Source organism: Anas acuta, chromosome 3 (genome assembly GCF_963932015.1).
Source record: "Anas acuta chromosome 3, bAnaAcu1.1, whole genome shotgun sequence".
Taxonomy (NCBI): domain Eukaryota; kingdom Metazoa; phylum Chordata; class Aves; order Anseriformes; family Anatidae; genus Anas; species Anas acuta.
In genome coordinates this window covers 70059467-70347824 of record NC_088981.1, presented here as the reverse complement: position 1 = coordinate 70347824, position 288358 = coordinate 70059467, and the positions used below count along the sequence as shown (strand labels likewise).

General features: G+C 40.4%; 6 protein-coding genes and 2 long non-coding RNA genes across 15 annotated transcripts in view; 7 read left to right on the top strand and 1 right to left on the bottom strand.

Moving 5' to 3' along the window:
- AMD1 (adenosylmethionine decarboxylase 1) overlaps positions 1-9862 on the top strand; it is a 16678-nt gene extending 6816 nt beyond the window's left edge. Inside the window, exons 2-9 of the mRNA XM_068677708.1 lie at positions 2521-2607; positions 4089-4215; positions 4702-4804; positions 5612-5654; positions 5743-5887; positions 6843-6935; positions 7027-7182; positions 7707-9862. Coding sequence (XP_068533809.1) covers positions 2521-2607; positions 4089-4215; positions 4702-4804; positions 5612-5654; positions 5743-5887; positions 6843-6935; positions 7027-7182; positions 7707-7847 — 895 coding nt within the window. The 3' untranslated portion in view covers positions 7848-9862. The remainder of the gene's footprint in view (positions 1-2520; positions 2608-4088; positions 4216-4701; positions 4805-5611; positions 5655-5742; positions 5888-6842; positions 6936-7026; positions 7183-7706) is intronic.
- Positions 9863-32011: 22149 nt separating this feature from the next.
- Positions 32012-36651, top strand: GTF3C6 (general transcription factor IIIC subunit 6). 8 transcript variants are annotated; one of them, XM_068677701.1, is made up of 6 exons: positions 32012-32145; positions 32684-32764; positions 33943-34006; positions 34565-34609; positions 34751-34861; positions 35813-36651. In XM_068677701.1, exons 1-6 carry the CDS (start codon positions 32083-32085, stop codon positions 36184-36186), a joined length of 738 nt encoding a protein of 245 aa, XP_068533802.1. In that variant the 5' UTR covers positions 32012-32082; the 3' UTR covers positions 36187-36651. The 8 variants fall into 8 exon arrangements, with proteins under 8 accessions (XP_068533802.1, XP_068533801.1, XP_068533803.1 ...); XM_068677700.1 differs by having other exon boundaries at positions 34748-34861; XM_068677704.1 differs by having other exon boundaries at positions 32024-32046; positions 34748-34861.
- A 1079-nt stretch (positions 36652-37730) lies between these two features.
- On the top strand, positions 37731-49391 carry RPF2 (ribosome production factor 2 homolog). The gene is made up of 10 exons (XM_068677698.1): positions 37731-37859; positions 37959-38091; positions 39178-39215; positions 40106-40145; positions 41740-41821; positions 41916-41992; positions 43296-43395; positions 47701-47803; positions 48828-48972; positions 49126-49391. The coding sequence occupies exons 1-10, from the start codon at positions 37837-37839 to the stop codon at positions 49303-49305; spliced, it is 921 nt and encodes a 306-aa protein (XP_068533799.1). The 5' UTR covers positions 37731-37836; the 3' UTR covers positions 49306-49391.
- Positions 49392-67766: 18375 nt separating this feature from the next.
- SLC16A10 (solute carrier family 16 member 10) lies at positions 67767-134152 on the top strand. Its single transcript, XM_068677697.1, has 6 exons — positions 67767-68312; positions 102618-102762; positions 105991-106429; positions 124938-125081; positions 127530-127758; positions 128947-134152. Exons 1-6 carry the CDS (start codon positions 67955-67957, stop codon positions 129180-129182), a joined length of 1551 nt encoding a protein of 516 aa, XP_068533798.1. The 5' UTR covers positions 67767-67954; the 3' UTR covers positions 129183-134152.
- LOC137854382 (uncharacterized) lies at positions 70100-85072 on the top strand. The gene is made up of 2 exons (XR_011095131.1): positions 70100-73776; positions 77052-85072. It is a non-coding gene; the product is annotated as an uncharacterized lncRNA (long non-coding RNA).
- A 2811-nt stretch (positions 134153-136963) lies between the features above and the next one.
- Positions 136964-146393, top strand: MFSD4B (major facilitator superfamily domain containing 4B). Its single transcript, XM_068677690.1, has 4 exons — positions 136964-137455; positions 137548-137716; positions 140445-140561; positions 142296-146393. The coding sequence occupies exons 1-4, from the start codon at positions 136997-136999 to the stop codon at positions 143522-143524; spliced, it is 1974 nt and encodes a 657-aa protein (XP_068533791.1). The 5' UTR covers positions 136964-136996; the 3' UTR covers positions 143525-146393.
- A 1393-nt stretch (positions 146394-147786) lies between these two features.
- REV3L (REV3 like, DNA directed polymerase zeta catalytic subunit) lies at positions 147787-263096 on the bottom strand. Its single transcript, XM_068677689.1, has 32 exons — positions 262802-263096; positions 218888-219077; positions 215444-215518; positions 213840-214000; positions 211332-211428; positions 201829-201923; positions 201180-201284; positions 200065-200149; positions 199831-199979; positions 199412-199540; positions 196986-197223; positions 193001-193140; positions 185797-189997; positions 184438-185420; positions 183758-183840; positions 182507-182632; positions 180844-181036; positions 178331-178442; positions 169658-169773; positions 164984-165102; positions 164230-164348; positions 163100-163241; positions 160053-160297; positions 158953-159061; positions 157872-158078; positions 157132-157241; positions 155965-156079; positions 154700-154837; positions 153427-153617; positions 152299-152545; positions 151353-151562; positions 147787-148944 (listed from the first exon to the last, which is right to left on the bottom strand). The coding sequence occupies exons 1-32, from the start codon at positions 262938-262940 to the stop codon at positions 148804-148806; spliced, it is 9510 nt and encodes a 3169-aa protein (XP_068533790.1). The 5' UTR covers positions 262941-263096; the 3' UTR covers positions 147787-148803.
- A 168-nt stretch (positions 263097-263264) lies between these two features.
- On the top strand, positions 263265-267826 carry LOC137854380 (uncharacterized). Its single transcript, XR_011095130.1, has 2 exons — positions 263265-263427; positions 264173-267826. It is a non-coding gene; the product is annotated as an uncharacterized lncRNA (long non-coding RNA).
- The last annotated feature ends 20532 nt before the right edge of the window (positions 267827-288358 follow it).

Here is a 288358-nt window from a genome sequence, read left to right as displayed (position 1 = left end):
GTGAAGAGTTGAGCAAAGCTTTAATATTCAAAGATCTTGTGCAACTGTGGTTTTCGGCAATAGAACCTAAATATCAATTACAGTTCTAACCTACATAAAGGAGGCATGCTATGCCTTGGACTTAACATGCAGTATTGCAGCCGATCCCATCACTGCTGGGCTTCTTGAAAGCCAGAATTGTTATATATTCCACTAATATGATTGAACCTTTGGCAAGCCATTTTCCTGAAATGTCCAGTGCTTTTGACCGTCTGGAAGAAGCCTGTTAAGGCAGAGACTTAAGCTTTTGCAATGCCTGAGATAGTTATATAGCATTAATGCTCAAACGAGTACAAAATCAGGTTTGTGGTAGTGTACCTGTAGGTTTACTGCAGCTCAGCATCAGGCAGTGTGAGGGAAATATACTTCAGCTTTCCCAAATGCTGGGTTAGATGCTGAGTGTTTCTTTAGTGGCAGATAGAATATCAACAAGAGTGCTGCTGAAATGTTTTCAATGGTTATTCCATGACAGCAAATACAGATAACACATCACCTAGTTCAGTTTACAAGAATAGGATGTTACAAGAAAGATACTGAAGCTAGCAAATGTGTGCAGGTATGCTGTAGCTTCCAGAGAAAACCAAATCCTAAAGTCCTCACCAAAATTGCCTGGTTTGTCTAGGATTTTTTTCAAGTTTAGCATCAACTATTTCAGTCTCTGCATTTGCGAGGTTGCTCAAAGATGAGCAGACTGTTGCATTTTCATAGACACTTGAGTATCAGAAATGGGCACAGCCCATAGCAAGAGTGTAGGATCTAATGAATGTGTGAGTGCATTAAAAACAAGCTGGTTAATTTGATCTGCAGATCTGAGTGGGCTGTACTTTCATGTCTCTCTAGTTGCTGAGAAGTGTTTCTTCAAGGTTCACTAACTAGAATGGTAGGGAGAAATTCACTTTGAGTATCTGGATGGTTAAAAATCAGTTTATAAACTGATTAGAGGTGTGCTTAATCACAAGGGATTTTAAGATGCAGAGAATTCTTTTAAACTATCTGAAAGGAGGCTATAGAGAGCCTGGAAGTTGAGTATGTTCTGGTTGACTCGTATAATGATTTAGTCTAATACAGACTTTAAAAGGGAAAAAATTCTCAAGTGTTAGTAGCAAAGGTGCAGAGTTCAGTTGTAGGAAGCATTCTCAAGTGAGGGAGAACTGAGAGGCATTTTTGTTGGGGTGTTTAGAAAAGCAAAGTGCATCTGGATTACAACTGTGATAACATCTAATAGTTCAACTTTGCACTGAGGTTTCACTTCAATAAATCGACCTGTTTTCTAAGGGGAGAGATACGTAGCTGCTGGAGGAATCCTGCTGAAAGAACTAACAGCGAGTGCTTTGTCCTGAAGTACAGCTATGGAACTTTCACAGTGCCAAACGGCGAGAAGGTCTGACTCCTGAGGAAGGATTAGGCTAATGGTTATGTGAGCAGCTGAACCATTTCGGAACTTGCCTGGTGGTCAGCAAACACCATTCTTCTTCCAGTCTCCTGGCTGTGAGGAGTCACCTACCTTCTGCCTGCTGGTAGAAGGGTGCTCAGTTCTCAGTTGGTTCAGCTCTGTAACCTGGTGGGTGGCTCAGTTTTATGCTGGGTTAGTCAGTTCCTTGGCTTGTGACAGGTCTGAGCACAAGAGCCAGCAGAAACCCATAGATGGGATAGGCTGTGGGAAGGGAGAGACAGAAGTGGGAAGCTGACAGACAGTCTTAAAATTTTCTGACTTCAGGAAGGTGTAGCTGCTTCTGCCTGTTCTGTAGCAAACTTCTATACTGGACTCTACTGATCTACGTAGACAAGACTGAAATGACATGCGTGGGTCATGCCAGTCTGTCACTTCTCATGAGTGCTTGGGAGTTTTCTGTCTCAATTTGAGCCTTTTGATTTTCAGTTTCTTAGAATTCCTTGTAGAATGAATGATAGTAAAGAATTGAAATGTTAAGCGTACCATCATGTTGAATCTACACTGCTAGATTTCACTATCTTCTAGAGGTAGAAGGAATTCTGTCATCCAGATTCCTCAAAGAGGAATTCAGATCACTGAGACGTACTGGTTCTTAGGGGCTGATTTTCAACTAAATTGCGAATTTGAAGCTGTACAAGTGTAATTTAATGTTAACTTGCTGTTGTATTGCATTAAGAGCCACCAATGGCTTCTGAAATTGCAAGCATGTGGATATCCAATTTAAAGCATACATTACTATAATAGTGAATTTTATTTTCCTATGCATAAAATGTAGATCATGAGGCTTATCCTGACTTACCTCGTTAGAAGCTTGGCTTTGCTGTTTGACAGTTGCACTCATGCAACAGAATTGGGTATTGCTGTATTGTGATACATACAGTTCCTATGTGAGGTCCTGAGTTGCTAGATCTGAGAGCGTGAGAGGCGTGGATTGAGAGCTATAATCCTCTTTCAGCTATGCTTTTTTAATCAGTGTTCCCAAAAGCTTCAGTTTAACCTGTTTGAGCTCTTCTGTAATTTCTTTACAGGATTGAGTGGGACAAACTTCTGGAGAATGTGCATTGTTTGATCATAAGTGTGACAAAAACTGACAAGCAGGAAGCTTATGTACTCAGGTAAGCCAGTGGCGTGGCGGCGGCTTATAGATTCCCAGAGGTAAAACACCTAAAGCTGCTGTATGGGATATGTTTGGCTAAGAATCCAGTATTGGGTTGAGATCCTGCTGTTAACAGCTACAGCTTGCAAGGGCCTCCTAATCATAGTACTGTCACACTTCTGTAGCAGAAATGTTTTCATAGTAATTAGTGTTTGTACTTTAACTTTCCTTAACAGGATTAAGGACAGGTATTTCTACACCTGATCATTAATTTTTTTCTTTTCATCCTGGGATAAATAATTCTTCCCCAGTTAAGAGTCTAAGTTACAGAATTACTTCAGCAAAACTGTACATATAAGTATTACCCTTAGATCAGCAAAAACTATCAATTAATTGGCTTTAAGGCTAAATAATGCAATCAGTGGAACAACTACTACAGCTGAGGTAAGGATATATGTAAAAAAATGTAGCTTTCCTGAAATCTTGGAATTCTGGTCTTGTGCTGTAGTTGGTCATAAGGATACTACTTTTGCCATGTGTTTTTCATCTTGCAAAGTATTTTCATGCTTTTTCTGCTTGAACTTTACAGACATTGATATTTTCTGCTTTACTTCATATTACAAAAACTGAAGCTTTTGTACTCTGAAAGACTGCCTGGAGGGCAAGGCTGGGTTAACAGCAAGCCAGTCAAAAATTGTGCTGAAGATTTGTTTCTGCAAACTTCATATTTAAAACAAAATTCTAAAGAAAAAAATGTAACAACTATCTTGGATAAAATATAACCTTTACTTTGCAATCTTAAACAGCATTCCAAACTGAGTTAAAGCTATTTAAACTAGACTTTTTCTACTGTCCGGTTACTTGGTGAGAAAATATTTGCTATACACTTAAGCATACTGGGTATAGCATCAGTGCTAATCTCTAATTCGCTGGGCCTGTAGATTTCTGTAAGTCACAGCTATGTGTGAACTTTATCTTATGCATAAGACATTCGATAGAGCTGTGGTTATACTCTGGGGTTTCCTGTTCCTGTGGACAGGTGCTGATTTACCACTTTCTAGTAGTTTTTCTTAGAAGATGCAGCCAGGCATACTGAGTTCTGTTAAGGACTTTGCTTTCTCTGAGTTGACTTTCTCAAAGGCCTTATTTCAGCTGAGAAAGTCAGCTTTCAGCTCTGACCCTGTTCTGCAGCTGGGTTATGAATTTCATGTGAAGTGTACCCACTTCACAGCACCTGTGTTTCTTCAGTAGATTGAATAAGATTTTTCTGCAGTGTGGTAACTGTGATAATGCGGCTAGGGCAGGTAGTTTTAGGAAATCATAACTCTCATGCTTGTGAAAATCAATTCATTTGATCCATTTCACATTCAGCATATGGTACATAAGTACAAAGTTCACTTGCAGTAGTGCATTTGGTTGGGATGAGAACCAAGATCTAACCATTTTCTCCTGGTTTGTTTTAATAGAGTGCTTAATACGTTCTTCTTGCATCTTTTGCAGTGAGAGTAGCATGTTTGTCTCCAAGAGACGTTTCATTTTGAAGACGTGTGGTACCACCCTCTTACTGCAAGCACTGGTTCCCCTGTTGGAGCTTGCTAGGGAGTACAGTGGGTTTGACTCAATTCAGGTGAGGTCCTAAAAATGCTTCTCCCTTGGAATGTACAAAATGCTTTTTATTATTACAAATTCTATTCAATATTCTGAAATTTTTGCCATGTGTGTATGGTTCCTGTAACAGGCTGTATATGATTGTATATGATTGCTCTGCTAGGGGATTTAGCTCTCTATTTGCCTGTTAAAGGATGGCATACTATGAATGCTACTGTGTTAAGGTTACTTGAGACTGAAAGACTTCAATGATTTTAGCACTGGCAAACAGGGGCATGGATTTCTTCTTGTGGAAAACAAATTTGGAAGTAAGCTGTCTCTCCTAGTTTACTAATCAAACTAGGAATAACCATCTCTGAAATGGAAGTCTTAAATACAGGTAGCAGTATTTTTGACAGTGAAAACAAATGTCCTGTGAAAGCTTATGTTAAATTCTCTAAATTGTTTGTAGATTTCTAGGTGGACAGATCTACTTAGTATCTAAAATGCACCTTTACTTTTTCAGAGCTTCTTTTATTCACGTAAGAATTTCATGAAGCCTTCCCACCAGGAGTACCCACATAGGAATTTCCAGGAAGAAGTAGAATTTCTTAATGAAATTTTCCCAAGTAAGTTTATAAAACTTGAGCGAAGTTGCATAGCTTGTGTAAAGTGTTGATATGAAGTGATGAGCAGTACAATACAGAGACTTGTGAGGCCATTGATTTAGCAGACCTTGCACGAGGTTCAACTGCATAAAAATAGAAAGCTATTCATAGCTCTTTTATGTTCGCTTGCAAAGATTGAACTTTAAATCATACTAAAAAATCGTACTATGCTTGATACCTAGCACCTTCTTTTAACAGAGATTCGATTCAGACTTCTAAAGGGAGTATAGTGAATATGCCTGCAGAATCCAGTTCATGCTGAACCTAAAAGCCTCATAACAAAGGCAGAGTAGTAATGTAAGGTAACTAATGCACTGAAGAAAAATGTAAGCTTTGCTCTAAAGAATCACTGCACTAAAGATAGAATTCAAACATTTAATAAAATCTCAAGCCTACAAGAATAACCTTGAATATTAACTGTTGGGAGAAAAGGTTTTTGAGGAAATGTGGAAACTGTAGTACTTTTGAAAACAGAAGCCCTAGCATTCTTGAGCATCTGTCTGTGCGTAGCTGAAGCTGTAGTCTGAATTGCTTGCTACTAGTAGGCTCTGAATTGGGGTGCTCAGACAGCCTGAAGGAGCCTGTTATCTCTGAAGGCTGTTGGCTTTATGTTCCTGAAGTTAAATGTCTGCTTAGTTGATAATGATGCTAGCTGTATCAGCGAACCTCTTAGTGTACTGTGAAAGACTTTAAATACAAAACGAGGCAAATCTCTTACATACGGGATCAGCCATGGTAAGTTAACTGGACTCTTTTTGTCTTTTCTAGATGGAGCAGCTTATTGCATGGGACGTATGAATTCTGATTGCTGGTATGTATGACAAGACAAATTTTTGGGGGCTTAGAGTAAACCTGGTGCTGTTAATATTTATTACATGAGTGCTTTGTATCGTATATAGGTACCTGTACACCCTGGATTTCCCAGAGAGTCGGATATCCAATCAGCCTGATCAGACACTGGAAATTCTGATGAGTGAGCTTGACCCAGTTGTTATGGACCAGTTCTACATGAAAGATGGTGTTACTGCAAATGATGTCACTCGTGTATGTTTGCTTGGAAGCTAAGTACTTTGGGGGTGGTGGATATTAGCTAACAGAATGCTTTTCTTGCATTTGATATAAGCTTTCTTTTATGGTAGGAAAGCTCTTATAGAAAATGTCAGGTTAACATTTTGGGGTTTCTCTGTAGTTTTTCCAATGTCCTTGCTTTCCTATATTGAAAGCAGCAATTTGCAGTGCTTTGAGTGATTGGAAGCTTACTCCCTGGAAAATAAAGGAACAGGCATAAAGATGCAGTTGAGTAGCTTCCACTGAAGGATGGAGATGACAAGAAAGATTTAGACTGAAGATAATGAATGGCAAAGGAGTCTAGCTGTCAAGATTAAATCATGGAGCTGCTTGTATGGTTTAGGATACAGTATGGGGAGGGTTAGGGCTTATGCATAACTTGATGGTTTTGCCTCCTTTCCTCCAATTTTTGTCCAAAGAGTCAAGTCCTGTTACATGAGTTTCACTGATATGTACGTGGACTTCATCTGTTTTTTCCCCCTCTTAAGCCTTGATTCTTTTTCCTGTATTTGCTACAGAGATTTGGCTGTGGCTCAAAGTACTGTGTGGGTAATCAAGCGCTTGGGATTCAGAGTATAAGGAATTATGTCTGCATTTGAGTAAATGGCCTTCATTTTGTGGATACTTGTTGATCAGGAGTACCATTTTAGTTGCACAAGCACTTCTGTGCTATAATTCTAGGCTGCTCCCTCTTGGAGCTATGCAGCTTGGTTCTGTATGTGTCAAAATAGCTGATAACTTGATAACTTGCATGCAGCTCGGCACTTATCTGTTAAGTGACAGGATGCAAAGCTATCTACAGACAGACCTCATTGCTATTGGAAGAATTCTGGTGTCATAGTTTCTAAATTGGTATTCGTTCTGTTTGAGTTAAAAAACAAACTTAAGGATATGTGATAAATTGAGAGATAAATTTTAACTTCTCTTTCAGATGAGTGGAATTCGTGACCTGATACCAGGTTCTGTTATTGATGCTACAATGTTCAATCCTTGTGGGTATTCAATGAATGGGATGAAATCGGATGTAAGTGGTTTTTTTCTTATGTTAAGTAAAAGAATTTGTAAGTTTTAATTATTTGCTGGTGCTAACTTCCTTTTTTTTTTATTTTCTTCAGGGAACTTACTGGACTATTCACATCACTCCAGAACCAGAGTTTTCTTATGTTAGTTTTGAAACAAACATAAGTCAGACTTCTTATGATGACCTGATTAGAAAAGTTGTGGAGGTTTTCAAGCCAGGAAAATTTGTGACAACCCTCTTTGTTAATCAGGTGAGTAGCCTTGCTTGCAGTAGCTTGTTAGCTCCTGAAATGCATATAGAGATATGAAGTGCTAGAGATGGTTTTACTGGGGTACTAGTAGTCTTCAAATTGCTACTGTTTGGACACTAATCTTTTCAGAAAGTAAAAGTACTCTTCGGTACTACTTTGGCATGCTCTAAATCCAGCATCCAGAAAACTTAAATTTTAAAACAAGGCAGTCCAAATTTAGTATTCCAGTGATGTCCTGTGAAGTCCTTGTACTTTTACTGAATTGGCTACTTCAGTCAGTTGTAGAAGTGCTGCTACCAATAGTAGCACTACTAGCTACTGATTCGTAGATGAGCAGTACCCTATGTAAGGAGCAAAACCACTGCTTGGGATTGAAACTTCCAGCAGCATTGCCATGCAACAGTTGGAAGCGTGTTAGGTGTCACAAGAACCACACATTAAATACATACTGTGCTAGCCTTAATGCTAGATTATAACAAATCCTTAATGCTAGATTAAAACAAATGTCACTTTCTGTTTTCTAGAGCTCTAAATGTCGAACAGTATTTTCTTCCGCCCAGAAGATTGAAGGGTTTAAACGTCTTGATCACCAGATTGCTCAATTCAGTGATTACAACTTTGTTTTTACCAGTTTTACGAAGAATCGCCAGCAACAGCACAGTTGATTAAGAATGAAGAAAAAGCGCAAAAAGAGATCCCATAGAGAAGGTGGTGGTTGCTTTCTAGTTAATGATTCAGGGGGCCATGCTTTCCACTCCCACCACCTTGTAGTTGTGGAAAGCCCTAGGTGTAATCATAGTATAACCATTTTGAATTGTATGCATTATTATATCAAGGAGTTAGATATCTTGCATGAATGCTCTCTTCTGTGTTTAGGTACTCTATGCCACTCTTGCTGTGAAATTGAAGTGCATGTAGAAAAATCTTACTGTATGAAACTTAACAACACTTGTAAAAATGATTCAGGTAGAATTACACACAGTATAGTTTTTCTCCAGGTATCGCCAAAAATTCCCCACAGACAAGGCTTTCGTCCCCATTAGACTTCAGCCTCAACCTACTCACTGGGACAGTTCTTTGTTAAATCGTCACTGTTTTTTCATCTATGTTGTGACTTCAGTCTAAAACAATTTTTGACAAACTTGTATGATTTGTAATGAAACTGATTCCTAATACTTTCATGTTCGGAGGAAGTTCTTAAAAACAGTTACAAATTGTTTTGCTACTACAGGTGGTGGTTGATTTATTTTTAAATCAGACTGACTTTTCATGCTCTGATCAAGCTTATAGGAATCTGTTCAGCCAATCTGTTCAGCTGTACTGTAGCACCAGGCTAATGCATTGGTCTTTCACTTTTTAGAAACGTGGGTACAGGTACTAATGCAGGTTACACTTCATCTTAGCTTAATGCTGATATTTATCTGTCCACATCTCCAAGCTGTCACATCGCTGCACAATGGCAGAATTTGAAGAAGGTCAAAGACTTCATGGGGGAGAGCTGAGTCGGGTTCTGAGTGCTTTGGCGTAGTTGTGTGACAGCTTTGCAAAGTGCAAGTTCACGTTGGCACCAGACATTTTTCTTTCCTAATCACCAGTTGCGACTGACTAAGAAGCTGGTGCTCTTGAGCGCTGGCAGGTAGATCTAGCGAAGGAGTGGGATTTGCCAGGCTGGTGTATTGATTGTTCCGGATTTTCTCAGTAAAACTTCTGACCTACCATTTTTGACTGTAAAGAGTGCTTCTAAACTGCTCCAGTGTCACTTCATTTTGTTGTTCCGAGCAAAGCTAATGCCTCTATCTTGTGACAGTCCTGTGACATTGTTGTGCATGTGACTTACGTTGTATATGAGTGTTGTGACTTCATCTGTTTTTTCCTCCTAATTTCTAAGGTGGTTCCTCTTACTGTGACTTGAGGGCATTAAGTGAAGGCATAGAACAAGAACTGTCTGGCACACCTGGACAGAAGTGAAGTAGAATGCTATTCATAGACCATGAATAAGTGTGTAATTCAAAGTCACTTTAATGGGTATTGACTAAAATGCAGACCTTAAAGCTGGCAGACTTTCAGCTATGCAGTTTGCAAGTACTGGGATATTAACAGCTGTGAGACCAGCACATTATCTACAAAATTGAGTGTTGTTTTTTTCTCTTGTCCTTGCAATGTTTTGACTGTTTCTGGTTTGACACAATGGTTTTTTGTTCCTTCCGTATTTATAAATGAAGCACTTTTTCAGTGCTTCTAAACTAAAGTCTGCTTGGTTAGAAATCAAGTGGTTGGAACATTTTGAATTTTTTATTTTAAGCGTATTGTTTATGTTCTTTACCAATGTTACCAATTACATGCTGTAAATGGCACTAATGCTTTTTGGTGTTAATACTGAGGACCAATATTTCAGTGGTTTTTGTTCTTTAATGTTGTCCTGACTGATCTGACATTTGGCTTGAGGTCCTTCAAGTAGACTGAAGATCCCTTTTCAAGTAATACTGAAATACACATTTTATAAATAGAAGCATAAGCCTCGGCTATAAAAATGAAAGCTGTTGAACGGATTATTGAACTATCTGGGGTGATCAGGATGGGGGGAGTATGGTGTTTATAATTTCTGTGGTGTTAGACTTTGATCATTTAAAAATATCTGTACCACAACTTAATGCTTCAATAAAAGTTTGCTTAAATTGTTTGTAGTGATGATCCAGCAGTTTTGCCCCATGCACTCACGTGCTTTTTGGTACCACTTGGTTTAATTCTGAAATAGGATTGTCTTCCTTATCCTGAATTACTTGACTGAATTCACTTCTCCTTTGTAGGAGATGCATCTCAGCTGTTCATATTGGTAGTTTAAAGTGAGGTGACACATCAGGGGAAGCCAGATGAAAATGTTAAGTCCTTTTTGTGTTGATGTATTTATAAAAACATTTTTTGTTATCTTTAACAGCAGTAGCCAGATTGAGCTCCAGATGAGCTTTGGCCTTCCTAATTTTAATTTCCTGTGAAATTACTCATCTTCACATTTTTCATCTCCAGTTGGTTCTTCAAAAGCACTTTCACAGTAACCTTTCTGTCTGTTGTCAGACACCAGCACCATTTACAGAATGCAAATCTTTGTTGTTCTCCTTACTGCAAAGGTGAAACTGATAGACCAATAGAAGAAACAATTGGTTGCAAGGTCATGTTTCTTCTGCTGTTTTACAGAAAGGACCACTGCAAAGGGGTGGGTGTCCTTGAGGTAGCAAACTGGATGGCAGTTAAGCCAAGCTGTGTTTTTAACTCCTAGTGTAACTCTGATATGATGGGCGGAGTGGAAAATGTTGTAAGGGGAAATGCTGTAAGGGCTCCCTTTAGATTACTCATTCTTAGATGAATTTCACCCAGTCTCATGGGTTTGTGCAGGTCTATTTTTAACAGCCAGCTTCATACTGTATGTAGTGTAGGGAGTGTATCTCTTCCCAGAAACTTTACTACTAAGCACAAAGCCGTGTGGTATGAGAAATGGTCTTGAGACTATCTTAGTGTGTTTTTTTTCTGGTGCTGTCACATGCTTGATTTAGCTGTTCAAAAATGACTTGGCGTTCTTAGTTTCATTTCTGCATGCCTAGGAGCTTCCATCTTTTTCTCCTTAATAGCCTTTCTTCCTTATCTTGTGAACTTTTTGCATTCAAGCCCCATCCAACCCAACCTTGATTATTTCCAGGGCTGCTCTCAGTCCATTCTCCAAACTGGATGTGTGTTTGGGACTGCCCCAGCCCAGATCCATGTGGTTATGCCATGGACCTTAAGCCATGAGGTCCATGTGGGCCCACATCAGAAGCCTATTAAGGTCCCTCTGAATGGCATCCCTTCCAGCTGGTATATCAGCTGCTCTATCTGTAAAGGTGCTGAGGGAGTGCTCATTCTGCTTCCTCAGATAAGAATTCATATTCAACTGGTCATTAAAAGCCATCTGTTTTTCAGTCTGAGGTCTCCACCTTAATGTTTTGGCCAAAGAGATGGAATCTGCTCTAATACTCAAACTGAAGTACAGAACATCTCTAGGAAAGGGTACCTGTCATCTAACTTCTGTGGTGGTGCAGGATGAGCTATTGGCAAAGAACTGTTGAATTGATTGCTTATGTTCAGGTTTCCCACCTGGGGTGCTAGAAACCTAATTTGCCTGGTGCTAGTCCTACCCACAGTGCAACATACCCAAAAGGCACGAGGCTTGGAAACGATGCTGAGGTTTTTTTCCAGAAGTGAAGTGTTCTCCCCAGCTGTATGGCCAAAACTGTTAGAGGTGGAAAAAACTGCTTCCAAATCCATTATACATAATGTGAAGCCTGCTGAAGTGTTAAAGCAGAGCCTGCAGCCAAAGCCTAGAAAGAACAGGACAGTTGAGCAATGACTTGCTAAGTTCTGTGCCACCGCAGTAATGACAATTCAGTGGGAAAGTCAATGAGCAACTGAAGCGCTGCTCTGACTCAGCTACAGGAAACCAAGCAAACAGGGTTCTTGGGAAAGGAATGCAGAGAATCATCTGCATCTTCCTCAATACACTCGAGTAAAAACCGTTCGGATTTCAAATGCTTGCAGAACTGCAGTGGGATTGTACCTACAGACGTGCGCTTGGAAGAGAAATCTGTCACTAAAAAGCTACTGAGACACATCGCTTAGAAATTTGTTCCATTTGACTTTCAATTATGATTTAGTGTAAAAATTGCTTGTAATATTTGCTGTTAGTACATTTCATGCCCGCAAGAAAGTACCGCTGGAAACAGCAAGGTTTAGCCAAATTCCGAGTTAACAGTTCAATTTTCTATTAGCTCTTGTTACACGCTGTACTTAATACCAGAGCTGTTGTTACATTAAAAAAATAAAATAAAGCAGGCCCTGGAGTTGCTTCTGCAGCTGCCCGAAAGCTGTATCTTGATAAAAAGTTTAGCTGCAAGATGCTGAACTCTGCCCTTTGGCAACTGGCATCAATTTTAAATACATATATACACATATATGCATAGTCATGTTTAAGAGCAAATTCAGACACACGAATATAACAATCTTTGCCTTTTTCATTCCTGGATTAGCTGGAACACGCTAAAGCCTCATTTTTGCTATTATTTAGCTCCTATTGTGCGTGTTTCGTTTAAGCTGTAAATTCAAGTTATGTAATCTAAAACATCCCTGTTATTTTCCTCATGCACTTTTTGTCTAAATTATGCCAAGTCACTCAGTCCTTGCTCTAAATTCATCTTAAATATTTAAAATTGATGGTGCCTGCCCATCTGAAGACAGGCACTGGAACTAGTGCTTTTTAAGCCTGGAATGAGCAAGGGTGCCAGGGCAAGGTTGCTGATGCTCTATCCAAACCTCGAAAAAATCCACTAGCCCCAGGAGAAGTCAAACTGGATCCTTAGCCAGTGACCTTTCTGGGCAGGGAGCAACATATTCTGTGACTGACATCCGTTTGTTTCATAACTTGTAGGCTTCCTTGAGAAAAAAAAAAAAAACGTATTTTGTCAACACCTCAAAAAAAAGAGCTCAGTTTGCTACCAGCCTGAGCTGGGTTCATTCCAGCTTTAATTTTTCTACAGCCTTAAAATATAACAAAAAGTGCAACTTCTTCCTCTCCTCCATCTCTGTTATCCATTGATTTTTACTTCACTTGTTTTAATGAGTAGCACAACCTTATATTTAATTGCAATAAGCAGGAGTCCAGGTACTCATTTCAGATTATCTATAGTATGTAACATAATATTTTCTGACTTGAAATTATGTTTATCTTTTAATTCTCTAGTACCACTTGAATAGTTTATGTTCCCCAAAATATATATATATCATTGATTTATAATATGCAAGGTGTTCGACCTCAGAAAGGCTAAATCAGAAATCCATCTGGTTTTCAAAGTCTTCCTCCACTCTGCATTTTGCTTGATTGACTGGTGCATGCAATCTAGTGGACTTGCGTATCACCTGTTAAACACAGCTGGAGTAAACACGTAGACGCTGGCACATCAGTCACTGTAAACTCATAAACAGCAGCATGGGTTAATTAAGATAATTTTTTACTAAGCTACTGAGAAGATTGCTCAAGTGCACAAATATAAGCACGTGCGCAACAGCCAAACCACACCCGGAGACATACACAGTCTGTGCTTTCTATTTTTCTGCTTCCATTTGAGCAGAAACAAAAGCTCTTCAACTAGGCTGCTCAAGATGAGCACTGGACCTTCTTTTGAACATTTCACTGACCAAAAATATGTCCATTCTCAGATGAGTTAGGAAAGCAGCTACCTCTTGTTTGTAGCTTCCTAAATGGTTTGCTCCAAAGTAAAACTTTGTATGGATACAGCGCTTGGATCCAGATTGCAATATTTAATTTGTATTTCATCTTGAGTAAGATGATCCTTAGCAATGTTATTTTGGAAATGCAGAGACTTTAAATTGAACTTCCCTTAAAAATAAGCATAGATTTTGATTTTGAGACTGATAAACTGATAGCATTATTGATAATTTTGCAACTTCTGAGTCTGTTGAGCCACTACCATGAATAGGTTACAGTTAATGTTATTTCACGTATTTCTCAAAAGGAAGACAGGTACAATTCCATATTATAGCCCATCTTTCTGAGAGCATTTTTTTTTGTCTCACACTGTTGTGACATAATGTGATGGTGCTCATGTTTCACAGTTCAAGGGCATCATTGTGCAAATGATTTCTCTGGGCTCACTGCTTTTTAACTGTAGCTATGTAGATACCTGCCTCCACGTTAGAGTTGTGGGTTCAGTTTGTGCAGTGGCCATAGAAATGGGAGTTCTGGTTCCATTTGTTTAATTCCCATCCGTTAAATTTCATTGTCTGTGGGCAAAAGTAAGGATTTAGTACTTGTTTTACTCTAACACTCTGTACCCACAAAGCTAGAAAAATGGAGAAAAGCAGAACAAGACAGAGCAGAGCTGGTGGTGGCAGTTCAGGGACTAACTTCCCTAACAGCCTATGCAGCAGTAACATGCATTTTCCACACTATTTCAGGATGAAACCTAAAACGAAGCAGAGGGCCTAAGCCCATGAGGGCCATTCTGTGCTGGTAATCCTCCCCAAACTCATTGTCTTCTCTTTGTTTGAGATAACTCTCTCCTGTTTTTACTTTCTGATGTTCTAAAGCAAAGATAGTGCTGCTGCCTTAGCCGAGAGGAGGGAGGAACGTGGGGTTTTTCAGTTATTGAGTCATTCCCAACACTGTTACAATATCCTGTAAGGCACTTAGGATATGGAGAACTCCTTACACGTCCGTTTGCCTGATTGGACTTTGAAATGTGTTCTTCACATGCCACTGACTGCCTAAAAGCAGCTATTAGTACAGTTACAGATAGGATGGGCTGTCTGAACCATCTCCCTCACAGCCCAAATTTGCCAATTTTAAGGGTTCTTACAGGCTGTATTTTACAGACATACTCAATACACATCTATAGAAAGCAACAGAAAAAATAAGGTAATCAAAATGACTCGCTCCCATTACAGAAGATATTAATTGTACCCAGTGCATTGATGCAGTGTTGGGAAAGATGAAAAAAATAATACACAACAAAATACTAAAGTCTTCAGACTGTACCTGCTGAAGCTCCGGTACCTACAGCTCATGGATGCTGAGCATGACGTTAACAGGACTAGTGAAAACAAGTAGAAATGATACAAAATGAACACATGAACAGCTGCCGTTGTAATTGACTGTACTCTTCGATGATTAATATTGGTTTTAATGTTAGGATTTAATTTGGTCGGCTGTGCTTTTACTGGTTTTAGCAAGATAATCAACTGTAAACTCATACTTCTAATATTCTAGTTTTAAACTTTATAAAAGGTTTATTTGCAGCTGTACTACATTATTAAGTGCCCTGACATGGAAAAGCTGAACAATTTATACTGGTGCCTTTCAACTCTTCCGCTAATGTGCTGCTGCAGAACAGGAGGATATGTTTCCTGATTACCTGCTCCCTTAACATCGTAATCGCTCAAATACTTCATTCCTGAAATATTCCAGCTATGCAGACCACCCAGAAGGGCTCAGCAGACAAGAAGTTACAAACCAGAGGCTTTCTCTTCAACTCCTCACGTTAGCAGGCCAAGCAGTAGGTGAGAAATGAATCAGCTCCTGGAGAAAGCTATCACTGTTTGTTTTTAATGAAGAAGCTATTAGAGACATGTAGAAGTCGCGCTTAAACCAGCTTTCATAAAACTGTCCCATCTAGCCCCTTTCTAAAGAACAGTAATCCAGCTGCAAACATGGACAATTGCCATCCCATTTAGCCACTTCTCAGTTTCTTGCAGCAGTGAAGCTTGACTATCGGATTGTAAAGGAAAATCAGATTACATTTGTTTCCTGATGTTACAGATCTCAATCAAGCAAAGCCGGGGAGCACTGCATTTTATACAACATAAGTACACCTCTTTGAGTGCTGGGGAAACGTGCTATACTGTTTTTAGTCAAGCTATATTATTATGCATTTGGTTAAAAATGTCAAAACCTCTGTATAATTACAACCACTCCTTGTCCAGGTCAAGAGCTCTCAAAATGTGTCACTGTCTAAAATAAAGACGCATCTCTACAGAAATCAGAAGGGTGTAAGTGGAGGGTACTGCTTGGTGTGCCTGCGTGTGTATATTGAAGAACCACTACAGAAATACCTACAGGAGGAACAGCCAGCCACAGTCACAGCAGGGCCAGGAATGACTCAAAGAGAAAAGCATAATGATAAAACAATTAGGCTGAGCGCTAATTGAAAAAGAAGGGAAGCTCTGAGAAACTATTCTGCTTGATCTGTTCTGTGTTCAGAGAAGCAGGACTCTGTATATCCTTTTTTTTTTTTTTTTTTTTTTTTCAATATTGTATACGAATCCCTAGGGAATGTGGCAGATTTGGGAAGAAGAATTAAATCACAGCACATAGGTGGTTACAGAAACAGGTGGTCAGTTCATACTGAATCTCGCAAAATACTCTCTTCAGTTTATGTGTTGGTGATTCAAAAAATGAATATAATCTCTATTCCACGTGATAAGTATTTTAGATTTTAAAAAATACACCTGCATATACTTATATATAAATATGCAAACTATAAACAAAACATATAAACAATTTTAATATAGTATTTTCTAGCAGTTCATCAAGTGTTTTAGAATTCTTAATATTTGAGATATTAAATGAAGCATGAAGCAAAAGTACAAGATGCCAAACAATCCAAAGAGACATGCAGGACTTTACTCTGCTGATAAGCATCTTGAAATACGATTAAATCTGACGTCACCTGAAACCACCCAGGAAGATGGACACTACCTGCTCAAACTTCTGAAGGACCAAACGGGGATGAGATGTGACACACGGGTGTTCCTTCACCTTGAAACCCAGACCTGCAGTGAGTCAGTAGGACTACCTGTGGGAACTGAAGTCCTTACTCTTGTCGTGATCTGATAAGCCAGTTGTTCAGCATGGAAATAGGATATTTTGCTTCACTTGACACAAGCACCTGTGGCAACCAGGATGCTAGAAAAGTGGCAATATGCAGAGGCTGAATGAAGTGGTCCTTTTGAGGATTCCTTTAATAAGACAATCTTAAGGCTACATAAGAATAAACATATGTGTCCTGAAGGTGAAGAGGTCTGATGCTCTCTCTTCTTGGAAACCAAAGTGACATTGATTGAAGTCACCAGCCTGAAGACGTAGAGGTCGACTTTTTTGGAAGTATAGGGTAGATCATCACCATTCTCCAGCACCAAAGATACTCAGCAGAATATCTCTTGTTTCAGAGCCACATGAGGATCAGTTTCTAAAATTCTTGAAAACACTTCTTGGAAAGAAGAAAAAAAAAAAAAAAAAAGATGCAAGGATGCAGCTGGGGAATTCCAGAGAAACAGCAAAGCCAACTACACTGCCGGTCACTGTGCATCTGCTAACGTGGGAGGAAGAGCTGGCTGGAAAGGCACAGAAGAAGGCATGAGACATTTTCTCTTCACTTTTTGCTTCTAGTCAGAAATTCAGGGCTGTTGCCTGCAAACTCTGAGCTGATTAAAGAAACTGAAGTGGAGAGAGATGTTGGCAGTGACCACTGCTCCTGCTGGAAATGCCAGAACTGGCCATTCTGTAGCTCTTGCCAAACACACAGTCCCTTGCCCAGACCAATCCAAAGCTGGACTGATACCAGCAGAATCTTTCCATCTGGGTTGTTCCCAAAATGAAGACGACAGAAGGGTTTTTGTAATGCTTGTAATGCTTTTTGCCTTGCATTTTGTGTTTGCCAGAACAGTGAGGGCTGAACAACCTTAAAGAAACTCAGACGGAGCCAGCTACACACACCATTACGTGCTTTAACACACTGAATATAAGGGAGAGCAAGTCTAAAATGCTACTCTGTAGCTTATACAATGGGAAAAACTTTTCTGCTTCCAGGTACTGGTCATGCTTTCATATATATATATGCACAGTAGAAGTGTATGGTATTACTCCTTAAAGATGGAATGTCTTGGGTTTTGCCATAGCACCTTTTTTGAAATATCCCCTTCAAAATGAAGTATTTTGGTGTCTTAAAATTGGTAATTGGTGGGTTTGTCATTAGAGCATCTGCATCTAAAAGCCAACGTAGACTTCAGTTTATTAAAACAGATGGGAAGAAATCTCTTTCTTCTTGTCAGGGGAATCCTGAGCCCATGACAGATAGTAATAATGGACCCAAATGCGAAGAGGTTCAAGTCTGACATTTGGAACGTCATGCTCAGTCCTTCAGGGAGGTTGAAGCAATAATAACAGATCAAAACACAGATACATATGGCAGTTTCAGTTTAAAGGGTATTTTCTCTCATCTCCTGTAATTCTGTCGCTCAGTTGCAGTGCAAAGGCCCTGCCAGATAAAGCAGTACTAAATAGCAGTCTTGTAGTATTTGTAGTAATTTAGGTACCGTGTTTAAATAAATGTACTTCAGTATCAATCACCATTCAATGAACAATATTTTATTCAGTAGAAACTCCTCAGAATGCAATAAATGCAATAAAAAGGCATAAAATTAGTTACAAAAGAAGGTATTGGAAGCTTGCCCACTGGGGAATGAGCTAGTCTGGCTACAATACATGCTTACAAATTTAAATAATGCCTGTTTTAAAACTCCAGTTAAAAGGATGTACAACATCTGCAGCTCTGTATTATTTTTACTTTGAGAAAGTAACAGGTTAAGGTTTTCTATCCCTACGTAAAAATAAAATACCAAAGACCAAGGCCAAATCTATCAAGAGTGTTTTTAAATGGCTGTTTTAGAAACAGCCTGTAGTGAGTACACGGATATTAAATGTTCCCTCTGCACGTGTCCCTCCACATCTCATCCTGAGGAAAGGATTTGTTGGTGTTAGACTAAAACTCATTTTTACTTCTATCAAATACCTATCAATGCATCTCCGTTTCCAGGAGCAGGGGAAGAACAAATTACCAACTTGAAGACAAATTGCAGAATTTGGACAGCAGAATGATCTTGACAAACAAGAAACATCATACAAGACCTTATTTAGAAACATAAATGCAAATGAAACTATCAAAAAAAAAAAAAAAAAGATTTTTTAAATTATTTTTTTAAAGAATAATATTCAGTATCATAGAATCACAGAATATCCTGAGTTGGAAGGGACCACAAGGATCACTGAGTCCAACTCCTGGCTCCACACAGGACCACCCAAAAACCAGCCCATGTGTCTGAGAGCGCTGTCCAAACTGCCCTGGGGAGCCTGTCCCAGTGCCCGACCACCTCTGGGTGCAGACCCTTTCCCTAACCCCCAGCCTGACCCTTCCCTGTCCCAGCTCCATGCCGTTCCCTCGGGTCCTGTCGCTGTCCCCAGAGAGCAGAGCTCAGCGCCTGCCCCTCCGCTCCCCTCGTGAGGGAGCTGCAGGCCGCCATGAGGCCTCCCCTCAGCCTGCTCTGCTCTGGGCTGAACAAACCAAGGGGCCTCAACCGCTCCTCACACATCTTCCCCTCCAGACCCTTCACTGTCTTTGTAGCCATCCTCTGGACACTCTCTGATAGTTTTATGTCCTTCTTATATAGTGATACCCAGAACTGCATGCAGTACTTGAGGTGAGGCCGCACAGCGCAGAGCAGATCAGGACAATCCCTTCCCTCGCCCGGCTGGCAGTGTCGTGCCTGATGCCCCCCAGGGTGCGGCCAGCCCTCCAGGGCACGCTGCTGGCTTGTGTTTAACTTGCTGCTGACCAGAGCCCCCAGCTCCCTGTCTGCAGGGCTGCTCTCATTCAAGTCCTGCATCCTGGTAATTTCACAGAATCACAGAATCACAGAATTGTCTAGGTTGGAAGAGACCTCAAGATCATCTAGTCCAACCTGTAACCTAACACAAACAGTCCCCACTAAACCATATCCCTAAGCTCTACATCTAAACGTCTTTTAAAGACACCCAGGGATGGTGACTCCACCACTTCCCCGGGCAGCATGTTCCAATGTCTAACCCTTTCGGTAAAGAAGTTCTTCCTAACATACAGCCTAAAACTCCCCTGGCGCAACTTGGTGTTATCTGCAAACTTACTGAGGGTGCACTCAATGCCCTCGTCCAGATCATCGATGAAGATATTAAAGAGGACCTGCCCCAGCACCGAGCCCTGGGGGACGCCACTAGTGACTGGCCTCCAACTGGACTTGACTCCATTCACCACGACTCTTTGGGCCCAGCTATCCAGCCAGTTTCTAACCCAACGAAGCGTGCGCCAGTCCAAGCCAAGAGCAGCCAGTTTCTTGAGGAGAATGCTGTGGGAAACGGTGTCAAATGCCTTGCTGAAGTCAAGGTAGACCACATCCACAGCCTTTCCCTCGTCCACCCAGCGCATCACTTTGTCATAGAAGGAGATCAGGTTCTTCAAGCAGGACCTGCCTTCCATAAACCCATGCTGGCTGGGCCTGATCGCCTGCTTGCCCTGCAAGTGCCACGTGATGACTCCCAAGATGATCTGCTCCATGAGCTTCCCTGGCACTGAGGTCAAACTGATAGGCCTATGGTTCCCCAGGTCTGCCCTTTGGCCCTTCTTGTAGATGGGCGTCACGTTTGCTAGCTGCCAGTCAGCTGGGACCTCCCCCGATAGCCAGGACTGATGATAAACGATGGAAAGCAGCTTGGCTGGCTCCTCTGCCAGTTCTCTCAGTACCCTCAGATGGATCCTATCTGGCCCCATCGACTTGCGCACATCCAAGTGACATAGCAGGTCGCTAACCATTTATTCGTGGATAGTGAGGGCCACATCCTGCTCCCCATCCCCTTCTGCCAGCTCAGGGTACTGGGTATCCGGAGAACAACCGGTATTGCCGCTAAAGACTGAGGCAAAGAAGGCATTAAGCACCTCCGCCGTTTCCTCATCTTTTGTAACAAGGTTTCCCCCCGCATCCAGTAAAGGATGGAGATTCTCCTTAATCCTCTGTTTTGCATTGATATATTTGTAAAAAGATTTTTTGTTGTCTTTAATGGCAGCAGCCAGGTTGAGCTCCAGATGAGCTTAGGCCTTTCTAATTTTGTCCCTGCACAGCCTCGTAACATCCTTATAGTCCTCCTCAGTGTCCCGCCCTTTTTTCCAAAGATTGTAAACCCTCTTTTTTCTCCTAAGCTCAAGCTGCAACTCTCTGTTGAGCCAGGCCGGTCTTCCCCGCCGGCTCGTCTTTGGGCACATGGGAACAGACCGCTCCTGCGCCATTAAAGATTTCCCTCTTGAAGAGCGCCCAGCCTTCCTGGACCCCTCTGCCCTTCAGAACCGCCTCCCAAGGGACTCTACCAACCAGTGTCCTGAGCAGCCCAAAGTCAGTCCTCCGGAACTCTAGTACAGCGATTTTACTGGTCCCCTTCCTGGCCTCGCCAAGAATAGAGACCTCCACCATTTCGTGGTCACTCTGCCCAAGACAGCTTCCGACCACCACATCTCCCACCAGTCCTTCTCTGTTTGTGAAGAGAAGGTCTAGCGGGGCACCACCCCTGGTAGGCTCACTAACCAGCTGCATCAGGAAACTACCTTCCACAGAAACCTCCTAGACTGCTTTCTCTGGGCTGTGTTGTGCTTCCAGGATATGTCAGGGAAGTTGAAGTCCCCCATGAGAACAAGCACCGATGATTTTGCAACTTCTGTCAGCTGCCTGTAGAACTCCTCATCCGTCTCCTCATCCTGGTTCGGCAGTCTATAACAGACCCTGACCAGGACGCTAGCCTTGTTGGCCTTCCCGCTGATCCTAACCCAAAGGGACTCAACCTTGTCATTCCCAGCCTCGAGTTCCACAACATCGAAAGACTCTAATATAGAGAGCCACACCGCCACCCCTTCTGTGCTGCCTGTCCCTTCTGAAGAGCCTATAGCCAGTCATCGCAGCACTCCAGTCATGAGACTGGTCCCACCACATCTCCGTAATGGCAACCAAGTCGTAGCCTGCCTGCTGCACAGTGGCTTCCAGCTCCTCCTGTTTGTTACCCATGCTGCGTGCATTGGTGTAGATGCACTTCAGCTGGGCCATTGCCTTATCCCCCGGCCTTGCCATTGTTCCCCCTGGCACAGCTCCAACAAGCCTTGAGCGAACGAACGGCTGTGCGAACGGCTGTGTGGTGCTTAGCTGCCAGCTAGGGGAAACCATGACAACAGCAATGTAGTCATGTAACCAAATTGAAGCCAAAACTTTCAGCCTGGTCCTTGACCTGAACAGGGAGTGAGGATCCGTATCCTGGCATTTATACGTGATAGTTTATGTGCAGCGAAAGTAAATACTGCAGTCGGAGGTCATGGCGCTAGATTTTTAAAAGTCCGGCATAAAGAAGAGATCTCAGAAAAGCAAATTTAAGCAACATTAATGTCAAGCAAAGTCTTTCTGATTGCTATATTCTTTATCTGTCGTGACTAGACAGATGAAAATCTATGATGGCAATTTTGCCTTTTAGGTCATTTTCTTTTTTATTTTATTTAAGTTTATTGATCTTATTTTAACAGGCTCTGTACTAATTTTCCTCACAGAATGACTAGCAGAAATATGAGCCTTACGTGCCTTTTGTATTTAATTCATTAGGTCAACTCTAACCACTAAGCCAGGTTATTTCTATTAGCGATAAGGAGCAATTGAACCTTAAACATTGAAACCTAGGTTGATGAGCCTATTCCACAAGGTCTCATGACTCCACACATGTGAAGTGAAATCTGCCAGGTGGGGATCATTTGACCTTTGCTATAAAGGAAGCATGAGGAGTATGGGAAGACTTGCCACTCTAGGGGAGTATGAGGTTCAGGTTACTTAGGGTGCTTTTCTACTGTCCTCATGAAATGGAATCAGTGTTCCTAAGTAGGCTGCTTTTTCATCGTGTTTTCTACAAGCTCTGTGAAATAGTTTGGGACACTCTATGAGCTAGTAACATCGGTGGTGACTACTCAGAATGGGAAAACCCTGGTGGTGCTACTTCCCCATGAAGTTGTTTGGTAGTAAGTAAAATTCAGAAGCTGGCAGGTAAGTGCTCCTGGGTTAAAAATTTGATATGGGTTGGGGAGCTTGAGAATTTCTTTGACTGTGTCTGTAACAGGGCCACGAGTCCTCCAATATATAGATGTTATCAAAACCAGCATCCGCTACTAAGACTAAAGAACAATATCACAAATTATCTTCACTTAATCAAATCTGCTTTCCACAGGTAGCAATCGTTTATGGCACCAATTTGGTCAGCTAGATGTACAGAACAGGGAAAACCTTAAAACATCTAAGATATTGCTTATCTTCTCAAAATGATGTTGGGATGTGGTTAACTCCTGTCCCTCAGGAGACATACAGTATGGTATAATTGCCATGCTCGTGCAGTCTGGCTTGTCAAAGATATAATCACTTTGTGTTTTTTTCTGAGTGTATGAAAACACAACTTCATATAAAAGCCTGCCTCCTGGAAGTGAGATGTAAAAATGAGGTGAAGTTGGCAAAGCATAAAGAAGCTAGATAATGCTTGTCAGTTCTTGTAAAAAAATTAGTTCTTATTCTTGAATATTTACTTTGAAAAGTAAGTATGTGCTGAAAGTTGCATGTTGATTGTTTGATTCTGCAAAGCTATCATATCTGTGCCTGAATTAAGTCCTAGTTACAAAGGTATGCCTCTGCACTAAGTGGGCAAAGACAGCGTAGAAGAGAATAAAGGGGATTTGTCTGATTTTATTTTTTACATATATTTTTTTTGTCTGTAACTGTGGACCTTGTTTTTTTTATTTTTTTTCCATTTCCAGCTTGGATTTCTTGAATGCTTCTCACATTCAGCCACGGGGGAAAAGCAAAACACAGCTACTGAAAAGCATATTTGCACTAAGATTTAGTATTTGTCTCTCCTGTCTTAAGTTGAGGTTCATAACCAACTATTTTAGGTTTAATGCCTTTAGGTTCTCATCCTCAGGCATATATCTTAGGAGTGCATGGCATAGATCTGATGCATGCCACTGTACCAGTGCCTTATTTCTCTCTGAAAAATACAGACTCTAAAAGTCTCTGTAGATATTTAAAATTAAGTTGCCGTTTACAAAGAGGGGTTTATATTGACTTGAACGCATTTAAGACTATGGCTGGTCCACTTGCAACTACGTCCAAGTGGACATCTAGCAGTCCTGGTCCCCAGTCCTGGTCCCCAGTCCTCCAGAATCTCCATGAGAGCAAATAAAAAGAGCTGAAAAGACCAGCGCCAAGGGGGTTTGATATCTTCCATTCTTATTACAGTACTGCACAGAGCAGCTGAAGACATCTATTCACTGTTTAGAAATCCTCGAGAGAATTTATAAATTCTTCTGTCCTCAGAGCAGATCTCCAGAGCAAGAAAAGCATCAAATCATCGGTAGGTAGTGCTGAGGTATTTTCAGACAGCTCATCACTCCTCCAGAGTTTCCTAGGTTCAGTGTGGAATCTGAGCTCTCTTGATTGCTTGCTGGGAAAAAGCAGCTGTTTCCCTGCAAACATAAGTAATAAAGGATGGCGAGGTCTCTAAGCCTTAAGGGTAACAAACCTTTGTTTTTTAAAGCATTCATTTGTATTTCTAGGGAAAAAAAATAACACAATTTTGTTTAGTTCAGAAGCGAAAAGCGTACATTCCTCAGTACTCAAATATCACAAGCTTACTGTTAATTGAAGCAGTTGTCAGCATTGACTTTTTCATTTTTAAATAAAGCCAGAAGTCTTGACAGCAGGAACAGAAATATAGAGAAATTCCCTCAGATTTCAGCTCCTGACCTGCATTTCTGACTAGCTTGCATGCCAGCACAGTCATGTCTTGTCCCTGCTCCAGCTTTGAGCCAGCTGGACAGAAGACCAGTGACTTTCCAGATATCATGCGGCCACATTAGCGCGGTTCTGAGACCGAGCTAATACATCCTGCCTCTCAGCCAGCCTTATTAGCTCAGGCTCTGTAACACGTGCATGCACCATGGCTCCACAGCTGCTGGACGGGAGCTGGCTCCCAGCTGGCTGGGTCAGGGCACAGGCAGAGAGGAGGCGTCGCTGTCTGCACCCATCCCTGTAGATGTACCCTCGCATGACCCGAGGCATTGTGTGCTGTAACAAAAGCTTTTTTGTGTGAAGTGGTTCTCCAAATAATTGCACTTTAATTACATAATATGAACCACATTGAAAGTGAAACAACAAAATCTTACAGGATATGGTGGTGTGAGTATTTGTGTCAAAGCAGCCACACCAAACGTGTGGTACCTGGGCGTGTCTATGAGCCAAGTCAAAAAACACTGAACAGAACCATTGACTTGCTTTATACTTGAATTATTACTGAAAATACACAAATGTACATTGTCTTGTATAGGAAAGTGATACCTTATAGAACGCTACATTACCAGCTAATACCTGAGACCATGTCGTTTCCATTGTTGCATCTGCAGTGTTACTTCCCCCTCTTAAAACAGCACTACGTGTAAAATCTTTTCAGATCTAATTGGAATGGAAAAGATTATCCTGTTGCATTAGTTGCTTTGCTTCCCAAACACATTATCTATCAAACAACGAGGCAAACCAGAAAAGCCAAGAACTACTGGAGAAATGTGGTAAACTCCGGCAATTTCCTTACTTCAGCTTTTTGTTTGTCATTTCTTCCTCAAGCAGTGGAAATGGTACAGATTTGCTACAGATTCAGGTCCTTCTTTCCCCTCCTTCCTTCATCCTTCCTCTTAAAAACAGAAGCAAGATATGCTGTCAGTGCACCAGGTTTGCACTGGGCAAAGCCAGTGTAACTCCTCAAAATTACTTTTCCAATAGCTTCAAAGCCTTCAAAATCATCCACAACAGTACTTGTCACAGTCTTCCTCTACAGAATTCCTTAAGAGCTCAAAAAAGGTCTGCCAGGTAGTGATGCCTTCTTAAGTAAAAAGCAGTAATTGTAAGCGTACCAGCTGCCACGGTGTGTTAAGTGACTGCAGGATCTTTGCAGTGATTTCCATCTTCCATTCTGTCATCTGCTGTGATTCATCTGCTGTGTTATAGTCCTCTGCTTCTGTACAAGTTGAGTTAAGTTGCAGGAAAGAAAAAAAGAAAAAAAAACCTCCCAGATGTTCTCAGCTCAGTTATGTCCTGAGTCTGGTAAGATTTGCTCATTTGCAGTCCCCAGTGGATCCCTCTTTCAAGTACTTGTCCAGGCTCCCGTTGAGTCCATTTACAATTTTAGGAAAGGAGTCTCACAGGTCTGTGATCTGTTTTGTTTGTCATTCTGAACCAAATACTTAAGGACCAGCATACAAAGGTATTTCACCTTGTCAGTCTCAGCCCTCAGAAACTTTTGGCTCAAGACTTCCTAAACAGATAATGGCTGAAATTCACCTGCCATTTTATCATCTAGGCACTCATGTGCAGGTCTTTGCAGCAGGCTTTCATTTGTACAACCTCCAAAATACTGAGTTATCATCCAACTTCAGTACCTTACTTTCACCGCTTTCTTTTTCTTTTTGTGAAGTAATTTAGGAATATGTTTAAGAGTACAAATTCCCACAGAACTCCATGAATGATCTCTTCATTTTGAAAACAGACTGTTTACTCCTACCTTTTGTTTCCCACCTTTTAACCATTAGTCAATCCCTAAGAACAACTTCTTATTACAAGGCAGCTAAATTTCTTTTGATAGTCACAGTCTGCAGCACTCATTAATGCAAACAAATCTTCATTGTGGTGCAAGAGCAAGTTGTTCTTAGGGACACTCAGACCAATATTTCAGAAGGGCTCTTTCCATAAAAGCACTCTGAAGCTGATCACACACAATGGTGATCAAGAACCAAGCCCAGAGTTAGTTTCTGTCCTGTGGGTTCCTTCACTAGAAGCCTAAAATTTATGGCACCAAGAATTTTAGCCTCCTCATCCCAATTAACATGACATTGACCTAAAATACTCAAGAGTCCTTAGACAGTATTTTCTTTTTCATTTTCTTTTTTTTTAATAACGCTTGATTTTCCGTATCTGGAAGTGATTGGCACCATCTAGGTGTTACAGTCCCAGTAAGATGCTTTTTCTACTTAGGAACAGAATTTCAATTCACAGCACTTGTATATAAATTGGTTTTAAAGATGTATTTTAACTCTGATTTGACTGAATATTCTTCAGCAGTGCCAAAGGCTGTTTCTACCATCCCTACATGTTTTATACAGTGGCGTGTTTCAGTGGTTATCCTCCCACCATTAAAGGCCTAACATGCATGGTATTGAATTATCCTTTTCCTATTCTCCTGCTTTGTATTTGGGTTGTTTTGGTGCTTATGGGGTAATGGATTTTTAGTACTTACAGAGATGCACGCACAGGTATCTTGATGAATCCACCCACAAAGTATGAACTAACGTTTAAAAAGCAACATTCTAACACCTTGTTGTAATATCATAGTAAGAAAAACAGATTCATATACCATTTACTCTCCCTCAGGCTTCAGTAATACAATTCTTACTTTTTATACTGGGTGAGAAACACTTTCTGTAGGTCAGTGGACATACCTACAAAAGCATGAAACTACCAGGAATTCCAAATTGCTGCCAAGTTACACCTCAATAAAAGCCTACTGAATTAAGACTCTGATGTTTCTGATGCAGATTGACTAATAAGTACTTTTTATTTCCTGAGCTGCAAACCACTTTGGCAGTTCTTGAGGTGTGGAAAAAAAATGCTTTTAAAAGCACTTCACTAACAGGCAAAGCAGTGTTCACGTATAACAAAAACAAAACACGATTCAATAAAAATATTTCACTTTCATAAAACTAAGCCCTGGAAGCACTGATCAAAATCAGTAAATAAATATGGAACATAATCTGCTTTTACATAAATTGTATGGGAAAAAAATGCCAAGTGCCTTTTATATCAGTTTGCTTTAAGCATTTTCAAACAAATACAGAGAAGCCAGCTGAGGCCATAAGAGCCTGGCCCTGCAAAATAATGAGTATTCCCAGTGACCTCTGAAGTCCAGGGTGTTCAACTGCTTTCAGCCCAACAGGTGTAACAACTTCTGTTTATGTATCTCAAATAACTGATGTCAAATAGTCTGAGGTCATGTAAAAGATTCCAAACATTAACATTTCATCAATTAACAAGTCACTTCCATAGAAAGCCACTGTCTTCTGAGTCAGCTGGATAACAAGTAAACATCACTTACTCCCCATTTGTCACCAGTTGCTTCAAAAGATGACCAGCTGCTGAGTTTTGCTGGGAGGGATCCCAGCTCTAGGACTCCCCGCAGGTCACTGCAGCAATCCTGAGCTCTGCGGTGCCACTCTCCTCCTGCCCCATCACTCACAGACTGACAGATGTCTTCCTCCTCTTTATATATTCATAAATATATAAATATTTAAATATATATATTTATATATTCATAAAGAGGAGGAAGTGTTCATTGCTTTTAACAGCTGAGTCCTTTTCCCATGAGGAAAAGGCAACGAGACAAAATGAGCCATTTTTGGCCTCCAAGGATCTGCTTGGTGGGATAAAGCCCTGGAGGGTAGAAAGCTGGTTTATATTCAAGGGTCATCTCCTCCAAGCCCAAGAGTGATCCATCCCAACAAGCAGGAATTCAGGCAGTAGACCTGAATTCCTCCAGCCAAACTTGAACACAAAAAGGAAGCATACAGAGCATGAAGCAAGGATGTTTAGCATGGGAGGGATACAGAGACACTGTCCTAGTTAAGCAAGCTAGAGCTCAAATGGAATTGAATCTGGTCAGGAATGTAAAAGGCAACAAGAAGTGCTTCTGTAAGCACATAGGTGACAAAAGGAAAACGAAGGAAAATGTGGGCCCATTGCTGAGCAAGTCAGGGGACATGTGTTACACAAGGCAGGGAAAAGACTGAGGTACTGAACATCTTCTTCTCTATTTGTATTAGCAAGACCTGCCTTCAGAAATTCAAGGTCCTAGAGACCCAGGGGAAAGGTTAGGAAAAGGAAGATGTACCCTTGGTAGAAGAGGATCATATCAGGGAATATTTAAGGAAAATATAAGTACACAAGTCTGTGGGCTCTGATGAGATGCACCCACAAGTGCTGAGGGAGCAGGCAGACATATGTCATTGCAAGGCCACTCTCAGTCATCTTTGATCACTCGTGATGATTGGGAGAAGTGCCTTAAGACTGGCAGGGAGCAAATGTCACCCCTACCTTCAAAAAGGGCAAGAAGGAGGACCCAGGGAGCTGCAGGCCAGTCAGCCCCACCTCGATCCCTGGCAAGGTGAGGGAGCATCTGGTCACTGCTTCCAGGCACGTGAAGGAGATCATCAGTGGTAGTCAGTATGGATTCACCAAGGAGAATTCATGCCCAACCAAAAACATAAGCTTCTGTGATGAAATGACTGATTTTGGTAGATGAGGGAGAGTAGTAGATCTTGTCTACATCGACTGGAGGAAGGCATTCAATACTGCCCCCAATGGAGAGGTGAGCAGAAGGAGAGAGAGACTGAACACTGCCCGAACTGCCAGGCCCAGAGAATAGCGATCAGTGGCACAAAGTCTGCTTGGAGGCTGCCAACTGGCAGTGTTCCCTGGGGGTCAATACCAGATGATCCTGATTAACATCTTCATTAATGATCTGGATGATGGGGGCAGAGTGTGCACTCAGCAAGTTTGCTGGTGACACAAAACTCAGGGGGAAGTGTGACAGCCCACTCTCCTCTTTGAGGAGAGGCTGAGAGAGCTGGGGCTGTTCAGGCTGGAGAAGAGGAGGCTCAAGGAGATCTCATCATAAACACCTGAAGGGAGAGTGCAAAGATGGAGACAGGCTTTTTCAGTGGTGACAGAACAAGAGGGAAAGGGCACAAACTGAAACACAGCAGCTTCCATTTGAACCCTGGGAAAGGTGCACTATCACAGTGCACTATCTTAGCTGCTGAACTTTTAAGGGGCTACGAATAAATGCTGGAATCTGATTCCAGATAAGAGAAAAAGCAGGAGCCCAACAAAACATTGTAGAATCAGTTGTGCCCACGAATCCCTCCCAACCCCTCTTCTCCCTCCTCCTACCAGGCTCTTGGTATGCTGACTCCAAGACAACTGGAGTGAGAGCACCTAAATTAAGGACTTGGAATAGAAAGGACTCCCTCACTCAGCTTCTTCCCTGCCTCCTACTATGCTACATCTCACTCCACAGTCTTTGATGAGACATACTGAATAGAATAAACACCGTGGAAATAAAACACCCCCTTCACTTTACTACTTTTCCCTGGCTGTGCTTTGTCTAACAGGGTTGCTAGGATTTCTTTACATGATCTTTAAGGGGCTTTCCAGAAAGGCAAAGACAGACACAGAGGAATCTGGCAGACTTTTTTTGGTGACACCTATCAGAAGGTTTGGCTTGCAAATTCATAAACAAAGAGACTCATCAATGTAGCTTTAAGAAAATTAAAATCATTCTCTGTAATACTGCCAGCAAATTACTTTTGTCCCACAGCTGATTTATGTTTTGCAACCCTGACCTCCTGTCCAAGGTCTACAGCCAGAAATACACACTAGTCTCTCACAAGCCTTCTTCTGTGTCTCTTTGCACCTCACAGCACTGTGTTTAGCCATTTCACACAGAATTATTTTACTGAGGAGTCCATACTGATACTCACAGGCAATCAGGTCTTGTCACATCTTCAATTTCAGTTACATTTCCGATTTAAAATAAGCCTAGAAACTACAACGCTCTTCTCCTGAAGCAGTCAATTCTGCAAACAGTGCAGATACAGAGACTACATGTATATATACAAATACATACACGTGTACCTAAAGGTGTCATCTATTATCATTTTGAACTACTAAGTTCTGTCTGTTTTCACTATAAAATACAAAAGATTTTTGACCACAGGAACCCACCATCTAAACAGACAGATAAAACTCAAAAAAAAAAAAAAAAAAAAAAAAAAAAAAAAAAAAGACTCCCTCTCATCCTGTGTTTTTAGAGAACATTTAACTTTTTACTCAGACAAACTACAGCCAGGGCCTCACAAAGAAAGTGTTTAGGAGGGAATGAAGAAAGGGCAATTGCTTTCTGCTAAGGATTGGGAAGGAATTCCAAGCATGAAGATAAAAATCAAAAGAAAAATGGAAAAAAACCAAGAGAAAGTAGAAAGCCAGATTGATTCATTACGTGTTTTGGTGAACTTTTGCTTATTTCCTGTAAAGTAATTTAACTGTGATAATGTTTATTTGCTAAAAAAGGAAGTCCAAGTCTCTAATCTATGATCTTCCACAGCTAAGGCGTGCAAACTTACACAGCTCAAACTAAAATATGCATTAACATGCTTAAACTGCAAGTAAACCCACAGAAACTAGTGCATACACATTAGAGATGTAGATCTCAAACATGATTGTTTAAATTTACCATTTGGTTGTCACTGACTCAGCCTGACCTATGTACCACCTAGGTACTTGCCTCTTGCAGCATGCACACATAAATGCCTTCAAGTACTGACAGGACTGATAGCTGAGGCCTCAGAAATCCAAACCCTGGATCCTTAAAGCATATATTTCCGTATTTATGTCATCAAGCAGTTCAATCTCTCTGGCAGACTGCGAGGATCCTTACAGCATCATTTCCATCCAACTCATTTAAGAGAGAAATTGTTGAAATGTGCGTGCCAGAATAAGATAGACCAAGGCAAATCACTGATGCCCATGGCAAGTTTAGCCTGACAATGAGCTAGAGCCTCTTTTAATATAAATTTAGCACTAATGCACCAAAAATTTCCCAACCGCACACCCTGACTCAGAAGACCGAGATGACCCCGCTTACTACATGGCACCGAGGCCGGTAATAAAAGCAAAGAAATGTACTGGCTCCTTTGTTAGCACTTCATGCCAGTCTGTGATTTACACAGGCCGATCTGGCCCACATTTACCTTCTCGTGAGGGCTTTCATCACTTTTAGAAAGTCACTTAAGTGAAAAGAAGACAATGGTATTAATGAAATGTTATAGAAGCTGTTAGTTATGATTTGTAAATGTTTGTTTAGAATAGGGTGTTTATTCTGGTTTATTTAGGCAGATTTTTTTTAGAATTGCACTGGTTTTATCTGAAGACACAAAGACCTGGTGCAAACACTTAACCACCAAATCCAACCGTTCAGTATATAGAAAACAGTTAAGAACCATTAAAAGGCTGGGCGCACTGCACATATACTCATCTTATGCTGAGTGCTCAACAAGCTAAGCATTTATTTATCTCCTTTTAGTGACAGAGCATGAAATTATTCACTCAAAAACTTATTTTTATTTTTCAGCAATCCTTTAATACAGCGATCCACACACACACCCCCCCCGCCGCCAGGGGGCCGTCGGTGCCGCGCCGCCATTTAAGGGCCGCCCCGGCGCCCGCCTCCTGCTGGGGGCGGCGAGAGGCGGGTCCGCTCGCCCCCTAAGATGGCGGCGGCGCGCTCACGTGGTGCCCGCTGAGGGGAGGGGAGGGAGCGGGAGCGACATGGCGGCGGTAGAGGGAGTGGAGGGGGGCGAGAGGAAAGAGGAGGACGAAGAGGAGGTGGAGGTCGGTCAGCGCGCCCCACTGGGCTTCACCTTTCCCCGGGGCGGTGTTAGGAGAAGGGGTGTGGTGTTGTGGCTCCCTGCGGGGATGCTGTGAGGAGAAGCGGGCTGTGGGGATGGCGTCCCCCTGAGGGGCTGCCCGGGCTGCGCTGAGGGAGATGGCGGCCTTCCTTCCCTCCTCGCATGTTGACATTTACTCACTAGGTAACGGTTCTTGAAAGCTTAGCCCTTCAATAAAAATATTTAAAAGTTCTTATTGTTTTCTTTTTGAATTTTCCTCACCCGAGCATTAAGGAGTTGCAAATAGTAATTGATTTCAAGGCAGCGTGTTGTAAAGAGTTAAAAGCAGTCATTCCATGCAACATTTCCTTCACTTAACCCCTCACTATAATATCTAGGTAAATACTTAACCTTTGGAAAATGTAGGCAGTGCAGAATAAGTTGTTTTGGGGGTCTGTTCATTCTGAAGGTCTTCATTTTCATATATTTTCAGGAGTTCAGATGCATTGATTAAAAATGCGTGTTATAAACTTATCTTGTAGGAGCAGCTGGTCATGGTGGAGCTGTCAGGAATTATCGATTCAGACTTCCTAGAAAAATGTGAAAACAAATGCAAGATTTTGGTGAGTGATTACAGCACAATAGGAAAGGGGTAAGTGAGTACACGTGTGAGCAAGGGAGTGGGGATGTTTCCAGATTCGTTAAAGCTGACAAAATTTGCATCAAGTCTTTGATAGAGAATTGCATGCACTGTCTGGACTGTGTTCGGTTGCAGGTTGTGGTCTCTCAGTATCAGGAGTGGCATGTTGTTGATGAAAATAATACTACACAAATATAAAAAAATACTTTCAGAGGTATCAATAAGCTCAGACTATTATTCCCTCTGCTTTTAAGCTCTTAGTTGAGTATTAAATGATGCATTTTACACATTTAAAAACAAAAACAAGTGTTAAGCACATTTCTTAAAGAAACTTAGACCCAACTTAGAGGCAAAGACCACATCTGTCTGTGTTGTGCTGTACTTACAATGTTTTCTTGTAGATACTACATGATATGATCCAGTGCTGTAAATGTAAAGGATAACTCAGTCTTAAGTCTATGGTAAATAGACCAGTATTATCTGGCTGTTTCCTTGCTTTTAATATACTTAAAATAGCATGTATAGCCTGAAAAAATTGTCCTAAATGTTGTCTATTTTGTTGTATTTCAGCAGTACACTGATTCTAGAGAAAGATTGGCTGTACCATTTGTAACAGTTATTGGCACTGTTTAAGCCTCCCACAAAAACAGAAAGAAAACTCACCCCCTCGCCCTTCCACCCCTGTGTCTAACATTGCAGGAGGATTCAAGGCCAATTTAATGACTAAAACTGCTTTTATTACATTTTATAGAAACTAAAAAATATTAATTTAATTGTATCTCTTCACCTTCCAGGAATCTGCTGGCTTGTGTAAAATAATAGGCTCTGCTGAATTCTCTAATTCATTTGCATAAATCTTGTTTTAAAGATGCCCTTTTCTCCACATGAAGCTGATAGTTTGGGAAAGGCTTACGGTCTGGAATCTACTCCTTTCCTCTGATACCAAAAGAAACTTTTTATTTCATACGTGTAATGTGATGGAGTACTTATTTTTTATTGTTGCTACCTGATGTTGTCTTGTTGTTTTTAACCTGCATTTATCTTTTCAAGGAATTAATGTACTATAGATTCTGCTAAATCTGTCTTCTCGTCCTTGAGTAAGAAATTTGCCTGGACTAACAGACACGTGACATTTAATGCATTTCTTCCATCTTTTTGTAGGGAATAGAGACAGAGAGGCCCATTTTACAAGTGGACAGATACGTCTTTGCAGGGGAATACGAAGGTAGGAAAAATAAGATACCTCTTCTTCACGTAACCCAACGAACTTTCTTAGTATCAGTTAATTTCACTGCAAATGGAAAATGTAGGACCATTAAGCACTGAAGTTCTGCATGGTGCCTGAATAATACTACATAGAGCAGCACCAGCTGAATTAGCCATGCGCTCATGTTTAGCTATTGGAAGGCATGCCTGGAAGCTGACTCTGGGGTGTACCAGCTGTATTTCTGAAAGAAAACCCGAATATAAAATGCCCTAGAGTGCCCCCTAATGCTTACTGTCTGTCACACATACAAGCAGGACTCATGCTGTGCAGTCTATGGCTTTCCAGTTTGCCCTATGGTGACAAAATTGGGAAGAAAACAATCTGGAAACCTCTCTTGTAGTGACATTCAGGGACTGTGGTGCTCCTGTCTGTTTCTGAGTTGGCAGTGGTTACCAGATGCAGGGCCTTTAGATGAGGCTGGAAATGAGAACATTTCCAGAGCTGTGCCAGTGGGTGCAGCATCTCTGGCTGCTGAAAGTTAGTCTCTAAGGCTTGTTTTCACTTTGTTTTCCACAGATGCCTTGGGAACCTGCGTGGTTTTTGAAGAAAACACAGAGCATGGTAATTGTTACGATCTGATGTCCTGTTTGCTGTGACAGCCTCTGAGATTCCAAATAATTTCAGCTTTTTCAGCTGATAGTGGAGTTCACTATAATGATGGGTCTTTGGGTATTGTTTTTTTTTCTCCTCTTTTCATAGTAGATGCAGAAGGCAACCAGAAAGTACAGCTCAAGTACAAGTGCCATACGATGAAGAAGTTGAATATGACACGGACACTTCTGACAGAGAAGAAGGAAGGAGAAGAGAATGTTGGTTAGTGCCTCTGTTTTTACTCCCCTAAAATTAGTTTTAGCACTGGTTTTGAAATCTGAGGCAATATCTTTGCATTGAAATGTTGTTCACTGATTATTTTTATTTCCACTTCTTGAGTCTGTGTAGTAGTTGAAAATCCACAATGTCTGTAGCAAGAAGCTCCATGTTTTATGTACCAAAACTAAATTGTTCTTAGTGAATTTACAGTTAATTGTACCTGAATTTAACTTACTTTCAGGGATATGCATAGCGGAGAAAACATTTTTTTCATTTTGTAGGCAGAACTCAGTGCTCTTATGTTTGCTTTACTTCTGTGGATTTTTTTAATACAAAATTCTGTGCTCCTGCATATTCAGGTACTGGGCATCCACTACATAGAATAATGCTAATTAGCAGCATCCTCCTGCTTTTCATTGCTGCTTTTCACTCAAGTCAGTGTTGCTGCTTCACGTTTTAGGAATACAAGGCCATATAATGTTAAATGAGAGACAGTCAGTGGGACATTGCTCATGGGAGATATAATATGAAATGTTATCTAGAATCTAAGCAGAGATCAGTGTTCTTATCAACACCATGCATTCTTCCTCTATGTGTCATTAAGTAGGAAATACCAACACTGAAACTGTTATTTTTGAAGTGACATTAACTAGAGAATGTGCTGCTTAGTTAAAAGGCCTATTTATTTCCCAAGGGAGCAACACTGATACCTACTGCAAAATACTTTGTTTCTATACGCTGAAGGAAACTTAATCATGTGCATAAAAAGTAACCAAAACATCTTGTGATTTGGCTGTGTGTACTGCCTAAAAACCTGTTGAAGGGGGAGTGGAATTGTGAACTTCAGTGTTTGTCTGGCTCAGAGTTAATAAACAACAGACTTGAGCTAAGAACAAATGCTGTTAAGATTTCACTCCTTTAGTCACTAATATCAGTTTTCCTTCTTTGCATCAGATGGCGTGGAGTGGTTACAGATCAAGGACAGAGACTTTTCCTACAGCAGGCCTAATACGATTTGTAGCTTTCTGCATGAAAAGGAAGATTCAGATGAGTCAGCTCAGGCCCCAGACAAACTAGCCGAAGAGTCAGAGGGAGAGGTGAGTGACAAAGGAAATTCTGACACGAACTGTGATCAGGCTCAAGACAAGCTAGCTGAAGAGTCAGAGGGAGAGGCGAGTGACAGAGGAAATTCCGACACAAACTGCGATCTGGAAAAGCAGCATGGCTTGGAAACAGACGCTTCTTCTCTTCCTCTGCCTCGTAGTCCTGCTTCTGAGGCAGAGGGATCTCCTTCTGCAAGTGTTGCCTTAGAAGATGCCCCTCCGTGATGTCAGCTCTCATCTCTTCAGGATTTCTTCATGGAATTAAACGGGCCAGCTTTTAAAGACCAAATGTATAGGCTGTGACATGATTTCCAGTTTACCTGAGCTTTAGCAGTGGGGAAAACTGACATGTTCTTGTGCATTCCTTTTGTGTTTGGAGTAGAGTGGGGAGGGGTTTAGTGCTTTGTTTTTTTTAAGTGCCGATGGGAAATGTGTGCATCTCTACCTCAAATTGAAGAAGAGGAAACAGTTGCATAATAATAAAGAAAAACCTGCCTTTGAAAAACATTAATGTATTGTACGGTTTGGGATGCTTTGTAAAAAGGGGGAAAAATCATTGTTGAAAGTCCTGGAACTCAGGTACAGCCTCACCTTATGTGTAATATTCCGCTGCCTACTGTGTCTGTTCTTGTACTGCACTGACTGAAAGAAAGATTCAAATAAAGGTGGCTTTCATTCGGTTTGATAAAATCACTGGTGTTTGATTACTTGTTAAATTACTTGTTAAACTTACTTGGCTTTTTCTCGATCATCTTCTGTTTCCCTGACTCATATGAGGAATATTTCCTCTAGGAAGGGACTTCAGGAGGTCTCTAGGTTGTCGTCTTCCTTAAAATAGGGTCAGTGCTGAGTTAGGCCAAGTTTCTTAGGGCTCTGTCTAGTTAGGTCTTGGGAACCCCTGGGTGCTAATCAGCAGCTAACACTTTGGTCTTAACAAGGCACCTGCCACGCTTCCCTCCTTCATTTTCTATATGACAATGTGTGTTACATAAAAGGAATCTGCTTTTCTTCAACCCCAAAAACTTGTTGGCTCTGTTTGAGTTGTATTTTTCTGAAGGTTTTTATGCCTACACTCTACCTGTACATTGGTGGTTCCTAAGCTGAGCATCGTGACTGTATCGTGGTCCCCAGCTAGTCTGTGGGTTGATATTACTAATATGATTTATATTGTTTATTGTACTTTCATGTAAAAAAAAAAAAAGTGTGGTGCATTCATGACTTCTTTTAAAACCCAGTGTTTTTAAGTGCTACTGATTTCACCCTAAAAAGCTGAACATGTTGGCTATTTGGCGTACAGCTCAAAATTGAAGGGGGGGAGGGTGCCCCCTAAAAAAAACTAAAAAGGGTACTGAGTAGATACGGTAACAACACAGAATTGCAGCAAATCCTCATCCTTGTGGGGTTATTTTATACTGGTTGTGCCCTCGTGTGTGGGTACCTGGCATCACACCGGTCAGCTGCCCTGTCTGACATTAAGCACTGTGACAGTTGTCAGTGTGTGCAGACTACTGATAAAATTAGTAATCATTTTTGGTATTAGTACTTTAAAAAAATATATATATATAAAGTTTTGGAGGAGATTCGGGGGCAACCTGCCTTGGGGCAGGGGAGCACAGAGAGCAAGGGCTATTCAGTCCCAGGAGGTGATTCTGAGGTAGCTGCGGGTGGGTAGGGGAAGGTTTTTCTGCTTAATACCTGCCGATTTTATCAACCAAAGCCAATCTTAGAAGTATTTGGTGTGCTTTCTGTTAGGGTTCGGCTTTTTTGTCCCATTTCGGCCCGCAGGAGGCAGCAGCAGGCGCCGTGCGGAGGCCGCATGCTCCCGGGCGCTGGATGTGACGCGCTGAGGGGGACGGGGAGCGGCCGTGAGGCGCCATGGACGCGCTGGGGCGGGTGGTGTGAGTGAGGGGCTGCGGGCGGGGGGAGAAGGCGACGAACGGCCCCCGGTAGGGATTTTATCCGTGCCGGGGTCCTGAGCCTATCGTGTCTCCTTCCAGGAAGCCCAAAACCAAGAGGGCGAAGAGGTTTCTGGAGAGGAGGGAGCCCAAGCTGACGGAGAACACGAAAAACGCCATGCTGATAAAGGGGGGGAACGCCAACCTGACGGTGACAGAAGTGCTCAAAGACATCGTGAGTGGCCGGCAGGGCGCCGGTGGTGATCAACAGCAGCCCTGCCGCACGGCACTGACCTACCTCCGCTCTGCTTTTTGTTACAGCGCTTTGATTTCAGCTCTTTCTTAGCTTATTGCTTACTTTCTATAAATAAACCCATCCCCGATTAATTGGGAGCCAAGATTAGGGTTACTGACCTGAAGGGTTTTGTTGTGGGCGGGCTTTTTGAGGTGACTTCCTTTCTGCGTTGATTGGCACAAACAATTGCTTTATTTCACGCGATCATTATTTCAAGCTGTGTTATAAATGGTTCAGTCTTCAAAATAGGACTATAATCAAAGTTTACAATTTATTAAAGGAAATTAAAGGTAAGCAAACAGCGCTGGGTGCTCCGGGAGTCTCTACTCCACCAAGACGCATGCCAGTTACATCAAGCAGCTGATTTTTATGCGCCTAGGCTGATACATATTCATTACTACTTCTAAAAAAACCAGGATTATTATAATTAGCTTCCGGAATCCAAACCCTCCTACTGGAGCATGCGTATCAGTCTCTGGTGGTCCCTCTGGGGGTCTCTCATGCTGAAGGCTCATAGTCTTCCTCCCTCTTGTCCTTCTCCTTTGTCCAACTTGTTTGTATGTCAGAGACTTGAGCAGCATCCCCTGCAAGCTTTGTCTTTTGGTCGTTCTTCAGCTCTCCCCGTCTCCTTAATCTCCTACCCAGATATCAGAGACTTGCATAGTGTCCCATGCAATAGTCATAATAGTTAGCAGTTATTCTGAAACCCCCCAGCTATCAGAGACTTCAAGGAAAAGCCTACAAATACATTTCCCTTCAAGCTCTCTATTGACACGAATTGCTAAAACATTCCTTTGCAAGATACAAGAATTATATACATTAACCACTCTGTTTTTCGTAGACTTGTGGTTATACAAGGGTATGTATGACAGAAGGTCACATTCATCATGCCATGAGGCCCTAGCATTGTTCCATATTGACACGAATCAGATGAACACATTTCACAGCTGCAAGGTTTCAGAAAGAGCAGTTTTGTGCCTTTTGGGTGTGTTTGATATAATGCCTATTTAACTCTGTCTCTTGCAGTATGCCGTGAAGAAACCTTTTGCTGTGCTGTATAAAAAGTAAGTGCTCACGTGCAAGACAGCGTTTGGTAGTTTCAAAGCATGAGGAAGAAAGAAAATAGATTTAGTTTAGACATTAGGAAGAAATTCTTCACTGTAAGAGTGGTGAGGCCCTGGCACAGGCTGCCCAGAGAGGTTGGGGGTGCCCCATCCCTGGAGGTGCTCCAGGCCGGGCTGGATGGGGCTTTGGGCAACCTGGGCTGGGGGGAGGTGTCCCTGCCCATGGCAGGGGGTGGAATTAGGTGGTCTTTAAAGGTCCCTTCCAGCCTAAGCAATTCTATGGTTGATTCTATGGCTCTATGAGTCTCTGCTGCCTAGTATGGGGGCTCAAACAATGGAAGGGGTCACAGAAGGTGACAGAGATTCATCTTAAATTTTAGTAGAATGGAGACAAGCTACAAGTGTTCGGTGTTGATGCTGAGCCCAGTTCTGTGCCAAGTGTTACAGAGCAGTTATAGCAAACTTGAGTGGTTCCCCAATTCTGCTTTGTGCAGCCAGCTAGCGAGGTTCTGTGTAGGGTGGGTGGGCTGGGCTGGTTATGGTGATTCTTGCTCAGAATGGGAACCTGGTGTCCATATAGACATAGTGCAGAGGCATTGAGAGTAGCAGCTAAACTGAACATGGGATGAACAAGCAAAGGCAGTTGTTTGTGAAGTGTCAGTGGCACAGGAGGCCCCAGGAAAGCTGGAAAGGCTTACTGAAAATGGCAATGGCACTGCCAAGGAAGGAACACCTGGCGGTATTAATACAGCTTTTGGTTGGAAATGAAACTGAATTTCTAACACTGGACTTTCCAGCAGAATGCAGAATCACAGTGTTATTAGAAGATAACTAAAGTGCTCATCTTAGCTTTTACTATTTTCATTTTTTTCCCCCTTTTCCCCTCTCAGGAAAAATATTACCAGGCCTTTTGAGGATCAGACATCATTGGTAAGTGTAAGCCCTGTCTTGTCTTTTCTTTTCTTAGGAGGTTTTGCAGCTGTAAAGTTATTCATAACTTTATTGGAGGATAGCTTTCTTTCAGACTATGATAAATTAGATGAGAAACCAAGTCTTTAATAATTTTGGATAAGCAGAAGGTAAGTTTACCTCTACATTTATGGTGCCAGCAGGCGTTTTATTCCTCTAGCTTCAAGACAGAATCCTGATACTGTGGGAATGTTGGTGTTTGCCTGAAATGCATGTTTCTTGAAACTGACAGGCAAATTTAGGAGTGATGTAACAGTGCTTGATATAAAAGAAAGGGCTTTATTTTGGCTTTCTAAAAGCCTTTCCTTTTTAAGTGCCTCAGCTTATGAACAACTTGTTTTCGAGTTGGTGAATTCATAGGCTAAAGCAGTTAAATGGAAGAGTCGTAGCTTTCCGTGACTTTTGGCCATAGTCAAATGGGGGAAGAAAAGCTCAGCAGAGTACTTTGTGCAAACACTTGCATCAGCACAGCAAGTATGAGATCTGAACTTAGACTTCAGTTCCAGTGTTCAGTAAAGCACTGTCAGAAACGTGAGCAATTTCACTTAAATACGTGTATTTGGCCTGCAGTGAAGTTGGAAAAGGGGCTTGTCAGAGGCTGAGAGGATATTTTGGAAGGGAAAGTGCCATTGTAAATCCATTTAGTGAAATGCATCTATCTGGATTTTGTCTCAGTATAGTGCTTTAAGGTCAAGCTAACTTATGAGCAGGTAGAGAAAAAATAGAGGGGCTAATTCCAAGGTTATATCACACACATTTATACTTTAATTGAATCATTACTTTAGCTGCTGAAATGTCTGTCATTAAGTCACTGTATCTAACAAAACAAGAGAAGGCTGGTGTTGATGCACAGTCATGGTTTTACATTAAAGACAGAAATGAATGATCCCAAAATAAGTTGTTTTTTTTCCCCACTTACCATGTGTTAGTAGTGCTTGCTCTGTGCCACTGCTGGCTCATGTACAGGAAATGAGGGTCAGCTTTCCAACGTGTGAGGCAGTTGTTAAAACAACTCCCTGAAAACACTGAAGCGGGGAATTTGGGGCCACAGAAGTAAGTAAAGCTGTGGAAAAAAAGTCAGACACACGAGGCAAAAATGCATTTTCTTGTCTTAAAGGGATTGTGAAAATAAAGGGGAAACATCTGAACATGTAATTAACATGTTCATATAAAACATTTTCATATGAAAATAAAGGGGAAACATCTGAACACTCTGTAATTAAGAAGGGAGAGCAGAGGAGAGAGGTAATGCTCCTTAATGATCATTAAGGAACATTTTTTAAACAGTGAAGGCAGCCAGTAGTGAGGGCCAAAGGGCAGTGGCTGAATTATAAATAAAAGGAAATTAATTGTTATTTAATTGTTATTAATTGGATCCAGCTGCCAATTTTAGCTTATGGGACTGAGACGTACACTTTTCTGGTAAATGCAGTTGTCCTTCTCATTAAGCCGCTCCTCAACTCAGATGTCTGTGACACATACCTTCTCTAAATATTTTTCAACACTTACAAACTGGAACTCACAATTTATTATGTTTTCTTTTTTCCAATTGTAGGAATTCTTTTCCAAGAAATCCGATTGTTCTCTGTTTCTGTTTGGCTCTCATAACAAGAAGAGACCTAACAACCTGATAATAGGTAAGAGATCTGTTTTATTCAGATGAAATGTCTAGCTTTCAATAAATATTTAAGTATCTGGGTTTTCTTCCTCTCTTTTTCTTCTCCTCTACAGGTCGCATGTTTGACTATCATGTCCTGGACATGATTGAGCTAGGCATTGAGAACTTTGTATCCCTAAAAGATGTCAAGGTAAGGAATTGCTGCAGCATTTCAGTGACATCTATTGGTGGATTTTGTTGGTGCATTGGCATTTTCTGTGCATTAAAGACTACCAGAACCTTTTTTAAATAGTGTTTCATGCAGTGTTTGGGGACTGCTTATTTGTACTAGGGTAGAATATTACTTTTTTTGCTCTGCTTTTTGTCTGGGTTGCATAGGGCAAGCTTGCTGTAGGCTTTCTACAACTTCCTTTAAAAATTTTCTTTACTCCTAAAATGTTAATTTTTGATTAAAGAGTTACATTTACAAATTTTTTTTTGAGATGCTACCTGTGGGAAGGTCCTATATAAATTGGCATGCCCTTTGAAAACTGATATCAGATTAAAAAACAAAAGGTGGCCCAGCCACCAGAAGAGACAGCACTGGGTGGCTGTGCTTATAGCCTCTTCCCACCTCCCCCCAGTAAAGTTTGTCCTGCTATGCAGCACAAATATGCAGCAGTACCAGTTGGAAGTGTTTCCAGTCCATAACCAGAGAGGCACTCTGAAATTTTTAGCCTTCAGTAGCAAATAAATGCCAGTTTTCAGGGAGCTGTACTTAATTCGGACAGGCAGCTAACATTTTGATTATTTAAACTCAGAGAAAATTCACCTTTTATCGTCAGGTTACGTTTTAGTCTTGTCAAAATGGGCCAGTTTTGTACTTTTGTACCAAACACTTCATGTGCCGCAAAAATAAGGTTTATGATCCTTGTTTTCATTAGTTCAGTGACAGGACAGTTTAGAGGGATACTGAAGGAATTTACTTTTATAAAGGTGAATCTTTCCCATAAATTCAGATAGTTTGCAGTGAATGTTTTCATACCATTGCACGCTACATAGATGGTAGCACCATCTATAGCAGGGAAATTATAGTTTAGTAATTGTATTTGTTCACCAAAATGAGAATGAGGTGACTGACTAAACCTTACTTTTGGCTTTTTTCATGTACTCTCCAGAGTCAAAATATAATAGATCTGTTTGACTCTAGTGTTCTTGGTAGTGATTGCAGTCAAATTAACCTTTTGTTTTCACTGCAAGGTGTTATCTTGTGTGTTTCATAGTAAAGAATCTCTTCTTTTAACCAGCAGAAGGGTAATAACATTCACCCATGTAGAAACAGTCCTTCCGTATGTATACAGTGTTGTTCAATGAGAAAAGAGTCTGTTTTGTCCATGTTGATCATAGATCACAGTTTTTCATTCCATGTTGAATGGATAACCAGCCATTAAGTCAATAACATGTTCCCTAATGTGGTCTGAATTTTTCTTGTGTTTGAAATCCTTATTCCATAGAACAATAAATGTCCCGAAGGAACAAAACCGATGTTGATATTCGCTGGTGACATGTTTGAGCTAAATGAAGAATACAGAAGACTGAAGAACCTTCTCATTGGTCAGTGTTTGGATTATTTGAGCAGAGGGATTGCATAAATCTGTAGCAATGTGATCTGTTGGGAAATGCTGGTTTGTCAATAATTGTTTGCTTCTGCTCAGCACAGAGAGAAATCGAGAGGGGGCACTTGTAAACTTCATGTGACGTGAAATTAGAGTTAAGTAATCACCATGACTGACAGAGGTGAAGAAGACTGGCCTAAAAGATTCCAAAGTTGAAGTTTTGTGCTCACTGAAATTCATAATTTTGATTGTCAGAAAAATCTGGCATTTTTCAAAAAGTCTTTTCCTTGTAATTACACCGGGTTATTACTTTTCTAATCAAATAATGTTTTGAAATATCGAATTTTGAATCAGTGGATTAAGTTCATGAGGTGGGATGTCTTTGCTTACAGGAAACATCACATAAGTATAATTGAGTCTGCTTTCATCATGCAAGCATTTTCTGTTGGAAACTTGACGAGTTCTAACAAAAGTGCCATTGATCTGAGTATTTGGAATTAATATGTGCATTGAAAATTAGCTGTAGATAACAGCTGGGTCGTAATTTCAAGGCATGCTGGGATCTTAGTAAATTAAGTAGCATAGAGTGTGTGGAGTTACTTTGGTTTGGTTTGTGTTTTGTTTTGGTTTGTTTTTTTTTTTCCTTCTGTTTCAAGGTTGGAAGCATCAGATGTTGAAGCACGTTTTAGGATTTTTCCAGGGAACTATAAAAATGATGAAACTTTTCTTAGGGTAACTTTTGGGGACCTGGAGGTTGTATGTTACAGCATCTCCTGACAGTAGAGGGGGAAAAAAAAGTATTGCTAGGTTGGCAGGGATTTTTTTTTTGCTATTTAATGGGTTTCCTAGAAATAGGTTATTTTTTTTATTATCATTATTTTTTAAAGCTTTACTAGAATAGTGAAACTACGAATAAAAGAAGCTGTGCTCCTTCAGCTCATTCTTGGGTTGTACCAATTCATAACTGTTGGTCTCTGTAAGATCTCCCTTTCATGTGGAGAGAATATAGGTTGGGCTCCTTTTTCTAGGCAAACAGACAGAATGATTTGGAAAGCAGCCTTAGAAGTGACGCTTCCCCCTACCCCCCTTGCTCTTACGATTCCTTAAAGCCTGATGCTGCATCTGGAATGGGACTAAAAAGGGAGCAGGAGAGGAGAATGCTTGCATCCTCTCAGTACAGCTGACTCGTTCTTGGGGTAGATGAAAGATCAGTCATTGTGCTTATAGACCTTTGGAGGTGGGTGACTGTTGGATGTGAAGATCAGCAGCACAAACTTGCATTATGTAAACTTACTGTAAGTGAACATTTACAGTGCAAGAAGCACGTGAATTATTTTCTAAGGTGTATCAGGTTCTCACATCTGCACGATGTTGGTGATTGGCATCCAGGTGTGCTCCTGCACCCCGTTATCACACAGCTTGGGGCTTTAAATGGCAGGCATGCATCTGTAGATAGTTGCCAGATAACTAACTGGTCTTTCCTGTCCTATTTCTTCTGAAAAGAAATCCTCTCTCCTCTCCTGCTAATTTGCCTGTAATGACTCTGCAGCTGAATTTGAAATTGAACTGAAATTGATATCCAATTTTTCTTCTTGAATGTACTCCAAGTACCCCAAGTCTTGATGTTCTGTTCTGTGAAATGCCTGGATGCAAAACAACAGACAAAGGAAAAGGTTAAGTCGTACAAGGCTTGAAGGTATCAGCAAGCAATTAAAATAATTCAGCTGATAATTTGAGTGCTTTTACCTGATAGGGAAGAACAGATTCATTTCGCTTCTGCGTAAGATTTGTTTTTAAGCTGCCACTCTATTGCTAAGAGAGACAGAAAAATGTCTAACAAACAGCAAGTGGTTTGTTACCGTAGCAGTGCTGTTTAGATCCCAGAGGGAGTATTCGATAGCAAACAGCTTCTTGTTGCCAAAGCCATGGGATGCCAGGGATGCTGGTGAACAACCAAGCTTTCGTTGGCTTTTTTATGGTATCAAAAGTGTTTATGCGTGTTTGGAGTATTGTCTTACAGCAGTTTCTTTGTAGAATTAAAAAGCAAGGGTGAATTATTGTCTTCACGGCAGCCAAACCCTGCTAAAGTGACCTCTGTCACTTAAGCTGTGAAGTGCAAGGAGTTATTTAGAAGGTAATTAAATGGCAGCTGCGTTTTTCTTCAGAGACCTGGAGGGCAAAGACACCCTGTTCTTTCTCTTTGGCTTTCATTGCCCAGCAAGATGGTAGTACAGGAATCCATTTACAGCGTAAGTCCTTGCAATTCATCTCATAAAACTCCAATAACTTGTATTTATGAAGCATTTCTTCTCTCACAATGCTGCCTGCTGGCCAGTTCTGCTATTGCACACTACTTCCATTTAGAAACAGCCAGGCATTACACGGCTTGATTATATACTTTCTATCTAGTCCAATGATTTGTAGGAGTCCTCTACAATTTTCTTCATACTGTCTTATACAGATTTTTTTTTTTGAAGTGTCTTAAGGATTTGTGTTTTCCCCCAAGAAAGGGGATGGCTGGGGGGAAAAAAAAAGTCTGGGATAGGCTTTAAGCTCCTCCCATGACAACCATGGCTACAGAAGTTACAGTATTAACCAGCTTTTGGATATGAACTGATGCAAAAAGAAGTGTATAGGCTCATGGTCCAAAAAAAATTAGGGATTTGACGGTTAGGATTCTGAAAATGAAAAAGGTTCTCTGAAGCTCTCTGCAGGAAAAAGTAAATTAGACGTGCTGGAAACATGTTGAGCGCACGAGGAAGAACTAGGAATGGAAAGAGAGGAGCAAGCAGTTCTCTCGTCCAACCAAAGCAAGAGCTGTAAATTAAAAATACATTAAAAATGTCAGCTCTCTGGGCATGCTGAAGCGTAAGGTTTCTGCAGCTGTTAAACACTGCCAGGAAACAGAAATTCCTGACCACCTGCATTTGTTGGGAAGAGATCGTCCTGTGGGTAAAAAGATGTGCGATGCCACAGGAAAACACCGAAGGGAGATGTTGCCAATAAAACCACTGACACTGGGATCCTGCAGAGAGCTTGTCAAAGGGAAGATAGATGCAAAAAGCAAAAAAAAAAAAATCAAAAAAAGTATTTTATTTGCAACTTTTCCTCACTAACCCAGGAGAGGAGGAGTTGTGAGTATTGAATCGACCAAGGACATTTCCTGGCTAGACTCCAGCTGATATGTGCCAGCAAGACTTTGTTTTGGATGTCATTCCAGCGCTGATACTCTTGAAAAAAGGTAGTGGAGGAAAAGAGGACTTGCCGAGGAATCTGCAAATGGGACAGAACGGAAGAGACTGATGTGTTTTGCATCTGTTAGCAGCTCTCCTCTGTTTCAGCCTTGCCTTGTCATGTTTATTAGCACACCTTGTTCCCTCAGACAAGGTCATGTTCTTTCTCCACCCTCTGCATGTGTTGGACAGATTGCTGTGCTTGTTGCAGGCGGTCTGATTGCACGGTATTTTTCGTGACCTTTTATAAGAACCCGGCTAAAGATGGCTAGTTTTGTATTTAACCTGTATTTCAGTGTTCTGTTTGCGAATGGAGTATTTTCAGTGTCTGTTTTTGTAGGTGTGTTTCATTTATTAAGTAGAGAAAATAATAACTGTGATCACAAATGCTGCGTGCCCAAAGACCAGAAGTGCTTTGTCGGGGGGAAGGTATGAAAGAGCTGGGAGAAAACTTTTTTCCCCAGAGTCACCGAGAAAGAACGTAGATAAGATTAAAGAAAATAGTTTTATTCTGTTTTGTACTGTTCATCACTTCTTTGCACTCTCCCAAATTTGGCGCTGATTATGTGTGTTAAGTATTAGTTTGAATGCTGTCTTAAAAAAGACACCTGAATTAGCCTAAATATCAGAGATACATTTCATTTTTATGACTTTGCAGCTAAAAATTTAGAGGAGTAGACAATTCAGTTATCCCAATCACCTTAATAAAAATAGGTTACTGCTCTGAAAGCATGTTTGCTCTTGTCCATTTACTTGGTTTTAGATAACATATGTGTATTGCTACTGAATTGTCTCTGGAAAGTCGCTCTATTCCTGTCAGGATCACAGAAGCATCTGGGTTGGAAGAGACCTCCAAGATCACCTAGTCCAACCTCTGACCTAACACTAACCAGTCCTCCACTTGAATTCACCCACAAAGACCTAACTTGATGCTAAAAGAGAACCTCTGTAGGCATCACGTCACTTCTGTGGTGTGGATCTATTATAAAATAAGCTGATTTGTTAGTCAACTATTGATCTGATTCTCAGTCAGGAAACCTGCCTCTTACTCTTTTCAAATGTCCTTTTAGATTTCTTCAGAGGTCCTACTGTGCCCAACATTCGCCTGGCTGGCTTAGAGCACGTCCTGCACTTCACAGCCCTAGATGGGAAGATTTACATGAGGAGCTACAAGTGAGTATGGGTTTCTTCCGTGTTTGCTTTTTCGGTACGCTTGTCAAGGTTTCCCAAAACTCAGCCTGCAGTTGTGTAATTGAGCTGGCTGGAGCAATAGTTTACTTCATTTAGAAACTGTTGTGCATAGAGGTTACTCTAGCATAGCTCAGAGTAAGTTGCATGACAGAAGGGAAACGCTTAAGCCCTGTACCTACATGTACTGCTTCCTTCCCTTCCTTGCTGAGCTCCTCCTAGCTCGGAGGGCTGCCCTCGATACGGTTGGATGGCCAAGGTGTTGTGAATTCGACCTTGTGAACTGGTACGGTCTGAGTGCTATCTTAGGCTTCAGAGACTGATCTCAGGCTAATTTATAGGGCTCTCCTCACCTCCATTTGTCAAAGAGTGACAGGAGCTAGGCTGTAGCCAGAGGTACACAAGGAAAACACAGACAAGATTACCTTTCTTTCCTGCGCTGGTGTTTGCTCACAGTCCGTGGCCTTTCCTTAGCAGGTTGTGTTCATAGCTTGTGTGTTCCGTGTGATTGTATGATTTTTGTTATAACAAAATATCTACAGTCTCATTTTAAATAAAAAAATAAATAAACTAACACAGCAAAACAAAACGAACACCACCAACAAAAAAAAAATCTTGGCTAGGGCTCAGAATGTTTTGCTATAAACTGTAGCACTTGCTTTTTCCCTGTCTGTTAACACACAGGGCACTACTTAGGATTTGAGGAATGGCATGGCTTCTGCAATTGAATTGTAGCTCTTGTAATGATAATGCCGGTCCTATTTAGAAATAATAATAAAGTGACCTAAACTAGATTATATTTTGGGGACATTCAAGTTGTGGAAATGAGTGATAAAGGATTATTGACAGACATCTTTCTCAGTAATGGAGTTTGCAGTAGCAATTGTTTTTAATAGTCTTCCCAGCCACGTGATTGAACATGCGCTTTAGGAAGACAGATAAATCTGTAGCACAGAGGACAAAGTTGATGTGCTTTTGTTTTTGTTTTTGTTTTTGTTTTTTCTTCTAGGGTACTTCTGAAGAAATCTGGCTGTAAAATACCAAGAATTGAACTGGAAGATATAGGACCTTCATTAGATCTGGTTATGAGGAGAACACACTTAGCTTCAGATGACCTTTATAAGCTGTCCTTAAAACAACCCAAAGCCCTGAAGGTATGTACCTTGGGAACATAAGTGGCCTTGCTTTTAGGCACTTGATTTCGTAGTTTACTGGTAAATGTGGATAGTAAAGCCAGATACCTGGCTTCTCAGCAGAGCTACGGGCACACACTACTCAGAAATACTAATGTACTTCTTCCCTTACAGCCTAAGAAGAAAAAGAACATATCCCATGATGTGTTTGGTACAACTTACGGTCGAATCCACATGCAAAAGCAAGATCTTAGTAAACTGCAAACAAGAAAACTGAAGGGGTTGAAAAAGAGGCCCGCGGAGAAGTCAGCTCAAGATGGTGGGACTAGCCCCAAAAAGCCAAAATCAGCGTGACAGTCTGGAACTGCTTTGGAAACCCTTTTGTATCTTTGAATTTTTACATAAATTGTAATATAAAAATGTCGGACATAAAACACTCAGCTGCCTTTGTTGCTTTTTTTTAATTAAAAAATATTTTTACTGGTTTGTCATTTTAAAGGGAACATTGAGGTATTGAGCTTTAACATGGAATCTGGTTATTTAGAAGAAAAAACACGATGTCACTTGCTTAGTTTTCCAAAGCTGAATATTTATTCTCTTGGTGTTAGCAAACATATGCTAGTTAAGCAGGTGACTCATTTCCCAAACGGTTTTTTGTCTATGATGTTGGGGAACCTTGATCAATCAACCTATCTTATTAATTCCCTGCAGGACCAGAGTAGTGCATATGCATAATACATGCAATATGACTTCTGTGGCCATTTATTGTTTCTGTATTTCAGTTTTTACACAGCTGCAATACTTAAACTACAGATCATTTTCTAAAGTGCGAACTCAAAATGTGTCTGATGCCAGACTATGCTTTTAATTATTGCACCAAGCCCTACTTTACACTTGCAGAATTGGGAGTGATTAAGGTGTTTTTACCGTGTTCATCTCCATGGTAGCAAAGTACCTGATACTTGCTTTAGGCATAAATGAAACCTTTACAGTTTGAATTTCAATCTTTGATGCTAGATTTGTGCCCAGATTAGAAGGAGCAGAGGTAAGTTTGTGTTTTTACTGTTCTTAAGTATTTCTACCGTGCTTCATTATACAGTATGTTTAACAACCATGAAAGGCCCTTTTTTTTTTTTTAACCTGCATTTGAAAGCTGCTTCCCTCTGAAGTTTATGTCCATCAGTTGGTGAAGACTGCTAAAGGATTGGATAAAAAGGATGAGAGCTTCAGAGCTTAGTGAAAAAGGTTGAGAGCTTCAGAGCTTAGTGAGACACAGCTGTGGCATTCTACATTTTGGAACATACTTAAAAACTGTTTTTTTTTTTCTTCTGCTCATCTCTTTGGACACTATTTTTCTGTCCTTTAGGATAATTATGATGAAAGTGTGTACACAGCAAGCTTGCTCTTCCCAGTTATATTTTCAATACTTTCTTGCTGTTTTTTTTTCAGAGTTTAATCAACTGAAGTATCACATTAGAAACAGACAGTTCATTATTTTTACTGGTTTCCCGCGTCCTGGATGGAAGCTGTTGGGAAGCTTTGCTCTCCTTGTGAGAGAGCTGAGCTGAACACATGGCTGTGCAAATACCTCGTATGATGTTCTTACTGTGCTGGCTTGATCAAACTCACAGTGTGACAAAGAAAGGGCTTTAAAGGTTTTAAAGGCCTTTTTGAGGGTATTTAGCTAAGAAAAATACATATCTTCAATATTTTACCTAAAAAGTTTGCATCATTATACAAAATAAATTGTACAGCTCTCTTTATCCTTATTTCTAGTCTAACCAGGTATTTGAGAAATGGATAATTCCATAAGCTACTTCAGATTTGTGTTCACCACCCATCTCTCTGAAATGCAAACCGCTCCAGTGTTCACTGAAAGCAGCATCTGGTAAAAGCTATACAAGAACTGCACTGCTAAGTTGTCTGTTTTTGCAAATATCCTTTTACTCCTGCTTTTTGTACTGTTGAAACAGTCACAACGGACAAAATATGAGGCAAGAAGTTGCCTAGATACAATGTAAGGATATTTAGGCTATAGCTTTTTCATACTAGTTATGTTATATTGCTAACAAGGATTTAAGTTCACTCCATTTCTCATGAATACTTTGTGTTAGGTGAAGTGGCACCATCTTGCTGCGAACTGAGTGGGCAAGGGAAATTTCTTAGGGCAGAAGTGAACCACTGAGTGCGTGAGGAGATGGGATGGTGGCAAGTCACAACTGAGCTCACCCTGCTTTTTCTGGAGTTCGTCCTTGCTGTGAAGCAGTGATTAAGCCATGAAATGTGTGGCTGATGTGATCTCAGACGTACAGCGCGCACAACTGCACCTCTGCGTGGCAGGCAGTAGGTACCTTGTGAGCAGCTGATTTAACTCAAGGTAAATGGAGATACGAGGGCTAAATATAACAGCTTTCTGCTGGCATGTTCTAATTTCTCACAGTCCTACAGGCGTGAGGAAAGCTGTCAGGTGCTGCAGCGTGGCCGTGCGCGTGGGGAACAGAACACGCTGTGCTCGGAGGGCAGCTGATGAAAGGCGCCTGCCTCACCTCGGCTGCCCCTGGCCTCCAGAGGTTCAGAAAACACAAATGTGGCCCCAGGGTCTGTGTGGTGTGGGCAAGGCACTGCTGGTACATCCACCCCTTTCCCTTGGCTTTCATCTCCTCACCTCCCAGAGATGCACCAGAGATAGCTTTGTTTATGGGTTGAGTGCAGGAATGAGCTTGGTTTGGAGGCGATCCCCGCTGGCGAAGCATTCCTCCCGAGGCTGTACCTGTGCGGTGAAACGGAGGGGGAGTTGCAAATCAGTAGCTGAGCCCGTGCTGTATTTATCCGAGCCGCAGGATGGCAAAGGCAGGGGCTTGTGCCTGCTGCAGGGCCAGGGTTTGTAGGCTCACGTTGCACAGCTCTGTGGCTGGCATCCTCGCTGCTGCCGTGGGTACAGCTAACCTAAGCGGTGATACGCTTAGAGTTCGTAGTCTACCTGCGCTATATGCTTACTTTGCTCTTTTCGTGTGGTAAAATTTAAAGAAAAGATGGAAGTGAGGGTAGATACTGAGTGACGCTGTGCCAGGCCCTTGTGGGAACCTAGGATCTAGGTTTTGGGGGATCGGTACAATGGGACAGAATGAACACTGAAGGGGATGAGCAGCATCTGTCTGAAAGGAGCGTACGAACTCCTTCCCGTTTCCTGGATTTTGTGGGTCTGAGTTTATCTGCTGTTCCTCAGCAACCTCATTTGTTTTCACCGAGTGCCCTCGGGGTTTGACTGAGATGGGCTTCCCGCCCCTGCTGGCATGGGTGCAGCTGGGGAGGGATAGGAAAGAGTTCGGCGAGAGGCAAGGCCAACACCACAGCCATGCTGGGTGTGGCACTGACTGCCGCCTCCTTCAGCAGCCTGAGAAGGCCGAGAGGACCGCCGCTTACTCCAGAGGCTGTCAAATGTGAAGAAGCTCGAGGAGAACTGTGTTACTGAGATGTTTCCAATACCAGAGAGAAGGGAGTGGAAAATGTTAGCTATACATACAACATAGCCATATATAATCCATATTAACACGTGTTGTATGTGGTGCAGGGCTTATGTTTGTGAGTGAGCTTCACCACAACTTTCCCTGTGAAGCAGACACCATTTCACAGGTGTGACAGCAACACCTAAATGACTTTTGGAAGGCATCTGCATGTTTTACCTTTGATCCCAAAGCAAGTTGTGAGTTCCCTGCCTATTTGATGGCTTTCATGTGCCTTCCCGTGCCTTTCCCTGTGCCTGTGCTGTGGTGGAGCTGGAGCAGCTGGCACCAGCGCTTGTCTGGAATGATGTTGACCCGTGTGGAAGCACCCCACAGGGGTATTTTGCTCTGTAAAGCCCACAGAAGCTTTGAGGCCTGTCAGCGCACACCCCTGACATGCCCTGGTCAGTAGTAAGAGGGGCAGTAGTTCATCTGCGTGCCCTCTAGCAAAGCACAAAGAAATCTATTCAGTTTTAAGACAAGCTTCAAAACAATATTCAGAAAACTTCTTGAAATGTTCTCCTCTCCCTCAGGATTAACCTTCTGACACACAACTTCTGATGTGGCATCTCTCTTAGCTGATTAGCTTAGAGAGCTTAGCTTATTTTAGCTCAGGATTTTCTCTGCTACAAAGATTTTTTTTTTTTTTCAACAAATTTCTCCCTCCCACACCCCCGCCTTGATGCTCTGGAGCTATGCTATGAATGAGGCTTTTTGAGCTGCGTTTGAATGATTTTGTTTAATGAGCTTGAATGAAATACCAAGTTGTGCTTGTCCTAGTCTGAGCATGGGCAGGAACACAGCATGGTGGTATGTTTTACTTGGAAAGCCAGCACTGCAATCCTCAAATCTTTCAAAGACAGATTTAGTTATTCTCCTCAGTTATGAAAAATATTTTACATTTCTTTTAAACCCCATTAGACCTGTGTTGCTGTTTTCAAGAGGCAATAGCTGATTAGGCTCTCAGTTATTTCTTTTCCTTCTGTTCCTGGAAGGAAATTATTCTGTGGCTTACGTGGTAAAGTGACCAAAGAGTTTAAGTGTGTATAGACAAAGCTGTCCCTGTTAAAGAAAAAGTGTAGTTAAAGGAACAATAAGGATAAGTGAAATGCTTTTCCAGCATATCGCTGTATAGGGCACAACAAATCTAGCCCACAAGATGCTCTCATGGTTGAGGTCCTATCAAGCTCGTTCCTTTAGAGACTCGTGCTTGTGGCAGGAGACTTAGGCTACCTGACACGTGTGCCTTGAGGAGAAAAAAATGCATTAAATGCTAGAAGAAGGAAAAAACTTGTCAAAATTTGTGCTTTACTAAAATGGTGCCAGCATTTGGTCAGAGCCAGCTCCACTAGGCTTGTAATGGATTCTGGGAGCTGAGTTTACAGGAAAGTTTTGTTCTATTAAAAAGTAGAACAGGATGAACTTTTCAACCTAGTGGGTAAAGAGCTAGTTTCCATGGGCCAAACTCTGTAAGCAAAACAAATGCGTGCTAAGAAAGAACAGGCAAACTTTTAAGACACGGCTTTGGAAGAGGTGTTTTCTCATAGCAAAAGCCAGATGACTGAAATCAGAAACTTTCTGGTCTTCTAAGTCTTCTCCTGGGCATTGAACATCTGACTTGCAAGATGAGAAAGGAGAGATCAGAAGAACTTACATCTGCAAAAACAATTTTGAGGCCTGTAAGAAAACTGATGTGTACATAAGTGTGGTGTGTTGGTTTTAGTTGGTGGGGTTTTTATTTTATTTTATTTATTTTTATTTTTTTTTTTTTCGGATGAGAAAGAATCATCAATTATGAAATGAAAGATTAAGTTCTTTAATATCTTTTTCTGTTTGTCACCCAGAGAAAGCTGTTGCCTCCCCACGCACACAACCATATGGGGGTCCATAGAGCACCACAATATAAAGTAACATTTCATTTCTACCTAAGGATCGTGAGTCAAGTTCAACCTAAAAAAGGCCTTAGGGCCCACTGAGACTCTTACTTAGAAATAAAAACCACAACTCCCCAACTCCAGATTTACTTGGCACTGCCTGTTTTATAGCAGACTCACTGTGGAGGTTTGCCTTGAAGCTTATTCTGTCCTTATCCAAATCAATGAAGTCCAGCCTTCACGAAGAGCAAGTTTTGAATGCTTACAATTATTTATTTGTTGTAGGACTGTAATACTTAATTTCCTCAGAGAAGGACCCAGAACCCTGTTGCACTAGACAGAGTAAACACAGTGTAAACAAGTCCTCACCAAGGTATTGACACAGCACATGGCTCTTCAGAGACTGAACGTGCCTTTCCCACGTTGTAGTAGCTTCCCTTTAAAACAATAATTAAAAAAAGCCCTCAGAACTTAGCCTTCGAGGGCTCCTGTGTACTTGCATTGGACGCTGTAGAAGAGTGTTGAGGGCAGTCTGCCCTAGAGAACCCTGTTTCTTGCTGCTGCTGAGTGAAACCCAAGGGAAACCCTTAATGAGAACAAGCATTCCTGTTTTTGTTTGGAGAATCGTTGTTCTTTTGTGGTTTGTGCTTGCCAAGAAGCACTTGTGTGATTTAAGTGATTTGTCGTTTTAGGTCGAGGCTTTGGGTGGGGGATATGGGAAGTCCTGGATCCAGGTTCTGTGGACCAGAAAATCTATCTCAGCTTGCGGCTGAGGGAGAGATCTTAGTGGAATCACTAAGGATTAACAGTTGTTTAAATAATGCTATCTACAGGATGAATGTTTGTAAGCGATATGAACCCTCCTTTTCCAAACACGCTGGCATCTCCCAGTCTACGATGAGAAAAAACTGTTGAACTTCTGGGAACGGCAACATTTGCAGACCTTGTGGAGTCCTAATCATGCAAAAAGCCAAAAATTGCCATTGAAGGAAAATTCTGGGGGTAGGAGAAGGCTGATTTGTGATCACGGAAACATTTCATACCTTTATATTCAGTACCACATGCCAGTAATGCCAACAGCAATGCTCAAGTTTTGTAAGTTGAAGAACAGTTAAGTGGGAACAAAGTGCTTTACTTCTTCGAATTTTCACCCGTGTCACAAGACCAAAATCACAACCATGCTCAATTCAGATCAAGAATTGTTTCTATCTGAGTTGATGTGAGAAGGACTTTTCTAAAGATAGATGAACAGTTATCTGTGCATTTTCCCCCAGATATGAGAAAATAAACTGTGTTATCTGAGGTAGCAGGGAACTACAATTGTGCGTCACCCTGGAAGCTTAAAATGAGGGTAAGTGTCCTGTTCCAGGTGCTTTGGAAAGGGTAAGAGAACAGGGAAAAGCTCAGCAGAATTTTCTTTCAATACCTAATATTATTTCGTAATACAAGGAAACCTGCAGTTTATTGAGATGGAGATAATTTCCCGATTGTTGAGGGTTTTATTGTTAATGGATTTTTCTTTTATGACTTCACCTATTGGTTTACTGAGTAGATCATTTTGGTATCTCAAATATTTTGTATTGATCACTTCCATAATTTAGTTCTGTAGAGTGAAGCAGTAATTATTGGGTTAAACTTGAGGCCTGATCATCTTTTTGGGTGTCCATTAGCTCTTTCATTTGAGAGTTAACAGATAAACATTTCCCTTCACCTGTTCTATGCCAGTAACAATTGAATAGGCTTCAGTTTCCTTAGTGATTTCTTCCCCAAGCTGAGGAGTTCTGATTAATTCAAATGCTTTGCATGTAGAAGCAGTGTCATGTTGCTAATTTGTCCTCTTTGTACTTTTTCTAGTTGTTATTCTTCCCAAGAATGTGATGTGCAGCAGTGTATGTAGTATTGAAGGTACTGTTGCAAGACTAATTATGATGTGCACCAACTTATTTCTGATCTTTCTCTTCTTAATAATGATTAATGAGCTATATGCCTGTTAGATATTGTTGTTTAGTGAGCTATTGCTGTCAGAGAAGGAGCCAACGTAAGTCCACGATGTCTCTTCTCTACTGAGCTTTCTAATTACTAGAAACTATTAATTTAGGTACATAGAAAAGGGTGATTTTTTTTCCATTTATGTTCTCAGTGTTGAATTTAACCTTCTATTTTCCTCCCCAGTTACTGGCTATATTCAAATTCTTCCACAGCTTATAACTTGGTTTAGGTTGGACATATATATTTTTTGAATCAGATTTTATTTATTTATTTATTTTTAAATCAGATTTTATCCACATTCTCTGGGATCTTTGCCAGGCCCTGTGATCTGGCAATGCTGACCAGTGTTCTGGTAACTCAATGATCTGACAAAGTTTGCTGATGATGGATAACTTGGTGTTGTAGAGATGAGTGCCACCTGCAAGGATATCCAGAAGACTCTTCTGAGAATGCTATTTTAATGCCAGTCAAATTAAATTTGCTGTTGGTAAGTGCAAGTGATGAACAGTCCTGACATCAGCTTTAAAAATATAGATATTCTGAGTGAACCAAGGCTATTTAGGAGTAAAGCTTTGAGATTACGTTAGAGTGAAGAAGTCCCTCTGATACTCTCAGTCAAAATAAAATTAAAAAAAAAAAAAAAGCGGCAAATATTAAGAATTATGATGGGAGAAGAAAAATAGCGTATTAAAATTTGCTGCAGTAAAAATTTTAAGTGTGTCTATATCCTGACTGCTTTGTGCAGTTCAGCTGTCCCTGACCCCTACCTTGAAAAAGTCCATAGCAGAGCTAGCTCAGAGAAGGACAAAGATAATCAGGAGATATGATACGGGGCTTCAGACTGGGAAAAATATAACTGAAGGGGAATATAGCAAAGACATTTAAATTTATGTATGATGTGGAGACAGCTAAAAGGAAAAAAGGTTGTTCCTGTATTGGAAGAGACTGAAGGATTGGAAGGATAGGTAATTCCTCCACCTTAGCAAGCTCTTCCTGAGTAGCCAAGCCAAAACCTTATGGAGTTTGATAAAGGTTTGGGGCCCCCCAGAGCAAAATGAGTATATACAGATGGGGAAGGCCCAGGGAGGGCACTGAGGTGGTCAGGGTGCTGGAGCACATCCTGCGTGGGGAGAGGCAGGGAGGTGAGGAGACCAAGGGGGGGCTCCAGCTCCCGTCTTCTACCACCTGACGGGTAACGGGTAATTGTCAGGGAAGAAGCAGTCACATAAACCTACCCTGTGTCTTCGCACACAGAAAGCTCTGAGAGAGACAAAAATTAATTTCCAACCAGGGCTACTGATCTCTTTCCCTTGAAAGAATAAAATTTCAAGTTTGATTTCCAGAAGAGGAGAATGTTTTTCCCTCTATTTTTAAATCAACACCTCACCAAACCATAGGAGTGTGGCAGATCCCTGAGCACAGATCCCTTCCGTGCTTTTTTCCCCCATCCCTTTCCAGAGCCAGCCTGAGCAGCCTTGCAGGCGCTTCTGGCCCCGAGTGCAGACTCGGCTGCCAATTGCGTTGTCCTGCTCCCGTGTTGCACCATCTCTTTTGCTCAAATCCATTTCCAAATTTAGCCACGCAGATGAAGAAATAAACTGTGGGCAAAGACCATTCCTGGCTTGGCCGGCAGATGGCAATTACTGCTTTCGTTATCTGTAATTAGGAAAAGAGATCTTGAGGCGGCCTTGAGAGCTTGCAGAAGCAGCAGTTTGCAGCAAGCGAGCCTCTGTAATATTGCAGTGAGTGTAAAAAACACCTCTGGAAAGGGACTTCGGCTTTCTCGTCACCTGCTGACAGATCAGATATCAAAGCTTACAAGTCTGATTATTATTTTTTTTTAAATCTGCTTTGTTTCTGGACTGCTTCCTCTCACAGCCAAGGGTCCTGATGTTCATTGGCATGCACAGCTGAAATTAAAGAAAAAAATAATATATATATGTGTGCCTTTCTTGTTGTTGTTACAAATCTAGGGAAAAAGAGCTGTTCAGAGCATGCAGGTGAGGATAACATTAATAAATTGCAGCCTCCTGGAGGAGGTTAGCAGTGAGGGCTGCTGCAGCAAAATAATGTAAACTAGAGCCAGATCCTTTGCTGAATAAGGAGAATGATTCAGGGCTGACGTAAAGACAGTCCATAGACACTATGCTTCATGGACAAATATATCAATGCTGTCCTTTCCCTTGCCTTAATTCCTGCTTCATTTTCACAGTGGGATGGCCGCATAGTGCTGGCTGCAGCCCAGTGTTTTGGGGACAGAGCCTGGGGATGAGGAAGGGGACAGGGGCCTCGAGCTGCCCCTGGGCCTCGGTCCCCAGCCATCCTGCCGCCTGGGGTGCAGAAGTCCTGAGTAAGCACGGGGGAAAATCTTTCTTAAATGGTTCTCTGGAGGCATTTTTACCCAGAGAAGCATAAAGAGGGCATGAAGCGAGCTTTATTTAGCTTTGCTTGGCTCAAAGTTGAGTTGCCCTGACATGAGACCGAGGGCTGAAGGGAGGGAAGAAGGAAATTAGTGGGAAGAGGAACTCGGAGTCCTCCCAAAAAGGCTGGTTGGATTTTAAACACTTAATATTTCAGAGCGACTGAAACGGCACATTTTTCTTTCCAGTCATGCAGCTGTGATCAAACCATAATGAGAATGAGTTCCTAGACCGAGCATGCAATTAACAGTTTTTAACTCAAGGTCCTTTTTCCTGAGCGACTGGAGATAAAGCAGGAGTCAGGCGTCTGCTGCTGGGTTTGTATGTGGCCAGAGCCCTGTGAAACCTCGCCTTGTCAACAAAAGAAAGTTTCCTTGAGTCAGGAGAGGGCATGCCACCAGAAACGAGCCAGTCAAACGGGAAGTCTGGAGGGGCTGTCTGGCCTCAGGCTTCAAAGGAAGCCCGGGGTCTGCTGGTGGTGAATAGCTGAGGCAGACCACAGGGACCGTGTTCAGAAGGTTGTTTAAAAACAAACAAAACCTGTAACTCGTATGTGTTTACGGAGAAGAAATTCCTGCACGAAGGCTGTGCCCCTTGCTTCAACACCAAACTTGTTTCTGAAAACTGTTGTTGGGAAACAGTGTTATTAGGATCAGCAAGGCAGACTGGGAAGGAATTTGTCCGAGTAATTAATTAGAGAGGCTGGCTGGGGGCAAGGGACAGAAGAGACTCACTCACGGTGGTGGGCATGGGGTTAAACAGGGCATCTGTACCTGGCAATTTGCTTGTGGAATTCAGAATTAGAGACACCCTGGGTCTGTCTGCACCAGCGAGGCTCTGAAATGCCTGAGGTTAAGGCTGGACACCATTGCAACAAGTTGGTGGCTACCCAGAAAACAGAAATCAGTGCACCTAGGACAATTAGCACTTCCAGTCAATATCTCAGAGACATATTGTTCCCCCAAATTAGCTCGACATCTTGTCCTTTATAAGAAGAATGCAACTTGGCTCGGGAAAAAATAAAAATAAATGAACATAAAATAGGTGTAGTTCTTTCATAGCATATGAAAAGCAAAATAAGCAGAAAAGAAAGCACAGAAATCCCCTTGCAGGTTACCCCGCGGTGACGGTGTTGCTGTGGAAGCTAACATCAGACCGTGTTTGCCTCTCTAATTGCTGGCTACGGTTGGGCTCATTGCACAACCAGAAAACTGCTTTTTCCAACTGATAGCCCTCTCCCACCTGATAGCCTTGCAAATTCAAAGTGGAAAGCGAAAATAGTGTGTACTTTGGCTGAGGGATCGCCAGCCATAAAGATCTGGCAACGGCAGCTGGTGCAACAATTTTGCTAATGATATTTAAATTGGAGTGAATCAAGCATTCGAACACTGAATAAAGAACAGCTTTATTTTTCCTAAGGAGAAAAGCAGGTAGGAGGCTGGATGTGTTCAGGTGAGCTTTTTTTTTTTTTTTTTTTTAAACAGTTGTTTCCACACTACAATTTAGCACTGGTTTAACTCCATCAATTCCTTAGATTGGTGTAAAACAATAAAAGATGATCTGAAGTTAAAGCTCTGTGTTATTCCACAACAATTTATGATTCATGGTTTGTATGTAGCATACAAAGCACAACAGTTCATACATGGACAGTCTTAAATCAGAATATATTTTTCTTCTTGTTCAACATTTTCCACACGTTTATGATATATTAAGCTAACTCATGCAAAAATGACCCCTCCTTCTATGTGTGGATACACAGCGGTATGTATAAGAAAGGTCCTGTGGTCCTTCAGCTTCTGCTTTCCTAGTGACTGGTGGCAGAACATCAGGTATGCTGCAGAAGTGCAGATAACAAAATGCCTTAAGATAAAAAAGGAACTGTAGAATTACAATGTCTGGGAACAAACAGAGTCATAAAAGGTCAGAAAGCACTCTTAATAAAATAAAAAAAATAAGAAACCCAGGTTATTTTTAAGATCACCTTCCCATGTTAGCTGTGACTTTCTCAGCAAGAAAAGATAGGTTTGGGTATCTTAGATAGGTTTGGGTAGTGATAGAGAAAGCTGAGATGACTTAATGATTAATAATGAGGGAATGAGGGAAGATGCATCTTTTTCTTTATTTTTCGTTGTTTGTAGCTAAAATATAAGACACCGCAGCACTTGTGAGCTGCTGAATCTGGACAAAATATGCCTGACTTTTAAGTAAATGCTGCATTATGAATGACCAGCTGTTTGGTAACCTGGTAGTTAGCCAGGGGTAGCACGCTGTCTTTCTTGGCCTAAGCAACATGGGCAACAGTAACAGCTAAATTTAGGATTCCTTTATGAAGTTATCTAGCATGAATATTCTCTACACTATAGATTCTTTTCTTCTCTGTATTTATTTCATTTCTATATCTAAAATAAGGGTTACTGTTCATCTGGTAAGGATTTTTTATTTTTTAAATCAGAGTGTAAAGAGAGAGTGCAGGATCTGTGTGTGTGCTTACTTTTGAGCAAGTGGTGTATTGATAGTTAGCACTAAGCAAGCATGTATTTTGAGGAAGGGAGCTGATACCTGATTTACTTAATTTCAAAAGAAGAAACCCCTGTCAATTCAAGAATTGCCTCAGTTCTGCTTTCTATTTCATGTTAATTATTCTACAAAATACAGTTGGTGCAAAACGAACGAGGCATTTCTACACGACTTTTAAAAAAGCTATTTTACCCATATTACCAGATATGGGATGAATGGTGGGTAAAATATCTACCAACTGGAGGAAACCATAGATAGTATATAATTTTTTTTTCCTAAATTGACCTGCAAATGACTAGATTTATTTATTTATTTATTTTTGCTGTGGCATACATCACTTTAAGATCAGTATTTGAGATCGAGGTTAAGGAAGAGATATAGAGCTAGCAAAATAATTTCAAAAAATGTTTAAAAGATTGCCATTCTGTTATTTTTTATATATATTAGAACAACATTTTGTGAATAGAAAAATAGAATGAAGATCTTTTATGCCAACTGCAAGGTGTTACGCTCTATGAAGTGATTTATCCTATATTTAGTATGTGTCCGATCTGTTTTAAGTATTTCAAGGTAAATATGTACACAATCTGAAAATGCTCCCTGATATATTTAGCATCCTTTTACTACTCTTCAAATGTCTTTTTTTTTTTTTTTTTCTGTTTGTATTTTTCTACAGAAATCAATTTGATTTGCAAAGGCGAGTAGACTTTCCACACGGAAGACTTTGTTAACAGCTTTAATATGCCTTAATATTTGAATTGACTCATCCAGATACACAGTTTTGCTTACCCAGTAAGTAAAATGCTGACAGTGTTGTAAATCATATCTCGAAATGGGGCCACCAACACCTGCTAACCCTTGCTGTAGCCTTTTGTACAGAAGCGCTTTCGAAGTGACAAAAAGAAAATTGGTGATGTACAAAATTAATTTCATTGGAATAGAAAATAGAACTCTTAAAAAGCAGTAAGATTAGTGGTGCTTCTATTCTTGGTGATTTGTTACTTACATAGTGGTAGTGGTAGCAGCTTTTTTTTTCCCTTTTCTATTTATTTATTTTTTTTAATCTGAAAAGTCAATTGAGTAGCAACTGAGCAGACAACAGATCTACTTCTAGAAAAAAATCAGATAGGGTTTATTTGATACAATATTTGCTTCTCTGACCCTACATACCCTTGTTTAAAACAAAATTGAGCTGTTGAGATTGCAAAGGTGTTCTGAAAGATATTAAATCTACGTAAACAGAGGAAGGAACTTAGCGGTAGTTAGATCCTATGATAAGGGATGCAGTACGAAATACTTGACCTGGATAGTGGTATCAAACCAAGCCCGAAGACAGCCTAAAACGATGGCTTGAAGCAGTTCCTGCTCATTTGAAAGAGTTGTTAACTTTGAAGCTGAATTAAAATGTTGCCAAAAGTGTTAGTTACTTCACTGCCAAGGAAGAGGCAAATGATCATGCCAAGGCAATGTGTTCTTTGTGCTTCCTCGTTTCTCAATGGGATCAAAACAAATTCCACGTTTGAGGGTCTGAATAAACGTTACCTTAGATGTTCTTCAACTTGATATCTGAGGGTGGGATTAATTTCACCGAATTTTGGATGCCTAGAGTTCTCATATCTACATCTAAGTTATTCACCCGGGCTCCTTTAATATCACTTATCTCATCGTAAATGTTAATGTTTAAAGTAAATCCCGTGAATTGTCCCCTGGAATTTGCTATTGCCTCCTCCAGCAGTATGCAGAAGACCAGCTCCAATTGGGTGCTCACCGGGGAGCAAGTCACGAGGTTGTCCAAAGGAATCCAGCGCTGAAAGACTTCAAATACCCAGCTTTACGCAACCTGAGGTTTGCAGGTGGCAGAGGGCTTTTGGAGTTTATGACTACCACTTTCTTTCACTTACCTACTTTCAGTAATAGCAGTTAGAAGGTAGCCCAGATAACAGCTCGTCAAGTGCCTTCTGCACTTCACTGAAGGAAAAACTAAATCCAAATTTCATTTGTAGAGGAAGAAGACTTGAGCCATAACCTCTGCTCTAGGGGAACCTAAAAGGGGAAAATGTTAAGTCTGGAATTGTTGTTTTAAATAAATATTGCAGTGGAAAATGGAACTGTTGCTTACTCTCAACTTCGCAAGTTAGAGATCAGGCTCTATTCATTCCCTCTCTCTTTCTGCTCCTTTTATTTAGAAATTGCAAAAAATAAAAAATAAATAAAAAAGAGGAAAAAAAACCACCACCACAACAACAAAAAACACAACTCATGTTACTTGTGAAGCAGGAGGGAACCTATATTTTGACAAATAATAGCCCTTTAGGGAACTTGTAGTGTAGGTATCAAACGCTAAAACCAAGGTTTGACCCTCCGAATGCTCCCCACAGAACACAAATAAAATCCCTGCTTTGTGTCTTTGGAAATGTGACTCACTGACTTGTGGGGTGAGATGCAATCCCTGTGCTTCGTAGCGCTCAGCAGGAGCCCCGTCTGAAACATCAGTAGAACATCCTGTCTGGCTGAGAGATGCATAAACACTGCTTACTGAAAGGGATTTAATCTAATGTTGATCTTCACACAGTTGGTGATACCGTATGTTTTTGTGTTTTAATGGTTATCCTGTTTATCTCATCTTTCTGACTTAAGGCCAAATCCTTCTGTTGAATAGGTGCATTATAAATACTAGCTGAAAATTAAACAACTAAAAGGCTTAATCATTAAGTGCACGCATTACTCTAAGTGGTCACACCATTTTGTGTTAGCCTCATATATTGCCTGCATTTCTTGCTTTTGCCCCTGCTGTACTTCTTGTTGCAAATTTGTGACAAAGGCTGAGAATTCTTGATGGTCATGATAAGCATTTTACTAAAGGCCTTTTTTTATTTTTCGTAGTGTGTAGGCATATACTTTTCATTGACTGCAGTACAAATTCTAATCTATTCCACAGAAGAATTAAACTCTCTGAATATGCACTCTTCAGGCTTGGCATTCTATCCCCTTAACCTTTGCCGAATACTACATAATGCTGAAATGCTCTGCAAATAAAATGCCTTATGGAAAAAGACATCTAGATGCGTCACTAGCAGCATACCTGAATTAGATGCGTAATTATTTTATGTTTTTAAGTAGTTGGTAATTTAAACATGCTTTATGCTGGAAGAGAGTGCTGCATATGAGAGCTACTGAGGCATTGGTCTATTTTCAATGGTTTGTGAGAAATTTGCATGGACAATTGCTGTTACTTTATCAGCAGCAGGGCATTAATAAAACATACAGAACAAGTAAATGACTATCAACAAGAAAAAACCTTAGACAAAACCAAGATGTTTCTCACATCTTAGTTTGAAATCCGTATTTCTCAGCTTAGTCAGTCTCTGTTGATTTTTTTTTCGTTTTCCTCTCTATTTGTGTTGTTTCTATGTTTGTTTGTTTCTTTTTCTTGCTCATAACAACCGTCTAGCTGAAACAGATACAGTAATCTGTATACAAGTCTGCAGTCTCTTTGCTCTCGCTATTTTTATGGTAATCCTCTGTCATTTTTTGTCCTTCTTTCTCCCCTTCTTTTTCTGACTATTTATCTTGTGATTGTGCAGGGTTTCTTTCAGGTATATTTCCAGTGCTAATCTTTTTCCTTCATCTTTATATTTTTTTTCTTTCAAATCGCTTTTTTTTTTTTTTAAACTCCTTGATAGCAAGATTTGAACTCCAATGCTTTTATTGTGCATATTTGGGATAGAGAAACTTTAGGAATCAAACTGAAGTGAAACCTGCCCGTGTTCTGTTTGCAAAGTACATTTTCTATGGAAGCTGGGGATTGAAAATTATCTAATTACGAAGGGTGACTCTTCATTGTTCTTGGGAACTATGAGGGAAATAGCTGGGATCTCAAGAGAGCTGTCTTGAAAGGGAAGAGACTGAGTTTTTGACAGGAGCATAGTGTACCAAAGAGCAAAGTGGTACTAAATTTCCGTAGATATCTACTTAAGACTTCTAGAGAGACCATGTAAAGGAAAGCCCCACCTGCCCTATTTTTTGATAATATAAACCATTTTTTTTTTCTGACTTAATATAAATAGCTATAGCTCAATAAGACAGAGAGTACTGAAGGAACATGCAAAATAAGTATATCCATCAAATTTATAAAAATCATATGTGTTGGAGAACCAGATTTTGCGAGTCTACATTCCCAACAATGTGAGGAGAAAGGGAAAATAGTCATTTCATACTACTCCGGGGGAAAGCAGCACTTAACAACTGTAAAACAGAATCTATTATAAAAATGTCCTGAAGCAGAAGTTGCACACAATATGTTCACAATGGTTTTAAAAATAAAGGATGTGTTTTTTTAAAAAAAGTGGGAGGATTAATTGACAGTGTTTATGGGAAAACAGGGAAATGAAACTGCAACACATAAGTATTATATTGAAAACCATATGGAGAAGGAATTAGTCTTATGCTTAACTGAGCACTGTCCAAAACAGGAAAAAAAAAAAAAAAAAAGTGGTTCTTGCCTCGTGCTAGTTTGACTATATATCATATAGGTCACGGGGCCCCATTCAGGAAGGTAGCTGAAGTGATCCGAGGAGTCTAGCTGAAAGTTAGAAAAACATTGCAGTGCTTGTAGAAGCGGGACCCTCCCGATTAGCCACAGTAAGATCCAGTCTCGGATTTCGCCCTTGTTTATTTCAGTGCAATCAAAAGTTTAATTCAGTTAATCATTGCTGGCAAACATAATGAAGATTGAATCTGGTTTCTAAAGAAGGTTTGCTCTCTCTGAACCGCTCCAAACAGTTATATCGTGCTGGGTGAAGCCAGACTTACTGTAAGAGCGCTCAGCAAGATTTGGAGAGCAACCTTTGGACAAGGAGTCACTGAAGAATGTTAAGTGTTAACTTCTGCGTGTTAAACTGCTTACGAACTATTCTGGACATACTTAAGCTAACGATAGGTTTGGGGTTTTTCACAGACATTAAAACTCGTTCCTTGGAGGGAACAGATGTGTTTTCCAGTGGTTGGCCAAAAGTTGTATTTGTTTTGACAATTATTATGTAATTGATACAACCGTACTATGTTTTGTTAGGGGTATTTATTTGTTCCACATTCTACTGTTGTTGTATGTGTGTGTTCAATGTGTTTAGATTTAGCCTAGACCGGCATGGTTAGCAAGACAAATGGAGTGTGCGGCAAGATCGGTGCATCTATACAATGTATTTCATTTTTATCACGTGTATTTTTTTTTTAATTTATGTTAAAACAGTTTGGAGGCCACTAGACACGTAGATGTAAAAAATCAAAGGGTGCTTGATTCCCAAGGCCAAGCATTCGTAGATCCGACACCTTTTTGGTGTGCGTTGTTGCATGGGATTCCACTACATCCCTGTGTGTTTTTCTTTCTTTAGCTCTTACATTTCATGTGGAGAGTGACTGAGTAATTCGTGCAAAGCAAGGCATGGTGCTTTATTTTGGAATAAGTATTATTTCCCCTTGTGGCCACGGGTAGGTAGGAGGGAGAAGGAGGTACAGGGACAAAAAAAAAGGAAGATAATTAAGTGGGCAGCAAGTGTGTTGAATGGCGTGGTGAATATTTGCCCTGGTCCTGATGGGGAACCCTCCAGGGGCCATGGGTGAAGGACGATGGGTTTTGGGGCTGATTTGGTGATTTTCCTTCAAGAAGCTCCTCTTCCTCAGCAGGCCCCAACAGTCTGGGACGTGCGTGGCTGCCAGCCACACACCCAGGAGGATTTGTGGGGAGTTTGGGAGCGGGATCAGCGGCCAAAACTCTTGCCATATTAACACCCCTGCCCTCAGCTTTCCCCGGTCGTTGGCTGTGGGGAGCAGAGGGCGAGAGGAAGCGTTGGTGCCTCCGCGAAAAGCGGGAAGCGTTTCACGAAGAGTGCAAGCGTGGGGTTTTCTCTTCCTTTCTTGAAAAAAAAAAAAAAAAAGAAAGAAAGAAAAAGAAGAAACCCGGGGAGAAACAGTCCCACCACGGCGGAGCTGTCCGGGAGAGCCGCCGCTCCCTCAGGGCCGTGAGGGGAGCGGGAGCCGCAACGGCCGTTAACGTCCACGTGTGTGTGTGTGTGTGTGGGGGGTGGCTGGGGTGAGCCTTTTGGGGTGTTTTTTGCCTTTTTAAACATTATTATCGCTGACAAACAGCAGGGAAAGGTTGTTTTTTTTTTATTTTTTTTTTAGACTTTCTGCACCTCTTTGCAGGAGGACACCCGCAGGGGGGAACCGGCTCAGTTCGAGCCCGGGGGGGGCGCGTTTAACTCCCTCCTCCAGCCGGTTACAGGGCGGGGTGGGGGGCGTGAGGCTGGGAGGCGGCCGTTAACGGCCGTTAACGGCCCCGCCACGAGCGCTTATCACCGGCGGGGCGGGTGGGGGGGGGACCGGAGGACGGGACAAGGGAAGGGAGGCGAAGCCGCGCCCCCCCCCCGCCCCCCGCCCCCCTTCCCGCCTCCCGGCCGCCAGCCAATCAGCGGCGGGGAGAAGCCCTCGCGCCGCTGCCGCCCCCCCGGGGGCTCCCCCCTTTTAAATTGAAGCGGCGGCGGCGGCGGGGACGCGCGTGTGTGTGCGCGCGCGTGGCTCGGGGGCGCGCACGCCCGCCCGTACAGCTCCTTCAGCGCCGGGGGCGCGCTGCGGGATGCCCGCGGCCAGCCAGGGGGTGAGGCTGTGAGGAGGAGGAGGAGGAGGAGGAAGAAGGCGGCTGAGGATGGCGCCGGTGAGCGAGCAGCCGGCGCCGCAGGGCGAGGGGGGTCCCGCGGGCGCCCCCCCGGCGGGGCTGCGGCAGGAGAACGGCGGCGAGAGGGGCCCGGCGGGGGGGGAAGGGGACGGCGGGGCCGTGCCCCAGCCCCTGCCCCGTGAGGAGGCGGCGGCGGCGGGAGCTGGGGAGGGTCCCGGTGCCGGTTCCGCCGAGCCCCCCGAGGGCGGCTGGGGCTGGGTGGTGATGCTGGCTGCCATGTGGTGCAACGGCGCCGTCTTCGGCATCCAGAACTCGTGCGGCGTCCTCTTCGTCTCCATGCTCCAGCACTTCGGCGGCAGCGAGGACCGGCAGATGGCCTTCAAGACAGGTGAGGAGGGGGGGTGCTTCCCGGTGCTGCTCCCGGCTCGGGGTGTGTGCTTCTCGCCTTTACAGCGGCTCATCTGTCATAGGAAATCGTAACGAGGTTGGTTCGTTTAGGACACAGCTCAAAGCGTTAAAAAGGAGCGCTGAAATAGCCAGCGCTGCCTCGTGTTTTTGTTTCTTCATAGTAAAAAAGGCGTCCCGGTGCAATCGCCCTGCTGAGGTGTTAGCCTTCTAGGAAACTTGCAGCACAGACTGGCTACAGACCTTTAAAGCAGCTTTGGAAATCATCTTCCTCAACTCTGGGGCAAGCTGAGCCTGAAGCAGGAGGAGAAGAGCCCATTCCCTCCTGTCTCAAGTCAGCAGCCAAGGCAGGTGCTCACCGAGTAAGAAAGCTGTGGTGGAGCACTAACTGCACCCTCCAGTGTTTCAGCTGTTTGTGGTGCCAGGTAACATGCCCAGTTCCACAGCTCTTGAGCTGGGAAGGTGAGGTGCTGTGCCTGTCCCCACATCAGGTATCACAGCGCCTGCCCCTGGGGGCAGGTGGATGCACAGGGCCGGGTGCCTGGTCAGAGGAGGTGCCCAAAACACCTGCACGTGGGGCTGGGAGCCACTGGCAGGTCATGAGTGAGAAACGACACCGGTGGCTGCTGCTCCCTCCTTTTGTGGGGCAGAGGGGTAGCTGCTGCTTCTGGGGACCTGGTTCTCTGCTGACCGCCTTCCAAAATATGGCCCTTGTGCTTAAAAAAAAAAAACGTGACTTGTTAGGTTATTGTGTCGAAGTCAATCAACAAGAGGAGGGAGGATTGGGATTACTATCTTCTACCCTCCAGAAAAGTAATTGCGCCACTGGTTTGAAAGTGAGGTGGGATTGAGGGCGTGCTCCACCCATGTTTTTGACACTTTGCTCAGCCTCAGAGAAGGGGGGGGTGGGACCTGTTTTTGTAGCCTAGTTGTTTTGCAGCCTGTTCAGAAAAGCAGGAAGAGTTTTGAGTCCTGTTGGATGCAGTCACGATGACCTGCATCACTTCTTTCTTCCGAACTTTATTAAAAATAAGCTACAGCTGCATTCTGGTTTTGTTTGTTGACAGGTGTGCTATGGTTTGGGCCATGCAGATGATGTTTACTTTGCTTCTTTTTGATTCAAACTGGTGTAGGTTCAGGGGAAATGGCCTCGAATCGCTTCCTTGACTAGATAACTTGTGTGTGCGTGTGAGGAGAAGGGACTGCAAATACAAAAGTGCCTCCTGCAGCCAGCAGAACAGCAGCTATAAAGCTGCTCTCTCTTCTCACACCTGAGAGTACCCTGATGAGGGTAGGCACTGCAAGGACTAAGCAGCAGCTGTCAAACACGGCTTTTTGTTCCTTGATGTTGGATTTTTGTTGTCTTAAACTGCTTGTCTGCTGTTTGTGATCTTGGTGAGGGTAAGACCGAGAGTCAAACTGAACTAAAATTTTGATGCAATATTTAGCTTGTCAGACAGGGGATTTATGGTCAGGAATGGCAAATTGCACTTAGGGTTGCTTTTATTGAACTGCTGATGGATTAGATGGCATGCTGGAGAGAGAAGGGACGGCTAATGGATGAAAATGGATGAAGTCAGTATGATTTTAGTGTTAGAGAAAACCCCAGCTGGATCATTCATAGGGTATCGGTGATGGTACCTAATCTAGTTAGTCTCTTGTTCAAACTGACTGCAGCTTGAGCTTGTGAGTCAGACTTGGTGGATCTGAAAACTGGGATTTGTAGTCAAAGTTTATATTTCAAAGCAAAAGCATACAGCAAGAAAAGTTTAATACTCAAATCTCTGGGGAGAGGACACCTTTAAAATCTAGAATGGTGATTTGTGAGAACCATAAATATCCCAGATAACCTTTTCTGTGACCCCCAGCTGTTTATTCATAGCACTACAGAATCCAGCTTTTTAATATAATTACAAAATTACTTAGCTGTTGGCAGAAGCACGTGTGTTGCTGGAGGTTTTTGTTTAGGACAAGCTAGTCGTTGTCTGCTGCCTTGTGTTTTCCTTGCAAAGAGGAATGAAGTAGACTATAGCACGTGCTATTTTTGTTATTTTTTTTTAAAGTGGACGGATACTTAATGTGCACGAAAGGCAAAACAGGAGGAGGCAGAAGGGAGGAGAATGCAGTCAAGAAGCCTTGTAAATAAGGAGTGGGAGGAACCAAAAGTACAGGCAAGGCAGCTGGGCTATCTCCAGAGTGCAGAATTCACGCTGGGTAAACAAGCTGTGTAACTACACTTAACATTGTTGCAGGATTTAGAATGATTGTTACTGGAAGAACTGACAGACTTCACACATTCAAAATCTCTCCAAGGGGCACCTGATTCTGACATAGTTTTGATGAAAAACTTTTCACATAACTTGTATACAATATTTTGTTAATTATATTGCTCAAGATAGAATTGTCTTCATAACTTAAGTAATGCATTTTGTAATCATTTATGTTTTCTTGTCTATCTTTTTTTTTGTTCAAAAGCTAAATGATGCATAACTACAGAAAAGGAAAAGTTCCTAATGCTAAGTATCAAGCTTCTAGAAAAATGTGCCTGCAGTCTCAGGAAACCAGTCCTTTCACTGTTTAAATCTCATTGCATTTGAGAAACAAGTTGGGTGGAAAAAAGATGTCAATGAAATATATCACAAGAATCTCATAGCCCTCTTTTCTCTTTTCAGAGAAACTTGTCAAAACAAGGGTTTAGTTTGGAAATTTGTGTGGGAGGCTTGAGGATGGTCTGGCTAATAAGAGGTAAAGTGGTCTACAAACAATTCCCCCTTGGCTTGGAGCAATAGAAGTTGGATGGCGAGACTTAGATTGACAGATAAAAATCCAGACCATGTTTTAATTAATAAAATGGATATGATGAAAGAAAGAATAATTTTATGAGGTTGTAATAGAGTAGTGGACATCAGAGTGGCTTGCTTAGTTAAATTAGTGGGACCCTCTAGATATTGTCATTTTAGTACAGTCCTGTGGTATGCAATATGTTTTTCAGTGGAGTCGTGAATTAGCAAATACAGCAAAAATGGCAAACTTAAGACTCTAAGGAAGAGGTGTGCTTGTACCAGTTTATTTTTATGGCCATCTTTAGAAGTAATATTTTAGTTTCACAGGTATAAAAGTATAAAAATGATTGGCTTCTGTAACCGTTCTGCACATAAGACACAGGAGCCTCAAGTTATGCCCTTGCCTTTCAGACAAACTGCATGCTCGACAATCTCCTTCAACCAGATCCTCATAAATGCAAAGATTTTTACTGTACTTTATTTATGAGGTGACAAGCTGGATGAAATCAAAATGCTATTGAATGTTGTAATTTGCTGTTAGTGTACGGTGACGTTCTGCTAGAGCTGGTGGTGCTCTTGGAGCACTAAACAGCTAGCTGTGGTGTAGTGCCTGCCTGTAGCTATGCTAACCTAGTTACATGCATCAAAGTAAATAATGAGTTCATGAGTTAACGTGAGACTGAAATAGTGTAGAACTATTAAATGAAACTTTTTTTGGCTTAATTTTTATTCGCAAGAGAAATGTATTGCTTGATGGCTCTTAAGACAGTGTTAAAACTGTTTCTTAGCCTCACCCTAAAACAGCAATTTCTAAATTCTTATTGAGCACTCTCATTTTTAATCCAAGTAAGAAGCATCACGTGGTTGGACCGTGCTGCAGATAGAAAACCTGGATAGAAACCAATCTGATTTCCAAGTAGCAGAAGAAACTTTTTTCCTTCTTTGGTTTGAACATCTCATCTAAACATTTTGCTGGTCTGCCATCTGACATTTTACTTTCAGGTGAAGTGGCTTAGGACTGGTGTGTCTGTGTGCAGTGCATGGCTGGTGCGTATACGTATTTTCATGTGTCCCCCCGTGTCCTTTCCTTGGATAAACCTCTCAAGTCTTATCAGTTTTGTTCCATGTGGAATATTTTCATGCTGTTGGTTCATGCTTTTTCTGTAGTATTGTCTAATTCTTCTATAGTCTTTTGTAAGACTGAGAAGAAAGGTTTTGTTGATGAGGCTTTACCATTTTATGGTGTCAGTTATGTTGGGATTTTGTGTTATCAATATAACCTAATGTTGGCTGCTTTTTGTCAATACCTGCATGTAGTGCAATTCAGATAGCTGACTTTCAAGCTTTCCACTATGTATTGCTCCTTCATTTTCAACTTTGTTTTGGTTAATAGGTCCCAGTAGTCTGCTCACTTTCTTCTTATTCATCCATTTTGGCCAGTGTTCTTTGATGTTCCTCAAATCCCTTCCTGATTTTAAGTTAGTCTAAATAACTGCTGTCTAAAGAGGAAGTTAGCAAATTGTATGTTTATTAATAGACCCTCCTGCTAGACTCAGCAAGATGGACCAGTGTTGTTTGCCTAACCATAATGGTAATTTCTGTCTTTTAACTTAGTCTACTTTGCCCCCAGACACTAGTTTCCTGGTAGTATTCAGTCTTGCTTCTCATTATTTGATTTCTGTAGCCTCTTGTGATGCAGCATTGTTAAAGGTTCACTTGAAGTTTAAATGTTATTGGGCTCCTTTCCTTTTATTTACCTACTGGGTTTGCATGCCGAAATGTGATCGACCATTCTCAAACTGTATTATAACACACTTTTAAAATTTGTATACTTTTTTTATGCAGTTTGGGCTAACGTGGTAATTTCAGGTAATCACAAACTGGCCAAGGTTGGAAAGGACCTCTAGAAACTGTCTGCTGCAGCCTCTGCGCTCGCACCTGTGTCCACAACAGCAGGGTGCATAGGACCGTGCCCAGCTGGGTTTTGACCATCTCCACTGCTCCCCTAGAGCTCTGCTCTAGACCATCACCTTTCGTTGTGTGAGGGTCCAGAAGTTCTGGGAAACTTCGTGTTTCCTGAACTTTATACTGAAGTTTCCTAGTCCAAGAGGAGCCTGCAGGTAATCTGAACTGAGGAACCGGGTGGTGGGTTCAGGTTTAGCTGCAGAATTGTTCTACTGTTGGAAGCCTCATCTCTATTTCAGTTCCTCATTTCTAGTGTGCTGTGGCTTAATACTTGTGAAACACTGTTTAATACTTAAAAAAACACTAGGATGGGAATTGATAAGAGTATTTGATCAGTCAAGTGAAAGCATCTTTGGTTTGCTGAACATCAAGAAAACTTGGTAGTCAGAACTCTTGGTACTCTCTTGCCATTTACTTTCACAAAATGTGATGTAACATCACAGTGAAGAAGAGAAGGGCTTCAGTCTGGGTTATGAATAACAAGTTTTAATAACAACTTTTAATAAAATCCCACCCCTCAAAAATCATGGTTTCTAACCAAATATTCATAAAACTCTTTCCTAGACTGGCTTGTGTTACTAAGGGAAATAAGGACTTCCAATTAACATTCATTATGTTTAGCAAGCCATTTCCCAATTTGATATTGTTTCTGCTGTATGAACTGTAAGGAAGGAGATGGATTGATGACTTGCATCCAAGGTAATGTGGCACTCACTGATAATAAAACTGATTTATTTTAGAACTGCTACTGTGGTAGAAGGAATAACATAGATTTTTTTCATAGATCTTTTACAAATTCTTAATCTTTTGTTTTGTGAACACACATGGTTAAAGCAGCCCCAGCCTATTACATTTTAATCTCCAGCAAAGATATACAGAAAGGATAACGCTATGAGGAAACATTCCCTTGTGATCTTACATTCTGTTTTACTTCCATAAATCTAATTTATTAGATAATGGGAGTTCTGTTTTATATCCCGCCTTTAATTTTCATGGGAACTGGATAGGAATGACTTGTTGCAATAGCTAAGTTAGAGTAGCAGCTCTTCAGCAAGGATGGGACCAATTTAAAAATCATCAGTATTAGTTCCTACACATGGGAAGAGACTTACTGGGATGTTGACGCCAGCCTCTTGCTGTTATTAGCAGCATGTCTCTGATCCCATGGAGCACGCTCTCCCTTAGGTGGACTTGGACTACAAGGTATAAAGCAAGTTACTTGTTGCCTTGTGGCTGTAAGAAGTAGGACTAGTGAATTTTCTTGCTAGCTATCTTTTGCAGTGCACCTATATTCAGTAGGATTGAATCTGAAGCATGTACGTGCTCGAAGTACTCCAGGGTATGTTTTTTCCTTTTGCATTATTAAGGACGTTTATGTGAGGAACAATAAGTAATTTAAAGCACATTAGCTCATTGTTTATTATTATTTGAATTTTGAACTAGTGGTGCTCTTGTAAAGTGGTCAGTAAAGTTCATTCTGTCTCATGGTCTGAATTTCAGTTATTTAATACAAGATACTTCACTAATAAGAATCCAAATAGAAAATGCAACTGGATAAGTACCCTAAAAAAAGTTTGACACATTTATAAAATACTTAATTTTTATTTTTTCTATTTTATCAATGCAGTGAGTATGAGCAGGAATAAATCTGTGTGGTGGAATGTCCCAAATCAGCTGGGATCTTTAAGCTTCGTGCTTCTACAGCCTAGAAGGAAAGATCATTCCATTCCTTTGGAACAAAACAGCTTTAATAATTGCAAGTTCATTATATGATGACAAGGAACACTGGTTTTTGTGTACAAGGTAGGAAAGCTGCTCTGTTGCACAACACCATTTCTCAACTGTAACACCACAAAAAGGATCCTTCTAATGAGAGAAATCCTCACTTGCTCTACTGAGCATTGCGCTGAGTGCTTATGAGCCAAAGAATCCAAGGAAAAAAGCAAATGGAACATTAAGATTTATTAAAGAATGACCTGTAGTGAATATTTAGATGGGCCTTCTCTTCAGAGGCTTTTTTTTTCTGTGCTCTCTGGTATTGGCATGGCAGAGCCCAGCTGTCCTTGGACTGACTGTTGTGAATCTGCATTGTTTATTTTCTACATCCAGACATCTATGATCCAAATGTCTCTTAAATAGCTTCTTCGTTTGCTCTGGACTAGAGTCAGGATGGCAGCTAAGCAGTATATAGGATAAACAATTTTACAACAAGAATGTTGGTATAAAAGAGAAACTGATTTCATATGCCCCAGGAGGCCTGTAAATTCTATTGAAAGCATCAGCAGTCTGACTGTTCTTGGGCTGTACAGCCAGGGCTTACTTATGACACAGGATCTTGTTGCTGCCTAATTAAATGTGCTGGGAGAACAACTAAAACATTACGGCATCAAATAATATTGCAGTTTAGTTCAAAGTGGGCTTAGCAGAATCTCAATAGGATGTAGAAGTGAGACCGAAAGACTACTCATTGCTGTGATTAGTGCATACTATGCTGGTTTCAGCGTGGTTTGAACTGGTTGACACCCGCTGCTACCTAGTGCTGCTTTTCTTTTCCTGAAAAGAAGTTGTGGTAATGGCGCCTTACCTAAAAATGCTGCTAACATCCAAAGCAAGTGCGAGTGAAATCAAGAGCCTGAACTATGGTGCATATTTTGAACATGTCAGTGATGTGTTGTGTCATGGTTCAGAGTAACAATCTTCCCAGAAGGTCAATTTAATGTTCCTCTATTTTTCCCCAAATGTTGAATACATAACTTAAAGTGACTTTTGGGTTCTGTTTAAATTTATTTGTGAAAACACTGCCTGTGGCTCCTTGAGCTCATTTGTTTGAGGTGTCACATGTGACAGAACTGAAGAAAATTGATTTTAAGAAGGCATTTATGGTTTGGGCACATAAAAGCAAATTGAAATTGCCCCTTATTCCTTTGTACCTTTGAGTTATTTCCTATCTTCGAAATATTTATGTAGCTTAGACTCTTGAAAACCCAACATAGCATTCCGAACTTGAAAGAAATTAAAACTATCAGCTTATAATTTCTGACACAGCTGGGTGCAGGCAGTGATCTAGAAAATTAAATCAGCACTAGGAAGTTGTCTGGAAGCTTAAATGTGCAAGCTTGAGATGGGTTTTCTAATCCTATCAGAGTAACCCTAATTTTTACAAATTGAAGCATGGAGCATTAGCAGTTTTCACACCTCTGTACATATTGAAATCTTTTGTTCATAGTGCAGCAGTTTAATGAACCTATTTAGTTTCATGCAGTGAAATCACTGACCCTTGAAGGTGTGTGCCAAGTGGGGAGGGAGTCAATGACAGAATGGGGTAGCTTAGTGGGAAGGCTGGAGCTGTACTGTGCAAAATTGATAGGGACAGTGTTACTCCTTGTATCCATGAGAGTTTATTCAGTGTGACCTAACTCTGGTGTTCAATTTTTATTAATTTTTCTAATAGTAGCTACTCATTTTCTTGTTTAAAGTCATTTCATAATTGTGAAGCCTTTATCCTGTGAAACTCCAATGAATTTCAGTTCAGTATTACATGTATATTACGAGTGTTTTGTGGCAAAAAACAGTACCATGGGATGTTAGAGCTAGCCTCTAGGCTGGTCTCTGATTTAAGGAGTATAGGTTTGAAGGTATTAAGTTTCATTTTCACCCTCAGCAGTTATTTCTGGCATGTGCTAAAATCATAAATAGATAAACTATATATAGTTATTCCCCTCCTTGCTTTTCTTTTTTCCTGGTTTTATTTGGATCACTATGGGACTGTTGAAGCCAATGTGACTGTCTGAGGGCTGAAGTATGTTCTGGAAGTCAGAACTGGGGTGCAGTTGGAGCCTTCCTAAACAGCACTGCTGCCAAATCATTCAGCGGTGTTTGGCATCACGTTCTACCAGTAACACATGCTCTGCTTTTATCGGTGTTTTTTCCTCTTGCCTTATTCTGCTTGTCTGTTTTGCTGTGTTGAAATGCAGGGCAACACGGACACTTTCAGGCAGCACTGCAAAATGAGTGATGTTTCTCCAGCAGAGACCTGCCAAGATACGGATTCAGCTCACAGTGTGTAGTCGATGGAGATCCAGGAGTATGTTCGATGGGATCCGCGGAGTTGCTCAGTTGGCCAGGTGCAGGTCTCTGCTTCAGGGTGGACTGATCTACTTTGCAGGTTACCCTACATGTGCTGACTAGATCTCCACTGACTTAAGTGGGAGTTTTGACTCCTCTCTCACACAGACAGCTGCAATTGGATGCTTTAAGGTGGAAGTTAAATCCCACTCAGTGTCCCGTGTCTCATCTGAGCATTTCACATTTGTTGGTGAGCAACAAAAGCGTCATGTGTTTGAGTACCTGTTCCATTTGTACAGTCCTAGCTCTGGCAGGAACAGAACCCATGCTCCCTGACATTCACACCATTTCAAGCTAGTAGATATTACACTTTCAAACTCAGTTAGTTGGATCTTTAGGGTTTTTATTGTCAGAATTATCTTCCAATTCAAAGGTTCATCAGAGCCTGTCAAGATCATACAGAAAACAACACCCATGAAACTGTGATGCTCTAGTGTTGTGCGTGTAGCTACTAATTTAGCTGTATTCCATGGGTTGTCTTCCATGTGATGCCTGAGCTTCAACCTCTAATTGCTCTAGAACATAGTTCACGTGTGCGTGGAAAACAGCCTGTTGGAGGGTTCCCATGGCCAATGCTGTTCTGTGATTCTGTTTCTCAGAAAGACTCTCTGAACTACACAGTAGTTCGTTTCCTTAATGGAATGCGTGAATTTGTTTAATGTAGCTCTTAACAGTTAGCCTGTCATTGTAGGTGCTGAATTACTTTCAGTTGTTTCTGGCAATAAGGAGCTTTTTCAGGAATGGTTGCAGTCAGTGGTTTCTTAATGTGCAAAGTTAAGCTACACAGAAGAAAAACTAAGATGAATATCTCAAGACAGATGAAGTAGTTTATCAGCCTAACATTGGTAGAGCTCTGAAGCATGTTCTCAGAGGCAAGGTGTAGCTGTTCAGTGTGATTTTTTTCTTATCTGTAACCTCTTGGCTTCCAGTTTTGATACTGGCAGGATTACAGGGTCCTGGCTATACATAACTGACTGGTGCTGCCTGTCTGCTGTGTCCTAGCTCTGGAGAGTGATTTCATGCATGCTGAGCCCCAGATTTGGTAGGAGCTGAAAACTGGAAATTGCTGCCTCTCTGAAACTACTGCTCTTCTTCAAGCTGTCATGGCAGGGTGTAATGCCTTGCCACACTATCTGGGAGATGCCAGTTGCTATTTTTTTAATTGTAAAATATTGGCTGGGCTAGTGTGCCATAGGACACTTCTGGTCACGTGTCGACCTTATGAAGATGACTACCTGTAAATGAAGTTTGGAGGTTTTCCAGGTGAAAACTGTCTAATATCTACATTAGCTGACTAGTATTTAGCTGGATTATAAACGAATAGAAGTTGAAGCATTCTGGCAATATTTTCTTATTCTAAGGAAAAGACTTCAGAAAATATTCTAACAAATAAAACTTGAAAGTATTAATCTTCTAACATAGAACTTAGAGATACTTATGGATTATATTGGTATTGCAGGTTAGATAGTAGGAAAAACAATTGAAAAACTGAGCTTAAAGCCTAAATATATGCTGATTAAATATAAATATATGCTGATCTCTTGATTTTAAAAGTCCTGATTGTTTCACATCAGCAGTCTCATTTTTATATAAGCTAATGCATACTAAGTGTTTTTTTAAATTTGACGTGTTATACTTGTTCTGTAACGCTTTCAGTGTCTATGAAAATAGATCAGTTGATACAAAAATAGATCATTGGAATAGTGTGCTGCATTTTGGCTTAAGCAGGTGTGAGGAACTAGTGTTGCTCCCAAGTTGCTGCATGCAAATGAAGGCCCCCTTCTTTCTTTTCTTAGAACTTGGTGCCTCAGTCCAGGCTTTCCCCTTTCCAGATACTGAGCAGCATCTGGAAAGGTCAGTGCTGCCATATTAGGAAATGCCTAGAGGAGTATTTTAGTGTTTTATCTTTCTGAACTTGTTCACTTCTCTGAAGTAAAAACGTTATCTAGCCAATTCATTTCTTAAGAATTTGTTGTTGTTGTTTTGGTCCTCAGCAGCAAGATGTAGGGGCTCTGACTTCCTGTGCGTATGGGTGCTCTCAATACTTTGCTGATGCAAATAGCCACTGTGAAGCACAGCTCTCTACAGTTCCTGTAGCTGACTGGTTTGCAACTTGTTGCTTTTCCTGGCACTCAAACCAGAGAAGAAATGCAGGAAAATGAGATTACTCCCTTTTTTTTATTTTTATTTTACTAGGCTTGCTATTATTTTTACTACATCTATTTTTGCATTCCTTTTATTAAATGAGGTAAAATGGTTTTCCATTTTCAGTCGGAAAGAGGGAAAGGTAAAAGTAACTCTTTAATCCAATTAATGTATTTTCCTGCTTTGATTCATTGTAATGACTTTGAGCATCTGGTAGCAATGAGCATGAACTGCTTAAAGTCACGGAAAACCAATCCCCATTATTTCTGCTCATTGAAGAGAATAAATGAATTACCAAACACTAATCTTTGGATAATTGCTCTATAAGCAGGACATCTTAGGTCTTAGAGAAATTAGTTTTGTAAGTTTATAGAACTGTCAGAACTAGTGAACTATTAAAAAAAGGTTAACAAAAGATGAGTAGAAGCTGGGCTTTCTTTTTTGTTCATAATTATTGCAGTTGAACCTTTTGGGATGTGTTTAAGGACATACTTATTGACCAAAGTTGAACCGAAGATGGAAACTTCTGTGGACATTTCTGACAGCAAAAAGCTAGAACATATGTGGAATAAGGTACAATATGTATTGCTATTATATGACCAGACCGTTTGGAGTTACTCTTGTTCACATTGGGTTGATCTTCAGACATGAAAGGCGTATGTGCTTTTTAGCTTTGGCTTTAGACCGTTTAGCCTGTGACATTATGTCCTGTATGTAGTTTTCCTGATTCTCCCTTATTCAACATAACATAGGCGGGTTAGTTTTCAAGTTCTTTTTGTTCTTGATATCTGCTTGTACTTGCATTTTGTCTTTTAGATACAGGTACCTGAAAGTCATGTTCCTTGTATCTGCTGGATGACACTTTGCCTTTGGAGAGCAGTCTCAGGATGCTAGGAGACATTATTCACAGCTTGTATATTCACAGCTCCTACTCAGTAGCCCAGAGCTACCTTTGCTGCTTGGACCTTGATGAAGTCTTTTCATGTCTAGGAGCAAACTTCTCCCCTCCTCACAGCCACAAAATAATTAGATTTAAAAAAAAAAACCAACCTCAAATCCACCTTAAAATAAAAAACAAAACTCTTATCAGGTCTTCCTGGTGACTTATTATTAAAAGTTAAGGATGTTTGCAGGATAATTGAAGAGTAATTTAAGTGCTTCCTGGATCTTTCCAACCTGATGAGTATTTTCTGTCTCTGTAGATTATTGTTATAGGAATTTTATGCTTTTTTTGGGGGGGAGGAGGGCTATAGAAATCTGTATTTGCCTCTGTCGAATTGCTATTTTGCTGTTGATCTTTTCAAAGGATACGATATGTTCCTTCTGATTTTATTACATTTTGTATATTAGGACTTCTATTACATTACATCTTTGATTAAAATTCCACAGGGATTCTGGCAAAGGGATGACAACATCCTGGTTAACTCAGATTAAATACTCTGGAAGTAATTGTCCCATGCAGTATGTTTCTGCCTGTTAATGAGAACTCTACGTCTTTCCTGTAGACAGCCTTTTCATTGTGGGATCTCTGCTTGAGACTTCCTCAATTTGGAGAATTCAGTTTTATTTGATCTCCTTTCACTTATTTTAATTACTGTCAAAATATCAGGATATAACAGACTTAACATGTACACTGTTATTAATATTCTGGAAGGACAAAGTGATCCCAGTAAGTCATGCTTTACTTCCATTTTGAGTTGTTGCAGAATTTCATGCTAGTGTTGCTGTAAATTCATTTTCCAAGTCCCATTATGAATAGTAGGAGGAAAAGCATTCAATATTCACAAGACTTCTTGATGCGCAAACAGTTTTAACCAGTTAACAACAAATGCTGCTTTACCCCTAAGGACTATACCCTCCACAATCCTAAACACAGTCCAGTTGAGATATCCTCAGCTGGTCTGGCTGTGCTTTTAAAACCACTTTTCCTTAGACCCAGCCACGCTCAGACCCTCAGCTGGGTGGATGGGTGTTACAGCTGTTTTTAGTTACACACACTCTCTCTTTCTTAGTGTGCTGTGCATATTTGTCTCTCCTGAGGCATATTATAGCAGGCACTTGTGCTCCCCTCCCCGGGAGCGAAGGGTGCTAATGGCCCTGCATGCCTCCCAAAGGCTACTGAGAATGCTTGTGGTGAGCAGAAGAGGGCACAGAGGCTTCGGGAGCACTCCTCGAGAGTCAAGGATCCACAGCTTGATACAGACAAAGTATGCAGGGTTGCATGTTGCAGATACTAGCTGTAAGTACATAATGTCTTTATTTGGAATACACAAACAAAACTGCTTCTTGCACGCAGGGACTTCTGTTTCTGAATACATGCACAGACATTTCTAGGAAGGTGTAAAAGCAGAGTCAAATACAGCCTCCTATTTTCAGACTCCTGTTTCTGCCATGACACATCTCTGGTGTTACATTCATAAAACCTGTAGACAGTGGAAACTCTATCATTAAGATAGGTCAGGCATGGTATTTGCCATTGCAGATACAAATTTTGATGTTAATATTGGTTAGCATCATTGATTCATGAAAATTAACCTAATTCAAGACTGACTGGAATAGACATTCCTGTGGATTTTGTCCACTTCGTGTGTTTTTAAATCTATGGCTCTCCTGCACTATATACATGCAGTTGTCACGTGCAAAAAAGAAAATGCCCCCCATATTTTCCTTGGGTTTATAAGTGGTTTAACACTTGTCTTTCATAGACCACTGCTAGTAGGAACTTGTTTGATTTGGTATTTCCTAGTGTCTTTTTATTGCTATTTTTTTGCTGACCAAGGGAACTTGGAGATGGAATTGCTTTATACCTTTCTTGTGCACGTGTAAGAATAATTCTGGTGGCTATAAAACAATATGGCTCAACTTCTGAATTACACAAAGTTGCTGTACACTTAAGAACTTACGTATAGAACTTAAGAGTTTTGTTTGTTTTGTTTTTAATAAGCAAAAATACTTTTATGGTAGAATAGAGCAATTGTTCAGCACCATGGGTATAAATGTAGGTCCTGAAATTGCAGTCTTTGACATAAAATAGCTACTTTCATTGTCAGAATGCACTGAAGTTCACAAATGAAATTAAACATGGCACGGCATAAATGAGGGCACAGTATAAATGAGTCTGCTATTCTTGTTGATGCTGAGCTTTGCTTTACGAGTTCTTTCTCTAGTTACAAGGGTGAAGTTTTATTGGGTACACAAACCATTTGAACAGTTTGATTCATCTTTACCGTAGCTATTATAACTTCCTGCTGGTGTATTGGATAGATGTTTTGCCTTTTAATACGTTATGGGTTTTTGTTTAGAGACTAGGAATTCTATCAAATTTTAAAAATCAAGAACTCCTTTCATGCAACTGTTCATATTATTAATAAATCAATACTAATTCTACAACTTTTATATTACTGTGCAGGACAGAAATCAGATTCCTGGGAAGAACTTTCATTCCCATGCTCTGAGGCTTCCACATCCTTCCGTGTTAAAATGTTTGAGACAAAACCTGTTGTCATCCAGAGTTTAACTCTTGAATGCAAACTGAGAACACCAAATCATAATAAGGTTTGGTAATGTTTAGTGGCCATGTCCATCCCTGACCATGTGATTTGCTGTTTTTTTTTGAAGGGCCTTGAATTTTTGTGATTAATGAGTGGTTAAATTCTACCAGTGTGTTTGGTGGCATGACTGTGGTTGAGAAACAAATTGTTTTAAACCCGATTATAATTTTTTTTTTGTATAATTGAGTTAAACTTTTTGTTTTCAAGTTAGCATTTTCAGTGGTATGAGAACTCATCCACAGAGAACCAGAAGCTTCTGACGGAAATATGTAAATCAACTATGTAATTTGCTGGCAGATTAGATGATTAAAATCAGTTTTGTTTAGTTATCAGCTTGAGCCACTTGGGAGTGAACTATAGAAATGTTTCAATCATAACTGAAATGTCAAAAAACACGGTTGTTTTTGTTTGTATTTGGTAGCTATGGAGAAGAGTCTCACTGCATGGAAACATTCCACTAACTCAATTTATAATGCTGTGCTTGCATGGAGCCTCCAGCTAATTGCCAGAAAGATCTATGATCTTTCCTTGCAAGTGTCCTGGCAGCTCATCTTAGAGGAAATAGTCCTGTTTCACTCAGTCTTTTGCTGGCGTCTGTGTTCATAGAATCAGAGGATAATTAAGCCTGGATAGGGTCTCTGGAGACCATCTTGTTCAACCCCCACCTCAGAGAGCAAGTCCAGTCAGGTCAGATCCCTCAGGGCCTTGTCCAGTCAAGTTTGCAGAGGTTCCACTGTTGCTCTGGGCAGCACATTCCAGTGTCTGACCTCCCTCCTGGTGAAAAAAATCCTGTGTTCTGTCATGTCTCCTGCCTCTTGGCCTTTCGCTGTGCTTCCTGGAAAAGAGTCTGGTTCTGTTTTCTCTATATCCTAAAGCTCTCCCAACCTTTCTTCATATACCAAATGGCTCAGTCCCTGGTTGTGTTGGTGGCCTTCTGCTGTACTCTCTCTAATGTCACAGTTTTTGTTTTTGTTTTTTTTGTTGTTCTGGGAAGTACAAAACCCATCACAAGTCCAGATGCAACCCTATGAAAGAAGCATGCCCACTTCCCTCAATCTCCTGGCATTGCTTGAGCTAATGCAGAACTTTTTTTTTCCTTGAAAGCCAGACTGCTGAATCAGATTCAACTCGTGCCTATGAAGTCCCCTACATCTCTTTTTGCAAGTCTGATTTCCAAACAATCTGCTTGCAGCCTATACTGGTTCCTGTTTTTTTTTTTTTTTTTTTCCCCATCCCAGGAGCAGGACTTTTCTGCCTTTAAACTCATTCCTCTTGGCTTGTTTCTCAGCCTGTTAAGGTTCCTGCTCATAGCAGCCCTGTCCTTCAGCATGTCGTTCACTCCTTCCAATATAGTGGTGTCCCAACTCAGTGAGTGCAAAGTCTTTCTTTTCATCTGTATTCTCTCTTGTAAAACAAGGTGTATGGCTTTACTGGTACACAGCACTGAAAGAGACTATAACGCTACACATTGTGTGACTGGATCGTGCACAAGCAAAAAGAATAACATGAAAATAATAGGTCACACTTCAAATTGACGTAAGCCAGTGCTCTTTATCCAATACCAGTAAGTAAGAGATACTTAGGAAGCTTAAAATGTATTTCTTCCTGTTGTATGCTTTCTTCCCTTTTCAGTTTTAGGACTTGGCAAGACAGAGAAGCCCACCCTATATCAATTGATTTCTTTTTCAAAGACACTTAATACGTTTTGGACTTCAGAACACTCATTTTTATTGGATACACAGCTGAAATGTTTCTCTACACACTATATTTTCTTGCCTCCTACATGTGCTTTCTGATAACTCTGGGAGTCCCATACCATTTGTATGCTTTATGAGAAATAAATGAAAGTTAATATTTACTCATATCCATTCTGTGTGTGGTGTGCATGTATATGTCAAATAAAAAAAAATCTTACTGTGATCACCTGAGTTTTCTGTTCCAAAGTGAGAAGTTCTGTCACTTTAGCCTCGAGTTGTTAATATACCAAACAGCAAGGGGACTCACATTTTCTGGATGTTGCTGGTAACTGCTCCCTGTATGCTAATGTGACCTCTTCTTGTTAAGCCAGTTAATACTTCAGAAAGCTTTTTCTCTAATCTTATGGAAAACTTGTTTTTATAAGAACCTTTTGTGATGGATGAATCTTTTGATAGCTGGAAAAAAAAACAACACAATACTAGACCAATTTTAAATGGCATGTTTACTTTAGTATATCCAAATAATTCTCAATGACTGGAGATACCTAAACACTTAAATATTTTATTCAAAAAAAGTTTAATCACAGCTCATGATTGATGCATGATACATATTTAAGATACATATTTAAATATCTTTTAGATATTCAAAAGCTCATGATATTTATCTACTCTAAAGAGTCCTTTCATCAGAAGAGGTGAGTTTACTATGGTGAAGAAAGAATAAAAACTAGATGAGGGGGAGAAAAGAATCTTTCTAAAAGAAGAAGAACAAATAAAGCTTGTCCAAGAAGTACAAGAAAGAACAAGACAATTTCTGCTTTTAAGTTTTATTCTAGTTTCTTAAAATGCAGAAAACATGCTTAACACACGACTTCTCAAATTGTTTACTGAAATGCCTTTTTTCATCTGGAAGGATTAGTTTCTAAAACAATTCTTAATACCACTTCTTCATGGTAAAGATGTGATGTATTTTTCTGAAACACGAATAAGAAGTTTTTCCTCTATTGCTTTTTTTTTTAATAAAACTTATTAAAATAAAGCCAGATAAAACTCTGGAAAGAATAATTATTCTTCATGAAACTCCTACCAGCCTACACCTAGAAGCATTTTTAGCTCAGATTTGGAGGAAAACTACTATTCATGGTCGCCTGTCTTGAAGTGCACGGCTTTTTTTGTCTGGCCTGGGTTATGTGGAGATATCCTTTGGCTGGAAGGGGTGGTGGGGTTAAGGGAGGAAGATACTCTTGTCTTCCTTGCAGACTTATAAAGAAAGAAGAGGCTGATCTCTTTGACAGTATATTCTCATATTCCTCTGGAGTATGAGAAGCCTCAATGAATTTGACCTCTGGTTTCTAAGGGGCTGTCTCTAGTTTCATTTGCCAAAGGAAGATAAACACTCATTAACTTTGTGGGTTTGAGAATTTTTATTTTCAAGCTTATGTAATTTCTCATATTTAGTCTGTGATAAATACTTCAGAGTAATCTGGTTGTAGCATTACCGGAATAGTTTTTCATTACTGGATAACTTTATCATTACTGAATATCTTGGTAAGGACAGGGAGGAAAAAAGTCACTTCAGAGCTCCTGAGAGTAATAGCATTGCCTCAAGCTAAGCATGGTGTTGGCAGGAGCTGTGCAAATTTCTTTGTGTAGTAATTTCTCTGTGTAGTTTTTGCCAAAGAACCTTTCTTGACCTGAAATATTCCTGCTGTTTCCAGCTGCGAGCTTCACGAGCAGTGTGAATTTCGACAAGATAATTATTCATGCAGAATAACTTATTAGATCATATTCTTGTCCTAATTGTTTTCCCCTTTTTAATAACTTTTACCTTGTTTTTATTTTTGCTTGTTTTCTAGTAAGTCTTCTTCTTTTTTAGCTGCTTTCATTGGGTTGACCATGTAATCCTAAAAAATGACTGAAGGATGCAAGTTGCGAGGGATGTTGCTTTGTCTAGCTGAAACAGAAGACACCACTTAAAAGTTATGAAGAGTGTTTTAAAATGCTACACGATTGTATTGGTAGTTGTCTTGAATTGGTCTTCAAGTTGTGAGGTTTGTAAGCCAGGAGTACTTAGGGTGAAAAATAATTAAATTGGAGCCATAAGAGAATGTTGAATTTGAAGTGGTTTGACATTTAAATCGTCCTATTTTTTTTTTTAACCACAACAAACTAGTGTTAGATGCTATTAAGGAAAGCAGCAATTTTTCCTGCAACCAAATCTTCTTCACAGCCAAATAGTGGGGAATCTTGAGTCAGAAATAAAATGGTTTGTACTAAGTTTAGAGTGTGTGATTCCTTAACGCCTGGATTAAAGTGGATAAATGGTGTGGATTATCCCCTTTGCTGTGGTATCATTTTTATTTCTCTTATCTATCCCATTACTCCCACGGAATTTCTGTAGCACATAATGTAGCAAAGCTCATTGTGATCCCTTAGAGGATGGGGAGGTGACTTTTTTAATTTAAAAACAAAACCAAACCAGACTATTTTCTTGCACTCACACAGTCATACCCACATACTCAGGAGCATCACACCACGTGTCTGCAAGTAGCAGGCAGGGCACACAGTTGCATGTGTCAAAGTGGTCTGGCCAGATATCCTTGGAATGAAGCGAGGGATGAGAGATGCTATCAAATACTTGTCTTCTGGGTGGTTCTAAGGTCAGCAGCTGTATGCTAAATTTGGATGTGGCTTTTGTACCCCGGGAGCTGTTAATAGTGAGGATCTGTCCTATTCCACCTCTGTGAGTCATTAACTGGCTTTTGTCTCCTGTTGGCTGTTTTACAGCCCAAGTGCTGTTGTGCTGTCATCTCAACAATTTAAGTCTATGGTTTGTCCTTTGTTTTAGTGTAAATGTGGTCCTTGTTTTTACCAGCTTGTGTACTTTGGGGAGCTGGTATGTAGACCTACTGTGTCCTTTGATCTGTTTATCTAGGTATCATCAGTGCATAATGTGCTTAAGGCCATTCTCACATTCTTTCTGGAGCTTCCACACTCAGGCATTCTCAAGTCATTGTCCAATCCTATCAGCCTTAATCTTTTTATCACAGAATTTCTTTAAGTTTTTATAAAACAGCAGTGGCAAATACCCATTGGTTTCATACCAGGGGCTCCTAATCTGGTATTACCATGTAAACCACCAAAGTATGTTTATCAGACCTACTATCTGATATCTTCCTTTTCCATCTTGTCAGTGCCAGAGAAAGCCTGGGATTTTGCTGTCACAGCTTTAGCTCTTTGGGCTTATCAGTTTAATCCTTTTCTTATTCTTGGTATTTCAGACTGTCTTGTTCATGCATGCAGATTTCTCCCTCTCCAAATCCTATGAACTTGCCCAATACTTCACAGTTTCTCTGTGCCTTAGGCTCCTGATTGGTTTCTACTCATGGGCTGACTCATTCCTTACACAGGGAACCTTCTTGCCATGAAGAACATACCCAAAGAGCAGCCACCTTCTGGTGATGGAGTGCCACGGGACTGAGTGGGGTGGTTGTTACTCCTCTTGATTCTGTTTTTGGGGAGCCTGCCCCGGTGCCCGAGCACCTCTGGGTGCAGACCCTTTCCCTAACCCCCAGCCTGATCCTCCCCTGTCCCAGCTCCATGCCGTCCCCTCGGGTCCTGTCGCTGTCCCCAGAGAGCAGAGCTCAGCGCCTGCCCCTCCGCTCCCCTCGTGAGGGAGCTGCAGGCCGCCATGAGGCCTCCCCTCAGCCTGCTCTGCTCGGGGCTCAACAAACCAAGGGGCCTCAGCCCCTCCTCACACGTCTTCACATCCAGACCCTTCACCCTCTTTGTAGCCCTCTTTCTTATATTGAACACAGTGCTCAAAGTGAGGTCACACCAGAGCAGGACAATCCCTTCTCTCAACCAGCTGGCAGTGCTGTACCTGATGCCCCCCAGGGTATAGTTGGCTTTCCTTGCTGCCAGGGCATGCTGTAGGGTCATGTTCAACTTGCTGTTAACAAGAACTCCAGCTCCCTTTCTGCAGGCCTGCTCTCCAGCCTCTTGTCCCACATTCTGCACATACAGCCAGGGTTGCCCTGTCCCAGGTGCAGAATCCATCTGCTGCTGTTATTGAACTTCACACAGTCATTGATTGCCCATCTCTCTAATTTGTTCAGATCTCTCTGCAAGGCCTCTCTGCCCTTGAGGGAGTCAACAGCTCCTCCTAATTTGGTATCATCTTCAAACTCAATATGCATTCAAGTCCTGCATCCAGATCATTTATGAAAGCATTAAAGAGAGCTGGCACCAAAATGGTGACTGGGCACCAGTCTGATGTGACCCCATTTACTATAATCCTCTAAGCCTCACCCATCAGCCCATTGTTCACCCATTCTACTATATATTTGTCTAGGTGTATGCTGGACATTTTGTCTAGAAGCATACTTTGAAAAACTGTTGAAAGCTTCGTGGAAATCCAAAAGATTACATAAACTATGATCAACTAGATGGGTGACCTTCTCATCAAAGAAAATTAAGTTGGATAAGCAGGAATTTCCCCTTGTGATCCCATCTTAGATGTGACCAATGACCTTCAGATGTTTTTCAATAACTCACAGAATATTTTTCTCCATAATTTTACCAGGCACTGAAGCGAGACCATAGACCACTACCAAGGTCATCTTTCTTGCCATTCTTGAAAATTGGAATAGTGTTTGCCAGCTTCCAGTCAAATGGGACCTTTTCAGAGTCCTCAGATGGTTGAAAAATAATTGACAGTTGTCATGATGACAGTAGTGAGCTCTCTGAGTACTCTGGAATGAATCCCTTTGGGTCCCGTAGACTTATATGTATCTAGGTGAGCAGCAAATCCCACTAAGTTTTGAGGTATTGTTCCTGCAGTCATGGTCCTCCAACTCAGGGCACCTGGGATCCCAGAGCCTTGGGACACAAGTTATACAAGTTAATCACTTGTGTAGTCTATTAGACTAAATTTTTTATTTGCAGTCTTACCTGAAAGTTCTTCCAAACTGTACTCAGAGACAGGCATGCTATTGGTATGTGGTTTTTGAATTTGCCTTTTGATTGTGCCTGCTGGGATCTTTCCTGAGGAAAAAAAAAAAAATCCTGTAATTTTGCCTAATGCCAGTTTACACTTTTTTTTTTTTTTTTTTTTTTTTTTGTGATCAAGGTGAAGTTATGTGCACCAATTTTCCATATTTCTGATTAGGGATCACAAAGTTCACTGTCCACTATTTATACATAAAAGTTATTTAGATATTTGCTATCTTGTTTCTTTTTGGATGCTTTGACTGATGTATTGTACAGCAGCTGCTGAGATAATGTGGAGATGGGCTGACGACTTCTGTGGTGGGACTGGTAGAAGCCAAGGCATAATTTGGGCTCCCCCTCCTGCTGTTGTCCCTTTTATGGGTGTGCAGATGACAATTTATCACATAACCCAATTCTGTACACAAAGAGAAAGAGTTCACAATCTGACACCTGCTAAGATCAGCAGTGATATTTTAGTCCTTTCCTTCCCCTTAAAATCAGAAATAAGAAATTCTGATTTCCTATTCACTCATTCATTTGGCGTTAAGTTTTGACTGCAAAGATGGCAAATTGTTGGTGTAATTCTAGTGTGCTGGAATCTAGTGCTCTGGAAATAACATTAAAGTATGGTTGTGGATTTGCTAGTAGGGAAGCTACTCGTTGCTTAGATTGTAAGCTGATGAAAGTGAACTAAAAATGCTCACTCTTCTGAGAAATTAGAATGCAGTGGATGGAGATTGATCTTTCAGCAGAAAACTTCAAAGTGTCTTTTTTTTTTTGTTTTGTTTCCTAATGACTGTTTATTCTATGATATACTATTCTGCAATATAACCTGGAAAAACTCTCTGCTGATTATAATCCCGGTTCTTGCCATTGACACAACAAAAATAGCTGAGTCACTTCAGGAAAGAGTGTTTCAGATTTGCACAGTTTAAGCAAGGCTATTGCAACTGCTCTGTAGAGCGGTGGATGTAGGCTTCATCTCAGCAAATAAAGATAAGAAGTCTCTAGTGAAAGGCTAGGGAGTAAAGCACTGAAACTCCCTGAGGTCATTCAACCCTCATTGGATCTTCAAGGAGATGACTGATTACAACAGTTGTCTTGACCAAACATTACAGTTCAGAAAGACTTTTATGTCTTAGAGAAGTAATAAACAGTGTTTTAATCCAGGACTTCAGAGAAAAAAATCATGCTAGACAGTGTGTGCCTGTGTCTGTTTGCTTATGTCGGGTACAAAGAGTCTTTTTAATGCAGCAACCCAGAAGCCTGAAGAGCAAAAGGCATTGGTGAAAAATGGGGGAGGAAATGAACCAGCAGTATGATTGGCTTACAGCTTGCTGCTGTTGTACATATTTTATAAATAAGAGCTTTGCACTTGACATATTTTTCAGAATACCTCAAAATATTGAGTAAATCCATTGATTTTGTTTTTAAGATAAGCGGGATTCTTATCAAGCAGAAATTTTAATTCTTTAAAAGAATCTTCAGAAAGTTGTAGCTGCTAACCATAACCCTGACGTTGATTTTTAAGAGCAGGTATCATGGTTTTGGCAAAGGATCATTAATAGGTAGATCCAAATTAAAAGAGCAATAAGTAGAAATATTGTTGGATTGGAAAGATGTTTCTTGAGTTAAATGAATTTATTCCAAATACCATTTTTTATATATGCTTTTTGTTTTCTATGTAAAACACACTGATTACTCCATTATTTTTAAAACTAGATTTTTCCTATGTAAAAATTTGGAAATACTTAATTTCTTTAGAAGCATATTCAGTATTTTTAGAACTGGTTGGATGTCTTTCAAGCATAACCTTATTATTTTTGTAGAGGACCGTAGCATGACAAAGGAGACCACCTGTGGTGCTTAGAAGTACCTATATATGTGACAAATGTTGTAGAATAAAATTTACTTTCTATGTTAAGTAAATAGAATTTTAGTTAAAAAAAATAATTGTTTTCTTAAATTTTTAAAACTAATGTAGTTGAATTACTTGCCCATTTGTTGTGTGTATTTTAAATGAAGTTGCTATATTTTGCTATGGAATTATCTGGTGCTGAGAATGAAATGCTGAAGTTGTGTGAAAATGACTTTGAAAAAATGAAGTTAATTTTTTGGATGAAAATGTGCATAACGTTTCGCTTTTTCAGTCCGGATATTAGACTAGATGGGACAGATGAAAACTCCAAACCTGCAAGCCAGCACTTCAGAAAGCTGTAGCTCCTATGTCCTAGCTCTGTCACAGGCTTAAGTGAGTCGCAGATGTGAAATGCTACATATGCAGTGAGTCACATGGATCAGGGATGTGAGTTGTGCCGTGTATCTGTATAGTTTGTGCAAACTGGCCATTCGTTCAGGTTTTCTGGATGTACAGCATTTGGGTCACTAGAAAGAAGGTGACTGCACAAGCATTTGGACATAAAGTAAATGAGAAGCAGTTTAATATCCCAGTTAATAATACTGGCAGGCTTGACAGTTATGGATGGAGATGATACAGAGGCACAAGGTCAAGAGTTAGTGGCTGGTTCACTTGGTTACAAGGGTTACAGAGGGCACAAGCTGAGTCACAGGTGCGTGTAGCTGATAAAAAGGGCACGTGCTGACACAGAGAATTACTGTCGTGTATGCTTATCTTGTATTTGCTTTTATCAAGCTCTCTATGCAAATGATTCCCTCTTCCTATTAATCTTCTGAAAGAGACAACGTTTTAATGCATTTGTTTGTGTTGCAAAAAAAAAAAAAGACAGTGCCTCTGTTATTTTACTGTTTTCAGTATTTGAAGGGAAGAGAAGTGAAGATGTGGAGGGAAAATGTGATGCATATAAATCCCTTTTTTAGCCTATGAAAATATTTAATTTTTACAGTCATCTGAAAATAGTCCAGTTGTAATTGTACTTGTAATACTAAATACATTTTCTTGGGTTGAAATGTCTTGTTTCACAATTGACAGTTTTGTTTCTATATAAATGCAGCTGCTTCCCCACTGATGTGGATACTACAATAATTGGCTCTTACCACAAAAAATATTTACCTGTTACAGCATCTAAATGATCTGTCCTAAAATTTCTTTGTTGTTTAGTTTTCTTTACTTTGTGTAATATTACACAAAAGTAAGCTTAAGTAAAGCTTAGTTAGTGTACTTCTTTATGGTAAATTATCCATCACTTGCTGAAAATGGGGAGTTTGCCTGTAAAGCCCTAAATATGAAGCTCTTAATGGGTAATTTGAGGTGAATAATGGGGAATGGTGGCTTATAATGTTAAGGCATGTTAATGTTACGTATCAGCTGTTTGAGCCTTGAAGGTATGGATTTAAGGCCTAAATTAAGTCTGATTTTAAAGAGAGACCTATAGAACATAAGAGAGGGGCATACATTGGTGTACTCGGGGAACATGTGCTGTTGTAGTGGGGCTTGGAGATGCTCACCAAGTTACTGATGTGTGATGGGGTCTCTTAGCCAACTGTGATGGGTTCAGAAGGATCTTAGTATGTAAAAAGTTAGAATGAATTTGTGATCTGCTTGATGGTAAGCTGCTGTCCTGGACTGCAAATTTAGCTGTGAGATGTTTTTTTTTTTTTCTTTTTTTTTTTTTTCTAATTATTATTATTATTATTGTGTCTTTTAATCTTCATCGTGGTCATTGTGGTCTCACAAGGACTTGATGCTGTAGAAGTGCCATAGGCTTGTATCATTTAAAAGACAAATTTTGACTTGCAGGTCCTTGCCCAATCCAAGTGAGGTGGGGGGAAAGGAAAAAGACTAGTAGCTTCATTGAGGATATTAAAATTTGGCTCTTGTTACATAATCCACGGTGCAACTCTAAAACACAAGAGCATTGCCTGATGTGTTTGGTTGCAGATATGTTCAGGATATATGTGTGCAATGTGGTTGTGACAGCAGTTAGCATTAAACCCTTCTGGCAAATCGGGCTGTCATCTTTGAATTGAGGAGCTAACACTTTGTTATGCAGAGTGTTATTGCTCCAGAATCAAAACAGAACTTGATTCTTGGTATTAACTTGATTGGTATTTAGAGAAAGAAAAAAAATAACTGCTAATTTGGGGTGGGGGAGAGAGGGAAGGAAAGATGAAAGCATGCCTGGGAATCTCAAACGGAACTCCAATTTTTCAAGTCATTAATTAAAAATATGATTATGTTGTGCTTTAAAAATTGTCTCAGTCAGCAGAAAACATTCTTGTATGACTTCTGAAAGGAAAAACAAGTGATTACAGCCATTTCTTATCGATCTGTTCCTTGTTTATTCTTCCTACCACAGCATTTTCAGACTTCATTAAGTGTCAAAGGTCAAGCTCAGTTTGCCATGAAATCCGAACGCGTACGTTTTTCTGTTAATGATTGACTTCAGCCTTTTTTAAAAGGTTCCTGAAGGCTTTTGTTTGTAATCTCTACTAGCAGAATTTGACTAACAGTGCATTTTTTATTTTTGAGCTTCTGTCTTATCAGTTCTTATTAACTTAAATATTTCTTTATTTTACTTTAACGTCGCCAGTTTTATAGAAGCTCTGAAGTTCTAGCAGTAAAAGTTGTTTGGCTGTAAGGACATCTTTCTTTAACCATTTTAGAGTCTTATTTGGTATCATATAGCTTGAAGAAAACACCATGTTTAGTTTCCTACGATGTTTGCTTTGGATTCAGCAGGACTATCTGATTTGTTTATGCGATAAGGGTGGGGAGCAACAAGCAAAAAAAAAAAAACGGCAAAAAACAAAACAACCTCAAAACTGCCTAATCCTGTGTTATTTTAGCAAGAATAAATGAAATTGTGAAGCTGTCAGTTATCCACTGTCACTGCATCTAGCTGTTCCATCACTGTATTTTTTTCTGATTTCACCCATTTTTCTGATTTCTTTCTCTTTTCCTGCAGCTTATGCTCGCAGTCTTATCTGACTTGATCTCAGTAGAAATTCTAATCTTGTCATTACTTCTGAAGCCAGAGGGTGAAACTAGTCTAGTCCTGCTTTTGTAAGTGGCAAGCTTGGGGAAGATCACTGTGTTGATGATATACACAAATCCCTTTTGGCACTTGGTGGTCTTTAAAGTTTTTCCACACATGATGTCAAGAGAACACACAGCGTATAAAGCCTTAGAAGAAATCAGTCTATGTTCTGATTTTCATATAATGTTTGTAATATATAGTTTCTTACTCATATTATATAAACTTATTCTGCTACTTTCACAACCTACAGGCAAGCTTATGCTTCTTTCCACCCTGTTGCACGAAGATCAAAACGGCACGTTGAAATCTGAAGTAGCATTTGGGGCAGTCACAGGGCGTGCTGAAGAGATGCTGTGCATAAACATACTAAACCTTACGGCTATTTGTAGTCTGCTGAGTTCAGTCTTTTCATTCAGATTAAACTGATTTTTGTGGTCTGTTCGTGACTTAATGCTGTGATAGCATACAGCTTGGTTATGGAAACAGAGATCTCTTTATTGGGATCCAGTGGGTCACATATAGTTCTTGGTTTCTGATTCATTGTAGTTCCCAACATCTTTCAGTAATAAGGTTATTTAATAAGTGACTGGCTCACAAAGGACAAGAGAAAGGAGGATCAGGGAAAAAACAATGCGTTGTATTCCTCTCAGGTGTTTCAACTCGTGCCTGGTTCATCAGTGTTTATGTATTAGCCATGATCTCTTTGTGTTGTGGAAATCTGATCAGATTTATAGATCACTCTGATTCTTAAAGACTGTTCAAGATAACTTATTTTGGGGACACCGAAGCTATTTCCTTTCACTAAAATTTCTTTGCCCTGAATATATTAAAATTTTCCTTTAAATCAGGGCTCATATTTTGGATAGCGTTGCTTTAAGGGAGAGCCTACCTCAGATATCTGCAATGTAACCTGAGTTCAGAGTATAGGAAGCTTCCTGTGGCAGCATTATGTCATAAATTTATTTTTAGACCTTAAACACATACTTGCTCTAAATGGGACCAGCAGTCTTTCTGAGTAGAGCAAGCAGTGCACTCGCTTTATGACAGTGGGGATTCTAGATGTCATGTATGTGTATGGATATATATATGTATGTGTCACCATACTACATAATTTCAAATTCCCCTGTCCTATATCTACTGACATACGTTCTGTGATCTAGGGGCTGCTCAGTAATGGGAATAACTGGGTGGAAATTCAGTTGTTCTCTCCACTGTGCCCCCAGTGATAGGAACATGGGGGTGCTCTAAATTCATCAGAATTCACGAGAAGCTCCTGAGCTGTCAGACAGTTTTCGTGAGCTCGTGTCAGCGGGGAATGTGGCGCAAGTCATTTGACATCTTTGGCTAGCGACAGGCTGGTTAAAAATAGGGCTGGCAACTTCTGGGGGGCTGACCTACAGGGGCTCCATGGGCATGCGAGGATATTCTGATGGTTTTGTGGGACTGTTACCAGCTAACAGCTCTTGAACAGTTCCACCTTTTACAAATTACTAGCTTTTCCCTGGAGGAAAAAAATAATTAATTAATTAGTTAATGGGGAAAAGAGGATGCCTCTGGAGTGCCTTAGGCAGAGGGTAACCCCGTGCTTCTGGGTACGTGCAATAGGAAGAAAATAATTCTGATGGAAAAACTGCATCAGTAGGAGGGAGATTGGTAGTTTTATAATAATGAAGCTTACATCTGTAATGCTAATAATAGTTTCTAGAGATCTGCCTGTAAGGATCTCTTTGGCTTAAAATTCAAGGATGCCATCTACTCCTTCCCATTTCCTGAGGGGGATGAGGGGAGGGAAGGTATCCTGATCTTTCACCTTTGCCCTTTTTTTTTTCTTAATTGAAAGAGTCTTTACATTTTCCTAAGTTCCACATACAAGGAATTGGTGGCTGGCCTAACATTTCTAACCTAAGATTTATTTATTTATTTATTTATTTTTTCCGAGGAACTGCTGAGGCTTATTAACATGATCTTCAGCACCTGTTTTTTTTTTTTTTTTTTTTTTTTTCAAGAAGCAAGGATTTAAAACAGTATTCCTCCAGAATTGGTGCCTGAGCGTGTTCTGTAACTGATTGCAGTAAAACGCAGTGGAGCCAAAGCACTATCGGTAGAGCTAAATGTTCTTGAAGAATGTTTAGATGCAGCCTTCTGCTTTGGAAAACCCTTGTATTCTGCTCTGGTGAGGCCGCACCTTGAGCACTGTGTTTGGATTTGGGCCCCTCACTGCAAGAAGGACATCGAGGCCCTGGAGCATGTCCAGAGAAGGGCAACGAAGCTGGTGAAGGGCCTGGAGCACAAGGCCTGTGAGGAGCGGCTGAAGGAGCTATGGGTGTTTAGTCTGGAGAAGAGGAGGCTCAGGACAGACCTCATTGCTCTCTACAGCTACCTGAACAGAAGGTGTGGGGAGCTGGGGTCGGCCTCTTCTCACAGGTAACTAGTGATAGGATGAGGGGGAATGGGCTCAAGTTGCACCAGGGGAGGTTCAGGTTGGCAATGAGGAGACATTTCTGCTCAGAAAGAGCAGTCAGGTGTTGGGACGGGTTGCCCAGGGAGGTGGTGGAGTCACCGTCCCTGGGGGTGTTCGGGGAAAGGTTGGATGTGGTGCTTGGGGGCATGGTTTGTGGGTGACGTTGGTGGTAGGGGAATGGTTGGACCAGATGAGCTTGGAGGGCTTTTCCAACCCTAATGAGTCTGTGATTCTGTGAGGTTTCTAAGCTGCTTATTGCTGTTGGGAGGACACAGCAAAGGAAAAGGTATTACAGTATGCTAGCCCTGTTTTACATGTTCTTTGTCTATGTACTTTGTGGTGATCAGAAACAGGATGCTAGGCTAAACTAGTCTGATCTAGACAGTATTGCAGTTACTTCATTCTTAAAATAAATACCATGTAAATTTGATTATGTAATACCATGTAAATTTGATTATGTGGGCAAGGAATTATTAATGAGAGCTGAAGACTGAGTTATGGAGTAGTTTGCTGTAAGATGATGTGGGTGCTGAAAGTGTACAAGTGTTCTGGAAGAGGATAGAAATAGAAGTTCTCATAAGAGAAGTCTCACTTGAATGCCAATGAATGCATTGAGGGAAAAAAAAAAGAAATTATTATTATTTTCAAAACAGAAAACAAAACTGGCTCAAGAAGTTCTTCGTCTGTGAATGGTTTGAGGCTGGGAGAGTCCCCGTTCTTGCATAAATCACAGCTAATCACTTAATGTAAAAACCTTCATACTTCTGTTGTAAATATTGTCTTTCCCTTTTCTTCAAGTATTTTTATAAAAATACAAGGAAGACACTTCTAAGTAGTATTAAAGCTGTGCATTCAGAAGTTACTAAGTGTTACTAACTGCTAACATTAGTTAAGCAGTTACGTTAACTCTGTATTATAATTTCATTGTAATACATTACTTTTTTCCATGCAAACCTTTTCAGTGTGTGACAGTGAAAGTTGTTAAATGTGTGCTGCCCATACAGCTTGTCCTATATTGCTTATTTTACACATTCACTTCAAAACATTTTTTCTTAGAAATCTACTTTCTAGGGTACTTGAAACAATAAGAATCTCACATATTTCCTTTAGTATGTGAGAGAAGTGTTTATTCCCATCTCATAAATCTAGAGACTGACCTGGTTTTAGTTCTAGAGCCTGAAGCAGTTTGTCCCTGGTTCTGTGCTTTCTGCTCATTTTGAGTTAAAACAAGAACTTTACATTATCCAGCATCGTTACAGGCTGTACTGACAACCATCGGTGTCGTACAGCCCGAGCTACTGTGCTGGTTACCTAAGGGGACAGTGGGAGGTGGGGTTTTTAGGAAGCACACCTGACAGCGAGCAGCATTGTAGGGGATGGTTGGCCAGGCTGTTCTGCAGATATTTCAGAACAGTGTAGCTGTGGGTCTTAGTGCGTGGCAATCTGCACAAATATCTGTGATATTAAGCCTAGAAAGCTCGCTCTTGCTTTCGAAGGTCTGTGCTTCCGTCTTAGTGCGTGTAATGCCAAGTACATTGTTCTCCCAGCTATCCTGTGTGGGGTAATTATACTGCTGTCTTGGTTTGCTGCATGAGCTACACAAACACGTCTGATTTTTTTTTAATGTGGGGAAACAAAATGTTTCAGAGTTGCTTTTGAATCCTCAGTTTAAATATTCTTCTCTTCATTTGCACCCATCACTTCTCTTCCAGACAATAGCTTTTTGTTCCCTGTCTCAACGAGAAAATTCTCGGGGGAAAATATTTAGAAAAAATCTTGAAGTTCATTAGGGCATGAACGGTGTTATTAGTGTATTAAGCCAACCACTTGAAAGGCATTTGTGAGGATAAAACTGATAAGGCTTAGTGTAAGGCACAGAAAACTTTTGGTGTAAAGAGGAATGTTATGGAGGGGTAGCCTTTATTTATGTTTATGCATGGTTAAAGCATTCCAACACGATATGGTACTAATGCTATTTCTGTTGTCTTCTAAGTCTTAATGTTTGTGTCTAGAGAGTGAACTAAAACTTCTGACAGCTTGATATGTAGTTTGGGACATCAGTGTGTATTGTGTAATCCAGCTGTGGCAATGGGGGTGATTTTGGGAACAGTCAGATATTGGCTACTTACATTTATTGCTAAAGCAAGACATGCCATTTAAATTAATAAACCGTAACAAAACCAAAAAAACCTTTTGCTTTTACTTAAAAAAATAAAATAAAATAAAATAAACAAAAAGCAAACAAACAACAAGAACAACATAAAAACTTAAAACAAAAAAAAAGTAAAATGGCAGCATATTTGTGGAGTATGCGTATATAGCTGTATGTGTATATACTATAGCTGTAGACTTTTGAACACAAATAGTGTGTGAGCATGCACTCAGATTACAGCTGCATAATTTATATTTGCAGTGAACTGATAAAAGGACATGGAGCTGTAACTTTTATCTCATGTAATTTTAGTTACAGTATATATTTTTTTCAGTGGCATAGAAACACTTTTTGATATAGTTGCTACCAATAGGCGTGGTATATCAATATCACTATCAATGGTCTGGTATTTTAACATAAGAACTAACTTCTGTTTTGTTTTCTAAGGAAGCTCAATAACTGGTTGTTTTGCAGTTTCATGGTTTGAGGAGTTAATTCTTAAGTTCCAGTGCCTAAAGGAGGGCTTAAGTCCTCCTAAAGTAAGAATAGCTTTTCTTCTGCGGCAATCAACATGCTTTGTGTATGAATGTTAATGCAGTTACAGGGAGCACTTAGGTGTTGTATTACTATCTGAACTAACAGCTTTGGAATAAAGCCAGCATGTGGCCAGGAAAGCAGCCAATAGCCTGGAAGAAAAATGTTTTAATTAGTATGTAATAAGTGCTCTAGAGAACTCTTGCAATCCTGGCAAGCTGTGCATTTGTAATTTTTCATATTAGTTATTTGGGACAGTTACTGTAATTTATGTTTTAAAATGCGGAAGACAATTACAACTTGTACCTTTCTCACACTGAGTGTAAGAAGTGGAAGAATGCCTGAAAGCTTATTAGGGCAAAGAAAAATTGAAAATCACATATGGCCTTCAACTTCTTCACAGAATCAAGATACTGCAGTAAGACTTGCTTGCCTTAAGGAAATAAATTATTCACACGTGCCCTTCTGCTTATGATATCTTAGGGTTTTTTTTAGTTAGTTGTGCAGGAGAGGGCTGCAGTTTCCTGTAGGTAGGTAAGTGGTAAAGCGTGGACTCCCGCTTCTGGATTCAATCGTGCTGCTGTTGTGAAATGCATCAGTGCGTTGGGTTACGTGGCAAGGGCTTGGGTGCAGGGGGCTGCAGGGGTGGCCTCTGTGAGCAGAGCCCAGCAGCTGCCCCAGGTCAGATCAGAGCCAGCTCCAAAAGGGACCCTCTGTGGAGGTTGTGCTGGGTCTGGCAGGGATGGAATTAACTTTCCCTGCAGCCTCCTGGCTACCAAAACCTTGCCATGTAAAAACAGTGCATTCATAATAAGGTCGTTGTCCTTCCTTTCTACCGCACGCTATGTGGGAAATCTGTGCAACCCCCCTTCTGTTCTAGGCCAGCCTGTCATTGCAGTAATAAGGAGGAAATCAAGTGATAAAGGCATGTTTCTTTCATTAGGAAACATGAAAAGACAAAGTCAGCGTGTTGCTAATTGAATGTCATTTGAGCTGAATGTTTTCACTGCAGGCTTTTATATTCTAATTTTATTAGCTCTGTAAGCCATTAAGAAGTACTATAAAATATTTGATTAAGCCAAGGAGAATGCTACACAAACCACACAGCCTGTGCTAACTGGGAAATAGGACTGCTGCACGCTTACATGGGGCTCTGAAGTAACTTGGGCTGCGACTTTATGCGGGCTACTTGAACTCTTCCAGTTGCCCACCTTCTTCAGCTGGTTTGTCGCAGGGAATGAGGCCTCTCAGGCAGGCAGAAAGGAGCTTCAGACATTTCTTTGACCACTGCTGATCTGATGGCAGTGAGCCTCGCCATGCCCACTTCTCAAGCTCCAGCTGCCTGTTCTCTTGGCCTTGGATGGCAGAGGCAGGCATGCCCCACCAGCACAGGCTGCCCAGAGAAGCTGTGGGTGCCCCATCCCTGGAGGTGTTCAAGGCCAAGCTGGATGGGGCTTTGGGCAACAAAATGCCTCTACAAAATGCTCCTTGAAACTCCACGATATTTATCACATGCTCAAAAAACAAAACAACCCCCAAAAAGAACAACCACCAACACACTCGCACACATAAAAACAAACTATCCCAAACAGTTCATAGTTCATTGAGATCATTGTTTGCACTAAAATTATGGTTTTATTTCATGTGCTCTCATTATTTGTCTCTAGCCATCTGTTCTCTTTTGTCTTTCATTTACATTGTAAACTCTTTTGAAGAAATGGTTCTTTGTTTGCTTGTTTGTTTTACTCTGTGTTTTTTCAGTGCATAGCACAATGGGGTCTTCATCGGTGCATATGCCTCATCAGCACTTCAGCAGCTTATAAATCTTGGTATTGGTATATCTGCTTCCAAACAGTGTCCCTTAGGTCTCTTGGATACTTATTGATTTCAGGCAGCCTTATTTACCCTTATCACTGAATCACAATTGCTTATCTAACTCTCTTTAGCAAAGATACTCTAAACAAAATCCCAACACAAATTTAAACCTATTACACAAATTTAAACCTATTCCAGAAAGGAGTTAAGATATTTTTTCCCAATGCATCTTGCATCAAAAGCTTGTTTCACTACTTTTCCTCCCCTAAATAGATGGGGAAGTTTACCCACTTCTATATGCTTGTTATAAACACTGTGTTAGAACAGCATGGGGGGTTACCTTTATGACCTGGGAGCACCACTGACTGTAACATCACTAATGCGCATTTGGGAGAATGATTACATACTAGCTGGTAAATGATGCAGTTCTGTATGCCCGTATAAAATGAAGCAGAAAGTTGATTTTTAATTTAAAATTAATCAAATACGCTTCCACCTAAATTACTTGAAGATATTGTAGCACGTGAGTCGGTATGCTCGAAATTCAGCCACAAAAGTGTGTTTTGTAACTTTAGTGTACTCACCTGAACTGAGTCTCAGTGATCTAAAGACTCATTTATTTATAACCAAACAACTATAGTTTAAACAATACTTTTAGAGCTGGAGCTGGATCTAGATCGATGCAATTAAAGTTTGTTAAACTTTTCAGCAAACCTAGCTGCTTAAAGTCATTGAAGCACAGAATTAAATCAAGTGAAATGTATTACTGTATATTTCAGAATGAACGTGGAGTTATCGTTAATGGGCTAGTCATCATCTTCAATACTTGCTCAGTCACTGGTGGAATAATTGTGTTAAAAAAAAAAAAAAGAAAGTAAAGCAATAGTAATTTGTGTAGTTAATTGTATTTCTTCAACTGATGAAGTCTAAATCATTTGATCGTGTAAATTGCTCAGGCTTTTAATTTTTACCATGTTAGGTAAATGTATTTCAAAAACTATATAAATATACAGTTTTAGGTATCATGATATGTTTCTGAATTAAAACAAATAGTAGCTGAAAGCTTAAATTACTCAGTCTTCTAAAACACTGTCTTTTTCTATTCTGCAGCATGGGTGAGCTCTCTTTCTATGGGAATGGTCTTCTTCTGTTCTCCAATAGTCAGCATATTCACAGACCTGTTTGGTTGTCGAAAAGTTGCTGTTATTGGAGCTGCAGTAGGGTTTGTTGGACTCCTTTCAAGTTCTTTTGTAAGGTAAAAGCATTTATTTACATTCAAAGTATATTTTATCAGTTTTACAATGTAGAGGTTATGTTGGTCCTATCAGCTGAATATGAAGAAATAAGCAGTGCTACTTTATATTATCTTCTAGCTGAAGCTTAGAAACCTTGTTCTATCTGTTTCTGTTTTTCTAACTATATGCCTTTTGTCGAAACTCACGAGTGGAGCTTTTAACTTCAAAAATTATTTTTAAAATATAATCTAACCTTATAACAGCACATCCTATTTAACAGGATCTACTATGTGTGAGTCTATCGACGGCAAGACTACACAGTAACCTCCAGGGAGGTGTTAATCCTCAGTCAAATCAATGTTTTCTTCTATTCTTACTGTTCCAGTTGCCTAACCCTAAGATAGTGACAAACTTGGTACAATGATATATGCTTAGAGTTTACTGTCTTTAAGGAAATCTCAGTTCTTTCTTTTGTGACTAAAAATACTTAAACAGTAGACGAGTGGTTTTCTTCCCTCCAGATTACACTTTATTTTCTGTAAATTTTGCAAAATAAATCCTAAAAAGTTTGAGTGACTGCTTTGTTTTACATGCACAGTAGAAGATGAGGAAACAGGAAACTTACTTTAGTCATCAGCAGAAACTGTTTAGTGAAGATAGGAAAATAGCAAAATAAACTATATTTACATCTAGTTCTCGGTCTGCCTTTTCCACCCTTAGCAGAGAACAGAGACTCTAAGTGCATACAAGGCTTGAACGAAAAGCAAAATTCTGAAAAGTTTTCTGCATAGAAGAAAACATATCTATACCAACAGGCTTGTGAGAATGTGCTTTCTGTGCCTGTGTTCTGAACCAGGCAGATGTGAGCTCTCTGTTATCTGAATGGGTGGATGTCAATGCTGCATGGCACCATGCCTGAGCTAATGCATCTAGCTTGGGTTATGTCCTCTAACATGAAAACATACCCACAAGTTTACTGAAAGAGAAGACAAGCGGTCCTGGCTTAGGTGCTGAGATTTGTGTTTTTATTTATTCTGACAATAAATAATATTTATGGGAAAAGGAAAACTGCTACTTGCTACTTGAGCAAGTGTCTCTTTTTTTTTTAGTTAATCCAAATGCAAATACATTTTATTTAAAGCAAACAAACTAAACAGAGCACCTACTCCATGATATGTTTTAAGAGGCTTGTCACCACATTTGAGATGAAAACTAAAGAATATGTATTGGAAAAGTCTTTTCTCCCTGTTTAACACAATATTGTGGTAACTGATAAATATTAACAGAGCCTCATTAATGCTAAATTAAAAGGAAAGTTGTTTCCTGCCTTTGAAGAAAAGGTTGTCATCCTTATACATTTCCCTGATATCCACTGGAACAACACTACAGAAGCTGCATGCCAAAGGAAGTTATTTTGTACTGGTTTTAAAAAATACTTTAGCTTGTTTGAATTTTGTTTTAGAATTTGAGCAGCACTTGTGCTTTGGATGAGAGATGAGTTCTTATTATAGTACATTACAGGTTAATGTGCATTCTTAGTGTTTTATTGTGTTACTCACACTATAAAATGATTTATGCTGATGTTATCAGTTAATTGAGGATGTATAGTTCAGATATAGAAGTGCTCTAGAAGTGATGAGATTTCGTACAGCAGGCAAATCTAAATATGATTTACTGCTTTTGTTACATACATACTTGATACAAATTTTATCTCTTAGGAAGCTGAGATGTAAGAGCATTTGCAGTGCAAGAAAAATATTTTTTTGATGTATATCATACTGCAAACTGTTTGAATCTACAGAAAGGAAGCAAAAGTTATTTGTCCTTACTATATTATGTTCCTCCTCTCATTTTATATCTTCTGATTTTATTTTTCTTGGATGTTTTCCATTGCTTAAGGTAATCAGTCTTTCCCTCTTACACTGTTTCTTTTGGCTACCTCGTATATAATGTTTTATAAATTGATAGTTTAGTTTCGAAAGCAACAATAATGTTACACATGTAGTCCTTTTCACAATTGCATACAACACTGTAGTTGATGGTTAATCAAATACTGTTTTCAAAGAATTTCTGTAATTGCATGGGAAGCTTGCAGAACATGCAGAGATGCTAGCAGCTAACGTTCTGTGGTGAAACATGCCAAATAAAGCATTCATACTATTAATAAATAAATAAACTGTTTTTCTGCAGCCGCTTTAAAAGCAGGTGTTAGCAGATTAAAAAGAACCTATGGTTAATTTATAAACATATATATATTTTAAAAAAGTAAAAAAATCACATTTCACTTTAGAAAGTTGTTATAATGCTTCTCGCACATTGGTGCCCTTCCATTAAAATGTAAAAATGTTTTCTTTGAATTATTGATAGTAGAGTACTAATTTAATACTAACACTGTTACTACATACTGTTAAGATTTCTTGCACAATGAGCTTTTTATGTCTGTCTGTGATATAATGCAATGGCCTTAATTAATTTCAGTCATGCCGTATAGTAGGTGATGGTGGAGAAATTTGTGATGGGGATCCTCCTTAACAAGAGCTGAAATACTTCATTATTAATTCTTTTTTCTTTCTTGGCATATCCAGTATCTGAATCAAAACAAAGAATTTAGAATATATAATAAAGAAGGGAATATTTGTCTTAAACCATAATAACTAAAATTCTGTCATTTCCTAATAATGGTTTATATTACCAAAACTTTAAAAAAAATCTTTTTATTACTAATAATGCTTACTGCTTTTGCTGTTGTATTTTCATAATAAGCTATGTAAATGTTTAATTCTTCTCGGTTCATGAGGAGGACCAAATATTATGTTTGAACTGCTAGAACGAGGAAGAAATGTGTAAGCCAAGGCAATATAATCATATTTAAACAAACAAAAGAAACACTAAAAAATAATAATTAAAAAAAACCACTAATGTTTAAAGTTACATTTGGCACATTCATCTTGACAATGATTTTTAAAATTTTATTCGGACTACTTGGTATAATTCTACTGAAATAACTGCTACTTGGTATAATTCTACTGAATTAACTAATTCTGTTCAATGAAGTTCTAGGAAATGTTCATTATAAAAAAGAGTTGATTAATTAAGTTTACACAGTGTAATTCAACCACAAGTACACAAACTCTTAACTCACTCCTGAAAATCTGTCAATTCATTAGAAAAACTCTTGTATATGGTAGTTCAATGTGAGTATAAGTGCTTAACGAAACATTATTTTTTTTTCTTTTCTTTTGATACAGCACCATTGAACCTCTGTATTTCACCTATGGAGTCTTATTTGCCTGCGGCTGCTCATTTGCCTACCAGCCGTCTTTGGTCATTCTTGGGCACTATTTCAAGAAACGCCTTGGACTAGTGAATGGCATCGTCACTGCTGGCAGCAGCTTATTCACTGTGACACTGCCCTTCCTCTTGAGAGTTTTGATTGATTCTGTTGACCTGTTCAACACCTTACGGGTCCTGTGCGTCCTCATGTTTATTCTGTTCCTGGCTGGCTTTACGTACAAACCCCTCGTTTCCAACGCCAAAGACAAGGAGGTAGCAAAGAAGGGCAAGTTCAGATTTCCTCCTGAGAAAAAGATTTTCAATTTCTCCGTTTTCAAAGTTATGAGTTACCGAATCTGGGCTTTTGGGATTCCAGCTGCACTGTTTGGATACTTTGTGCCTTATGTCCACTTGGTAAGTGCAGATCTTTTCCTGCATATGATGTATTTAAAAGTACTGTAATTTCCCTTTGTGCTATGAACAAAGATCAGTGATAGGAATCAACATTTAAGTTAAAGATGTTTTGGGGAGAAACATGAAATTAATTCTGATGATGTCTGTGATTAAAGGAGATTCCAGGGCTCTAATCAAAACCAGTAGACAAAGCCAGTTAAAATTTTAGCTCCTTGTTCTCAACTTCAGGTTCTATAGCAAGAAAGATGTAAAATACTTTAACCATGAAAAGAGACATTTGAAAAATATTCTGTGCTATTCTGAAGAGGGTGATAAGGAGGATTGCTTGTTGTTTTTGCCACTCAGCTGCAAACATTGCCAATGGTACTTGTGCATTTTAGAGGTATAATGGGAGGAAGAAGTAAATAGCAGGAAAAGGGAAAAATATCTGATTTCTAATTTTTGTTCCATTAAATTATGATATGTTTGTTAAAAATTGCATTTTAGGCTATATTTTATCAGCTATTTTCCTTTTTTTGTTAAATGCAAAAGATTAGGATTTATCTGTCTCTCAGACTTTACTTTTGTGGTTTATCACTATAGCACATATTTCTGGCCCTGTTATCTTGGGGCTTCTAGTTGCCATTTCAACATTTTTTTTTTTTTATCACTGTTTACAATAACTGCTACAGCTTTAGTTTCTGATGGTGGGGAATCTGGCAATCAACCATTTCTTATTCATGTACTGAACCTTTTTTTGGCGTGTACACTTTTAATCTAAGACATTTAGATGCAACTGGGAGATGCATTACATGAAGTGTAGTTAAGATGAATTTATACAGTGGTGAATTACGTTTGAACCCTGGTGGCGCTGTCTAAACTGAAGTGTTGCAAACCAAGAAGTTAAAAGGGGAAAGAAAACAAACCACCAAACCTGCAATGGGCTGTGCTATTTACATCATCTCTCATCCTCCCATTCAAGAGCATTTGATAAAGGGCATGGTCTAGTAGATTTACTACACACAAAGAAAGCAGGGATATCACATTAATATTTATTATTCATCCATGACATTACAGTGAGATTCACGATAATAAATGTCTTGAATTCTATCAAAAATTTTCTGACTCTTTATAAGCCCTTCAGTTTGTGTATAATATAGTAGGTGGCATTACTGCATTCTGGTAATAATACATTGGTGAGGTTACTGACTCTGGATCATGCATACTAACATTAGAAAAAAAATACCTAGGGGTGTGCAGTGGTTTGCTTTTGAGCAGTTATAAACTGATTTTTATTCATGGCTGGTTCTTGTTACTTAATTTTTAATGATAAGTAGATCTTATTCTGTAAAACAGTGAATAGTCCTTGGAAATTGTCTAATTCAATGACGAGGCTAGGGTGACATCTTTCTTCACTATGACAGATTTCTTTACTGAAAGTGCTGTGAGGCATTAGAACAGGCTGCCTAAGGAAGTAGTTGAGTCACCATCCCTGGAGGTCTTCAAAAGTCGTGCAGATGTGGCGCTTAGAGACATGGTTGAGTGGTAGCCTTGGCAGTGCTGGGTTAACGGCTGGACTTGATGACCTTAGAGGTCCTTTCCAACCTAAATGACTCTATGACTCTAGATCTCATGCTGTTTTTCAAAAATTCTGTAGAGACATTCTGAAATAAACAGTGTTGAGGGGAATAAAGGGGAAGTGCTGTAGAGCAAGCATTACACAATCACTTTGGAAAGGACCTCTGGAGGCCACCTGCTCCAACCCCTGCTCAAGCAGGGACAGCCAGAGCTGCTTGCCCAGGATGTGTCCAGGGGGCTTTTGAAGACATCCAAGAAGGAGACCCCACAGCCTCTCTGGGCAACCTGTGCCTGTGCTCTGTCACCCGCACAGCACAGAAGTGCTGCCTGGTGCTCAGATGGAGCTCCTTGCTTTCTGACAGGCTGCCCAGGCAGTTTGGACAGCGCTCTCAGACACATGGGCTGGTTTTTGGGTGGCCCTGTGTGGAGCCAGGGATTGGACTCAGAGATCCTTGTGGGTCCCTTCCAACTCAGGATATTCTGTGATCCTAAAAAAATTTGATGGAAGCTATTTGTAATACAGTGGTTGATATCCTACTTTTAAATGGTTCTACAGTGTTTATAATCTATTATTTTAAAGACTGCCTCCAAATTATAGTAAGAGATTTAAATGCTTTTTAATGCTTTTTTGTTTTTTGGTTTTTTTTTGTTTTTTTTTTTTTTGATTCGGAGGAATAATGAAACCTAACTTTTTAACTAAGTCTTTGGTAGTCAGTTTGGTTTCTATGTCCCTTTTGAGAGGGGAAGCTCTACCAACTTGTAGGAACTCCTTACTTTTAAGTCTTATTACTGAAAAAAAACAAACCCTGAAACCCACAAATTTTAATTTTTCTATTAAATACCTAATTTTACGGTATAATTGCTCTACTCCTCCTATCAACCAGAGGAAAATCTTAAATAATGCGTAGTAAGCTCCCACTGTTTTTGAATACAGTCCTTCTAAACAAGAAGCAGCTTAGCTTTTGTTCTTGTATTTACACATTTCATTCATATAAATGGTAGCTAGCATAATAATTTCAAAGGGAAGGTATTTTTTATAACTGGGCACTTGAAAGATGAATTTATTTTTATGAAAACATGAATAAGTAAAGAACTATAATGCTATTTGCTGGTGGGCAATGATGTGTAGAGTTATCTAGGTTTGTTGAACTTGGTGATCTTGAAGGTCTTTTCCATCTACCTGATCTATGAAGTCCCACTATATGCTTGGAGGACTCCCTAAAACTTTAGAAGGTCTCTGTGTACCTGTATTTGAAAGTCTGAATATGCAAGTGTTGGAGAACACCTCTATGAGGGAACAGCACGAATTCTGCCCTTCAACACAAATACTTAAACTCCAGTAGATAACTCTGGATTTTTTTTTTTGAACCTAGTTTTGTCTGCTTTGATAAAAAACAAACAAACAAACAAAAAAAAACAAAAAAAAACAGATTTTATGTACTTCCAAAAGGTCCAGATAAATTGAAGGCTATAAGGAAAAGAAAAATGACCTTTGTTTGTGCATCTTCCAAACCAAGAATTACTTTCCTCTGCTTTAGAAAATGAAAGTTACTACTGTCCCATGGTTTACCGTGTTGTTAAACTTGTATGCAAGACTGGAAAAGGGATTTCATGCTTGGACAACTGACAGCTTTCATTATGCTAAAACTCTTGAAATCTTTCTGCTGTTGAGGATGGTTGGCAATAGTCAGGCTGCTAGACTGCTGCTGGTTGCAAGTGCCCAGTGAAAACAAATCTACATGTGATGCTCCAGGAAAGATTTAGGGATGGAGTTGTAAATTATTCTCCTGAAAGTAAGAGTTTCCTCTGCTGCTAAGGCCTGCCTTGGGCCTGTCCAACTTGAAAACTATGCCCAGCCATCTTCTTTACCCGTGTGCTACTACCTTTTATGAGGATTTCAGCTTTGTTTCTGTGGATCTCCAAACACCACCTGTGAAGCGGGCACATGCTCCATGTGCCTACCAGTTGTGTGCCACCAGTCGAGCCTAGCAGAGCTGAAGGTTGCAGGCACGGTGTGCTGCAGGCACAGCACATCAGCTGCTGCCTGCTGGCTTGGCACAGCAGCTGGTCAGTAATATAATATCTGGCTCTGTCCGCTTCTGAGGCCAGAACGGATTTCTGTTTCGTGTTTCCTGAAGCATATTGGGAAGGAGGAGGTAAGAAAGATATATAAGTTTATTTTGGGTTTTGGAATAAGAGCCATGCCTTCACAATTTTATCCAGCCTCTCCATTTTTGCTAGATTGAGCAAAAGTCTATTAAAACAAGATAAAAGAACCTCCCATGAAGTAGGCTGTAACCAAAATTAAACAAATGAGCAAGTTATATGGTGTGCTAGCTGGCGTGAGTTACCAGTGCCTGATTTGCAGCCATCTGCTATATTTGAAATAGACATCATATTCCTTTTGTCTTTTCAAGGTGAGAATCAAAAAAGGAGAACTTTTATTTAGCCCAACTTGCTTGATGTCAAATTCTGTTAGTGCGTGTTCCATTCCATACAATTTTGGTGAACTGGGCTAGGAGAATTAGTATACGTAGGTTTTGACTCAGTTTTATTATATACAGTGATAATCAGTGATTCAGATTGTTGAATAGGAAGTTAATAGTTCATGGGATTACTAAAGCAAATGGCCAACACTCCTCTCAATTTTAAGTATCTCCTTATCATACATTGTTAATTCTTAGGAACCTGTTATTTCAACTCTGTTTAAAATGTGACATAGCATGCTAGGCAGTTTAAAAAGGATGACCTTGCTTTTTTTGGGCTTTATTTAGCAGGGTGGAAATAAACACTGCTTAAAATGGGTGTTGTCACTGAATAGTCTCTTCTAAGGTAGGTTCAGTTTGAGTTTAGGACTGTCAGAAATAACACATTTCATAAAACGTGGCCCAGTACTGTGTTGTGTTTTGATAGCAATAGTCAGCCAATGTGAGGAATACTGATAGGGCTGGAGAACATCATCTTAACACTTTGTGTGCAATGTTTCGGTCCCGTAGTAATTTGTCCTGGGATGTTTACAACACCTCCGTCAATTCAGTTTTAAATAAAGATGTGGTTTGGTGTAGCAGTTGCTTTTATTGAATATGTCTTGTTGCTAATGATAGGTCCTGTTATTTTTTTACAGTGCTTGACACCTTCAACCCTGTATTTCAAATGTAGGATGAAAAACTGAATGGAAAAATTGAATAATTAAAATAGTGTAAATATAAATTACTTCTTTTTTTTTTTTTTTAAGACAAAACAACATCAACAAACAAACCTTAAAATAACAACCCCAAAACAATAAGAAAAAAAAAAGGATGGCAGGCTATATAATAAAAATGCATATTGATAGAGATTGTTTCTAAATCCGAACCTTTTATTGATAAAGAAAATAGGTACTCCTCAGGCATGGCCATTGCCTGAGGCCTTTGCTTAAATAAGATTATACATGTGGATTCAAAGCTATGTCTTGTAATGGCTATAACTGATATGCAATGTGAAAGTTAACATAAGAGTGAAACACTGACTTTAGTTTCATAGCTCAGTATTTCTCACCCCGCTTTACTTCCTATTTCTTAATTTGCTGTGTAAATCTGACTTTTTCTTCTGATGTTTATCCACATTCATGTTCCATAGGTGCATACTTGCGTGTGTAGAGATTTTTGGTTATGGAATGCATGTGTTCTGTGTCTGTGTGCTTCATTTTGAAGGTCTTAGATGTGGTGTGTTCCTGGCTGTTTCTTCCAACAAATTCTTTGGAAAAATCTGTCTTGGGATCCGGATTTAAATAATGGATTTATGCCCTTCCATACATAGATGCCACAGATTCAGTGTTTCATTGCTTTTATGAATCTGCACATACCAGGAATAGGTTGAGCTGGACCTTCAAAGAGCAGGGAAGCGAGAGCACAGCCACAGCTCCTGGAATAAGCAGGTGGATATTGCCTCAGGTTCTAGAAGCTGCCACTGAGAAACAAAGCATCTCCTTGGACTTTGCTCTAAGATTTTCATCAACTGTATTGGAAGGGAAAATGCCTCACAAATTAAGAATTAAAGAGTCTTCAAAGCAGCTGGCCAGATGAAAAGTGTTCTCAAAAAGATACAGCAGCCCCAGCACTGCCATTAGGTACAGACCTGGGTTCTGCTGGCATCTTACGCTGTTTCAAAATGTGCTTGGCTGCCTCTGCTGGTAAACTGCTGTTCAGATTCTTGGGGAAACTGCAACGATGTGGTGAAGGGTTAGTGTCTAAACAGGCCAGGCTGCCAGCAGCGGGCACCAGCGTGTGGAGCTGTGATCACTGTAGAAAGAGAGACCCTGCTTCTCACCATGGAATAAAAATATCCCACAGTATATATATATATGTCCTCTGTATTGCTGTGCTTTTCCATATGTAAACCAGGAATACGGGGCTTGGAAAAGTTGAGAGGTTCGATGCGTATGCTGCGTGAAGATCGTCGGTTCAGCCTTCTCTTTTTATAGAGCTTGGGAACAGCTGGGAAGAAGAGCCAGTTATGTTATGCATTCCTCCCAGGCCAGTCACCCCTGCTCTGCTCAGCCACAGGCAGCTGTGACAGGGATTAAGTGACTGGCCGTGTTATCCTTCGCAGGCCCTTGGCCCAGTTGGAGGCTTTGAGTCAGCATTGCCCACCCGGCGTGCCTAGTCATCTCTTCTCTTTCCTCTTCCCGTGCTGCTTCAGCCGTCCTTCCGATACCTCTGACAGTAGGAAATCTCCTGGAAGAGAGGAAATGTCAGCAGAAAAAAGCCCCTCTGCGAGGGACTTTCTGCTGACACGCAGGGCAGAAGCGCTGGTGAGCAGTTCACAGGGGGAAGAAGCTCACTGGTTTTAGTGATGGATACAGCGTGCACAAAGTGTGAACTGTTTTGAGACTGTAAGAATCCATTCTCGGAGATAATCTCTGGGCTTAAAGATTGTTATGGGCAATACTGAAATTGTGTTTTCTATGATCAGAGAGAAAGGTCATAGTCCTTCCCCCTGTGTAGGGAATTCACTGCTTTAAAGCAATTAAGTTGTTTCAGTTGTACCTCATCAGAGCAGATGACTGGCACCTACACTCAAAATGTTTTTTTATTTTTGCTGTCATAGAAAAACAACAACAAATGAAATGATTTAGGCAGTCTGCTTCTCAGGAGGAAGCTAATCTGAGTGCAAAATCTTCACCATCCTAATGAGGGCTGCTTTTTTTTTATTATGTAGAGGGGTATGGGGATGGTTGGAGTCTCTGTGAAGTGCTTTGTTAGTCATAAGAACTTGTTTATGCGTACAAACAAACTCATTCACCTTCCAGGCTGCATCACAAAATCAGACAGCTCCAGTAGGCTTAGTTATCTGCGCTGTGTGGCTTAGTCTGTCTCCAGATCTTCTCAGTTTGTTACTTTGAAGTTGCTGGATCTAGCTGCTACACCCACGTATGTAGTCTGCCTGCAAAAAGATAGTGCTGTCTTCTGCTCTATAGTTTCCATCTTTTGCTACGACATCCATTTAGTTCTGGCTCTGTAGTAAAGAAAAGTCTTTTTTTTTTTTTTTCCACTTTAGAAAGAACATAGCGAACAGGGGAGCTTACTGATATGGATCATAGATGATGCAGATTTTTGTTGCTAAGCAGATTTGATTTTTTTCTTATTTTTTTTTTTTCCTCCCTGAGGGCAAGATCCTTGCTTTCCTGTGATTCAACCTTTTTTTCTTTTTCTTTTCTTTTTTTTTTTTTTTTCCCCAATTGGACTACCTTCTTAAATTGCACCAACATGATCTGTCCTTCAGCCCTGTTCTTTACCAGCCAACTACTTTGACTTCTTGTCTCTACCTCTTTCTCAGCTGTGTAGCAGTGATTTGCCTTGTTCGTGCTAGTAAGAGATCTGTTTCTGCTGTGCGAATTCAATCTAGTCCCCATGCATGCTTGAACCTTTGCCTCGTGGAACACTTGCCAGTACAAACCATCTTCCTGTGCAAGCAACTCAGAAGCAAAAAGCCAGGCTCTCATGAGATCCTCTGTACTCAGTTTTCCTAGGAACTTACTCAAAGTTCTTGCTATGTATTTTGAAAACTGTATTCACTTGTGTGTATTCGGTTTGTGAAAGGCCTTATTTATTCGGGACTATACAGTCTCTCTATTCTGCCCATTCAGAAAGACGGCTATTTTCCACCTATAAACTACACCTCCCCCTGGCAAAAGCTTTGGTCTCTTAAAAAGAATTATACTGGAAAATACACACTGGGTAATGACCACCAACATTCTCCAGGCAGATCTGAGCTGCTCTATCCACACAGGCTAGAGGGTGGCCAGGCTAAATCTCGCTGCACTAGTTGATGCACTGCTCACAGGACCCAAGCCATTGCTCACAATGACACTTTTGTGTGCACAGTCCTAATCCTGCACATCTCTTCCCTCCCCTGAAGTCCCGTGCCCTGAATTCCCTACTGGAGACAAATTGCAACACAGCTATAGATGCTGTCCTGTATGTCTGAGTGCAGAGAATGATGAAAAGTACAACGTATGATATATGGACCCTAGTAACCATAAAGCTCTCAAGTTAAACATTTAAAATGCATGCACATCCACAGTAAAGCGTGTACACATAGCACATCCTGAAGAAATTCAGTTCTTGTAAGGTAAATATTGTCTCTGTTTTGGGAACCACTCATATTATGTCACTAGTTTGCTGCTAAAAAAAAAAAAGTGTAAAAAGTGTTTAATATCTGATTGGTACATCTGGATTTTAACTCTAAAAATGGAAAAAAAAAAAATCACCCTCCATCACCATGTTCACTTGCTTTCATTGGTTGCTGTTCAAGAAACCCATTAATTTTTTCAGATCTCCTCCATCGTTCATTTGCCTGAAGGCTACTACATCATTCATTTCCCAGAAATCATCGTTAGTATGTTTTGTAAAGATAGGATAGTATCTTTTAAATGATGTACTAACAGGTAACTGTGTCAAATGGATATTTCTCCATACTCTAGGAAATCTGAAGATAAAGCTGTAGGTATACCTGTTGATTTTATTACCTTTCTCATCCACTTTATCTACCATATTTCTGTCGTCCCCCCCCCCCCCCCAAAAAAAAAAAAAAAAAAAAAAGTTAGCAAGGCTCTGGTTTTGTAAGGGTCCAGTGTAATTAAGGAGGATATTTCTGAGACCTCAAATCTTCAGTGGCTCCCCATGCTTTACTTGCTTTGCTAATCTTTGCATTTATCTCCCTTCAGATCTCAACATCTGCTGCAGTTTGACTGCCCAGGTTAGTGAAATTTTCCCCCTTTACCCACTTCTGTAATTATCCTGTGCACCTCTTTTCTTTCTCAGTATTTCTCAACGTTGATCTGGCAGTATTTATTCTTCACTACTTTTTAGTTTTTATTATCTACTTTTGACACTGGAAGGTGGTGGGAGTGAAAATAAAATAATAATAAAAAAAAATCCTACTTTATATGAAAACATGTTTAAGCTGTTTTCCAAGTATGTATTGGAGAAGAGTAAAAATTGTAAGTACAGAAAGAACAGAAACTGAAAAGAGTAAGTGAAATGCATGTATTTCCCTCCCCTCCCAGACATGAGAGTAAATGAGAGTTCACTGCAATAAAATACATTAGGTAGCAGTATATTCAGTAAGACTTTGAAGGATAAGAATGAAGCATTGAGCAAACTTCTGGCCTGTGCTATGCTAGCAGATTGAGAGGTCTGAATTACATTATAATTTTCTTTATATCAGTCTCTAATAGTCTCTAATTAATATAATTTTGGATAATACAAACTATTCTAATATCAGACAGGATATAGTTAAGTCAGAGAATAATAAAATAAATAAATATATATTTAATGCTAATTCTAATGGTACTCAGCTTCCTGTCTTTTTGGGTGCTTGAAGCATCATAGCCTGAATTAAACTCTTTCTGCTCCATAGGTGCCCAGAAACCTGGGATCAAAACTGGCTTTTTTTGTACTATTCTCATCCAGAGTCAAGAAACCTATTCATCCAAATTAAGTGAAGAACCTTCCTTCACTCATGCAGACTAGCTTTTGCGTCCAGTTTCTGCTCCAGGAAGAGCTGCCTAGAAACCCTCTTTGCTCCTTAGTTTTTGTTCAGACTTGTGAATTTCTTTTCACGTATTTTGTGCTTTCCTTTGAGGAAATCTTGAAACCTAGCTGTTTCCATTTGGTTGCTGCTAGTGAAGTCATGATCTATTTTCCAGGTTCTTTCCTGCTGATTGAGTTAAAATTTAAGTCTTACTACAGAGTAGAGTATTTCCTAGGAAAGGGGAGGCATGGTTTTAGTTTGCTTCAGGCTGGAAAGAAAACTACACAAATGTCTATACCCTGAGTGAGGGCCGTATCTCTGTAAGAGGATTCTATCACTATCATATCTTTTTATTGCGTTTTAAAGGAAAATACAACTACTGGATTGAATTTTGCTGGGCCCTGATCTGGTAGATATTTGTCAGTGTTATTTGGCACCTCCATCTAGAATCAAGGCTACTGAGAGATGTGGTTTGTTTTCCCCTGTGTCTCCCAGTAGAATGAGACAGGTACTTCACTCATCTCTGTCAAAACTGAGGTGATGATGAGCATGTCCACAAGCAGATCTTAAATACTGAAGTGTTGTGGATGCCCGCAAAGTTATGTGGCAGCTGAATGAAGGCTTGAGAATGTGGTTTGATTTCACTCACCTGAATCCTATGGTTTCAAGAGTCTAGTCTTAACAGACCTAATATATTGTTGTGTGGACTAAGGAAGTCAGCCTGTCTTAGAAGAAGATAGCAGCATTGTAACATTTATGTAGGTACATGAATGAATCCCTATTCTATTAACCAGTCGACTCCCGCCATCAAATTAGTTTCACATTATGTTATTCCTCAAGACACATAAAAACCACAATTTTCTTTATGTTCAAGATTTTTAGAAGGAGCTGCTGTAATCAGCTGCTTTTTGGACACAAATTAATTATATAATCTTACTTGTTAATTTTATTTCTAATTCTGCTGTAAAGTTGAAAAACACACCTGAGCTAATAGCATCGTTTTGTAAAAATAGAGACTGGCCTTTTTATAAAAGCTTTAGTTTAACTGTTCCTAAATTGTTCCCACATTAACTACTTTGCTTTATGCAAACACTTACTTTTATTCCAATTTCAGTCCAGCTTCCAGAGTTTCACTTTGTCATCTTCTCGTCTAAGTAGTTATAAAACAGGAATGTTCTCATGAAACAGAAATAATGAACTTCTTTAGTTTTTCAATAGGGCAGATTCCAGAGACCTTGAATCAGTCCTGCAGCGGTCTTTCAGAAACGTTTTTCAATTTGAGGGGTATTCATCTTAAGAAGATTGTTAGCTTCACTGACTAGTTCTTTTGACCTTGTTTGTCTGGAAGTCAAGGCCAAAACGTAATCAATATTAGACAGAATAGTACAACAGATCTATTTTTTTTCTTTCTTTCTTTCAAGTCAGGGAAGACTAAAGTGGATGTGTAGCAGCAGAACCATATTACAGTTTTGCTTAAGTATGCTAAACAAAATTAGTCCATATTGCAAGTTTCACTCCCATTAGCTCTTTGAGAATCCATGGTAAATTATGCTTAGAATAATTAGCCTAAGTATTTTTTAATAGGCCCAGTGCATACAGTGTTAATCATCAGTGATTATGAAAGTATTTTCTTGTAACTGGATATTTGTACAGGATATCTTGATCCATTGTTTTGGAATAACATAATTTCTTAATCATAGCATAGCATATAATATGCTTGCTTTTAATTAGACAAGTCATAACCTGATACAGAATAATTTATGACATTAGTAAATGCTACAAGGATTTGAAAAGAATTACTATTTTTCTAAAATGTAAGTGAGATGTGATGTCAGGAAATGTTTTCCTTCAATCATAAGCTTATTACTAATCAAATGTTCAGCAGAATTTTACCAAGCCAGAACTTAAACAAATAAACTTTTCAAGTTATAACATTCAGTATGTATGCATTTGTAGTTATATACATCCATCAAATCACTGATTCATCAAGAATAACAGTGGGGGAATCATAATACTTTTCCCAATTTAAAGCTTAACTAATATCCCACTGTAGCTCAGCTAGTATTAAAAATCTCCGTAGTTTCTTTCAATCTCTGCTAGTTGGCAGTTGTTCCACGTTTGGAAAGGTTTTCTTAACTTTCTTTTGGGGTAGCTTAAGCCCATCGTCCTCCTTTCCTCCACCCTTTTTTTTCCCCCTAGCCTTTACTCCCATGGTGAGAACCATGGGCTACCCAGTTATGAGTAATGTCTACACTTGGATGTAACCCAACTGAGGCCTTGGTGCAGAGCAGGGTGTGAAGATCACACCATGTGCCTTATGAATTGACATGCCTCCTATTATTTTTGCAATACGATGGCATTATTGGAACACGTTGAAACTTGATCTGCCAAACTTTCAGGTCCCTTTCTGAAGAACTGTTGCCAGTATACTCCCATCTTGTTTTCATTGATCTGATTTTTTATTTATTTTTTTTTAATCTCAAGCAATGTTTTTTTGAATATTATTTACCTCATACATTTTTTAATGAAAATTAATCGTATTTAGTTCACACTGCTCACTTGAAATTGTCTTTCTTTACAATACCTGCAAGTATTCCCTCATTTGATGTAATTTGCAGATCCAGTAAGCATTCTATACTTCACTGCCCATATCATTAATGAAAACATTAAATAGTGTTAGATTGGGGCAGGCTTCAATTCTACAATAAATCAGCAATAACTATTCTCAAGAACAGCTTTTCCAAACAGTTGAACATCCATATTTAGAATTGTTTAACCTAAATCATATATCCCAAACTGTTTCATGAGAACTGCTGTGTGTGTGTGTGAGAACTTCAAAACCCAGGCCAAGGTTGAGATAAATTACATCTAACCTCTGTGTTGACTAAGTTTGCTGCCCACCATGTAGAGGAGAGAAATTAAGGTTGTTTGACATGGATTTTATTTTATTTTTTTATGAATCTACGTCAGTCGTTAGCTTGGGATGCTCTCTGTTAGATATTTAAGCGTAGGGTTATTTATGTCTGTTTAAATGTGCTTGACCTGTAACTTTCTAGGACTTGCTGATAGTAGCTTATTTTAGACACAGTGGCTAGTTCAGTTCTGAGAGTAAGATAGGTTGAGGAAGTGCTGGATGAGGGCCAGAAGGAGCTTGTAAAACTGTGATTGTAAGTTGGGGGCTGTAGTCACTTTCTTTCCTTGGATACACATAACACTTAAGTTCTTGCATATCCTGGCTTTACTCCTGATCCTTGCCGGTCACTGTGAGCTTGCCCAGAGATGTGTGTGCCTTTTCGGTCTTGCTGCTGCTTGAGCCAGGCCAATCCATCAGTATCCTTGTGCCCATTTCTTTAAGCTGTCTCTTGGGGATCCGATGGGTTGCAGTCTCTGCTGACATCTCCAAAAGCTAGGAGCTTCTAGTCGGGGACAGGACATGAAAATATCCTGAGAGAGAAAGTGGAGCTGAAGAGGGAATGAGCAGAAGTCATGGACCATCTTATTCTGCAAGTGTAGGGGTTTTCTTCTGCTTCAGGCTACTCTCAGACCCCAGCGTGTTTTCTTGCACCATTCCCTGAATATTTTTTTGGGCCTTCCTTGCTGGCATGCACCCTTTCAAGACCTGAGACCTGGTTTAATTGCTTTAAAAATGATTAACCTTTGTGACTCTAATAAGTGAAAAAATGGTTATTGGTTAATGACCCTTGCCTTGTTGTCTCCAATTTGTAAGTCATATGCATATGTTGCCTGTTTTGATCTCTGGGATGATACTCATTCTCCACACGTTCTTAAAGATAACATTAACATCTCCTCAGAGATTTAAAAAAAATAAAATACTGTTTTGGGTGGCAAGCTTCTTCAGGACTAGCTGTTTTGGAAAACAAAACAAAACAAACTGATTTTCAACCTAAGTTTTTCTTTATCTAGTCTGAATTCTTAGCCTTTTTTACGTTAAATAGGCCAAAGAGTTAACCTGTTAACTGTTACAATCTGAATTTCTTGAGTAAAACTGACCATACATATCATTGTATCCCAGAATGGCTTTGGGTTGGAAGGGACTTTAAAGATCATCTGGTTCCAACCCCCCTGCCATGGGCAGGGATACCACTCACTGTCAGGTTGCCCAGGGCCTCCCTCATCCAACGTGGCCTTGAACACCTCCCGGGATGGGGCATTCAGTGCCTCACCACCCTCTGAATGAAGAATTTCCTCCTAACATCTAATCTAAATCTCCCCTCTTTTAGATTAAAAAACATTCCCTCCTGTTTTGTCATCTACCCAAGCAAAAAGTTGCTCCCCTTCATTTTTATGTGCCCCCTTTGAGTATTGAAAAGCTGCAATGAGGTCTCCCCACAGCCTTCTCTTCTTCAGTCTGAACATCCCCAGCTCTCTCAGTCCTTCAAGATACTCGGAATCATTATGGTGTATAGATTCTTCTGTTTAATCTGCTTTACTTGGTGAAATAATAGAAAATTTCCTGGTTGTCAGGTAATAATCACCTTGTTTCTTGCATTCTTTCCGTGTTTGTTATATAGAATAAATTGGCCAGAGCTAGAAAGAGGAAGTATCACTGTTGTGGCAAATATGTAAACGGGAATGTCTCTTCCAGAAACATATATATACACATACTTTTGCCAGGTGAAGACACTTGATTTATTAAAACAAAAGTGAAAAAAAGAAAAAAAAAACAAAAACAACTTTATCAATCTCAGATACTTTTTTATAGCAGTGCTATCATTCTGTGTTAGGTATTAATAGCGCTATTTCACACTTCCTGGCGTAAATATCACTTTTTCAGTTGATGTTCAGGAGTCAAGATTATTTCAGAAGTTGCTGGTCCATGAGCTGTTGGTTCAGCAGTAAACACTTCATCAGAGTCTAGATCAGAAATGTATTTGCATGGAATGATCTTCCATGTGCTTATTATTGTACAGTTCTCTGGGAACCAAGTTGCTTTTTTGTGTGTGTGTGTTGAGTTCTTTTGTTATAGACCAAACAGTGACTTATCTAGAGCTATTTCACGTTTTGTTTTTCAGCACACCCTGAAACTTTCAGTCTTCTAGGACAGCTCATTGCAAAATTCTTGATAAATCTTTATTAAGGCACTCAAGGCCTTGAAAGGAATCAGTTTGTTCAGACATGTGGTTGGTTCCTTCATTGAAAGAAGGATTCTGTGTGACGGCACTAACAGAACAGAAAGGTCTGTGCATCACCAGTAAGGCTGTTCTTTTCTCAGATGATGTATGAAAGAAACAATCATTTAGTTTTCTGAAATTTTGAAGATCTAGTTTTAGTCTTGAAGAGGAACATCAGTATATTTTTTCCATTTATACCTGCTCCAACTGTGGCCTGTCAATTGCTAATACCTCTACTTGGACGTGCACTTAATTTGTTGCTTAATTCTTTTGCCTTTCATGCCCTTCCAGCTCAAAAGAACAAATAACCTGAGTTCAATTATCAACAAATAATCGTATTTCCTGTGAAAATCTGAGTTCAAGGCCATCGTGTCTTCTAATAATACTGAATGGGTTTTTGAATGCCATATTAGTAACAGATGCACAAATCAATAGATTATGGAGATAATGGCGGTGCCTAGACTGACCACTGAGTTTCATGCTTTATACAAGTCTAGAGCTATTTGGGGTGTCTGAATTTAAAATAGTTACCTGGCTAAGAGGGCCAATTAATACTTAAAAAAAAAAACAAAAAACAAAAACCAAAACACAAACAGTTCTGAATATTAGTGTTTATATCTCAGGGTGGATCCTATACGGAGTGGGATGGCCACTATGATAGATTAGTCTCCGATCATAGATTTTGTGTGTAAGGTTATGTTTTAGCCTCACCTGGCACCTCATACAAAGCTTCGTCTTGGTTACTTATAGGCATGGGTCACCACTTTAATTCCAAGGAATCACCGTAGTGCTTGGACATCTATAGGACTCATGCATTTCTCGAAAGCCTGAAGAATGAAAAGTTTGTTTGTGTAGGCTTTTTTTTTCTTTTTTTTTAATGTCTGGGAAAGAAAAATCAAAATCAAAACTTCCTTTGGGAAAAACGTGTATTCTAAAATTAGAATAATGAAAAAGTGTAAAACTCTTAATAATTGCCGATTCTTTTATTTATAGATGTGTAGCTTTCATAATTTGGAAAGCGTGGCAGATTTCCTGTCATAACGTGCTATTTAGAGATCTGTAATCCTATATTTCCTTCGGAATGCTTTCCTTATCTCCTAAGCCTCTGGAGCTGCATTATTTGTACTGGTTGGCTCAGGCAAAACTGCAGGCCTCTGCTACACATCGACAAATTAGATTTGCAACTTACCAAGTGTGAAGGGTTTGGTATGTTACCGAGGACAGGCAAAACCCACAGGGAAATGCTGTGGCCTTTGTGTCTGCCATGTGCCTGGGTCCCCCTTTGGCTGCCTACAAAGTCAGGTAATCACAGCCCGTACGGTTCTGCAGTGACAAGAGCGTTGGTGCCCGAGAAGGCGCACAAGCCATGATCCATCAGAGGGGTTTTGAGTAGTACTGTCAGCTAGAATCAATGGAAATCCTGAATTCTGGGGGTATTTCTTTTATGCTGCTTCATCAATGAATGTAATTAACTTATAGTTAATTTTTAACCAGGTCACTCAGGGCTCTGTCCTGTTGGGTCTGGAAAACCTCTGGACAGCCCCCTCCACTGCCTGCTGGCCTCCTGGGGAAACAATTTCTCCTTTCATCTTCTTGGAAGCTCTCTTGAAGGTTGTGGTGCTCTTATAAGGAGTGAATTCTGGAAAAATAACTGCTAATTTAGATGTTTGAAGCTGAAGACAAGTAGCTGTTGTTTTCCTACCTCAGCTGCTTGAATCTAATGCTTTCGCAGTGTTGACCTGAAAAAGGACAGCGTTTCACCCTTGGAGTGTTGCTTTGAGAAATCCAGGTGCTCATTTGCAGATGCACAGCTCGTAGTTATCTAGATGTAGACCTTTATCTCACCCCTGGGGATTGGATGAGTGAGGTCTGCTAATTAAAGCAGCTGGAGGCTGCAGGAACATGAAAGCAGAACAGGTGGAAAGGGTGGCAGAAAATACCGGGGCTTCTCTGCCAGCTGGGCCAGCAGGTGTTGACAGACCCAGAAAGGTAGGGGTGGGAAAATTCAGTGTTTCTTCTCCCCTTTGACAGAACACCATCAAGTACAACAGCTTATCTTTTATATTAAGTATCACTCCAGAGGAAAAAAAAAACAAAAAAACTTCATCAGATTCTGTTTCTAAATGGGTCTTAAAAAGAAAGAAAAAATCCTCAAAAATAGAAATCTAAAATATCTTTCAATCAAGTTCATGCTTAAAAACAAAACAACCCTTATTTTTCTTCCTTTCTGACAAAAATCAGTTATATTAGACAAATAAATACTAGATTTAATAGACTATGTGATAAGCAAACAAAAAACAACTGATTTTGTATTTAAGAAAATCAACCAAATGTTTGATGCAAATGTTTATGTTGATGCAAATGTTTATGTTGAAAAAAAAATGGCTCTGCCGGTGTATTAACAAGAGAATCCTGAGCATTTCAGCCTAGAAGTACTTCCTAAAACTTTAGTTTTACATTATAGATAGGGGAATAAGGATTCTCTATTTTAAAGTGATTTTAATCAGAATTACTCATAACAAAAATTGCTGTGTGGCTCTTGCTCGCCAGGTCTGTCAGCTTGCAGAAAACCATTTGAGACGAGGTGACCATGTCATGCCTTAAAAATCACTTTCTTCAGAATACTTCTTACCTCTGAGTCTCTACAATTTCTTTCTCAGAACTAGTTCTGAGCACAGTGATCACAGGACTATGCCGATAATTTCTACATCTCTTCATGCCCACTTTGGTGCATTTGGTGTTGCCCAACAGTGTTTCAGAAAGTGGTTGCGCAAAAGTCTGTCCGATGGCTAGTTTCTGGTCTTCGTGGCTGTTTTAACTCCACACATAAACAAACAAACCACCAAAACCCAAACAAAATGACAAACAAAATACCGTCTAAAATTATTGTGCCTTAATGCCCACAAAAGCTATTATTTGTGGTCCAGAAAGAATAGAAATCCAAATCCACCAAGCCAGTCTTATGATTTTTCTTCTTTTTTTTTTTTCTTTTACATGACTTGAAAGGTTAGAATTACTGATACTGGTAATTCATCACGTCTGTATTTGATGGTCTACTTGCAGGACCGTAGGTCAAGGTGGCTTGTTAAATTGTTCTTCCCCTGTGTCTGCCCTATTTATCTGCCCTATTTATTATTGCTGTTAATGCACCCTCTCCTGCAAGTGCTTGCTATTGTGCTCGGCACTGCTGGTGGTTCCTGCTCCTCTTCCTCCTTGTCCCTCGATGTCAGGATGGACAGCCTGGGAGACCCCTCCTGCAGCCTCCGCCGCTTTGCCCATTTCCCTCGTGCTCTTCCCCTGAACTTTGTTACAAGTTTGGTATGAATGCCTGAATGCACGAAACAGGATTGTGGTGATGCTCATTGATCATTTGGTGCCCTTGGACCCAAGAGTATGACCTAACCAGTGACGCACCCAGTTCTAGGGATCATTTGTGGATTCAGCATTACGTTGCATCTATTGCTGGTATATTAAATGTGCCTGGGGGGGGGGATGCTTTTTGAGATCTCTTTAATTTGTGGGTGTTAGCCTTGTTGTTTTCTTGAAGTAAGTTCCTTTAAAAATGTGAATAAAGCAACAATACATTCTCAGATTGTTTTATTGTATCGCACTTAATACTGGTAAGTTGGTGCAGCAAAAACATTTTAAAACCCGCCCCAGTAGAATAAGCGAGTTGGATCATTTGTAGATGTATTTTAAGTCTGAGGTTCACAGATCACCTCTATTTAACTCAAAGTTTTCTATGCTTTCTCTTCCTTTTTGTTCTAAAGCCTGTTTATTTCCTCAACCCTCTTTTTAAACAGATGAAGCATGTGAAAGACAGATTTGGTGACAATGTGCGAGAAGAAGTGCTGCTGCTGTGCCTGGGCATTACTTCAGGAATTGGCCGATTGATTTTTGGCAGAGTTGCCGATTATATTCCCGGTGCGAAAAAAGTTTATTTACAGGTATGTCTTCACATGGTTTTGAAGGAATATACACATATACAAAACGTATTCTGAAGGCTCTGGTTGCAGGAACCATTGAGTAAACAGAATTAACTGATTGACGATTCAAATTTTAGAGATTTCAACACTCTAGCAAAAAACATGTTTTTTGACACTAGGGGACTCTGGCGTAAACTTCATGAATCTTTTAGATCTTTGTGGTTTTGTTTTTAGTGTTAAGAAAACATGGCTACTACCTACTGACAATTTTCATCTGGGAATGCCAGAAATTAGGAATCGTTTGCAAGGGAGTGGGAAAACCTTTTGTGATTCTCTGAATTCTGCTTTCCCTGTTTTATCCCATAACTGCTTGATGCATACAGAAAGATTTCTTCATGTTCCGCCACTAAAGATTTTGGTTCTTCTTTCTTGATCTTTGTTAGGTGATAATTTGGTGTAGAGTATATTCTGTGCATAGCATGTGCTGATTCAGCCAGCAAGAATATTAGAGGTGCTTAGCTGAGAAGTTTTGCTGAATGAAGTGGGTTACTTGCAAAAAGAGTTGCATGGAAGAGGTAAAAGTTCCTTCAGTTTCGGGAAATGCTGAGGTTTGGGGATGAAGATAGATACCCATTTCTTGCCCTCTGCACTTGTAAACACTTTATTTTTTATGAATTTATTTATTTTTAAAAGTGTCAGTTTTAGTTCAGACTTTTGGAAAAGCTTTAGGTAATAACTTACATGTTATCAGCTACTGGGTGTTCTTATTCTGATTTTTTTTTTTGTAAAATGAAGAATAACAAGGGAGACATCTAATGGCTATTATCTGTACTGCATTACTCAAAAATTCTTGGGAAAGAACCAACTTTCTGAAGAAAAAGTATTTGTTGCCATATATGTATAGACTCCCTGATGAAAGAGACTGTGACTTTATCTCATCCATTTAGATCAACCCAGTACGTATTCTTACACTTTTAGGAAATTTCAATATTAAGTTTTAGAAGTGAAAAGATGGCATTGAGGTGTTATAAGGCACAAATACCTTCAGATCTTTTTATCAGATACATATCAAACTTGCAGTAAATCTCCATAAGCTTTTTTATGCTTTTTGTTCGAAAATTGGACAACTGGAAAGTCATGGATTTATTTAGGGCATGAGTTCTGATGCTTCTGCATACCATTGGTTTCTCCTAGTTTCAAATGGGAATAACACATTTACTTTTGCTAGGTTATTCACTGCCTCTTCATCTTCAGCTCTTCTGTTTCAAGTAAGCATTTTTAGGAGGCAAAGTGAATTTTCACTGCAGGTGTTATTCTGGGTTGTCCAACCATTCATACCATCATCCTATCTTGTGTGAAAATTATTAAAAATGAATTTTGACCAGTGCAGGTGAAATCTCTGTTTTCTCTTCAAACTTGACTGTGTTATAGTTCAACAGCTTATAAAAGCTCTATCCAGTAAATCCAGCCTTCTTCTTTCTTCTGTTTCTGCACTCCCTAAGGAGCTGTTTCACTCTGTTTTGCTTTGTAAATGGTATCTTTAGTAATAAAATTATATATTCTGTCTCTTACAGATAAAGTTTAGTGATTCTGGTTTTAGTGCTGTGTTTAACCTTAGAATAATTAAAATACAGTTAATCTGGTCAACAATACCCTTCCAAAAGTTGTGATGTTTAGGAGTGACAAGTGACCTTGTTTTCTTTTAATGCATATGCCTTGTGTGGAAAACCTGTTTGTGCATTTAGGTGGAACATTGGTTTGCTATGCTTGATATATGGGTGGCGCATAAGCTTTTGCTTTTCTTTAAATACTTGATTTTATTTGGAATGATTTTTTGTTTCATTTTGTAGAAAGACGTATTTACATTCTTTTAATTTACTTCAAACAAATAATAATCATAAGGTTTGTAGAATATAAAGATTAAAGAGAAGATTAAAAATATACAAGAATAAACAGAAATACAGAAGATGCCTGTGTGGAAAAATTGAAATGAGGCTTCCAGGTACCACCTGTGAATATAAGCACCATCAAGTCTTTGCTCCTAATAATACTGATATTGTTGCTTAAATTACAGCAGTGAGGTGTCTAATTAGAGTGTTTTAGTTGTATGATTTTTTTAAAAAATACATTTCATGGCTTTTGTTTGTGGAAGGATTGAAGAGTAACTTTCCAAGAGATGTTGGTATGCAGGACATTCCTTCCTTACACAATCATTGCAGCATAGTTTATTACAAATGCATTTTGAAAAATCGTGAAACGAGTGCTGGAATTTCTGTGATCGCATGTCATGATAGTTCGAAGTGTTCATTTTATTTTGCTTTGTAGTGGTGGCAATCCATGCTTATTTACCTTAAAGTAAATATGGGCAGACAATTTGATTCACTATGAATGCAAGAAGGCTCATCTATTCCCATTGTTTTTGCTGATTTGATGCAGTACGTTTTTATATTTTTCCATGGTTACGTTTAGGTGGCCTCATTCTTCTTTATCGGCTTGATGTCTATGATGATTCCACTGTGCCATGTCTTTGGAGGTCTCATTGCTGTCTGTCTCTTCATGGGCCTGTTTGATGGGTGCTTCATTTGCATTATGGCTCCTATCGCCTTCGAGCTTGTTGGGGCTCAGGATGTCTCCCAGGCCATAGGATTTCTCCTTGGACTCATGTCAATACCTATGACAGTTGGTCCACCCATTGCAGGTGAGAATAAACGTGGTCTGTAGCTGTAAATATGCCTCTATGGTTGCCAAATTTTCTGTTCCTACGTCATCTGCAGTGCATCTACGTTGGAAGATTTTTCTGTCTGTGCCCCAGAATATATGATGAATTTAACTCCCGCTTGTGGATTAGTGAATCACTTTAAAAAAGTTTGCTTCAGATGTTTTTTTAAAAAAAAATATTTTGGTAAAACATTCCTCTCAAGAGAAATGCAGGTTTTCAGGTTGGATTTAGGACCTGACACTTTCCATGCTGTTTGAGTGATAGCCTACGTATTGACTGTGTAACAGAAGGACTCCAAGTTAGAATCTCTAAAAATTAAATGGACTCAAAATTTGCTCTTGTAAAAACAACTGTGAGCATAAAAGTTCTGGTCACTTTAGTTCCTTCTTCTAAGCATCCTTTAATGGAAGTCTGCTTGACAAAATACAAGTTTTGAAGATGAAAACTGGGAGTTCTTTGTGAGGTGAGAATGACTTTTAGCTACAATACTTACCATCAGTGATTTCTGGTCGCAATTTACTCTAAGGTGTTGGAGGGCTACTGACAGATTCTTAGTAAGACATAGCTGACCTATGCAGCATTATAAAGAGCAGAATTATTAAGCTGTAACAGGATAGATTAGGTCATTTCTGATCTGTGTATACTATCTCAGCTATTAATACTTAAATAGAATTTAACCCATAGAAGTAGTTTTGAGAAAGGGTGATTACAGTGAATTGCTGAAAACCACACTTTTCTTTTTAAATAAGAGGCTGCCAGGAATGCGATATATACAGCATATCGAAAACAAGATTGAGGCAACTTGATCAAAGGCAACTGTTAGCAAAAGAGGGGAGAATTTCTCAAAGTTTATTAGAAGACTCAAATGTTGGAGAAGGTGAAATGAATAACTGTCAAATAGGAAATATGACACACGTTTTTTACCAGTGGATGGTAATTAAGTAGTTGAGTGATTACATTATGAGTTCTTCTTTACATGAAGTCTTTGAATCAGTTCTGAAATACCTTTCTACAAACATTACGTCCATATTTGGCCTTCAGGTAGTCAGGTTAGTGATGCTGATAATCTGTGCCAACCCTCACATGTCTGAACCCAAAGAAGAGACGCGATTTTTGTGTATTCCGAAGGCCCCAGCATTTATTGGTGGTAATTCTCTGCCTTTCCAGGTCTGCTTCGTGATCACCTAGGTACCTATGATGTAGCATTCTACCTGGCTGGAGTCCCCCCACTTATCGGTGGAGCTATTTTATGTATCATCCCCTGGGTCCACGAACGGCAGAAGTTAAAAGAAAGAGCAAAAACTGTTGACGGAGAAACTACTGAGAAAATGCTGGAAAATGAAAGCACTTTGGTGTCAGATGCTGCAGAAAAAACAGTCAAAGAAATGGAATCAGGTTTTTGATGCTTTCTTTTCCTGTACCAGCATAACTTTATTCTACCAAAGCTATGTTTCTACTTTTTGGCTGGAGATACTATATGATACTAAAGGACTTCTGAACTATTGCTCAAATTGCAAAACTGCTCTAAGAATCTTTTATACCATTGGACTTCTTTTGATGAGTCGTTGAGTTTGATTTCAAGCCACATTTTCAAGGTATTTGAAGTTTTGTAGCATTAGTGTGTACATGCGTAGTGATTCTGTGTGTGAAGAGAATATTTTTCTAATTCATCAGAATGTATTTCTGGAAGTGTGGAAGCTGTTTTTGGTTCACTGACCCAGGATTATTCAGTAACTTTTATGGTCCACTCAATGCAGGCACACCCATGGGTGTTTTATACTGGAATATGTAGTAGCTCTTAAAACTGACTTAATTTGTGAAGTTTCTCATGCTGTTTTACAGTCTTTCATAATTCTATATCATGGACATGAATATGCATCTTTTAGATTCCCTTAGCTCTTTCTGAAATCATTTTGCATTACAAGGCTAAATTATTAAACATCTGTTTTATTTTCTCTAAAAACCTCAGCTGGCTCAGTTTAATCATTCACCTGTTTTTTGCATTGATTTGTATTTTTCGCAGTAGCCTCAACAAAGAACATCAAGGATGAAATTTCGTATGGGAATAGGTTTTGAATATGCACAAACTGAGCTCAGAATGCAAACACATTTAGAAGTAAAGCTGCTGAATGATAATCATTGAAACCTTTTTTTTGTTTTGTTAATGCAATACTATTGTGTGTGTACATATATCTATTTTCCGCTAAACCTCAGAATACCTGATAGTTCTGAAATTGTACTGACAGCAGTACTTTGGAGCAGTATTGTGAATTAGTCTAAATTTCAAATTATTCTATTGTACCTTTTAGGTTTTTATTTTTTTTTATTCTTAAAAACCAGACAGCTTTAAAGAATACATCTTAAGTGCAATAATATGAAGTTGTTTTTAACATGTGGAAATATACATGAGCTATTAAAACAACATTCAACAATTAAAGATTTTTGCACTGAGTGAACATGCAGCTTTATTATGGGTCTTTACAGCTGTGTTCAGTTGTGTGTAGGATACAGCTCTGTATTTTATTCAAATGTAAAGAAATGTCTTTGCGTGTCCTATCTGTTGCTTACCATCCTAAAATATGTCCCTATTACTTCTATATTCTTAGGTATTATGTATTATTTGTCAAGTGTGTATTTCTGAACACCTCTTTCTCTGAAAAAATATTTGAAAGCACGATACTTTGAGATGAAAACAGCAGTTTAAGATAAAACACTTCCAAGTTGTTCCATTGTTTATTTGTGGATATGGATCAGCAACGCAGTGGGAATACTTAAATATTCTTTGCTTCAAGTCCATTTAACACCGACCATTTTCGTCGTCTTCAGAAGTGTCATAGCAGAGTAAACTAAATGTGATCTTCAAGACTAAATGCACATTTAAATGCATTTTCTTAATCAATGGCAATGCCTGTTCTTTACGCAGGGGGATAGTGTTTTAAAATTATAACATTTAATATCCCTTCCATTTCTGTTGTTTTTCCCTTTTTCCAGCTGAGCGTTTACATCTATCAAAATCTATCAAAATCTATCAAAACGCAAAGTCCTTTAAATATAATCATGCAGAGCATCCTAATTTTTGCAGACCGGAGCTGATACCTTGTTTTTATTGTAGAATTTCAATCCCTGTCTCACGTGAGTAAGGCTGAAGGGAACTGAATTTTAAAATGTTAATGAGGTATGTGGAGGTAGAAAAAAAAAGTCTTTAGACAGAGGTCCCTTCAGGTCCACTGGGACTTGTGCTGCTTCTGCATGTCCTACGTACTTCTAAAAATGTCACTAAATGTTAATAGTATTGTTAATTAAAGAAACTACAAAGTGCTGCCTTCATTACCGAAACGATAACAACAGCCTATGCTGTTCTTGTCTGGGTATTTTTGCAGAACGTTTTATTCAGTATTATCTTCTATGTGGGCGATGCAAGAAATGGTGATTAAGATGTTGATAAAAGTCTCTTGTTTCCTATTGCTTTATGAAAAATTATTCATCACAGGTCTTAAATTTCACATGTTTAGCTTTGTGGGTTTTAAACCAAAACTAAGGCTGCTTTTTAGCACTAATGCAATTTTAAATTATTTTGACAAGACATCTTGACATAGTTATGGCATCTTCCTGACTTGGTGCTCGGTAGTATCTATATAAAATGTCTGGGAGAGAACATAAAGTAATTGCTGTTAAGTTTTATAAACAATATAGAAACAGCACAACATTAATATGGATTAATTATTGCCAGACTCTTTAAGGACATGCCTGTAAATAAAAATCCAAACGCTCATATCTGAGTAACTGAAAATGTAAATTATTTTAATAAATATGAACAGCATTAAAAAAAAAAAAAAAAAGACTTTAGGGAAAGGACACAATGAATAATCATTCAGGCGTGACTACTATGGTGTTTAAAAGCAGCTAGTGAACTTGGGGTGTCAGGGGAGAGGGATGCAGAGTTAGGGTTAATGAAGCTATGTTGGTGTGATGATGCTGGAATAATGAAGCCATTTCTGATGCTAGTGCTTGTTTTACAACAATGCTGAAATTGGAAGGGCCTCAGAAAAATGTGAAATTTCATAAAAGTTCATTTAAAAAGAAAAAAGTTAATGCATGAGAATTTTGTTAGCTTCTTTACTGCTAGTTTGTATCTATGGGGGAGATGTCCAACAGAAAAAGCTCTGTATTGGACACAAGCATGGGGACTGTGTCCTATAAGGTAAGATGCAGTTAAAATAAAGTTTGGATTGTTAGCAGTGAGGCTAATTAAACATTGAGAAACTTGTATAAAGATATATAGCATTCTGTGTCTCCTGAGGTTTTAAAAATGAGCCTGTCTCCCCTTTCAAAAAAAAAAAAAAAGTAAAAAATAATTTAAAAAACACAACACAAATAGCATCTATTTAGTACGCTTAAGAAAAAATGACAGTGTGATGTAGAAATGTTTGTTACTCTGAAAAGTGGAAAAGCACCGAATTGTCAATTTTGAATAAATGTAAATTGATTTTTGTAATGAAACTTAATTAGGTGTGAAAACCTGGTCATAAAAAACTTGTCGAACTCATGTTTTGATGACCTGATTTATGTCAGATTTAATCTTGTTCAGGATAGATTCTAAGCTCAAGATACTACTTTAGTTCGAAAGAAACCCTTAAATCATTCAAAGCTCCAGATGTATCCTTCTCTTAAGAATAGTTCATAGTTTTGTATACATTACTCCCCCATCCTATAAACAGAATCATCTCCCTCCTTTTAACCATAAAATATTTTCAGGGGAGGCTTCAGAAAAAATTGGGTAGAAAGAAATTCATTTAAGATGTTAGTGTGCTGAAATTTCTAGCTCTACTCTACTGTAACTTAATGCTCCAGATCTTGAAACCAACACTAATTTTGAGCCAGGGGTTGGTTTTATGAGAGACTGACTCTTGTGATGTCTCTTCAGGAGGCATGAGATCCTTGTAGATCCTAATAAATTCGTTGTGCAAAGAGTCTGAAATATTGAAAAACCATCAGATTCTTATTTACATCTACATGTATGCTATGCAACAATACACAAGGCATAATTTATAAAAAATATTGTTGGATTTATTCTGGCTACGTATTTGAAGACTGTTGAAGTACCAATCGAACGTACTCATTCATTTCGAATGAATGTACTCTTATATAGATTTTTTTTTTTTTTTAACCAACCCCTTTTTTACATTTCAAAATTCTTCCAACTTTTCCTCCAATGACTACTCATGGACCTCCCTAAATTGTGAAGTCAAAGATGACATAGCCACTAGTTCTCTGGTCCAGCTGTAGGGGTACATTTGCTATCAGGTGAGGTAATCAGTTGACATTTTTCTCCTTTGGCTCCTCATACTTTGTTTGGTCATGAACATTCCTAAATTCCCTTTGAAGACACTGGATTTTCAGTTGATGCCCATCATGTTGCGTGTGGGCGGCACTTTTTCAGCCTCCCTGTTCTCAGACCTCTTCCCTGCATTAAACCTTAGCGTAGCCATAGCCTGATAGATCAGGCAAGTTTCTGTGAAGTGAAGGATGAGGCCAAGTCAACTCAGAAGGACGCGAGGGCAGTTTTCACACATACCAGACGAGTGCTTCATGTATAAAATACGGACACTACCATTTCAAAGCAGAAACACCCTGCTCAGTTACTTGCATCGGAAAGCGCGTGCCAGAGGGGCAGGAGATGCTTCCTTGCAGCCCTGAAGGAGGTGCCTGAGGACACGAAGGAACACCCCTATCCTTAGGATCATCCCTGGGGGTCAGCTGGAGCAGCTCAGGCAGGCTGGGGCTCCACCACAGGGGTGGTACAGAAGCAGATTTCGGACACCACGACGCTTCTGTCAGATCTGGCCCCCTGATGACGAGTGCATCTGCCTGCCTGTATGTACACATAAATACAACACGTTTTGGCCAGGGCATACGCAACCATCCTGCATTTAACTACAGGAGCACTGGAACATGGGAGACGGCTGAGAAAATAATTTCCCTTGCCCGTTTCGCTGCTGACAAGCATAGCGCCCTTGCAATTCCAGAGTATGCAATTGCAATTTCGGTATGCCTCGTAGTCTTTTCTGGATGGTGTCAGCGTTTTAAATGTCTCAGAACCATGTATGCTTAGAGTGATTTTATACTAAAACATGTGCTAATACTGATAACACTGACATGTTTAAGTATCTTTATAGATGTCATATTTTGTATGTTGTTTTTGATATACAGGATACACGTTTTGCTAGCCTTAACTCCATTCTTTAAAATTCTGCTTTCTTAGAAAGGTTTGAAAAGAAAAAGAAAAAAAAAAGTGTCTAATGTCTTTCATGGTGCTAAAGTAATTGCGATCAATCTCAAATTATTCAGAATAAAGATGATAGTTCTTAAGTGTCCCGTTTGTTACTGTGTCTATCATTTTTAGTCTGGTTCTCCTGAAAAGCTTTTTTGGAGTAATTTTGTGTTATATTCTGATATTGAATCTCGGGTGCAGACTTCTGTATAAAAAGCCCTTGCAGCTTTTGTTACCGTTTATTCCGATTGGAAAGTCTCCATCGCGTTTGCCCCTAAATTAATATATTGTGCAACCCATTTCTTTCTAATTGCACTGACCACCCAATTTAAGAGCTGTGGTTTATAAACCTGACCTACTGGCTTTCCAGCGTTACGTGCTTCTAAAAAGTCTATGTACTGTATTTTATGTTCTGGGGTTTAATGTCAAACACGCAGAGCAGTTGCCTTCACAAAAGGCAGAAGTAAAATCGAGGAAGGGTGGGGAAACTGGTAGAGCAAACTCCAGTGGTGTTTTAAAGAATTCTGTGTGTTTTGCTACATGAAGTGCGAGTGTAATTGAGCGAACCTCTGATTACTTGCTGGCCCAGCGCCAGTTTCACCTCGACTTACCTTGGCAGTACCAAGCATTTCCTCATTGACAGCCTCAGTAAATCCCAGAGGTTCATTCACCTTCCCTTGGTAGCAGGGCCAAGTGTTTCCTTTTCTTTACCAAACATAAACAGCGTCTCCCCCCGATGATATGGGAGAGATGTTCCTATTTGTTCTGGCTTAGGCTCCGGGCTACTTGTATTTCTAATTAAAATTTGAGAAAGATGTCTTCTGATAATAGCATGAGTGTTGTTGCCATTTGTACGCCCTTATGCTACAAAACATCTTTGTAAGCACGAAAAAAGGCAAATAGGTTTCTTTGGGGAAGTCTCCTTATGGGATACATTACAAACACTACCCACACTACCTGTGGGCCTATGAACGGAGGTTCAGCAGCGTAGGAACTTTGCACTGGTTGCAACAATATTAACATGGCTTTGAGCAACCAGACTTAAATGTTGCATGGTTATTTCTCATAGCTAGATTATTATTATTATTTATTTATTTTTTTAAATATATGCATGCATCCACTCCTTCAGGTTATTGTGCTGGAGCTGTGCCTGCAACATGCTAACAACCAGTGCCAGGAGAAACGGCATTGGGTTGCCAAGATCTGCATACAGTGGCTGTTACGTGCGGGACATTTCTGTCCTGAACAGCTCGGGGAACTAAAACAGACACATTGATCTCAGAATTATCTTTTGGGGTGTTGTTTGTGGGGCTTAAAAATAACACCTACTCTGAGAGGCAAATCCTTAAAGCCTTTCTGAGAGGGTAGCACCTCCGTGCTGAACAGCAATGAAGAAACATCTGAAAAGCCTGTGAGCTACTCTTGACAAGTAGCAATGATTTATACAAGAGTGTTTTAATTTAAGCTAGAAGGACACCCTACACGTATGTGCATCTTGGCAAGCTTTATGAGCATGACATGACACATTCAATGGAGAAGACAAGGAGACCTTTCATGCTGAGTTGTCTTAAGAGTCTGGTTTCAGTTATATGGTAACGCGGATTAAAAAAATAAAAAGGCAACTGTTTTGTGTCTGACTCAGGGCATACAAAGTAACACAGGGAGAGCAAGTTACATCAATTTTAGAGAAGTTCAGCCCAAAAAATAAAAAAAAATCATCTGCTGTGTTCAGTGCATGCTGATACCACCCAGATATAATGAGAATGATCATTAAAGCTTGGCTTAGTTTCTCAATTGCTTTTGCACTGAGAAGCACACAAACAGACCGCTGGGCAAGTGCAGGAGTCACCTTTTATCAGCAAGAAAGTGCCTTAAGGCCTTTGAAAGGTCTGCTCTTAAATGTTACTTTTGTTTGCCCAGAAGAGGGAGACCAAACAATTTTGTGTCTTTATCTTATAACAGAGGTTCCTAAAGAATTACTTTTTTAAAAAAACTATTTGTAAATTTAATATAGTTTTATTGAAGTGTTTTCCAACCCTTGGATTTGATCACAGGAAAAATGCAAGTTTTACATAAAATAAAGTAGGATGGTGCAAGTGAGGTGCTCTTTGACTACCACACCTCGTTAGGAGGTGTGTGACTGAAAGGGATGTGTATGTGAAATGTAAAAGCAGGCACACAGATGAACTCCCCGAGAAAGGGCTTTTAAATCTCCTGATAAACACTGAGGGGACCTTTGGTTGCTGTTGACCCTAAGACACAGGTAAAGTCCAACCAATTCTGAACAACTGGCAACAAAAAGTACGGGTTTTCCTGGAAGATCATAAAGGCTCCAGGATGAGAAAGGGGTACTCATGGTTTCATAAGGGCACTCTTAATTGTCTCCTGGATATAACTGAAGTGGTACCGCATAAGGCTGTAACTACTATGATTGTGTAAGCTCAGTAATAGCAGTTAAAAAAAAAATGCCAGGGGCTGCAGGTGGTTGATTGCAGATAAACTACAAGTAGATTGTGCTACACAGTATTCTTGGAAAAGGCAGTGTTTTTCTCAGGCACTAGATATAGATATAGCAGAGAGATAACCTGTAGCCGCTATAGGATGCTGCCACACGTGGTTACAGTTAAGTTGTGAAATCACCTCAGCTTCTTGTCTGAAACAACTGGTGGGCAGAAACAAGTTGCCCACTGGGAATCTTGTTTAAAATTTGTAAGCTTTATGTCTTAGGGGTAGGACACGATGGGAAGAGTGCCTCTGCCCCCCCCAGCTGCTTCAGGTTAGGTGTTTGGTCCAGCTCCTGGCTCCACACAGGACCACCCAAAAACCAGCCCATGTGTCTGAGAGCGCTGTCCAAACTGCCCTGTGGAGCCTGTCCCAGTGCCCGACCCCCTCTGGATGCAGACCCTTTCCCTAACCCCCAGCCTGACCCTCCCCTGTCCCAGCTCCATGCCGTCCCCTCGGGTCCTGTCGCTGTCCCCAGAGAGCAGAGCTCAGCGCCTGCCCCTCCGCTCCCCTCGTGAGGGAGCTGCAGGCTGCCATGAGGCCTCCCCTCAGCCTGCCCTGCCCTGTGCCGAGCACCCCGAGCCCCCTCAGCCTCCCGGTTCCCCCCCAGCCTCGGCCGCCATTTTGGGCGGGCCGGGCCGGGCCGGGCGCTGCGTTGCGTTGCGGGGCGGTTCCGCTGGGCGCTGCCCGCGGTGCGGCGGGGCCGCGGCGGCGATGGGCGGCGCGGAGCGGCCGCAGCCTGCCCGTGCCCATGGCCATGGCCGTGCCCATGTCCGCTTCGCCCCCGGGACGGGCTCGGCAGCGGGCTCGGAGCTCGCTGAGGTGCCGGCAGCCGGCGGCCGGGAGGGAGCGGCGCTGCGGTGGTGCATCTCCGGGGCGCTGTGCGCCGCCTTCCTGGGGCTGGTGAGCGGGCAGCGGGCGGGGGGAGCGGGTCCGGGTCCGGGTCCGGGTCCGGGTCCGGGTCCGTGTCCGTGACGCCGGGCGCTGTGTTTCAGGGGATGAGCATCGCGGTGCTGGGGCCCACCTTCCAGAACCTGGCCCAGAACGTGCGCAGGAACGTGTCCGACATCTACTTCGTCTTCGTGGGCCGCTCCCTCGGCTACCTGGGCGGCTCGGTGCTGGGCGGGCTGCTCTTCGACTGCCTCAACGCGCACCTGCTGCTGGGTGAGACCCCGGGGGTGTGGGGTGAGGGGTGAGGGTGTGGGGGGACCTCGGGGCGCTGAGCTCGGCCCCCGGCTGCCCCTCGCTGCTGGGGGGCCCTCAGCCCACCCGTCACTGCCCGCTGCTGCACGTAGGGCACGAGGGGAACCCGGAGCTTTGATGCCACGAGGCTGAGAAATGGGGGTCCGGCTGGCCCCCCACATAGCGCCCTGCCTCGCCAAGCCCCGTTCTGGGGCTGTCACGCATTAAAATATTCCCCTGGGTTTGTTTTCGGGTGCTGTACGTGCCCAGGTGTTGCTGCTGCACAGCCTCACGGCCGTGGATTTGGGCGTGCTGGTGGCTGGAGGTGTTTTAGGGCCAGCAGAAACTTTGGGTTGACCAAAAGGCACCTTTCTTTCCATGACAAAAGTACAAACTATGCTCCTTTCTATCAAATAACATCCTTGATATAGACCCTCCTGCAACACAGAGCCTTGTGTAGTGTCACCTTATGAGATATATGAAAGAAATAGGTGGAACTGTCTTGGTTTTCAGGAAGAGGTTCCTCACCGAGAGGGTGGTCGCACACCGGAGCAGGCTCCCCAGGGACATAGTGCCAGCACCAAGCCTCTCTGAACTTAAAAAGTGTTTGGGCCGTGTCTTAGTCACCTGGTCTGAAGGTTTGGGTGGTCCTGTGTGGTGCCGGGAGTTGGACGCGATGATCCCTGTGGGTCCCTTCCAGCTGGGGATATTCTGTCATTCTGTGCTTTTTGTGTGCGCGCAGCTGGGATCGGCTGTGGTGGTGTTTTGAGGGACAGTTCTGCAGGGGAAGCCGTGTAAAACGCTTGCCTCTGTTAGAGCTCAGCTGAAGTGTTCATCTTCACGTCCCAGACAAAAATACTGAGATTTTGGCTGGAGGACCTTAATCAAATTAGAGCTTATTTAAAGTGGAAAACTTGGTATGCCACCTGTGATTCTGGGAGCTTGCTGCTTGGCTTCTCCCTGTCTATGGAAACATTTAAGGTCTGTAGGAGCAGCAGTTTATGATCTTAATGTTTCCCGGGCACATCAAAACTTTCTCCAGTGTTAGGGCCTTGTTCTGATGGAGTTGGGCTGCTCGGCTGCCAGGGCTGCGTTCAGTCCAGGAGGGCTGATACTCCCTCTCGAGTCCCATTACCTTCTTGCTCTGGCAGGGGCTCTCAGAGCAGCTGCTGGGGCTCTCCTTTCTCCTTCTCCCTTCCAGATGTTATCACAGAATGGCTTGGGTTGGAAGGGACCTTAAAGCCCATCCAGCTCCAACCCATGGGCAGGGCCACCTCCCCGACATCAGGCTGGCCAAGGCCCATCCAGCCTGGCCTGAACACCTGCAGGGATGGGGCACCCACAGCTTCTCTGGGCAAAGGAAGAAAAAAAATAAAACCAAAAACAACAAAACCCTTCACCTGGGGAGATTCAAGCAGAACTCTGCGTCCCTCGAGGGCAGCTCTTTAATCGCCAGGTTGGGTTGGAGAACATGAGAAGCTCCATTTTCCATCGATAGTGTTTGAACCAAGTCTTTCCGTATCCCTCTGTGCCTGCCTGTTCAGCTTTATTTGTTCTCCTCCCTGATCGTTATTCCTCTGCTCTGGAGCACTTGTAAAGTGGCTTCCCTGTAACTTCCTGATCTTTTTATATCCAGTGGGGTCAGAGGTGTGTATGTCTGACATCTGAGACGCTGCCTCTCATCATGGAAATAATACACCTGTGGAAGTCAGCATTAGCTTGAAGCAGTTTAGTATTTGCTTGTTTTCCCAACGTATCGTGGGGTAGGTGTTTGTGAGTAACGCTTGGAAAATCCATTTCATCTCCAGATTCCTCCTGATTTGATAGCATGGCAAAAACCCAGCCTGAGCTACTGAACTGTCTCGTGTTTCCAGCATCAGAGGGCTGCCTCTGAGAGACTGCTGGCTCCTGTAGCTACACCTCCCAGCCGTCAGCTGGTGAAACTCTGCTGCTGTGCAGGTTTTGAGTACACAGTCTGTCGAGGAGGCTTTTAAGCACCAATCTTCAGGGGAAGCTCTGAAGTGGGCAGCTGAGGATTTGTCAAGAAGCTGCTTCTCAGCTCTCAGCGAGGCAGCAGGGAAGCTGTCTTCGGTACTCCCCATCTTCAGCTTTCTCCCTGTGCAGATCAGTCGCCTGTCAGATTTCTTTGAAGCATGAATTTCAGGTGCTTCACTAGGCTTCTGGATTTTTTTCTTTTATATTTTTTTGTTCCATGTTGGAATTAACCTGAGTTGTTAGTTGCATCTGTCATCATTGATCCTTAAGTATCTGCCACACCAACGATGAAGTTATCTAAGCCTAATACTGTGTACTCAAGGCATTCACTGCAGAATATTTTCCTACAATGGTGACCATCAGCACACAATTTAACTGCTGAAGGTCCCCCCAAACTTCAATAAAAATAAATTCTGTCGCCTGTAGGATATTTTTCAAAACGGCACGTGAGCTAGTAGTAGCAACACTAATACAGTCCAAGAATCGTTGCTAAATTTGTGATGAGACATGTTGTACGTCTACATCTGTGATGAGACATGTTGTACGTCTACATCTTAAAACAAAATGAAAGTCAGCATTTTTGTAGGGAGGGCACTTACAGGCTAAGGGGAATCACTTTATGGGATTTTACGAATTCAGCGATTTTGAAGTGGGGCCAAATATAATCACTGCAGCATTTATTTACTTGTTTTGTTTTGTTTGTTAACCCCTCCAGCACTATCCATGCTTGGAACGACGGTCGGCCTTTATGGCATACCCTGGTGTAAGAAATCCCTGCTGCTGACTGTCCTGATGTCAGTCATTGGAGCTTCCATGGGAGTCCTAGACACAGGTAAGTGACCCCTTGGTGCAGTGGTTCTTTCACTGAACTGATTGGGAACTCACAGCTGACAGTTTTCATGAGCTTGATGTACTTCCTTTGACACATCTGGGATTAAAAGAAGGGAGCTGTTTTACCTGGCCAGGATTCCTGCTGGATTATTCTGCTCCTGAGGCTTCAGTGCTCGTGTCCCTGTAACAGACTCGTTTGGTGTTTGTGTCTCTAGCAGATCTGGGGAGATGGGTGTCTCCTGCTGCCTGGGGAAGATCAATGTGCATTACAGTGGGCATTTAGGGGCTTAAAGAAAGTGCCGCGTGCCCCTTAAACGGTGTTTTTCTTTGAATGTACTCACCTACAGGAAGCTAGGAGGGTTGCTGGTCGCTAGTGCTAGTTGCAGATGAGGATCAGAAAACAACCAAAATGTGCCAGTGGTGGAGAGAGCCGGAGTTCCTGCACAAGTGCTGGTGCGGCTGCAAGAGGAGGTGATGCCAGCAGCGTGCCAGCTTCAGAGTCATAGAGCAGCTCAGGCTGGAAGGGACCTCAAAGCTCACCTCATTCCACCCCCTGCCATGGCAGGGCCACCTCCCCCCAGCCCAGGCTGCCCAAAGCCCCATCCAGCCTGGCCTTGAGCACCTCCAGGGATGGGGCACCCACAGCTCCTCTGGGCAGCCTGTGCCTGGGCCTCACCACCCTCTGGCTGAAGAATTTCCTCCTAACATCTAATCTCAATCTCCCTTCTTTTAGTTTAAAGCCATTATCTCTTGCCCTGTCATCATCTGCCCATGTGAAAAGGCCTCCCCCCTGGTGATGCAGGTTGGTTTTCTGGGCTGCAAGCACCCACTGCTGGCTCACGTGGAGCCTTCTGTCCAGCAGCACCCCCAAATCCCTCTCTGCAGGGCTGCTCTCTGTTGGCATTGAAGGCAGCCTGTCACAGGATCCAGGAGAGAAAAAAGAGCTGTATTTGTTGTGGTAGGATCCTTGCACTTGGCATCCGGATTCAGATTTCTCCATATGGGACAGTGCTGTGGGCTTAAGGTAAAAATTTCCTCAGTAGGAGCTGCTTGACAGCCAGGCCTTTGAGACAGGGCAGCCTTCCAGCCTGGGCAGGGGTGGCAGAAGAAACTAAATGAGGCAGCAGGGTGCAGCTTAATTAATTTGGAAGAGTATTAGTGGTGGGTGACCAGGGCTGCCGTACTGCAGCACAGGAATTTGATTACTGCCCGTATTCTCCCACGTTCTTCTTGAGGGTTTTTAAAAATCTCTCTCAGATCTGATTTTCTAGCATTATTTTTGATCCGAGGGTGCTGCAGTTTGACCTCTGCAGCAACATTTTTGTAAACCTTTGTGCTTCTGGAGCCACAGCTAACCACTGGAACGCAGGTGGGGTAGTCCCTGCTCGTGAGGTGCGAGCAGTGCTTGGGGTTTCCTGGGATGTGTAATGAGACCTTTGATTCCTGGCACCATGCGTCGTTGCTTTTAAAACTTACAAAGATGAGAAGCTGTTAGACTGGCTATTTTTGGGAAAAACAAAAACAAACAAACAAACAAGTGAATACCCTCCAAAATTGCAGCCAGGCATTGAGCTTAAGGTGCAGCATTGCATTAACTACACTTCTGCACCGTGTGCTTGCTAAAACGGGCAGTATTGCAGATGGAATTTATCATATAGAGGATTTTGTTTTTCTTTTTGAACCGGTGCCTGGTTCGAGGCTGGAGTGACCGTGTCCTGCTCTCTCCCATCTGCAGGTGGCAACGTGCTAGCGCTGAACACCTGGGGGCCGGAGGCCGGGCCGCACATGCAGGCTTTGCACTTCAGCTTCGCCATCGGCGCGTTCGTGGCTCCCATCCTGGCTAAGATGGCACTGGGCAGCTCGGAGCCTCGCGACCTGCCCGTGGGGGAGAAGGGAAACCAGTCTGCCCCGAGACCCGTGCCCACGGCCTCGGCCCCGCTGGCGCTGCGGCACCACCTGGGGGCCGAGTTCCTGTGGTCCTACGTTGTCATCGGGACCTACCTCCTCGTGGTGTCCTTCTTCTTCTTCATCTTGTATTCCAAGAGCGGCTCAGCTCGAGACAAATCAAAGGCCGCCGTGCAGAAGCACAGGGTCGCCAAGCACCACTACGCCCTTATCGTGCTCCTCTTCCTCTTCTTCTTCTGCTACGTGGGGGCGGAGGTGACGTACGGCTCCTACATATTTACCTACGCCAAGGTCTTTGCCGAGATGAACGAAAACGAAGCGGCCGCCCTCAATTCTGTCTTCTGGGGCACGTTCGCTGCGTGCCGGGGGGTGGCCATCTTCTGTGCTGCGTGCCTCTACCCCGGCACCATGATCCTGCTGAGTCTCCTCGGCTCTGCCGCCGCCTCCTCGTGCTTGGCCTTCCTGGCACGGCACGCGGCTTCCCTCTGGGCCGGGACGGCGGTGTACGGCGCCTCCATGGCCACCATCTTCCCCAGCGGCATCTCCTGGCTCGAGCAGTACACGGTCATCCAGGGCAAGGCGGCCTCCCTCTTCGTGGTGGGGGCCGCCCTGGGGGAGATGTGCATCCCCGCGGCGGTGGGGTACCTGCAGGGCCGCTTCAGCCACGTCCCCGTGGTCATGTACACGGCCCTGGCCACCTCCGCCGTGACGGTGCTGCTGTTCCCCATCATGTACGGGCTGGCCAAAGCCTCCGGGGAGGGCGAGACCAAAGCGGTGAGCGAGAGCGAGGACCGGAAAGCTCTGCTGTCCAATTCGGGGCTCAACGAGGACGAAGAGGATGAGGAGGACGCGGGGGAGTGGAACGAAGCGGACTTTGAGGTGATCGAAATGAACGATACGCTGAGAAACTCTGTGGTAGACACCTCCCGTAAGGGCCCGGGGGACTCGCCGGCCAAAATCTCCCTCCAGCCACACCCAGACGATGCTTCGGGCGATGCTCCAGCTGGCGGCTCCCCTGGGAGAAAAACCACGAATGCTGACCGGGAGAAGAACGATTAAAGTAAAAACCGTGTGTTTTTTTTGTCTTTTTTTTTCCTTTTGAAATGGAAATGCAACTGAGCTGTAGCTGTTCCTGTAGAGTGGCTCGAGGATCTCCTCATCGTGGTGCCGAGCTGAGTGTTTCATCCCCGTGTTTGTCCGCTCCTTTCTCCTCCTCCAGTTTCGGCCCGCAGCGAGGTGTCTCGGAGCACAGAAGTCCACGAGGATGTGAATGTGGTGACATGATAAAATTTGTAGGCTATGCCGAAAATGTTAAAACACACGAGATGTTTTCTCAATGTCAGGCATGTGTGGAAATAATCTATGCTGTAAAATGAGCTGGCTGGGAAGGAGCTGCTCGGACCACGCAGCTTCTCGGAGGTGGGCGCAGGGTGCAGTTCCCAGCTGCTCGGTCACAAAATGTTCCCATCGGAAAGGAGAGAGATCTGCCATCTGTGGTGCTGAGCTTCTTACCTGGTGAAACAGGATTATGTTTCTACTGCATTGAAATTTGCGTGCGACAAGCCAGGGAGTGGAGTTAAATTTCAGGTGATGCCTGGCAGCTGTAGAGGCGTCGTCCTGCTGGCAAATTACATGATTGTCTGGTTCTGCCACTGAGATGAGAAAAAAAATCCAGATTAATTTTTAGGAACTGTGACTTTGGGTCATTTAAAAGTGTCGTGTGGGAAGGGGGGACAAAATGGGTCATATTGATCGGTGTAAGGCTTGGCTCTGATTTAAATGCTTTGAGTTAAATGATGTCGGCAAATCAAAGCTGAAAGTACTTGTGATTGTTGTTATGATTTTAATTACTGCACTACCCCTGAAATCAAGTTTATGAAGAAGATATAAGTGCTGTGTTAGATATAATTTTAATATATAGATGGGATTGATATAGGGCCGTGAGATTTTAAGCCAGTTGTTTACTTTGAAGTTGTAACAACTTTTCTGGCTTCCCGTGCCAAGACTTTTACATAGCAATATGTAAAAAAAAAAAAAAGAGTGCAAATTTGAAAGTGAGGTGGAATTATTGGTGAGACAATCCCTTCGGGCTGTGCTGTGCCACCGCCTGCCCCAGACCGGGTGGGTTGGTGCCACTCGCCCTTTGTTTCTGTGGGTAGGGACTTGCAGGTAGATTCTTCCTGGAGAAGCAGTTTGGGTTTGTGGATTCGTTGCTGTGAGGGAGGAAGCCCTCAGGAGGAATTGTATGGGCAGGCACTGCCCTGTAAGAACAGAAGCACAGCAGCTGAGGGCAAAATCTGAAACAGCGCTCTTGCGATTTACCTACTTGAAAACCAGAATTTGTAAGTTAGTGTTTTTTAAAGCTGTATGATCAGAATGTTTTTTGAAAAAATTGCACTTTTCTTAGCATTTTTTTGCTAAGAACTTTGATTTCCTAACACAAGAAAGAGCTCTAAATGTACAATAGCACAGGATCTTAGATGTTCCGTGTATTTTCAGGTCTGTTTTGTTCCTTCTCTTGTCCTTTGAGTGTTTGACCTGGAACCTAATGGCTTTGTCCTTTCTTCTAAGAAGTTGATAAGAAGCAGAAATCTACTTGTAGTGAAAACTTTTTTTTTTTTTTTAATCCTGAAATGTTAAAGGGCCTCCCTGTCCCGCTGCCATAGGTATTTAAGTTCTGTTGCATATTTGCCTGATTCCTCTTTCCTTTTCCTTGTGCGCATACTTCTGCGGCATCTTTTCCAGTGCAATGCATGAACTTGCACTTTTAAACGCTGATTTGTTTCACTTGCTATGCAAGGGTTTTCTTTGCTGCTTGGAGGTTTTCTAAATGCTTTTAATTATAAGCCCAAATCCTGTTCTTGCTACAGGTGCCAGTGTTTGATCGGCAGAAGTCAGTCTGCATGGCCATACTCAGTCAGTCTTATGTAATAATAATAACTGGCGTGGCAGGGAGAGTGATTCACACGAGTGCAGATTAAGATGAGATTTCTCAAAGTTTGCTTTCTTTTTCTCTCCTGCACTCTGCAATAACTGCTTCGTATTTGGAGCCCAGGGAGTGCGATCTGATGGTATGGCCCAATCCTGCTGGTGAGCAGAGAGAGGAAATAGCAACTGCTTCCACTCTGCTTTTGGGGGATTTCCTTCCACCCCCACGGAGGTCACAGGTTATCCTTTGGGTTCAGAACAGGGCACCCAGCAATGGCTACAGAAATGGTGTGTGGCAGTGCTCCGCTGTAGTAGCCCTCCCTCTGCTGTAGCTGAATTGATGTAGAGTCCTAACTATGTTTGCAAAATTTATACAAGACCCCATGAACGTCCTAGCTGGAAAATCTACCAGAATACTACACCTTTGGCTGTCTTTCTGTCTGAATTAGAAGTAACTGTAATTAGCAGTTTAAAAATGGAGCAATGGGGACTTCTGGTGGTGGGAATCTTTAGTGATTTTACAGAAGTCTCCACATACCTGAGATCATGTCCTCAGAAACAAACAAACAGACAAAACTAGTTTAAGAAACCTACCTGAAACCAGGAAGATTGTTGAATAATGCCCAATTTATACAGAATGTTTTTGAATGCAATTTCAAACTGGAATGTCCTGCAGGTAAGATTATTCTCAGGGATAGTTAACAAATGTTGCATAATCAAGTGGTAGAAAACAGAAAATGCAGTTAAAGCCCCCCCATTGAGAAATATATAATCTGTGTGTATATAGGCTACATACTATATATAGAGAGATGTAAGTTGTACATATATATTACAACAAATGTAAAAATACTGTTCCAAAAAAGAGTTCCTGGCTGATAACACCCACCTAAGGCACTTGAAGTCACGCAGCAAGCATCACTGCTGTTCCCCTTATGAATCCTGAGCGCAGAGCAGAAGGCACAGAGCAGCAGCCTGGAGCACTGAGGTCAGTGCAGCCTTTTACAGAAAGCGAATGGCAAAACCCAGCAGCAGCAGCAGGCTGGCACAGGGGCACTTACCTCGGGGTCTTGCGCAGCATTGCATTGGACTGAGACCCAGGAGCCTTTGTCTGGATGATGTCTAAATTGTGAGGTGTCTTTGCCAGGATTTGGAGCCCTCAGTGTCTTAATGCTGGCCTCAGGCATGAAATGGCACACACCTGCAGAACTCACTCTCCTTACTCCCTAAATGCAAGGCTTTGAGTGGCGGGGCTGCCCTTCAATGAAAATGAAGTGTTTAACCCAATTTGAGATTAAAGCAGCTCTAAGGCGTTTTCAGTGATGAGGCTGGCTCGTAGCAGGTCTCCAGACTGGTCAAGGCTGCAGCTTTCTTGCTAGTTAATTGGATTTTTGGTGCTCCTCAAGACTTGTTTTAGAAAATGAATACTGGTTTTCATATGTTTGAATTTCCAACATAAATTACTTCTTGGCATACGTAGTCTTACGGTTCAAGTGAGGAGCTCTTTACAGTGCCTTTTAAGTTAAGGGTAAAATAAGTGTTTAAGCTTTGTGGAGGACCTTCTAAATGTTATGGGCTGAAATTAATACAGTTACCTGTATGGCCTTCCTCTTGCCTTGTTTGTGCTAGAAACTCATCCTAGTGCAGGGGACGAGAGCTGCGGTCAGTGGGTTAGGTATCCGAACTTAACATTTGTATTTTTGTCAATAAAAACAGGAATGGGTTGAAGATGGTCATGTGCCCGTTTCCTCCAGTGTTAAAGGTAAAGTCTTAGAGTTAAATGTCACGTAATGTTTTTATTTATCCCTGACTCACGCCAGATGCTGGACTGTACTGCAGGCACTAAGGCCTCGGTCCTGGCATTTGCACTTTTACTCAGTAAACGACCATACAGTGCTAGAATGCAAGAGCAGGCAAAATTTTGTGCCTTCATGGTTTTTTTTTTTTGGATTACTTTGCATAAAAGCTCCTAGCAACCTGCGTATGTTCTGTTCTATATGAGAAGGTTTTATTCTGCTTGTTGTGGGTTTACATTGTACTGTACCGTGTGAAATTTAATGGACTGACTCGTATCTTGAATGTAATAAATTCGTAACTGGAGGAGGCACTCAGGTTCCTTTTATGTAAATAAAGTTTTGTTCTATTTTTAAAAGCTACTCTGGACCTCTAAATTTAAAACGTACTCCTGGTTAGACTAATGGAAAACAACTGGAAATGTTTCTCTTCCTGTTCGGAGGAGGCCTCCAGGCATTGATACCGTGGCTTCAGATCACAAAGTTTAGGCTGGAAACTGAATTGTGAATTCTACTCTCAGCAGTCTCACTTACATTGCTCTTCATGTGCATAGCGAGGGAGAGAAAGGTGTCTGCAGCTGGGCATTACAAAGAAGAAGCGTGTAGATTTTTACCATATCATTTTATTCAACTTTAATATGGTTTCCATTATTAACTTCTAAAACAAAATGATTTCCAGTTTAGAAAACAATGCACTGACCACATAATTCCTTTTCCATTTTATACAGTTATACAAATATTCTAAATACACATTTTGTCAAGATGGTGGCAAATAAGATTTAACTGTACAGTACATAAGGAAAGAAAATATTTTAAGCATATTTAGAAGCAATAGAAATGTCTATACAAAACAAGCAAAAATGGAATAAAATTTTATATTTAAAGTATTGCAACAGTCCCACAGGTTTGTAACAAAAATGTCTTTGCACAGTTCCTCACAATGCCCCATTAATAGCTAAAGCAAGACAGCAATTTTTAGAAAATAATGTTTCAAAATGCTACACATGATACTACTGTTTGCACAGTCTGATCAAAATAACCATCTACTTGGAATCAAGCAAAACTTAGGAGGAGATATACCAACCAACTTTAAAATTATCTGTATAAAAGTCATTGCACATTATTTTACTCAGTTGTTTGAAAAGTAAAAAAGTGTATTTACAAAATATTTCGCAGACAAAATTATAAAGTGAATGGATAATATATAATAACACGTCTTGATACTGACAGTTCAAGAACACACACTAATGGTTTTATCGTTTCAAGAGGTTTTCAGTGCTCCTTCCTCCAGGAAGTAAACTTGACTTCTACTTTGAAATGGATTTACAAGATGTTACACATAGCTATTTCAACATCAGCATTATAAAACAGTATGTTAGAAACATGAAAGAAAGAAGGAATTTGTACATCTTAAAAAGTGAGCTATTCATAGATCAACAAATGTACTTATTTATTTTTTTTTAATTTAGTTAGGATAAGTGTTCATTATTCTTCAGATAACAAACCCAACAGTTAAAATGGAAATCCTGGACTAGATGAGTTGAAAAAGCACCATGCACAATAGTCTTAGTGTGGTAAACACTGAAAAAAAATAGCACCTGGAATCCTGTAACAGATCATTTAAAACTGGTCAAGTAGCTGGCGAAGATACGGTGCCTTTGATAATTCTCTGCTCACTCTGGAGAGCTTGAAAAGCACGGGACAGTTCAGGGAGACACACTGGATCTGTCGATCGAAGCAGCCTGTACAGTTCTTGCATATCTGGATCACACAGGGAAAAAGCAAACCAGATTATTTTAAACTTAACGCAAGGCTACAAAGCTACAAGACTACCACATCCTTGCTGTTTTAGCAGCACACCAGGCAGAGCCCTGCAGGCAGCCAGCACCAAGCTTTTGCTGAGCACAGAGGCTCCAGGCAGCTCTCTCCTGCCCCTGCCCGGCGGTTAGTTTTGGTGCTAGCACCTGGCAGGCAGAAATCTCCTGCTGTGACCTGGGCACGGGTCACCAGCCTGGCCACACAGCTGGTTTTTCACTTCTACTCACAGCTGGTGGCACTTGGGAAAACAGGCGAAGTAGCTGAGTGGATTCAGGTGGGGCAGTGTGGGATACTCGTGGCAATCCCACCCTGTAGAAAAGTTTCCTAGTGGCAACACAAAAGCTGCTATTCTGCGGTTACTTGCTGTGCAGGAAAGAGACTTCATTAATAAGCTGCTCCTATTTCAAGATAAGCTTCAATTAGAGCTTTTACTTTCCAGGTCAGAGTCAATCAATCCCAAGACCTAAATAGGAAGGCAGGTCCGACTGCTCTCTTTGTTCATGGAACCGCTCATTAATGTTGCCAATGCTGCCTGAAAGTATTTTTAACGTGAGATACTTGATTGAATAAAATAGCAGCAGGCAGAGTTTTTCCAAAGGTGTTTTTGGAAAACACAATCTGATTAGTTTTCAAGAGAACTCCCCTGCTTTGCTCTTTTATTTTTTAACCTTTTCAGTACCTGCCACCCCCAACAGTTTTTCCAAAAACTCGCTGGTTTGCTTCCCATCCACACCTGTGTTTTGTAACACAAGAATTTGGAGCCTTCCTACCATTTGCATAGTTTGAGCAAGAGGTCAAAATCGTATCAATGAACTCCGTCTGCTTTTAAAATCAGTTGCTGCAGACCAGAAACTCAGGCAGGAGCTGTGGAGGAGCAGCCCCTCAGCCAGGCGGCACACGCTGTGCTGACACCAGCCCCGATGACCTTTAGGAACGGGATTTATACTGGGTTTGTTCTAGGATTGTAACCACCAGCAGAGCCTCAGAAATTACAGTCTCCTCTGGTTCATTTGGAAGAGGCTGGGGCTGGTCTGAAACCATGGGGCCAAACTAAGTAATACTCAAGACGCTTTCAACGTTCAGTTTGCGTCTTGTGAACAAGTCTGTGGCCCTAATCTAGGGCAGCTAATTTTTAAGCCAAGTTTTAAAATATCATCAGTGGCATTAAACTGATACGTGGGTTTTCTGCTGGCTCTGGATTGTGTATGATCTAGGAGGGCCAAGAATTTGTGCCATGAGGCGCATGTAGATCGGGACACATGCTCCTACTGACAGGCTGAGTCACCAAACACTGACTAGAACTGGATCCCAGCCCTTGCTGCCCTGGCACAAGTTGCACTGACAAGAGAGCAAAACCCCTGGTCCTTTGGCGAGGCCGGACCAATCCGCCCACTTTTAATTTATTCCAGAACAAAAGCAATGTAAAAGGGCGAGCGCACCACAGGAAAACACATCGCCTTCCTTTCCTGTCATTTACAATGCAGATGAGAGCTGCTGTTGCAAAATACAGCAAGAAAAGAGAAGTTCACATCTTAGTAATGTGGTATTTATGAATCGAGAATTAAAATGGTTTTCTAGGAACAGAGCCCCATAGGAATATGGCTAATTAATGCCCAGATTACGGGAACATTTATATCCCTGCAATTCAGGCAAGTAATCAAAATGGTTCATGCGCGAGTGCTAAAAATGATTTCAACAATAACAACAAAAATAAACCCAAATATTAATTTTAAACTGCTGCAGTACAAAAATTAGGTGAGGGCATACTGAAAGGGGAAGCAGAGTGCTTTGCTATAACGCACTGGGGAGCACAGTCAGCTGCCCTCTTAATTGACTTCTAGCTCAAGGGAAAAAAAACAGCTTGGAATATTTGTAGCAAGAGGAAAGGTAACAAAAAACCCCAAACTAGAACACATCCACATTATGCATGCAGATAAATATTTTGTTCTCAGACAAACGTTTTTTTTTTTTGTTACTGGAACATCACCACTTGTTTTATAACAACAGCTGATTTTTTCAACATATTTTACAACTCTTCATCAACACTTATGAAAAGGAACCTAAAAAACCGTGCAAGATATTCTTAAAAATAAAAAAAAAGGAAGAAAAGGAAAAAAGCATCTTTTGTTCAGCTCCTCTCCGCCCCCTTTGGCTTCGGTTTTATGCAACGCTAAGGAGAGTAACAGCTGCTGCGCTGCCTTCAGCAGCAACGGGAAAAGCAAACAAGTTCTAACACGTTTAACACCAGGGCTGCACTTCCTATTTCTGTTGAGGGTATTCAGTAACACGCTGCTTTGAAATTTCAGCCTCTGTCTGTGGCTGACAGACATCTGACAATGCTTTAATCATACCTTGACCAGCTGTTCCTGCTTACGCTCCAGCTCTCGGATTTCTTGGTTGAGAATCACTGCCACATGCTGCGGCTGGCTTCTGCATTTATTACAGATCCCGTACTGGGTCAGTTCATCACACACGGGACAGTGTAAGGTCGTGAAATACTGCGAGATTGTGCCTTTGCGTCCTTCCAGCTCACTGCGGGCAGTGGAGGCAGTTTTTTGGATCTGTTTGGTAGAAAGTAAGAGGTAAGGAACTTTGGAGAGAGCAGCTTGTGTTGTTCCTAGATTATGTAGGCATTTTTATGGAGTACGGAAGCATAACGTAGCCTGTAGGGCACAGCTCATAGGCAAATTATGAAGGTGGATTGCAGCGCTCTGAGGAGCGCCTGCCCATGCACTATGACCTATTTCACAAGGAAGCTCACCAGAAGGGAGAAACGGAGTAACACTGCAGAAATCCTAAATCACGGGGTAAATTCCTGAGCTCATCTCAAACCCCGCTCCCTGCAGTTGTTCATCTGTGCGCTGAGCTGCTGTTCCACGTGCCCTGCTGCAGCTCCGGTGGCTGCAGTTTTGGAAACAACCAGTTTAAAACTTCTGGTGATTCTTAAGCAAGTGTTCCTGCTGCTTTGGCATTAACACATTTTTTAGGAAGAGGATCCTCAGAACATCTTGGAAAAACAAGAGTTCCAACACTGACCGTACAGAATTTAAATTAAGTACAGCCTGACAGATCAACCTCGAACAGAAGGATCAGAAGGAAAAATTGACTTGCTAAATGAAAAAATCACACAAGACCTAAGAATCAAGCCTGCATGTTTAGGCATGAAACCACTGCCTTGTAAAAAACTGACCTGCTCCGTTACCTCCCACAAGCCTCGTTCTGTGAAAAGCCACGATAAAACCAAGCACCGCGTGGATGCACTGCACACGTCATCTGTTTGTTCCCAAACGCACTTACCCGTGGCAGTTCGTGGTACCAGCTGAAGACATCGATGCCGATCAGCGAGAAGACCCGGGCCAGCGGCGGCAGAATTTGTTTGGTAATGTAGTAGGTGGCGTTCAGCCGCAGGTTGGGATCCTGCAGGACCTCGATGGGCCGTCGCACCAGCTGGATCAGGGGCAGCCCAGGCATGCCATACACGATGACGTAGGGCACTCGCTCCCCGACTCGAGGTTCAGAGCGACGGTCATAGGCCAGCATTCTCCTGTTCAAAAACACCTTTTACAATGCACCCAGAGACAAACTGCAAGCAAGCAAAGTAACTGTGAAACTTCCCCATCTGGTGATATTTCGTAGCTCTGCAGAAGGCCGAAGTTGGTGTCTATTAGGGAGCACAGGACCAAGTTGTCTTATTTGTGATCTGTCTCAGGATCAGACCCAAGTTTCAGAGCCTGGAACATGAACACTAAAGACACCTCCTCTTTCAGGTCGCTTGGATTTGCATGCTGGTTGTTTTCTAGCTATCACTTCTTCAAAGAAATACATTTATAAAGAGCATTAAATGAGCTCAGGCACACAGAAAGCAAAGGACTATGCATTTAGAAGGAGGAATTAATCCAGGCGAGGAATTTTATGTATTTTAAAAGCTTGGCTTAATTTGAAGATATATTAAGCAAGGTAAAACTGGCAAAATGTACCAGTTCCCATTACTTATTATGCTATCTAAGTTACTTTTTAAGAAATGAAAAATTATGCCTGGTAATGTGTTTCACAGCACTGAGAGATATTAGTATTACATTTTTTAAACTCTAACATATGCAATATCTATGAGTGATGAGCAACGTTTTTGCTGCTCATCAAGCCCCTTTACAAAAACAAAAGCGTTGGTAACAGCAGAGGACACATCACGATACAGTCATGACATGTCTCGACAAGAGACCTTACTCTTGAACGTGCCTGGCTTTTTCCAGGAACAAGGAATGGCTTTTCAGGACTGCCTGATACCTGATCTCTCTTCACACACAGAAGACAGTCAGGGCCAACTGCTGCAATAGTATCTGAAGGAGACACCTCACTGCCACCTGTAACTTGCCAGGACAAGGCTTAAGGGGAAAATCTATGATCAGCACTTCTTAATTTTATTACCTGGTGATTTCCAGGGCTGGTACACAGGATCCGGGTTTGTAAGCAGAGCTCCCTCTGTACTCCTTTGCAAAGATGAAATCTTGTATGCTGGCTTTTCCTTCCAGTAACTTCATGCACTGATTCTGAACGTACTGTTTGATCTGACTTATGTCACGTGTTTCAAATAGCAGCTTGATAGAGCACTCAAGTATCTTTACAACCAAAGGAGAAAGAGGTTTATATTTTAACTCAAAAATCAGTAATTCCAAATAATTCAGTTAAATTATATGCAAGTATTAATACACCATTTAGGAAAAGTCTACGTTGTGAACTAGGATGTTAATATGACAACAGGTTGCCCTCTCTTCCACTCAAAGACATTCATAAACATGTCACTGAACAACTTTTTCTCAGGTTGACACAAACATGAGCCTGCAATTCACATATTTTCTTCTCACACTAGTTCTTTTTGTAAGGAAAGAGTTAGACATTTCTGAGAGTAATTTACATTTATAAATACAAGGATTAAGAAGAATATGCCTGGGACACTGGACAATACTAAAGATAGCAATGCAATCCCAATGTCAATCAGTTAGCTCCCTGAAATTTCGCATCTTTTATGACATAACCATACTCAGATGCTGATATTGCTTCAGCAATTACAGAGGTTTTTCAGAGTACGACACATTATTCTTCCCCTGTCATTTAAGATGTTTTATTACAACTTTCTGACTGCCTCAACAAACATAAAAATTGGGATTAAAAAATAAGAATGGAAGTAAATCGGAAGTGGTTACCCTTCTTACTGGGATAAATTTGTTTTGACTTAAGTACAAGAAATGTTTCTTTTTAAAATCCCAATACACAGCTTAACATAAACAGACAATTTTATTTTAAATGAATTATCAGCTGAACTTGATTTCTGTAAGTGAGTCATTTAGCAAACAGCCTTCGGGGAAAAGTCTGCCTCACTCGTCTTGGATTTTAACTTACTTCCCTGTAAAGTGAATTGGATCAAGGATGGTCTTCTAGAGAACTTACATGGAACTGAGGGCTTTTATGTTTTTTTTTTTGTTTTTTTTTTTAGGGGCCAAAATATAGTAATTGTTAAGGTGGAAACTGCAAAACCTTGTAATGCTGCACAAGTCCTTCAATTTGTTTTCCAAACTACTCATACCAGAAAGACAAAGTCTCAGACAGCTAACAAAGACTAGAAACCCTGAGAAAAGATAAAAATGCAATGAAATAACTGAATACTGTGATTTTGTTCAGAAAGAATGCATGAGTGTCTTACCTTGGAAACAGCAGGACAGGAGTCCCTTCGGACGGTCTCTATGCCTTTTGCATCAAATACTGGGTCCTTCTGGTCCAGTGTTTCATACATGTAACCCACGTACCTCTTCTTAGTTTGCAGGACACATGGCAAGTAAACCTGGAACGGTTAAGAAGAACATAGCCCAGTCTGACATTTGTATTTGTTGACAGTAGTGAATATAAGGTGGCTCTGAATACAGAGGGTTTCAGAGGGGTTTGGTGGTGTTCCAGACACTCTATCTTTGAGGCTGTGTAGAGTATGCACTTTACTCTTCCTGTCTTAGGAAGCCTCCCTAGGAAAAAACCTCAGTATTTTGACCTACAAGTGAATAAGGGCACTTGAAGTGAAGCACTTGGACACCTGCTCAAGCGTATCTTTACAGCTAGTAATTTTTCTGACTAATTACTCCTTCAGCTTAATGACGTGGGATTACCTCAAAGAAATGGGAAGGGTCTCTGTGTATCAGTCAGCGAGGAAAGGTTGCTGTTCCTTCCATGGGTATTCTGACTTTTCTTGTTAATATTTTTCTACTGTATTTTCACTGAAAAATGGCAATTTGCTTATGAATTCTGATTGAACCTCTTGAATCAGGTAAGTACTTTTAAAATCTCTACAGAATCTGAACTAATTACTAGTGACTTTCCAAGGATAAAATTCCACGAAAATCAGTAGCACATTGCCTTGCTCTTCTATGGCTTGCAGTCATTAGTGCTTCTTTCAAAAGCCTGCTGAATGAATGTGTATGATTTTTCATTTTATATGTATACGCCTCACATGGACATATCCTGAAGTGTGCTAAAGCTGACTGAAGAATAAACATCTGGCTGGGAATTAATGCACTGGAATCCTGGAATCACTTCAAGGGACGGTGTACATTTTCACTACCAAGTTGCCCACATTTGTTTGGTAGCATGCATATAATATCAAACTGAGGGAGACATTTCCAAAACTTGATGAGAAGGGAATTTCAAATTGCCTGGTGCTGCCAGGGTAACAAGCCACCAGGCATCCAGATGTGAAAAAGGGAAGGTTTCTTTTTGTGGTGCATTCTGCAGCGCTCCTCTGACAGGGTCACTACAGCATTAAGAAGGAGCTGGCAACATACGCACAGAAGCAGTATGGTGCACAACTGCTGTATATCATTACACCGAGTTAATGTGCAGAAAAATCTTTTTTCTTCACATTGTTCTTAGGATAACAACACTTTCACTCAACACGCTTGCAGTAAAACATCCTCCTTTTACCTTTTCAAACTTCAGTTTAACAGGTTTGGGGTTTGTTGCTGTTACAGCTTCGGCAATTTCTTGACCAATCTTGAAAGACTGCTCCTTAGTTGCTCCTTTCAAGAGTACAAACATGCTGCAAGAAATCAGACATAGGAAATAAGAACAAATCTGTTCAGCACAGTTCCTGAAGCTTATAAGCTATAGCATCCTGGTGGCAAGGCAAAGACGCAAGTTGTTAACGATTCTGTTCCTTGCCCTCATTTTGAAAAGCCAAAAAATCTGAGAAAATTCAGTGTTCAGTCTGAGATCTGGAGTGCCAAAGGCATGATGAATGCTGGGGCTCTCTTGTAGGCAGGGACTGTGACAGCTCCAGGCACTGCAAAACTTCTGGGTTCTCAGGAGAGAACTGCAGAGAGCTCTGGGTATGCTGTTTGTTTTCACTACGGCCAGCAAGAGGAATTTGCTTCCTTCTCCTAGCAGTAATTTTTTAGCATGTGTGAAACTACTGTGAATTTAGTATCTTTGACATTTCAAGTCTTTCATCAAATTTGGCTGAAATTGTTCACCGGATTCACAAGTCATTACGGAGGAACAACCAGATAAGCTGTTTCCCATGGCAGAGAAATGATCCAAATCTAGCACCAGAGATGGATAAGCCTACAGCATGGCCATCATTTGGAAGAATGATTGACTAAGGAAGGGGAATTACTTATATAATGTATTTCATGCAGCATATCTTTGCATACTTTGGTGGCTGCTTCTGAACTGATCTGCTTACGAAACTTAGAAGAATGCCTTCCTCTGAGAATCAACACGTAATACAAAATATATTATAAGTCGCTCTGTTTTCCAAAATAAAAATGGCATCAGAAACAGGCACAAAAATGCTCATTCAATAAAGATGACTTGTATTGATTCACACCTGAAAAAACGTGTTTATTTTTCCTCTCCTTCCTGTTCCATAAAATTTACAACAGAAAGAAAATCTTTCTAAGTGTACTAAAAGAAACTCCAGGAAAATGAACATTCTTTACTTTGCATCATTCTGCAAGACAGTAAGCAACATCCCAAAGAGAGTTCGTCTACTTTTTCCAGTATCATAAATCTTGTTGAGACAACAGAAAAAAATAAATATGAAGAACTATTCAGATTTTAAAACATTTTAAGGAACAATCTGTTAGTTACCTGTCAGTATCACCATAGACGACGTGAGCACCCCATTTTTTGGTATCATTCACCAGTTTTATAGCACGCTCCAATGTTTCTCTGGCTTTGTGGACAATGCTATCACCAAGCTGCAATGTCAAAGAGAAATTGAAAAGCTTTATTTTACTGCTGAAACCACTACTAGCTCTTGGTAAATGCTGGTAACTTGGCTTGATCTGTTTATGAAAATTATTATATTGAGATCATGTGATGTATTTTATCGTTTAGAAGAATATAATAAAAATTAAAAAGGTTGCTTATGTCACCCTAAAATAGCAGGAATTAAAGGAAGAATGATCAAATTACTACCAAAGAAATGAAAATAAAATTTAGTTTAAACTTCTTTAGGCACATGATAAGTATAAGGAGCAAGAGAAGATTGCTTAGGATTGTTCTCTCCAGTTCTTGGATTCTGCTGATTCCTCCTGGTATAACAAGTATCAAATTGCTACAATGTTCGATTTTATTTCCACCATTAGAACTGTAATGCAATCTACCTTTGGAGAGATTTCTACAGAAATGCCAACTGCAAATGTGTTTTTTACTAGGAAAAAGAAGATCTTTTTTTTTAAGGACAACAAAAACAGTACTACAGATAAACAGCTTTTATGATGGTACTTTGATTAAATGTTTCAAATAATAATACTGTGTTATCTTACTATGTTTTAATAATTGTGTCTTTCCCACAGTTTTTCTGTGTTGTCATCTGCAACCCTTACCTCAATGCATGGCATTCTTCCAGAAAAATTAGCAGCAGTGTAACCATATGTAAAATTAGCTATATATTTAAGACCCAACTGCCGAGCTTCAAGCATTCGAGTTATAGCCTTGTCATGCTTGTAAGCCTTCATTGACTGTTTCACCATTATCCTAGTCTTCAAGATTTCTTCTAGCATTCTTGGCAGCACACCTTTTCTTACCGAAGGCTGCCGTAAAGGGAACAAAGAAAAAAAAGTGTTAAAAAGCCCAACCTAAACAGTTAAGAGTAAGGAAAACCTAGAACGATTAGATAATCACTGATAAGATGAATAATTAGCAAGACGCCCCAGGCACCAATGGTTTGGCTCGTCATGGAAATATTACAAGCAACATAAAATATATGCAAAGCTCTTAAGGGCAGGGTTAATAGCTTTTTGTTGTTTTCATCAGCCCTGCTAATGTAATGTTTAGAAAACCTTATTAACTAAAATGGGACTTCAATAGTTAACTCACTCTATTAAATCTCAAAGTGCTAAAAGGTAAAGGAAAATTATCTTTTAAAAATTCTGCAAGCCTTCTTTACCTAGAATTTTGTTTTACATTAAATATACATATACTGATGACTGGCTAATTATTTGTATGTGCTCCAGGCCATATTTATTAATTTCATTATATATCAGCCAGCAGTACACACAGCATAAAATGAGAACAATAAAAAGCAAGTCAGGGAGTTTCATCTCCCAAACCACGACTCTTTGTCTAGGAAAGCATTGTGCTTTTCAAGCAGGAGAAGAATGAAGTGTTACACGCAGATAATTACTGTTTGATCCCCAAACTGCACAAGTAAAATGCAGTTTAATTATAGATGAAATAAGCCTTTGGTATAAATGAAAGCATGAAGACGACATTTTGTTTTTTGAACTGTCAGAAGTTCAGCACGCTGACAAATATCAGCAAACACTGGGAAATGAGAGACTGAGCCTCCCCCCTCTTCTGTCTGCTCTTAACACAGCAAAATATGAACTACAACATCAATTTGATCTTAAGCTAGACAAGCAACAGGAAGTAAAAATGCCTGTCACAGAGCACTAATGTCATTACCTTGACAAAAGCCACTCCACTGGGTGACACTGTGATATCATGCCTAATCTGGTAAAGCAAGTCAGGAGGTACTCTCAGAGATGTGCAGCCGAATTTGAATGCATCGTATCTAATAGAGAGAAAATTAAATATGAAGATGATTTGTTCATTTACAGCCCAACGAAGCAAAAGCATCAAGTCACATTCAAATGCTGATAATGCCAGCAAGGACAGAATGACAAGGTATAAATTTCAGGTATGAACAAACACACCATCATTTACATTTCTTAGCGACATGCAAAACACTCTAGGAGGAAAGTAGCAATATATGTCTAAATTCCACACAGTGTAATTTACCCGCCCTGTGTCAATACATTATTTCCAAATGCTGAGTTAGTGGAAGCCTCTAATCGTACCCTAATCCTCTATGGAAACCATGCATGTTTACCAAGTAACATGATGCATATATTTTCTTCTTACGACTTCAGAATTTCCAGTCAGAAACTTGAAAGCCTGCTGGTGACACCTACTAATCACTGCATGCATCTTCCCATTCTTCCAAATATTGTTTTATAAAGGTAATTATAATGAGAAGTGATTTTTTTTTCAACTAACAGATTTACTGTTAATCTCAATAAAAGGTGCTATATAAAATAATTGTATTTTTTTTCATTTTGAGTAGTTAAGACAAGAGTGAACTGCAACTTTTAAAAGGGGACAAGAATTTATGACCATAAAGTGGAACAATACTAGTCCAGTTTTGAAAATACAGTAGATTTATGTTTCAATTTATTCTGAAGCAACATTAAAAACTAGCATTAACACAGTAATGAATTAGGCTCTGTTCTGTTAAAATAATAATAGTAATTTGTGTGCATGTGCATTTTAACAGAACAGAGCCTAATTCTGTAATCAAAAAGCACATATTGATGTGCATGTGTATGTGTGTATACACACATGCACACACCCCCATGGCAGATCTTCACCATCTCATAACAGAAAATGGTGCTATTCATACACATCCCTAATTTCCAATGACAGCCAAGGGTTCTCAGTATCTTACAAAGCATGCTGAAGTCTCTACCGAATCAAAGTTTTTAAGAAAAAGAAAAACAACTTACTTTCCTAAGTTTTCAACATGTCCCAGGCAGGTTGAAAAACAGTAGTTGTATGCTATCACAATGGAAGGATATAACGACTGGAAGTCTAATACAAGAACTGCGTTGCTGTAGAAGCGGGATTCTGGCTCCATTATTAAGGGAACACACTGAGGGGCTTTCATCTGAGCTCGCTGCTGGATACTGGGTGTCACAGGAATATAATTCATTGGCTTTGCAACACGTAGCATCATGGACTCCACACGATACTGCAAAACAGATTGGATATTGTCATTACAACTAGAATTTCAAAAATGGAGAACAGATATGGACGTATTAAAATTATATAAATATGCACTTACATTTCCTGAATTTAAAGTACAAATAGTTTTCCCAAATAAACAACTATACTCTTATTTTTAATGTATATTTTCTATCACACTTGGAACTTTTCCTTGTGTTTCCTCAGCATTTAGCCCTAACCTTAAAAAACAAAGTACTTCTGATTTGTATCTATGGGAAAACAAACAAACAAATATCCAGCTCAGGGTAGAAATTAAAAATCCAGTAGTCTACAAAAATATTATACAGCAATGCTACAGTCAGTGAATGAGCATTTGCTAATTTTAATTTTCGTTAGACTTAGAGAACATTTTTTAAAAAAGATATACTGTACAGTTGGTTTGCTTACCATTTTCCATAGGAGTTTGGACAGAGATTTTATTCAAGAAAACAGAAAAATGACAAGCAAGCTGTGTAAGTTAGTAATTGTACTTCTAAGTTTGTGACTGTGCAAGGTAACTACAATATACTTGGCAGCAAGAGAACCAAGGGAAGAATATGTCAGCCCACTTCTAAAGTCATTTTTTTGCATTTAAAGCTTTGTTCTAGGTACCATGATTTCTCCCACATGATGCCACAAATACTACAGGAAGGATAAAAGATCAGAAAGTTTAAGTACTTTTACCTTGTTCAAGATATCACAAAATGTCATCTACGGAGGCTGTCACATTAGAATTATCTCTAATCATTTGTATATTATTACAATGTTATAGTAAGGCTTTACAAGCACTAATAGCCAGGTACTCATATCATTGTATGCATTTACAATAATAATAATAATAAAAAACAGCTGAAAATTAAGTATATAAATGTCAAAGGACTGAAAATCCTGATTTACCAAGGAACAATCCTACATAGTCCTAAAATCCTCTGCTTTGTCAGCAACTAGATAACTCTTCAAAAGCCCTCTGCCTGCTGCTGCCTTCCTTGTGCACACGTGTATCCAGTGATGAGCCGGTCACGGAGCAGAACTGTGCAAAAACTATTTTTTTTTCTATTTTTCAGCAAGTTCTTCAACCATCTGACTAATAGCCTATATGCCTATGACCACCTCATGTTAAACTTGATTAGTCTGCTATAGAATATCCAAAATAGCTTAACAAAAGAAAAGAAAATCGCCTTTAGAACAGTCTTGTAAAACTTAATGAAAGAAAAATTTTGAAAAGAAAAACGTTAAAATAACTGAAATCCTTTCTTAGTAGAGAAATCCTTTCTAGCATCTCCGTTTCAGATAAGGAAAAAAGGAGCATCTTCCTGAGATGCAGTGATTGTTCTTTGGAGTGAAAAAAGTATTATCTGAGGTAACTTGGAGTTGTTGCAACTGCCATTTCTGTGAACTAGAAAGTTTCAATGATAAAAAAAAAAAAAAGTGCACAGAAGGAAAGAGAAAAGAACAGTCAGGATTGAAAATGCTGCATGTTTCTGTTGCTCACTCCCACTCACAGCCATTTGAGAAAATGACAGGCAGAACAGTCTTCACAGGCTGTAATCATGATAGTTTAAGCATATCTATGCTGGCGGTAAGCCAGCCCACCCTCCCTGTCCCTAACTGTGCATTTCTCTTCCCTTGTGGTACTTTTCTGATAGTGGGGTAAGCCAGCTCAGGGAGCTGAACCGGTGAAAAGCCCTTTCTCCTCACCTCCAGCTCCCCACCAGTAAAAGAAAAATCAAAATAGAATAAGGCCAATGTAGCTCTGTACCAGCAAAAACCTCTATGGGGTTGAGAGATGACACAGGCAGTTGCAGTCTCAGAAAGTAAGTGGCAACATTTTAAAACTGGCTTTATTAATTTTGATTTTTTTAAATTGTTAAGGCACTGACACTAGTTTCTCGCTGCCTTAAGACAATGTTGGTCTGTTTAGGACATTAATTTTTAAGTTGTCTTTCTCTTGATAGGATTTGGCAAAGTAATCAAATCCTGGTCAGCTAGCTGAATGTCTATTAAAACTGAAAGCAGACTGATGGTAGGAAAGAAGAATTATGGTAGGAAAAGAAAGACAACAGAAGCAAAAGTAAGAGTAATTGTCTCCTTGATTCAGGTGCTGTTCAAGGCTCATGTGAAGTCATAAAAACAGCTTAGTTAGCCTCATCAACCAGAACCTGGGCAAGAAAAGCCTTTCTAGTTAATGAAAACTCCTGGGGTCCCAAAGAAAGAGAAGGGTAAATCTGTCCTGCTCACTTTTCTTCTGATGCTAGTGTCAAGTTAACAGAACCATGCATCTTGCATGACACATGTACTTAATAAAGCCAGAGCCACTTTTGTCTCATCATCAAATCTTGCCCAGTGGTCTGCTTCACAGGAAATGTCTTTTATAACATAGTCAATGCAGCTTTGCCTGCCATGGAAGAAAATCACCTCACCTCGTGATTATAAATACATTTGATTAAATTTCTTAATGTTTTATAAAGTGTTCATTTTCAGACTCATATAAGTGTGAAAAATATCAATCCAAAAAGAAAATTTAGTGCTCTCAAAGTCATTATAGAAGACCCAGTGTAGTAATTATATTTGGGGCAATCTTAACTATTTTTAACAGCTACTTTTAATCTCTGGAGACTAACTATTACTGTCTTTGAATTACCTTTCTTAACGTTTCAATTTCTTGTTATACAAAACAGTCCTCTGACCTTATGAAAATACATACACTGACTCTGAAAATATTGAAGAACTAAAACGTTTTGTAATGACTATTTTGCTTTTGTGAAGTGTAAGGTAAACTAAATCTTACCTGGGAGCCTCTTGTTAATACATGTAAGAACTGAATGCCAAAAAGTCTTGCCATTTCACTTGTTCTGTCAATCAAATCCAGTTTTTCTAATAACTGGAGGTTCCCATGGACCCGGCTAACGTAATGATCAACCATTTTCCATCTGTGAAAGTGAACACCTTGTTATAAACAATCAGGACAATGCTGCTCTTTCTAAGAAAAATGTATTTTTATGACAGCTTATTACAAATGAGCAAATAAAATTTCCCACAGGACATTTTTATACAGCTCTTTCAGAAATGTGGCACACAAGCATACACTTACCTATTCTAAAGATACACACAGAATGTGGTATAGGAACCTAATGCTATGGGATATCTCAATAACATTCTATATCCTGTTTGCCTTACCACCCACCCTAAAGAATTACTAAAATAGAAACCTGAGTTTTTCTTCACCTGTTCATGTTTGCTTTTTTTCCTTCCCAAGTGGAATTCTGTGGAAACAACCTTCTGTATTTGTTGAATATAACTTCGTAATTTCAACACTAGGCCAAGTTTCCACATAGTCCAAAAGTATTTAAGAAAACAAATACATGTTATTGAAGACATTCAAATCAGTACTCACACTATTACTAATTGTTGACATGACACAATACCAAAACACTCCAAGGAAGAGTGAAGCCCATTGTGATACATGTCATATACAGATATTTTTAAGCAGCTACAGTTACTCTCTGAACATCTTGTACACTGTTTTGTACTATTCTTAAGCCTAGCTGGCTTGGCACGTACAGTGAAGTAAAACAGAAACCTGACAGTTCATTAGAAATCCTTCTGATGAATACTACATACCAAATAAAGACCTTACAGAACTTCAGAACAGTAGAGCTATTCAGATAAGTTGAAACTGTAACTGAAAAATAGCTTTGCTTTTTTAAATAGAAAAACAAAGATATCACATTGAGGGTATAACCATACAATAGAACACATCAGGACAGCAAAGTAAGGTCATGTTGCTGTATGTAGACTGTTCGAGTACCTGAGCTAAATTGGTTATTTCTATCTATGCTGGTTTTAGCTTATATCTATACAACTCTAAGAATCTGGCCTTAAAAAGAACAAATAAAAAAACTCGTAAGAATGGATTACCTGTAGACATCCGCCTTGTTATCAAACCAATCAGAAAGAACTCGGAAAGTAAATAAAGGAAAACGCTGATGAAGAACATGAAAGCCCACATTTTCAAAGGTGTAATTCATTAGATTCACCTGAAAAAATGCAGAGAATGTGTTAACATGCATAATGTCTTTCACAGTCAAAGAAATCTATACTTTTTAAAAATGGTAACAACTAATTACCTTTCTATGAGCATTCTTTGTTACCGAAGTGTATCAACATTTATATTTAGAAGTCCCTAACTATTTACAAGTCATGAAAGAATATCCCTCATCAAACGAAAAGACCACATAGAATTAAATAGATCACAAAGATCAGTTTGGTCAGAACAAAGTCTGTTAAGACTCAATCAGCTGGATGTTGAATGTAAGGTCACAAACAGCAGAACGGGTATGAGAACTCAAAATAATTTCAAGTATTTAATTTAGTACAAGCACCATACTAGCTGACTTGCTATAACTCGTAAGTTGTTCTCAAGACCCACAAAGAAGTGTAAAGGAGTATCATTAAGACACAATACTGGAAGAGAATGGTTTCAGTATTTTACATTTTAGTGCTATGCAAAATCCATTCTCACAGAGTGGCCTACAGCTGTATTTGAAAGGGTATTAAAAAACAAAAAAGAAAAAGCTATATAAACTATATGAAATTTTCAACAAACTCTCCAATAATTAAAAAAAAAAAAACACACATAAATTTAACACACTGAACTGTTTTTTAACATTACCTCATTTCTCATCATTCTCCAAATATTTAAGGTAATTCGCCCAACAATATTTATTTCACTCATTGTATCTGACCCATATTCATCCAGCTCAGCTGAAAATCTGTTCTCCTTCTTATCGTCTAAAGACATTAAAAGAAAATACATTTAGACAAGTTATAGTACAGTCAACATCAGATCAAGTTATCTCTGCCCATTTGAGCTGCTGAGAAAAATAAGAATTCCTAAAAACTGTTACTGTTTGTACAAGATAATTTATTTACCAGTCTTCCATAAAATTGCTAAATAAAATTCTTCCATGTTTTTGCAGTCTTGCACACCCTTCTGAAGATAACTCTTACTTTGGGTTAATTGAAATGGTGTCCATGGCAATATATTCTCTGTAGCGAATATATTGGCTAAGCAGTGCTGAATGTTACTTGAGAGCTAGTTGCACGCACGTTAGTGCACAATACACACACATGAGAAAAATGATATCTGTCCTAAGGAGTTTCTAATCCAGGTTTTACTTTTCATGATCTTACACAATCGGAATCAAGTCATGGGAGAGAAAACTCAGCACCTTTTATACTGTGAAAGCAAAACAGAGTGGGAGCAGGTGGACGTAAGTTCTGGACAACACAAATGGAGAGAAAAGGATACAGGAAGGAACAAATGCAGAGGCAGAAGGAACAATCTGACTCTCTGTAACAGTGACTACTGTAGAGGAAAGAACCTCTTATGCCTTCTTTTTTTGAAATACTACTGCACAAGAGAGGACAGCTCTTTTGGTACGTATCTTTCTTTCAGTAAAGCTAAGGCTACAGCTTTGACATTCCTTCCTGAGTTTACATAGATGTTTTTTTTTAAAATGCACAATAGAGTTTAAAATTCAATACGAAAACACACTGTATTGTTAGATACATTAATCACGGTGCTTTTAGGGCTACCTCCACAAACCTCCAGCCTTGTTCCTTCTTATTAGTTTAATGGAAGAAGAAAGCATTTTGAGGCAATTTCCCCACAATTCTACATTCATATCAATTTTTCAACTGTTGGTTGTGTATTCTCACTCTATCAGATATGTCTGTACAGCATCCTACTCACAAAAACTCACAGTTGCTCTACAGCTGGTATGGGGAATATCACCAGGACCATTTGAGCCTCTCTGGAAACAAAGTACAGAGAAGGAGAACTGGGCAGTCTTCCTACCTTTCAAGTGTGTGAGATGAAATGAAAAGAAATCTCCTCTCATCCTCTGTTCCCCACATCCTATCTTTGAGTTGTGATGCAAAAGAGGAAACAGGAGGCCACAGTGCACACACAAAATGCCACTACGCACAGGCACAGTACTCACTTCTCTTGTGGTGTGTCCTAATGACTTATGAATAGTTCACTTGTAAATGGCAGAGGCAGCACCAGACTCAGCCAATAAAGCAAAACCAGAGAGAAGTCCAGCTTTCTTTTGTTAAGTTGAAATCACGAGAAAGGGAAGGAAAAGTACCTTCCATCTTTATTTCAATAGGAGGAAAGAGGAGCATGCTGCTTGAAGGAGCACTTCCTGTTCTGAAAATACAGCATGTGAAGAAGGGAGGGAAATATGAAGCATAGGGGTTGGAAAAGCAAGAGGAACATAGATGGGGTAAAAACCATGGACAAGAAGGCCACAAAGCAACACAAAACACACTTGTATGTTTATGGTCATGCATGCAAGCCAACGCTTTTGGCATGACACTTTTGGGAGGAGTTCAGTGTGAATTTCCTTATCTTTCTCTTGTGGTTCAACAACAACAGCAAAAAGATCAATTACTTACCTTACAATAACCCTGGTTCTTAGAAATATTTTAAGTGTTACGTATTCCACTTCTGGGTGTACATCTAACACCTAACACAAGAACTCATGTACCATGAGTAACAGTGCTGTGGAGATCATGTCTATGTCCTGCATGCCCTCTTGCACTTTATGTCCAAAGGTATCAAGTGCTACAACCCTTTATTCCTTCACTAGAACTAAACCCAAGCTGTGTAGGGAGGACTCCACAGCCGTAGGGATGGAAGCCTGACTCTGAAATACATAGGGACATCACCAAGAACCAGACAGTTCCTAGAGAGGTAACCCTTCTTCAAGGAACTCTTCATGTGTATTCCACATCTAGTAATTCGAACAACAGCTTATGCTATGAAGGTGTGTACTAACGAGAGCTTTGCTGATGTAGCTGTTGATTCTTCAACAACCAAAGTGCAGGCAAAGTTGTCTTGCAAGACAAAAGCTGTGATTCAGCCTTTGAGAACAAAAGCAGACACACGAGTTGATGAACTGAAGTTATGAGCCCATCCTGAAATGAAAAGATGGTTGAGTCGTAATTCTACAGCAGAGCAGTAAGCCCTTGTGATCTTTGGAGGTTTAGGAAACCTTTGAGTGCAACGCTTAGCATTACTCTTCCCGAAGAGATTGCTAATCTCAAGGTAGGTCAAAAGGTTTTCTGAACATCCTTCAATACATCTTAAGATTGTACCCAAAGGCATTATTATTGCAACCACTGTATCACCTCAGTTCAAGCCATCAAAGGAATTTAGTAACAAGGTTCATCCAATTAGCTATTTTTCCTGCAGCACAAATTTGAGATCTTTGGGCTGAAAAGAGAAACTTGTTGTGACCTTTGATGACCAACTCACACTTAAACTGTTATGTGCTCCTGCTTTTGATAGATTAAATGCTTAGAAATAGAGTGAGATCCAGTTACAAGCAGCTTGCAGCTGAAGACGTAAATTTGTTCTTATGTTTTCTTGTCCCTGGGTGGTCTCTGTAACTCAGACATTTTCTAAACAAGTCATAGGTACCAAGAGTATCCAAAGTTTTGAAAGTATAAAAGGAGTGCACAAACATTCAAACTTCAAGGAAGGAGTGAGTGAACTTAGCTCCTCTAAAACATGTTCTTCTCCTGCCCAGGCAGACAGGATGCCAAGATAAAAGATGCTATTGCTACGTCGGTAAGTCCAAGGATGCAACCATCCTGGTATCATGTTCTACCATGTTCCCAAAAGCAGATGCCTCAGAAATAGGGGAAGCAAATTACAGATAATCTCTCTAAAGCTCTTCTAACTTCTAACAATTTGCAGCCTCCTCGGCCAGACATTACTTTCATATACACAATAGTACCCAATGGATTCTTCTTCCAACAATTTCTCTCTTGTAGCTAACAAACTTAAAGCATTCATAATATCTTCTGGCAAGGAGCTCAATAGTTCAACAAGCCAGGGATGAAAAATCAACTCCTATTCCACAGCTGCCATTTGCTAGCTTCATTTGATGATTTCTGGTTCTTGTATCAGAAAAAAAATCATGACCAACCAAGCCATATTTCTCTTTATACCCCCTCAAGATTTCACAGGATTCTTACTGAGTTATGTCTGTTCTGGAATCATACCTTCCTAAATCATTAGCCACATTTGACTTACCCTCCTCCTGTTTACCAGTTCTCCTATATCCATTCTGATTGGCAAGAAGAGGCTAGAGCCGCACTATTTCATGTACTAGCACACTACAGATTTTTACGTGTATATTTCTTGTTTCCCATTTTCTTTTCTCCATAGCTTCTAATAATTCATTTGCTCTTTCAACCATTACAGAGTAACAAGACCAAGTTTTTAAAAAGGACAATCACAGGCAAGCACTTCTTATTTCATGGCTATTTAGTTTCTGTACAGATCTCTGACAAGAGCCCTGTAAAAAGCAGCTTTTTTTTAAAAAAAAAAAAAAAAAAAATCTGATGTCCCTCATCCACATTTTTTTGACAACTGCAAAGAGCTACAACACATTTTTTAGGCAGTTTTTTACTTCATAGAGCTATCTTGAATTTTCTCAGGGGCAATATATTTATCCAGCTGTTCACTAATTGCAGTCTTCAGAATTATAGTTTCTATTAATTGGCTAAGTACAGACACCAGGCTTACTACTCTCCTGGATAACTTTCCGCAGGTTCTCGAGAAAAAAACACTACCACAAAGAGATCTTTTTCTGAATGCTGAAGGAAAGCACCAGCAATTGGAACAGTAGAATTTCCCCGAAGCACAAGACTGGCTATTTAAAGCAAGGCTTTTATTACAGGGCTGCTGACCAGGACAAATGGTGCTCAGCAGCATCTTTATGCCCTTGTACTCCAGTCAGAGAAACCGCGTACTGTGATTGTGGTGGTTACCCTGAATGACACAGATATGACTGAAGCCAAGGAGAAGCAAGAGGGAGTAGCAGAAGCACCACCAAGAACTGAAAACTGTCTGTAATTTCTTTATGCTAAGGAATTACAATGAGAACTAACAGCAAAAGATACGCAACGCACAGAAACAGGGACTGTTCTTCAGTGATGAACTTCAGCAGCTCTACACCTTTTCGACTTTGGGATGCAGCAGAGCATGCAAAATGGGGGCCTGGCAAGAAAACACAAGCAACTATTCAAAATGAGCTTAGGTTCATGCATAAAGGACACACCCAGAAGTGGAATACACAGGAAATTTCAAGACTCAGAAAACACCGAAAACCAGCATCTTTTTGTGTGTGTGATTATAGGTATAACAACACAAGAGCAACAACAAAAAAGAGGTCCATATGAAAAATTACTGTGCATTATTTATGTGTTTATTTTTAGATTTCAACTCTTTTCTGTTGTAACTGAACTGAAACCCTACATAGTTACTTACCTGGCACACGAGAAATCATCTGGCATAAATCAACATTTAATGCAGCAGCCCTCTGCAAGAGATAACCCCAGGAATGCATCTGGACTTCATAGCCTAACAAAATGTCTGGGTCATATCTAGAGAGGGGGGAAAAAGGAAAATGAGCTTCATATTATTTAAGAAAATATTTTCCATGAGCAGAGAACAAATAGGATTTCATTCTAATCATGGTCAAAAGAGCATTTTCATAGCATTCAAGTGGAAAAAAAAATAGGAGTAGTATTTTCATTGGGAAAGCAATTCTTTTTTATATACTTCTGTTAATTCAGCCTTTACGAATAAAGAACAAAATCTAGATCTATCAGGTTTTAGGTATTCTGTATGAAGTGTGACTGCCTGCAGAACCCGCAGTGAGGTGTAGTCAATTCCTCAAACTTTGCTGTATTATTTTTCTTTATGAAACAGAGTAGAATTTGCTACTTGGCTACTCAAATGTTTTGCAAATACCAGTTGTGTCCTGCATGATTTCGTGGAGTTTATAATAATCAGAGGACATTTCTGGTCCTAAATGATGGCCCTGTTGGGAAAGTTACAACTGACAGCTGAGTGAGCTGTCAGCGACATGAGAAAGGCAACCTCATCTGCCAGTTCTATTTAAATACCTCTTACTTTAAGGTAGCCTTTTCTTTCTGTAAGATACAAAGGAAAAACTGATTTTATGCTGTACCTCAATGCCAGGTAGAATATTTGACTCACTCAGGTATTGGAGAAAGACAAGACAGTTGTTTTTCAACACTGTCACTGCCTATCTTCCAGTTCAGGCCTCAGAGAGGAGTTGACTAGATAGAAGGACAAGCAAGGTGGTTTCAAATCAAAGTGCAGGTAGGAATTAAGTCAGAGGAGCCTGTTTCATCTATCTTTTGAATAGGCACTATTAATAATGGAAGTCATGATTTGGGCAGCTGGTCACTTGTAGGAGAAGAGCTTAAGAATAACTTTGTTGTGCTGGGCAGAAAAAGACTGCCCAAACAGATTTCTGTTATTTTCATAGCCAAAAAAAAAATAAAAAAATCTGGGCTTTGAGTCCCAGCAGGCAGGATTCAATACAGCTGAATGATGACATTGAGGTAGAGGACTGCACAATATGTGAGGGTCCTGTACCCACAGTCCATACCCAACTCCACAACAGGATACAGGCTTGTAAGCCTTGGTTATGGAACAAGTCAGGTCCCTGGCTTATGGACAGGATCTCTACTTTTTGCATCCTTAAACACATCAAACATTTGCTGATTGCTTGATATAGGAGAATACTTTCCCCACATCCTAAGCTAAAGTTAGGTCACAGATGTGACAAATTAAGATTTAGACTTTCATTTAACATGGAAGTGTGTCCTTGCTTATATGTCCCAGCCAAAGGTGCATGACAACTCTCTTTAAAGTTAAGCAGCTACTCTGAGAGTAGCTCTACAAGAGGCTCTCCACATGTCTGCCACAGACACTGACATTTTGTGAAAAATACATGGAAAAGTATCTGAATCTTCTAACTCAGTGCAACCATTTCCTTATTACGGTTTGGGCTTTTGCATCACCTCGGAAAAGCTGCAAAACCTTTTTTACCATCTACTCCTACCTCTGAAAGAAAAGCTTTTATACAATTTTTGTTAAAGCAGAAGATTTTAAAGTAAATTGTTGATTTCTTGCATTCTAAAGACATTAAAAGAACAAGCACTTTGCATTTGGGGGATGTTTTGCTATTTGCTTTTAATGTCGAATGATTCTTTGTTTCTGGATACAGGTTAACAATCATCTGGAGCAATAGAAATAAAAATACTCATTTCTGTTCTCCATTCTAACAGTACACAGTGGCACAAAACCAAAGTTACGTGGAATGGGCAAACAAATGAATTTAGCCTGCAGTTTCTTCCAGCTGCAGAATCCCAGTGTCAAGAAGAACAATCACTATTTGCTGATCAACACAACACACAATGATTGTCAGCTGAGGTTCTGAAACTATGGATAGCTTTGATCTAAGATTTGAAACCAAAAGGAATCATATAGTATTTTATATAGTCATACAAGAAACATTAAAACGTTAACATATTTTCATGCTAATTCTTGTAACTAAACTATCCAGGTACCAGCTTTATTTACATTCATATTTGAAAACTGGTTTCACACTGTCCAACATGGAAAACGCTTGTGTATTTTAAGCAGGTCAAGATGTTACACAGACTAGTTCTACAACAGATGCATGCTTGAATGAGAAACTTGTGAAAAACTGCTTATGTGATAAGAAAACAGCATCTATTATGCCATGGGTTGCTTGTTCTCTTACTTCAGTTCTGAACAGAAAGGAGCATACTATTTGGAAGCAGCAAGTCACTGTAACTATACTAGCAGCTACCATCTGTGATGAAGGAAGTGTTTTGTGTTTTTCCTTGCAGAAGAAAATTCTTTTATTACCTTCCCTCACTTCCTACTTATTCAAAATTTGGTGGGTATTACATTCTTACTGCAAATACTACTGCTTGTATTGCAACTGAATACAACACTCAATCACTTCCTGCATTAATCTTACTATTCACTTTTAAGCTAGTGAATAAAGCAACCTCTGTAAACCATCTGCATGTAATCTCAAGAATTGTTTCTCTGGTATGCTTCAGATGGGAAGATGTTCTACAAGATGAGACATTAAAACACTTCAGTTCATGTTTTCAGATACATGGTTTTTCTTACATGAATAAACTGCTGGTCTAACTTAAAATACATACTTTGACACAGTGTCAAATCACTCAAAAGATTAAAACATGAATGTGCTAGTTTTGAACTCAGTCTTACATTGGCAAGCTATGTAAAGGTTGCCTGTAATGGCACATTACTGAGTCAGAGATTATCCTCTGCAGTGTATTACCTACCCTGCTTTTCCTCCCCATTCCAACTAATGTAGGCATCTGAAGTTTTATAAACTGATCTCATTCTTGTCAATGAAGAAAAAGTTTACCTTTGGGTAAACTATCCCTTATATTATTAGCCACCTCTCACAGAGTAAGATCTGGTTCTTTCCACTTAAAATACATTGTGATGAGGGTACTAGCTATTTCGATACTGACTATTAAGTACTATTAAGTATTTCTAGCTTTCAGTCAGATGGCCCTTATATAAAAGTTATCTGCATGGAAAATTGAGGCAGAGTAGCTAGCAAATGGTAATTTCAGACTGTAGTGTAAATTCCCTGTAAACACAGGGACATGAGATGCTGCTGTTTCCTGACCATTTTCTTGCTGATCAACTGTTTCAATTTATGCAGCAATATTGCCCTCTCAACATTGCCAGCGTGTCATTTGTAGATAGCTCCTGCGGTATTTTTTTGGCTATTAGAGAACAGGTGCCTGAAGCTAAGAGATGACATTATTTCAAATGGAGTAAAGAATAGGTAAACCCAAGGTTTAGCCAACATGGGGAGAGCTCAACCATAGTTTATCTGTCTCTTTCTCTCCCCATTTCATGTTGTGCCATAAAGAAGAGAGGCTGTGAGCTAAGGAGAGGACAAATCCATATTCCTCATTTTCCTTTCTCCCAATTTTTATAGTATACTATCCAGTTGGTCTTCACCACCAGATTAAACTGTCTTATTAAAACAATTTGTAATGAGACCAGCGTTTACACCTGCAAGAAACTACTAAGTTGCAGCCCTGATACTTGAAAGCCGTTGGCTAGAACTAACATGACAGGAATATGAGGTGTGCCTGCCAACACAGTGCTCTTTTGTTAAAAGGATGGGCCCTGATACTGCTTTGCATGCTGTTGCCAGTCTCTCTGCAAAGACGAAAAGCAGCATTCATACTGGCAGGATTTGAACACGACAGTATTGGCATTCAACTCATACATGCTGCAGGGAGAAGAAATAAAATTATTTTCCTTTCTAGCTAAGTTGTATGTGCTGTTATGCCATCTCTTCCACTTTCTCATCTGATAATTTCATGAATGAATTCTAAAGCTCCCAATTATGCCTTCCCTTCTATTATGAGTCTGCTTTTCCTGACTGTTAATTTTCTTCCAGCTAAAATTGAGAGAAAAAGGGGGAAAAAAATTAGGCCAGACCTACAACACAGACAAAAGCAGAATACTTGGTGACTCAAACATATAACTGAAATCTCAGAACATTTTCTCAGTTTGCTCTGGACAACAAAAATCCATGAAGTTGATAAAGGACATTAAGCAGGGATGTTTACAGGAATACTCCCCAGAAGATGGTACTAGCCTGGGAAAAGAAGGTTAGATTAACAAACACATCTCTATTTTGTACAGGAAATGTTGCTAGAGCATTTACAGAAGAACAAACGTAACGCATTGGATTTAATACAAAATTTTGATTAGCATCGTATCTTACAAGAAAAACATCAGACAAAACATTTAAACATTAAGTATTAACAACTAAATAAATTGCAAATGATGCATACTCCCAAAGTTTAAAGAAATTCTTATAGCTTTATTCTGGTTTTTGTACTTTTACCAGAAACTACTTCCATGGGGACAAAGCGCAGTTGGTGGCTAGTGAGCGACAAGTAATAGTGAATCTACTACTTTCTTATTTAAGCCCATTCTATTTACAAATCCTCTGTGTGTCACAAAGATGGGGACTGTGCATTCCCACATAGAGTCCCCAAATCTTGCTCCTCTCAGAATTGCAGGACCAGCCCTTTTCTGCTACCTGGTGGTATGTGCACTTACAGAAGAAAGGCATAATTTGCCTAAAACTGAAAGAGAGGCCCAGACATTTAATTTCTCTTTCATGGGAATCCACTGCTCCATCAGGCTTGGATATCTCTAGTTTTCCTGCCATTTTTTTTGTTAACCTCTCCAAGACAAACATTCCTGTAGCATTCCCTTCCTTCTCCTCCAACAGCCAGCTTTTCTGTGTTTTGTACAGACTGGTTTATGGAGCTATGTGAATGTGTTTACCCATCTTTGTGCCCTTAGATTCAGAGAGGTAGTTCTGTTTTACTTCTTTGCAAGCAGACATTCTTCCGATTTTTCTCCTACTCACTGCAGCTGACACCTTCTGATAAAGAGGGGGTCTATTCAGGATGGTTGTCCAGGTAGCATCACTGAATACTTTAATACAGCAATATGGATACAGGCTCCATATCAAGGGGGGAAAAAAAAAAAGAAAAAAAGAAAAGAAATTCCCCTATTGCAAATCTAAAGAGCCTACAACTCCTGTGCTTGGCTCTCTGTGATACTAGATCACCCTTGCTGGCTGCACGAGGTGGAAAGGAGGTTGTTTCTCAGTTGCTTTATGCCAGCTTTGAGCTCTGGTCCTACTTTCCTGTTTACAGAGGACAGCTTACCAAAGATGGGAAAACTGGACATATGTATGTGAAGCTTCCTCTTAAACTCCAAGACAGCTGTTAGGGTACCAAGAACCACTTTAATTGTGCTTTTCTTTGTTGCAAGTACTTGTTGTTTACTATTCCCTGCCTCCTCCAAACTCACGTCTCTGGCTCTTCATTTCCAACTGCTCTCTCTCTCAGCCTTCAAACAAAGCAGTATTTCAGTATCTTTTAGAATTCTCAAATTTCCTGTGCAATGATGTGCTTTCTTTTAGCTGTTCTTACATAGATTTTGATACCCACACTTGTATGTACTTCCATTTCACAGCTGAATCACACTCAGTAATAATCTAGAAATAAAGGTACTTATTGCCCTCAATATTTGGACAAATATGGTAGTTTTCAGCACAGACAAAATCACTGATCGTGATTCCAGACAAGGAACAATCAAGTTTTCTTCTGCTCTACAGATCTCAAGATGACAATTTCATTTGCCAACTGCCCCAAATTAATTAGAGACAACCTCTAACTTCTGTTCATTTCACAGGAGAACAATTAACCTGGTGTTTAAGGCATTTGCTTTGTCTTGTTGGAAAAATGCTTATCTTGCTGTGCTCATTCAGATCTAGTAAAGAGTTTTACAGTGGAATTATAACTCAATCCAACTTCAGCTAATCAATTCCACTGAACTTTCTGAAGCAATATTTGTCTTTGATGAACATACAAAACAGCAACTTTAACTCCACTATAAAAATTAGCTTTGGGAAACACTCTTCATTGACAAAGGACCAGTGATACAGCCCAAGAATAAAATGTCATCAAGCATTAAAATCTCGCTGATCACTGAATCATAAAACGACTTAGGTTGGAAAGGACCTTAAAGATCATCTAATTCCAACCTCCCCATAATTGGGGATCTCCCAACCCTGTAGCAGAGATCTATCACCCTAGTTTATTTTAGCATCTCCTTCCCTCAATATCCACCAGCACATTGTAAAGATTATTTATATAGCTACTCTGTGTCATTTACCATTTGTGTATTTCTGATGGAAGAAGAGGCTGCTGAGCTAAGTGATAAAGTAGTATTTGCTAAGTTGCATAAAGCAAACCTTTCCCAGAATCACCTCTCCTCTCCTCATCTGTATGCTGAAACAGTGGTTAAGAATTCTATAATTTGCTCTACCAGAATTTACATCTATTGACAAAAAGTGACAGAATCAACCACTTCTAATATTCAATGACCCGAACAAAGGCCTAAACAGAGAAATGAAAGATTGGAACTTGAAACAAATGAGTATGTTCCACAACATCACATATATGAAGTAAGAGCAAGAATTAGGCCAACTGATAAGTGAATGACTAGAAATGGGAACAAGAATTCTTCAATTGGACAGCATAAGACAATTCCTCCCACAGATGATGTACTCTGTTTGGTGTACCAACAAGCTGGTATTGACAATCAAGACTGAATGGAAGTTCTGTCATTCACTCTAGCCTGATGTATTGCTCCATGGGCCTCAAGTGGTAATGCTTCTTGAACATGGCCCGATTGTTTTCTTTCTCTGACCTATGAGACCTTCTATTAAGTGGACCTACCAGAATAACCAGAGTACCTAGTCTGTGCTGGAAAAAATAGCTTAAAAAGAGCAACAGAAGGTTATTTTAGAAAAAATTCCTGAAGCTGAAAGTTTTCATTAAAGCTGTTGGCTTGTTCATTTCCTCTTGAGGAAGACTTCTGCAGTCCACTACTTTTTAATCAGGCAGTTTTACAGTAGTTCTTCCATCAGTTAAAGCTACTCTGAGCCTAAACCCTTGTTTTGTGATTATGAACTATTTATTCCAGCAAAATGTCATACTTCCTTTGGCCCATGCTACAGAAAATAAGAGGGAAAAAGAGCTTCAGTTCATAGATGCGGTCCAAGTTTTAAAAGCATGTTCATAGAAAATTCAGTAGAAGTTTGACTCCTTAGGTCATATTGCATAGATGGAGAAGGGAAATAGACTAAGAAGAAATATATCAGTCTCCTTCTCCATAAATAGATCAAATCTTTTGTATTCTGGGAATACAAGTTATCTAACTCAATCTTTGAAGATAAATTTGTTGAGTCAAAAAGGTTTACTAGCACTGTGTGGAAAGAGAGCATCTCTTATGAGATTCGTCCGCCAGTAACCTAGTATAGTCCATCTTGGAGTACTACAAAAACTGCATGCTTTTTTCATCCAGTAATGCATTCAGTATGCACAGCTGTAGACTTCTTCTGTTCTTCAGCAATAAATATATATCCTAACTGCTCATTTCTCTCTCCTATACTCACTCGTTAATGTTTCCCACAACTGGTGGAGGATTTTTCATTTATTGGCAGCTTCTCATTCTCAGTATTTTTCCTAAGTTTGATGGAGCACTAGATTTCCAAGAAAGAGAAAAATAAAATTATTTCCTTACCTGAATTTTGTCTTCTCTGAACAAGGATCTGCTGCTCTGTCAGGACCCACCCTGTGCTGGTTGCATTCAGCAACTCTTTTTGTATTCTGGCTTCACGGGGTTGGTCATTGCCTTTCTCATCAGAGGTTTTCTGGTTGGAGAGAGAAAGAATTGCAAATGTACTCTGCCTAGTACACATTTTTTTCTTGAGCCTGTATTCCAGCAGGGTGACTCTTAGTTTAAATCTCTTTATTTTTTCCTGGCAATTTCAAGGCTTTGCACTTCTGTCAGTAGTGCCTGAAGGCCTACTGTGGTATTGTGGAGTCTGTGGTTCCTACCTGCTCACAAAGCCAAGGGCTGCAAAACAGGCCTCCCAGCCTTGGTGAAGATGGGGAAAACCAGCAGTTTTCCAAGTCTGTTAGAGCAGGGGATTTCCATTCAGAGAAGACAAAACTAATGAAGGAAAATAATTTTCAACTACTGGTTATTGTAATTTGTCCACAGCAGTTTCAGTATCATGTAGGGTTTTTATGCCTTGCCTCAGAGTCCCTAGAAAAATTCTTCCTGTCTAAGGGGTTTTCTGTAGCTCTCAGCACTGTTAATATGTACTATTCTGAGAGTTTGAGAGAGAGATGTGTGATGAATTCTGGTATTAACAGGAAAGGTTCTATGTTAAAGAAGATTACCGATATGGCTGATTAGTTTCAAGACTGTAACTCAGCTGCTTAAGAGGATCTGAATGTGCTTGCTGTCAGAGAAAAGGAAAAGCAGAAAAGTATTTTTATTCAAAAGACCACCATGCTTGTCCACTCTAGAAATAAGCCTTTGAGGGAAACAACAACAACAAAAATCAGTATTTGAGAGACTGGTAGGGGTTGAAGGAACTAAATCTGCTGTACCAAGCCTGAAAAATAAAAGCAGAACGTACAGATATGCTACCTTTTTACAATATTCACTACTTCCTGGAAAAGAGTTCTTTCATCAGTAGCGTAACTGACTTCTAGTCCTGTAACTCCAGATCTTGTGAGCAAGGGTGCTTGGTCTCTGCTCCCTAGAAAATAAGTAAAACAAATCATTACATTTTAGAAGGAATTCCATGACTTCAGTCAACAATATTGCTATAGAATAAAACATTTAAAAATGATAAAATAAGGAACACATCTATTTTAATCTTTAACATTAATTATTAACACAATTAATTCCAGAAACTTATTCTGTTCGTCTTGGGTGGAAACGTTTGTTCTTTTTACTTTGTAAAATTACACTACAGTGGTAATCTCACACAAATTCTCACATATAAATGAATTTAATTCAAAAGATGTGTCACCATTTTAAATGTACAAGAGTCCAGATATCAGAGAATTATTTTTGAATAAGAAATATTAAAGGACTATATGACAGCTCAGACAATGTTTTCATGCAAAATATGTATTTTAATTGCTAGCTTAGAGTAGTTCTTTGTAAAATGCTTTGAGGAATGGAAATGCTACATAACAGTATAGTTTTGTTTTTCAGTACACTTCCTAAAAACACTGTGAAGTCACCAGTAGAAATGGAAAACCATCAGCAAGTGTGCTCACAGTCTCACAGTGCAAATTAAGAGTGCCTACACTCGTAATGTGTGTGTAACAGCTAAATTCATGTTCATGTAGGAACTGAGCATTTGCCTTTCTGAATACAAAAAAAAAAAGTGAATAATAATACACAACACATACTCTGTCTCTTCATTTTCTCTGTACAACAGATTGTAATATCTCTGATTAAGGTAACAATCTGCAGTTTTTAAAAGGCATTCAGCTTTGACACATTCTTAAGATCCTGATAATTAAAAAAAACCACCACATGCTTTCAGAAATAAATGTTAAAATGAGTACTGTTACTTGCAAAGCAATAATAATACAAAAAGGGAAAAAAAAAGGTGTATCTTAATGTCAAGTCACTCCACATGGAATTCAAAAAGTTCTAACCAAGAAAATACTGACAGCCCACATCAATGAAAGCAAGAAATGTCACATGAACATTTAAACATCATTTCATTTCACTAATAAAAACAAATCAGAACCTTTTTTTCAGAATATTATTGGAACTCTTTACAGAAAGCTTTTTCTTGTTAATTTATCAGACTGGCACGCAACCTAGGGAGCCACAGAATTCTACACTGTGACAAATCTCACTTAGTAAGTTAATGGAAATAATTTTCCTAAAGATAGTAACAAGCATATAATAGCAGAATAAACTTCGCTAAGAATAGTAAGGACTTAGTGCAACATGATAAAATATCCACGATACTTTGAAAAATAAACTGGTAAAAGAAGGAGCTGTTGCCTTAATGCTAAATTTATTTTTGGAAAGTTTTTGTCCAGACTTTTTAATTTTAGACAGTATTTTGTGGTTTAATACTTATTACAATGCCAAAGAAACCCTAAAGGAAAGAGGACAATTTTTTTTTTCTAGCCTAAACCAGTGGTACTCAACCTTTAACAGCTGGAGAGCCACTTCTTTATTAAATGGAGTTGTAGAGCACCATAAAAATCAAGTATCAACAGTGTGATTTTTGTTTTCCATCATGACACTTCAATGTGTGATGATGCTGCCTCATCATCATCACATATTGATACATCACGACATAACACATCAGCATCCTCTCTCCCAGCAGCATTTTGTCTTCAACCCCTTCTGGCTGCTAGGAAGAAGTGAGGTGGAGGGGTGGAAGGGGCAAAAGGGCAAGTTTTTCCCCATTCTGCCCCACGGCTGCTGGGTGGGAGGTGATCTCTACTCTTACCTGTGGGGGGATCCCAGCAGCTCCTTTTCTTTCCCCCTATGGGAGGGGGAACTTCAGCGACTCCCACACTGCTGGTCCATTTGCTCAGTGCTCCCCGCGCTGCCTGATAGAGTGGAGCGCCGATCAGATGCCTACATTGCGAGAGCCGCCTGTAGGGCCATGAAGAGCCACATCCGGCTCTAGAGCCACAGGTTGAGTATCACTGGTCTAAACAAAGCCAAAAAGGTACAATAGAATAAGGGCCCCTGTTTAGATCCTAAAAGGATCAGATAAAACCACAAAAATAACCCTTAAGTAAAATATAAAACATACTGTCTTGCTTTTAACATTTTCTATTTGTAGCTATCCAGCAATTTGAGTAGGAAACTAAAGGCAGGTTTTCCTCTTTATATTTTCAGAACACTGCAGGAGCTTGTCCACAAGTATGCAAGCACAGGTATTTTGCACATGTGTATATTATTTGTGGTTTACAGCCCATGCAATAGTTCTTTAGAAGATATAAGCAGGAAAACTCTATGTTTAATATGGCCATTCATCCAACAGTCAACAAGACAAAATTAAATGAGCTAAATAGTAATATAGATACTCGATTATATTTTGCTTGCTACTGTTTGATTATTATGAAACAAGTATTTTTGTAAAGTATGCTAAGAAAAAAAGAAATAGGAACCTTGGCTTGAGAGTGTCCTGTCTCTATCAATCACAATAGCACCAGTGATTTCTTTTTTATCAGTATTTGGCAGTGCTGTGTCTGATGAGATGCAATAGAATAAAGCACAGATCGGATCAAACTCCGGGTCTGGTTCCAAATCTCGTCTGGTTCGAGCATGTAACTCCATACTGATGAGGGTAAGGTGTTGGACCTACCAACAAATAAATACAATAAATTAGTATGCTTTGGAGCTTTCTTCAAAAAAAAATATTAAGAGGAGATTATTAATGCAAATTAACTAATGACAGGCTTTCATGTGGTCATTCTATATTGTAACTGAGAGATCACACTTGAAAATTTATAGAAGTGATTAAACACGCACCTCTGGACCTCACCTTTTTGTAAAAAGCACCATATTACAAATAAAGTTACCATTTAATGCATTTTTACACTCAATTATTAATTCAGTATTCGTTTCTGAGTACTGCCTTCTTGTATCCAAAGCAAATACAAATAAGCAGCAATGCTCAATAACAATTATTATTATTCAGTTATCAAAGTCATCAGGAACAATGCATCACTGTTATTCTTTATTTTCCTTTCCCTCTCTCACCCCGAACTTGCAAACAGGCATGAAGACTAAATCACTTACAGGAAGACATGGAGAGTACCTCTTTTTCCCTTAACTTGCATAAATGAACTTCCACATCATGTTGCTATACCATTTTGCAGAATAGTTTGCATTAAGAAAATGCTAATTCCTGTTTATCATACACTTTTTAATTTATACAGTATTTAATACTGCTTCAACACTATTTTGTTTCTGTGTTGTCTAGCATAATATAGTTGATAAACTAATGAGTGAGTTGGAAGGATTACAAGAGAAAAATTACAAATACATCTGAGTAAGCAAGCTGCCTGGGGGACAGTCTGATTTGCTATGGGTTTGCGTCCTAGATCACTAGAGCCATCACTGAAATAGAGTTGCTCTATCAAGCTACATCTCTATTTCCGGCAATATCATTACTTTCTTGTGGCTGCTCCTATGTTAGCTACTCAGCACATAAAACTATCTCCCAACTCCAAGCCATGGGCACAGGGACTGTCTGTGAGTCAGCTGGCCAGTCAGCTGCCAAACGCAGCAGTACAGTATTCGCATTACAGCCCTTTCTCCAGCATTAATTTTGATCTTTCTCCTCAGACCAAGCACTGACCAACATGTTTCATGTAGAAACACTCTTTGAGGTATCTAGCACTCGGTTAAATGCAGCAGCAATGGCCAACAGATTCAGAAGTTACCATGTGGAGAGAGATACAGGGAGGAACTGCTGACTGAATGAGGTCAGAAGACTTGTTATGGAAATGATCTGTGGAAGTTATGACCAACTATTTTTTCCAGTAATATCTTTATAGAAAACCCTAATATTTCCTCCTCCCCATCTTTCCCTTAGTGTTTGTTTAAAGGAAGGTTTACCATCTACTCAACAAAATATTCTGAAATTCAGTCCAATACTATTAAATAAAAGCATGTGGAGAACAAGTTGAAACTAGTACAGCAATTACTTAAAGCTGCAGACATCACACATTGACTTTTAAGACAGGAGGAAAGGATTTTTAAATACTGCCATTATAAAACTAGTCTGAACTATCGTTTTATAAAATAACATATAATGTAAGTTACCTCATGTAGAGATTTTGCTTCTTGCAGGTTTTGCACACTGACTTTAAAACCGTAAGTGTTATTTAAAGATGGTCCTTCGATCTCAGAAGATTCTCTCTTTGGAGAACCAAGGGCAGCAAACTGATTCTATTGAACAACAAAAAAAAACAACACACACACACACACATATTGAAAAAATTACAGGTTGCTAAATTAATACACAGTAGTGTAAAAATTAAATACAAGTTTACCAATTAAAATGAAAATGCTACACTACAATTACTAAAAGAAAGCTTTCACTATTCCTATCATTTTGCAGCAGGGAAACAAAAGTTGTACCTTTCTCCTTTTTAGGAATAATGTTAATGAAACATCATAGTAAAGCCAAAGGCAGTTTAAAATACCTGGTTTTGTTTGTTTGTTTTGTTTTTTAAATAAGTTGATGTCAGTTTTCTTAGAAGCTTGCGGACATCAGAACCATCAAGTCTCTATTTGCTCTTGAACAAAATTCATATTAAAATTACACTGTTTTGGTCACCACTTTATAATGGCACTGAATTAAGGGTACATTTACGCACTCGAACTGGATGAATGTAAGTATATTAAGAACAGAAAAGACTGTCAAGTCAGATCCATGATGCACCTAACCAACTGTTCTGTTTCCAGTAAGGGGAGCAGAAATACTCTTTAAGGAAAACATGCCAGTCTGATCATTTCACACGATCCGTTCCCTTTCTACTCTGTCAGCATGCCAGTGCCATTCACTGCCTTTTATGTTTTCAGAAAATGCTTAAAACATTGTCTGAAAGCTAATGTAAACACACAGAGATATAAATATATACGTGTGTGTGTGTGTGTGTGTATTAAGGGGAAATCAAAACAGAACTTAAAAAGTATGCTGTGAACAAAACGGCGACACGAACTCCTTAGATGGTGTCTCTTATTGTTCCATTAGTGTTTCACTACCCCAAAACATAGAACATACTCTCAAAATCCAACTTGTTTTTTGCTGCAAATAAAGCTTATTTCTTCTTGCATACTGACTGTACCGCAATTGCACCTTCCCATCTTAAATATCCTTATATCTTTTCAAGATCTTAATAACAACAAAAAACACACAAAAGAAAATCATCCTAAAAATTCTACAAAGTTCAAAAAAATGTATTAAGGATATCTGGTTAACTTATGAGAAAGATTATTTTAGTTAGCAAGAGAATGGCAATGTAAGTGTAGCATAATAAAAATACATCTGTGCATAAAGTCTTTATTTACCTTCATTTGTGAGGTTAGAAGTACTCTTCGAAGACCATCAGTATTATTTCCTCTCTTACGACACAGTTTCTGGGTTTTTGGTTCTGTAAACAAAGAGGAGTGAAAAACTGTTTAGCTTCAATAACATTGTCTAGACATTGAAGAACGTGCTGGAAACAACCAGAGGCATTTGGTTAACATTATAAAGATATATTTAATATATAAACAAATACAACATTATTCTCTCTCCAATCCAAAGCACAACTATTATGATTTGGTATTTACGGACATTTAAGAATGCACAGTACACAGCCAATAATTTACCACTCTTTATCTCGAGCATCAGAATGTTATTTACACTCCACATTTAAATGATGTTTGCAATATAACTTATTAAAAGCAATGTAACAAACAAAATTTTCAAATTCTCCAAGTTAAGCTATACATTTTAATACGATTTTTAACTTGCATTTTGGAGTTCAGACACTAAACAACATCAAGAAGCACAAGCGTGTTCTGCTACTAGACTTTTGTCATAATTAAACAGCTATTTTAACAACAACGTGCAGGCCTTTTCCTTTCCCAAATTAATTTTAATAGCTTTTTGTAAAGATCTAGGTTATTTTCTCAACATGTTAAAAGAAAAATATCATATTCAGGAAAACATTCTGAGTATCATTAAGATCAGATAATGAATTTACCTGTTGATAAAGGAGTAAACCCCAAAACTTCAGGTATTCCGTCACTATTTTTTCTTTGTATGATGGGTGTACTATGTAAGCGAATGGATTCAGAATTTCCAGGATCTTCGCTATGTGTCAATGGAGACGTGTCAAAAGTCATCTTAATATCCTCTTGGGTGGACGGAGAATTTTGTGCACTTCCAACAAGTGCTACATCATTTTCTTCCACAGAAGACAAAATAACATCCTGACTTTTCCACTCTGCCTCTTCTGCGTTGGACTGTTTGGGATCTGGAGATGCTACTTGTTGCCAAGGTGGAAGCACTGGAGAATCTGGTGAACTATAATTGACATAATAATCTTCCTCCTCCTCCTCCTTATCCCGTTCTAGTGTTGAAGGAGTAAGCATCTTGCTTTCAGATGGAGTTTTATTGGAGTCTATGTCACTTTTAATATTTATATAATTTCCTATAGTACTTACAGACTTATCACACATTTCCTTGGTTTGTAATTTTGTAGGATCTGCCACAGAAACAGGAGAATCCTTTGTAGGCACAACAGGTCTTTCATCTTCCAGGCTTGACAAATTTAAATCTTTAGCTGCTTTTACTACTTCTTTAGGTTTCTCTCCAGACAATACCATGGAGCTGAAATTCTCGCCTGCCTTTTCCAGCTCAGCAGGATGATTCTTAGGCAATTTCTTGAAATGTTCATACTCTTCTTTGGCATGAAGCCATATCTGAACTTGTTGCTGGCTTGGAGCACACTTGCATGGCATTATAACTATTTTTTTGTCTTCACTAGTTTTATGGCTATTACTTTCTCTTTTATTAACAGTAGAGTGACCGTGACGAGGAGGTGACCCTGGTCTAGGACCTTCTGTCATTGCTGAAAATGCAGTCTTCCAGAGTCGTAGACCTTCTAATGAGAAGTCTCCCTCAAACTCAAGCAGGTCATTTGGAAGTCTAGTTTCTACCGTGAGAAGCCGTCCTCCAATCTCCCTGAAAAGAAAATAGTTTGAATTATTGCTTTGCTCTAAACTGAATTGCAGGCACTCCAAGATGATAGACAAGCAGAGTCCTGCTAACTAGTCTTTTCACAATGCAATTCCTGTGGGCAGCATCTCTCTTTTACAAATCAAGCAGGCAGACTTTCACTAACTACAATAATATCAAACGTTAAAAAAAGAAAGTGTCATGAATGAAAATGGGTATTTGCAGGAGAAGTACAATCATTTTCAGCTTCAAATATAGATATATATCAGATGGAATCTTTCATGCATCTGTGCCACGTAACAGCATAAAATTGTTTACAGGAATAAATTAAATTTAATGTAATCGCAAGCATATGTAGACAGAAATGCCTTTAACACAGTACCTTGGCTTTTCTGGAGCATCGGAAGGATTACTGCAAAATGGTTCCTGATAAATTGTTTCTGAGAGATCATGATCCAGCAAAGTTGCCATGATTTCTTCACGGCTGGGTGGGGACATGAGCGGCTTAAGAATGTGAGCAGTACGAGGTGTAAAACTTCCATTCTTTGATTGTGAGGGAGAACTGGTAGATCTCGGTGAACTATCCGGAGTTGGAGTTAATGCCTCGTTGTTTCTCGAAACATACAATTCTAAATCCTCAGAGGCTGCATCTATAAGTTCACCATCAGGAGAAGACAATATGGATGCAAAGGAGGTATTAACTGAATCAAGTGGTTGACAGGGGTCAAAAGTGGTTTCTTTTCTAATGTGGCTCTGAATCCAGTCTGAGCTGGTTGGCTGAGGAAGGTTGAGAAATCTCTCCTTATTTACCGTACTTCTATTCAATTTGAACTTTTCATTTAAACAAACCTCTGTCTCTTGCGTACAAGAGGCATCGACAGAGTTAGATCTAGAAGCTGAAGGATGGACACTTTTCCTCCATTGGCTATGGCAGTGGTTCTCGTTACTATCCAGTGAGGTTTTCTCAAAAAGCTCAGGGCTCAGAGAACCAGATCTTATCCACTTACTTGTGCTTGACGAATGCTGTTTTTCTTCATCAGATTTTTGGTCATTATGATATAGAAAGTCATTTTCTGTTGGTTGTCCAGAACCAAGATCTTGAACTGCATCACTCAAAAATTTCTGGGGCAAATTTTGATCTGCTGGGACAAACTGGCTTGCAGAATAAAAACTGCAAAATCCCGTCTGCCCTATGGTATTAATATCAAAGTTGTAATTGTGGTCTGGAGACAAACTATCTTCTAGAGAGTAACAGCTTTCAAAACCAGGGTCTGAAAAAAAAACGGGGCTGTCGTCAGACACAGAATGATCGATGCGACTAGTGACCTGCTGGCTTAAGGACTCCATTTTGGAAAGCTTTGCTGATTTTTCTTTAGGTTTTGTATTCCTGGGAGCACGTGCTTTTCTAGGCGATGTGACTGTCCGTGACCTTTTGACTGCTTTATTTTGTTCCACGGGGCACGGCGTACTTCTGCTCAGCTGTGTTTTAACCGGTGATGGTTCCTGTGCAACATTTGCATTCTGAGCTTTCTGCTGCCTCTTCTGGAGTAACTCTTTCAGAACAGCTAGGCCGGACTGGCCTTCACTGAACACTGACGGGGCCACTATAGTCCTGTTTTTATACTGAGAGATGGGTTTTGGTTGCATGGTTGTTTCCGAAAGAGGTTTCTGTTTTACCGTTTCCGGTTTAAAATGGGACATGTCGAAAATAAACCCTCTCTGGTTTTGATCCCAATTTAACTGTTTCACTGGACTCTTCAAAGAGGTTACAAAACAGTTCTTAGGCAACTGAAGAGGCCCAGGGCTTTCCTCAGATGACTTAAGAATAGAAGAACAAGGATCAGAATGCTTGGAAGCCTCTGGTAAACAAAAAATCTGCTGTTGATTATTGTCTTTACAATGCAAATAGTTAGTGGCATGCAACTGATCCATCTTTGTTGTGTCCAAAGAGTCACGAGCTTCATTTAATTTTCCAGCTGATGGTAAATACCTATTTTGCAAGTTTTTTATCTCTTCTGCTTTTACAGAAGTTTTATCTTTAGAGATGTGCACATTCTGTGTTACCTGAGTTGAGTGATTAGATGGGTCAAATATGTTTTTAATGAGAGCAGGTTCCTTCATTCTAAATACAGCATTTTGAGTCCTAGGCCTTTGAGAGCTCATTTTTGGTACTTCCCTTCCAGGTGCCGGAGGAGTAGATGTGAGAGATGAATGAGGGTCTTCTCGAGGAGCAGGTAAACACTGTGCATCTCCAGGCTTATCAATTTCCATCAATGAATGAAAACAGCCTGACGAATTACCTTGTGCATCAGCTTCTGAAGGGAGCTGTGCTGATGGTAGATATCCTGCTGGATAGCCGGGCAGAGGACCATCCTTCCGATTATGAAGTGGCTGTGCACTGAAAGAAATCTCAGGCAGATCTGGACGTTTCAGCACAAACTTCACTTCTGTGGTAGAGTGAGTATTTCCTTTTTCATCTTTAAATACCATACGCTTTCTTGAGGACGCTTTTTCTGTTGTTTTCTGTCTTTGCTTTGTTCTAGGTTTCTTCTTTCCATCATCTGCTGTTTTATCAGCCTGATTCATCTTTTTCTTTTTCTTGGTTGACACAGCGGGGCTAGCAAATTTCTTTTTACATTTCTTAACCTGAGTTTTTGCTCTACTATTTTTTCCTACGCTAGAATTAACAGTCTTGCTGTTGTACATATTAGGGACTCTAGTATGTAAAGCTTCTCTATCCATGTTGGTCAGGATTTCTTCTGCTTTTGGATCAGTGGGAGACCAGCAGCGAGGTGGGGACGTGTTTACTGGGCTTGTGCTTCTCTCAGAAAGAAAACCTAATTTAGACATAACATCACTATAGTTATAGTCACAGTCTTCAGCTTCAGCATTATACGACGGTGAAGGAGGAGAAAGAATTGTATGAGTCCTTTTCCTGAAAGATAAAGTTCTTTTAATATTTTTACTACCTGTTTTTTGTGGTTTTCCAGCTTTTTTCTTGGTGGACTTATGTTTTGCTTTCCTTTTGTGACTTTTCTTTGGTGTTAGTGGATAAATAGGATATTTGGTTGCAGGAGAGTCAGGAACTTTTGGCCAAAAGTCTTTTAAAGGTGCAAGCTTTCTATATAAATTCATCTTTTCCTCTGTGAGTACTACTCTTTCCTCACTAGAATCTACTTTCGCTAGTTTAACAAGCATATTTTTTCTCCCTCTAAATCTATTGATGATAATATATTTAATAATAACAGGTGGCAATTTTTTAGAAAGTCTTCTACGTTTTCGAGACTTCTGAGACCCATCCAAACTTTCAACACTTTCTATTGGTTGAGGTAGATTAATTTTTGAGTTGTGTGCGACAAAGCTTGATTCACTGTCTTCAGTCTCATAATTTACCTTCCGTTTAGTTCGAAGTGTGTATTTATTCCCACATAATCCAAACGACTGCTCAGTTTCAAGAGATCCATCTCCAATCTGGCAGTCATTACAATTAGCAGTACTTGTAGGCATTTTGTTTTCAAAAGCCTCAAGGGGAACTTGGACTAAGTCACTAGGTAAAGCACTATCCTTATCAGGAATATTACTACAAGCATTACCTTGTGTATAGCAGCTTTCCTTCACTGATACAACATCATTTACAGTTGCAGGCTCCTGATGATTGATAAAACTATGTTTCTTTTTATTCAGCTTCAACCTGGACTGTTTGTTGCCTTGCTGTAATTTGTATGTTACAGGAGCTAACTTTTGTGGTCGGCTGAGACAATTAGAAAGAACAACACTAGGAAAGAACATATAATGTGCTGCTTGTTGGCTGAGGCTTGGCTTTTCTGCTTTATGCTCCTGAAATTCTTCATACCTAATTTTAAGCTTATTAAGGCCACCTTCATCAGTGTTATTTTCAAGTGAATGTACCACAGTTCGACTGCCTCCTGAACAAGACACCAATTCACAATTTTCCGTAACTGTTGCTGGAAAAAAACTATTTATACTTGTGCTGCTGGATTTTTCATTTACTTCAGAGGATATTTTACCTTTGGAGTGGCCAGAGTGGCTCAAATCAGAAAAGTTAAAAGAGTTTTTATTCAACATGCTGTCACCAATGTGGCGGCCCACATGCATAAAAGAGACATCCTTTTCAGCTTTTCTGATGCTAGTATACTTCCTGCTAGGTATTTGTCTGCTCACTGATGAAATATCATCTTCATACTCAAAAATATTATTTTCACATGAAGAAACAGGGAGAGTATCTTTCTTGTTACTCTCTTTATGTGAGTTTTCTGCATGGGTACTATTGCTGAATGATGTTGGGTACTTTGCTGTGTAAGTGCTTTCTTTTGTAAGAGAATGGACTGAAAGTTCAGATCTTGTTTCCGTGTTTGGTTGCGAGAGGTCTTCTACTAAATCTTCATTATTCAAAACGTGGTTAGAAAGGGCACTTGTGTGTTTACACTGAAAAGTAATTTTAGCAGAAGACGGGGGTTCTAGTGTAGCAGCATCTTTGTGAAAGATTGAGGTCTTTACAGACATTTTGCTTGTTGCAATGACGGAGGAGTGAGTTCGAGAACTTTCATTATTCAAAGGATTGTCTGAAATGGAAGACAAGCAATTTTACTCTAGTTTTCCTGTAAAAAGAAAAGAACACCTAAGGTATTAACCCTTTTAATGATATTTTCATGAAAGCCCTCCCCTACAAAAACAAACACACACCCCCACCAAAACCTCTTCTAACTTATATTCCATTTATGATCTACAGATCCCAAGTACATGAGTTGCTTTATCAAAATCACATCATTAGTACATTTCTGTCTCAGATATTCTGTCAGTTACTCATAAATGGTGGACATACATATATATTTCAAAGATTTCATACTGGCTTTCTAAAATCATTTTCCAAAAACCATATACAAAGAGATTGACTTTTAGAAAAGCTTGTATCCTGGTTTGTCCCTGAGAAGTATGCACATGTACAGGCTCTAAAAAACAAGGGAATGTACTTAGGTATTTTCTCCATATACAAAAGTAATTTCACAGAAAGCTGAAGCATGAGCTTATAACACAGCAAGGGCTTCGGATCAACCATCCTGTGTGCTTGCTGTAAGGTTGTTTGCTGCACTTTAAAGCAGAGCAATCCACCACCCATTCAGGCGTTTATGTGAAGAGCTTGCACTATTTAGTTAATTATAAATTCATATCCACACATTAACTTTGCCACACAGGTCTACAACCAGCATGTGCTGTGGTAACTGTCTGTGCAGACTCATGACATGAACTAGGACTACTTCTCCTCTCTTTCATTGTTACTTTCAGCACCTTTACTGCAGGGTAAGTATGTGTAGGAGATGGTAAGTAACAAATTAACATCTGCTTCGCAGGACATATGCTTGTTTATAACTATAGTCAACACCAAGTAACTACAAAGAGTTTATTCCACTGCAGAGGCAGATACCACAGGGCTCCTTGCACGTGGCAGTTTGTTCACGTGTCCACAACTCTAGCTGCAATGCTGAAGGAGAGCAGGAGTTAATGAAACATGCTGTATGTTTTGGAAGCATGAGCTGCAAACTGTCATACTAGATGGGAGGTCCTTTGAGTATTTGCCTTTTTTTTTTTTAGTCTAAACTAATTTGTGTATTATCTTAGATTCATAGTGCCTTCATCTTTGCAATTTATTTGTAGCAGGGTGAGAATAATAAACGGAAGTCTCAATCTGTTTCTAATAACACTTCCTAATGCATACACAGAGTCACTGAGCTGTGAAACACAGCTGGGAGATGCAGCCTGTGATTCTTGGGAGTGGGAGGAGGTATCCACACAAAGAATGAGGATGATCAATTGAAGACCAAGAAAATGGGAGTTCAGTGAAACGCCAAATAAACATTTGCAGGATACCTGATTATTCAGACACATATGAAAACTGCAAAACTACTATTAATCAACCAGATGTTATGGACACTGAGATTCATGTGTGGATAAACATTTTTAAAATTCAGATGAACTGCACTGAGATCTGTTTTGAGTATCCCCTGTTTTACAAAGTTTATATATAGTAGAAATTACTTTATATATGATTAAATGAGCAGTAATAAACGTATTTTAAGTGGACATTCTTTTCCTGCATATGAATATTCAAAATACTTAGACTATTCTACAATTCAGACAATGATTTAAGATACTATTCCTTTAGCCAGAAACATCCCTTTTACAGTAAGTTACAAAGTATAGCAAATAAGGAAATCACAATTGTGCATTTTGCAAAATCAATCATATGAGTAAGTACATCAAGTAATGTATTAATCCTACTATTATACCTTTTTATATTTTTTATATTATATATAAGCAAAGGAAAAAAGCCAGCTATGCTTTTAAACAGTGAACATGAAAGAATGGTTGAAGTTGCCTACGTACTAAGATCACATAGCTCACCTTCTGCAATACAGAATTGCTTATGGGTATATTAAAGTATATTTTGTGTATTGATATATGATGTTTATTAGTTTGTCAAATAGCTTCAAGAGACACTAATACATAACTTCTGTAACAGATTATATCCCTTCCCCCAAGAGCAAATGCATGTGCACCAACAAGATTTTTACACTAAACAGTTTTTACTATGGATTAAGGAAAGTTTCTACCAAAAGCCACAAATTAAATTAACCACAAATTTCAAATTTTAAAGACAATGAAATATGAGTAATACAACATCTCTGAAACAAAGAAAATCAATTACTGTTGATTATACCAAGAACAAAAATGAACTTAATACTAGGATAACTCTGGATACAGATGTATTCTATCCCCACCCCAGGATATGTACATTTTACATTGTTTCACTCAGAACTTTATAAATGTGAAAGTAGGTAGCTTGGCTAATGAAACAAATAATATTAGTTATGTATTTGCCTAATCTCAGTGTGCATTCTAGTAACCAAGGTTATTTTGAACAAAGCCTGTTAGAAAGAGATGGCAAGACCTATCTCTACAGATTACATTTTTTTTTTAATATTTTAATAGGCTTTTGAAAGGCGGTTTCTTCTGCAGCAGCCTTCTACCGCATAGTTTTAACTCATGCAATCCCAGGATGTGAACATGGAATCTGCTGAATGTAACAGGCTCAAACAAAGGCTCACTGTATTTTAGCATGGGTGGCAAAATACATGCAAAGCAAAGTTACCCATCTAAATTTACACAATAATACATTTACTATACACGATAAAATCCAAGCAGGATAAATGGTCCCATGGAATCGTTAATTTAAGCACCATATTTGTAGAACAAGTAGTAACAGAAAAATACCCCTTGCAACAAAGAACTTCTCCCTAACACTTATTAAACAATACCCTTTTTGAACCATTTATACAGTAGGAAATGCAGATTCTGTTAATTCACTGTAGATGATGGGATTACAATACTGTTGACTGATAAGGAAGATGTTAAGGGCCTTCTTCTGCTATAGACTGCAATACATTTCCTTCCAGCTGAGACAAGAATCAAAGACGCTTAGGACTTTCAAGAATTAGCAAATTGATCTGAACGCAACCTATGACCCAGTTAGTGATTCAACTTCCAAAGCCATTTTTCTATTTACTTACCACCATTTTCATCTGCAGTCCCATCTAACTGAGGTATAGAGAGATTAGTTAGGAGCATATTGCTACCACTCCACTCCATTTCTTCCTCTGAAGATGAATCCTCTTCTGTTGAACTTCGATGCATATTTTTACCAGCTGACCTAAAGAAAATGAAGGAATCAATTAATGCAGAAATCTTCAAGTAGAAAATACCTAAAGCCACGGGAACCTCAAAATCAAAAAGATGCGATGTTACATGGTTGTGAAATTTGGGCAAGCAAAGTGAAACCAAAAAAACCCTGTTATATTTCTTACTAAGAAACTCAAAATATTATTATTTTAACAGGCAACGGAAGTAGTAAAATTCTAAAATCTACAGAGGGGAACAGCAAAAATCACTTGGTTAGGAAGTTAGGGGATTCCAATGCTTGATTTTGCTTCCATTTCACTGAAATTTAATTTTATTGCTTGAAACTTGAGGACTAAAGCAACTGTCCAACATGCTTTTCAGTTTAGCTCTTAGGAAATGGCTTTTTTTTTTTTTTTAAAGCAATCTCTCTCTCATGGCAGGCTTAATTAAAGCACAATCACCAAAGAAATGTTTGTTTCCATCCCTCCTTGAACATTCTGAAGCTGCTGTTGCTAATACTTCAGCCACTCTACATTAACTGCTCCAAGCTGCTGTTTTTACAGTCATAAATCTGCTGGAGAAAAAAGAATAAATCTACAAATACAAACTTCTGATGATTTTTTCCAGGTTTTTAAGGCGGAATTACTGTATAATGGGGAAAAAAATAAAACAGAAAGCTTCCCAAAACAAACCCATAAGTAAATTACCACTCTAGAAGCACTGAATAATTCGATTTCTTCTTTAAAATAAATCATGAGATAGACTTAATTCTTTGAAGTGGCAAGTTATCCTGTGGTTACAAGAAGTGAGTCCAGATAAATCTTTAGGAACTTTTTGTTTGTTTGTTTCTGTTTTTGTTTTAAGATAAAAATAAATCTATCCTAGTAAAGAATTTTTTCAATTGATGAGCAGCTTGATATATATAAAAATATTATTGTGTAGTACCTTAGAAGGTGTAAATACCAAGGTTTTGAAGTCATTTAGGTCAGTGTGCTTTCTCATTGCTATTTCATCTATTTTTGAAGAACTCTTATCTGTGGAGTACAACTAGATCATGAGTTATGTGCATCATAACACCACAGACATCTGAATGTGCTCAGCAATGAACCAGCTTGGATTAAGCTGTGTTTATTAGTTCAGGAGCAATAAGCTCAAATATGGTTATATGATTCCAGACTAACTCAAGTCTGGAAGCAGCATGGCTTGAAGGAGAGACCTCAGTAACAAGGACAGATGGGCTCACAGTGGCCATGAACGAAGTCAACTTAGTTTCCCCTCTTCTGTGCTCCCAAAACACAAAACATGGAGAATTACAGTGCAAAGACATTCAGCTATATATCCAAGTGAATATCAAAGTGAGGGGAGAAACCAATACTCTGGAGATTAGGGCTGTTATCCCAAGGGATCTTAATAGGTTGTGGAATGAACTCACAGAAATCTCAAAGACTTCAGCAAAGACAAATCCAGTGTCACATAAATTGGATGAAATAACTCCATACACTGCTATGGGCAGGAAGCTACCTAGGTACAAAATGGTTTTGTGGAAAAGGATGTAAAAACCCTGGAGGAGAAAAGTCTTGAGTGTGCAGTGTGCTTTTGTAGCTGCATCCTGGACTGCAACTGCAAGACTGTAGCCATTATCATTAACTGTGAGGCTGCATCTGGAGTATTGGGCTCAGTTTTGGGCTCCACACTACAAGGCTGACACTGACAAAACTGGTGCAAATCCAGCTGAGAGCCACCAAGGTGACTGGAGGCTGGAGCACATGATTTATAAGGAAGGGCTAAGGGAATAGGATTTGTTCAGCCTTGAGAAAAAACTAAGATCTTGTTGCACTCATCAGAGACTCAGTGGTTAGATGTAAAGTAAAAAACAGATTCAGAGGCCCATGGTAGTGTGATAAGGGGAAGTGGACACAGGGCTGCCTCAGGGAATGTCATGTATAAGGAGAAAATTCTTCACCATGAGGGTGTTTGAACACTGGAACATGTCCATAGAGGCTATGCAACCTCTAGCCTTGGAGATATTCAAAATTCAACAAGAAAAGGTCCTAGGCAGCTGATCTAGTCAAAGCTGCTTTGACCACAGCACTGGACTAGGTAACATTTAGATGTTTCTTATGCTACAATCCTGTGCACAAAGCAAAGCTTTGTCAATATTAGCAAATCAAGTCAGGCTTGAGATGACTTCTGCAAAGAACAACTTGGATCTCTCTGCATTCAAAATTTGTCTAACACTGCATGACACCACCATATGGCTCTTCATGTCTTGCTGGGCTTTCATCTCCCATCAGAAGTCAAATCCAAGCCGTTTAATTCAGTCACTAGGGTGTTGTGGCAACCCGTTATCTCAATGTATCATTTGATATAATGGAAGATTGGTTCCCAATAACAAAAATTCATAGAATGCATGCATGCATTAAGAAGCAGCACAAACAGAATGAACCATGAGCAGAATAGGGTTGGATCCATCGTCAGACTCAAACTGCTTCTTCATGCATGACCTGAAGCATACTCATGCTCTCTTGTGAAGTCAGTCCAAATTCTGAAGTGATCACACTGAGGCAAAGCTTGTAATTCCCTCCAGGTATCAGCTGACTCCACATGGAAGCACTTGCTATGTACATTCTCCCTAGTGCTTTCTGCCTGAGATGAAGATGCAGGCATATACGAGCAAGCTACTCATGAGCCAACTCATCATGTCTGATGAGTTTTTAAGATGGATTCTTTATTGTATAAAAGCAGTTAATTGCTTCAGGATCTACTTGACTACAGAAATTGTACAGTCATGCCTATAGACAGCTGTGCCCAAGCTAATGAATTCTGCAAGATATAGGCTAGTTTTACACAAATACTGCCACTAAAGATTAAAGAAAAGTGTTTTAGATTCTGGAAATTCCAACTTTCCAGAGTACCGAGGGGAAAAAAAAAAGAAAATAAAGGTCAAATAGGAAAAGTTGCTTTAGAGATGAAGTATCTCTAGAACCAAGAGACTAATGATCTAACTTTGGATTCTGTTACAACTTTTCTGCATGCCTTCACAAAATAAAAGATTCAGTATTTCTATGCCTCTCTTGCTCTCTGAATCATACCATAATTGTGATTTTCTATTAAAAAAATATCAAAATGTTACATCTGTTAAGTTTCTCATCTCTCAAATAGAATTATAAATACCAGAAGGTGCCTGCCTAATGCATGAGTGACGAGAAACTGTATATAGCTTCTTTCAACAGTCATCAGTGCAGACTACAAAATGTCATTACAACCTGAGAAGGTGTTCCAAGATTCTTGGCCTTAAAAATATTCAAGCTGCTGACCTTTAGCAGTCTAACAAAGTGAGCAACGTTCATGTTTCAATTTAAGCTTTGAGCACAGAAACAAATGGGTGTTCTGAGAAGAACACCCATTCTGGGTCAGGTCGGTCTTTGCAAGAATGTTTCTTAACCATTCACTGTAATGAAAGTTAAGGCACATGCATGAAATACACCTTACATTTGTACTATATTCATGGTGTGACTTTAAAAAGAGGTTACAACTAAAATTTTCATACTTGGACTTGTAGAAAAAAAAAAGCTACTCAATTTTTCCTCAAACAGCAAGCTAGAAGCTTATGTGAAGTCAAACCTAAACATTTCACCTATACCTGAAATTGAAAGAGTCACATATGAAACTGAAGAGTCACAGCATCAGCTGCACAACTGCATTCTGTCCCAGGATCTGCAGAATTTTTTTCAATGCTTTCAACAGAGACACCTCTACGGTGCACATTAGCACACTTGAAAATGGGGGGAGGAGGAACAGTAAGGGGAGAGGGAGAGCAGGAGGAAAGGATGTGGCAGAGAAGAACACATTAAGAAAAGCAAATCACATATATACCTTCTTTTTGGCCCAGGCTCTTCAATGCTACTGTCCCACCTTTGCGACATTACCAAGCTAAGTTCCATTTCCTCTTTCTCGCACTGTGGCTCATTTTCTTCATCATCACTGTTCTGAGAAATTCGACAGCTTCCAAGAGAACGATGGTGAGAGAGTGTTTTGTGATGTCCCATCTGATAGCCATCATTCTCCAAACCAGCCAATAGATCAATCATGGCCTCATCAGCACTACTGTTCACTGCAGAAAGAGCCCCCAAAACACAATTTATATTTTGTTCTCCTTGTAAATGCCTAGTTATACTCTCCTGGTAAAACAAAACCCTCAACATTTAAAAATCTACTAGCTTGCTACTGTCCAAAGCAAAGTGGTTAAAGCAACAAAGTACTCTTCATACCTGTCTTATTTTACAGTTTTATAATTTGTTATGTTTTCTAGCTCTTTATTTAGAATACTGACAATCTTCATTTTATTTCTGCCCTTCTGTTCCAATTGTAGTAGATTTAGTGGAAGCACTTCTCTTGGCCTCCACCCTCCTACACTTCCTCATGTTTAGTAAAGCTTCACTCTTCCCTTTCATTTCAGCATGCGTGCCAGCTTCTGAAACATCCCTGCCTTCTCTTGCTCTCTCCATCTCAATGGCTGCACTAACTTTGTTGGGCACTTTTCTCTGTGCCGCTTGGAAGACTTTCAATCACTGCATCTCATGAAAGATGGTGCTGATTTTTAGTGACTGGTCCTTCTTTCGTTTTGGAATTTCCTATAATGCTTAACTTCATCTCCCCTTTCTTGCTCCTATAATCTGTGTTACTATTTCTATGTTCCTTTATTTCACACCAAAAGTTCATCTGATTTTGTTCATCCCTTATATCTCATTTTTGATTTGCTTTATCTGAACCGAGTTTATACCAACTCATGCATGTTTTCTCATTCTTCATTTTTATTTCTTAAGCATCATTCCAAGTCATAATTTTTCTATCACTCTCTTCCTGATTACCTTTCATTTGACCTCATCACCAATTTATGGTTTCCAGTCTATTAGGCATCTTTGTTACGTCTCTCTCCTTTTCCTCTGGCTGAAGAACTACAATGTCTATTTTCTTTCCTCAGAAAATATCACGAATTACAGTGATCCTGAGAATCATATGGGTCTCAATATCTGTGACGAAAGCATTTTCCGTTTTACCAGCTTTACAAAGGCTTCACAAGACACCACTCTATCATTTAGAATGGAAAACATTGCCTTTGCTGGAGTTCTGAATAAACTTCACTTTCTCTCCTTCTTTGCCCTTTATAATGCCCTGTCATTAACCTCCAAACTTGACTTCCCATTAATATAAACATTATTATATACTTCACACCAGAAGAAGTAGTGTGTTTCACAACCCTTATGGCACTTTGACTCTACAAAGGCATAGTAAAGACTAGTCCATGCTATGAAGGAACATGAGAAACTGATGGTAACATGAGACACCAGCAATTAGTAGCTACATGATAAAAAGATAAAAGAAAAAGAAAGAAAAAAATAAGGCGTAAGATTTCCATCTGATTCCCTACCCACTGGAAAAAAATGCTCCTTTCAACACCCCTATTTGGTTGAGCAACTCAAACACACAGACACAGGACACATCTGTATAACTATTAGCCATTTCTCAACCTCTCAAAATAACCTTTTCACTACAAAAATCAGCGAGTATGTTTATCAGCTTCCATGTATCTTCTCAGAATGTACACAGAATAGCATGAGCTATGTACCATCTATCTCTTCTATAGTATTTCTACCTGAAGTAACTTTCCATGCAAATTCCTTTGTTGTGCTATTCTATTATTGTTTTCCCCTCATGCCACCCATGTTTGTTTGCTGTCATGGTCTCTCTCCTTCTCTTTAATATTTTATTGTTCTTGTTTCTTTGCTTTCAACCATTCTTTTGTATCCATACATTTTGGGAAATATTTCTTGTGTAATTTGCCTCTCATTATCAGCCTACTAGAGCCCAGTATCTCCAGACAGCAGAAATTCTAAAGACAGCGCATGAGCATGTTCTCTGCCATTACTGTGAAAAAGACACAGTAAATGCAAGAATATCACAGACAGACAGTCAAAATCGTGTTTAGTCTAATAGTTTTAGTCCTACAACCCACGGAGCATAAAGAAGAGTACTACCCTCCAAGAGACTGCATTGAGCTGACCCGTCAAGAGGACAGGCTTACCTAACCAGTAAAACACAGTAGCTTCTACTAATACACTGTACTGGTGACATTATTAGAAAATAAGATGTTTTGTGGTGGCAGAGGTGAAGTTTCAATTTGCTTGACAAATTCTGTGAGATAAAATACTTTCTTTCACAACTAGCAGGGTAAGAGAGCACAATGAAGACTGTGGAACAATAAAACAGCCCAGAAGAAAAGACATTCCAATTATACTCACTAAAAACTGCAGTCTGACTCAGTCTTTGAGACAAATGATGAAAACTCTGACTATTCTCCACAATGTTTAAAATTGCTTCTTCATTAATAAGTGCTTCCTCTTCTTTATCAGTATGCATCCTATCAGATTCTTTAAAAGAAAAACAAAAAGCAAAAGGATAAACCTTCAAAGAGTCACAGACATCAATACAGTATGAAAGCAAACTACTTAAAATGGATTTTACTATTAAAGTTTGTTTCCATTATTTGCTGTAGCAATTTTAAAAGGCTTACTCTAACAACAGAATAAAAGTGAAACTACTCTTCAGAGGTTTTTTCACACTTGACAATCAAATCTTCCTTAGCTTCTGCTAATAGCATATACAGCCAAAGCATGACATAGATTTACGCCTAAGCAATTATGCTATTAAAAATACTCACCTTTGTTCATCTTTTTATCTTTATGCACTTCTACCATATTAGCTGGCGTACACTGAAAGGCTTCAGGAGAAAGTACCTCAGAATGTAGTGTTAGCTCAGCAGAGAACTCCTCTGATCCATTACTGTAGTCCACTGATCCTGATAACGTTCTAGTTAATTGAAAACCAATTTTTAAATGCATATTTAAGGTTTACACAGAATACCATAGTTTATGGCAAATGGCTAAGCACTTACACAGAGAAGTCATTTTGCTTGAGGATTTCTTTAAGTCTCTTCTGAAAATATTTTTCACTCTCTGTTGCTGGCACAAATCCACGGTCTTTAAAATTTAAAAAAGATATGTTATTCACTTTTTCTTGGGCCTTCCAACACAAAGAGAGGCTAAAATTCCTAATTCTATTAGGAAATAGCTCAAAGTGGAAGTGTCCGCTAATTTTAAGTGTCAAATTCGAGGGCTGATTTTTCAAGTGTATTCAAAAACTTGAAAATACTTCATCTGCTCCCACTGATCTCATTTTCAACTGCAAGTATTAACAGCATTTAAAAATCATGTGGCAATTACATCAAGGTGAGCATCCACGAAAAGACAACTTAATCAGTGAACAATTTTGAAAATTTTGGTTTATGAAGCCTGAATAGAATTACAGAGAAACACAAGAACAAAAAGCAATCAGAAAGTACTTTGCCTCAGCCAGAAATCTATCTTTTTCCTTCTTGCAGTCCTCTGACTTGCTTGCCAAATATCATTCATATTTTAAAAGAAACAAGGCGTAGGCTCTACAGAGAACAGTCTTGTTCATTATGCAATTAATTTGCAGAGCAGTCCTGTGTAATGAATTTTACATAAAAATAAGGGATTTCTCTACCCTTCTATGATTTTCATCTAACATCACCTTCACTTTATTTCAAGGGAACTGGCCGTATCATAAACTACCATAGAAAGCTTCAGGATAAGAGATTTAATTTTGCCAGTATTTAAACATTTAAATATTTTCCATCCCAGAGTACACAACCTTAACTGTCATCATCATTTATCTTGCTGAATGCTCTGCAGATAGTTCAATCAAGATGCTTTCAGGCAAGGTTTTGTATCTTACTTTTAAATCTGGAATACACATCCTGGTCAATCAGTAAACTTGGAACAGCAAAACAGTACGGCTAAAAAGCCCTGAAATTTGATACACTGCTTTCAACTCTACCTCCTGCTTGCTTCTCATTCAAAGTTTTTGATAAAGAGCTGCATAATATATGCTTGGTGGTTTGTTGTTGTTGTTTTAAATTATTATTATTATTATTATTATTATTATTATTATTATTATTATTATTATTATTATTATTATTATTATTACCTTGTGAATCTGGTGTCTTAATCTGAGAAGATTCACATTTCTCTCTCCGTCGCTGCTTCTCATCTTCCCATATAGCTTGCAAACCAGGGTTTCTGCCAATCTGGGCTGAAGTACACAATAACACATGAAGGGAAGTCTGTCAACATGATAAAATGCATTCTTCCCCCAACAAAACTTTTTTTTTTTTTTTTTTTTTTTTTTTTACCTTTTTTGTCATTCTAACCTGTTACTATTTTTACTGCGATTCTTGCCTTACTCAAGGATTCAGTGTTATGCCAAAGTTATAGCATAAAACTCCTAATTGTTTCTAGAAAATTCTTCAGCTATTGCTGGTCTTCTCACCAGGTTTGTGTATCTATATATATGTACATATATACACACATACTTGATATTGGTATTTTACTTAGAGTTCTGAAGCCTTCTGTTATGCATTAACGAAAACCTTTTTGTATTGCTCTGAAAATAGACTAATTTCAAATTCTGTTAATGTTATGTTAATGTTATATTAATGTTAATGTTATAACATCACCAGAGGACTAATACTGAAATCTGGAATCTGGACTGTGGCTTAACTAAGCTGAACCTTAACAAAGAGATGACAATACAGTTGTTTTAAAATATTTTATGTGCAAAGTTATTGATACTTCACCTTCAATATCCAGTTGATTTAAAATGTCAGCAGCTACTGCATCCACCTCCAATTCACAGGTACTTTGTGGCTCAACACCTTTCAACATTAAAGAACTGTGACAACATAAACAATGTCAGTTAATTTTATCAGTATGTTGACTTTGAAACATGCATCATCACTGTTTTTTTTAACTAACATATGAAGTATTTTGGGGGGATGAGGATGAGTAAATGAATACAGAATTATCAGTTCTCATCCTCACCTGCGAAGCCTTAAATTAATGGTTATATCCCAAATCTAATTAGATGGGAAATTTGTCTCTACAGTTTAAAGGGATTACACTTTTTCTTTGGTGGGAAGAAGAGAAAGAAGTGGTAAACAATACTAAATACTACAGCATTTATAATGTTCTCCTCATCAAATACAGTATGAAATGGTCTGTAGAACTCTCAGGCAATAGACCACCTGTGTTAGCATAACCTTATATCCAGAAGAAATAGCAGGAAGAACTTTCCTTCAATGTTCACAGTTCAGAGCAATCAAAACAGTGTAAAACTTCCTACTAAGGGAAGTGAAGCAAAAACTGTTTTATTTTTCACAACCTACTTTTTATTTAGGGGGTGAGGTGTGTGCCTGGAGGAAGCCTGGTAAATAGGAACTGGGTATTGGAATCCCAAACATAAACACAACTAGGATTAACTGGCTTGGTAAAGACTTAAAATACAAGAAACAGATTTGATCTTATTGTGTAGTGATCTGATCATCTTCCTTTTCAGTGACATATCTGCTAAGGTCAGTGGCCTTCCACCTGTTGCTGTCAGTGAGCTATATTTAAGAAGTCCATGGAGAAGGCTAAGAAAGAGAAACCTCTCAGGTGTACGTCAAAGTCTGTTTATCCTTGGCAAACTTTTAGGGGAACAGAAAATCCTTTCAATGCTATCAACAACTAAAATAGGCTATTCTTTAATTAAAATCTGATAATCTTTAAGATCCTCTGTCTAGGTTAATTGTCTCATTACTTACAACATCTGCGTGTATTCTCTAACAACAACAACAAAGGCTCAAGAATATCAGTGTAGATTCTAAGATATAATTCATCAGTATTTCCAATCCTCTCTGTAAGCTCTGAACAGAAGGCAGTATAGTGCAAATAGGCAACAGATGTATTTAAAGCTAGATATCCCTGACACCTTCTCTGGAAATGAAGTATTAAGCTATCTAGAAATCTGAAAGAAATGTAAAATTAAACTGCTAAAATACTGCTTATGTTGTAAGAGCAAAATTCTGAAGACTTCTCAGAAAACAGCCCATGCAAAGACTCACCTACAGTGCGTGATGTAAGTGAATTGCCAAATGAAGGAATACTTCCAAACACGTGCAACATTTCTTTTCTCTCACTTCCTTCTGGCCCCCAGCTTTCCTGGGTTCCCCCACAAGAACAACCCTTTCCTCCACAAACTGAGGTCCTACTGCCCAAAGGGCAAAGGCTGAGGTATTATCTTCAAAAGAAGAAAAGGGGGTGGGGGAGTGGGATAAATTAAGGAGGGACAACACAGCAGGGCATAAGCAACCCAGGAGGTTCCTGGAATGCGCTGGTGATAACTTCCAAGTGATAGAGGAGCCAACAAGGAGAGCTGCTGTGCTGGGCCTTGTTCTCACCAACAAGGCTCGTGGGGAATGTGAAGCTCAAGTGCAGTCTTGGCTGCAATGACCATGAAATAGTGGAGGTAAAAGATCCTTAGGGCAGCAAGCAGGGCGCACAGCTCACTGCCCTGAACTTCAGGAGAGCAGGCTTCAGTCTCTTCACGGATCTGCTTGGTAGAGTACTATGGGATAAAGCTCTGGAAGGAAGAGGGGCCCAAAAAAGGTGGTTAATATTCAAGGATCACCTCCTCCAAGCTCCGGAGGGATGCATCCCAACAAAGAGGAAGTCAGGCAAAAACACCAGGAGGCCTGCATGGATGAACAAGGAGCTTCTAGCCAAACTCAAACAGAAACAGGAGGCCTACAGAGTGGAAGCAAGGACAGGCAGCCTGGAAGGGATACAGAGAAATTGTCCGAGCAGCCAGGGATCAGGTTAGGAAAGCTAAAGCCCTGATAGAACTAAACCTTTCTAGGGATGTCAATGGCAACAAAAAAAGGCTTCTGTAAGTGCATCAGTGGTAAAAGAAAAACTAGGGAAAATGTGGGCCCTCACTGGAAGGAAATGGAAAACCTGGTTACCCAGAATATGGAAAAGACAGAGGTACTCAATGACTTTTCTGCAACTGGATGCATGGTCACACTCAAAGAGTTGGGGTTAACGGCTTGATGTCCAGGTGGAGACCAGTGATGAGTGGTGTTCCTCAGGGGTCAGTATTGGGACCAGGGCTGTTTAATGTCTTTGTTGGTGACATGGATTGAGTGCACCCTCAGCAAGTCTGCTGGATGACCCCAAGCAGTGTGGTGCAGTCAACATGCTGGAGGGAAAGGATGCCATTCAGAAGGACCATGCTTGAGAGGTGGGCCTGTGCCAAACTCACGAAGTCCTACAAGGCCAAATGAAAAGTCCTGCACCTGGGTAAGGGCAATCCCGAGGACAAATACAGGCTGGGCAGAAAATGGATTGAGAGCATGCCTGCAGAGAAGCACTCGTGAGGGTGTGGGAGATGGTTGATGAGAAACGTAACATGAGCCAGCAATGTGCACTTGCAGCCCAGAAAGCCAACCTAGGAACTACATAAAGATTAAGAAAGGCACTGGAAAACAAATACTTTTCCTAGTAAGTCTGTTAGATCACACTATTATACAGAGAGAAAAGTGAAATTGTTAGGCTATAACTACTTTATTACTCCTGTGTATATTTATCAACCTATGAAGAAATATTATCAGTTGAAATATCAACTGCATTTTGCATAATGCAGAAATAGCTTCCTGCATTGCTGGGGAGAACACTGAGACCTCCTAAGTAAATAAGAAAATTATTTTTAAACATAAAAGAATGAAGTTCTGAAACAGTTCATCTTTTCTATTTTATTTAAGTCTCATTTCTATACACTTACAGCTTGGTAGCTTTGTTTAGGCAGAGAACTGCATGACAAGATGGAAATAAAACCAGTGTTAGAGTTTTAAGCAAAAAATCAAACCAGTCTTAAATAATCTTAAAATATTGGCATTTATGGGTGTAAAGACAGAGAGGACTGAAAGGAGATATACGTTCATTTGGTTGTTGATTCTGTCCATGTATCACAGTAATGAAAAGCTCTGGTTTGGTTGGGTAACTGATGCATAACGTGACTTTTGGGGTAAGGAAAAAATATTCTTCTTCAGTAAGCTGATGGGGTTTTCTGTGATAACCTCAACCTGTCTACAGTAGACTCAGCTTCCAAGAATCATCCTTCCTCTCCTCTTGTATCACATTATAACAAGGGAAACACTATTGGGAAGTGAAACCTTGTATTATACATACTGTAAAAATGAGAAACAGAACCAAAATGAAGGATAAGAAAAAATTAATAGGTATCATGAAAGTAAATTTCAGAAATTGGTAGACACTTAATATTTTGAAAGCACATCATTTAAAAGCTGAGAGAAAAAGTTTGCAGAATAATTTCTGGGCAACCATACTTTTAAAATCTGTGATGTCAAGTTTTGTGGTTGCCTTAATACCATAGATGTAATATTGCAAACTTTTTTCACTTTCGTTTTAGTTTTGGTTTTGCTCTGCTTCAGGAAAAGAATGCAGAACAGGACATTTCTTTCTTTTAAACATCAAAAAGCAGTCCAACAGAACTAGTGAAGCACACATGTAGAATTCATTAATGACTGTAAGATAGATATTAACATATGATTACCAATCCCTCCAGTCAGCAGTACTGGTTCAGAGCTTTTGTGATAATTAAAAAAATAGATCATAGAACTCCTAAATCAAAGCAGCTCAGCCTTTTTACCTGAAGCAGACTACCATGCCCTAATGCATACTTAATGCATACATAAGGACTATCCGTTGCCATCGTTTCCCTTCCCTCCCAGTCACATTATCAATTGAGAAATGAGTCCACAATACAACCAGAATGCACACTTTTCATGTCACTGCATCTCCCAATACCCCTACATCAAGCCACATATCCTGAGCAGCTATAAGGCTGCAATTACCAGGTGAGAAGACAGCATGAAAATGCCAGAAAATATCCAGTCTCCTAACTTTAGCCAGTTGAACACATGAACTACTTTAGGTGATTAGCAATTATTATGACTTGGAAGATTCTCAAAGTGGTCTGTTCACCACATATTGCCCTATGGATACATAAGGCTAACTATTGGGTTTATACCGTATGAAAAAGACAATGTCAATGTAATCTCAAAATCATGATTTGAGAATCTCTCTATTAAAACAAGGTTAGAAAATAAGATTTATCATGTCCCAGTCAACACTTTTCATATCATCTAGGTTTCATTTTGTAAAACAGAACGTAGACAGAATTGTTCACAAGGCACAACTTGTAATACACGTGTATGAAAGGCAGGCTTAACCGAGGAGAAGCACAGGATTGGAGGCAACCTATCTGTACAAGATTAAAGTTTACTCTGATGAGAAGCAAGATAAATCATGGTTGCAAAACACTGTGTTGCCTGACTAGACTACTAGAGATATTCAAACCAATTCATTTAAAATTCCCTTTTATACCTGCAGACTATGCTGAAAAAGGGAAATACAAATCCATTGTACCTTTGTAACTAAGCTCCAAATCAATTATTTTGAGACGAGGCAGAGAGGCTAAAGAGAACGATCCTAATTTTTGAGGAAAGTAGAAGCTTGTTGGCACTATCCACTGCCATAATAACAATGGAGGATGAAAGCTGAGCTCACTGTACTCAAAGGAAGTACCAAGGTTTGGTTCCTCAGGTGCTGAGACATTGAACTAAAGCAACAATTGACACTGTATTAAAGAATTACCCACTACAGTTTGCTAGATCAAAGCCCTCAAAAACCTTGAAGAAGGGACATCAAGGTCAGTAACTTAATTCACCAATATTAATGACAGGCTAGGGAAATGAGTTCTGTGATGACTATCTCAGGTATTTATAATGTTAAACTGAGGACAGTAGATATAAAATGAATCCCACAGAGGACCTAAGAGATGTCACTCAACTGCACTGACAAGGACTTTACCTTTTCACATAATAATTCTATTATTCCATATTCTGTTCATGGAAGAAAAACTTTATTTGTCTGCATTTGTTCCAATGACTTGAATAATATATGTATTTTGCTAAAAAACAAGTGGCTAAATAAAAACATGTACATTCTGACAAGTGAGAAAAGCAATTATGACAGCCAGAAAACTAGTAGAAATCTTTAACATTATATAACTGCTAGACTGCACAATAGTGTTATTTGTCAGATCTCTCCGCTTGCACATAAAATAGAGTTCAATAGCAGATCTAGGATTTAAAAAAGAAAGCTTTTCTCAAAAAATATCCTGCCAATTGTTCTGCTTTTAACACACCATGTCCAAGTGGTAGACTTGACTGTCAGATCACTCCAAGCCTGATGTTTACCAGAAAGTCCTCACTGGAACTCATGGAAGTGTTTCATCATTTATTATCAGCTACCTGAGGGATAAACATAAATGTGTCCCATATGAAAAATTCCTCTTGTCAAAGCTGTTGGACAGCAATGTCAGGTTCAGGTGACTACTGCCTATTTTTTGGCGGGATTTGCAGGTTCCAGTCTGCTAACGCTGGCACGTTTCATACCTAAAACCCTTACAACATCAGGGATTCCTGGGCACCACTGGCTTTGGACATCTGTCAACTTCATAACAGAATCACTCCAGAATTAGATTTTAAAAAACTGCCCCTGGCATAATAAATTAAGCTAACAACAGCAGCTAGTTAGTCATTAGTAATCCAGAGATTTATCAGAAGTAAGACAGGACATGGCAGGGTTGAATGGTGCTCTGGAGAAGTGGTACAGTAGCAAGGTGCTACCTAGCACTGAAGAGTTGAGTTCAGTCAACAAACTTTGGCACGGTTGTCAACTTTTTTTCTCAAATAGGAATTCACCACTGGCATTTACTCATGCAAAATGCTGCTAATGTTACATATATAAATTCTGAGTAATATTTTGTATATTAAACACTAGGTACCAGATTCAACCATTCACTATACTGTACCACAAAGTCAAGAAATGACAAATCACTGGCACAGCTTGGTCAAATTAGAGAACTTGGTATCACCTGCAGCAAGGACTTGGCAGATTCACACTAGAATTTATCTCTAAGACTGGTTCTGCATGCACGCAATACCAAGAATAATGATTCTAAACAGGTATCTCCATCATTAATACAAGGCAGCCCTATACATTTTGTGGTCTCAAACAACATTTGACTCAGTTTTCCTCTTTTGCTTTTTCCTGAAAGACCAGCTAACAACCTAAAATATGTATGGGTGACAGATTCACGAGATCTTCTAATATGATACAACTGAAGAGCAAAGACTTAAGAGTTCAGTACTGACATGTAAACTCCAAGTACGGCTGCAAGCATTCAATTGGTGAAATAAAGTAAGTAAAAACTTCGTGCTCAACAACTCACAAAGCACTTAAATATTTAACTTGAGCTCTTCAGGAAGACTGAATAATAACACAAAGGGACTGTGCTGGCAGTGCACAACAACGTACATACTAATACAGCTGTTGATATAGCTATACACAGAAAACTGATGTTTGGAGTGTAGAACATACTTTGTTAAGGAAGAATAGAAGAAAAGGCGGAGTCTATCCTCAAAGCCAGATCTCTCTTCAGCAAGGTTGATCATAATGCTTACGGGCCCACTAAACTAATGCAGATGGAAGTTTACAGAATTTTAAAGGAAATGAAGTTGGAAGGCAAACTGAGATTGAGACAAACTAGAATATGGCTATAATGACAAGAACACTGTTTCACTGTTTTAAGTTGATGTCTCCCATAATTAATCCAGGAGAAATTAGGCAAATAATTTTGTATAGATTTAGAATAAAGCAAAATCATGAACAGAAAAGAGGAAGACATGGAAGACAGTCATGCTACAAAACCTTTAATAAAATTAGTTTTCTAGACAAAGGAATGTTTGACACAGTATCAAATGGGAAGCGATTTAAGTTGGAGGAGATGTAGATTAGTTCCTAAATTATTAAAGCAAGTAAGAAGCTGGCTAAAGGCAAAATTCCTACTGCTTATACAAAAAGATAGCAGGGTTGATAGAAAAAATCTTAGCATGGAATATGGACCAGTTCATGGGACTGAGTTTATTTCTCATCTCATTAATATTGTTGTCAGGAAATCCAGAAATGTACTAATGAAATATGATGATAAGAGAGTCTGGTAGATACACTGGATACATTGCCAGATCAGAGTATCATAAAACAAGAACTGAACAAATGAGAACTAGAACAAGAGAAATATGATGAAATTAAAAAATGGGATACAAGACCCTATGTGAACTTATAAGAGATTCCAACTAGAATATTACCACTTGGACAAAAAAGGAAGGAGAGAAACATCTTGTACTAATGAATCCTAAAATGACTGTGAGACAAAGTGACATGGTAAATGACTGTAAAAGATGTCAGGGGGAGAACAACCAGTATCATTGCATAATGCACTAAAGAGAATTTGTTTGGTCCTGTGGTGGTTTTACCCTGCTGGGCAGCTGAACTCCACCACAACCACTCTCTCACTCCCCCTGCTCAAAGAAAACAGGGAGAAAATATGATGAAAAGGGCTCAATGGTTGAGATAAGGACAGGGAGATCACTCACCAATTATTGTCACAGGCAAAACACACCTAGCACAGGGAGATTAATATAATTTATTGCCTATCACTAGTAGGCACAAACAGTGAGAAACTAAAAACAAACTAAAAATGCCTTCCCCCCATTTACCCTCTTCTACATCTGCCCCCCATGTGGCTCAGGGAAACAGGGAATGGGGGCTGTGGTCAGTCCTTAAAACAGTCTGGAGCTGGCTCCGATCTGACCTGGGGCAGCTGCTGGGCTCTGCTCACAGAGGCCATCCCTGCAGCCCCCTGCATTCAAGCCCTTGCCACATAAACCCAGGACAGGTAATAATGTGCAGTATGCAGGCTTCACATTTGAACAAATTCCTACTGGCAAAAGCACAGAGTACAAATGGACAGGCCTGATATTTGCCCTGTTACCGTTAACATCCCACAGTTGAAATGTGTGTGAGAGCTCAAGATAGGATGGCACAAATGAGGTGTTGCACCCTTGGCTGTATACACAAAAGCATGGAAGCAGGGGGAGAGAAGGCTTGTGTGTAGAGAGCCGTGAACACGAGAGCCTGGAGAGGAGACACCCATGGCTCCTACTGCGCTGGGTGCATCCCTCTTGGGGTGTAACAGCCAAGGGAGAGCTATTTGCTTCCTTTTGCTGCTGTCCCCAGTATGCATCAAGTAACATCAGATAGTGTGGCCTATGTTATGATCCACCTCTCTACCCCCAAAAAGGAGTCAAGTACTTTGGCTCACATAACCTAGTCAGATAAAGGTTGAAATGTGCTATGAATGAAGTAACAAGCCCTGAAGATGAGAAGTAATAGCCCAAGAAAAAATGGCTATTAATTGAGTACAAATAAAGCCATGAGACGACTATCAGATTAATGTTGTTAAAAACTCAAGTTTTTAACACACTGGAAAAATAAGAAATATGGCTTAAAGGACTTGCTTTCTTCTGTGGAAGTGAATGATCCCAGCATATAATGCTAGCAAGCAGCATCGCATGTTGAGCCTGATAAGCTGCTCAGGGAAGAATGATAGGAACTGCCCAAAGACTAAGACTACTAGATGACAGAGTATTTAAAAGGACCTGTCAAACTTTAAAATGTAGCTTAAAAATGGATTTGTTACGGGTAAACTACACAAATTTGAGTTGCAGCAGATATTGGTTGTTTCCCTCCCTCCCTCTCTCAACTGCAAAAACCAAATACATGCTTTTTCTTACAGAAGCAAAGCCATTACAAGCTGTAGACTATCAAACGTCTAGAAAAAATTAAGAGCACAGGAGACACGCATGAGAATTGTAAGTGGAGATTCTTGCACAGCTATCTGAAATGGACAAATTGGAACAGCAGCTGCACACTATTCATCTGAGTTAAGGGTGATTACAAAAACAGAATATGTGAACTGATGTGTAAGTAGTCTCTGTAACTATTAAACTGGCTTAGCTTTTCATCAGAAGTTGTTAGCTAGAAACATATTTTCTAAGAATCAGAAAACTGAATCTGCCTTATATATTGTTATTGTTAACTTCCAGTTAGATTCTCCCCACCATTTACCAAGGATACAAAGTCTCACGTGGACAAAATACTAAGAAACAAAACAATGATCATCTGTATCACCTTAGTGCCTTTAAAAAACAAACAAACATATAAAACCCTGTATATAGGGTTCCTTTAAATGTGAGACTGGAATCCTGTAGTACACAGAAGTTGCTACTAATGAGCAAGCACAGCATATATTAAAAAAATTAGGCACACTGACCTTGGTATTTCATCTTCATCCCATTCGATGAAAGATGCGCTGTTTGAATTTTCTGCAAAATGAATTCTATGATGTTTACTTGCACCTGATATATCACCTAAAAAGAAAAATAGTATGAGACATTAATTAACGTATGCTTCAGTAATGTTTTAATTTTTTTACAAATATAATTACATAATTTCAACTATTATTTAATATTATCAGCCAAAATGCTTCTGAAGAATAAACTGCACTGCATGATAGTGGCTTCAGAATAACTATACTCTCATTGAAATGCCATGACTTTCTTAATTACATGTGGACACACACAAGAAAGGTCTTCTCAATGCACCAACTTTATTACAATTGAATTTGGTGTTGTCTGCTCATATCTTAACCTAAATTCTAGCTTTTATTTTTTGAGTATGTTAGTACATCATTGCTTAGTCTTGAGTAAAATTCAGGATTCCCAAGTGCCTGGGTCCTCAGGTGAGGAACAATGGAAATTAGAAGCCAAAGTAAACACTAAATTCTGCGTCACACTTTTTTTTTTTTTTTCTTATCCATGAGCTGAAAGAGAATACAATACATTCCAGAAGTAGTGGCATAGTAGAAGCATAAAACTACAATGAAGGCAGACGTTGTCTGACCTACAAATACAGAAAACACTCGCTTGGAGGTTTCAGTGTAAGGAAGTGTGCTCCAAGGTCATCCTGGAGAAGTCCCCTTTGAAGATTTACCACTTCCCTTGCGGTCTCCTTCTGAACCTTCGCTCTTCAGACGAAGGAAAGACAATATACACGGATGTGGCACAGGAAAGAAAAAAGCCCTGGAATGGGGTTGGAGAGGAAACTGGAGGAGAAAACCTGAAAAATTACTCCGTCTCCCACTTCAACATAAAAGACCTGCTTGAACCTTGAATTTTCTCAGCTATATCAGCTTATGTCTGTGTATTCCTATTACTACAAATTTACCAGCTGACCTCTCTCAGCCTTCAAAACTGTCTGCTCATCTAAGTGACAAAAATAGCACTGGAAACAGGCTTTTGATGCTGCCTACTTACTTTTAGGAACAGATTGATTATGGATGTTTCTATTCCTCATCAAACTGATTTTTAGATCATCGTCTGCAAGGGAGGAAAAATAAATATGCTGCACGTATTTAGGTAAAGGCTTCTACTGCCATCTAGGACACACAGTGCAGTCTGGCCTGAGGGGCACAAACTACAGTTGACTAAAATGAATGTATACACCCCAAGACACAGACATTATCAAGCAGGCAGGTAAGCATGGCCTAGGTCTCTCATTCTTAAATAAATGATGAATGAGACTATAAACAGCTTACATCTCTGTCATCTATCACGTGAAAGGGAAAGGAAGAAGAGCTATGGAAAACCAGTGGGGGCAACTACTTAATACAGCTGGATTATGTGTCTCCAGAAGGCCACTTTGGATGTTTGGAAGATGACAGGCACTGACTATACTTCCTCGGGACTGAAGGTCCTGAAAATGCTGTGGCTGAGCTTTTGATTTTCTGTAGTTACGACACCACCAAAAAGCATGGCCTACTGCTGTATATGGAAAGAGTATTTCTTTAGATGTTATGAAACTCCACGGAGTAATCTATTGCTGTCTAGATATATATGCATAAGAATAATGGGAAGAATTAAAGTCAGCATGATTCATTTCCTGTTTTTACAGAAAGGTACTTTACCGTTCTTTTAAAATCTTGCTTTAGCTGTAAGAACAATTATGATTTAGCAAAACAACATTTATTTTTCTAAATGTAAGTACCAAAGACATAATGTTTTTCCTACTGCTATATCCCCTTTATACTGAAGCATTTAGATAAAATTATGCATGTTCTTACCAATCTTCTGTTTTATCCAAGTGTATACATTCCAAATGCCAAGCTAATTTTTAAAACGAAAAATTAAAAATACCTCAATTGCTCAGACTTTTATACCTCAAATTTCAACAGTGAGCAAATGACCTTAGTACAAGCGGAAGCGTTCTGCTTAAGAACAGTGGAACATTATAATCTAGCTAAAATTTTGTCACTACCGCACTAGAAAGTCACTACTGCAGCAAAAAATGAATTAAAACTGGCATAGGGATGAAAAACAAATGTCAGTAAAATTAAAGGAACACAATTACTATACATCTTTTGTATAAATCCAAATATCAAATACTATAAACAATGTTTTTTGTTTTAAATGTCTAACTTGAAAAGAGAGATGAACGTCTTGTGAAAACGGTCAAAGTGACATTTCTGACAGAACGTGTTTTTTGATACATAGCATCTCATTTCAGATGGTCTTTTCTCCAGTCCCAATACACAGGCAGAAAATGAAAAAAATACAAAAAATTACACATGGAATTTGTTTTGACCCAGAAGACAAACTATAAGGATGTGATACCCATTCAGACACAAACCGCGGCAGGAATGCTACAACTAGTGACATTTTATTTGAAATGTGAGCTTTTAGCTTTCAGAACAATTACTTAGTCTTAAGTAAAAACTCCTTACTTTTCCTCCTTGCCTTTCTGAATTTTACAGCAGCCAGGTTTATTAAATTCATTCCATATAAGTTGTAATCTATAAAGAGTTGAAGGAGGTAGGGAATATGGGCTTCATGAGGCTGGTAAGATTTGTTCATTATGGCTCCACCTTGCAGAAGCTCACATACTCTAAAATTAAAAACAAATTAGAACATAAAACAACAATTGTGTTTCCTGTACAACAATACTGATGTCTGATTTTACCAAAATATAAAGTATGTACACTTCTTATATTTTGCTTTAGTCGTAAATCTTAAGAGCTTTGTTTTCACAATAACGTATCCACAAAAATGTCTCCTGGTAATGAACACTGGGTGTAAATTACAAATGAGCTGTAAATCCTCCGGCTTTAAAACAAACAAACAAAAAAATAAAACAAAACCTCCAAAGAAAAATCATACCATGTACTATTTTTGCAACATGTCCAAAGCCACCGCGGTCCATGGAAATCCGTTTACAAAGCAACTATGGCAGCTGTAGGCCTCCAAACCAGTAATAACTTGGAATTTCTCTCCAGTTCTCCCTTGCATATATATGAAGTCCTGCATGTTTTTAAAGTTTCAAACTGTCTGCATAGAAGCAGCATTTTAATAGCTTCCCAGAAGTATGACAAATCTGCTGTTTTAAACACCTGCACATTAAAAAGCAACTGCAGGTATTTGCATAATTATCTATCGGTGCAATACATTTATCCCTAAGTAATATGAGCTTTATAAATCAAAGACTAGCAGTAAGTATTTCTAAATGCCATAAATTGTATTCAAAAAAATAAAGTTTTATCTAAGATTAAAAGAATAAACTACATGAAGTGTCAGTCCTTATTTGGGTAAGAGTAATTCAAACATGAGAAGTTTCAAAGTAAAAGGTCCAAATAACTGTCAGCAAGTCATATGTGCACACAGATTACATTAAGATGGAAATTTAACATAATGTGGAATTTTACTAGCCTGGAACAAAAACAGGCAATTCCATCTTACAATCACATATTAGATCTTCAAAAAAAGTTATGAGAGGCAATACTAGACAATCAATGCTTGAGAAATCATTCCTCCTTATTTATTACTGTCACAGTAGTTGCAGTAAATTCAGGAAGTCTGAGGTCAACAGTACTTTTATTGTATAGGCTATTACTCTATTGAGAAATATAGAAACTGTTTAATAACAAAAACTATCCAATTTTCCAAGTATATTTTAATTTTAGTAATGAGTACTGGAATCTAAACATAAGAACTACCAAAATCCATTTCGTAATATATGAAAGAGCACTAAATGTACTAACTACAACATTTTCCTTAGGAGTTACAGGAAAGATATCCTGATGCAAACAAGTTCAAATGCAGAGTAATTACAGTTAAGATAACCAGGCATGTATGATTTGGTCTTGTTTTCGTAACATGTTACTCCTTTAAAACGATTACTGATATGCTTAAAATTAGTAATTTTCTCACTGTTTTGAAAAACTTTAACAATACTTCTATTGCTTCTCTTGTTAAGATGTTGTTGAGTCTTGCTCCAAATATTATTTTTTCTATTCAAGATACAAGCCAGAACTTCACACCACCATATCCTTACCTTTTTACCATTGCAGGATTGTAAAGATAGATCTTCATAAACTGTCTCTCCTTTTCATGGTAACCATAAAAAGGCCTGGAGAGGAAGAAGTAAAAGCAAGAGGCTAGCCGGTTATGCAGTGGCATTTATTCTGCTGCAATTTACCATGAAGCGTATTAAAATTGAGAGGGGGGAAAAAAAACACAGATGAACTGCATATCCAGGAGACTGAAAACTCCCACGCATTGGGCCAAAAATCATTATAATCCAAATGTATTACTTAATAATACACTGTCACTCCATTTCAAAACAGAATCTTAACCCATTATCTTTACACACTATTAAAAACACATCACACATTTCTGAACAGACATTTCATAAAAGAGGCTGACTCGGTGGGGTCAGATGTGGAGCATGCACATGCGAATTTGGGGAAAAAAAGGCAAAAGCAAGAATGGAAAAAAAGAATGCAGAGGCTGGGTAGGTAACACAGGGCTACACTGCACACTTTGCAGTAGAAATTTCAGTCTAATTAACCCAGTCTAATGCAGGTAGGTGGGTTCATCAGGAAGCTCTTACCATGGGTCACAAGTTTGCCAGAGACGGCAAGACTACAAAATGACAGGTAGGTAGTGTTTTTTCAATGCTGCCACTCCCTTTCTGAAGGACTAATTTAAAACATTTTCCACTTTATTTGGTGAAATGCCAAGTACTCAAAGCTGCAGCTGATGCTCTACATTACTAGTATAATGTTAAAGATAAAAACAATAGGCCCTACGCATGTCGGAATATCTAACAAAAATTCACTTAAGCACTTCTGGCTTAGCATTGTTTCTCACCTTCCCCCCATGTAAACTCACTGATGCCATATCATAATAGCACTTTCACTGCATTTATTAGCACTGGACTGCCTCAAAACAGCGTTCAACTCTTCTGATAAATGTTTTAACAAAGTCCTTGAGAACATTAATTCCGCAGATCAGGTGTAAATGAATAAATATCAGCTGTGTAATGTAAATAACTGAACAATGAGAGCAGCTTAAAAGAATGAATAGCTGCCCCTTTCCAGTGATTACTAGTCATCTCGTGCACTAAATGAGGCATGAATCCTGAAGAAAATAGGATTTGAGAATGCAATTAAAGAATACATGTCATAATGAATATGTCAAGATTAAGCTGAGGTTGCACAGGCAATATTAATTCTGGTATTACTTGACTGAATTACTGACTTTTCAGCATCAAGAATGCTAATCTAATCTAACATGCTTGTAATACAGCATGTTAAGGAAACAGGCCATAATTCAACACGTTGCGTAAATGCAAGAAGCCTACAGTTTGCAGTAATCGTGACTGAAGTCAACAGAAGTCCATGAATACATCCATTTAAATGTTACCTCTCCGAAATAAAATAAAATCTCTTAGTCAAGAGTATTATTAGAAAGTGCAGCTTTGATGCTTACTTGCTAAGTCTAAAAAATGAGGTAGTAAGAAGGTTTTCAGTCCTAAATTAAACGCAAACTCAACAGAACTGCACAACCACAGCATTAATACTGCTGTCCTTAATACGATTATGTTTGCACACATTTATACCGAACTGTTTCAAAAGATGTTTGTGCTATTAAAGCTGATATAAGTTGTAACAACAAACTGAGAGCTGAAAAGGAGAAAATGAGATCTTATATAACGAAGCAATCTCTTACAGAAATTGTCGGAAACTTAATGACAGTTTATACGCATTGAGTTACAATGGCTCAATATGCTGTAGGCAGGGAAATTAAGAGCCAGTTTTAAAAAAGTCAGCACTTGCATGGCAAATGATCCATACTTACACTGATCTGGCACAACAGGGAAAGTAAGATTTATGAGCCCTTCAAGGTTAGATATGAACACCTACTTTAACTACACGATGCAAGCGGACAGCATATTTTAACCCCTTGCTTATCCCTGGACATCCACTATGTTTGAAGTTAACAAGACAACAATCCTATGTTAAACCCGCAAATACCCTTATTACGTAACAATTTTCCAATTAATATAGAAAAGAACAGATAATCTCCAAGATTTAAATTAAAATACAGGTTTCTCACCACGGAGACACTCTAAGGTCCGTGACTCCAGTCAGAACAGAAGAAAGCAAACAGGTTTCTGTCACTACATAAGCATGTCTGTCTACCCAGGTAAAAGATGAAGGTGTGTTGCGATTTCTGCTAGGTGTATCCCATCAGCCTCTTAGGTAAGCAAAGAAAATACTGGACACAGTCCTTCCAAAGCTTCTTTGAGGCAGTGAGAGTCTGACCTGCAGTAATGACTTGAACTCTAAGGCAAGAGAGGTGAGAAAGAGGCAGGTTCTCCTACTCTGTGTCTGCTGCCTTCTCACCGATTTGAGGAAGAAAGATTGCCTTCAACACTCTAATCCGCCTGGGTTAAACATGAACAGCTATGCCAACGTCCACACAGCTCTCAAAGAAATAACAAAAATAAAAAATACAGTGGGTTAGCTTTCCTGCTATTGCAAAAACAATGTTCTGATTAAAAATATTAATAAAAAGAGATATTGCAGGCATTTTGCTAGCAATATCTAGACGATAGAACTACAACTAGCTGGGAACAGAAAGATTATCTTCCTGAAACTAATTGTTGGAAAGGATTTCTTTCAACAGAGCGTGGAACAAGAAAAGTAAAAGGTAGTGCTGCACAGTACTGAAAATTAGCATTTACATTGTTTTGCAGATGAAAAATTCAATGCATATACAGATTAACTGTTTTCCTCCAGGACAGCTTGCTATTATTCACCATGATTTGACACATTTTTCAGTCCTTGGTTATGCAAGTCAAATAAAAATTGATCAAGAGAATCCTTAAAATGTTAACATCCCGTAATAATATATAGTTTCAGCAGCAGTAGAAAGCTACACTAAATAAAAACAGAGCAGTCAGCTTGACAGATAAGTGAGAGCCTCATCTTCATGGTCTGTGCTGCTTGGAGGATCAGATGGATAAGCATGACCTGACAGTTGCTGTGGTAGACTTCGAGGGGCCATCTTAGATGATCAAAAAAAAAAGACCTGGAGGCAGACTCCTGCAAGACATGCTTGGTCACAGGGAACCTAGAATAAGCCAGACATGTAGCAAATGCTGGCTGGAAAGTACTGCTGTTATAGCAGAGACAGAAAAAACTGAAAGGAACAGATTTGGAAACATGACGGGCAGTAGGATGCAAGTTTAGGAAAAAATGTTGTGCCAACCATTTGTGTCAAGCATAACTGTTGATTATGTTAGTTTAAAGCAAGTGAGAAAAGTTTTTCAGTTGTACAGGCCTGTAGGAAATCACACATGGAGGGGAAAAGAAAAAAGAAAAAGGAAGAGCACAACAGTCACCCAAGTCCACGTTAAGTGTTTCTAAATCAAACTGCAAAAAGCATTTCAAAACAAATAACAGAAAGAACCGTAGCAGGTCATACTTACATTCCGGATACTAACGACACTTTGAAAACATGTTGAACAGTAGAAGACGGATTGCCTAAAGCCACATTAAGTGCTCTGTCAATGCTGAATGCCACTTTGCGGAGATAGCGTTCTGGATGCTGTCCAAAACCATCATACGGTACGTAGAGGTAAGGAAAGATACCATGTAAGTGGAGACAAGTCTTTTGACCTAAAAAGAGAAGGCAAACATTTATTTTTGAATGACTACATCATTACTTCTTTTAAGTAGTTCCCCAGTTTGAAAATTTTTAGGATATTTTCAGGTTCTACTGCCAGGGTAAATCGAAACAAGTTCAGATCTAATTCATACAAAGGTGCCAATTTAGAGCAGTTCTCACAGTTGATTCATTGACTACAGCAGTAAGAATCAGATGTGGTTAGATGACATACACAGTGGCAAATTCTGCTATCATATAAGCATGATCCTAACAATTTTATCTGTAACAATAAGATAACACCACTCTGAGAATAATTTTGCATAGTGAATTAGTGTTGGATGGTTAATGGTTTCCCAGCCCTTGTAAATATTTTGAGATATCAAAATGATTCCCATTCCTCACTGGGATGAGCATATAACTTCTCAGAAATTAAAAACGAATGACCTGGTGGATGCTCTGGACAGCCATTGTTCTAGTCATTAAAGCACAAATTAGGACGTAGAAAAAAACAAACAATGATTTTCAACTTTTTCATATGTGAATCACTGTGAGGTCTCCACAGGTCTCTAACCTTCTACCAACACGCTTACTTCTCAGCTTTCGCTTTCATGAGTCTGCAAGAACAGCAGAATGAAAAAACATACCACGAAAAACCATCGTGCTAGACTAGACCACAGCTCAAGCTTTGGACAAGGTAAGGACAGCGACGTGGATCGGGATATCCCAAGCATGACCATTTTATTTTTATTTTTTGTCTCTTCTCAGCTGTAATACATGTTCTTTCCTTTCCTCGCCATAAAACACCAGAGCATGCATTCACTCCCGAACCTAACAAATTCCACATCGCCACCCTCCAAGCTCGCAAAAGCCCTCACGACTTCTCACTGGTCAATGAAAAAGGTTCGCAGAAAGCTACTGTAAACACACACCGACTACTCCCCACCCCACTGCAATGACAGAAAAGAACAGCATTTGGTATTCTGCTTGGCTAGGCACTCTGCACCAAGGCAGCCAAACAGTGTCTGAAGGCAGCGCTTTCATCAATCACAACACTACAGGGAGGCAGCGCAACCTCACTGGTCCACAACTCCAAGGAACAGACTTCCACGAGTTTATTCCTCCAACCTGAGATTATTTCTCAGCAGAGGGACCTTGCCTGTACTACTTACACTCACTCATCTCGCATCTGCGTGGATGCACCACAGGCCACCCAGTAAAGAGAGCTCCAAGTCCTCTAATGAGCAAGCAGAGCAGGCTTCCCGGGTGAGGATGTCTGTCCATTTTTACACCTAGAAACAGCTCAGAGGATGCTGGATGCTAGCACATGGGGCTGTTCTCCACTGGGATTTTTTCTTTTCACTTCCTAGAAAATCAACCCCATCAAGTTTCTTCAGCGATGTCCAAATACACCCCAAGTACACAATACGCATTCATAACGTCGGGGGCACGTATGATGAAATCTGCCCACATTAAAGAAACCAAACTAAAGGAACTAAACAATATGAACTACAATTTTTTGAATGGCAAGACAAAGGGCAGAACCAGCAGCTTTATATGGCAGGAGAGCCTCTGCCACCTTTTTGTGGGAAAAGTCATTCATTAGTAGCATGTGAACTGAGGCAGTATTGATCCGTGCGGTGATGGCAGACAATTAATTTTCTGTACAAAGTCACCAACAGATGTGTGTCTCCCCATGGCCGTACTTAAGACTGCCTCAAATAAAGGGTTTTTAACCCCCATATTAAAAACAGCAGTGGTCTAAACTTATGCAGTTCCTTTTTTTCCCTTTGCTTTTTTTTTTTTTATTATTAAAAAAAAGCATGTATGCAAGAATGACATTCAAGAAAAAAATCGTTTTTTTCATATATGTTTCTGCGAATGCTTACTGAGGCATTAAAAAAATGAACAAACCAACCCACCCCAAGCTACACTTGACATTGGAGCTACAGAATAAGAACTTCTGGGCAGATATATAGGTCTATTCCCCTGTGAACGTTAGAAATTCCCACTTTTGTTACCTTTAACTTGCCAAGCCAAATCAGTTCCTCACTTGGGTCTCTTACAGAAGTAGCTATGAACTCTTGTTCTTTCTGATAGTGCTCAAATACATTTGCTTTAATGGTTGCCAAACTATTCTGAATTATAATTAAATCGTGCTCCCCCACAAAACAAAATTACAAAGCTCTAAATAAAACAGGGAGATGCTCTGAACTTATTATTTAAATTCAGGTTCCTTTCAAGTTACAGAGAACAATTAATAAAGCTTTTACAGCTAGCATCTGGTTACTCAAGTTAATTGAGTTAAAAATATATATCCATTTCAATTGCAGATATTGCACAGTTTTTGCTGAACTGAAACACCCCTTTATTGCTGAATAAAACAGGACATGTACAGAGGAAGCTTCCTTCTATTCCCTTCCGTCCCCTTGCCCTCTATTCCCTTCCTGTGCACAAAAACCAAAACCAACCAACACCATGGAAAACACTATAGCTTTCGATTGACCAAAGAATCAAAATGCCATCTAAGTCCAGGGAAATCTTCGAAAACACACACACTGAGTCACTCCTCGGTTTTGATTCTGCCCAGAAAGCAAGCAGGCTGGCAGCTGTCGAGTTACATGGGTTTATACAGTTCCTCACTTTGCTCCTTGTCAGCATTAACTCATTTTTCATGCCATTTGGTTGTACTTCTATTTTTATTTACAAACCGTGTTACCCCGAGTCTTACCCTACTGATGTAAGCACAGTCATTTGTTCCCGTTGTTGAAGTAAAAACCCCAAATTGCAGCAAAGGTTGGGGTGCTGGGTCTGAGGCTGGACCCCAGAAGCAGGGGCTGTGGTTTGCACTACGCTGCTACAGATTCGAGTGGATCCCTTCCAACAGAGCCACAAGAAGAAAACAGATCTACCCGCTGAGGATCTCAGACCACACAGGCTTACAATTAACATAAATTACAAACTTGGCCTGGGATAAGGTTAAGAGGTTTTATGCTTTAAACACGTCGATCTCATGTTTCTCTTTCTCTTCAGAGATACAGACAGCAGCACATTCGTACTGCTGGAACAACAGCGACCACCTACAGGGCCCAGCAGATGTTATTTTTACATCCATTCATCAGTTCCTTTGCATCTGCCGCATCGATGGAAGCAGTGCTCTACACACAGTGCAATCTGGAGAAGAGCCATCCAGGTTGTAGGGCTGCTCCCCTCAGCTTCCTGAGGCAAACCTGAAGCCATGCAGAGGGATTCCCAGTTTCCAGACCAGACAGGCCACCTACCTGTCTGCAAGAAAAAGGTTTCATCACAACCGTTCTGTACACGAGCAGTACGTATGATGTCTTTGTTAATAAATGAATGCAATTGTGTATGCAAATGAACCGACTGGTGGTGATAACGGGCTATCAGCCTGGATGTGGCTGCTGCCCAAACAACCTCTCTAGCCCGAGCTCTTTTAAAGAACAGGGTCTGCCCCGGTTGAGCTATCTGCAAGTCACAGAGCGAGCACCCCAGCACGTGACTGGAAGGGGCTCACGTCGGGAAGCAGAGCTGCAGCTTACTCACAAGTTTTTTTCAGGCACCGAGCGAAGCAGCGAATGAATGAACGTGAGAAGTGCTGCTGCAGCACAGAAAGGCAGCAATACACAAAACCTCAAGATGTTACGTGATACTCGAGCAGCAAACTGGCTGTATTCCAGGAAAAGAAGGAACTGGAAACTAAACATCGATACAGGTTAATAGCCAGAATAACAACCAATCAATACATAAAAAACATTTAGTTTTTTAGACAGTAAAGAAAGTGAGCCCTAGCATTTTTTTAGACAGAGCCCTAAATCCACACTTACCAAAGCAAGTGGCATAAATGTTGCTGAAGCATTAAAGCCAAACATAGCATTTTGTACACTTGAAACCCATGGGACAGGGATTAAGAAATCAAGCCTGCTAATTTTTGAAGCTGGTTGCTGTATGCATTACAATTAGGAACACATACCAAATGTAATCCTTGCGCTACGGTATCATTTAAAATAGAAGAAAAAGCTGTAGTAAGCCTGAGACAGAAATCTTCGATACGATTAGAAGAGAAATGAAACCAGGAGGATAAAGGAAAGCAAAGCGACTAGATTTCTGCTCGGGAACTGATTTCTTCTGACCACCAGAAGGCTCAACCACACAGGATGATGGGCATGGATAAAACTGAGATGCAATCACAGAATCACAGAACAATTGAGGTTGGAAGGCACCTCCGGAGATAATCTGGTCCAACCCCAGCTCAGACATAAGTACACTTCATTTCCCAGTACAGCAAGCTGCAGAACCTGAGGATTAGTATTCCAGCATCCTCAGAGAAGTGCTTATCCTCCATTTGAAAATAAAATGTATTTTGCTTTGAACTTCTAAAAACATCTTTGAGCTAAGACCAAATTGGACAAGTTTCAGCACAAATGAAAACCATGAAAAATATTAAGGAATACGTTTAGACAAGGATCCTGACAGCTGCCTGAGCTACATAACCTAAGGATTCACCACAGCTAGCGCATGGAAGTCTGTGTGTGAGGAGGAGACAGAAGTCCATCAGTTCTGGATTTCATAGAAATGGAAGGGACCTTTAAAGATCTTGTAGCCAAGGCCCAAGACCACTGACAGAAGCAGGGACACCTCCCACCAGCCCGGGCTGCCCAAAGCCCCATCCAGCCTGGCCTTGAACACCTCCAGGGATGGGGTACCCACAGCTTCTCTGGGCAGCCTGTGCCAGGGCCTCACCACCCCTTGTGGTAAAAAGATTTCTTTCCAATATCTAATCGAAACCTAGCCTCTTTCAATGTGAAGCCATTGCCCCTTGTCCTACCACTACACGACTCAGTTGAAAACAGGTCTCTTCTCCAGGCTGAACAGACGATAGATCTCATCTCATAGTCTAGATAAACACAACGTTAGAGAAAAGTTCAATGATGGTCTACAAGCAACCATATTTTCCTGTGGTGTTTTTGCCACAGAACAAGATACCCCGGTTATAAGAAGGCAAGCAAGGGCCACAGGGAACAAGTGCACAAAAGCCGTTCCTACATGTAAATGAGCATTGTTTTGTTGAAACTCTCCCTAGGACTGTTACTTTAATTACTGATCCATGACACATTTTTCCCACACCACCATACAATGCAACAGGATGGGAGCAAAAAGGAGAAGGCAGCAGCACTTAAATACATGGCAAAATTCCAAGATTTTAGGAAAATTCTGGCTGGAGATTAAGAAAATGATGTAAAATGTGGAAGACAAAGGGCTTTTTATGTGTTTGCAATCTATTAAAAGAACTTTAAGTGCAGTTTTGTACAGTGGCAGGACTAATCAAACACGGATCGTATTAGTGGAAGAACGCATGTGAATGCATCAAGTGTGTGGCACAGAAAGGCTGGGAAGCCAGAAGGGATTCTCTTCCTTCACCAGTAAGAGCAAAGCAAACTCAACAGAAATCAGAAGATGCAACATTAGCATCTTTAAAAGATGAAGAGGTATTTTCAAGTAACCGTTTAACTATCTAGATTGAAAATTTTCAAAAGAACCACAAACATCCAACCCTGTAAGTGATAACGACTACTGGGAGTGAGAGAATTATCAATTCTGTTAGAAGAAAAAATAAAATAAAAATCAAGATTTGCAAGTGGCGCAAATACTAGAACAACAAATGGTAAAAATATTAGAGTAGTACAATTTACTCCACCCCAACTGCTAGCTAGTAGCAGTGTGAGCATCCCCTGCACAGGTCAGACAACACTTTAAACCATCTCACTCACTGCAGTGAGTTTGTCAAGGCACTGATCACTGAATGCTACTCAATACCGAGCTACTAAAAATGGATAGGACTCCATTGCTTTATATACTGCTAATACAACCTGCGAAATGAAAGCCATCACTCTTTGATTCACACAGAAAGCAAATAAATCACATACATGAATTCGGAAACAAGGTAATGCTTTGATGAAGTCAAATCCTTTCACTGGCATAAGTCGGGAAGGCCCTTTTCTCCTAAAATGCCTGCCATATCATAAAAAACATAAAAGAGTTCCATCTTCTAATGTCAAAGCGTCCTTTAACAGTACATTACACTTATGTAAACTCTTCAGTGACTAAATGAAAACTCAACATTTCCCAGAGTCCTACATCAGGCCATCTTTTTTCCAAGAGGGTGAGAAGAAAGAAAGGAGTCCACACATTGTAGTCTTAAATACTGGACACTGGAGAAACAATAACAGAAAAAGATCTTGCATCAGCAAGATAACCTCAAAGCAAAATCAAGAACAGAGCCCAAAGACCATATTTCATATATAATATTACACATTTGTGTCAAAGCTTTCAGTTTTTCTCTGGCACATATGAAAACACTTATTTCAGTAACATTTGTAAAAGGGCTAGCGAAATAGTTTAATTAAATTTGTTTGAATCCAAACAGAGTGTTTGGCTAGAGACTTGCCACTGTTTATAGTTTGTCAGTCAGTAACTGTTTCCTCTAACATGCAACACCTCTACTCTATTTTTTTCTACTAGAAAAAAAAAATAAAGTTTATCCATGAGGAAGATGAGGGCTGTGATTCATTACAGCTCGATTATTCCTCACCCTTGATGCAGAGATCCTTAGAGAGGGAGAAGGACTGGGTTTTCTATTTGTAATTTAAAATTAGGAAACTGTGCTGCCAGGTGCATATTGAAGTAATACCTAGCCTAAAAATAAAGAGAAGAGTTCAAATACCACCTACGGAGACTTCATGTGTGGCCCTGGGCAAATTGCTTACCACAGATGATGCACTTTCTCGTGAAACAGCTGTAACTGTACTTTCGTATCTGAAAGATCTGTTACAGGGATAAATATACAAAAAGAACACTACGGCAGAAAGTTGGCTTCTCGGAGCATGCAACAGCTAGAAAAACAGGATGAAGTGTTCACATAAGCAGCAGTATCCTACTGAGGACATCGCCACGTCTGTCTCAGCAAGCCTTCATGAAGAGAAAGCAAACTTGCACAAGCAGTTTGCAGGCCCAGAATCTCAAAGACAATAGCCCAGGTAACACCAAACAAAATTACCTTTGAAACACTGATTTATTTGAGTGCCCAAGTACACACTTTGGTTGTCACATCTCCAACTGATACCTGCTCAGTTAATGCGCTTGCAAGCAAGCTTTTGGCTTTTCACCAGATACAAGTTGTGTTAGTCACCTGAAACATGAAACGTAAGAGAATTTGGTTTACCAAATCCTGTTTTGTCCAGTCTGGAAAGTCGTACAGTCATCACACGGAACTGTGTGACATAAGCAAGAAATAAACCCAAAGAAAAGCACAGAAACTGAAACAGCAGTATGCCAACTCAGTGAGGTTGTCCTGATGATTTCCATAAAACTACCTGCTCCTACCTTGAATTGATGGGTGAGCTATGTACAAACCATTCTTCATAAGTTTGATGATTTCTGAATTAGGAAGAAACAGCAACACTGGTTTCTTCCTTTCTTAGTACAAACAAGCGGACATACAAGACTAGGTTTGGTACTTGTGTGTCAAATACCCATCTACAAAATGAGCCATATGAAATGTTATTCTTGCTTCCTCTACTGGCAGACAGCTCATGTAAGCAGCTGGACAATATCAGTAATATTTTTATGAGTGTCAAAAATCACTGGATAGGATGCCAGCTAAAATGACCACGTGAAGGTGGAAAATGCAGCTGGCCCTAGCTGCAGATCCTAACTATCATACTAGGCTCTTGCCACATACAGGCTGGCAACAGTGGCCAAACTATTATTCCACTATGAAAAACAACCCTATGACTGCAGCAGAGGGGCAGGCTGTATTAGACCACACCGACCAAAGCACAGCTGAATATAAAATAGAATATTTCCTACTCCCACTCCCAGATAAGCTTGTGGTGTGTGTGCTTTACTGCATCCCGTAAAAGATGGAAAAATAAGTCAGCAATAAAAATGGGATGCAGAGTAGTCACACAGCCTCTTTTTTTCCCCACTTCCTTCAACTAGCTTTCATTAAAAACCATTACTGCTACAGATTTCTCTTAGCAATCTGATCAGTCTTTCTTGATGAGAGTAAAACAACCACATGTGAATGGATATTGGTGCACATATATCCAAAGGAGAACAAGTTTTGTTTATTGTTAACTGAAGGTGAACTTCGATCTCTCTATATATGAGGCTCATGTGTATGTACAGATCTGTACAAGTACTGTAGAGTGCACATCATTCCGATCACAACTCTCGTCTTCCCTGCACCAGAAAAAAAACAGTTGAAACATTTTTGTTCAACCAGAAGAAAACACATACTCTTCTGTCAGCTAGGTAGTAAGTCAGAAAAAACACACCGTAAGATACTGCCAAAGACCATTTATTACTCTAAATTGTAGGCAAAAAAACCTGACATTAATTGTGATAAGGTTAACAGTGTTTTCATCAGCATTACCTTTCCACAGACACTTTTCAGAAATGTTGAATATTTATAAATTCATGAATACCACCACGCTGGTGTAATCCCAGAGAAGTGATACACTGTGGAGTATAAACACTCTCACCAGACCTGTTTATGTTAACAAATAAATGACACCATATTCTGTTGGCTTTCTCTTGCCCTATTCTTCAAACAGGACTAACTCCATAAATACCTCTTGCACTTTTTTTTTTTTTCATTCAGACCTCTGTTGCAGGTAACTATCTCATCTCAGCCTACTCCTCTGCCTGAAAGGAAGATGACATGCTCCACAAAAACAAGCACTGTTCTTCTCTATTAGATTTATGTAGCGGGAGGGCTGCAGGGGAGGCCTATGTGAGCAGAGCCCAGCAGCTGCCCCAGGTCAGAGCAGAGCCAGCTCCAGACAGCTCCAAAAGGGACCTGCTGCTGGCCAGAGCCAGGCCAGAGAGCAATGCTGGGTGGGCCTCTGGGAGAGCAGATTGAAGAAAGGGGAAGAAAACTGCTGTGCAACAGCAAGTGGGAGAGAGGAATGAGAACATGAAGAAGCAGCCCTGCAGCCCCCCAGGCCAGTGCAGCAGGAAGGCAGGAGGTGCTCCAGGCACGCAGCAGTTCCCCTGCGGCCTGTGGAGAGGCCCCTGGTGGAGCAGGCTGTCCCCCTGCAGCCCATGGGTCCCACATGGAGCAGATCTCCACGCTGCAGCCCCCCCATGGGTGGAGGAGCCCCCGGTGGAGCAGGTGGATGTGGCCTGGAGGAGGCTGCGGCCCATGGAGAGCCCCCGCAGGAGCAGGCCCCGGGCCAGAGCTGCAGCCCGTGGAGAGGAGCCCACACAGGAGCAGGGGCAGAGAGGGACCGTGAGGGAGCAGCAGAGATGAAGCGTCAGGGACTGACCGCAGCCCCACTCCCTATTCTCCTGCACCACTTGGAGGGAGAAGGTGGAAGGGGGTGTGTGTGTGTGGGGGGGTCAGTTTACTTTTAGCTCTCATGGCCCTAGTTTTATCAACTGGCAATAAATTCATCTGCCACACACCGAGTCTGTTATGCCTATTACGCCAATTGGTGAGCAACCTCCTTACCCTTATTTCAATCCACAAGCTTTTTTCACCATATTTTCTCCCCCTGCTCTGTTGAGGAGAGGGAAGCTGGAGAGCAGCCGTGTAGTGCTGGGCTGCGTACCAGTGTTACACCACAACATCTCAGGATACCCCAGAGCAAACCCGACAGACATGATTTCTCATCACACATAGCCTTTAATGAAATAAAAAAGTTCCTAACATCTTATGTGCTTGAAGCTTACCATTCTTGGACACTTTCACCAGAAGATTTCAGTGTTTACAGTTGAAAATATCGGCTTTAAACTTTTTCTCAGAGTAGAAGTCCCACATCAACTTAATGTAAAACAGCATTTGCCTGCAGTGCCCAAGGTAATAAAAACTTTCAGTGCAACATTAACATATTTGACCACAAACTTTCCGTAAATTAGCCATATTACTGTAACTTACATTGAATACCATAATGGTATAAACATTGTCCATTTGTTGTATTATAACAATAATAAATGATGTGGGAGGTAATATCCTTTATAAGGAACCTATCTAAAAATATATTAGGGACAGATATGCCTGCTCAGGAGTCTTCCAAGAAAGGCTACACACAAAGGGGCAGGATGTTCGGGACATTTCCAAGTGTGGGAAAAAAGAAACTCCAGCAAGGAGGCTGGGTGTCAAAGTACTCTAATCCATTGTAGCTTTTTCAAACAATGCTATAAATTGAGATTGTATGTATCTCAAATCCTTACTCTAAATTTTCCCTAAGGTTTCTCGTGATAAGACCCTTCAGTTACACGCGGGAAACACTTCTCAGCTGCTGTTGCAGACTGGTTTGCTATGAACCAATCCCCAGCCAAATTCGATTTTATGGAGCTGTTACAGAGGGAGCGACTCCACAAATAACTTGCAGAAGCTGTATTCCTGAAGGCTGGTGGTCTGAATCCCAAGTCATCTTGCAGAGCTGTGAATCCTCAACAGCTCTACAGTTTGCACCATAGAAAAGCTGCACACTGAAAAATGCTCCATCTTACTGTCCCCCTTTCCCCAGATCTTTTTTTTTTTACCCTCTTCACTCCACTTTAACAGCTGTTCGATGATTATTATACTTATCATCAACAAATATTCAGGATTAATTTAAGAGGTACTGTGCAAGTGTAAAAATAATTGTTTTGACCTGTAGAAATAAAAGCAGCATTAGAAAACTTAGATTCAAGTTATAGTATTTTTCAGTATCATTTTTTGTTCTGATGAAAGATCTCTTCATCCTTTACTCTAAAATAGCATGAAATACAGAAATAACACATTATTTCTGTATTTTTATTTTGCTCGCCATTCAGTTACTAGGTAGCCTCCTTGCTTGTCAGAAGACACACAAGGGTAAGTCTTACACAAGGAAAAAAAAGTCCTTGAAAACCAAAGTAAATGAAATGAGCTCTTTTTACACGTATTCTTTCCCCCCCAATTTATCCACTGTGTCTCAAAGAATTCTGTATTGTAGCTTTTTGTCTGTGAGTACAGTCTCCAGATCCCCACCACGCCCTCAGCTGCGGTTTCTACCAAGCCATTGGTTTTTCATTTACTCCAGGTAAACAAAGATCTAGACATCCACTAAAGTCAATAGCTGCTAAGCGCATGCACCGCATCTGTCACCCTTCCAATGTGATCTTTTTATGCCTTCTCCTGATCTTTTATATATTACAAAATATGTAAATGAATGCTCTTTCAGTAATACAGCTGGTGTTACTATTTTATTCCGCACATTTTGCAGTACTATTAAGTATCTTACTTCCTATTTCGGTTTCTTTTGTAACGTGCTACTTCACTTCCTCATCTTGAATTAGGCATCCATCCCCCTCTTTTCATCTTCTGTAAAGTCTGCTGTCTCTTGGCAGCACTTGAAGGGTTCCATGGCTTTTTGCCTGCTCTAGCCTTTCTTCCTGCAAAGAATGCCCAGCCTCTGTAGCACTCTTATCTTAGGCTTGTTACAGTCATTAATTGGTAACATACACGCTGTTCTAGTTCTTCGCATAATTAAAATTGCAAGGTCCTTTTCTGTCGCCGTGTTACTGAAAAAAAAAACTAAACATTTGAGCACTTTACAGAAAGCATGTATCCAAAGACTGTTTGCCTTGTGCAGATCATTTCATGAAGTTGGCTTGTATTTACTCAATAACCTTCAGAGTGACTGCAAGGACTGCGTAGACTGGATGTTTCGTTTGCCAAGGCAAAGTATTTATAGCCATGTCTGCATTCTTTAAGAAATGTTGAAGAAGTGTTATTCAGAACTATCTGTTGCTGATGCAGTATCACCCAACGCAGATATTCCTATTTCACAGGGTCATCTCACTGGCTATTAAATTTTGAATTGTTGAAATTCTGTGCACAGCGCTACTCGAAGTACTGATCACCTTTCTGCATGGAAAACAAAAGCTCTCCCTCACATATAATTAAAAAGAACAAGGGGAGAAAGACAGCTAGCAATCTAGCTTCACATTTTAAGCTAATGCACTAAATGCTCCGAGTAGAGGGAGTACCTAATACCAGTTCTTCCCCCGCCTTGCTCTGTTCAGATTTAACTCCCATCTCCCCCTGCTCACCCTTTTTCCCAGCCCAATGACGGCAGTGATATGTATGCGGTACATTTTAACACCTTTTAACCATAAATCCATAAATTAAATCTCGTGCAACAATCATAATCACTTCAACTTTGCTCATCCTGCAGTTGTAAAAAGCAGTAGATGAGGGAGCTCTTTGCCATGCTCGGAGACACATCACTGCTCTCCTGGGAGCACGACTACTGAGGAGAGACTTCTGAACTACACTTTTTGTGAAGATAGTTAAGTGTCAGTGCCCTCGAAAACTAGGTTTTGTTTTCAAAATCAAGAGGAACGAGTACCTGAAGTAATGCTCCTGCATGATTGTCCGTGTTAAAATAAATCGCAGCAGTAGGTGTTTCAATTGTCTTCTAAACACATTTTCTTCACATTTGACCTTAAAATTCTAAGATCCAGACTAGAACATTACCTAAAGCAAGAGAAGTGTGACAGATTCCTTCTGGCTGATGTGTTGTCAAAAAGGACGTTTAATTCTCACCACCAGACCCCTACTTTTTCTAAAACGTAGCTTTCTGTTGATGCTTTCAGAGATCTCCTGCTCTTTCATGGTCAGGATACCACGTTTCAGAAGCTCCCTCCACCCTGTGTTTTGAAAGGCCCACAGAAGACTGAACTCAGGGAGGAGGAGGAGATCGAGTACGTGTACTTGGGGAATTACCAGCACTGCTCAGGCTCCTGAAAGGTCACTGTGAACTCACGACTCAGGCAGCTTGCTAGGATTATACCTACTGGAAGACTCTTAACGCCATTATCATTGATGATTTAATGAGCTGTGTATCCACATACTTATGACGACCACATTACTTTTTAAGTAGTGCTTTATAAGGAAACCGTTCATGTATCTGATTTTCCTTTAATGTAGCACATTGTTCAGAGAAAAATGGGGAAAAATCTGGGTAACTGTAGAATCAATAAGAAGAAAAGAGAAGTTAATACTTTGTGACAAAGTGATACGTGACACTATTATTAAAATTCTTTATGAATTATTCTGAAAATTGCTAATTTGCAAAGATCTTTAGATGAGACTGTTTCTAACAAGTTGGCTTTACAAACCTACTTAGATTTTTAATTTTCAGATGTATGGCATATTATATTTCAAGTCAGACAAGTTTTCACATATTACAGTTTTTTTCAAAAAATCATGTCATTAAAATGACTCAGACAACTGGAATTTTTTGGAGCTGCATTTTCATATTATTAGTGACTGAACACAGGTAACAGATTCTCTAGCCAATTAATTAAACACTAAAGTAAGATTGTAAAAAAAAAAGTACCAATTTTAGATGATGATTTAGCATTACTGAAGATTAGATTACAGTATTCAAATATTCTGCATAAAGCATTATGTAAAAAAGTTTTAAGTGCTCTCATTGTATAGAAATACTGTTACAAACAAGGACTCCTAAACTACATAAAAGGAGATGCTTCATTTTCATCCCATGAACAGTCCTATGGAAGTCGACGTGAAAAGACAAGCGTGAGCACAGTTGGTTTTTTTCAGAATTAAGGAGTTCCTGAATACGTTGCTGTCAGATTTAGCTACAGCAATTTTACACTAGAATGCTTAAATTTAGCTTTCTTCTCAAGATTTACCATACATATGTGGCTATTCCAGTCCTTAACACATTCAGTGACGTCTAAAATTAAGCAAAGCCAAACACGGCCATCTAGTCACACATGCTTAAATAAACCTTTTCTTTTAAAAATAAAATCTGAGCAATAATGGGGATTTCTCCTGTGGTTTTGTCTGAAAGCATAACTACAGTGTGCAGCAGGAGCAAAATAACTGCAGTCAAATACCAAGGCCACCTGCCCCCCCCAGGTTTTCAATAGCTCTCCCACTGGGATCCTGCTAGCATGGGAAGAAAAAAAGCAAAAAGTGCATGGAGTGGGGGAGCAAGAAGATAAATAGAGAGACAAAGAAACTCAGGGAGAAGACAGGAAGCAGGAGGCTGAGCACAACAGGAAGGACAGACAGCACAGTCTGGCAGATAACCCTGACACCACACTAAATCTAACCTGCAGCTCAAACAGCCCATCTACCAAGAGAAACCTGAACCAGCTGTTCCTCCGTAAGCCTTTGGCTCCTCGGGTATGTATATTAAATGAAGTTTATTTGTGCAACTGGTAGTGGTTCTTTCACGGCACCTTAGCTTCACTTGGTACACAGGAGAGAGCTGGAATCTGCAAGCAAGTCAGCGCTGCATGCCGGCACCGTCTTTTTTGTACTCCATCAGCCAGAAATATTTTAGAAAACTGCTAAACATTTGCACGTTTTAAACATTTTTAATTAAATCATTAAGCACAGCAATAATATAGAAACTTAGACCCTAATACTTTGGGGTTGAGACCCCACAGCAGTTCCAAGAGTTCTAACTCTAGTACCGGCATTTTGGAAGCTGAGTTCTTCACGTACAAGACAGTAACATTACCTCAGCTCTGACTTGTGGGGAGCTTCACGAAACATAATAAATACATCAGAATTACAGGAGAAAGCCTCTCAAAGTGAATGTTTTACTTGGAATCCGTTTTTGACTGTAGATGGTAAGATTATGCCTAGCAGTTGCATAATTGGATAAAATGTCACTAAGTACCATGTGTTAATTGGTGGAAAGAATGTGAAAAAATAGCAGTTGATCCCATTACTGAAAACCATTCTAATGCTTTCACACAAGGAAAACGAATTCTGGCATACCTTCAACCCCGGCTTTCTTTTAAGAAGGAATTTACACACAACAGACTGATAAATAAGGACTGCAGAACTCCTACAGAAGATGAGGAAAAGATTAGACGGGCTGGCAATGGGGTTGGGGAACTAGTTAAAATTTGGCAATTCAGAAGAGGAAGAAGAATCTATTTGAATTGGCCATTAAACACCACCAGACAGACCTTGCTGAGCTAGACCAAGAGCTCGAGTAATTGACTCCTTCCTCAGGATATAGGAGGACCAAAAGTCTTTGTTACCAAAATTTCTGTTGGTATTTCCCAGGGCCAATAAGCCCATGTTTTTCTTTTGCTGCTGAGATGTAGCTGATCTTTCCAGCTAGGCTTCTCTGCTGATTCCCTATGTGTTGATAAACAGTTTAAAGAAGCAAATCAATTAGCAATAAGAGATTGAATAACCAGAGAGTCTGAAACAGGTAAAAGCTGTATGCATTCAAGCTGAAAACATCAATTTATAAAAGTTCAAGGATGCTGGCAAGTCATAAAATTGTTACAGGAACCAGCAATGCATTACTACAACTTAGAGAACAAAGCAACCATGAATGGTATGACAGAAAGTGTGCTTTACTGGTGTAAGCTCTTACACAGAACAGCTGCCTACCGACCACAAAGTGACTGACAGCAAATTCAGCCTCAGCACAACTGACACCTCTCACACTATTTAGTCTTCTCAGTCATGATCAGGCCAGGCCAAAAATAGGGAACCTGGCACTTTATAAATTACTTCGGGTTTGGCCATCTCTGCGTTCTGTCCTTTCTGGTGTATCAATTCTTTCTTGCACAGTTTCAGTTCTGCAAGAGCGACCTAACAGCAGAGTCACCTCGTGGCTGGAATGAATAATATGCTAGGCTCCTCAGGAACTTTGACCTAAACACAGCTTTATGACAGCACTGCACACTCAGCATCTGCACGCATCAACAAGTGTATCAGAAGGTGAAACAACGAATGCAGCTGGTTGCAGAGATTTCCTTCTCACACTAACCCAGCAGAAGCCACATTATAAAGGTATGTAGATACACAAGCATTTGCTCACTGGTTAGTTTTTGCAAATTAAAATGTCACATTTATGTAAAAAGATGTATGACTGTACTGTTGAAAATATGCATATTCTAATTTATTATGTTTTAAAATAACTTTTAAAAGAGATTTATTAAAACTTCATTTGAACCTTGCATATAGTAAGCTGTTTAGATTTCCGAGTTTTCAGATTATGCTAAAATGAATGGAAAATATCACAGTGTTCAAGATACTACCTCCTCCTTCCCCACCCCCACTTTTAACATAAACACCATTTAGGAAGAAATGAAGTAAGATACTGCTGTATAAAACCGAAGTATTAAATCTGCTATATATGCTCCTCAGTTTTAAATTTTAGCACCTTTATTCCTCTATGAGAGGTGAAGAAAGAGGGGAAAAAAGCAAAATATAGCAGAAGAAAAAAAAAAAAGTCCCCCAAGCATTTAAATACAAGATAGTGCTCGTGTATTTATACTGAGAGATGACATGACATACAGAATGATTATTCTTTAGAAAAGGCAATTCAGCTGTAGAGACAAAATCAGATGAAAATCAAGCTGCCACAGTCATCTGCTCTTGCCCCATATTTCTCCACTTCTTGTTTGAGACTGTGAAAGCCTTTGAACATATGCACTAAGAACTGGGATGGAACATCAATTTAGCTAAAAACTCACCCTGCAAAAATAAAACCCTTTTCAATACACCAGCTCCCCAAGTCCGATTCACCATCGTCGCCCAAATTACTGTGCCGGCATGCACACAAAGCTGCACAAGGCAGGTGACAGCAGCTCTTGCTTTGTGCAGTCCCAATGCCAGCGAAGAGACAGCTTAAGCAGCATTCAAAAGTCTAACCTAAAAGTTCACTGCTTCCAAAGCAAAGGAAAGCACGCTCCTGTGCTGCCACATTCTTGAAAGCGGGAAGGAACTGTCAGACAGTATGTACATCCATATGTGCACGGTTTTGCTGAAGGGATAAAAAGCGGCGTTTCCTGCAAATACAAGGAAGGAAATAGCAAAAAGGCCAGTTAACCACCTACTAAAACATAACAGGGCAAACGGTCTTTTGTGAGGTCTTATCGGTTATTGACACAAAACTCTTAAGTATTACAAGTAGTTTACAATCTCTAGATGTCCCTTGCTTTTCAAGCAAGTAGGTCAGACAGCAATTTACAACTGTTTTGGAAAATGGATTGAGAAAGCAAATGACTTCTAATGACTACCAAAATGAAATGGGATTTGCTCTACATTTGCAAGATGTGAATCCTACTGTTCTTATCACTTGTAAACAACATAAGATGGCTTGAGGTTCGTGCTGAAAAAAGACCTAATCAATCCAGAGTGTAAAGCAAATCTAGTGTTTCTAAAAGCAGAGCAACTCTATCAGTGTTAATATACAGGATCTGAGTTAGGACACTGGTTATTGAATGGGAAACTCATGTTTTCTCCTCACTTTTTTTTTTTTTTTTTTAAAGTCATACAATCAAGAATTTTGCCAGTAAAGTTTTATAAAGCTTGCAGTTTTTTATTGCATAACATAAACAGGCAAAACAAATAGCTAATGTTAAATCATGTGACCATACTTTAAGGCAGTGGGAACACAATACACCAAAAATGAAGAAAGAAAGTACAGTTTGAAGTGCACCACTTCAAGACAGGTTTCCTGAACACCTACTAACTAGAATATAGCCATGACTGCCAAACTGGTTAAAAGAATAAAGAAGATCTCAGACTTGACAAAAATTTCATACAGTAAGATTTTTTTTCCCCCCCAAAGTGAATTAATGCCAGTCTGGGGAATGTTCCTTATTTATAAGGTTCAATGAAATACAATGAAAACAAATGGGCAAAACTGTTCAGAAAGAAATCATAGCACCAGAAATTGGCTTGGCGATGGAGCTTCAAACACATCTACACAATAGAAGCAACGCATCCCCCAGGGATAGCACAGCACACTTTTTAGTTACTGTGTCAGAACTATAATTTATCAAACTACTTAAAAAAAAAAAGTGAAACAAAAGCAATCTAATTATAATACCCCCAATAGAGGACTTGAGACACACCCACCACCATCCCTAGCTAGGCATGCAAGAAGAGCACCAGCTTACTTGAACGCTTGGAAAAGAAGTAAGCTTATTGTTGAAAGAGAACAATACTTTTAACAAATACTGATGATAGAAATCAACTTTGTGGCCTGCCATGTGACCAGGCGTACATTTTTCCTCCAGAGAAATTTGAGGTTAACCAACTAATAATTAACATCTGCACTCAACTGGAAGACATATAGCTCTAGGGATGTGTATTACAAAACACGGTATTTTCTAAAGTCTCTTTATTCTAGTTAAAAAGAAATGCTTAACAGTAATTTGCAGCTCATTGCTTATAAAAAAAATTGTGCAGACAAGCTCCCAGTGTACACCATAAACATAAATAAATAGAACTTTCCTTTTTCTAATGGAAACATCTAACAAAGCATCATCTGAGTTCAGATGGAAATAATACGGTAAAAATAATTTTTAAAACTTTCCTGGTTCCAAGTCAATTACTCCAGCAGAGGCACAATTATTGCAAAAATAAGTAGACACAAGACAATATACCGATGGAATTACTCTTTGTACAATTATCACACCGTGTGTAAGTAAGTTAATCTGTCTAGTTACCTGCCTGCACTTTCAGACCACATGTATCTTGTCTGCATAAGGCTCTTGCTGGTAATTCTTTTTCTTAATCCATGTCACTATGTCTACTCGAATCCCAACTTCCTATCACATGCTTTGTGCTACCGTTTGCTCCAAGACGTTTTTGTACTGTTGTCCCCTGAAGGAAAAAAGCGTGCATTTATTTTCATCTGCCTAATGGTCAACAGAACTGCACTGTTTACTTGAACCGAACAGCAAAAGGAGCCTCCAGACACCTACCACTGAAGTCTGACTTGGGAAGAAAAGGTTCAGTGTTCAGATAGAACCAGAGAAAATTGTAGGAACAGCACCGGCATCTCTAACAGCCTGAATTTCACACCTACATGCTATAATGAGTTGGATGAGTCTTTTTTTCTTGGTCCAGAGACCTAACTTTTCTGTTATTCATGGAATTCATCCACATAATGACTTAAGCATTATGCTCCCTCTACAGTCAAAGAGGTACGGGGCAGATGGACACCTTCAGCAGGTAATTCATCTTACTTCAAGGCAGTGGGTACGCAGACAACATCCCTGCAGTGTTTTGGGAGCGCTGTCAGCTGTGCCCATCTAGAATTGGCTACAAAGCAGCACGGAAGTAAAAGATGGAAAAATGAATCCCCAATCCATGTAAATTCAGAATAGCACTGAACAGGCACGGTCCATACATACAGATTTAGAAGAGTTGGGTGAAATTTCAGGTTCTTCCCACCAGATGCATTTTTCTAACAAACTGTAGTTACCAGACATGACACTAAACCAGCTTTCTTCCTATTACCATCCGATCTAAAATGTTACACTAAGATACAAAGGAAACAAACTGAGCACCTCTTCTTGTCATACTATCACTTCCCTTTGTAATTGAGGGGAAAAAAAAACAAAATGATGCTTTCATAAGCACAAAGGAAATCACTTCTGATGCTTCATTTCTGAAAATTTAAATTAAATCATAAGTTTCCTTAAGCAGAGGAATTGGCAATAGTCGTCACCTTCCTAAAGTTGCGTAGGGAGAACATCCTGCTTAAAGAATCAAGGCCACAGTAATATTTCATCAGAAACATCCAACAAAACTTACTGCCACCAAATCAAAACAATTCTATGTTGTGAAGCTTTATGAGAAACACAGTGAAGAGTTCCTAGATAGTTTGCCACTAGGGTATAATGTCTTCTTAGCTAAGTACTTTCTCAAGCTTTTTACCCCTCAAAAAGGAAGATCTGGCCCAGTTTTGTAGGAGTTTCTAGTTGCCTGAACCCTCAAATTGGCAGGTGAAGACTGCTGACAGAAGGGGAACAATAGCAAGTTGTTCAGAGCTGGACGAGACAGAGAGCAGAGATCTTCTGGCAAATAATTTTTCCTTTATTACTCAAAGTATGAGGGGGTGAATAAATTCTATCCACACCACATTTATTTTACAAGCTATGAACTGAATTGGTTGCTCACTACGAGTCAAGGTACGCAGACACCACAGGTTTCTGCCTTGAAAGCAGCAGACGACAGCAGGTTGAAGCCACTTGCCCTTTATAGTCTGAGGTCCCCAAGACGAGAGCACGCACAGTCCAGGCATCGGCACTCAGATCACAAGCAGACGAAAAAATCCAATCCTGCCACGCTGAATTATTAATCAGCTGCATTTCTAAGAACAAGCCAATCTCAGAAGTTGGATTATCGACGCAGAGATTCCTCAGACTGTGCACTTAACAGCTTCTTTCGGAAGGCAATGCAGGCGTCTCTGCTCTGTGACACTCACCTTCTTCCCCTGAACGAGACACAAAGGTAATTGCGGAGAGGAACCCTGATTACCCGACGAGACATTTCACAGAGAAGTTACATTTCGCTTCCAGTCCTGATTCCGCTGTGACAGGGCGAACGGTGGCTGTAACACCAGGTGAAGATGCAACAACTGATTGCTCGAATGCTTTTGAAAGCGCAGGCATTTTGTTTTGCCTGTCATCCCAGAGACACGCACAAGCTACATCAGGGTTAAGTAGCACGTAACTTTACAAGGTATCATGCTCCTGCCAGGGCAGTTTGTCTTGCTGGTACTACAGGGTAACACCCTGAGAATGGAGCTGCAGTCACAGAGCTTGCATGAGCTCTCAGATCCAAGCACAACCCCATTTGTACCCCAGCAGACCGACCACAACATTTATCGACATCCCCAATAACTGGGGTCAGCTGTGTAGATGTATCTCTGATCAGCACAAGGCAGTAAGCTCTAAGATAATGCAAGGAGGGAGGCTCACAGGGAATTTGATCTCCAATCCTCCTTCACACGCCTATAATTAGCAGTCCACATTGCTGAGACGGGAGCAGAAGCAGAACTTTGCACCCAGGGGCATGGTATTTGCACAGTGGACTGGTATTTAATGTACTTTAATGTATGGGGGAAGATGTGATCATTGGATCTGCCTTCCAGATTATTGCAGACCTGCAAGTTAACCTGGTCTCCCAGCAGCTCGTGACAAAAGCAGTCTTTTCTAGAAGGAAGATCAATGTCTGGCTTTAAGAGAAGAGGCAGCTACCACTTTCCTTGAGCAGGCAGTCCCAAATGCCTCACACTCTGAAACTCTTCTTTACTTGAGTATTTAAGATGCTGACTAGCTTAGACTCAAGGTATTTGTTCTTTCTGTGTTTTTCCCCACTGCACCAGAACTTCTAGTACAGAACTAGAACTTCCCCACCCTCCTGGTGCAATCTCATGAAAACATGCCTTAGTATCCTCTAGAGGAGGGCAAGCACGTTTGAGCTCCCTTCTGATCTCCATTTTTTCAACATCACTTAAAATACATCGGTGCAGGAGTCAGAGATGCTGTTTGCCACTCGTTTCACGTACGCTACCTTCAACCTCCTCAGCATTCTCCTGTTCTTCATGTAACCCGAAATGACACCAGCTCTTCAGCATCACACGGAGATTCACTCAGCAGCTTGTCTGCAATCACCCAAAACTCATGCCACAGCCATTGTTTTCTGTACTGTGGACACCACTGACGTGCTCTGTTCTAATATATGCCACTCCCTGTTTGAACATCCGAACTTTATTGAGTGATTTACACATGTGACTGTTGCACTACCTAACTTTCTGTAATTCTGTAATTTCTGTAACTTTGCCTTCCTTGAACTCTATCAGCGTTATACTTCATTGATACAAATCGATCGTACAGTACACTTGCACTAAAATAGTTTATAATAAATACAATAGCCAGTAGCTTCTCCTGGAAAGCACGAGGAATATTTATGCTCCTTAAAGGGAGTAGAAGTTAAACTTTTCCAAAAATGAAACTCCAGCACTTACTCTGCAGCCACATGCTATAATTCAAAACAGATGAAAGCACACAGAGCCAGGTGATACGCTCTATCAGAAAAACTTTGACCTTGAATTCTCTACATCACAGTGACTATTTTTTTGAAATCACCAAGCAGCAATTCTGCGTCTTATACTCTCAAAAAATTACTTTTCCTAGTTTTATTATAGTTGCAATGAATATTGCTGTTCATTAGGCCAGAAAAAAGCAACATACTTACACTTCATGGCACATGGCTCAAGAACAATAAAGCTGCAATAAAACAAACAAACAGTGGAAAAATAAAAACACAAAAATGCATCAATTACTATATCAAAAACACATGTGCAAAAGCACGCAAGAATTAATATTTTTTACCATAGAGGTAAAAAAGAGCAAACTAAATGCAAAATACATTGGATATTTGAAAAGATAATTATCGTTTTTAACTATATATGCTATACAAATACGACGTGTATGTGTGTTCAAAGCAGCAGCACTGCAGCTGAAACGTCTGCGTGCCGGAATTTTACATGCAGGACTAACAGGGTACTGTCATGCTCTGCATCTTTGCACTTGCATTAAAACATTTCTAGTTTAAAATTCTTTGGTACTCATTGCAATCACCAAAACTGACAAATGAAAATTTGCTAAAGGGATACTCTGCATGCTAAGTGAGTTGTTAAATGCCAACAATCAAATGTAACTTAATCCGAACTATGCAAATTCTACCAAGTGTTGGCTGTTTGCCTTTGTTCCCTGATTGAAGATTTAATCACTTACTGCCTTAATAGTGTGTCTCTTGTCAAACTCTGGTAGTTCTTTGAAGTCTGCAATGCTCGAGTGGAACAGCTGTGGTGTGTCACCATGAACAACTATGGTGTACCTCTGAGCAGCGCTGAATTTCTCCCTTAATTCCACCTGGTTAAAATCAGTCCTTTACCCAAACAGTTAACTGTCACCCTTACATTTTTAGGCAGTCATGAGTTATGTCAGTACTATCGACTAATCACATTTCTGAAAAGACCAATCAATGTGAACTAAAACATAATCAACCCAGACCTGAGCCTTAAATCACTTAAGTGCTGGGCAATGCCATTAGACTCTTTCACAAAATGGATGCAAAAAAAAGCCTCAGCAACTAAATACCAAAAAACTATTAAACCTTTTTGATAGGGTCATATTAGGAGGAGACAGCCATAAAACTGAATTGTTTCCATTTAAGTAACTTTCAAACAAACCCTTTCCTTTTAAAGCAATCCTTTTAAGGATTAAGTTTGAAAGTACAACAACTTCCACTGAGGTTTTAAGTTTGATGCAATCCATTAACATCATTTCAATGAAATGGTTCTTGAAGTTAAAGAAGCCATGGACAACACAAACATTTTAAAAGAAAAATCAAACCATGGAAATGGAAAAGCAAGCAACCTGGAATTACAGGGTTTTTTTTATAAATCCCATTTGTGACAGTCTCTGTCAGAGAAACAGATGCAGAACATATCTTCACTTTATTTTTTTTTTCAATCAGCTCAATGATATTCATTCAAAGCTCAAAAGTTGGTTTTAGTTTAGGTTGTATGAATAAACACTAGGTAGAAGTGGCTTTCTTTTCATTGAGTACAACAGAATGAGTTGAATTAGTTCAACAAAACCAAAGAACAAAATATTTTCAAATATAAACTAGTTGGATATTTTAATTCAACTGTTTTAATTCAATTAATTGAAACGCAATACTTCGGTCCCATTAACAGAATCACAGAAGCGCTGAGGACGGAACATCTGGAGATCCACCAAGTCCAACCTCCCTGCTCAAAGCACCAACTAGATGAAAACATCAGCTACCTCAAAGGATCAACTAGAACATGTTGCCCAGGACCTTGTCCAGTCAGCTTTTAAGGATAAAGGTATGCGTTACTTTATTCAACATATTTTGTTGTCTTCTGTTTTTAAATTTGACTTCAGCTTCTATTTCAACGTATTTTGACAAAAGTTCAAGCCATTCGTTAACCTTTATCCTAACAAAAGAGAAACAAGAGAAAAAGCAGTGAAGATAGTTTTTCCTCAAGAAATTATCTCTAAACTTCACAAATGAACGCGTGTATGCCCTGTAAGTATAGCACCCTGAATTGACAATAAATATATCAGTATGTCTAACCTTTTACAGTATTTATTTCAGAAAAGCCACATTGATTCTAAGAGTTTGTTGCTGTTTGGTTTACTACCCATGTACATACGTAGTCCTGCTTATTTCACTGACTCTGCCAGCCTGTCTAGGCTCTGTGTTTTTCAAAATGTGAGAAGATGCATCATGGTATTACTTTCTAAAACTTGATAAATAGTAATAGTAAATACTAAAATCAGAATAGTAAAATACTCTGACATTTTAAAACATCATTATTGGCACTCAAATCGGCAAAGTTAAGAACGAGCTTGTTCATACCTCAGAGCTGTTGCCTCAAGCTCTCTGACAAGCTCAAGCTGACAGTATTTTATTGGACTTAGTTTTAGTGTTGAACGTTTCTTTGCAATTACAACTACAGAACTGATTCTTATTTGAAATCAAAGCTAGGGAGACAAATCACAGTTCTACCTGTTTTCCCAAGTGCTTTCTTCCATGTCCTTTGGGATTGCTGCTAATATTCTAGGAAATCTGTCTTCGCACACGATCCTGCTTAAACTGAAGATGACAAGGAACAGCATACATTACACAAACCTGCATACACCGGTTCACTAAGAGAACTTTACTGATTTAGGTTTTGAAAATTTAAGTCTACAGATTATCACGTTTGGAAAAAGGAATCAAAGATCCATATAAGTTTAACACAACTATTTCAAATCATCCTCTGTTAAGTCTCTGATTTCAATAGATGATCAAAAGCAACTTGAATTGAAAAATCAAGAGAAGGTGCATATTCAATGTGCTGAGAAAATACCAATAGTCATCACTGTTGAGCTGGATCAAAGTAAATCCACAATTTTTATCTGTTTAAACGCTACACGTTTTAGTAATAGGATGGAAGACATCCCACATATAAGATACCCATAGGACTTCATTAAGCTCCTCACTTCAGACTGATAACTGAAGAAACAACAACATCCAAATAAAATACAGACATCTCACTGTATTAATCAAAGGGTTTTTCATACAAAAGCATGGGTAGTGCAGACCCAAAGAAAATCAAGACAACAAAAAGAACATTGGAGAATTTCAGGACTAAATGTCAGCTCAAAATGGGAAGCGGTCAAAACAACGCAAACCAATCCATTCATTTCCCAGGACAACATACACTTGGTAAGTTAACAGGATGCAATCTCTTTATCAAAGGAACAGAGGTAAAACTTGGGGCTAACACTACAGGTTAGCTACGAGATGTGATTTTATGCACTTTGACTATACCTTTTAATGAAACGACTGCAAAGCAAACATTTGAAACCAGTAAGTTCCATACTAATTGGCTTTCTTCAGTGGCTCTGGTGCTTTTTACCCAAGGGCTTACAGAAACAGAAGCATTTATAAAGTCTTTTTTTTTCAGCTGATGGCAGAATAGACATATGGCAATCTTCCGAAACCATTGTTTTCCCGTGGTGCAACTACTGGAATAGTAGAAGCTGCCACTAAAGGAGAACAAAGACTACTAGAAGCTACTGAACATATTTTTCTTTTCCTTTTCAGAGACGCAATTGCCTGCGTCTCTTTGGGAATAGCTTTTGTTTTATTCTGTTTACCCTATGAGGACTCCGATGAACCTGAAGATCCAGGTCAGCCTTGTAAACCACCGTACTGCGATTCTGCTCTCTCACACCTTTTGCATCCATCCATTTACCTCCAGCGGCACATTCCAGTTGTTCATGCTGAGATCCTTCAAGAGCCTGTACCAGCCATAATGCCTGCTTTTGTGCCCTTCAAGAACTGCAGCGAGAGGACTGGAAGACTACAGGCCATTAAATAATTTTTCCTGCATTGTCACGGCAAGCTTGAGTAAGGAACATGCTTGAATTCTAATCTCTGGCTTTCCCAGAAGGCAGTAAATTTGACTGAATTTGAAACCATGAGCAGGTTGTTAATATAAATGGTATGATACACTTTTGGGCAAGAACCAAAAGCACTACTACTAATTGCTTAGTGAAGGCACACTGTAAGAGAGCCCTTAAGAGTCTTCCTCAGAAGCAATTATTTAAATTTCCAAGAGTTGAAAAGAAAGGTTGTCTTCCTGAAGTCACGCAACAACTTCACTCTAATGAGTGTCAGGAGACAGATGAGTAAGTTTATACAAGTTCAGAAGCATACTCTCAAATCATGTCTCCAATTTTCTACTCACTGAGGTCTGTCGGACAGTTGCTGATGCAGTTAGCTCACAGTCCATAAACACTGCTAATTAGTGAAAATGTTTGGGGGCTGTTGGAGTATAAAGTCACCATCATCTCTCAGGGTGTACTTGATTTTGAAAAGCAAGAGGTCTCTGAGAACGCCAGTACAACAGAACACAAATATCCCCTTCCTGAGTTGCAGATTTATGTAGCACTTGGATTTTATTTCCATTACTAATGGCATGACTTTTACTTTAGATGTTGAAATCTATTTTGCTGTCCCAGCTCCTGGCCCTTATGAGAAGAGCTGAGTCGGTTTAATTCAACCCTCTGGATGATAAAGATGCCATTATTAACAATGAGTTTAAGAAACAAGAGACATACCTCAACTTGTTCTGGCACCCACAACAAAAGAAACTAGAAGTATTGATAGCAAAGTCCAAGACAATAAAGAAACAGAAGGGATATGTTTCTTATTGACAATTAGACCAAAAGGCAATATGATAATGTAGATTTAAATTATTTTGGTCAGACTACATGGACAGCACTGTGCCAATTTACTAATTTAGTTTTCTCTTCTGCTTTTTTTTCTTTTTATAGATACCAGAAGCACCTTCCATAGTGTCACAGGAAATCATTGGAACAAAACAAATCTGAACTCTTAACATCCTACTGCTCTTCAACTTTTATTCTTCCAGTGAACACTCCAACACTTGGACAACTGCAGCAAACACATGACCATAACCAGGAATAAACGTGTGTTTAAAAAGTATTTACATAGTTGGGAACAACACTTAGTGATCATTTAAAAGCCTGATCAACTAAGATGAATATATTAAAAGTAAAATACATGAGAAGTGCTTCCAGAGAAAACCACAGATCAAGAAGAACTTCTCACACAGAAGGTGACTGCTACATCATATTAATAAGAGTGATGGCTGTGAACTGGGAAACCAACCTGAAAACTCTGTATCGAGAGAAGGTAACAGTAAGGCTTGGGCAACTCTAACGAGAAGCTGCCTATAGGAACATCTGGAGCTCCGGCCCCTCGAGAGACAAAGAATTGCTTTGTTTCTAGCAGTAGAGAAGAATCGCCATCAGAAGTAACAAAAGACCTTGAGAACTAAAAACATAGATTAGGCTATTTTTTCCTTATCTTTGGTCAGAACATCATTCGTCAGTGCCACTTGGGGAGTTTCTTCACTGCCTTGTACTAAAATGAATGTCCCACCAAAATTTTTGAATTCTATCTCATATTACATGTTATTAATTTCCCCAGGAAAACTTTAAGAGCTACGTTTCTAACTCTGATGACAAAGGCAAACTTCCAAATACGCATCGTTTCAACCCTATGCCTGTAGAAAAATTGCTCCTCTGCCTCTCCTGTTGCTATTCATAGATCTCTAAGCAGCTACTAGTCCAGACCAGATGACTGTAACAAATTCAAACACTTCTGGCAGAGGCATGTTTATTATTTTCCAATATGACTGTCTGCCAAGTTTCCCTGTCCAGGATTTTTTTTTTTTTCTGTTAAAGAAAGGAACTGTGCAAGCCAAACTATGTCAGGGACTAGCCTTCAAATAATTTTTTTTAGAAAGTGGAAGTGCACTAGCATACATACAGCCTAGTATCTGAAAGTGGGTCAAAACATCAGAAGACGCAGCACGATTGGAACTCAAACCTTCAGGAAACAAAACGCTGTGCTGTCACTCCTAAATCATTTATCAGGACAGAATACTCAGAAACCTTACTAATACATGTGCTGAAAAAAAACATAAACTTTAATGAAATAAGCTGAAATTGATGAAAATGGACATCTTTATTTCCCCTGAAAATATAGCTTTTTAATAACACCCTTTGTTTTATGACTTTTCAGTACATATTCCACAATGTCTGTTTCCACTCTATTTCTCATTACTTTCGTTGTACAACTCTGCACACAAAATTATGGCAAAAAGGCATGGATCTTGTGTGGAATTGTTAGAGGCACGGCCTTGTACTGTTATCTTAAATGCTGCTGTGATTAAGGCACCCAAAGGCAAGAAAAGTGGGGTGAATCCCTCTTCAACCACTCCATGACCTTGTACAAGTCATTCAATCCTCACTCTTGATTAGCAAATTAAAAATGACCCACGCAATGTAAAGCACAAGTTCATTCACTCGCTGTATGCATGAATTAGCAAGAATTTAACCCCATTTATAGTTATTCTCATTAGCAAAAGTACAAACTAATGACAAAACAACACAGGTACTTCCTAAAAGAGCAGTGGTTTGATACGGCAAGTCTTTAGATTTTTCTTGCCATTATCAGGTTTTCAGGACATGGTATCTAAAATTCGCTTTGGGACATGAACTTCCCATAGGGAGAGGAGAAAATATCCCTGAAGTTATGACTGCAAGAAAAATGCCAATCACATAAAATTATGGCCCTATGAAACAAAAAGCTTAAGCTCATACGCAAAGCAGAAATGAGACTATGAGTTCTGTCTATTCTCCCCTACAAATAAGTAACTACCCTTGACAATTACGCATTAGAAGGAAACAGGACTCCAATTATTGTTTCTAAAGGAAAACATTTGTAGCACATTTCCATTAAAAAAAAAAAAAAGACAGACCATAAGGGCGGAACTCCTGGACGCAGCCAGAAATACCCTGATTTTATAGGAATTGTGAATGTTATGTACTTTCAAAAATCAGGTCTTGATGTTGCAGAACCCAATTAACTAGACAATCTATGGACAAACTGCTTTGCACCCGAGGAATCGTCGCTTGAAATTTTAATAACATCCCAAATATTAAGAAGCTGTCTTACAACAAAGAAAGATCTCATACGTGATTTCCTGCAACTGGCTACTTACCAGGCATCTTTACCGTGAGATCTGACACGTTAATCCTGTCGCTGTGGCTGCTACTGTTCAATATCTAGGGAATCGAGATCTCTGTTACCAACAGACAATTACAGAGCATTACTACTCGTGTTCCCCCTCAAAGAAAAAGGCAGCCTATTTCGAAGTAAACAGGAATTATAATCTTTTACTACATTTCCCACTTTTTTCCACATTTTGCTAATGGAAATTGTGTTTTAATTGTATCTAGTTTCTTTTGCGCTGTTTATTTTTCACTTTTGGAGAAGGTCACTCCATTTTCATCATATTCCTTAGCAACAGTAGGAAATGTCTGATTTTTTACAGATTTCTGAGCCGGTTGAGCAAATCTTAATAGCAAACAACGTGAGTTCCAGCCACGACAAACCCTCTCTGGAGTAAAGCCTTTTGTCTATGATTAGGCCTATGCAGAAGTACCCCTGGGCCTCGTGAGAGATGATTTCAGAAGACTTTTTTAAGCTAAACAGTTAACCACAGAGGTTAGCGATGAGAGGCACTGACGGCCAGTTGCAACCGAGCCTCTTTGCAAAGTTGCTGAATGGGACAAAGAGCTCCTGAAGCCTTTGCACAAACCCAAACCCAGTCAAAACAGCAGCAATCTTCACTGCAGATGTGACCTGTGCTTCGTTAATTCAGAGCTGAACTTCAAGTAACTCGCAAAGTCGGAAACCAGCTCAGATCGGATTTAATTCCGAGTTAGGGATGAGTGTACACAGAAGCTATTTGCCAGAAAAACAACGCTCCCTGCAGTTGGCGCCTTATCCTCTTACATGGCCAGCCTCCAACATCAACTTGGAGATTTCCTTCTTCTAAATGCTGGCAGCTACTAAAACACAGGTTGATGAAAACACACTTTTCTCCTTGTAATATATGGAACGTACCACAGTGGTGAATTCTGTTGGTCACCTCAAAAATCATCAGAAATAGAAAAAAACACAAAAAGGTTAAAAAAAAAAAAAAAGACTGCTTCCTTACAGGGAAAAAACAAAATCCACCAAAGACCCACAGATTCTCTCTTTTCAGTTCCAATCCTGGCTGGCAAATAATATCAGAGAATATAAAGTTCCTTTATATTGTGTACTAATAATCACAATACATTAAACGCTAAAATTAGAGAGTGCTTAAAACACAGTGCTTGGGAAGAAAACAATTATTGTAATCAGACGCTGTAAAACGGCTGCTGCACTGCAGAATATGTAATTTCATTTTCTTTCCTAAAGTGATTTTTTAAAGGCATTACATAGTTAAAGCCACATTTAGTTCTCACATTTCTTTCAAAATGGAGAGCAACACAAGCACTGCGAGGAGAAAAGATCTTTCTTTTTAAAATATAATTGATCAGCACTCTAACAGCAGTAACAACGGTGGTTTTGTGTTGTTTTTTTCCCCTTAGCTGGAACAAGAAAAGAATTCCCAAAGGCAGGTCCAGTTCCCTACCACTATGACAACCACACCATGTTGCCCTTTCTGCTGGCATTGTAAGATTCAGGCAAGTAGCAGCAGTGCCACCAACAGATTTGAGCTGACAAATCAGTAGCAATAACCTGGTTTTAACAACACTTAGATGCCAAAAAAGAACTGGCACCACCTTTATAAAAGTTTAGTAGAAATAATTCCCTTCGTATATGTAACACTGGCACCCTTCATTATAGTTATTTAAAAAAAAAAAAAAACAACTCATTTTTAAACAATATTTTATGAACTTTTTCATTTTCTCTAATGAGCCTACAGCAACAAATAAAATATACACTTCCAAGTATAACATCAAGAGGCTGCAATCATAACCAATCACTCCAGTAATTAAATATTGGCAGAGCTAAAGATTTAGGGGATAGCTCTCCCTACCACATTTTCCCCCTCACCTATCCTAAAAACATGCCCCCAGTGATCCCTGGATGCTGTATGAAAATAAAAGCTTGCAATACAACACTTGAAGAATTTTCCAGTTACGACTTAACTGCAAGAAGAGGTGAAAAATCAAGATTAGACTGAATTTTAACGTAGTTTTAAATAAAATTTTGGATATCATGAGATTTGTAACAGCAACACTGGGGTCTATTCCATCAGAAAGACTGTGCTTCTGGGTATACATTTAAACATACAGTTTACAGATACTGACGAGCCTGGCTTACACCCAGAATACCAGAACGTATCTAACTTTGTATGGTACGGTAATGAGTTCCTTACAGGAAGGGCTTGGTATCTGTAACAAATCACTACATATTTCGAGAAATTTAGAAACTGTTTCTAATAATGCTTTGAAGGGGAAAAAAAAAAAAAAAAAAAAAAAAAGAGACTCCTTCACAACTGCAGATGCAATGGACTTCTAATTCCCTGAGTTGTATTTTCGTCCTCTGTATGTCTCCTCCTGCAATCTTCACATGAATACACTCTCTCCAGTACCAGCAACAGCCTTTTGTAGTGTTTTGATCAGCTGAAACACAGCAGAATCCTTCTGCAGAGCTTCTGTAATGTGAAACATTTAAGAACAAAAAAAAGCAGTAGAAAATCGTGTACCCTTCTCCAATTACTTCTTACAACATCAAACATAAGCTCACAAAATACCCTGCAACGTTATTTTCAGCCCTAGAATAGTCACGACCTAAATTATGCTGTAGTAGCACGAAGAACCCAATTATTTGAGGGCAACAGACTGAGCCTACCTCCATAAAAACAAATCCCCGAAACCTCCTCAGCTCTGCAAATGCATTGCATCAATCTTTCCCCTCCTCTTTCCCATTCCCTGCAATTCTAAGTGAGTTCCTAGTGTAAAATCACTAGCGCAATTGCATTTGTACAAAATCAAGGCAAAAAAAATAATAATGAATGGCTTCAGAAAGCCACATTCATGCAAAGTGACTGCTACTGCATCAAAGCCTTGGACTAAAATTCCAGGTCAATACTGCACATCACAAAACCTTGAAAAATATTAATATAAAATAAAAAATGCAAGCTACTAGATTTGAAAGCTCATAGGAAATAACCTTAGAGACGTGCGCACATATTCACCTATATGATCAAGCTTTGAGATTTAACTGATGGCTGCTGCAGAGCAGCTACAAAAACTGCCAACGTTTTGTACTACAGTTTTAAACGTTACTTGTGCTTCCCCCGACTGCTGTGTATCAAATTAACTATCTTCAGACGATAAAAGCATTATAATGCAATCTTATTCATCCGATTTTCTCCTAAACCAACTTATCACAAAGTCTCGAAAGGAACTGAAAGAGACTCATTGACATTTCTGCCTATATTTATGAATGCTGCAATAGCTGAGGCTTTATCTGCAACAAGAGGACAATATTTAGATATAGACACTTGATTAAGCGATGAATCAGCTTTTTACTCCAGAAACCCTATGCCTGGGCTAACATGGGACTCGCACAGGACTCAAGGAGATGTATACACACCAGAGGATTAAAAACATAAAGCCCAAGCACCACCCCGATAGCCAACCCCCCTGTGAATGCTGATCTAGTTCCCACTAAGCCTTCACCCCTTCTTTAAGATTGTTCTAAGAACGAAATGTTTTTCAGAGGAGTTTAAGTCGTCCTGCAGAAGGTTCGTAAATGGTAACGATGCCACGTCTGCCTGCGATTTGTCTACCACGTAGCAGAGAACGTAACATGCAACATGTAAATTATTCTGCTCACTTGAGCTGCATCCAGACTAGGAAAATAAGAGAGCAACTTCTAAAAGTGCTGCCTGGCATTTGGTAAAGCTGTGCGTAAGGTTAACTGTTACGGTGCTCGCTCAGCTCATTCACAACGATGTAACTGAGGGTGTCTGTGAGAACACAGGACGTGAGACTATTGGGCTTTCAAGAAACACCTCAGTCACCTGAATCCACTAGAGCATATTGTATGTATATCACACGATATTTGCCTTTTTTTTAATCACACACAAGAAAGGACCTTGAATAAGGACTAAAGGTGCCCATGCCACCATCATTCTGGTCTCCTGTCATTTTTCCATCACCATTTTATCTCCACCGTGTTCTTTTCAAATGCCTACACTTCGGCTTCTCACCATGAAGGTACTGCTATCAAAATATGAAATCTCTGGTCAGGAGGGTGTTGTAAGAAATGCAATCACTCACCCTTTAGAACTATAGGATTCAAACTTTTCGGTGAAAGTAAACAGCCTGCTAGGAGTCAGGCAACTACAGAAGCCAGGTTATTTGTCAAATTAAAACACTGCATTGCTAGTGGGCTGTGTAAGAGAATGACATTCTGAAAATGCTGAAGATGAACTTGGGAAGAATAAAGCCTTGCTAAGGCGCCTCCCTACCCAACGCACCGAGCTTACACGAAGCAAGCAAGGTTTGTATGGAGGCAACTGAGGAACACAACCTAAGAGCAAGCTACTGAAAGCATCGTTTCCACTAAAGAGCTGATCACTTGAAGTGATTCATTCCTCTCCTTTTTTAATTTACACATCTGCCACATACATACTCGTGTTATGTGGACCCATCTATCTTCCTCTGCCAACAAAAGATGTATTTTCTCCTGCATGCTTCACACTGCAGCGCCAGGCTTGAAGTCTGCCTGGTTTTATTTTATTGCCACTGATGCATTGGGAAGTGGAACACAGGATATTCAGAATTCGTTTTATTTGCATTTTCACATCCCTTCACCTACAAACAGTGATACAAGTTTTCAAGAAAGCCAACATCACAAGAGGTGCTTGCAAACTGCAAATCTTCCTGAGGATACTGTAGTTCTCCACGACGCTCCGCACCTCTCGGGCAGTTCTGGCTACCGGGGGCTTTGTTTTCTTCCTCTTCTCCCATTGCACAGAGCAATAAGCCTCGTGTAACACCTCCTCTGCTTCCAGCCACCAGGCTGGAGAGAAGAAATTCCAGGGGATGAACCAGCCCCAAGGGTCAAAGCGAGTGAAACCAGAAGGGAGCAGCCTCAGATAACTGGTCCCTGTGGTTGCTGCTCCAACATCACTGTTTTCCACAGGCCTGGCCCTCAGCACTGCTTCACCCGCCTCCCCCTCCCCACCTCACCTCACATGCTCTCCATATCCCCGGCCGCTCCCGGCTTGCCTTTCAACACGTCCTCCCCTCGTCCTGTTTTTCCGTTCAGGCAATCCCTCCTACAAAATTCCACTTCGAAATAATGACTAGCAATATCGCCACGCCATCTGCTTTCCTAACGGATCGCTCTTTCTGCACCTTTTAATGTCCCGTTTAAGCAGAACACAATTTTCTTGGAGCGAGGACTACCCACCATTATCTGCACACTGTCTAAAACAACTGGGTTCTGTTCTCAAGCCTTTCATCTTTATTACAGCAGTGGTTAAAAACACCGATTTATTTCTTTGATTAGGCTTCCAACTGCTGGCATAAGAACACAAGCTCACCAAAATCTGACATGCTGGCAGTCTGTATATGCTCAGCAAAACTTTGTTTCTTCCCACCCGTCCTAAGGTTTTTGGTTTGGATTTTTCTTTTTTAATGCATCAGACTCAAAACAGGAATCCAGTCTGTGACGATACTAGGGTCATCTTTGCATGGGATTTGCAGGTTTACAAACCTGTCTAGCATAGAGGAATGCACAAATTCATGAAGAGCCATACATTAAAAATGTAATAAAGAATGGCCTCAATTACCACAGCAAGTTAAATTACTTTATTCACAATAAATGCCACTTTTCCCAAAGTAGGGAAAATGGGAGAATTTCAAGTAGTAACTGTGATACAGAACACAGTTTTAGTCAAAAGATGACTTACATGCAGTTATTTTGTCTCATTCCCACATTTTCTGTTCAGGTGAAACACACCATAAAAAACAGAGAATGCAAAAATAACAATTTTGGGGTCTATGTAGTTATACTTCACTTGAGATATCCACGTATAAGTGTTACAAACACTGCAAGACAAACCTGGCTGCAAGCAGGAATGAAACGAAGCACACATTCAGTCACCCAGAGGATGACATTGTTAAATAAACGAAGAGGTAACAACAAAACACGCTACGAAGAGCTCTGAAATGGCCTTGACTTCTGCTGGGAAGTAAGAAATTAAGTGTGAGTGAGGAGAAGTCTTGCAGTAACACAGAGGCAAGTCCCTAGTGGTATACCCCAGAGGTTGATACAGGGCCAGTACTGTTTAACGATTACCTCAGTGACCTGGATGTTGAACAGGTGCACCCTCAACACACTTGCAGATGATACAACATTTGGAGGAGTGCCTTACGCACCAGAGGGTTGTGCTGTGAGATTCAGCAGGACCTTGGCAACATCAGGAAGTCCAGCAAAGGGAACACGAAGTCCTCACATGGAGAGGAACGACTCCACACATCGTACAAGAGGCTTTGCAGAGAAGGACCTCAGAGTGCTGGGTGAACGCGAGCCAGCAGTGTACCTCAGCAGCATCCCCAGCTGTGTTAGGAAATGCACCAGCGGCTAAGAGTCAGAGCAGCACTGGGTTGTTTTTACTGCTAACAGCAGTTTTTAGGCCTAACAGCAAAGATGGTTAAGCCATCGTTCTATAAAGCTAATTCAAACAGCTCAAATATTAAAATATTTGATTCCAAGTATTTATAAAATATTGTCAGTGTATGTCAACACAAAAAAGAGCCTTTAATCCCTTCTAATTCCTTACAGATATTAAAATGGGTTTCGCTGCTTATAAACATGAATTCAGAGAACCTCTTGCTTAATGGTCAGCGGATAAAAACACACCGCAGAAGAACACCAAGGAAGAGTGATCTGCAATGAAAGCCTCTTGTAACACCTTTGCGAGGTTAAAGAGGTAACTTTTAAAAAGGAAACATAAAAGCTGCTATATTAAGAAATCCACAAAATAACCCCCTCGTCTGGATAATAAATATAATAGGGGTGGCAGCAATAAAAATTTGTTCATTACTGATCTGAAGGCAGTACCTGCAGAAACGAGGGCTGAATCAGTTTCCAATCCCCACTGCTTAATAGGATCGGTGCTATACAGCAAACCACCTAGGTAGTTTCCAACACAAAATGAACGACTCATTATACATCTCATTATACAAAACTCAGAAAACTTGTATTGTAAACCTCCCCTGAGGAGCAATGCCAAGTATTATGGATTAGGTGCAACATTACACAGCCCTTTCAATATTCGCACCGAGTGCTGCGTGTTGACATCGCACCTAAAATAGGACATGCAGCCTTGCTGTAGTAAACACTCCTTTAGTCAGCAAACAGTATAGAGGTGCAATTTGAATGTAAATCAGCAGTGGCTGCTCATGCTCTCTCTGTAATTTGGGGGAAAGGAACCTGTCACTGAGGGACGAGCCCAGCCCAGCAATGGTATATGCAGTGAATGCTCTTTCCAAATCTCTACTGGCTTTCAGTAATACTACCAAGAGCTTCCAGGAACTTTTCCAGCAGTAACGTACCCAACTCAAAGCCAGGTTGCTGGCACCCCTTCCACACCCTCTGGATGCCACCATGCTGCCCTGGGCACAGGAACAGGCTGTATGGAGCACTTTGTGCTGACAAGAGTGGTCTCAGTAAGCACCCAAGGGTTGGGAGGAACCTCTGGAGGTCACCTGGCCCAACCAGGACCGCTCGCCCAGGCTCACATCCAGCCAGGTTTTGAATACCTCCAAGGAGGGAGACTCCACAACCTGAAAATCTGAGAGGGCACGCACACCTACCCCAAAGCCACACACATGAGCTCAGAAACACACAGTCAATGTGAGGGCTGCGTACATATGTGAGTGGTGGAAGAAATTATCTGAAATGGCTGTCTGCACGCTGATGGCAAGACAGGGAAAAGCCGGAGCATCCAGACATCAAATGGCTCTGTAATATTTCACATGAGCCACTCCTGGCCAGCAAGTACGAGTTTTTACTTAAGCACTCAGCCAAAATACCCACAAACTTTTAATGCACCTTATAGCCGCTCTGTAAAAAAACAGCTCTTGAAAGAAGAGAAGCTTAACAAGCATGCATGGATGAAGCCTGTGCAAATGCTGGCATTTCAGGCAATCCTTTCATCTCGTACAAACTTTTTTGGTATCTGTTTAGATTCTTGCATATTTGGGGCTGTATCCTCATCCTTAAAGCCACTGTAGCACAATCAGGAAAACACTGCCTGTTTGTACGCTCACAGATTTGATTCTTCCCCTGCATTCTGCAAAATTGTTTTCACCAGAATACACAGAGGTATCATGAGCAACAGTGCAATTACAGCCTAACTATGCAGATTTCATGGCAGATCTTGCCAGCCAGTCCCTGGACCCTGTTAATCAAGTCTAGGCTTTAATGTTATAATTGTTACCATGACTATAACTTTTCTCCGCATATAAAGGAACATTATTTTGCTATTTACATGAATTTATCATGGGGCAGGGTAGTATCACAGAAAAAAAAAATACTGCCTGCAGACAATAACTGCTTCATTGTGTTATCAGTTTTGCTACTGATGTGATGTGGGACCCAATGCAAATCCATTCTTTTCTCTACCCAGGTATATCTCGCCATCTGTCAAGAATACGTTCCTGAAATGCACGATAGCAATTCAATAGACAGGGAAACAATTTTTCCCCACAGAACAAGTTAATATAGAGGAGGTGTACGCAGGAATGTGAGGAAGGCATGCAGCTTTAATATGCAGGGACAGTATATACATCATGGCAAAGAGAGGAAGCAGCAAGTCCATCAAGGGTCAACTTGACGTCCAGCAATGACAGGTGAGGTGCAAGAGATGCAGGCTTGTCAGAGGCCGGCTTTGTGACAGCTGGAGATACAGAATGCTTAATTAGAAAAAACAACTCCCTCTTCCCCCCCAAAAAAAAACAAAACCACTCAAAGGTTTGCTGCTAATTGGCCTGAGACTTTGATCAGCAGATCTCCCACAACAAGAGGCTGAATCTCCAGTGATGCCGTCCAATCGTTCCGGCAGATTTCAGCTGCTTCATCTGAGACCAAACTTCCAACATAAATCTTTCAGCGCGGGCGTTTCTTGCTGCCTCTCACTGAACAGCTCGTTTCATTGTCATCTTCGTCCTTCTCAGAGGCACGCTGAGGTCAATCAAGTCAATCAAGGGGAAAGGACAAAAACAGGGTAATGACAACAGTTAGCAGAGCAGGGTATTAAGTGATCGATACTGGAAGCCTGAAAGAGGAGACTGAGAAGAAATGGATAGCATGGTGTTACCACACCTGTTTCCTTCTTCCAGAGATTTATCTTGTCTGCTCAGACTGCAAAAATTACTAAGCAGGAGCTGTTTCTCACTGAGTGTTTACACATTGCCTAATCCTGCCAACCTCAGTTGTGACATCCATGTGCTACTCTGGTAAAAATAAGAGAGACGACTATTTTCAGCCCAGCGTGTTATTTTGAGGAGGTTCCTCTTACACACCGAAACAGAAAATATTTCAGCGAGCAGCCAAAAAAGACCCACAAGAAATATGTAGCAAAACTGGAAGTGGTATCTGAGACTGATAAGCTGCTTCCAGGGGTGCTGAGCACAGAAATGAGTTCCAGCCAGGTGCTGTGGACAACACTCAGTATGGACACGGCTATTTGGTGAAAAACTTGGGGCTCTACAACAGCTGAAGGGGTTCTGGGCACATCGTGCCAGTTACACATCTATTTCTGATTGAATTACGAGAGCACAAACATTCAGCGACTTGACCGAGAGCTGCTCTCCAGCCACAAGCAGAACAATGGTTATGAAACCAATAGGCTGGATTCTAATTGGAATATCAGCTTTGTCACAGTATTTTAAGGTTTATTTAAGAAACAATTATAGCAAGTCTACACATACACAGGTACTTAATTTGCTACTTAACGAGTTTCATACCAGCAGAGCAGAATCTCACAGTTTATTCAGGCAGCCTCTCATTGCTCAAACACCTCAGCAGGCAATCTGTACAAAGTAGGTAACAAATGACTCCAAAAAAGTACAGTTCTTAAAAAATACAAAACAAAACAAAAAAAGTTAAAAACCCTAAACCAACAAATGAAACAAAAAATGGACTAGAAAACATATTGTTTTTACAAATCGGGTAAGTTACTGGCTAATGACCTCCAATCACATCACCAAGAGACCTCAAACACTGAGAACAATCTCAGCATAAATGCTTTATCCCAAATTCCTCAACTCCTACTTGAGCCCTGTTCACGTCTTATGGAAACTACAAACCTCTGGAGAAAAGCAAAACAAATGGGCATGAGGCTATTTTTCAAAGCAGAAGAATGAGAAGGCTGCCACTGCCCAGTGCAGAACTGGTATGCTGGACGTGGGGCTACGCTGGGCAGCCCCAGGCCAGTTGTACCTGGGTGTATCGAGGGAGGAGAGCGAAGAGATGAGGCAGAGGCATAAGCCCCACCACAGAGGCTGCAACCTATTCTGCATCCTCATATCCCTCCTGTGAAGGGACTGGAAGGCCGTAAGAGAAGAGTCCACTTCTGGAGAACTGCACACTGGAAGCAGGGGCAACCAGAAGGATCCCTGGCTGTGAACGCTGGGATAATGAAACAGGGAGGTTACGGGGAACGGCTATCGCTGGACGTGTTTGGAGCGGTAGCAAGAATGAGGGGAGGAAAAAAGGTTCATCTTGAGCTGAGCATAAGAAGCAGCGAGTTCCTGTGATGAGCTCATTCCTTCTCAAGTGAGCAGCAAGGGAGGAGAGAGAGACACTGGGATGGGATCAGATGTACAGCCTAGCCAGGTCAGCACAGGGGGAAAGGGGAGGGAAGAACAGGAGAAGATAAGCAGGCCCCCTCACTGAGTCATAGCAGAGCTACCGCCGCTGGAAGGGAGCCAGATCTGCGCTGGAGCATTTGCCTCTGCTTTCTTCCTCTCGGAAAACCAAGAAACCCAACTCAGCTGCCTACCTGCAACGCATTCAGACTTGGTCGGCTGCAAAGCCCTGCTCTCAATTACGCCCAGCCTCAGAAAAACTCGGGGCCAGAAGTAACTTAAAAACATCCTCTTCTTCGGCTGAGCTTTTGTGCTGCCCTGAAGTAAGATTCAGTTTTGAATCAGTGTTTTCGTAACACAAAATATAAAAATTCTTCAAAGGGAGACGAACAGTGGCAGTTGAGGACAGCAGTCTTATGTTATCCCTCAAATTACACACCGCTTTTCCTTAGGTAAATTTTGAATCTGCCTTCTCCAAAGTCTCTTCCATCAATTGAACAAACATTTCCCAGCCTAACAGCCTTCAAAGCAATTCCAAAACATGTATCCATTTCTGTAAAATTTATCCTGTGTCAGCCTCACATCACACCCAAACCTGAATTCAGATTATTATTTTTTTAAAAATATTTCAACTATCCATTTAAAATACCCATTATCGTGCACCAACAGGCATCTTCTGGGTGCCTTAAGAGTGTCCTCAGCTACTTGGACTCGGTGTCATTAAGTGAAGTGATTAATTTAGCAACCGCAGCTCATTTATTACTGTCTCCTGTAACACGACACGTATTCTCACCCGGATTTCTTTATGGATGGATTTACAGTTTGCTTCTGTCTTTCAGCAGTTGAACAACACCTGACAAACACGCAGCTGAGCATTCAGATACTTCTTTGGAGGTAGGCAGTGAAATCCTGCGGAGAAACTCCAAGACCTTGAAATGGCCAAGAGCTAGCGGGAAATAAATCACAACCCTGATAGCTCCACATGCCACGACTCAGCAACAGGAATGACAACTCAAGAGCCACCAATTAAAGAAAGGACCGTACAGAAATGGAAATTCAATTTGCAGCACGCTTTCATTCTTACCAACAGGCCTTGCCATTTCTCAAAGGTTTATTGTTTTTTATAAAAAGAAAAACATTTACAAAAATTGCTAGCCAGCAGAACAGAAATACTGCCTGAGAAGATAATGAGATCTTGTTTCATAGTTAAGCATTACCTGGTGAATTAAAGCCTATTGTTTCTAAACATAAGAAGCAATATCACGAGGCTCCTTTAGAAATGCAAAGACGTCTACATCAAATAGTATCTATGATCTTACACAACAAAGCGTGAATTTAATACTGCTTTTACTGTATTACCGCCGTGGCAGCGTTGCAGCATTTCTGAATTTTCACTTTTTGCCCGATCCATTATGCCAACAGACGTGCAAGTCTGCTTTTCAAGCACCAAACCGCTAAAACAAAACGAAATGGCTTAACCAGCTAAGATGCATTCAGACAGAAATTCTCGCAGTGCTTCACTTCGCCGTTTGCCATCGCAGTCAGAATTTTGCTCTTTGTGTCTCACAGAAAAACAGAAAATAGTAGGCGGGCTCTGGGCTTAAGGAAAGTTTTGATTCCTTGCCTTTTGAGTTCTTATTCAGCAAAGATGTAGGATGCCAACAGATGACTCGCGTGGTCTCGCTGAATAGAATGACATTTCTTCTTCTTCAAAAGACCTAAAGAAGTTGTCGAACACTGTCACAAATACAGCCCATTCTGGGAGTTCAGTCCTTCGTTATTTTTAACCAGAAGCCTCGCTTTACCTCCCCCAACCACTGTTACCACAAACCACTTTAATTTTGGGATGGTTTGCCAGTACAATCTCTAAATCAATGGTTAAGTGTAGGATTACAAAAAAAGCCCTCAGAGATAAGAGCCCTGGCAACCTTTGCCATTCATACGCCTCTTTGACCGCAGAAGAAGAGGCAGGAAGAGCACGTGCCTTCAGACCCAAGGTCCACTGCTGGTCCCAGACACAAGACACACTGCTGCCAGGCGTTTTAACTTTCTGAACATCTGCACAAACCACTCGCGCGCACCAATCAATCTCCCGTCACTCAGCAGGTGGAGTTTGGAGCCCGGTCTGAACCTGACTCCCAATTAGCTGCACAGCATGGACGCGCAGCTTTAAACGTACCAAGATCCGTGCCGAGCTAATCACGCCGGAGGTGCAGCAGCCACCGCAGACGTGGTGCTTTGCTGTCACGCAGGCAGCGAGGCAACTGAACACCTGGCCTGCAGGCAAGACGCACACGTTAAACCCAACGAGAAGGGGCTCTTCTCCTCCTGACCAGCTCACATGAAGACAAGCATCACGGTGCCTGTAAACCAGACAATAAGCACACACCACTGCCCTATATGGTGTATCACACGCTGGTTTTACCTTTTTCTTTTCCTCCCCTCAAGGAAAACATCAATAGAGATGTGACTGCACTTGATTTCATTTTATATTTTGACTCTCGAGCCAAGAATCAGATAGCCCTCTCTCCGAGGTCAGGCACCCTGCTTCTGACAATGACTGCTTACTCCCAACACCTCTGCAGACAGCCTTACAGGTTTTTTTTTTGCTTTGATTTCAAAAAACAAAGATAGAGGTGCAATAAGAAACGCTTGAAGACAATGAACAAACATTAGGTGGACAGCAGAGAAGAGCACCGTAAAAAAGTTTAACAAGGAAATGCGGAGAGGACAGCCAAGTCATGCTTCCTTTGCAGACTATAGTAAAACGTGCTTTCTAACCAAGATGAATTAGAAACACTTCAATTATGCAAACTAACATTAAAGCTTATGGTTTGGGAAGCCAAGGGTTTCCTACTGCGTTCCTAATAGCCGGACAACTAAACGACTGCACTGTTTACTTTAGGATGCCACATTCATGATATGGCACAGCCTAAACATTTTCTTTACAGAAAATAAGCCTTAATGAGTTAACCACACACACGCACGCACGCACACAAAGCCTGCTACCTGCCAGACAACCTCAGGCTCTACATTTTTTAATAATGAAATAGCTACTCGTGCCATTACATAAATATTATTACATAATATCTCCTTTGTATGCAAAATTAGAGCTACAACAAAATAGGCCCCACTACCTCAATATCGCATCTATTAATCCCACTCATCCACTTGGCAATTCGGGGCTGGAGATGCACCAGCTCACCACAGCTTTAACGCCTCACGTCTCCCTGTATCTGGGAGCAGATAATTGGGAAAAAAATGAAAAATGCCTGTTCTGCCGTGCGAGCGGATGACGGAAATTTGCTATTGCTGGGGTGTTTTGTTACACGTTTTTTTGTCTCGCTTCACGTTTGGTGTATACGAGGGGTGGCTTTTCCAACACGTCCATAAAACATGGAGAAACACCTTAATCCCCAAGGTCAGCATTACACAACGTAAGCATAAAGGGAAGGCAAGCGGTGACCCCTCGACACCTCGGAGAGGAGGCTGTTTGTGCAAAAACCACACCGAGACAGCAAAAAGGGGGGGGGGGTGAAACCCAAACACCCCCCCCCACACACACACAAAACCCTGAACCCGGGGGGGGGCAGCCCCGGGGGGCAACATGTGGCCGTGCCCGCCTGCACTGCAGCACCCGCCGCCCCCGGGGGGGGGGGGAATAATAGGGAATAATAAGGAATAATAATGATAATAAGGAAGCGTGATGGTCATAATAATTAAGGAATAAAGCGCTGGGGGAGTGCTCCCCCCCCCTCTGTCACCCCCCCCACACACACACACACACCTCCCTCCCCAGCCTTCACGGGGGGCCGGCAGGTGAGAGGCGGGGAGGGGAAGGGAAAAAGGGAAAGGAAAAAAAAAAGGGGAAAAAGGGGAAGGAGGGGAAGGGGCCGCGACCCAGCCACAAAGAGCAGGAGCTGCCTCCCCCCCCCCCCAACCACCACAGGCGCCGCCGGGCGGGCGGCCACAGGCCCGCCGCCAGCGGGCCCCGCGCCGCAGCGGGGTGAGGGGAGGGAGCGGGCTGTCTGTCTGTCCGTCTGTCCGTCCGTCCCTCTGTCCCCGCGTCTGTCCTTACCTGCGGGGGTGGCGCCGAAGACTCTGACGACGGGCACCCGCCCGGCCGGGGCCTCCCGGCAGCGGGCCTGGCAGGGGTCCAGGCCGGGCAGCGGGCTGCCCATGTAGTAGTCGGCGGTGACGATCCGCACCGAGAACATGGTGCTGGCCGCGACGACACCGACACCGCCACAGCCACCGCCGGCACCGCCACAGCCGCCGGCACCGCCACAGCCACCGGCACCGGCACCGCCACAGACAGGGGCGCGCGACCGGAGCCCGCAACGGCTCCAACCGCCCCCCCTCCACCACCACCCCCCCCCCCGCCTTCAGGGCGCGCGCGCAGCCCCCCGCCCGCCTCCTCCCTCCCTCCCTCCCCTCCCTCTCCTCTCTCCCTTCCCTCCTCGCGCGCGCGCGCGCACGGCCGCGCGCCCCCTCCCTCCCCCTCTCCCTCCCTCCCTCCCCTCCCTGCCTCCGCCTCCCGCTCCGGGCGCGTGCGCGCGCCCCCCCCCCCTCGTTTTACTCCTCCCCCCCCCCCCCCGCGGGCGCGCGCTGCGGCTGTTGCCATGATGATGGCGTCACGGCCGGCGCTGAGGGGAGGGCGGAGGCGGCGCCATCTTGGGGGCCGCGCCGCCTCGCCGCGGGAAGGTGAGTGAGGCGGGGAGGAGGGGAAGGAAGAGGAATAAAAGCCCGAAATGCACGCAGCGGGGGTGGGAGGGGGCAAAGCGGTTGCCTTCAGGGATGGGGATAGCCCCTCCCGGCACAGCCTGGGTGTGGGGGGTGCGAGGTGGCAGGAGGCGGGGGTGTGGAGCTGTAACGCCCGGCAGGAGCCCAAGGCGTAAAACATGTGTTTCGCATCTTCCTCACATGTGTTTTGGGTTGGGGATGAGACAAAAGGCAGGTCAGGTTGCCACCCTTCTTTTTTTTTTTTTTCCCTGTAATGAGCAGGAAGCTTGCTCCGAGGGTAGGTATTCAGCTACTCTTTCATAAGCTGTTTGCTTTCACTTCTTTACCCCTGTATCCCCTAAACTCATCTTTATACAAGCAGAAACAAAACATCAAACTCGCTGGTCCTCAAAAAAACCTCGTAGCATAAAAGTGAGTAGTTGCAATAGGGCCGAAACCCAAACTGTTTTCAACTAAAGAATAACTGAGCTACAGCTTCCTTTTTATTTTATTTTTTTATTATTATTATTTACTTCTGCAAGGCTAATCTTTGGAAAACAAAATCTTTGGAAGTGAGTGTTCTGTAATGAACACCCGAGTTGCATGCAGACTAGTAAATCGCTAGGAGGTTACCAAGTGTGTTACCAAACAAAGTTTCTAGCCCTTAGTATTTTACTATGTTTTCTACTGCTCCGTAATTAACAACATTTCCTTGATTTTCCATCAGATTTTGGTATGGACACTACCTCGTTGTGTGCTCTTGTCTTTCTGTTCACGTGATGGTAGGACTTCCTCGACACTGTACCTTCCAACCACTCCTTATCAAAGGCAGTAGGATGTCCGAAGACATCCTAACATCTTTGAACACTGGCAGCTGTGCTCTGGCACCCCTTCCTACATAGGTGTAAGGTGCTACAGCGTCAGTACTCCACTTTTGTACTGGAGGTGCCAATCCAGTACCATATCCTGTTGTTATAGGCAGCAGGACATGAGTGTAGCTGCACCTCAGCTGGGTTGGAGTATAATCCTAGGCATTTAAGCTACTGGATGATTCTGGCTCCTTCTGAACGAGTGCCATGTATGAGGTGCAGGCACAAGTTCACCCCTGCTAGCCTGGCTGAAGGGAAGGCAACCGCCCATGGCAGGACAGTGTGGGTAGCTGGAACGGGAAACTTCTTAGAAGCACAAAGCAAGAGTCGCTAAAGCACATCAATCAGTCTTCTATTTCATTACCAAAAAAAATGTTTATTAAATCAGAGAGGGCTGTGTTTTGAATTAGGAGGAACTGTTGCAAAAAGGAAGACAGTGGGACTGAGACAAGAAAAGTTGATACCTAACCAAGAGCCAGCTTCCTGTTCCTACAGGCTATTTATTCAATTTCTGAACGTGTTGCAGGGCACTTTAAGCAAAAATTAAGTGTCTTTCCTTTTTGATGCAAGTAGCTTGATCCAAGTGGTAGTCTTAGTCATGAAGACATTTATTGGGTATTTCCTCCTAGCTGTACTTTTTCAGTTTCTCTTCATTTCTTAGAACACGCTTTGACTGCAAGGAGGATATGAAAGTAGAATAAAGAATTGTCTGCAAGGTCACACCGGGGTAAGGATGTATTTTCAGAAGGGGTTTGAGTCAGCACTGTCACGAGAGGTCCCCTGCCTCCCTCTTCATGGTAGTGTGAGTACTGGAATAGCTGCATAATAAATTGGATGTGGGAACTGAGCCAGGTAAAAGTGATCCAACTAAAAAGTTGGGGTTATGTTTAACCTAGATCAGGTCCCTTGTCTGCCTTGTTATGTAGGTGTGTGAGTGTCTGCGCTTGCACAGTGGAGGAGGCGGCGCAGGGGCTGAGTTTGAGCAGCAGGGAGGAAAAAGAGAATGCTGCTTGCAGTGCTGTTGGCTTGCGGTAGCCTAAGTTGATCGCTCGTTCAAGTTGCTGAAGTCAAAGAAGTGTTGATGGTATTGTCAGTAACCCTTACAGGAGGTGATGGAAACAAAGTCTGTCTGTGGATTTCCCTACATTTCAGCTTGTGTGTCAGGGTTTGCCTTTAGTACGCACTTTATTTGTTGTTCGTGCATGTGTATACATACACATTTTGTTGTAGCTGATCCCTTACTACCTGAAGATGCCAACATCCTAGGATGTCAAATATTGCAAAAGGAACTGTCGTGGTTAGAGAGCACTGCCACCCATTTCCCCAACTGCCTTCAAACTCTGTATGGACTCTGTAAGGTTTTAGTCAGGTTTAAAGCAAGTCACCCCCTTTCTGTGCTCCTCCAGTTGCTAAGCAGCAGCTGTTCTCCCCATTAGCCAGCCACGTATTTGCATGAAAATAATCAAGCTCACGTATAAAGCTGCTTCTAATCATGCGGTTAAACAGCTGTACAGTAAAAAATGGAGTGCTAGTAGTATTAGTTATCACTGTAACTGATTGCTGTCCTAAAAGGTAGGATTTCCATGCAGAGTAAAATCAGGACAGCTATGCTCTTTTTTTAACAAGAGACATGTCACTTTTTTCTTTCTCTTAATCCATGCTCCGTGCCTACATCGAAAAACCGTTCACAAAATGATACCCACGGTTCACAAAAAATGATAAATGCAAATATGAGCAGTGAGCTAGCAACTAAACACGGTAAGGAGCAGGGAAAAGACACCTCTTCCAAATATCTAATTATAATAACAAGATTCCCCCAAAATGGTGTTAAAAGGTTAAACTGTCACACAGAAGGTAACATTTTGTACAGGACATCTTAACTTCGCAACTGACTTACGTATCCCTCTTTGCGTGCCTATTGATTTCCAAGACATCGAGTTTTTTGAAAGTCTGTGCTCTGAAATCTTGGAGTGCTCTCTCTCTCTGCGGATGCCCTGGATTTATTCCAACTGTGTTTCAGAGTGAGGGCCGGGTGAGGGCCGCATCTTCTCGAGTGTCGATTCAGGTTACAGAAACACGGTTTCTGCAGGGAGAAAACCTGAGCGTACTGATCCGGAGTAGTATCTGGTACGCTTGGCGTCCTGATCTAGACAGTCTGTCTGCATTGCACAGGAACTGCATCTCCCTGTGTGCACCACACAGAATCCATGGTCTCATGTTAGGCTCAAAGTTGTCTAGAAATGCTGAGAATGTATAATTAAATATTCCCCTACCCAAAGGAGTAATAAGGGTCAAGTCTTCTCTCAGGATTCTCGCTTTGGAGGCTTTTCTTAGCGTTAGGTACCTAGGCCAAGTGCAACCTTGATCTGATCTGGGAGATGAAAGAGCAAGGAAAGCTTTCTCTTCTAAGTTAGGCGGATCTGGGGTTTGAAAACAGATAAACCTTTCACATATGGGTGCCTTAACAGCAGGTTAATGGATAAATTCATGCACCTGTGCAAAATATTAGGAAAGATTAGTTTCTGGCTGTCTTTAATGTTTTAAGAATGGTTATTAGACTGGGCATCTTAGGCGAGGTACACAGAATTGGAGGCAGCGTTGTGCGTGCCTATCATAGCAGTGGCAAGTCAAGTGCTGTGTGGATGTTATCAGCTAAAAATCGAAACACAGCATATGAACAGCAGGGAATTGAGCAACTCCCGAGACTCCAGACTGGCTTAAAGTGCCACTTAGGCTGCAGAATTCATTTGTGGAGGTAGCTGTACTTTGGAAATAGTGCTTAAGATCCCAATTCAGGAGAACTCTTAACAAAAATAAAAGTTCTCAGTGAAGATACCGGGTAGGCAATTGGCTCTGAAGTACAGTGCAGTTGGGTTCTACCAGAAGCAGGGCAATAGCACATTTCATTAAAGATCTTACACCAATAATGTCTTGCCACTAAAAACCTGATGGGAAAACTAAGCTAGGTCTCAATTACAAAAATAGTTGAAGTATCAAAGCAGTATTTTAGCAAAGACTAGTGCCATATGACAAATTTAGTGGGAGTCATAAAGAATTGCTCATGGGAAATGATAGTGGATGGTGTTGAAAAGAGAACTATAAAACGGGAAGTTGTTTTCTAAGTAGAGTCTACCAATCGAATGTCTTTGAGCTAGTCTAATTTAGCACATAAATAAAAGTTGCTGGTAACCTTAAATTTGGAGGAGAATGGGCATATGCAAGAACTGTCTGTGTTGGATTTGTGTAGTAGAAATATAATCTCTTGCTAATAAAATGTGAGGTTTTGAACTTTAAAATAGCTGATAATTTTTTAATGTTTTAATGGAAAATCATGCAGGAATAACAGATTTCTTTTTTTTCCCCCATCATTTTCAGGTCTTGCCGTGGCCTCGCATCAGTGGCATCAGAAAAATCTACCAGTGAACATGCATACCGGAAAACACTTAAGTATTCAAGAAAATGATACCATCTGAAATGTAAAAATGAATAAAGAATTACATGTATGTAACAAAGCAGAACTATAATGCTTTTTTTTTTTTTAGTTGAAAAAGTGGCCTTATTGATTTAACAGCATTAGGGTTACAAGTGTCATACAAGAAAATTGACAGTAAACACTTGATTTTGGTTCCAGAGATAAGATAATATTCCTGATCTGTTCTTTGCTGACAGAATCCTGTATTCAGGATGGGTTGAGGTTCCCTCCCGTGCTAGGAGAATGACCTGTTGTCAGGAACAAATATTTATGTGGTTCTGTAATGAGTTCAGGTTAGTATAACAAGAACACACCTATTGTTAGGGAACAGCTAACAGTCTAGAGACAAGTACAGTTTATTGATTGTGTGTGTGATGATGAGAAGTTCATAAATGAAATTTGATTAAGATGAACTGATTAAGTCTTAAGTAATTGAGGAGTAGTGCTAAAGCTGATTTTGTGAGAGGTAGCGCTGATTCATAGTGATTAAAAAAATAAAACACTGTCTACTGCTCAGGTCTAATGACTAAAAGTTGGGTATGGCCATGAAAGAGAAAATTGTGTGTAATGGCATATAATATTTGAACGTTAATACTGTTTGTGGGAATGGTGTGCTCGACAGTGAGAGTTACTGGCAAATAGTGGGGTGGTGGGGAAAAATTTGAGTGTTTGAGTAGCTTCTGTTGTAAAAATAAGTCACTGGTTTATTTTTACAACAGAGCTACCAGTTGAGGCTGGATGTGGTTGATCCTTCCATCGCCTTTCCAGGAGGAAATGTGTGTGACTGGATGGGGTTTACTAACTCAAAATACATATCGTTTATTTGTACACATATGTATGTGTGTACATAACCCTCCCAAACTGAAATTTCTATTCCATGCAACAGAGCTGAGGTAAATGGTTGTAGGAGTTGTTTTTAAATTACCAAACATAACAATTTTTCATATTATTGCTCTGATAAATAGCCAAAACATTTAGCTGATACTCTCCATGTGAAGAGTTAGCCCAAATGTTTCAAATTGTGAGTAATTAAAAAGATTTCATAATGGAAAATTTTCAAGTAGTGTAACTGCAAAAAGTCCCGTCAGTCTACTGTGGCTCATGTAGGCAAACATACGTGCACTTGGGGTGATTAGAATATTTGTTGTTTCAATATGTGAAATGTGTTTTTGTGAATGAATCACAGACATGGGGCTGGATGGGAAGTGGCGAAACCTATTTCATTTTAAATGCTGTATTTTTTCTGCCATGTAGTCTGCCTTACGGGAGGCACTCCCCATTCATGCATCAGACAAAGCAAAAGAAGCCTCAGTCCAATATGACAGCCATCTGTTATCCAGGAAGAGATAGGAGAGTCACCATCAGAGTAAACTTAAAGTGCTGTAAGATTAAATTAGAGCTGGCAGGGACCAATTAAATGCTTTGCCCATCTCTGTCAGTATTGGTTCCTGTAACACATGGGTGCAGACTTCATGCTGCAGTTCCAGATACCTTTTCTTTTTTTCCATTAGGACAATTACCCGTACTTTAGAACTCAGTTTACATTTCCAGTATTGTTTGAATCTTTCTGTTCCTAGTTAATTATATACATATAACTTTTTATCACCTCATATAATTATTTTCCTTCTTGGTATTTGTTTCTTTCAAATAATTTTCCAGAACAAGCAGAATGTTAAGAAAAATAGCATTTTGAACTCTTTACTTGCCTACCTTAAGCTACACTTGCTGAGGTTTGTTACATTTCCCTTTGAGTCTTTGCAGCTCCCAAAGAATTTCTGTTATTTTTATGTGAATTCCATCCAGTTTGCTGAGATCTTTTTGGTAAAATGCCTAGAACTCATTGGTGAATTCCAGGTGTGGCTACAAAAAGTGTGGATGAAGAATTTATGGTTTATGTCCATACAGAGTCTCTTATTTTGTTTCAGGCATCCATATGACCTCCATGTGTAGGGCAGAATGAGTTGCCAGAGGGTATTAATGTTTGGTTCACCAAGAGGCTTGAAGTGCTTAGCTGGTTGTTCACAGAGAAAATGTTCTGCAGTCTGCCCTAGAGCTATAGAGAGGGAAAGTGTTATCTTCCTGCTCCAGGATACACTGCTTCCAAGTATGCAAGTTAAATCTAAATTAGTCTTTTTGTTGGTATTCTGTTACAAATTTATTTGTAGTTTCTGCTTGCTTGTTATCCTTAGATCCCTTACAAATATTATGCCTTGGGGTTATTTCCATCCTATTGAATACATTCCAGAATATGTTCCAGAATATTTTTCTCAGTCTTTTCCATAGCAGTAGCTTGCTTTCTCTTTAACTTAACTTCATCTTGCTGTTCTCTGACTGCATTTGAGCCACGCTGAATTACTTTGAGCTATCTCCATGTCCTCAAAGCTGTCCACATTGTGGCTGCTCAGAGATTAATGAAGACGTCAAAGAAAACAAGGCCTCATAACAGTTCCTTTGGCACCACACACACACGTACGTTGCTGCATGTCCTTTTTCCTAGAAGTCTTTTATTTGCTGACAGTTTTTACAGTTTTTATCTTGAGCCCTACAATATTCACTGTTTTATTTAAGCTTCAGAATTTTTACACAGTCCTTGCTTGCCGTATAATCGCCTCTCGTTCAGCGCTGTAATCTATCCAACGCATTCTGAGGGATTTGGAGGTTTCGTGAGAGCACCAAGTGCTGTCCTGAACTTGGAGCGTGTAATATCTAAAGATTTCCTTTGGACCTTGTATTTTGTTGTGGCTTTTGGGAAGAGTGTTATTTGTTCTCTGGTAAGCTAAATATTGCCTGAGGTTCTATTGTCCTTTAAGGCCAACACGTTCAGACTTGCTTGGCCTAAAGTTGACTTTAGTAAGTTTAGAATTTCAAAGGTAGTGTTCTTATCTAGATGTTAAAACAAACAAACAAATTTAATGTGGCAACTACTGAAAACCTAGTTTAGAAAACGTTTACTTAGTACTCTTTTTCTGTACTCACTCAGATGGGGCTTTTCAATGTTTTCAGGGGTTTGCTTCCTCCAGTGTGGATCTTAATGGTAATGTATAATCAGGAGCAGGAGAAAAGAATGGTATGCACACGTTCAGATGCATCTTCCTAAAATGCAGAAGGCCACAGAACACCACAGAACTATTTAGTAGATAGTATTTAGTAGATATCTGATATTTAGCCGGCAACTAGTGACATTTTGTTTTTGGTGTGACGTCCATCAGTTAACACAGTTGCATTTCTCTTTCCAAAATCAAAGCACGCTTCCATTTTAAAGATGCAAATACTACTGTTTGTGCTAGTTAACAGTACTGTAGGTATTATTAGATGTTGCTGGGTAAATGGCACATCTGGGAAAAGGCAATGCAAACAGAGTAGTTACAGGTAATCCCAGAAAGATATTACTGGAAGTTCTTCCAGAACCTGGTCTTTCTACATACAGATGCCCTATATAAATACTTCTGTGTGTGCTGGAGATCTGTATATCTAATTATTGTTATGGTCCACTGATTACAGTAATGTCTGCTGCAGGTTGACACAGTGCAAGCGCAGATCCCTTCAGCAGACAGACCTACCTCAACAACTTTGGAGTCTGGCAAATAAAATTAACTTTCTTACCAGTACATTGGTCATTTTGTATCTTAAAGCATGACAGATACTGTTCGAGATACAAACTTAGGAAGAATACAAAGTTGCAGAGTAGCTCTGTTCCTCTAATGTGATACGGTAGCAGAAATTAGGAACTCTTGAAAGGCAAGATGCCATAATTACGTGTATTGGTTATGGACTCACGGACAAGTAGGGAAATCAGATCCATTCGCTCTGGAAGCTGTGCAGTTAAGTGACTGAGACTTGATTCTGTTACAATATGGTCTGTGTTTCTTGAGGAGTCTTGCAGCTGCTGCAGTTAGAAAAGCAGTGATAGCTGTTTTCCTTCAGAAGCATTAACTCGATGGCTTGCCTAATAAGATTAAACAACACTAAGCAAAATCCTGAAAATAATACCTCCTGTGCCATATCTCAGCCTCCCCACCCACTGCATCGTCACCTTCCTTTCCCTATACTACTTCTAAAGCCATTTTGTGGAGATAGCATTTTGGGTAGCTGTGTTTCTCAGGACGGAACTTCGGCTTTTGACCCGCTTGGTATTTTTCCTCTAATGGTTACGTGATTTGTTCTCATTAGGACCATGTGTGTTGGTTTTTTTTCCAAAGAAAAATTGTTGATTGAAAGTATTAACACACAAGGAAAAATAGGAAATGATTATGTTGTAATATGAAAGGGTATCAGATTGTTCAGAGAGGGAAGGGAGCCTTCCAAGAAGTGATCGCATTCTCACACTCAGCTTTAAACACATTCTTTATCTTTAAAAGGAAACAGAAGAGAATCAGTCAGTAAATCAAATGTCCTGGTCTTGTCTGCGAACCTGTATCATTCTGAAATAAGGGCTTAGGTTTAGGCATTGGAAACAACTGTCAGTGCCAAGACCTCTTGAGCTTTGAGAGAAGTGGGTATGTCTTTCATTAGCGGTACCTTTCTTGCATCTCTTCATTGCTTTTCTTCATCGTTGCCAGAAGATAGCAGTTACAGTGGCTGTTCTGGGTGAATCTTGAGGTACCCGTTAAAAAAAAAAAAAATATATATATATATATACTATTTTTGTACTGCAATGCAAAAGCTCTTAAAATCAGCAGAAAGCTTTTTTTAATATCTGTTCAGAAAAGGAAACTGGATTTCTTACCAAAAAGCCTCCACCTTGACTTAGTTGTTATTGGCAAAAAACCCACCCTGTTTAAAGATCACATGTTCTAGCTGCAATTTTTAAAATCTGTCTTTTGATAAAGATTTCACTGCCAGCAACCTGAGTTTCCCTCTATTGCTCCAGCACCAGATTACCAGGCAGTTCCCTAATTCTGTCTTTTTCTGACTGGAGTAATGCAAAAATTGGTTCTTTTAGGCAAAAGAAATCAGCAGCATCCATGCATTTCAAATTCCTTCAGAATTGCTTTATCACTCTTTGAAAGTATGAGCATTTTAAAATTTTTTTAAATTAAATGGTTCTGTTTAAAAGCAGATTCTGCTCAGGTAAGGAAAAAACACAGAAGTAGTTGCTGAAAGGGATAAAGTGCACTACCTGGAAATGTGCACTTCTCATGTTCTGATGGAAAAGGAGATGAAGGAGCATGTTAGAGACACAGCATTTCTGTAAGCATTGTGTTGCTGTTAGCATCAGTTATTAGCATGGCCTTAATAAAACCAAAACATTTCTAGCTAACTTCATTTCAACCATCTATAAAATGAGAACGTTGTTACTTCAGAGGTTAAAAAAAAATCCGAATTGCTTGGCATTAAGTGTCGTGTGAGAGCAGGATTCACAATTTCTTCACTGGGTTCCTTGAAATGTTCGTTACCATATCTCACCTGTATCCTGTGATGGGCTGGGGAGCCTGCAGGGTCTCCAAAGGCTGTGCACTGAGCCTTTTGGGGCACCGATTCAGGATCCAGGCACTGTGAGTGACGAGCAGTCTGGGGTCAAACTTCTTCCTTACTATGTATGCAAGCTGTGTAATCACTGCTTAATGAAAACACATAAACAGGCCTAGGAGATTAAAGCATCCTTACTGTCTCTGGCCTCAAAGTCTTCCGTTCCCCAGCCCTGATTGGCAAAATCTCAAGCTGGAGCTGAGAGATACTCGGTATGCAACCATCTGCTGACGGGGGTGCTCTCCTACCAGACGGGAGAGGCTGGTTTGAAGCCCTTCAAGCAGTGGAATGCCTAAAATCCCATCCACGGTTTCCTATCCAGCTGCTGCTGAATAATGCATTGTCCTAACCCCTGTGCCGTGATGTAAGAGTAGGCAACAAAGGTACATGTCCCAGAGGAGGGGGAGAAATCTGTGTGCTGTACTCAGTTTGCATGGGCGTAAACGGCCACACAAACCTATAAAGAATTAGGGCAGTAGGTTTTATTTCTAATTAGGCCTCTAATCCTACAAACCACTTATAGTTTTGCACTGTGATACATTTATGCTGTCTGAAATGGGAGTGCTTACTTGTGTGGAATTCTGGCTGTAATTGCACACAGGTTCTGATCTGGGCCATTACATTTTTGCTTATTATTCATCCAATAGTGCTGCTACAAACCGGGTACCTCTGCTGGTACCCCTTGCCCCGTCAGGGTGAGGGGAATCTCAAACTGTGTAATGGTTCGAGGGGAATCTGCTTCTGTGCTCCATTTCCGTGCCTGTCCAAACGAGGTGCTTGCTCAGGCACATCACACGGAGCGTTTCAGCTGTGGGGTGAAGAGTCCCAGGGCACAGCTTTTCAATGCAGGAGGGCACGAGGCTGCAGTTCGGCTGGGCTGCGCGCCGTGTTTGCATGGACAGATCCTCAGACAGTTAATGGTAGCGCAGAATGCTTTAATGATTTTCATTTGCATCAAGCTGTTCTCACCTCTTAGTAACATAATGGATAAATAAAAGAAGCCTTTTGTTTGCTCTTCATGAAAGTTACCAGTGATTAAGTGGCGCTGAGGGAACAGACTCATGCTCTCATTTAAAAATGAAAAATAAAAAAATTGACAACAAAACTGGCCATCAAAGCTGACTTCAAAGTGACCTACTTCATTTTGATTTAAAATGGCACTTGAATAATCCTATTTTAATGTTACGCACATTTCCTAACTCAAAACACAGAGCTGGGCATTGCTAACAAAACACAGAAATAGTTACTACATCGGACACAAAGTTCTCATCATCTGCTAGGGTACTCTTCGTGGTGTTGAATTACAAACAAAGCTCTGTACACTTAGACGAGCTTTTCTTCCAAATGGATTCAGCAGTCGCTTCTATTATGAAAAATTATACCCAGAGTGGTGTTGCAGGTAAATTGGTATCTTTTTTCACGATACGGTGGTGTCAGACAATGACGTTTCATAAGGAAGTCCAAGCCAAGGGCTTGCTAGAGCGAATCTTTTCTTAAGGTGTTTTCCTACAAGTTTTATTCTCAGATTTGGAATTCCCCTGTGGAAGATTTCTGCGAACCGTCCTGGAACATGGCAGATTCTCTTAAGGACAGAGAGACTTGCACACCGTGACTTGGCCCCTTGCGGTTCAGCATCAGCTTCCTGGGGACCTCTGCCAGGTATCAGCAGAAAGAGCCTCTTGGAAAGGAGGCGAAGGAAGTCTGACCATGTTGTATTTCTAACCATTTTTGAAGGACTTCATGGGCAGTTCGGTTTCTTTCAGTGTTACCTGTAAAAAATCTGAGTGGCCCTCACAGCACTTTGAAAATAAAGCTCTGTTCTTAGATACATCTGTGTCAGAATGGCCATGCTTAAATGATTGTTCCTAATTTAGAGGACCATGCAGCATGACTCCATTAGTCTGTTTTTAGCATTGTCACCTCAGTGCCAGTATTTTTTTTATGTTTTTTTCCCTAAATACGTTAGAGTTTCAGCTTTATGTGTGTCCTTGAAAACCACAGCCACTGCACATCCTGAATATCCAAATTTCCATTGTCTCCACTTAGGGTACAAAGGTACAATAGTCCTGAGGCCAGCAAGGATTAGCAGTCTTTCAGGTACTTGGGTCTTTTATTTTCAGCTGATAACTTCCGATCCTTTCAGTTTCTAACCTCCTGCCTTTGAGATAGCGATCTTGAGTACTTCTCGCGCCATTCAACTTCTCTCTTTCAGTCCCTGAGTTATTTAAATCAGGATACAGAGCCTGACTCCGTGTATTTGGAGTACCTTCCATTTTCATGGAATGAGTCGGGTATTTGGGGACCACGCAATATGCAAATGCGGATCCGCTGCATGCTCAGTTTTTATGGCCCTTCTGCTTTGTATTTGCCATCTGATTTGTCCACTAATTAAATTACTGAATGTACAATAAGAATATATTAGTCCATCTTTTCCTTCACTGATTTTAATTCCTTCACTCCTCCAGTTAATTTTATTTTGAATCTGCCTTTGTGTTCTCAGCGTAGCAGAAACAGCCCAGGCAACAGCCTGCAGACGGGGAAATTTCCATCAGTCTCCCCCACTGCAAGAGGAGCGTTGGAGATCATTACACGTACGATAAAGGTGGCTGAATTCAGCGATTGCTGCCTGACTGGCATAGCAATTCCTTGGCAATTTGTTACAGGTTGGGAGGGCAAGGGTTTAGGATGACGTCTTGGAAGAGATCTTCGCACTTGCAAACTCTCCAAGTGAAGGTGAAGCGCTGTAGCTGATGCAGACAGAGACCTAAAGCAGCCTTTTGTGTCCCTGCTACAGTGGGAAAACTTTGTTCAAGCACGTCCTTATGTTTTTAATAGAGGGGCAGAAAATTGCTTCTGTGTGGCCATCCCTGCTCAGAGATTCTTCAAAACCAACATTTTCCAGTTTTTCCCTCCTTTCTTTCTTTTTTTGGCTAGTAGTTGCCTCCATGAGTTAGATTTATAAACTATGAATCTAAAGAGGATGAAATGTTGTCCAGAGAATTTGATCCAGATGTATGTTAGGGTTTCAGTAAATATCCTATAAGTATTCAGGGCGAAGAAGGTTGCTGTTTTTTGTTGTTGTTTTGTTTTAAATAATCATCCTGGTTAACTTACAAGCAGCCAAATTCATCCCGTGTAAAAATCCAGGGAAGTCAGTAGTATTTCAGCAGGGATTCATGTGGCCCTTGGGTTTTGGACCGTATCGTGTTGCAAGCTCCTAAAATAAGACTGTTTGGAAAGCTACGGGCTTCCCATCTTTTTGTCTGGAAAAGTTATAAAATGGAACAGGCAGGCTTTTCACTGAGCTGCTGAGAATGCAATTCTGGCTATGCAATCAGGACTAAATAAGGAGCAAGATCTGCACTAAAAATAGAAACGGAGGCTGATCCAACTGCAGCATGAGTTACAAGCCTCGCAAAGCGAAGGATCGGTGGGTTCAGCTGAGGACACGCAGTTGCAGAGAAGCAAATAAACTTCATCCTGCTCCTATAAAGCCATCCTACCCTAGCTGCTCTAACCGGATTTCTAGCAGTCAGCAGAACTATTAATCATCCTGTAAATTAACATGGTATTTCAGATTCAGATTTTTTTATTTTTTAAAGAGAGGATAATATTCACCGCGTAGTAAGGGTTGGGTTTATGCAACTCTTTGGGGAATACAGGGGAAAATGGCACAGACGGATTTAGTGCGCTTTCTCACGGCTGGGTGAATAAATTCTCACCACTCTTTTGGGTGTTAAGCTAATGCCCCTGCTGACGTTAGGGGCCCCTAAGGGGGTGTGTTCAGCTCATTTGGCTACCTCACCAGGCCTGGTGCCTTGTCACAGCCCGTACAGTTCAGTGTGTCCTTTGAGGGAAGTTACTCTGCTTGTTTAAAGTCCACAATGCTGTAGGTCGGTCATTCCTTCCCTCTACCGTATTTTGTCCTGTCCTGTCCTATCCTCTCCTTCATTGGCAGCACAGTTCAGAAAATGTTCATCTTCTATTTGTCTATTTTGTTTTAGGTACCGTATCCTTCACAAGCTTAATCCCAAAACTTGCCCAAGGAGTTCAAATATATTCCTCGATACATGGTAGATTAATATCACTAATTTGTTGTTAGGAACACAGAGCTATTAAATGTTTGGATTACGTGAGCACAGCCAGCTGCAGCTATGTTCTGCTTGCTTGCTTTGCCTGTTCCTCTTTTCAGGCAGTGATACAGCAAGCATGAGCAAATTTTTCCTTATAGCCATCTTAAAAAATGAGAGGTTATGTAACAGGCTTAGATAATTCATTGTATATCTTCAATTTTTTAAAATATGGGTACATATGAAAATTAACAAAATCGGTAGACACCAAAGCAATCTCCTCTATTGCTTCAAAGTATTAATTTTTGGCTTTCGGTGAGCTGCAGAATTTGCTTCTGAAAATGCACATTGTTCGTGTACCTGTGCCTTTTAACCATGGGGGTAGCTCAGGCAAATGGGAAGGCTGTGGAAGGGAAGCATTTGGATCCTTTGACACATGGGAAAGCTTAGACAGCAGTGAGAGTATGTGGAAGGCGACCAAAAGGCAGAGCTCATCAGACTTCCACGGGCCAAGAAAAATTCAGCATGTCAGTGAGTCACAAATCAGTCGTTGCGTTTTCCTTCCTGAGCTGCCTCCCCACCAGAACATCAGCTACGATATTTCCTGTCGCCGGACTCCCATCCCAGCGCCCGTGTTTCCTCCCTTCCGCGTCCCACCCCGAGTGCACGGCGTAGCAGGAGCCGAGAGCAGCTGCCTCGCAGAAAGACACGGTGATCAACGCAACCTTCCTGGTGGGGAGGAAGCAGCCTCCGGCTCCAGCCGAGTGCAGAGGCCTGTTGTTGCTGCTGTATTCTCATTACTTATGCTTATATTTGCAGAGCGGTATTTTTGGGGGGATTAAAAAGGAGAGCATGCAGTCCAGGAGGCACGCAGAAGGGATGATGATCAGTAATGGCAGTGAGTAATTAATGGTGAGATATATGGATCGTCGTGTTTTGGCCACATGCAAAACTCACCCAGGTTACTTCACTTACCAACTTCAGCTGAAGACTACGCAGGGCTTTGTTCTCATTTAACTCTGGGCTACGCGTGCCCCGTTTTTGTACACCTTTAGCTATTGCTCTTTGGTACGAATCATTTGGTACACTACAAGCAACACGAGCCTGCCGTGCAGATACAGAAATATCAGTGACTTTATGGAAATAAGCTCCATACTTTTAGCAGCTTAATCATTACGCTTTAAAAAGCCACACCCCATCCAACAAAGGATTTTGAAAATGATGTATGCAAAGAGAAAAAGAAATTTAAAGCATGTTTTAGGCAACTGAAGGCTATAGAAAGAGGAAATGCGATTACTTGAAGTCGCAGTTTCAGCCCAGGTAGATGCTTATATGAGCATTGTACCAATTTACAGCGAGTTTGGTTCTAGGTTAGGAGACAACGGTGGTATAACTGAGGTGTTAAGAGATAACCCCCGAACTGAATATGAACAGCGATCTAATTCTACCTTAGCTGCCTATTTACTATTAATTTTGAATGTGATAAAGACATAGGATTAATCCTGCAGGTCCTTACACATGCAGAATGAATAAATTAAGATTTTTTTTTTTCCCCCTTAAGTAGGATTTGTTTGTTTTTGTCAGAGCCCTTTCAAAGTACAAGGAGAGGTCACAGCTGTTCTTTTCATTCACATGTAATCTGGTAAAACAAACAACATATGTATCGGGCATAAGAGTTTAGCACTCCCAACACAGGGATTTGTATATGAATTTCAAAACTGTAAATAACAAATTATGCTTAACCTTTATCCTACCGCCCATCAACCTGATTTGTTCGTAAAGATTTGTGCTGGAATTGAGGTTTTCATGTGCTACATTGTTCAGAAAAATAACACTCTCTCCAAGTGCAAGATAACAAGGTCCACGTTTACATTCGCAGCTTTAATTCTAATTGTCATGTCTCCTAGATTTACATAATTAGGCCATTTACATAATCACTTAAGACCTTCATCTGCACTCCAATAAAAGTAGACCTGACCTGAAACCTTGCTGACAAATCACACTTACTCACGTTTTGTACTGCAAGCATACAGGACTGACCACGGATGAGGGCACACAGCCTTTTCTGGAGAGCTTCACGGCACCTGAGTGAGCTTGGTGGTTCAGCACAGCAGCACCGAAATGCTCACAAGCATTCTGCTGGCAGTCCTTGCCGCCACAATATGTCTGGAGCAGATAGGGCCTGGGGAGAGGAGGTGCAGAATATGGGATGTTTACATCTGGTCCAAAGGACTTCTCGTTCCATCGGAGTGCAAACATAGTCGTGATGTGATTTACCCTGTGAGAAAGAACATCCAAATCCTGAGGATTAAAAAACAAACCCAAAACATGTCACTGAGTTTCTTGCAAGTCAAGTGGTAAGATTAGCTGAATACTTTGTAAATACTAATCAATTTCTCTTTCTCTCTCTTTATTTTTTTTCCTTGATGGGGACAGCTACAGAAACCCATCAGTTTGCACACTGTCACAAGGAGATTTGCTTTTGCATCAGGCATTAAACTTCCCTTTGACTTCCTCAAAGCACACAACCTTTACCTCTCATTCTACTCTAAAAATACTGACAGTTCAGGGGAAATATGCTTGCCAGACTGAAACACGAGAACAGTTCAGTGCAGAATAGGTGGTTGCAATTCTGTTAGATGACAGGAGCAAAGATGAGTTTCCTGCAGGAAATGAGTAACTCATGGGATATGGGTTATAGCTTGTCGCCAGATAAGTCACGACAGAAAGTTATCATCTGATAGCTTTTGGATGGCCTCTTCAGTTAGGTCAGACCTTAAAACCAGTTTCCAGTGGACAAATACTTGCAACAGAAAAGCCATCGTGATTGTTGGCCATCTTCTTATACGGCTTCATGTCAATACTGTGTGAGCGTGGCATTGCTGTCTGTTCCAGGAAGAAATTAAATTATGATACTTGCATGAAGTCTTTTGTGTGTGTGTATTGTGCATAGTCTACAAAGTAGCTGGGTCAAAGATTTCAGCAGATGCTCCTGTTCGAAACACAGACAGGAAATCAAAAATATTTGGAGGCATCTTCTCAAAACAGAATTGTCCTGAGTTCACATCTTCATAGCACAGGTCAACAAGAAGATGATTTCTGCATTTCAGGCATCGGTGTTTCCTTTTGTACTTACCTGCCAATCCTCCTAATTAGCAGATTACTTGGCAAAATCAGTAGGACTCAGCAAAATTATCTTTTTAATCTACGCTTGCCAGAAGAGTTCTGGTTTCCAGATATCCTGAATAGGATAGTCCTTAAGGACTTCTCTGCATTCAGAGCCACAGAACAAAGGAAGAGTTTGGTATCTGGACTTAAAGTTGTTTCCTCTCCTCTCCTGAATGCTGGATGGCTGTTAAGTATAGGAAGTCCTGCTGGTCACTTGGTCTTGATCAGTGGTAAGAAGGCCGCTTTGAGGCAAATTTAATTGGTGAAGGAAATGAGATTTTCCTCCTAGAACTATGAAATATCTTGAATACATTTAAGGAATTGCTATGTGACATTTTAAACCGTCTTCTGGCTTTAGAGCAGTAGGCAATCCTGAAAGGAGTTCAGAAGTCTGTACTCAGTGGCTGCTCCCACCTCACTGGTTCTTGAAGGATCCAAGCAAGGTAAATATGACAGCTCTCCTACCTCAGACTGGAAACTGTGCCTGGACACACCAGCTCCCAGGAAGCCCCCTTCTTGGCAACAGCTTTATCTCAGACACCTACAGAGCGTGCACTTGAAGCTCTGTCTTGCCAACTTGATGGATGTCACGTGGAGTGTGTAACAGCTTTTGGAGGGAAGAAACGTAAGTGATGTTCCAACCACGACCACAAAACCCTGCCGTGGAGGGAACTGATGACTGCTGTGGTGGAAGCAGGGCGATGTACTGCGTGCAGGTAGCTGCCAGGAGGAGGATCTTGGAGAACCTTACCTATCAGTAATTGATTAGTGCTGGGTATGTGCATATCCCAGCCAGCCTCCGTTTTTGTTACAGTCCTGCACCCCTGGGAAGTCTGTGCACACAGGGTGCACTGCGTGTGCTATAGCCCAAATTCAAATCTCCAGCAGCCTCAAGGCTTACATGTGCTGTAGCACACAAAGAAATGTTTGGCTCTGGCAGATATGCATATACACCTCTCCTAGAGCTCTCCTTGCTGTATCCTAAGTAACTTTTCATTCACTCTCAGGCATGAAAAGCTTTTCCACGGGTTTCTTGTGCAATTAAACTAACAATATCTGATAGCATAAGGATGTTCAATCTTACAAATAAACAGCTTGTTTTAAAGCTATGCCTGCACAGCAAGTGCAGATATTTAAGAACCCAAGTAAAATTTGCAGCGCATTGCCAGGCAAGCAGTTTTAAGATGGAGGTAAAGCCTCATCCCTAAAAGCAAAAATATGGACCAATCTACACAGAAATAAAAATTGGCAAGGAAAGATCACATTTGCTCTCGAAGAATTCTGTACATTTCCAGATTACAGCCAAGCAAAACCCAGGTACACATCTGTCTCCAATCTGCATACTCGCAGGATGTCTCTTCTGCCAATTCATCCCTTAAATAATTCCTGGGTAATCACGTTGTTGTCATATACAGTTGCTCGAACTTACCCAATGTCTCATAAATAATAACAGTAAACAAAGCCAGGGAGTAGGTGGTGCATAGGGTGATGGGAAAATAAGGATTAAGGAGGCTAAAAAAAAAAAAAAAGAGTAAAAAAGGCTGGGGAAATAGAGCAGAGCAGAAGGGGAGCAAAAGAATAAGCTCTGAGGAAAGTCGGTGCCAATAAATATAATATCCTACTCTCAAGAAAAAGAGAATAAAGCACAGATGGAAATGGGAGGATATGTTCATCCAAATCCATTATAGGAAAGCAAGCTGATTGCTTGCTCTTATGCTTCTTTACGGTGTTTTAACACTGCTTCTGTGTAAAATCATGCATTGCCATTGGTGGGGGAAAGGTGTACCTGGAATTCAGATGGCCCCTCAAAAGGGAGCATGTGCTGTACGAATAGTGAAGCACAGAGAGGGGAAATAAATGGTGGTGGCCATCCCCAGAGAACTCGCAGGCCTTCTGAAAGCCAGGGGTCGAATTCAGACTCCACTCTCCAGTTTAGTTAAACAAGCTACAACTGTTAGCAGCAGGTTTGCTTTCTTTCAACTCAAACTCCAGTCTTACCTTTGCCCTTTTGTTGCAGTGAAAGGCCAGCACGTACGTATACGAACACAGAATTATTTTATTTTCTGTAATGATCAAACCCAAATGTTACCTTACCTCTGCCAGCTTTGTGTAGGGTGATGTGCCATCTTGCACATTTATTTTCCTGGAGTGATTCCCAGAAGTATGCTATGCTTTTTCTTGCTCGTGTCTCGCTAGCTTTATTTATGAGTTGTGTACATCAGGTTTTTGGTCCCTGGGGACGGGCCTACACAGGAAATCTGTAGGCCATATTTAATACATACAAGTACGAGGGTAGTAAAAAGCACGATGATACTCCAAATGATCTAATCCAAAATTTCAGCTCGATCATGGCTAGGTTAGCGCCCATAGTTTTAAACCACAAGCGCCTCTATCTGCTTTGTCACACAGGAGGAAAAGATGTGGTAAAGATTAGTAAGGCTAAAAGAAATTGTACTTAGCACTCACTGATGCTCTTCAGCTGCTGAATATTTAGGAATTAAAGTCTCCCGATACACCTTTGTAATAGAGTTATGTAGTGCTAGAGGACTGAAAAATGAAACACCACTGCCTGATTCTCTATTTGGAATACCTCACCTCAGTAAGCCTCACGTCTGCAAAAGCCTCTGTTAGTTCTTGTGCAATTTGATGAGTTCATTTTTCTAAAACTGGACACATGGAGCTTGGGGGAAACAAATTTAACATAATTTTTATTAACATAAATTTTACAAAAAATTAACATAATTTCTAGTTGCTTAGTAGAATTAAGAGTAAATGATTCTTACCTGGATTGTTTTAAGTGAAGTGCGGGGAAAAATCTTCCACTTTCAACATCCGCATATAATCTGAGACACCAAACTTGCAAGTAGAATTGAAAAGAATGCATTGGGGAGGTAAGTTCAGCTCCAGATATCAAAACGTGATTAAGGACAACGCGCCAACATTTCCAGGAGACTTCCCTGTCAAGTGGAAACAAAGAGCAGATTTTCTCTTGATTTACAGAATTGCAATTAAGTCATCTCTGATGACTGAACCTAATAGCAGTATCATCATTTTGCAGTTATTGATTCTTACTGATTGCGTAGAAAGTATATTTTTAAAGATAACTTTTTTCTCGCTTAATAGGTGCATGAATTGGCTGGAAAAATAAATCAAGGTAAGGCCCTTTTTGTCCCATGCCATCACAGCTGGAGACAAGCATTTTGCTGATGAAAGCTGATTGGTATCACATTATCCCCTTGATTACACCTGTGCAATGCCATTAATTGAGAAATAGCACGACCTGGGGAAAGCGAATGGCTGGTAATGTACGGGAAAGCTGATCTACAAGGCTGGATGTACGTGTTGGCAGTGCAATGAGGTTCGCTCTGCGGCAATTCAGGCTGCCTTAGATTTTGAGTTTTCAAACAAATCAAGCTTGTTTGTGTTGCTCATGAGTTTATGGTCAGTTCTTGGTTGGTTGATTGGTATTGTTGTATTTTTTTTTGGGGGGGGAGGATTTGGTTTTCTTTAATGAGAAAAAAATCACTCGGAGGCATGACGAGGCGTGCTTTGCGAATGGTTACGCTTAGCTGTAATCTGCCTGGCGCAGTGCTCGGCGACTTGCGGGCAGAAAAATGCACTCGTCTGAACTGGATTTAGGAGCGAGGAACACTTCGATTTGGGGCAGCCGAAGGAAAATTGTATAACGCTGTTGTGCTGTCCTGAGCCGGAGGAGAAGCCAGTGAATTGCATGCTTTTTCCATCTTTGTAATCAGTTTGTTATGCGCAGAGCAATGCCGTGGGATTAAGCATTTTGTCTGCTGGGTTTCCCCTGGCAGCATGTGAAGAAGTTCATTATAAGTGCTTATCACATGATCCACTTAATCAAACCGCTGGAACTCGGAGAATAAGTCACTCTAACACGAGCCGCCAGAGCCGCCTCATGAACCACTTACTGATACGCTCCTCCCGGGTCAGGGCACAAAGAGTTTCCTTGTACCTCGGGGCGCGATGCAGGAAGTTCATTATCCCCAGTCCGAATTCAGACGGGAAGAAAGGAAGCAGGGCTTACAAAGAGGCGACAGATGATAGGCGCAGGGTTCTGGTTAGCCTCTCAAACCCCTCGCCTAGCGGGACTGCGAGCTCCTCCGAAGAGCAGCCTTCTGGCTCTCCGTGTTACGCACGGGGCAGCTATCTGCACGGCTGGCTTCAGCGTTGTGAAATGCAGATGACACAGGAAAAAATACTTTCCTTCTCCTGATCAGATGCTTAAATGGAAGCACGTGGGGAAAAAGCAGGAAATCAGAAGCGAAACCATGCTTTTAGCAGGGCGCGGTGTCACACCAGGTTGGAGGTTGCTTTGTGTGGGGACGCACAGGCTGAGCCTGATGTGGGTCTCCAGATGAATTTTTCGTACTGGAAATTGCTACTGAAAGAAGAAGCATCAAGTAGGACAAGGCGACATGCTCTGTAAGGCATAAAAAGCAGGGAGGTGTGCAGGGCTGAGTAGTACAGGCAACAGAAACAAAAAAGCAAGCTGGTTTGATGGGCTTTATGCTTTATTTCCTAGGGTAGCTCCAAGTGAAGCAGGTCAAAGGGTTCGTGCCATCGTCCAGGTACTGCTTTGAGAAAACAGTGAAGCCTGTCTCCGTGCTGAAGTCCAGCCAGCCCAGAGCTTTAAAATTCATCCTGCTGATTACTGCTAGGCTCAGCCTGGAGTGAGCACGGGGTCTGGACCACATCCTCCAGCAGACATGAGGTTTGGGATGCACGGATTTCATTCCTACTGGCAGAGTTAGGCGGTGATGCCGTGTCGCTGCTCTCCTTTAACCCTGGCTGTCTCGGCTCAGTAAAACCACGGGGCTCTTGGCCACAGAGGCACTGATGCACCAAGCTGGCACTGCTGGGGCTGCATACCAGCAGGGTTGGTGCTGCTTCAGTGGGTTGGTTTCCAACTGATAAGTTAAAGGAGGACACGCGAGCCTGAAGGAAAATACCATTTTGCTGTCTTTTTCTTCATTTTAAAAACAGGTAAAATCATTTAGCATTTACTCCTTTAACATAAAAAATGTAACAAAAAGATGAATCTATCCTAGCTGGTTAGGTTAGCTGCTTCCTTCAATTTGATCACATTATAATTAATTTCTTCCTTCTCACCCTTTTATCACGCTCCCCGTCTGTCTTCCCAGTTTCTGTCGTGCCTATTCAAAGGCCCCATCTCATCTCTTCTGGGACCGTCTCACTCCCGGGTTTCTGCTATTTCAGCTTCTGCACCAGACGGTGCTTCAGGAAAAAAGCATCTCTGTTGTAGGAGTGGGAGGAAAATGGACCCATAAAAATACAAATTACTTGCGTGTGCACAGTACTTGTCAGTAAGCCTCAGATAACTTCACCTAAGTGGCCCGTTTGCTCTCAGCGCCGCTCCTTGGGTAAGGCACCTGCGGCAGAGCGAGCTGATGGCGTTGTGCTGTCTGCAGCAATTCGGCAGTGAAATGGAGATAAATGTTCTCCTTCTAAATGATTTCTCAGTGCCTTACGCGGTACACATGAGTGAGCTGCACACAGCATCCACAGAGTTTAAGCGATGCTACCAGACCCTAACCTCGGTGGCTTTGGCCAGTACCAAGCCAGGCTGAATTCTCTCTGCCAGCCGAGGGATGAAAGGCTCTTTAAACGCATTAGCTACTCCTGGGCTGTTCAGCTCGATCCCCACTGGTGTTATCTTTTTTAGAAGTCTTGCTCGCTAAATTGCTTCCTTTGAAGACCTGAGCAGCATCCTGCAGCCCCCGCTGCTCGCTGGAAATCCCGCGCGCGGAGCATGGCGATGCCAAATGCGCCCGGCACAAAGCGCCGCGCTGAGGGGGCTGTCGCTGGGGGTGGCTGAGGAAAAATAGAGCGGACACGTTGTAAGAACCGTCAGCCCGAGGAACAGAAGATAGCTTTGAAGCAAGCCTCAAAGTCAGCATGTCCAGAATGGGAGTCCTTTAGGAAAAAAAAAATAAAAGGAAAATTTAGAGTGAAATACGGCCAGAATGAGCTCACTGCAGGTGGCGTTGGTCATGAGGTTTAAAATCACTTTTAATTATGAACTATTTCAGTCATTATTTTTTGTCCGATGTCTACCATTACCACACCTTTTCCTTTCCCTAGTGGAAAGGACTCTCTTTGTGTGTGCTCTGGGGCTTCCCCACAGCATTTTGCCTGCCCTAGGAGGCTGGCTCTCCCCTCTCCCCTTCCCCAGCACCCCGTCCCGCTCGGATGTGTCCATGGGATTTTGCCTGTGATCCCTGGGCCCACTGGTGAATCCCCAGGGACCCCTGCCAGGGTTGGGGCGAGAGGACGGCCCCACAGGCCGGGGGCCGGGGCAGGGCTCTCCTGGGCAGGCCGGGGGGAGGCTGCAGAAAGCTGTGGCCTGCCCAGCAGGGGCTGTTTCCCCAAACACGAGTTATTTATTATGTGGTGATTATTAAACCCACAGGTGTGGGCAGAAGAGAGGGACAGGGGAGGTGTTTGCTCTGCGAGATAACACGCACCTGCTCTGCGTGCCATGCAGGAGGGGCTCTCCCGGGGCTGTTTTCCTGCCTTACCCACTCGGCCTCTCACCCTGCCAGGCCCCGTATCTCCCTGCCCTTAACACCCTCCCTCACATTTCCCTCAGCCTTAGCGTTCCCCCGAGCCACCAGCCCAGAGTTGTGCAGCTCCCGGGGCAGCATTTCATGCCCTGCACGCGGGGTTGTATGGGATTACCTTCGTACCACCTGTGTGTTTTCAGCCTCTTCTCCCTCACCTGCTGTATTATTTCTGTTTCGCTGTCCTCGATCCCTACTTTTGTTGTTTTCTCCTCCCTCTCCCTCCTCGCAGCTCCCACCATCTGTCTCTCCCCAAATACAAAGCTTTAGGGGAAGGGATTCATGAGGCTGCTCGCTCGTTACTCGCCCTCTCCCCATCGTGGTTTCTGTCCTTGTAGGACGCTCTAACTAACGTAAAGATCAATGGATCCTGGGAATTGTTATTCAATTAATAGATAAATAAATAAATCCCTGCAGTTAAATAGATGGGGCTCTTTGTACTTCCGAAACGCCAATGCTTGATTTTTATTCCCTTGCTCTGCAATCGTGTTTTTTTTCAGACAGGGATCAGCAAAACAGAAGAATAGAGATGGTCGCCGGAGCATTTAATGCGACCTCGTGCATCACATGGTGTGGGAATTACTTAATGAAATTCCCTGGCCCAAACCAAGCAAATCTAGAGCACGTATTTTAGGATGACAGCCAAAACGATGAAAGGAATTTACTACCCAGCCTTGCTAATCATCTTGAGCGCTCAACTGGTCTCCCTAACACGCGGCTCTGTGAGCAGTGATAGTAACGCGGCCTCATTGCCTACGGGTTCCTCCTCCAGACTTCCCATCCACGCTGAGCACCCCAAAAAACCCCTCCCAGTCCCCTCCCAGCTCTGCCAGGGCTGGAGGGTGATGGGGCACGGAGCTCTCATTCCTTCCTGCCAGCCTCTGGGAAGAGACGGAGGCCCCAGATCGCAGCTGCCTCTCCTGCCATGCATTTCCCTGGCCTGGTTGGCTGTGCCTTCAGCTTCTTGTGCCGTGGTCTTGTTGCCAGATGACACCCCTCATTCCCAACCTCAAGCTCCCTTCTGTGCTCCCCCAAGTATGAACATTGCTAAAAAGTGCATGTTGTGAATGCTGGGGTTATTTTTGAGTGTTAAAACGCTTTAGGTATCTTGAAGTACCTGAAACAGCTGCACAGGGCTGGCAGATGCGCCACAGCACTCCAAGAAAGTTGCGTTTTTTTAGCACAGAGCCTGGAAGCTGAGCTCGAAGTTGTACAACCCTCTAAGTGACCCTAAATGCCATGTTTAGGTAACCAAGC

What these genes read in the sequence shown, in the direction of transcription:
- MFSD4B (XM_068677690.1), top strand. Translation starts at nt 136,997, where the DNA reads ATGCCGTCCCCTCGGGTCCTGTCGCTGTCCCCAGAGAGCAGAGCTCAG. An exon ending in GCGCCGCCTTCCTGGGGCTG is followed by an intron (nt 137,456 to 137,547) that starts GTGAGCGGGCAG and finishes GCTGTGTTTCAG; the next exon opens with GGGATGAGCATCGCGGTGCT. An exon ending in CATGGGAGTCCTAGACACAG is followed by an intron (nt 140,562 to 142,295) that starts GTAAGTGACCCC and finishes TCCCATCTGCAG; the next exon opens with GTGGCAACGTGCTAGCGCTG.
- RPF2 (XM_068677698.1), top strand. Translation starts at nt 37,837, where the DNA reads ATGGACGCGCTGGGGCGGGTGGT. An exon ending in CAGAAGTGCTCAAAGACATC is followed by an intron (nt 38,092 to 39,177) that starts GTGAGTGGCCGG and finishes TGTCTCTTGCAG; the next exon opens with TATGCCGTGAAGAAACCTTT. An exon ending in AACAACCCAAAGCCCTGAAG is followed by an intron (nt 48,973 to 49,125) that starts GTATGTACCTTG and finishes CTTCCCTTACAG; the next exon opens with CCTAAGAAGAAAAAGAACAT.
- GTF3C6 (XM_068677700.1), top strand. Translation starts at nt 32,083, where the DNA reads ATGGCGGCGGTAGAGGGAGTGGAGGGGGGCGAGAGGAAAGAGGAGGAC. An exon ending in AGGACGAAGAGGAGGTGGAG is followed by an intron (nt 32,146 to 32,683) that starts GTCGGTCAGCGC and finishes CTTATCTTGTAG; the next exon opens with GAGCAGCTGGTCATGGTGGA. An exon ending in CTTTGCAGGGGAATACGAAG is followed by an intron (nt 34,007 to 34,564) that starts GTAGGAAAAATA and finishes TGTTTTCCACAG; the next exon opens with ATGCCTTGGGAACCTGCGTG.
- SLC16A10 (XM_068677697.1), top strand. Translation starts at nt 67,955, where the DNA reads ATGGCGCCGGTGAGCGAGCAGCCGGCGCCGCAGGGCGAGGGGGGTCCC. An exon ending in CGAAAAAAGTTTATTTACAG is followed by an intron (nt 125,082 to 127,529) that starts GTATGTCTTCAC and finishes GGTTACGTTTAG; the next exon opens with GTGGCCTCATTCTTCTTTAT. An exon ending in AGTTGGTCCACCCATTGCAG is followed by an intron (nt 127,759 to 128,946) that starts GTGAGAATAAAC and finishes CTGCCTTTCCAG; the next exon opens with GTCTGCTTCGTGATCACCTA.
- REV3L (XM_068677689.1), bottom strand. Translation starts at nt 262,940, where the DNA reads ATGTTCTCGGTGCGGATCGTCACCGCCGACTACTACATGGGCAGCCCG. An exon ending in GTTTACTCCTTTATCAACAG is followed by an intron (nt 183,841 to 184,437) that starts GTAAATTCATTA and finishes CTTTGTTTACAG; the next exon opens with AACCAAAAACCCAGAAACTG. An exon ending in GTGGAGTGGCTTTTGTCAAG is followed by an intron (nt 158,079 to 158,952) that starts GTAATGACATTA and finishes CCTTTACGGCAG; the next exon opens with CCTTCGGTAAGAAAAGGTGT.